General features: G+C 32.0%; 11 protein-coding genes across 24 annotated transcripts; 7 read left to right on the top strand and 4 right to left on the bottom strand.

Annotated features, from left to right (window-relative positions):
* Positions 1–563: 563 nt before the first annotated feature.
* LOC139522867 (shiftless antiviral inhibitor of ribosomal frameshifting protein homolog) lies at positions 564–11930 on the bottom strand. 2 transcript variants are annotated; one of them, XM_071316478.1, is made up of 7 exons: positions 11778–11930; positions 10973–11114; positions 9561–9607; positions 7588–7719; positions 5591–5700; positions 3087–3253; positions 564–1033 (listed from the first exon to the last, which is right to left on the bottom strand). In XM_071316478.1, exons 1-7 carry the CDS (start codon positions 11811–11813, stop codon positions 831–833), a joined length of 837 nt encoding a protein of 278 aa, XP_071172579.1. In that variant the 5' UTR covers positions 11814–11930; the 3' UTR covers positions 564–830. The 2 variants fall into 2 exon arrangements, with proteins under 2 accessions (XP_071172579.1, XP_071172580.1); XM_071316479.1 differs by lacking the exon at positions 7588–7719.
* Positions 11931–17308: 5378 nt separating this feature from the next.
* LOC139522879 (orexin receptor type 2-like) lies at positions 17309–28884 on the top strand. 5 transcript variants are annotated; one of them, XM_071316501.1, is made up of 3 exons: positions 17309–17411; positions 17945–18017; positions 27600–28884. In XM_071316501.1, the coding sequence occupies exon 3, from the start codon at positions 27649–27651 to the stop codon at positions 28795–28797; it is 1149 nt and encodes a 382-aa protein (XP_071172602.1). In that variant the 5' UTR covers positions 17309–17411; positions 17945–18017; positions 27600–27648; the 3' UTR covers positions 28798–28884. The 5 variants fall into 5 exon arrangements, with proteins under 5 accessions (XP_071172602.1, XP_071172601.1, XP_071172600.1 ...); XM_071316500.1 differs by lacking the exons at positions 17309–17411; positions 17945–18017 and adding an exon at positions 18317–18550; XM_071316499.1 differs by lacking the exons at positions 17309–17411; positions 17945–18017 and adding an exon at positions 18621–18849.
* A 4617-nt stretch (positions 28885–33501) lies between these two features.
* LOC139522866 (endosome-associated-trafficking regulator 1-like) lies at positions 33502–46787 on the bottom strand. The gene is made up of 7 exons (XM_071316477.1): positions 46552–46787; positions 43732–44249; positions 42388–42461; positions 41512–41623; positions 40864–40926; positions 39277–39413; positions 33502–34592 (listed from the first exon to the last, which is right to left on the bottom strand). The coding sequence occupies exons 1-7, from the start codon at positions 46754–46756 to the stop codon at positions 34433–34435; spliced, it is 1269 nt and encodes a 422-aa protein (XP_071172578.1). The 5' UTR covers positions 46757–46787; the 3' UTR covers positions 33502–34432.
* A 12614-nt stretch (positions 46788–59401) lies between these two features.
* LOC139522283 (uncharacterized) lies at positions 59402–61099 on the top strand. Its single transcript, XM_071315833.1, has one exon. The coding sequence runs from the start codon at positions 59411–59413 to the stop codon at positions 60881–60883; it is 1473 nt and encodes a 490-aa protein (XP_071171934.1). The 5' UTR covers positions 59402–59410; the 3' UTR covers positions 60884–61099.
* A 5633-nt stretch (positions 61100–66732) lies between these two features.
* Positions 66733–67347, top strand: LOC139522684 (E3 ubiquitin-protein ligase TRIM71-like). Its single transcript, XM_071316151.1, has one exon. It carries the CDS (start codon positions 66733–66735, stop codon positions 67345–67347), a length of 615 nt encoding a protein of 204 aa, XP_071172252.1.
* Positions 67348–83389: 16042 nt separating this feature from the next.
* On the top strand, positions 83390–83983 carry LOC139522682 (E3 ubiquitin-protein ligase TRIM45-like). The gene has a single exon (XM_071316150.1). It carries the CDS (start codon positions 83390–83392, stop codon positions 83981–83983), a length of 594 nt encoding a protein of 197 aa, XP_071172251.1.
* A 3985-nt stretch (positions 83984–87968) lies between these two features.
* LOC139522877 (thymocyte selection-associated high mobility group box protein TOX-like) lies at positions 87969–152867 on the bottom strand. Of its 4 annotated transcripts, XR_011664507.1 has the most exons (11): positions 152740–152867; positions 125193–125252; positions 113360–113446; positions 107468–107887; positions 104742–104866; positions 104329–104464; positions 98692–98772; positions 93670–94119; positions 91864–91994; positions 89721–91308; positions 87969–89450 (listed from the first exon to the last, which is right to left on the bottom strand). XR_011664507.1 is itself a non-coding variant. In XM_071316498.1 (10 exons), exons 3-10 carry the CDS (start codon positions 113402–113404, stop codon positions 91245–91247), a joined length of 1452 nt encoding a protein of 483 aa, XP_071172599.1. In that variant the 5' UTR covers positions 113405–113446; positions 125193–125252; positions 152740–152867; the 3' UTR covers positions 87969–91244. The 4 variants fall into 4 exon arrangements, 3 of the variants coding, with proteins under 3 accessions (XP_071172599.1, XP_071172597.1, XP_071172598.1); XM_071316498.1 differs by having other exon boundaries at positions 87969–91308; XM_071316496.1 differs by lacking the exons at positions 125193–125252; positions 152740–152867 and adding an exon at positions 117746–118142 and having other exon boundaries at positions 87969–91308.
* A 325-nt stretch (positions 152868–153192) lies between these two features.
* On the top strand, positions 153193–170816 carry LOC139522876 (uncharacterized). Its single transcript, XM_071316495.1, has 5 exons — positions 153193–153333; positions 158359–158493; positions 160592–162631; positions 163307–163390; positions 167622–170816. Coding segments are annotated over exons 1-5 (2388 nt in total). The 5' UTR covers positions 153193–153332; the 3' UTR covers positions 167750–170816.
* A 3668-nt stretch (positions 170817–174484) lies between these two features.
* On the bottom strand, positions 174485–185067 carry LOC139522875 (WD repeat-containing protein 88-like). Its single transcript, XM_071316494.1, has 11 exons — positions 184883–185067; positions 183480–183679; positions 183055–183118; positions 182541–182679; positions 181958–182084; positions 181275–181388; positions 180587–180657; positions 177256–177338; positions 176283–176351; positions 175225–175317; positions 174485–174687 (listed from the first exon to the last, which is right to left on the bottom strand). Exons 1-11 carry the CDS (start codon positions 184973–184975, stop codon positions 174553–174555), a joined length of 1188 nt encoding a protein of 395 aa, XP_071172595.1. The 5' UTR covers positions 184976–185067; the 3' UTR covers positions 174485–174552.
* A 77-nt stretch (positions 185068–185144) lies between these two features.
* LOC139522874 (E3 ubiquitin-protein ligase MARCHF6-like) lies at positions 185145–214269 on the top strand. Its single transcript, XM_071316492.1, has 26 exons — positions 185145–185267; positions 190626–190722; positions 191290–191363; positions 192195–192338; positions 192815–192887; positions 193341–193494; positions 193961–194144; positions 194332–194393; positions 196053–196085; positions 196482–196533; positions 197668–197726; positions 198172–198281; positions 198799–198913; positions 199270–199473; positions 199741–199791; positions 199995–200095; positions 202563–202746; positions 203233–203394; positions 204123–204192; positions 204753–204934; positions 206013–206147; positions 206346–206435; positions 208258–208390; positions 209071–209206; positions 210632–212103; positions 212153–214269. The coding sequence occupies exons 1-25, from the start codon at positions 185234–185236 to the stop codon at positions 210714–210716; spliced, it is 2724 nt and encodes a 907-aa protein (XP_071172593.1). The 5' UTR covers positions 185145–185233; the 3' UTR covers positions 210717–212103; positions 212153–214269.
* Positions 214270–222964: 8695 nt separating this feature from the next.
* LOC139522872 (b(0,+)-type amino acid transporter 1-like) lies at positions 222965–256929 on the top strand. Of its 6 annotated transcripts, none has more exons than XM_071316489.1 (13): positions 223003–223085; positions 233713–233776; positions 245309–245608; positions 246697–246798; positions 247228–247497; positions 247907–248132; positions 249169–249213; positions 249521–249644; positions 250146–250249; positions 251609–251705; positions 253181–253336; positions 254524–254692; positions 255238–256929. In XM_071316489.1, exons 3-13 carry the CDS (start codon positions 245338–245340, stop codon positions 255300–255302), a joined length of 1629 nt encoding a protein of 542 aa, XP_071172590.1. In that variant the 5' UTR covers positions 223003–223085; positions 233713–233776; positions 245309–245337; the 3' UTR covers positions 255303–256929. The 6 variants fall into 6 exon arrangements, with proteins under 6 accessions (XP_071172587.1, XP_071172590.1, XP_071172588.1 ...); XM_071316488.1 differs by lacking the exon at positions 223003–223085 and adding an exon at positions 229663–229785; XM_071316486.1 differs by lacking the exon at positions 233713–233776 and having other exon boundaries at positions 222965–223085.
* The last annotated feature ends 402 nt before the right edge of the window (positions 256930–257331 follow it).

Here is a 257331-nt window from a genome sequence, read left to right as displayed (position 1 = left end):
CTGTTTGGGTTGCTCACCTAATTGTGTCAATATAATGAAACAATAAACAATTGTCAAGTGGGAGGTATAGCAAGTTATAAATATCGATATAGAGATTAAGATTGTTACACAATATTGACTGCTGTACCCCCATTTTTTCCATTTTTACATAGTGTCTATTTATTTTGTTCACGCATCGTTTTCAATATAATTGAATTTGATTTGACTGTCATACAAGTGAGAGGTTTAGCTAGCTATAAATCCAGGTTCACTTCACCATTTTCTACATACGAAAAAATGCCTGTACCAAGTCTGGAATATGACAGTTGTTATCCAATTCCGTTTGATATGTTTGAGCTTTTGATTTTGCCATTTGATTAGGGACTTTCCTTTTGGAATTTTCCTCGGAGTTCAGTATTTATGTGATTTTACTTTTTAAATATCTTATAAAGTATGTAATATATCTCATATGAAAAATATTCATAATATAACTTATAGACTTTAGGAGATATCTTATAAAGTATATGAAGTATAAAGTCTTGGTTCTTTGGAAGACAGTTGACGTGTTTCATTGACAATCTTAAAACTCTAAATGTAGATTTATTGACACCATACATAATATAAATTAAGGTGCACATTGGAATAGTTCGTTGATAAATTTATACGTCATAGTCATCAGTGCTCACTTAAATATATTCCTCAACCCAAAGAGGAATGTAAGAAGTTGGGTAAACCAGTCCAAGCTATTTTCTTTTACATCTTCCTTTATACTGCTTTCATAAAGTCGATTTTATGTCTAAAAGTTCAAATTATCCATTCAAATTAATGTCCAATGATATTCAATATACTGCTCAATTGCTATCATCACCATCGTCTTCGTCGATATCGGAAACATCAGGTCCAAAGTCCGACATCCGAGAGAACAAATCGTCCTGAGTGAGGAATGTATCGATGGTCGAGCCTGTACTATTGTGACTATGACTAGGGAATACAGCTCTTTCTCCTCTACGTAATGACTTTGGATGGACACAAATCCCTCCTAGTTGAGGTCCAGCTTTATTTTGAAATAAATAGAGAAAGTGACATTTTGATTAATTGATGAAATAATCCATTATTGAATTTATGGCAAATATTATATGCCTAGAACGAAACCTTATACCTTATATATGCGACCATTAAATTGACGCAACTGATTTCTAGGAGCCATGATGTTTCGATGTAGATTGAAAAACTAAAGAGACTAGTATATATATCCATATTTTACAAAATAAATATAAGAAGCGGGAAAAGGTAGATTTTAAGTACATGTTTCTAATCAATAAGTTGGAAGATCACAATGCTAACAATTTCTTTCGTGGGATAATAACAGGCACGCATTTGTCATTTTGATTGTTCATTAAGTCGTAATCATTTGTATTTTTTTATTCATATTTATTAACATGTGATTATGACTTGTTTCACTCTAAAAATTGGTAAAAGCCTAGTGGAATTAAAATTTTAAAAATCCTTAACATTAAGAATGTAAGTATTTAGTTGCATTGAGCTTTAGATTCGATGCATTACCTTTGCGCGCATTACCATTACATTTGCGCGCAAAAATCATACGTTTGCGCACAGCTTTTGATTACATTTGCGCACATTTATTTGACAGGGAAATACAGGTAATAATACTTATTTATTTATTAATCTAAGTCCCCTACTCTCCGACGAGGAGGTAAAAATGGAATTACAAGCAGGATAAGTCGTTCCATCGTATACTAAGGAACGACATCAAAAGTTCGATGTAGGATAAAAAAATAAAACAAGTGGTTGTGAATAAGCTCAATATAGATACCAGGATTAAATTTTGTATTTACGCCAGACGCGCGTTTCGTCTACAAAAGACTCATAAGTGACGATCGAATCCAAAAAAGTTAAAAAGGCCAACTAAAGTACGAAGTCGTAGAGCATTGAGGACCAAAATTCCTAAAAGTTTGTCAAATACAGCTAAGGTAATCTATTCCTGAGGTAGAAATGCCTTAGTATTTCAAAAATTCAAAAGTTTTGTAAACAGTTGATTTATAAATATGACCATATCAATGTATTTATGTCAGCACATAAGTGCTGACTACTGGAATGGTGATATCCTCGGGGAATTAAAACTCAACCAGCAGTGGCTTCGACCCAGAGGTTGTAAATAAACTCATGATAGATACCAGGATCAAATTTAGTTTTTTAAAGCCAGCCGCGTTTTTCGTATACAAAAGACTCATCAGTGACGCTCGAATCCAAAAAAGTTAAAAAGACCAAATAAAGTACGAAGTTGAAGAGCATTGAGGACCAAAATTCCTTTAAGTTTTTCCAAATACAGCTGAGGTAATCTATTCCTGAGGTAAAAAAGCCTAAGTATTTCAAAAATTCAAAAGTTTTGTAAACAATTGATTAATTCATATGACCATATCCCATATCAATGATAACTGATGTTAGCAAAGAAGTGCTGACTACTGGGCTGGTGATACCCTCGGGGAATTGAAACTCAACCAGCAGTGGCATCGACCCAGTGGTTGTAAATAAACTCATCATAGATAACTGGATTAAACTTTGTATTTAAGATAGACGCGCGTTTAGTATACAAAAGACTCATCAGTGACGCTCGAATTCAAAAAAGTTTAAAAGGCCAAATAAAGTACGAAGTTGAAGAGCATTGAGAATAAACATTCCTAAAAGTTTTGCCAAATACAGCTGAGGTAATCTATTCCTGAGGTAAAAGTATTTCAAAAATTCAAAAGTTTTGTAAACAGTTAATTACTAAACTTATTGACCAATTTTAAAGCAATTACTATTCGGGGTACTTGTTAACTCTGAAATACTTGCAATGAAGTTACAAATATGATTTAAGCTCTAACGGGATTTATCATGAACACTTTATTTTGTCTTAGAATTCAATATAAACAATAAATAATTTGAATTAAAAATATTTTCAAAGTAAATTATTTATACTCATAATTATTATGAAAATTATTAAATTAAAGTCATTCATATGTTTACCTGAAAGATATATGCGCGCAAATGTGATCAACATAATTTGTTTACGGGCAAACGTATTTCGCTTAAATTTAAAAACTCACTTGCTCTTCTGAAGCAGTTATGACTGAAACAAGAATGATCATCCCGAGCTCTTCTTTGAGTTCTTTCTATATCGCTCCGTTTTTTTCTGGGGAAAATTTTCACTGGTAAGCATGGTGTTCTACAGCGGAAACAGGGGCTCCATGTGTTTTCCATTTGACCAAATCCTCTGTAAGCATGCATATTTTGTTAAATATAAGAAAGGTATCATAAAAAAATATTTGTGTTTATAACGTCTGCTTGTTGTGCTTTTCTGAACTCGGTTTTAAAAGATGGGCGAAAGATACCAGAGGGACAGTCAAACGCATTGATCAAAATTGTAAACTTTGTTTAAACCCATGTGCAATGTCTTTAGCTGCATTTTCAGTTTTCCAGCAACAGTTGTACACACCAAACAATATATTTGATCAGTATACGAAATTAACCCAATATTGTACAAATTTAAAAATCAGCTTGATGCGCATAACCAATCGAAAATTTATTTCTTGAAACAAATAATGGAAACGCAAAAATACATGACAGTATAAAGAGTCATCAAGTCAAAATAATAAAAAGACGTCAAACTAAACAGCTATAGATGAATTAGGATGAAAATCAGTAACCCATTTAATAACATGTCATACGTTTACCATAACTAACCAAATACTAAAGCTGCTATGTAACCTTTTTCAAAGCTGCACTTACGGTATCCTTAAGGTTGCATTTCTGTAAATATTGACAATGCAATTTCCCATAGGAACTCCTTTTACGGCTAAAACTGTACCACTTTTACTATGAAGTTTTGAAAAAAATCTTATCCTAGAATTGAAAGTTCATATGCACCACAATTTTTTTCAAAGGTCATAATATAGGGCTGTGCGGCATATTTTCAACGTGTATATGCTCTGAACTTCTCAGAGTTTAAACTTACACTAATTTTCTTAACTACTCCTACCTCGAATGAAAGGTTACCACAGATTTCAATGTAAACAATATGCACGTGTTTATTTACTGGTAACATTCCCAAGTTCTGTCTCTGCGATATGGAACACAGAGAGCATAACTGGGAACCAGTATGTAAACAAAATTAATTTTCTATGAATATTCAGTTACTCCCCAAAAGAGGCGTCTTTGAGAAACAGCTGTATTTACAAAGTGCAACCTTAAGAATGAATTCGCCAATAGAGACCGAAATTAAGTATTTATTTTCAAAGTTACACGACAAAAGTGTAACAATGAATACCATTTGTACGGATTGACACAGTTGCTGCATTTTGCGATCATATAAAACTTGCCAATTTCATTGCACTAGATGTGCGATTCTACATTTAATGTTGCATTAATGACGATCGAAACCAAAACATTTGAAAACCCAATAAACTAATTAAAACTTGATAACCGAAAAGGACAAGAATGTAAATCCCCACAAAAAACTTTAAAAGGGATTAAATGAACCGAGTTATGATGTTGATGTAGTCATATACTATGTAAACCTAGAACCACCACCATATTATACCATTAAGCATAAAAGGAACAGAGAAAGCAAACATTCAAAACCATCCTAAACTGTGCAGCAATCACGGGATCAGATAAGAATTAAATTCAAGACTATGGATCGCCGGAACTGTCTTATAGTGTAAATATTTTGATGTGTTCTGTCGCTTTGTCTTGACGTCCTGTCGTTTCTTCTTTTTGTTATGTGCAAATGTCTGTATTTCATTTTATGATCCCAATCATTGTCATAACAACCTAATATAATTATATTTGGGTTGCACACCTAGTTGCCATATTAGTGGGAGGTTAAGGTAGGTACAAATCAAGTTTTACCCATCATTTTCTTCTAAAATGCCTGTACCAAGTCCAGAAAATGGTATTTATTTTTTCGCTTGTTTCATTGATTGATAGCGTTTGATTTTGTCTGTTTGTATGGACTGTCTCTTTTTCATTTACATTGGAGTTCGGTATTTATGTTAAACATTTTTTTCAGATAAATATTAAGTTTTGTATCTGGCACAAACTTGCCAAGTGTCTAATACTTAATAATACCAAAAAAAATGATATTTTCTGACATCGACCTCATATATTTCTTAATAATCCTTTCAAACTATGTTATTTAGTTGCAATATGTAGCTCTGAGACATAATACTTATGCAACACTATTTTGCTAAATAGCACGAAAACGCGACAATAAGGAAAAGTATTCAAATATTATATCATGTTTGTTCATACCTTTGAAGGATTAGAAGGAAAAAATACTGCTATTCGAAGTATCATATATAGTTGTTGATCCATTTTGTTGATAAAACACTATTTTGCAAATTCATCGAAACAACTAATTGTGACTTTTAAACTTTTGTAGAATTACTTTCACTTTTATTTTTGTATCAACTTGTTGTTCAATAATAAAAGAATGTCACGATCAAAGATATTTAAATATTGAAAGCGTACATGTTTGTGTACAAGTATCAAAATGATTGATTGTATTGGTAGTCAAGTACCACTAAAACATATAAAAAAAACTAAATACCTAAACACATGTCCGCAGTTGATGTTATTACAGGCGAATTCTGCCCATCCCCACTCCCTGTGACGAGGTATGGCGTCGTATCGAACATTACACCGTTTACATTTCGATACCTGCAAAAAAACAAAATGTTTTACATATGCAATTGTCCCAGCAGATAAAGCCTTTAATATCATTGTTTTTTGTAAATCACATAAACGGCTTGTTAAGGGAATTAATTATGTAATAACAAATCACTAAGAATCTCAACAATTACCCCAACGACACATACGAAGGAGGAAATCCGGAGTAATCAAATGTCTGTTTCTTAGATATTTCGAACCAAAGAAGAACTGTGTCTCCCTTCGCTGTATTTAATACCTTATAAACAGTAGTATACCCTGTTCAAAAGTCATTAATCGAACTAAAAGCGAGGAAAACACATCAACTATAAGAGGGAAACAACGAAACAACAGAATACTGATCATGAAGTGCAGCAAAAACACAAACGACAATGTAACATACATAGAAACAACTATCAGATAACAACTGCCATTTCCCTGAAATTACATAAGTGTCCGTACAAACAACTTTATATTGTTGGGTCTTCCAAGTGCTTTATGAAACCTCTTTCTAAATTATAAACATTAATGTTCACGAGCAATCAAAGCCGGGCTTTAAAATCATTGTGAAACTGCCTAATCGATAGGCGGCGTGCATGCGATGTGGATACTATAAAATAAAATTAAAAAATTTGTAGCGTACAAACAATATAAGAATCTTTCATCGTGCCGTAGATTTAAAAAAAAAACACCATTTGACCTTTCAACACTGTGCACAAGTATTCCGAAATCTCTTTACACAAGCATTCAAAATTAAAATCTAAATTACCAATTGAAACAATTGGCCCCGCTTTGCTACAAAAATAAAATGTCCAAACGTAGAAACAAGTCTTAGGGTTGGATAAATCGTACTCTTAAAAAAATCACTTTGATTCAAAACAAAAATTTTCTCAAAATGACAGCATTAAAATGATTGATTTCTTGATTTGCAACATATTTGTTATTTTTGGAGAACGTGCACGTGTTTTTAAAAATTCGCATTCCCATGGAACCAATTGTGCTCCTCTTCTCTCCAAGTTATTTTGTATCTATTATTCTAATGTGAGACTGACTTCATACAAGAGCTTCTTTTGATGAATTCAAAGAAGTTTACCTCCTACCTCTCACTGAATAATTCAACGTTTGGTGACTATGTTGAACGAATCCATCTCATATAATAATGGACGCATTTAAGTCTGCCTCACATTTGATTTCCTTAAATCTAGAAATTGATCATGAGAATCGGTTGAGAACAAAAACTTGCTACAAAAAAAAAGATAATTTCAGCCTCCCAATTGTGAACTTTCCAACAGCACCTGCATATAGAGTAAATATCTTCCAGTCAATACATTATTCCAATGCTTACTTATCATGATTTGCTTGGTAAAGGGTTACTGCTTACAAGGAACCTCGTAAACAAAGACTTCCAAGTGGTGTAGTCGAAATCATCCCTTCGATAACTTTACGGACTCTATGACGAGTTGGTTGACCATTATTGAATATTCTTATTCACAGATAACAACGTAACCACTAATCACCGTAAGACTTATCATTATATGAGTAACACTAAGGATGTCGTATGTGGAACAAGATATCCTTAACCTTCAGCAACACATGATATTACTCACAGCTTTCGGGTTCGTGTTGCTTAATCTTCAATGTTGTGTTTTGTATACTGGTAGTTGTCTTTTCCATGCATTTTCATGCTTTTCCTTGCTTTTCCATGCTTTTCCTTGCTTTTCCATGCTTTTCCATGCTTTTCCATGCTTTTCCATGGTGCGTTGTTAGTCTATATACGATTTTTCCAAAAGGGTTTTCGCCTCACGTTAACACATTTCTCTTCAAATGAAAAAAAAATAATAATCGTCATCTTACATGCGCATCCTATACGATATGATTATTACTATAAGAACACGTTACCCTCTTTCTTGCTGGTACTTTTCGCCACCAAACGTTATCACATGGTCCACATGCGTACTGACGTTCTTCGTGCGTCAACTGGCCCTGTTGTGCGAGTTCTCTCCATGCTCTGTTGTTTCTCACAATTTGCCACTGCAGTGAAACAATGTAGATATAATAAGAACGTATTATCCTTTGTTCATTATTTCGTATTGTAAAATAGATAAATTTGGTCAAACAAAATATTATCTCCAAAAAACGAAAGAAAATGATTCAATACCCGACAAAAAAATCCTGTTTTTAGACACGTTTCTAAATTGATTTAGCACTAATTTCCTAATCCTCAAATGTTTAAAAGTGTAAAAGTACCGTAGCCGAAAGTAGGTTGTACAAAAACTCCATTTGAAATAAATTTCTAAATTAGGGTCTGTTTTTCTTAACCAATTGTGTTATATTAAACAATTTTCACGACAAATGATAGCATTACACTCATCCCTATAAAAATTAAAATTAACTGCTATCAAAGCTATGATTATTTCTGTTCATTGATTTAAAAAGGGTTGCCCTAAATAAATAATGGAATTATTCAATCCATGACATATATTTAGTGTATTTCCTAACATTTACTATTGCTTTGGTAAATTTTTGTATTCCTGACTTTCGAGTTTGGTAATGTAGTTATTCAATATTCCTTTTTTGTTTTTCTTTGTTGACATATTTCTTTGTTTTTATAATGATTGAGGTTATGACAGAATGTTTTACCTATATTTTTGACATTTCTATCTTTTAAATATGTTTGTTTTGTTCACACATTGTTGTCACTATAATAGAATTTGAGTTGGAGAGGTTAAGCTAGGTTTGAAACCAGGTTTTATCCACCATTTTCTACATACAAAAATATCTCTACCAATTCAGGAATTCATATGACAGATGTTGTGCATTCGTTTGATGTGTTTTGCAGTTTGCTTAGGGACTTTCCTTTTAGAATTTTTCCCGGAGTTCGGTAATTTAGTTTTTTAGTAATACCAGACTTCTACGTGCTATTTCGATGCATTTCATTACTATGTCGATTCCATATCTGTATCTATCACATATTGCACTTTTCTTTCCTTCTTTTGTTCATAAACATTTATTTCTATGATTGATCAAATAACCAGCATAAAACTGTCCACATTTTTAGTATGGTAAGGTTAGTTAAACTATCGAATATACAGGTGAACGGATTATTCCGGCTCTAAAATAATTTTAGCGCTAAAATGCTCACTGGTAGTTTGAATTTTTCGCTTAAAAGTTCTGCCCAACTTGAAACATAGCACAGTTTGGTATTTAGACATTTCATTTGCATTGCCTTTTTGGTGTTTCTTTGATGCATATAACATAGCTATATACTTATACATCCCGTGATTGAGCTATTGTAAAATGTTATTGTATTCTTGTCTTTCAGTAATGATAATGTGCCTTGTCTGTATGCCTTTTCAGTTTCTTTGACACAAATATGACGTGGCTTTGGACTGATACATCCCGTCATTATGTATTTGTATTATGATAAATTTGTGTATTCCTATATTTTAATTTGGCTAATATGTCATTTTATGCATCTTTGTTGCATATTTGTATGTTTTAATAGTGATTAAAATTATAAAATAATGTTGACTGCTGTACCCTTATTTTTACCTATTATGTATGCTTGTTTATTTCACACATCATTGTCAATATAATGGAATTTGATGCGACTGTCATACAAGTGAGAGGTTTATCCAGCTTCAAACCCAGGTTCAGTCCACCATTTTCTATTTTAGAAAATTCCTGTACCAGGTCAGGAATATGACAATTGTTATCCATTCGTTTGATGTGTTTATGCTATTGATTTTGCCATTTGATTAGGGACTTTCCTTTTTGGATTATCCTCGGAGTTAAGTATTTTTGTGATTTTAGCAATGCAAATAATAAGATATGGTTAGTTAAGTTATTTTTCAGTATGATTTAATACCTACCCCTTCGTCATCGGATCTGCTGATATTTCTAATGGCTGGTAAATCAGCTGCAATGTATCATTTAAAATAGAAAAATGCTTTAAAACCCAAAACATATTTGATAGCGAGTTACTATGGTGGACACAATATTGAACTATTTGACCAGGAAATAGGGTAATACTTGATTTGAAAATCACAGCCTTAATACGATAAGCATCAAGGGTTATTTAAGTAATGCAAATTCACCAACTACGATAATCTCTTTGTTGTAATTGTTAAATACCTATTAAACAAAATAGGACATAGGACATATGATAGTTACTAAAGAAACATGAAAAAATAATAAATAAAAATATAAAACGGCCAAGAATGAAAACCACTGTAACTATTTTAATACTCCGAATTATAAGGAAGGTTTTAGAATAAATGAAAATCCTACAACATTTTGCATGACATCTGCTTTTGATTAAACACAGAAGACATATTTTGTCTACTTTTCTTAAAGCTTTCGGCCTTTTTATATATAAGTTGTAAGTTCACTGTACTGAAATGATTGTACGAAAATCTCCGCTGTAATAGATTCAATCTGTTTTTATAAGTGTTCGATGATAAACGAAAATTTATTATTTGTTTTTTTTGTCACCATATGCCTAATTTTCATATTTAGACCTTTTTCTCGAAATGACTACTGATGGTAGGTTGAATACCAAAATTTAGGACAAACGCGATGATTTTAATTTTCCTATAGTCAACTTTCCATTTCTGTGTAGCAACATCCAAGCGGTACCAGCATATGGAGTATATGTGTCTCAATTGATACGTTACTCTATAGCTAGCTCAAAGTACGTTGATTTTATTGAACGAGGAATACTGCTTTCTTAAAAGTTGCTAAGACAGGGCTATGAATCGATCAAATTAAGGTCATCACTCAAGATATTTTACGGTCGCCATCATGAGCTGATTGGCCATTATGACAAAAGTGTGTCAGAAATCATATCTGATATTCTTCCTCAGTCATAATAACCTTTCATCATTACCAAACTGAACAAAGAAATGACACGACGGGTGCCGTATACGGTGCAGGAAATGCTTACCCTTCCGGAGCACCTGATTTCACTCCCTGTTTTTAGTGGAGTTCTTAAATATTATTTATAACTGTTGCTGTAAATGTCCTTTGGTTTTGTGAGTCTTTGTTTACTCCTTGGTTTTGATTGTTATTGTCTTTTCTGAATATGAACCATTGTTTATTTCATTTTTCAGATTTATGCACTATTATTCCACATCCAACTCCCCCTTTTTGTTTTTTTTTACCTATGACAACGGTTAGAAAAACAATTGGGTTTTCCTATCTGGGAAATGCGAATACGCCCTATTTCGCGTTTATCTTTATTTTTTACAGCTAGCTACAATAAATGTTAACTAGGCAAACGTACCTGTGAGCACAAAATTAACAGTAGCTTGGAGATCCCCCTGGTGGTGGTTTATAAGTCTCTCTGCTTCTTCATACGCAAAGCGACCTCTAAATAGCTCTCGTAGACGTTGTACTCTTGGACTTATTATAGGTACTGGTAGTGCCTTTAATAAAGGGTTTTTTTTATACGATGTAGAAATAAGAACACTTAATATTTCATTTCCCACTGAAATGATTGTCAATATGGTTCTGCAAATTCAGAATGCCAACAAAACTATTCATTGGAATATACAATATTCTTTTTTATTCTTATCATTCAAATATACAAAATTATCCACCAAAACTAGCTAAATATTTATCATAAATGATCTTATATATTCATAGTGTTTATCCTTGTGTATTGTTATATTGGTCGTGTTTATCCATTCAATCAAGTATTTACATTTTAGAGACCATTAATACTTATTTGTAGAATCCAAATGGATTATTATATTACAATAAATAAATTAGTATGTATATTCTTCAACGTTTGATTCCGAATATGCATGGTTACTATCTTGGCAAGAATTGGCAGCACGCACTGCACTGGGACCATTCAGCACGGAATAAGACATATATAAACAGTTAAAATAAATAATTTTAAAAAATCGCTTTTTGACGTATATATACAAGTATAAAGCGGTCACTCGCATTGTGCGTTCCAAGTGTCCTAGAATAAACACCAGAGCAGTATAACCTCTCTCTCTCTCTCTCTCTCTCTCTCTCTCTCTCTCTCTCTCGTGTGGATAAACTCACTCTCTTTCCCTCACTTGTGTGGATAAACATACCTGATCATTTTCTCTTATATAGATAATGTCGGCCATCAGATTGTTATGTGTAATAGTTTTATCTTATAAAAACAACTGATCAATAAATAAAAATTTAATAATGTACTTCCTCAATTCAAATCTACGTGGTCGTTATGTTTATTTTTAAATTTCAAATATTAAAGCGTAAATACAACTCGACAAAGTGAAATTCATTACCGGACTGGATTGATCTCTTCAACTTTATTCATTGACTGGATTGGACTGACCTAACTGTACAGTTTGACTTTTTACTGGAAAGCACCTGGATGTATTTTTCTGTCAAATTAATATTGTTTTTCTTTTAAATGTTAACATTCTTCTCTCAATATAAAATGAAACATTTTTAGGGGGCTCGCTGTTATAAATCTTTTTTTTTAAGTATAGGATTTCGCTATTTTTTTTTTCTATAAATATACTTTATCATATACAAAATAAAAACTGTGGTCATCGTTCATTTAAGCACACAATCTGCCTACAAAAGAAGCATGCATTTTTGTAATAGGAGAAATAGATGTAATATCTAAATTAAAAAAGAACTTAATCACATAAATTGCTTAAATTTTACAATTGTTTAGACAGATATTTTGAAAAAAATTTAAAAAAATGTAGGTCACCGATGATTTAAAAAAGATATTTCAATTTTAATGCCAAATAATGGCATTTTTGCACCAAAGGAAGACAATTTGGAGCTTTTTCAATGATAAAACATTTAAAGAGTCATCTGTGGTCACAACGATTCGATTTATCTTAGTAAATGTTTGACCATATCATAAAGTAACAACTAATAGTGTAATAAATAAAATTTGTAATGAAAAAAATGTTTAAAAATTTGGTTAAAACTTTTGTACCCTCGATCCTCCTTTAAAAAAGCACGATGATTCATTTTAGTCCAAATATGGACGATTATATCAAAGACAAAGTATAACGTATATAATTGCTTATAATTTAAACAATTACGACATACAAACCAATTAATAAAAGAAAAAGCAAAGTAAACAAATTATCATACAATTTTAACAAGTAAATTCATGTTAATGACAACTAGATTTAATTTAGTTCAGGGACTATTACACTAGTATCCTATTTATTTGCAACTTTTGATTTGTAGTGCTTACTCTGCTCCTTTTAAAAGTATTAAAAATAGTGGTTTTAACATTTTTATATGAACTACACGGTGACCTATAGTTGTTAGTTTCTGTGTCATTTTGGTATGTTGTGGAAAGTTGTTTCATTCGCAATCAAACTACATCCTTTTTTTTTATACACGATTTTACATATAACATCACATGAGTCTACTGTTTAAAATTCAAATTTAATATTGAGTATTTACTATTAATTCATGTAGAAGTGATTTACACATCATGTCATCCTGTTGGATTAAGTATGCTACATATAAGGAATACTAGTACCAACCTCTTATCACAGCTCATGTAAATCATAGAAATACTCTTTTTTTACGATCTGTTTTCCAGTAATGCAAGGTATTAAACAAACATGTCCCCATCTATATACTCTTGTAATATTTAACCATTAAAATGAATGAAAATGATTTATTCCAAAAAAAATCTGTTAAGCGTTGTCCTGTCATGTTAGAGAGTTCAGTCCAGTCCAGTCAAGTTTTTACACTTTGCCAATTGACATTATGTAAACAATGAATACACGATAACAAGTGTAATTATCTTCATTTTGTATGCATATCTCATGTTTATGACGTTATATTTTCAAAATAAGTTTACGATTTGAAATCAGTGAATGGTAATAAATTTAAGAATTTATGCACTTTAAAAATACACTGGTTGAGATTTATCTCATCGTGGCAATCATACCACATGCTGATGCAATCATTTAATTTTTATAATAATGGTGTTCCCAGATATTTCTTTTCCATCTGGTTATCCAACAATGAAAAGATAGGGAAAAGTTTAACATGGCAAATTCTTCAAATTATTGACAGTTTGATAAAAACGCGAATAGAAATGGTTAATCTAGTGCCTTGTTATTGTGTAATGCCAACAAAAACGAATAATATAAAAATAGAATTCATCTCTCAAATACTAGTAACTAATAGCAAATCAATACCTAAACGTTTGTGTTGTAGTCCGTCCTAGTCCTAAGAATGGATCTGGTCATCACGATATCAAAATTAAAAATTTGTCCGATAATGATTTGAACACCAGATGAAAAAAAGTTTGAGTGTTTGTCATGTTTGTGTTAAATCAAACAATTCATAATTTCGGCAATTTTCAAATATTTATCGTGACAACTATCTGATGGATTCAGCGTCAAATTGGATAATGAAGTCACAGTTAGTATTTATTTTGTCACATTTAGAAATGTCAGGCATATTGTTTGCTATTATTATTACTTACCGATATTGGTACTCTGCTTTTCTGCTGTCACAACCATTTGAATGCTTTTCTTCCCTCATCTCGGAATCTCTTTCGATCTCTGCTCGTGCTTTGATGTATTCAAGTGTTTCAAACCTTCATTCGACCCTGTACCATTACATCTTCCGGTTGGTGGGCTACTATAGCAGAGTTAGCCAAACCTCTAATCACCAGCAATCCGCTTCAAGCTCATATCATATCGGCGCTGCCATAACCAGCCATATGAACGTTCTGCCGCTTCCAATAACTGTCTTACTTCATATTATTCCCATTGTCTGTACCCTCCTTTATACTTACTATGCACGAAATCCTCATCAGCTTACTTCAATTGGGATCATCTACGCTTTCCAACCTCTGTTTCGCAAGTTTTCATGAGCTCCTTCTTCCGCTTGTCTTCACAACGTTCTTCACAAGAAACAATTAGCTATATTGCATCTATCATCTTTGACTTTTGTGACCAAACTACACAATGTCTGGGCGTATGGTTGTCTGTACACATTCAGGAAACATAAGCTTCTTGCCAAACTGAACCTCCATGTTTCATTCACTCCTCTTGTCCAAGATGAAGTGCTGTTGTGACTTTGTTGCATGCCCAGTATCTCCCTCTCTAACGAATCTGATCTGTTTTGCCTCTAGATCTGTTGTTGTTTGTTTCTTCTTCCTTCTCTCCACATGAAGGTTCTATGAGAGATATTTAAGGAATTAGTCGTACCGCCATCGATATTTTTTCTGTGTCATCACAACAATACAGTCTGAACGTATGTGTGTCATCGTACGTCTTTCTCTACATGACTTGCATCATGATTCTTCTATCAGTCCCCACTGATGTCAGTTTGAAGGAGAAGTAAGGTTATCGTAGACTGACCATAGCATGAGTGAAATTTTTAACGGTTTCATCCTTTGTAGCTCTGTACATGTGGTCTTTCTTACTGGCTAGTTCCACTCTATTCGTGCTACTGGATGACTTGATTTTAATGCTTTTACCCTTTTTTGGTCTTTCTCTATTTGTCTTATTTTTGACTGCACCATGTTGCTCTTTATTTTTTGTTGTTGTTGCCTGTGACCACTGTTGAAATGTGTCATTCCTAAGCCCTGTCCACCAGACTATGTCTTTGTGATGAAGAATACTTTATGATTGATCTACTGTAGTTCTCACCTACCATTTTCGGCCAGTATGTGTCTCGATTCAAGTCTTACTGATCTTGTTATTCATTGAGACTCTGAGAGTCATCACAAATCTTCTCTTTGAAACCTTATATTCCTCCAAAGTTGATGTTAAATGCTGGATTTGCAATGATCGACTATAAAGACCTATGGTTGTAAAATTATGTGGTACTGCTAGTTATCATCTTGTGTGACTGTTTATCTCTCTTTCTATAGCTTCGACTATTGTTGTTGTCATTTCATAGATTATAGAAAAGCCATGTAATTCTTGGTAGCTATCCCAGCTTTAACCTTCCCAGCAAATCACACTTGTCTAGCTTCTTAAGCCATTCTGTAACCTGTGCTTGTACTGTATTCCCATTGGAATTGACTTTCACTGTGCCCCTACATCAAATTGTGAACTAGTTCGGTGAAAATGGACGTCACACTAAACTCCAAAACATATAAATGAACTAAAAGAAAAAAAGAAAAACATGCAAAACTAGCAAAAGCCAGAGGCTAAAATGGTATTTCTTCCATTTGGATCTTAGGTTGGAACTTTTTCAATCTGATCCTTTCTCAGTAGCATTGATCTTGATTTATTTGGCTTTAGATTTCATCACCCTGAAACACGTGACTATTTCTTCTAGTGGTAAAAGAACCCTGCTTACTTGAATATGGGATGATGTCATCCATTATCACAAAAAAATCACTGTAGTTTGGAAAAAGTACAGAACATCTGCATTGTAGTAAGGAAGAAATATATGTATGAAACTCACTAAGACTGAGAAAGAAACGTATGACAATGGATAAAATTCTGTCTAGTGGGTGTCAAAAGTGACACAAAAATACTGAACTCCGAGGAAAATTCAAAACGGAATCAAATGGCAAAATCAAATGATACAACACATCAAATGAATGGACAATAGCTGTCATATTCTTAACTTGGTAAGGCATTTTCAAATGTAGAAAATGGTGGATTGAACCTGGTTTTATATCGCTAAACCTCTGAATTGTATGACAGTCACATCAAATGTCATTATATTTACAACGATGCGTGAACAAAACAGACATAATAGGTAAAATTGTCAAAATAGGCATACAGCAGTCATCACCATGTCACAATCTCAATAAGAGCAAAAACAAACAAATATTTAACAAAGAAGAACAAAAAAGCATCTATCAAATTTAACAACCACATTCATTCATTGATTACTTATATATGTATTACAAATCAACTCATAAAGGATTGAAATATTTGAAGTGCTATGCCTGAATGGCCAGATTCACATCAACTCAAGTGTAGAGTCGCGTGTTTAACGTCAGAATGAACACGTCACATAGGAAGGGATATAAAATACAAGTTTTTTTCTTCAAAATTATAGTAGCAGAAACTGCTGATCGCACCTGCATTCATCGGCGGTAGTTGTTGTTGATCGTGGTACTCAATATTAATTTTCTGTGTATTTTTTTGTACTGTCTTTTGTCGCTTTTCATTTTTGCCATGGTATTTTTTTTTCTCGACATTTTGATTGTCTTCTTCCTCACATTCTATAACAAAATCAAAATTGCACAGACTGAGAATCATCAGAATTCGTCAAAACACGTATGTTATTGACAACTATAGATCGTTAAATGTTTTCTACATGGGAGACTCATACCTGATCTGCTGATCCTTATCCGTTGTCGAGCGATGATTTAACCCAAATTAAACAGTTAAATACTCTCTTTAAACCAATTTACACCATCGACCTAACATTAGCAATATAATCAAATTTGAAGTAGTCTTTAAAAAGTCTATTTAAGTAAGAGTGCTAAAAGAAAATATATCTAAACGAATGAAAAACATTCAACAATACACAACTATCCTATATTTGTTGATTTTACGAAACATAAATTATAAGTGTTTATCGTTTTCGATATATATTTAATTCTATTTAATGTTTTCCTAACAGGATATAATCATGCCATTTATATAAAAAATAACAGTAGATAAAATCACATTAAAAGTAGTCTACGAAAATGTAGCAATTGGTATTTGCTTGGATGATGGTCATAATACTAATAGAATTCACTAAGAAAGGTAAGTTGGAAACTCAGTTATTGTACGACATCGAGAGCAAACATAATTAAAACTTTACATTATATTTAACAACTGATGAATACACTGCGAAATTTGATATTGGTGCGATGTTTCAGCTGAAAAAAATAAATGTCGTATTTCCTAGTACATGTATAGGAATTGTATTTAAAATGGCATTTTGTACTTTGAATTCAAATAAGTAATTTTTTCTCATACTATTGTACTTAAAATAACAGAATCACAATGATTTGTCATATGTTTGTCTGTTGTCGAGGATTCTCAGTAATTTCTCAATTCAGTCTTTGTAATGACTTCCGAGACGTTAAGCATTGTCTCAATTAATTTCAGACTATTTCCCATGTAACAGGAGAACAACCCGATATTTGATCTCTTTCAACTAAGAGTCTTCATGCCTGCATTTAAATTCGAGATCATCGAACACAACTTTACTCTTTACCGATGAAAGAATATCGTAAACTAATATGAAAAAGCAAATAACAATTTCATATTTGAAAATGTTTCACATTTTGTAGGTCTCAACTAATGGGCATTCAATGAGGCCTTCACTGTGTTCTCTAAAGAAGAGCAGTAATAGAATGTCAACAAGTAAGTCTATGTCATGAATAATTTCAATCAAAAAGTTAAATTGTAGAATTTAAAAGTCGAATTTAATTATATGACTGTATTTAAATGCGTAGGTTTTTGAATAAGCTACCTATCTACTCGATTGTATATTTAAACGGCCTGTGTGTTTTTTTCGGATATTTAAGAATAAAGATTTAGAAATAAGGGAAAGGTGTTAAAATACAATTTAATATGTTATCTTTATTTAGATCTACACAAAATTTACATGTAATTTTAAATCATCCTAAAATTAATTACATTAAACATGTAAATACCTGCTCAGGTAAATATGTCAATGTGGTGTCCTTACGTGTGTAATATATAGAGATGAAGATTCTGATTTATTAGTTGGCCAAAATACTGACCAAAATACTGACCCCAAGTCTACCGGACTAAATGAAAATCTTCGGTGACTTGCTTAAGGTCGAAATCACTTTCAAAAGATGTTTAAAACTGCGAGCTTTTAGTTGATTAACTGGATATAACTATACATGGGATAGATGATATAATTCTATGTAAGTACGGCTGCATGTTTTGTGTCTTTTTATGATGACGTACTTTGTTTGACGTCAAAACATTAAAGTATTCTTGAATTAAACAAAACAAAATTTGTGATTATATAATAGTTAAACGAGATAACCTCCATCGGTAGGAAACAACTGTTAGATTCAACTGGTACACTAGGAACAAAACGGAGACTTTGGATCAGTACATACGTCTTAGTCAAAGCGGGAGTGGAATAGGGCAATATTATTGAAGATAGAGAAATATGCAAAGCTTAATAATCTTAGCGGCAAGAAACTTTGGAAAAGGGGTAACTACTTGACTTGTCTCATCTCTATTCTACTAGTTATTTTATTTTCACCTAGTTTTATTGACTTGTTACAAGGATAAATACGTATGTTATATCATTTTAACAGCAGAATTCCATTTTACACACTCAAAAGATATTTATGATGATGCCAAAAGTTAATTGCGTGCCAGATATCAGGCTCAGTTTGTGTAATATAAAGTTGTAGTGTTTGATACCTTTGTTACTTGTTCAGCTCTGAATGAAGCATCTATATATAAAGTTTTACAATTTTAAATAGTTTTGTGTTCGTAACATTTTAGATTACAGTTTGTATGTTGTAAAATGTTTCTTAAATCCTCTTAAAATGTTTCTTAACGTTTTTAGTTTTTCGAACTGGCTCTTCCAATCTTAAAGTTACCCTTTAAACAATATCTACAATAAATATAGGATGATGTGGAATATACGTCAAAAGATAGCACTCTTCCTCCACCGTGTATATTTACAAAAAGAGAATTCTACAGGGGAAGATACAAGATTATCATTTTAAATTTTACTTGTATCGTAATGTATAAACACGAAGGTGACATTTGTCTGCATGTTGAGTTACACACTACAGACATGACCTAGCGTCAATGGAACACGTAGAAAATGTTTTACACGGTATTTAAGAAATCAAAGAAGTCGAGAGGGACTTAAGGAGCACCCTCTCAGTCGGAAACCCGGTTGAAATAGAACAAAAGAATCGAAGCTCTTTGTTAGAGAAGGCGATAAATGTGTACTGTATTGTTTACTATAGTGACAAAAATTTTAAAAGTTAGGCAGCAACCATTTGATTTTCTGGGGGGGCTATGGTTTTTTTTTCTGTGCAAACTTTTTTTTTCGCCTGCGGCGAAAAACAATCTATTTTTTTCGCGACAAGTCGAAAACAATTTTTTTATTTCAATATTAGCATTACACATAGTGGCAGCTGAGGGTGAAACAAACAATTTTTTTTTCTCAGAATCAAAAACAAATTATTTTTTTCTCCAAAAACTGGAAACAAACTTTTTTTTCCAAAAAAAACCATAGCCCCCCCAGAAAATCAAATGGTTGCTGCCTTAATAGAAACAAACAAAATTACAATGTTCTTCTCAATTACGAGGTGTTTTATTTTTAAAAACACCATTTGCATAAGTTTTCAATTTATCTAGTATATAGTTAAGCAGAACAATTAAATTTCAATTCGACGACATGGGTATCTTTCAAGTTGGATGAATAAAATGCATAATCTCCGATTTTTTTTTAAAAATTACCACGGACGGAACACATATTAATCTATTAGTTCAAAAATTTTCGTGTCTGCCCTTCCATTATGTGACTCAAGAAAAATTCCAAAAACTGGGTAACAATTGTATCGAAAAGAGACAATCGAGTGCATCTTTTTATGTTAGGGCGTGATTGAGTTGAATATTTTGTCTTGATATCGTACAAAGAAAGATTATTTCACACATCGTCTCGCTTCAGATTCTATTATTTTTATATATCAAAGCTACATATTGACTTTATCACACAAACAGTACTAAAAGATGAAATATATGGGTCAAGTGAAATACCTATCTAATGAGTCACAAAAACAGAGAAGGTGTGTTCGAATAGCTATTTTTTTACTGAAAGTACTTGACGACAGTCTTTCAAGTTGGATGATGAAAATGCATATCTTTGAAAAAATCTATTTTTTTGTGTGTGAAAACTAGGGTTTATAGTCTTTATACACTAAAAATATCTAGTCTTCCCTTCCACGAAATTTTTAATTAGAATTTTTTTTAAATGTTTATGAATTTTCGAAAATTCCACCTGACAACCGATCAGACAACAGTTTTAAGTTGAATCAATGCAGACAAGATCATTAACTGATGCTCATTAGCTAGTTGATACATTTGTCTTTTAAAATACAACTGACATATAAGGATCGTAATGGTGCAATGTGGATAAATTTATCGGTTTCCATGAGCAAAATTGGTAGCGCGTCATCCCTACAATGGCTTCCATTTCTGCGATTGTGAAAATGAACTGGCGTAATGGGGAGATAATTCTGACGGTTTACTCCTGGTTTGCCCACTTTTAATTCTACCAATTATCTATTGGTTATGAAAACAAAAAAGACAAAAGGTTTAATGAGCATACGATTGTATAGTCTGTTCCAACTTAGGTAAATAGTTTGTAAGTGTTTTCCAAATATTCAGGTTGTTTTATTGTATAGCAAAATTATAAAAAAATCAAATATTTTTTCTCAGTAATTTAATATCAATTCAATCAATTAATTCAACATACATATACAGCATATAACTAAAAAATGATATTGACTTATAAAAGTGTCTTTGTGTTCATTAGTTTCTGAATGATTTTCATTTATACACTGAGTACTCTTTTATTGCAAACTTTATTTAATAAATTAATTAATTTTATAAATGCATTGCATAAGGAAATCAATTAAGCACAGAAAAGTAAATACACTACATGTAAAATGATGAGAAATACAATCTTTTATATATACATCAAAAGTAACAAAACATTTAATATATTTACAAAGTCACAATTAACAATAATTCACTTCATTGTTCAGTTCAAATGGAGAAGATGGAATGTTGCGTCAGAGTAATCTACTACGTTGATGGGTCCTTGTTGGTATTTGTATACGAGTCTGGTGTCTATTACTCTGTATGGTCGTCTTTAAGGTGAGCGGGTTCCTCCTGCTGCATACTGGATAATGTTGCATTCTGTTAGTGCTTTTGTCTTCTTCAGTAGCTCAATGATCTCGTAGATGTTTGGGTGGGCGTGTTTGAGTCGCTTCTTATGTTTGTTGTGCCATCCTTCCAGGTGATTTGTGCATGGTGCGGGGTCCTTCTGTGTAATAGTGGTTCCATAGAAAGCGGTAGTTTTCAACCCAAAACTCTGTCACGTAATCTGTAAATGAACTTGTAGCAGGTATGTTTTCAGTTTCTCTAATGTCTTCTAAAGTGTTTAGCCAAACATCGTCAACAAGGTGGGGTGGAACAAGAGGTACCAGTAGTACTGCGGCTCGTCGTATCAGTTAAGTAATGTCTTCATTTTCTTTATAATAGGACTGTAGTCCATATTTCTGTGCCTTTCGCCATATACACTGGGTGAAGTGGAAGAATCTGCCTTTCACGGTTACCCCTGGACATACTGTCTGTGTTGCGTTGTTGGTTGCTGTCTCGTAGTCAATAGATAGTGTTTCTGGTTGAAGCTGAAACTGGTGTTGTTGATCAATGGCTACTGAACAGTTGCATTTATATTCTAGCTGTTAAATTTTATTGGATAATTTTATATTTTACTAAATTTTGAAACATTGTATTGTATTGAAATTTAAAAAAAAATAAGTTGAGTAAATTTAAAGATATTTAAATGAGATTTATTCTATTTAATCTTTAGTTTCATTATTTTACTTTTCACCTTTTTTTCAGAATGTACCAATAATTAAAAATATTTGTTGATAAATTGAAATATTTATTCATTTTAATACACATTTTCCCTATTTTTTTTGAATAAAATACATTATCCTGCCAAATATATATGAAATATAGAATTTTTTTACACATTTTCCTTGATTTAATAGCAGAATATAGTATTCTTTTTAAATTTTACAGGTAAAATATAAGGTAAAAAATATGACTATAATTCAGAAATAAACTATAATTGTTAAAACAACAATTCCCTATATGTTTACATATACATGTAATTAAAAGTGGGCAAACCAGGATGACACCATTCTGACGAAGTAGAATCCTGACTGCTCTACTAAGACTGCATAGAGTAGGACTCAATGGCTTTATGTAATGACCAAGATTAATTGTTAACAGAATCATAATGCAGAAAAAAAGTTGAAAGAAATATATAGTCGTGTTTCAAATTAAAAATTAGACTAATTGATACACCACTTCCTCTCAAAAGATAAAAAAAAAAAGTAGAAGTAATGTTTTTAAAACAATATTATTTATCCTTGAAGTTACATCTATTGGTACGTGACAAACTTTTCATGTTCAACATTTGGAAAATTTTACTAAGACGTGTACATTTTTCAAGTGTTTGTCCCGAGTAAAAAAACTCGTTTGCTAACCAATGGAATATAGTAGCAAAGTTTGTAGCTATCTAACTTTTATAAATTGCCTCGTTTTGATTTCTGATGTTTAATTAATTTAGAATTAAATGGTACAATGTATTGTAATATTTTTGATAATACAAATTAAAAATATCAGAATGGTGTTGCAGCAATACCAAGTAGAATATTTGTACTGTGACTACAGACACGGTTGATTGAACTGGTAGACATTGATTGATAGGTTAATATATTTCAATCTATAACTCTTCCTAGTCTGATTTGGGTAAACATTGTCGTATTAATGATCATGGAGTAATGTACCAATTCACTATCTAAAAGTAAGTTTAGACTCTTAAAGACAGATAGACTATACTAGTAGCACCAACTGTATCCAAAATTATTTCAAATTCTAACTGCTGCTGTTTTATTTTAAAGGTATAATAAAGTTTAACTAGTTTAGTATATAGAGAACCCGAGATGAGAATGTAATTTCGATATTTTAACGTAGATACATTGTATGTGTGTGTGATCTCTGGAATTCTTTGTTCATTCAAACCATATTTTTCAAACTTAATGACACACAGACTTGCCTCGTATATAGTACATTAAAAACATTATTAATTCACCTATCCGTGTAGGTAATGTTCGCACTGTCTTAAGATGCTTTGACAAATATTCTGCAATTAAATGAAAAATTATGATTGTATTATAAGATGTGAAATTCAACGACTTCTATTCTAATGAATTAATTTTGCCTATGTAGAAAGTTTCTATTTTGATTTTAGTTGCACTGTGTTGATATGCCTATTTAATTTTCTCATGGACTCAAAATTCAACAAATTGTTCCTATTTATATCTAAGAAAAACGCTTTAAACATTAATAAGCTAAATAAAAATCAGAGGTCAAAGCCGTTTAAAGTGGTTTTTAATAATTTCAAGTATATTTTACACTTAATAATTACTTATACTTAACCAGGTTTCGCCAATAACGGAAGCAATAGAGGTGATTTAAAAAGTCAATGATTTATAGTTAGATCACCAAATGTTCTCTTAATAACGGTAAGAATATAATTTGGCTTTTTTATTGTCTTTTTGTGTCATTTTTTGTTGGATTAAAGTATTATTTATAATTTAATATTTCAATATGTTTTTTTTTTCTTTTTCTCTTTTTTTAAAATGTTTTATCATTCTCAAAACTATTTATAAAATAGTGTCAACCAATATCGTCAGTTGTAAAAAAAAACCACTCATATTTCTTTGGTTTTTTAATTTTATTTGATCAAACATTATTTAATAATTAAAAAAAACTATAGTTTTAATTACTTGTTACGTAAGAGTAAGATTTTATTTTTTTACGAGAAGCTCGAAAGTCTTCTTCCAATGTATATATTTTTAATGAATTACGTGTCAATGAATATCGAAGGATAGGTGTAATTAAATAGACAGAAACTGTTAAGAAATATTTCCCCTTTATGTAACTGTTTAAAGCTCTTTTTTAAATTTTTGTTTGTTTATTTCGAGCAAGAAGTAAATCTGACATAATTATAGAATTTCAGGTGTAAATAGTACATAATTTTGACAGTATATTTAATCATTAAGGTAAATAATTTGATGTTTACATTTATCTGGAGGCAACGTACATATGTAATCCTATAGCCAAATAGTTACACTGTCCAAACCTGATCTTTTAACCTTAGGATTCGACCAATGTTGTGATCTCTATAGGTTTATCTTATAGGTTGTATGGAAATATTAAGACAAGAAATCTTCAAAAGCAAAATATGTCTTTTAATACCATATAGATTATATGAGAATATGGAGAAAAAATATTGTTCAAGCATATTTTATAATTGAATTCATTCGGTTTTTAATCTCTTTCTGATTTTACTATGAACCACATACACAGATATTTGGTTCTTCAAACCAGAATAAACTCTCAAAATGTTTAAATGCAGAACAACAAAAACGTAAGTTAAAGGTAAACAAGTGTTACAAGTTTAGGCTTCAAATCTAAATGATTCTGTTTGATAAATTGTAAAAATATTCGTATTAGCTCTCGCCACGATATAGCCTTCTTGTGCTAATGCGGCGTAAAGCAACCAACAATCAATCAATAAATGATTCTGTTCAGGGGCGGATCCAGCCATTTTAAAAAGGGGGGTTCCTAATCCAGGACAAAAGGGGGGGGTTCCAATTACATTGCCCCATTCAAATGCATTGATCGTCCAAAAAAAAGGGGGGGTTCCAACCCCCGGAACCCCCCCCCCCCCCCCCCTCTGGATCCGCGCCTGCTGTTTATAATGGAATAGTTTTTAATGAGATGTAAAATGATGATACAAATTGTTAAATGTTGAAGGCCATAGGGTGAACTATTGTTTGATTTTAACATCCTTGTTCTTTTGTCTGTGATGGATTGTTGTTTCATTAGTACATCATGTAATTAAACAACATCTTATTATTATTTTTTTAAACTCGTACACAAGGATCTATCAAAATATGAAAATTTCACCAAACATTTACAGAGGCAAAAATGTAGTTCTAAAGCTGTGCATTCGTTTGAAAAATAAAAAAATAATATACTAGTAGATATAAAGAGCCTGCTGTAAATTGTACAGTTTTTACAAGTAAAGAGTTGAAGAAAACTTATTCTATGTTCATGCAAGACTAGGTGTTTTGTTTTATGTTTCTTTACGATGTGTTGGGGAAAAAATACCGTTACACTGATACTCTGGCATCACCAAGTTAGTATACATCAGGTATAAACATAACCTACCAGAAACAACATATTAAAAGACGACTATAAATGAATATATGGTCTTCAACTATGGACAGATGTGTTTTCCTTAGTGATATGTTTTAATTTTTAATGCCCCGAGCCCATACAAGAGGTGAAAAGATAAAAACATACATTTAAAAAAATAACTGTATTTAACACAAATAACATTACAGATTAAATCATTTAAAAAACAGTTAACTTGATGCAACCACTGGAGTAATTCCTAGCGTACTAGTAAGCCAGACACACGACCATAGTTTGGGATTAAAGGGGCTCGAGGGTATAAATCTTTTTTTTAAATATAGGATTTCGTTTTATTTTTCTATAAATGAACTTTATCATATACCTAACAGAACATGGGGTCACATTCATTTAAGCTAACAATCTACCGCCGAAAGAAGCATGCATTTTTGTCGGGGTCCTTTTGTTATTGAACTAATAGGAGAAATATACGGTAATATCGAAATAAAAAAAGAACTAAATTACTGATATCGCTTAAATTTTACAATAGCTTAGTTTAAGTACCGTTTATTTGAAAAAATAATACAAAAAATATAGGTAACCGATTAGTTAAATAAGATTTTTCAATTTTCATTAAAAAAAATGGCTTTTTTTTGCACCAAGAGCATATAATTTGGAGCTTTTTCAATGATATGAACATTTTAAAAGTCATCTGGGGTCATTTTTTTGTGTATCATATCATGAAGTAATAACTAATAGTGTAATAAATAAATTAGTAATGAAACAAAATGTTTCGAATTTTGCTGAAATTTTTTAACCCTCGAGCCATGGTTCTTTGTTGTATTCAAATAGTTCCCCTTTTTAATGTCGATCAGTTGAATGATAGTAATAAAAAACAGTTCAGAAAATGACTTCAGTCTATAATATCAGAATCATATCAAAATAACAGATTACAAAAAGGACAGATAAACGGATAAATATAATACAGCAACAAAACATTAGAACAAATTTGAAGCAAAAACACGCACATCGAACTAACCAAGATGTGTAATCTTCGAAATGAGGCTTACGGAATATGGCTAGCAAGTAAAGCATAACCAACTTTTTTTAATTTTGAAAACATATAGTGTTTTTTTTTTTCGTACGGCGTATACGTAATTGTATACATACAAGAGATCAATAGCAACAAATAGATGCAAGCTGTCAGGAGCGTGAGACTTCCAAAGAATTGTTCATTACTGCTCTTAACAAAGGACCGTTGGTGTAAACTTTCTACTGGGTTACTATCTGTTGTAGGCAACTTATTCTTTGTAAAACTTAAATATAGACAGATCTGATCAGATATTTCTTTGTGTCACTTTTATTTGATTCTTTTGAATGTACTACATTTGGTTTCGAGTCACCGTGGACTAGACCAGAAATATAATGTTCGGATTTAACAATGATGCACCAAATTAATTTAGAACAAATTGACTCCACTTAAATCCCAATTAGGAACTGTAAAAGCAAACACCAGAGCGGATGCAAGATTATGTTTAAGCTTAATTCTGTCGAGTAGTTTTTGAAATTTAATTGCCAATATAGTTTGTTCGTATTAACGGACAAACACAAATACGTGTAGATTTCTACGTGTCGCTAAGAGGGGTCAGTTTTTATGTGCAATCGGAGAGGGCTTAAGGTTGGTAAGATTTGACTGCTACAACGGGATTGGTTAAGTCAGAAACACCTTGTAACTTGAAAAATGAAATACCAGCATTTCTGTGAGTAACTTGAAAGAAATGCTTGAGTTTCTGAAATTCAAAATACAAATACATTTAAGTTTATAGAAAGGTTGAGACTATCTGATATATGTAACGAAGAAGTTTAGAATAATCAAATTAAAACATGGACACCATAGCCCTATAATTAAAAAAAAATTGCATTGTTCTATTTCAGATAAAGAATGAAAAACAACATTGAGAAAAGGAAATAATCTAACGGAAAAATGTCTTCTGCAAATATCACAGATACTCATGCCGAACTCGTTCGTCTAAATGACGAGAAAGCTCTGTTTTATCTACCAGTGATTATATACATGTTAATCCTCATGTTCGTTGGCACGTTTGGTAATATATTGGTGTGTTGCGTTTACCTTAGTAAGCAGACAAAAACATCATCACATTATTTCATACTAGCGCTCGCCATGTTGGATTTGCTCACCTGTTTAGTCGGAATGCCAACGGAAGTAGCCGATCTTCGATACCCTTATATGTTTTACGCTCCTGCCGCATGTAAACTATTGAGATTCATTGAATCTGTTTCTATTATTGGATCATCGATTATCCTAATTGCCGTCGCATTTGACAGATTCTTTCGAATATGCCGTCTTGGAAAACAAGTGACTGTTAAACACGCCAAAATTGCATGTTTGTTATCTGTTGTCGTCGGAATACTAGCAGCATGGCCAGCATGTATTTTGTTTGGTGAAAAAAGTGTCGATATTGGACTCGAAGGAGTAAACGCTATCGACTGCTCAACCGACGACTCAATGCGAGGTACTGTGTATCCGACAGTTTATTATGGATTTCTATTCTTGTTATTCATTGGATGTTTTGTATTTTTTACTATTATATACTTACAAATTGGTGTGGTCATTTGGAAACGTAAGCGAACAAATATTGGAGAAAAACTTCCAGAAACTCCGACATCAAAAGAAAGACCTTCATCAGACGGTGTATCAAACGACCCAATAAGTACCGAAATGTCGTCCGGAAATGACGGGAGCTGGGAAAGCGAAAGACGGAAATCGACAATATCTGCACGAAATTTTAAAAAGCAGAGTTCTAAAAACCAGATTAAAGTAACTCGTACGACTGTAGTATTATTTGCCGTCACTGTTGCATACGTCATTAGTTTCCTCCCGTTTCTCATCGTCATGGTTTTAAGGAGTACAAAAAAAGACTTTGAAGAATCTCTGACGTCTGCCGGTGAAATGCTCTACAAATTTTGCTCAAAATCGTATTTTATTAACAATGCAATTAATCCATGTATATACAGTTTTCTGAACATAAATTTTAGAAAAGACACTAAGAACTTAATAAAAAGAATTCTTGCTTCCTGTTGCTGTCGGAATAGAGGTGGAACGACGGTTTAACTTACTCGTCTCATATACAATGACATTTTCAGTGCAATAAACCATGTTATTTCATTTCATTTATAAGTAATAAATTAATACTACCTTTGGGTTCTTATTATATTCACAAATACTTTGCATGGTTCGTCAAACAATTTAGAGCGACTATTCTTGATCTGGATGGTATCTTGAGGAGGAAAATCCCGACAAATTTCAAAGCATAAACTTTTAAGGACTTGTATCACTTGAATATGTTTTTTCTTCTCTGACTACTTTTGTTTTTTGTATAAATATGAAAATTATGAGATCTGGATACAACTTTCTACCAAAGTCCACATGACGTCGATATGAGTGAGGATGTACGGTGCTTTTGGTCCGGGATTTGCTTTTTGTCTGGTAATTTTGTCCGTTGCTTTCGGTCCATTTTGCTCAAAATTATCGGACAAAAAGCAAAACGGACCGAAAGTAACGGACAAAAGGCATAAATAGTTATCATAGGTACCAGGATTATAATTTAGTACGCCAGACGCGCGTTTCGTCTACATATGACTCATCAGTGACGCTCATATCAAAATAGTTATAAACCAAACAAATTCAAAGTTGAAGAGCATTTAGGATCCAAAATTCCAAAAAGTTGTGCCAAATACGGCTAAGGTAATCTATAAGTGTAGGACCAAAAGCTAAATTATCGGACAAAAATCAAAACGGATTAAAAGCAACGGACAAAGAGCAAAAGAGCTGGGAGAAAAAAGGCATAGTCGGACAAAAAGCAAATCCCGGACCGAAAGCACAGTATCATACGAGCAACTATAGGCCTAGCTATGTAAAGCAAATCCAGTATTGTGTTTATTAATCAAGCTTTATAAAAAGGCATCTACATGACAAAATATTCAAAGGCGAAAACCAACGACATTTTATGACAAACAAATACATGAACTACAATAATATTATGATAGACAGCATTTAACTATTTGCATTAAGGAATTTGGTAGGGTCAAACGTGTATTACAGGTGTTCAGGTTATCCATAACACTAGCAAAATGTATGATTGAGAACTTTATCCTTTCCTGGAATGGTTTGTTTGGGGTTCAAAAATGGGTTGAATTTTGTACAATGATCATACGGAAGTCATTTACTTAAGTAACACATATGATGAATTTTAAATTCAGTGTTTTGATATAATTTTATTGCTACAAATGGATGCTCGATACTTTGTTTTATGTCTTTACAAATTTTATTTTCACTCGCAAAATAACAAATTCACAAAATTTATGACGACACAGCCAAAACAACTATTGGTATACAAATATATGCTATTTTCCAGCTAAAATTAAGATATTTTAATCAGAGCCAACCACTGCCTTAATTTAAACCGATCACGTGGTAGAATCATTATCAGTTTTAAAGTTTAATTGTATCCTTTATATAAATAAATTCGTGTCATGTCACATTGCTGACCTTACATTTGGCTAAATATCTAAATTTAAAAGTTATCGTGTGGCCCGCTCTTAATATAGAAACTAATGATTGAAATTAATTTATTTTGATATTCTAAATTGCTGCTGTATTCTGAAGTTCTGCGTGGTATTTTCAATTGATGATGTTAAACGACAACGTTTTCGCTAACTCATAAACTGATTCCTTTTTACTTTTGTTGGTACAATGTCTACTTAAGGTAGATTCATGGTATACCGCCATCTTGGATTGCACAATCGCAGTACAAAATCGGTCTAATTATTTGCCTAAATCTGCAAATTTGGAGACAGATTTGCAATTAAATGGTTAGACTGTTTTTTTTTTCTATTTGAAGACAAATTGTTAATTAATCGTATTAATCAAAATATTTTAACAAATATCAATTTTTTTGGTATAAATTTTTTTCTTTCAAATGAGCCATTTAAGGGGAAATAACTCTTTTAGTACAAAATTTATACTGGGCTCATAGGGAAATTTTTTATTTTTACTTGTAGCAAGAAAACAAGTTCGGTGACACCATGTTTTCTTTTTATTTCCTTAAAACATATTATGAAACCTTTCTTCTCACAATTTATTTCAAAATTCTATTTCATAGAATTTTTTTTATGCACACTAATGTGTTTTTTCATGAACAAACTAACCAAATTTTGGCAATTTTCAACGACCCATAGCTTGAAAAATAGCACGGTGACCCATACTTTTTATTAAATTTTTGAAAAGAGCATAATAAAATCTTGATTTTGGCAAATTATGAAAAAATTCTGTCTCAAAAAATATATACTTGTGATCTACCTTAAAACATATCGGAGGTCCATTGCTAGGGCGTAGTGATAAGCTTCTTGACATATTTTTATTTTATTTTAATGAGAATAGATTTCTAACGCAGTAGCTTAACAATTCACAAAAAAGGGAGATGTGTATGTTTGACAGTTAGACAGCTTTCCAGAGAGACAATGAAAAAAATCTTTAGAAGGGTCGCACAATAAAAGAACGCTGTCAAAAAGATAAATAAAGAGAACGGCTTCACAATGGAAAGAGTACACAAGAGGTTCTCAAGAGCCTGAATCGCCCACCTGTATTTCCAAGGATAGATTTTCAAATGTTAGCAAACTTGATGAACAAATTGTGAAAAATTGGCTTTAAAGGGCAATAACTCCTTAAGAGGTCAATTGACAATTTTGGTCATGTAAACTTTTTTGTAGATCTTACTTTGCTGAACATTATTGCTGCTTACAGTTTATATCTATAATAATATTCAAGATAATAACAAAAAACTGCAAAATTTCCCTAAAACTACCAATTTAGTGGCAGCAACCCAACAATGGGTTGTTCGATTCGTCTGAAAATTTAAGGGCTGATAGATCTTGACCAATTGAACAATTTTATCCCATGTCAGATTTGCTCTAAAAGCTTTAGTGTTTGAGATATAAGCCAAATACTGCATTTGGCCCCTATGTTCTATTTTTAGCCATGTTTGTCAAGGGAACAAAACTTTGGATACAATTTATAAACAAGATACCCTAAGGAACATTTAGTTAAAGTTTGAAGTTATTTGGCCAAGTAGTTTCAGAGGAGAAGATTTTTGAAAGTTTACGACGACAGACGACGAGGGACGCCAAGTGATGGCATACGCTCATATGGGGCCCTTCGGGCCCAGGTGAGATAAAAAGTCGAACACGTTATATCCGAGTGTATCTAGTTCCCGTTCCTTATATACTTGTCATCCATCGTGTTGCTAATGAAATGTAAACAAATGACATTGTGTGATATTCATAATCGAAGAAAGGAGGTTGAAGTAACTTAGAGGTCATTGTGACAAACGAAATATGACATCAATATTAGTGGACTCTATCTGGCTTGTACATAGCAAAGTGTCTTCATAATAATGTTATAGTTCTGTCCGTTTTTGCAGCGTCAACTCTTTTTATTCAGGTGTTTCATTTTTAAAATTTCGTAAATCAGCTGAGCAGCAGCAAATATCAAATTCAAAGATTTTACTTTGCTGGGGTTAAGCATGCTACAAGGAGACCATCCAGGTGGTCAGTCCTATTCAAAGAGATCGCAACAGCTATTGAATGGTCATTATCAATACCATTCATTTATAGGAAATAGTAGACTCGTTTGTACATGCAGTACAATTGCTCTATTTCCTATAGGTTGTTAATAAATTTATACAATAGGCAATTTTTTAAATAATAAAAACTATTGAATTTTATATTCTTTCACTGCATATAAACAACATACTACATTGGTAAGCACACACTGAAATGTCTTGAATCATGATTAATTTTATATTGAAAGTCATTAGGAGAAATGAAGAAGTATCATATAAACCCAACACTATCAATGATCCATGCAAATGAGGTCAATGTTAGATGAACCCTGCCAGACAGTCATATAATACCTTACAATGATTTCAGACAACTAAAGTATTAACCTTTTTCTTATAGAAATAGATTCAACTATATCCAACTATAAAAAATAAAATTGACCAATGAAAATTAGTTTAAAGTAAGTTGAAACCGGCTGGATAGACATGTAAACCTTACATTAATTTTATAGACATGACCTGTGAATGTCCATTAAAACTTAACATTGTCAAATGAACCATGAAAATGAGGTCAAGGTCAGGTCAGTTATTACCTGCTTGACAGACATAAACTTCTTACAATCATTTCACAATTCACCAAATATAGCTGACCTAGTATCGAGAAACAGACTTAACCAGGAAAACTCTACATTGACCAATGAACTATGAAAATGGTATCAAGATCATATGAATCTTTACAGCTTTAATAGTTATTCCGTACACCATGGATAGTAAACATATTGGAACTAGTATCTAAGAATTAGACCAAATATAAAACGTTATCATTGATCAGTGAATCATGCGATGGAGGGCAAGGTCAGTTGAAAACAGTCAGTTTGACCTACTGATTATAATAACTGAGAAACGAACCTAATACTGTTACTTCAAACTTAATCACTAGTCTAATATAATTATCCTAATCATAACAGTTGAGAAATTCACATTACAAAACATTTAGTTTTTTATAAGCATTCACTGAACAATGAACATGAGGTCAAGGACAAGAGACATTTGCCAAACAGAAACTAGAACTCTAGATGTTGGTTATGGTATAACTTATGCTGTTGGATCATTTCATTGGCACATACCACATTTTCCTGTAAATTTGTTTTTTCAAATATTGTGTACTGGCTTTTACCAGCAATAAAAACAACTACATATGCATTGAAGATCACTCTTTCGTTAAGTGTTCATATATTTATTATCATAGAACAATAATTAGCATCCTGCATACATTTGTCTAATCTGTAAATATGTAATTTACTGTTTTTCTTTTATGTTTTTCTGTTTATAACAGTTTTTATGAGTCTTTTCCTAGGTAATTTAATCAACATAATTTTTACTAATCATACATGGTCAATATTTGGTTTATAGACCATTGTAATTCACTAACTTTTACTTAGCTCTGTCAATTCTTACATTTCTTGGTTGTAGAGATTGGAAACATTATGTGTATGGCAAAAAAAAACATTGCAGACTCAGTGTAATTTTCACATAAGAAAATAAAACTGAAGACTGACAGCTGATTCATTTTTCTTACGATGACGATACAATAATGACAGATGCTAACAATAAAATGTGAAGTTATGTAAAATATTGCAATATGATCTACATTTCAATAAGCTTCAATGAATGATAAATCAACCAGATTTTAAGCCTTCCCTGCTAGGTGATAAAAACAAAATAGGATGTGCGCTCAAAACTTAAATAAAATAATATATGTCAATTAAAAATAACTCCATCTCCGTTGATAATAACAATAATAAGAAAGCTTTGATAATAGATGGAACAGCTGATATTTCATCGATGATGATATAATGATCAAAATATTCCTTTGAACACATGAAGCACATGATGGACATAAGATGAGGTTATAACGATTGAACTTTCATCATACAAATGTAATTTTGGATTTTCTCATTCATCTTGATCCAGTTTTAAATCTCATATCCATTGTTTAAGTCTCAATTGTTTTAACAATTGTTCAATAAATTAACAAATACGAAACTGAAAATCAAAATGAAAGCGAGGCTGATTATGAAATTGAGACCTTGTCTCATTTTACATCACCAATGAAAATATCAGCCCATGTCATGTAACGTCTTTGTCAGTTTTTTTATTCTGTTTATGTTTATTTTTAGAATTTTGTCCATCTGTATGCTGGTCCTCTACTGGTTCCTCAGATATCTTATCTATGGAAGATAATACTTGTGCTAAGATCTTCATTTGATCAACGCCTTGTAAAAGTTGTCTGAAAAACAACAAAAAATATCATGCATATAATATTTTCATTTTGGAATTTTGTATTAATCCAATATAATTAACAGGTTGTAGACTGACAGCAAACCTCATAGAAAATCACTATCATAAATTTAAATCGTGATGTTTTAGAGATAATATTTGGTCTATAAATGTGCTACAGACACTGCTGTACTGAGGAATCTGGACAAAATCAGGACAATACTACAATCTTTAGACCATCAGCTGCAAATGTTTAAAATACTTTTTCTAAAGCAATATTTTAGTATGAATGGATTTGATTGGTTAACAGCATGCATAAAATTCTCAATCTTCTTATCTGTAACTTTAAGTCATATGTGTCCACATTTAGAAGAAGTTAACTTTTTTTTAATTGCTTGCTTCCAGGAACCAATTTAGACATATATTCCATATGCAAGTGACCTTAGTGTGACCCTTCTCGTAAAAATCCGGTGATTGCAATACACATGGATTTGTCTTTGAAATAAACTATTATCTGCTTTTACATGTAATATATGTTCTCAATATCCATGCTTCTTTGTTGATTGTTAACATATGGTGGCAATCGGTAATCTAAGGCTTCAAAACACGATAATTAATCAGCTGCCATATTTTCACACCATAGCAGCCAGAGAAAAAATCAAAGCGCTGTAAGCGCTGAAGGCAGTTAACCAAAAACCAAGGCAACCGTAATTATGAAAACTGTGGCAATGTTGCCTCAACGTTAAAACATTCATATATAGTACATTCATGTTTACCTAATGATTTATTTATTAAGGCAAATAATTTATATGTTATCAAGGTTTCAAAAGCAATGCATATTTCAATGTATATTTTTTATGGTGAGTCTGCAGTGATACAAGTTCCCAATGATTGCAGTTGTTCTACTTGGTACAAATGTAGTTAAACTTGGTTTTATTTGACTGCTAGAAGTTCAATTTGACTTAGTATGAACATGTAATAGTATGAATGGACTGGTTTCCCTGGAAAGAAAACTGAGTTTGTGTTCTATAGTACAAAAGTTATGAGACACGAATCAGAAAAATGTTCACTACAACAGGGATCAAAGGTGAGGTCTGACTGACCTGCCCATAGTAAATGTAAATGATTTGTTTTTTTGTCCCATACATATGAATATATATAATTTAGGGGTGGGGATCTCAACGGTTTTCAAGTTCTCAAACAGGTAGGGGTAGGCAGAGGATTTAGGGGGCAGGGGCCCATCCTCCCCTTTTTGTGAAAAAAATTGGTTGCTTATATAGGGAATCACTGAAGCATGACTGGAGCGGGCCCCTCTTAGGTCAGTCAGTGGGCCCCACTTATGAAAATTTCTGGATCCGCCACTGGGGGTAGGATGATAAAATTGAGAATGGAAATGGGGAATGTGTCAAAGAGACAACAACCCGCCCAAATAAAAAACAACAGTAGAGGGTCACCAACAGGTCTTCAATGTAGCGAGAAATTCCCGCACCCGGAGGCGTCCTTCAGCTGGCCCCTAAACAAATATATACTAGTCCAGTGATAATGAACGCCATACTAATTTCCAAATTGTACACAAGAAACTAAAATTAAAATAATACAAGACTAACAAAGGCCAGAGGCTCCTGACCCTAGGGACTTCCCCTACATTTCATTTTATTTGTTATATTGTCCCATACATGAATATATATGGTTTAGGGGTGGGGATCTCATTGGTTTCCAAGTTCTCAAACAGGAGGGGTCGGGTGACCCCAGGAACTCCCCCTATATTTCATTAAATTAGTTGTATTGAACCATACATGAATATATACGGTTTAGGGTTGGGGATCTCATTGGTTTCCAAGTTCTCAAACAGGAGGGGTCGGGTGACCCCAGGGACCCCTATATTTCATTTAATTAGTTATATTGACCCATACATGAATATATATTGTTTTGGTGTGGGGATCTCGACCGCTTCCAAGTTCTCAAACAGGAGGGTTGGGATGACCACAGGGACTTCCCCTATATTTCATTTGATTTGTTATATTGTCCCATACATGAGTATATATGGTTTAGGGGTAAGGATCTTGACCATTTCCAAGTTCTCAAACAGGAGGGTGAACAGTGACCTCAGGGACTCCCCCTATCTTTCATTTGAATTGTTATATTGTCCCGTACATGAATATATATGGTTAAGGGGTGGAGATCTCAATGGGTTTCAAATTCTCAAACAGGAGGGGGTGGGGTGACCCAAGAGACTCCCCCTATATTTCATCTGATTTGTTATATTGTCCCATACATGAATATATATGGTTGAGGGGTGGGGATCTTGACCATTTTTAAATTCTAAAACAGGAGGGGTGGGGTGACCCCCAGCGACTCTTCCTATATTTCATTTGATTTTTCATATTGTCACTAACATGAATATATTTGGTTAAGGGGTGTGGATCTCGACCGTTTCCAAGTTCTCAAACAGGAGGGGGTGGGGTATATTTCATTTTTATTTATTATATTGTCCTATACTTGAATATATGCAGGGGCGGATTCAGACGGGGAAGGGTTGCGTGCTTGCACCCCCCTTAAATTTGCAAAGCATGGGTTGTTCTCAGCTTAATAAAGAATATTCAGATAATTTTACCTCAATTTTTTTAAGCCTCGCTCTGCTCGGCACAAATTTAAGTTTGCGCCCCTCCTAACCTAAAATCCTGGATCTGTCCCTCATTATCATATGGTTTAGGGGTGGGGAGCTCGACTGTTTCCAAGTTTTCAAACAGGGGGGGGGGGGGGGGGGTAGAGTGGCCCATAGAATGCCACCTATATATCATATGATTTACTTACATTAAGGTATATATAATATAGTTGCATTATTTGTGAAAATATAGAAACTTTCAGCTACTTTAATTGACCCTTCAAAATTGAGAAAAACAAATAACCCCTCGAAATTGCAGTAATATGTTTACACTTTAAAAGCATCTCACATGCATTATCATCATTTATCATTTATAAAGAAAATTTAGACTGTGACCATGAACATGTATATTGTTAGATATACTGTTCCCAGCTGTCACGTTGTATTGGATTTTTAAATTAAAATTTGTCAAAAAGTAATTCTGAGTTTCTGAATAAAATATTTTTCTGCTTTTTCTTTCTTTTACGTATATCTTTTGGTTTACAATACTAGTGTTTATATTCATTTACCATACATAGATGTATTTTTTCACCTGCTTGGATTTATTTTGTAAATGATCGCCAAACCCGGAATTACTCTTATCCGCTTACGGAATCGGATCCGATTTTATAAAATTTTGTCTTCACGGCCACCATTGTTATGTGTTTACAATGTTGTTTTTATCAATCAGATACGATTTTACTCGAATTTATACAATATTTGTCGGCGATTTTCTGTATAAAGCTAGCGGTTGAACAAAATGAACATCGCCATCATGAATAATAATGATAAAGATAAGTTTTTAGCTCGTTTAATTGGAGACTTTGGTGAACAAAGATTTTCTTTCAAGTGGAAGGAGACTACGTCGGGCGTAGCTAGAAACCAACTATCCTAGTCGAAATTCCGCTTTCAAAAGTGGAAGGTCGCGGACCTCGGACCACCGCTGATTTGCACACCTGCCTCCAAATTGAAAAGCTACGAAAATTTCTTTTTCTAATTTGAAATTGCCGCCAACAGCATGAACAGTTGAACTTATTATATAATAGACTACTGACATAGTTGTACTACGTATTGATGACAAACAATATTCCTACGACTTTTGTCATTTGGGAAATCTAAACTACTTGTCTAAGAGATTTTCGTCGATTAAATATTTCATACAATTGTTCTTTGACATCTTAGCTAAAAGCACAAGTCATAATGAACTACACAAGGATTCTTAATAAGCACTACTTCCTATGTGTAACTTTAAAACTTTTGGATAAATCGACGATCATTTAAGGTTTTTCTGGTCATATTTTTTGTAATCCAGAATAAAAAGTATTAAAAAAGTGTTCAATTAGTTATATATAACATAGTAGCAAGCTAGATAATAACAATGGCAAGTATTTCAGGATTTATTGGGTAGAACACAAATCTAGGGTGCTTGCATAATGCAGCTTAACTGCATAAAAATGACGATTATATGATATGTTTGCGTTTAAAAAAGATGAAATCCTGCACAGCAGACTAAGTTTATGATACATTGTATATACATGTATTGGTTCAATAATTGGATAAACCTTATTTTTCACCAGTCACTTGTTTCATATGACTTTAAAGAGCATCAATTTCTATTTCTAAATTTTTTTTTATTTGTGATTTTCATTTTTCACCTAAAATCTCAACTCTGAAGTGTACAAAAAAAGGCAATTATGATTGAACTGTAATGTTTTAATAATTGAGAATAGAAATGGGGAATATGTCATAGATACAATAACCAGACAACGGAGCAGAACTGTCTGTAAGAATATGTTTATTTTGCATAAGATCTCCTAAGGATCCACTGGTTACATGGACTCATTTATAAAGTTTTCTCAAGACTTTAGTTAGTGTTGAACAAATGGGAAATGTTACCTGTAAACTATAAGTCTTATATAACATATGTTTGCTCTCTTTGTCCTCTTGTACACCTATGTGTCTGAGGTTTATTAATAAAGTATTGTCTATTGTCTTAAATTTTGACAAACGTCACTTGAAGTTAAAATTGGTATCTTAACTATGTACTCACTTCAAGCTTTGTTCAGCAGTGTTAGCTGCACTGGCTAATTGTTCTGATGAATATTTTGTCCTTTCTCTGATCTCAGCCAAACCATGGTCCCCTGATCGCAGTAAATCATTCTCTGATCTTAATGATGTCACTTGTTTCTGTAATATAAGAGTTACATCAGATTACAGGGCATCAATATTTTTGCCAACATACCATGATATATCAACTTCTCTAACATAACATTAGCTTTCTATACAAATGTTCACCTATTTTGAAAACAAGAGTGCACACGCTGAAATGTCTCGCCTTCTATACTAATCATTGATACATGTATTATGTTGATAGTCTTAAGTATAAAGCTAAGCTTTATTACAACTGTCACATAAACTTTACATTAACCAAGATAACTAAACAAAGACCAATGAACCTTGAAAAAGAGGTCCAGGTCAGATGAACCATCCCAGGCAGACAGGTACAGCTAACAATGCTTCTATACAACATATAAAGTTGACACATTACTTATAGTTTAAGAAAAATAGACCAAAACACAAAAACTTAACACTGTGCAATGAACCGTGAAAATGAGGTCACGGTTAAATAAAACCTGCTCGACTGACATAAAGATCATAAAATATTTCCATACACCAAATATAGTTGACCTATGGCATATAACATTAGATAAAAAGACCAAAACTCAAAAACTTAACTTTGACCACTGAACCATGAAAATGAGGTCAAGGTCACATGACATCTGCCCGCTAGACATGTACACTTAACAATCATTCCATACAACAAATATAGTAGACCTATTGCATATGGTATGAGAAAAACAGACCAAAACACAAAAATTTAACTATAACCACTGAACCATGAAAATGAGGTCAAGGTCAGATGACACCTGCCAGTTGGACATGTACACCTTACAGTCCTTCCATACACCGAATATACTAGCCCTATTGCTTATAGTATCTGAGATATAGACTTGACCACCAAAACTTAACCTTGTTCAATGATCCATGAAATGAGGTTGAGGTCAAGTGAAAACTGTCTGACGGGCATGAGGACCTTGCAAGGTACGCACACATCAAATATAGTTATCCTATTACTTATAATAAGAGAGAATTCAACATTACAAAAAATTTGAACTTTTTTTTCAAGTGGTCACTGAACCATGAAAATGAGGTCAAGGACATTGGACATGTGACTGACGGAAACTTCGTAACATGAAGCATCTATATACAAAGTATGAAGCATCCAGGTCTTCCACCTTCTAAAATATAAAGCTTTTAAGAAGTGAGCTAACGCCGCCGCCGTAGCCGCCGCCCGATCACTATCCATATGTCGAGCTTTCTGCAACAAAAGTTGCAGGCTCGACAAAAATCATTTAGCAGTATTTCGGAAAATAAAACTGAAATGCATATACACTTTTAAAATGTCAAAGCTGTTGCATTTTTACCAAAATCTGTGACATAGCCCATTTACTGTTGAACTTTTAATTGTTTACATACTTTAATGTGTTTTATTCTAAAAATCATTTCAGACAAATAATAATGTGACATCCATACTATTGTGAAGTAAAATCCAAGCCTATAAAACTTTAGAGTTTACCTGTAAACCTTTGACATCAGACTGTAGTTTGCTGACTGTAGTTTCTGCTTGTACTGCTCTTTTCTGCAGAAGAGTAAAAAATACTGTAACATGGTAAATTTAGAAATTTTTAAATGAAATCATTTGATATTGCAGCTGTTAAAAAATTATCAACAGGAGAAATATTTATATACAATTTATGGAAAATTCTGCAAAGAAATAATGCAATAAATTCAAATGCAACTTTTTGATTTGACTGTCCCCTGGCATTTATCCAAAATCAAAACATTACAAAAATATCACAGTGTTACATTTGTGAAGTGCCTTAAAAATGTTTAACTCACAGTGAAATATAAATTAGTGAACAGCTTCAGTGAAAAAATTCTGTTAAATACTTGAAGTGTCTAGATTCATAGCTATTTCACTACAGAGGTAATCGCATGGAGTCAACAAGACAAGTATGCTGCTGAAAATGGACTATATTTATATACAGAAATTACATGTATAAAAATAAAACTCTGAGTTAAAAACTGTAGACTAGAATGAATCAATTTCACAAAACAGGTACCCTCCATCTTGAAAACTACAAGGTGAGTTGTTCATCTTTAATGTACAAAACAAATGTATTTATGAAAAGTTAAAAATCTATAGTATCTAGTAGTAACCTACTGTTGTAATAGTTAGATTTGCCTCTATCTGTTGAACCATGTTCTCTAAAGCCGTATTCTCTTCTGCTTCTTTCTTCTGTAAGTCTTCCATATCTTTCTTCATCTTATGGCATCTGAAAAAATAACAGGAAAATGATCATACTGATCCATCAACAAATAAGAAATCATATAAGAACGACCTTAATTATCACATGAAAACCCCATCAATATGCATATTTTGGTAATTAGTACATGAATAAGCTCACTCATCGGAAATGCCAAAATAGTTACAAAATCAGAACTGGATATTTTCTATTATTCAGTATTACACCAAAAAGAATATAAAGGCACATAATTATCTATTGTCTTATTCTTTCCTGCGAAAATTATGTACATGTATATCATATTAATATTATTTTTTTGGTTCCTGTTTTTTTTACACAGGAATATACATTTGTATGTTTTATACTGTCAGTTTTGCTTTTGCTTTTAATTTTATTAATAATGCAGCTGTGTGCTTTAATGTACATGTGCAGGAAATAGAAACATTTCAAAGAATTCCACCTTTTAATATGAACAAGTAGTGAGGGTATATTGTTTGCCCAGTCTTCATGTTCTTGAAAACCTCATAAGATATAATCGATAATTGAGAAACTGTGGCACTTGACCTGATAATTTGGAACACTTGAAATATTCACATCATAAAATAAATCACTTTTCCGTAGAGGCAATAAGGTGTATTATGACATTATTATCACATGAAAACAACAATAAATGAACTATTCCTTTGCTATTGCTTTGTTTTATGTGGATGTAGTAGTGATATTGTGTCATAGTTTGACACACATCTTATTGTTTCTGATACTATAGTAACTTTTAGTTTTAGAGTTTAAAGTACCTTTGTGACTCTGTGACAGCTTCTCTTCTGGCCTCTTCCAACTGTGTGCGTAACATGGAATTTTCTTCTCGTAACTATCAACAGAAATTAGTTTATTTACAAAATCAATACATATCTAAACGTCATCTAATTAATCATAATGCATCTACCTACATGTAAGCAACATTTCATTTAGGCACATGTTTTTTCAATAACTATTATTTTGCTGGACATGAAAATGACCACAAAAAATGAATGGCATCCATGAGCCTCACAGACAATTTGTCAAGCACTAGCTAAATACATCAAGATGTCTAGATAAAACTTTTGTACTGCACAACTGTGTGTTGCTGTTGATTTTTTTTTAACTTTTCTGTTTCTTATAACTAAACAACATGTACACGAAATATTGCATGCATTTACAATTGTACAGGCAGGGTTTTCATTACAATATAATTAATTGATATTGCAAGCAATTTATATCTTGTATATGAGAAACTGACATATATATATACATTTTTTACCATAATTTCCCATTTATTTCTAAAGTAAAAGAGTAATCTACAATGTACTCACCTTTCTTAGCTCAAGTTCATAATCCCCATAATTTGTACTCAACCTTCTGATTTCTAGTTTATAATCTCAATTAATTTTTAAAGTAGAGGATTAATCTACATTGTACTCAAGTCTGAATTCTAATTCATAATTTCCATCTATTTGTACTAACCCATCTGAGTAGTAGTTTATAATCCCCATTTATTTGTACTCACCTATCTGAGTTGTAGTTCATAACCCCCTTTATTTGTACACACCCTTCTAAGTTCTAGTTCATTTCCGCTTTATTTGTACTCACCTTCTAAGTTCTAGTTCAAAACCCCCTTTATTTGTACTCACCCTTCAGAGTTCTAGTTCATAACCCCCTTTATTTGTACTCATCCTTCTAAGTTCTAGTTCAAAACCCCCTTTATTTGTACTCACAATTCTAAGTTCTAGATCATAATCCCCTATCTATTTGTACTCACCCATCTGAGTTCTAAGTTCTAGTTCATAACCCCCTTTATTTGTACTCACCCTTCTAAGTTCTAGATCATAACCCCCTTTATTTGTGCTCACCCTTCTAAGTTCTAGTTCATAACCCCCTTTATTTGTACTCACCCTTCTGAGTTCTAGTTCATAACCCCCTTTATTTGTACTCACCCTTGTAAGTTTTAGTTCATAACCCCCTTTATTTGTACTCACCCTTCTAAGTTCTAGTTCATAACCCCCTTTATTTGTACTCACCCTTCTAAGTTCTAGTTCATAACCCCCTTTATTTGTACTCACCCTTCTAAGTTCTAGTTCATAACCCCCTTTATTTGTACTCACCCTTCTAAGTTCTAGTTCATAATCCCCATTTACTTCTAAAGTAGAAATTCTATTGTCACCATGGATACTATGATCACAGTCATTTTTTAATATTCCATCTGATAAAAAATCTGGCAACCTTGTGGTGCCTCCTGATACCATAGCGACTGGCTCAGGGTCAGAGTTCACATGATTGTCATTTTCAGCACAATATATGTTATCACCAGAATCTTCATTGTTATGTGAGTTTAACCCTGTGTTATTACTTGGCTGACTAGAAATGGCAAAGTCGGGAAGATTTAAGTCATGAGAATGATCACTAAAATGGTTCTGAACAAAATCAGGCAAATCACTGGCAAAGTCTGGAGCTACCCGAGGGCTGCTATTGCCAATATTTTGAGTATTATTATATGTTTTTGGTCGAGCTCCTGCACTTGACGAGCTTCCAGATAAAAACTTCTTAAATGAAAATGGATTTGCATCTCCATTTTTCTTCTTTTTAGGTCTCTGATTACTGCTACTAGTATTTACTGGTTTTTCTGTAATATAACATGTGTATTTTGTATATAGGATAACAATCTAAACACATTTTTAAGTATGTTAAATTAATAAAAATAAGAACAATTGTGGATTCATTATTATTTGTTGGTTACCAATTTTTTTGGGGGGAAAACTATTGTAAAACAATCACTTGGACCTTTAGGATAGAGGCAACATAATTGACTCATACAGAACCCTCATACCTTTCATGGGAATCAGGATACATTGGAGGGACCAGATTTACATTCTCAGAAAAAAAGTTTGGAACTCTATGTGAAAATACTGAAAATCAATCGAACCATATTTTACGACTTCAAAACCAATCAGGGCCCCTGGTATTTACTGGTATTTATCACCCCAGCCAATACTCCTCAAGTGGTCTGTCAAATATTGGTTGATTGGAATTTTCATGTCGGCTTTCACTATTTATTGTAGTAGAAACTTTACAAAAGTAAATTATATTTTTTTTTTTATCTTTTAGCATGTTAAGCTAAACATTCTAAAATAAATAAATGAGTTTGATATGTTTTATTCATTTCCAACACTTACACCTAAGTTTAGTCCTTATTTTAGATTAATAAGAATTGACAAATTAACATTTTTCAATCATTAATTTTTTTTAAATGCACAATTTTTACAGGTTAATAAAACTGCAGGTAAATGAAGTTACAGGCGTCTTTTTTCCTATCACCTTGCATTGCTAGGTGCGAATATTCAATTACTATAACAATAGCCCCTCGATAAATGATGACAAAACATGGGTTGAAAGTAATAAAAGTAATATTTGAAGACCGATGACTCACTTAAGTAATAAAATATTTCATGTCAACTAACTGTGAAACAAAATTCATCTTTGTGCAGGAAATGGAAGGCATGAAGGACCTTACTCTTACACATCTGTAATTTATGGTTTTAGCCAAAAAATAATATATATCATGTATATATAATTTAGTAAACATTTTACCTTTACCAAATAAACTTTTACTTACATGAAGTACAACCACCTTAACCGAATGCACCTACTGAAACATAAAAACCCCATTTGGAACTTCAATACAATATAAGAAAACAACACAAAGCCAGTGCAAAATTTAATGATTGCAATTCTTTAATTAGTGCAAAAGCCACCTGATGAGTTCCCTTGCAAGGGACAAATGTAAAAAAAAACAACATGTTTTGTACAAATAAATCATTGCTTATCACTGTTTATTAAGAATTTTCAATAAAAGTAGAAATAAGAACATTTAAAATGTCTTTTAACACTTTTTTCATTTCATGACTAAAAATAATTGACCCGATCATTGTGCCGATAGAGAGTGGTCTTTATAGTAATGTCCACTCAAAATTTCAACCAGCCAGTACTTGCCAGTACATGTATTTACATTTTGTACAACCACTTTTTTTAATTGTCGTAGCAAGACTCAATATGTTCTGTACAAAATGTAACTTCTTAGCATACTTACTTAACTGATAACCAGACACTACAATGTACCAACTCTATTGTGACAAGAAATGAATAAATGAAAAAAGAACCAATGAATCATGCAATCTACTTCATCTTTGATTTAGTGTTCCAGCAACATAAAACTAGAGGCCCTAAAGAGCCTGTGGCGCTCACCTTGGTCTACAGCAACATAAAACTAAAGCTGGTCTATATGCATATTCAACAAAAGACATTGTAGATTAAAATAGAATTTTTAACAAAAATCTCTGTTTTAATGATCCTGTTAAAAAAAAATGCTAATTATTTAGCAGGTTTATTTTCTCTCTTTCTTCTCTAGTTTTTGCTCAGAACACAAAACAGAGGTACAAAAAAATCTTCAAATAATCATAATTAAGCGTGAAAAAAATCCGCCAATACTGGACATCACAAAATTTCCCATAAAATTTTGACATCTTAATAGAAAATATCTGACACCACAATACACCTTACCTGTATCGCTATTAGCCTTATCGGCCGGCTGACCTGGCCGCTTGAACTTTTGACGCAAACAACAATCACTTTTCCATTGTGGCGTCAGATATTTTGTTTTATGACGTCAAAATTTGACGGGAACCTGTGTGATATCCAGTAATGGCGGACAAATAGCGATAAGGTGTATAGAGAGTGATAATTGTTGTATGAAATTAACTTTTCAAGCGGGACAGATGTCCAAATAGCAATAGGGTGTAATCTACTTCATTGAGTTAACAAGTATTGATTGAACTATATGTGAATGTGTGCTTTTCGGCATTTTTTATGAGTGTATCTGTATGGTATAAAAATAAAATAAGTAGAGTTTGCCTTCCAATATATCCTACCGTCATCAGATATAACCAAGGTTGAGCGGTCTTTGCGCCGGTTTTTGTTTGACGAATCACCAATGTCAGGCAAAATGTCGAGGACCTGACCATTATGTGTTGGAGTTATGTCTTCTTCTGATTTGTTTTGCTCTTCTTCTTTTGGGACGACAAATTTCTTAAAAGAAAACGGGTTGTCTTCATTTTCGTCTCCACCTTCCGCCATACTTCCGGACAAATGTCAACATTCGGTTAGGTCTGCGGGAGAAATCATTGTTTAGTTTTGGCGGGTTGGAAAGTATTCATTTATTCAGGATCAAATAAAGTTAGATTGATAATGTAACAGGAGGCCACTACACGTCCCGTATGTGCACACCGACTTCCTCTTGTTGCAATATTATACACTGTTAAATTTAAACATGTTATTATCCTTGTTTTAACAGATTTTACTATAATCTATTTTATACTCTACATTTTTTATGTACATGCAATTGCGGGAAAGTTAAATCAAGGAGTTGTAAAGCAGTATAGATTCAAGATTCAAGATTCAAGATTCAAGATTCAAGATTCAAAGTTTTATTTAGAGTCGATATTCAATAAACTACATAACACAAGCTCTAGTGAGCTTTTCAAATCGACTTAATAACAAAATACAATACACACACACACACAATACAATACACACATACAAAAGTCATGAAAACATCACAATTTTGGCAGCAGTCCTTTTGCGCCAATTACTGTTTTTCAGGGGTATCATTTGCGCCAAATTTTATTTTCAAAATGTATCAAATGCGCCAATATTCGGAACTCATTTGCGCCAATTTACCTGTACATATATCTATCATAAATATTAATGATTACTATATATGTATTCTTATTTTTGCCCCAAAAGGTATCACATGTTAGGAGATATTTCATCATAAAGACGAGTTTCTGAAGAGAATTAAATGACTTAAGCAGCATTATATATAGACAGTCAATGTACAGAGAGAGAATAAAACTTATTGCTTTGCTTAACAAAGATATGCCAATATAGAAAATAGAAGTTTTTGCTCTTTATGTTTTAGCCACAAATGTTGATGACACAGAGCTTTGTTCCCACCATGCGTATGGGCTTTATTATTATTATGAACTATTATTAACTATTTTATGGATTTCATCCTTCAATGTTTGTGTTTTTGGACAATAAAAAGAAGTTAAAAGCTACTACATACATTAAATCGGGAAGTACCCATGCAGCAGCAGTAATAAAAACATGTTTTAGAAAAGGAAACATGTGCCGTGTTACTGTACACTGCCGGTTCCGAATAAAGGAGTAAGGAAGTAAGGAAGTAATTTTCTTTTAACTGGCGCAATCGCATGTTTTATTTTTGGCGCAAATGAAACCATCTAATTTTAAAACATGTGGCGCAAACGTAGCATTTGAGAAAAAAAGTTGTGGCGCAAAAGGACGCATTTTTGGCGCAAACGGATCTCTCCCACAATTTTAAACATATAATGCATAGTAAGATACCATAATGACATATATAAGTTAAAAGCATAGTCTCAGGAGAGCATATAGTACACTTAAAACATAGCACAAGTTAATAATAAGATTGCCGCACAAATCATATAGTCACACAGAAAATAAAAAGTAAAATAAAACAGGCATTAACACTATATGCATGCACTGCACTGGCATGAGCTGTTACTTGGATCCCATGTTTGTACCAATTTTTTGAATTGGTCGAAAGATGTTTCCACTCGACAATGGTTCGGTAGCTTATTCCAGATTTGTGCAGCATTATTATAGCGAACCGTATCTTAAGCCATATTTAGTAGTTCGAACTCTTGGGAGTACTGCTGTTTCCTGTGATCTTAAATCATACTTGTTAATTTTGATATCAATCAAATCATGAAGGTAGCTCGGACTTTTTTGGTGAATTATTTTAAATGTTTCTATTGCAATTGTTTTTATTCTTCTTATTTTTAAAGATGGTAATTTAGATTTTTCTAGCAATTTTTCGTAAGGAATATCATAATCTTCATAAATGAATCTTTGAGCTCTTTCTTGAACTTTTTCTATTTTAAAAGAATTTTTTTCACTACAGTAGTGCCAAATTACTGGACAATAGTTAAAGTTCGAAAGTACGAATGAGTAGTATGCTGTTAACCTACCTAGCCTGTTTAAATATTTACCCATACGTTTTAGAATATTTAATTGTCTTGATGCCTTTTTACATATTTCAGAAATATGATTGTAAAAATTTAAGTCCGAATCTATAGTTATTCCAAGAAGTTTAACATTTTCTTCACAAGAAATTTTATTTCCATTTAAATTAAATATCAAATTATGTTTATTTGTTTTTTCCCAATGGCTATAGCCTGGAATTTGTCAGGATTAGCCTTCATTAAATTTATAGAAAACCAGTTTATTAGATTTAAACTATCAGTTTCTAAACTTTCAACAACTTTATCTAAATTATGATCACTGTATGATACAGTGTTGTCATCAGCATAATTATAAATGGTGCTTTTTTGTACAAAATGAAATATGTCATTTATGAAGACATTGAAAAGAACTGGACCAAGAATTGACCCTTGTGGTACGCCTTTAAACATACGATCCCGTTCGCTGTAAGAACTTCCAATTTTAATTCGTTGTTTTCTGTTTTCTAAATAACTTTTTAATAATTTTAGAGAATTTTTAGACAGACCGTATGCTTCCAATTTAAGTAAAAGTAAATCGTGAGGTAAACAATCAAATGCTTTAGATAGATCCATCAAAATTGCAGCAATAAATTTGTTCTCGTCCAGAGCTTTTTCCAGTCTTCTATTATTTTAATGAGTGCAGTTTGGCAACCAAAACCTGACCTAATTTCTTACTATACAAATTAAATAGAAATAATCTAAATATTAAGAAAATATAGAAGAACGTGAGAGAGAGTTCCAGCGTATATTTTAAAAATAAAATCTAAAATCTTATAAGAATTTAACATCTATTTCTCATTTAATCATGATGGCGACCGTCACACCTTTGAATGTACTATTTCAACTTTACACTTGACCCAATACCTTCATCTTCTTCTCTTCTTCCAAGTAAGGAACATATGAATGTGTATGGTCCCGCGAAAACTTTCCACAGTGTCGGGGCAACACCGTGAGTCGTCTCAACTATTTACATTTAAAACATTCACCAATTTACAGTAAAACTATGCTGTTTATTTCCTTTCATAGCCTGCTTTCAGAGCAGATCTGAATTTCCTTATCGTGTATGGGCGAGGTAATTTTAGATGAACTTTAATAATAATTCCTGATGTTCTTCGGTGTCATCTTTTGTTTTTGATAAAAGCGGCCTATATATACCTGGTCCGGCTGGCGTTGGGGATTATATATTGTTGTCTGTCTATATCTATCAGCCCATGCTGGATTTTACTTAAAATATGATAGTCTACTGTTTTCCTACATTCTTTTAGACTTTCTCATTGTAGTTGTTTAACCATGTGTGTTACATTGCCAGGTGTTTAGTCTGAGGGTGTAGTTGCTATGAACAAATCTTTGGATTCCACAAAAGATCTTAACTATGGCTGTATATGCTGTTGCTTTTACTGGTTAAGTGCAGTCTTTCAGATTCCTTCGGATAATTCCAATGTTAAGTTAATTTTGCTTACAATGTTGTCAATGTGCCTACCCAAGGATTGGTTGATGCTGATGGTTAATTGTCTATGCTTAAGTATTTGCTGGCATCAACATTTTTTAGAGTATGTACGCGAAGTTTGTATGCATTGTTTTTATAATTGTAAATTTAAATCGCATTGCATAAACTGCTTGATAAATGAATTAGGTATTGACAAACTCCTGGATAATCATAGGTCTGTTCTATATATGTTCCTTTGGTATCTCAAACAAAGACGAAGAATTGGATCTTCCATCCCTGCATTGATACATAAACTACACAATTATCCTTACAAACAACGACACATTGCTTGTTCTTTCAAGTACGTACTCCACGGAACCTCTCTCAAATGTATTAACATCATTTATTTTAAAATCAGCAATCTCAGCTAGGATATAAAGTTATTATGCCACTGCTTATTCTAGAGGTGGCGTGAATCAGACATGGATACTAAAAGATTCCAAAGATCTTTTAGAGTACATACAATCTTGCAATAGCATTAAAAGTTTAAAACATTTGACTGTTCTACATTTAACACAGTATTCCCCACGCTAAAAGACGAATTGAAAGAGTTGGTATTGCTTTGGCCAACATAGATACAAGTATCTTGTCTTAGAGAGGGATGCATCCTACAATCACTCTGATTCACACAAAAAATTCTTTGAGACTCACATTATCAAGATGCTTAATTGAGATGCTTGATTGAAAAAAAAATATTGTTACATTTGGAGGACATGTTTTTCAACAAACAATCGACATTTGTATGGGAACCAACTGTGCCCCTTTTCTTGTCGACTTGTTCATTTATTCTTATGAGACTAAGTTCACACAGGAAGAAAGAACAGAAATTAGCAGTCTCCTTTAAAAAATTGAAAACAACACGTCATTAATTTCTTGCGTCCGAAGCGCTTTTCTGGATTTACCTTCATCAGGAACGCTCAAAGCCAAACATTTGAAATCCGAAGATGTATAAATATCGAAACTGTTGAAGAGCTATATGTCAAAAATACCTAAAATAAAAAGCCAACTTTGCCTGAGGGAGTTGAAACCTTAGTTTCTCAACTCTACTTTCCGCTAAATAATTCCAAATTTTGTGACGCCTATGTTGAACGCATCTATCCCACTAACCATGAGATAAATCATACAACAGATACAATTCAGTCTGCCTCATATGTTGACTTACATCTATTTATTGACAATGAGGGTTGGTTGAAAACAAAACTTTACGACCAAAGAGATTATTTCAGTTTCTCAACTGGGAACGTTCCATTTCTATGTAGCAACATTCCGACAGCGCCTGCATACGGTGTATATATCTCCGAATTGATACGATATACCCGGTCTTGTATTTCTTATTATGTTTTCATGATAGAGGAGTGCTGCTCACATGCAAGGAAGCTATTAAATCAAGAGTTCAAAATGGAGAAGTTGAACTCATCTCTCCGTTAATTTTACGAACGCCCTCACGAGTTGGTTGACTGTTATGGAATAGCCGTTTCACAGATGATAGCGGATATGTTATTAATGTCCTAACACCAATCCTGTTCCGTTTTGACTTACCGAAGTAGACTTGTTACCGGGTTTGTACTAGGAACACCAACACGACAGGTGCCACATGATGAGCAGGATCTATTTACCATTCCGGATCACCTGATATTACCACCAGTTTTTGGTGGGTTTAGTGTTGCTTAGTCTCTAGTTTTACTTGTTCTGTGTTTTGTAATATTATTTGTCTGATGGTCTTTATCTCTTTTAGTCATGGCGTTGTCAGTTTATTTTCGTTTTATGAGTTGGAATGTCCCTCGTTTCTTTCGTTCCTGTATGTAGGAAGTATATGTATTACTTTTTCGGTCACTTGTGTTATTCTGATTACTATGCATTTTGTTTGCGTTGAAGCCGTCAGTTGCCCGTTGTTCTTTCAGTCTTCTAATGCTGTTAGTTTGTTTTTGCAAAATGTCACTGTCTGCCTAGCTGGTTGTTTAATTTTCTTAAGAGAAGGCTATCGTCTGCAAATAATTTGGTTTCAAGTGACGTCAGAAAAATTTACAGGTCCAAGAACTGTGAAACGCCTGATAGTACTGGGATGTGAGAGGAGACCGCTCGATCTAATATTACGCTCTTCATTCTATTTTGGAAGAAAGAACGAATCCATTTTCTAGCTTTACGGTTAAGTTCATAATACTTTTGTTTGTGTAAATAAACTCATCATAGATATCAGGATTATATTTTGTATTTACGCCAGACATGCGTTTAGTCTACAAATGACTCATCAGTGACGCTCGAATCCCAAAAAGTTAAAAAGGCAAAATAAAGTACGAACTTGAAGAGCATTGATGATTAAAATTCCTAAAAGTTTCCCAAATACAGCTAAGGTAATCTATTCCTGAGGTAGAAAAGCCGTAGAATTTTAAAAATTCAAAATTTTTGTAAACATTTAATTTATAAATATGACACTATCAATGATAACTCAACTCAGCACAGACGTGTTGACTACTGGGCTGGTGATACCCTCTGGGAATTAAAACTCCACCAGAAGTGACATCGACCCAGTGTTTGTAAATAAACTCATCATAGATACCATGCTTAAATCTAAAGGCGGTGGTGTGGTACTTTTTCGAATGCCTTTGCAAGAAGGATGATGTCGACTTGGGATCCTTTTCCAGTGTTTTTGCAATGCTATTGACGGTTATGATTAATTGTGATTCGCGTGATCGAACTTTTTTTGCGGAATCCATGCTGTGCGTTAGTTAAGATGATATATTTGTCAAAACATCCATCATACTGCTGTGGACTAAGTGTTCAAATACCTTGCATGTGATTGAGGTTAGTGACACATGTGTAGTTGGAAGCTAAATATCATCTCGTCTTTCAGTCTGGACCAGTAGCTTTGTGTGGTTTTAGGATTTTTAATAGTTTGTGAACTCCCTTGGTGCTGATTTTGATATCAGCCATGGTGGAACATCGAATATTTCCTTTGTTGGGAAAGTTATTTAGGTTTCCCTTTGTAAATACTGACTGGAATTGAGTACTTCAGCTTTGCTCTTATTATCGCTTTGTAGGAATCACAATCTGTTATTTAATTGTACTTCTCCTGTCCATTCTTGACCTTTGCTCTTTGCTCTCTATGTATGACCAAAATATTTTCGAGCTGTTTTATAGTTATTGCTTACTTTTTTTTTGTTGGCTTGCCTCTTTTACCAAGCATAAAAACATAGCCGTATTTGACATAATCTTTGATCTTCAGTGCTGTACAACTTTGTACTTTCTTCACTTTCTATCTTTTATATCTGGACGTCACTGGTGCGTCTTGTGTGGACGAGGCGCGTTTTTGGCGTATTGAATTTTAAACCTGATGCCTTTTGTTATCTATTAATCATGTGTTTCTTTGTCTAATACGTTCTCCTATTTATTTTTATTGTAGTCCTGTAATATTATGTTGTCATTTCAATGTTATATTTAATATTACCATTAAAGTGCGAGGTTTGGCATGCCACAAAACCAGGTTCAACCCACCATTTTTATCTTTAAAAATGTCCTGTACCAAGAAAGGAAAATGGCTATTGTTATATTATAGTTCGTTTCTGTGTGTGTAACATTTTAACGTTGTGTTTCCGTTGTGTCGTTTGTTTTCTCTTATATTTGAGTGTAAATTCACATTACTATAAGACGTGTCACGGTACTTTTCTATCCCAAATTCATGTATTTGGTTTTGATGTTATATTTGTTATTCTCATAGGATTTTGTCTAATGCTTAGTCCGTTTCTGTGTATGTTACATTTTAATGTTGTGTCGTTGTTCTCCTCTTATATTTAATGCGTTTCCCTCAGTTTTAGTTTGTTACCCCAATTTTGTTTTTTGTCCATAGATTAACGAGTTTTGAACAGCGGTATACTACTGTTGCCTTTATTTACCAATGTGATGTGGCTTGTTTGATTACCGAATACAAACGTTCCACTGTGTCTCTCCTTTTGAGTCACGTATGCAAGCAGCAACTCCCTAGAGAGCAAATCATGATTGGAAATACAACCCTTTGAATATCATAGCAACTGAAAAATATATAACTTATATGGAGGTATATCTTGAATGTTGTTACTTAAATCGGGAATTTTCTGTGGAATACTAGTATACTGGCTCAATAGTCACAAAATGTTCAACTATTAAGGATTTATATAAAAAATACTGTTGGTACTCGTCGATTTTTTCAATCTTTTTCAAAATTAAGACGCTTGGGTATCTACATGTATACATGATGTTGGTATATAGTTAAGCTGGAGACAGCGCCCATAGCACGAAAAACCAGTATACAAGAGTAGCAACATCTATTGTATGTCTGCGGTCTCATTGCTGGCGCAGACAAATTGTACTGCATACGGAATCTTTTGAGTACTCAGTCTTCATTCACGTTTTCCCCAAGATTTTATGTTATTCATACATAGTGCATAATTTTCTGAAACGGATGCCCATTTCAAATGGTGACCATCACCGAGGTATTTATACATTTATCACAGCCTACATACATACATTACTTTAAGATACTTAGTGTTAGTCGCAATCTGATAAAAAGTAACATTACAAAAATATTGAATTCCAAGGAAAATTTAAAAAGGAAAGTCCCTATTCAAATGGATGAATCCAAAGCTCAAACACAGCAAACGAATAAACAACATCTATCATACTCCTGACTTGGTACAGCCATTTTCTTATAATTTTCTTATAAAGAAAATGGTGGATTAAACCCTGGTTTTATATCCAGCTAAACCTCTCAGTTTTATGAAATAACATTCCTTTATTAGTATATTGATAATGATGTGTAAACAAAACAAACTGACATAATCGGTAAAAATGTTAAAAATAGGGGTACAGCAGTCAACATTGTGTTATTATCTTCTCTCAGATTTATCATAGCTCACTAAATTTGAGATTAAATTTTAACTAGATCAAGTATCCGAAGTCCATGAATTGTAATCCTCGTGTTTATTGATCTGATATAGTGTATTATTATACATTATCATTAATTTTTTTATAACACAACTTTGTGTGTGAATTTTTTGTTCATTGTAAAAGATTTTTTAAATTTATAGAATCTAGATAATGTATCTGGAGATATGTCAATATTATATAAAAAGGGTATCAAACTGGCTTATTCTACCCATGTACTTTGAAACAAATAAAATCATGGAGTTTTCAGTGATAGACAGCTGTCTTTAAAATATGTCACATAGTTGTTTAGAATAAAAGATCTCTCATCAGCACGTTAAATAGCATCTTTTCTAGCCAAGGGTTACGATCCACTCCCGCTTTCTTCAGTGGGTCGTAATCATTGGCTAGCGAAGATGACAACAGGAGTGGATCGTAACCGTTGGCTAGGGAAGATGGTTAAATAGATATAATAAGATGTTGTTAAGAATTGCACATGAGGTGTTCCCACTACCGCTTTCCATGTAGACGACGTCACCCTTGTTGTGACGTTAGCTGTTCAGATTGCCAATACAAGTATCTTTCTAATGCAACACATTTGTAACGTTCATTTTGATTGGATAACGTCACATATTTACATGGCATGAATTGACAATTGATGCTATGGGAGGTACGCGCAAGCGCAGACGGAATATGGCAAACTTTAAATACATGTTTTAACGTTGTTTTCAGTCAGTTTTATTAGAATGGAGATAACAATATTGTATTTTAAGCTCCGACGGCATCAATTGGGGATTTGATGGTCGCAAATACCCGTTTACTGTCTCCGCTAACGCGTCGCCAGTAAACTTAATTTGCGACCATCAAATCCCCAATTGATTCCATCGGAGCTTAAAATACAATACAGTTATCTCCTAATTGCAAACAGACGGACTTATTTTGTAAGCCTTAATTTGTGTCAGATACAACCAATCTACGATAGATGTTGTATGAATGCCAATGAGACAACTCTCCATCCAAGTCATGATATGTAATAGTAATCCATTAAAGTATAAAAACAATGTAACGAAAGTCTGACAATGATCCATAATCGTTACCAAAGGTTTACGATTCAGAGGAGGGGATTGGATCGTCCCCCTAGGCTAGCGAGGATGACAATGTTCCTGACCTGACACAATTCATTTTGAAGTGATGGTCAACATACATGTAATGTATATGATCAACATACACATACATTATAACTGCAATTGGAAATAACATGAACCCAGATATCATTCCGTCAACAGATTTATCATTTTTACATATTAACTTAATTTATTGTATGCTGGTTCATATTCTGGGCGCCAGTCTTTGCTCCTTTATAATATAATTCACAAACAAAAAACAAATATGAGGCTTAGAAATGGAAAAATATTAAATACTAAACTCGTTCAAAGGGTATCTACACGTCTCGATCTTCAAAATCGGTTATCTAAAAATACTACCATCGCTAACATTTCTTACAATAAAAATCGTGGTTACCCTTCTATCGATAAGTGTCATGTAAAAAAATAATTTACATGTCCCCGTCTTTCCACCAACAAAACGGTAAGGTCCACGTTTAATGGTCGCACATTTTCTTTAAATTTTTAAAAACTGATATAACTTGAAAAACAAACAGTTTTATTTATTTACTAACATGAAACAAACCGGGATGTGGTATTCAGTACGTATGTGAAACTGGACGATATTTATCTAAACGCACCCAAGAACATCTGTATCGTTTTAAAAGACCCAATAAATTCAAAAGTATTTATCAACACCTTAAGAAGCACAATCATCCTATTAAATATTTAGCAGTTCAACCTTTAGAAGTAGTAAATAAGCAGCCTGGTGAATCTCATTCAAAGTTTGTACGATCACAGAAAATAATTGAATTAAATGTCTTAATGATAATATCATGGGAATTGGTAATATATCAAGAACCGATTCCGTTAACGTTTTGGATATAGTTTCTAAACCTGTTCGTAAAAACCGTTCTCACGGTCGTAGAAAAAATCGCAATCAAAGAAAATATCGGACCAATCATACCAATATTTCGGACTCAATTTCTATTTAAAAATACAACGGCAGACATTATCTGTTAACAAAGCTCTGTTCATTACTGGTTAATAGGTTAAATACAATTTTGGAGGATTGCAACACAATTTCATATAGCAGTCCTAAGTATGAAATAGTTCAAATTATTATGGCATATTGTTACTCTAAACTATTTCCCAAAATTGATCGCCCTGAGGATCATAAAAAAACATTTTATTAAAATAAAGTATGTCAATAAAGGTTTTGATTTTGTAAATATTGCCGGTATATTTAACGACCATTCTGTTAAAGAACAAATTCCTGGATATTTTGACAATACTAAGCTCCCTCTTATTTGTTATATTTACAAGAAATCTACCCGGAAATTTGTGTTTAATTATAACCAATTGTGTAAAGATGTTAATATCAGTGAAAATACACCTACTTCATGTAATTGTAGTAATTCCGAAGATATTTATGGACCCATTTCCCATGTTATAACAGGAGATCTAAACATCGTTCAAGACCGAGAGTTAAAATCATTCCACAGTAAAGGACCTAAATATCATCCCCCGTCTATTATTAATTGGAATGAGTGTCGTAATATCAACAACGACTCACTCCGTACTTACTGTTTGAAATGGATAAAACATTGAGGTTCTGAAAAAAGAAATTACCAATTCACCAACATTCCAACTGACTCCATTTTCAGAAAACGACATCTGATAATAAATTGTTCAAATAAGGCCTTCGAAAATAGTGAAATTAATTACTTCTGAAGTGTCAAAAACTCGTTGAAAGTACTTGATAAATTGCATGCTTATATTGGTGATTTTGAATCTGTTCAAAGTTTTGATTTGTCTACCCTGTATTCCCACATTGCCTCACATTCTCATTAAGAAAAAAATCACACACCTAGTTAAATGGGCATTTAAAAAATCAGAATGTGAATATATATATATATGTTCAAATTCTTTTAGGTCATTTTTTAGTAAAAATAAACAACAAAAAAACTATGTCAATTGGACATGCATTTTCTTATCTCAGGCATAGATTACCTTAGCCGTATTTGGCACCACTTTTTGGAATTTTGGATCCTCAATGCTTTTCAACTTTGTTCTTGTTTGGCTTTATAAATATTTTGATATGAACGTCACTGATGAGTCTGATGTAAACGAAACGCACGGCTGGCGTACTAAATTATCATCCTAGTACCTTTGATAATTATTTGATACTATATATGCCCTTAAATTTTTACTAGATAACATTTTTGTTCGCTTTGGAGATTCCGTATATCGTCAGGTTATCGGAATTCTAATGGGGACTAACTGTGCACCACTTATTGCGGACCTGTTTTTGTATTGCTATGAGTTACAATTTATGACAAAAATCAGCAAAGACCCATCGAAACAACATCTGATAAACACATTTAATAATACTTTTAGATATTTGGATGATATTTTGGCTCTCAATAATGACGACTTCAGTATGTATACTAAAGAAATTTATCAAGTTGAACTTACTTTAAATAAAGCTAATACTAACAATGACCACTGCCCTTTCCTCGATCCTGATATCTATATCACTAACGGAAAGCTTAATACTAAAATTTATTATAAAAGAGATGATTTTTCATTTCCTATCGTTAATTATCCATTTTTAGATGGTGACGTTCCCTTGTTTTTATATATCTCAACTTATACGATTCGCTCGTGTATGTAACAATGTTTTAGATTTTAACTAGAGAAATTTATGTATTACTGAAAAATTGTTACACCAGGGTTTTCGATATCACAAACAAGTCAAAACATTGACTAAATTTTATCATCGGTATAAGGACACCATTCGTATGTTGTGTCATGTGTGCTATAGTTTGTATGTTTGTCCTTTTCATTTTTAGCCATGGCGTTGTTAGTTTATTTTCAATTTATGAGTTTGACTGTCTCTCTGGTATCTTTCGTCCCTCTTTGAAATATAAAGTTATAAAATTTGGAGGAGCAGAATACAAGTAATAAGTAAAGGCAAATTAACTTTATCACTCCTACAGTTTTAGAGACATAAAAGTCAAATAAACAAACAGTTCAAATTCGGAACGTTATTTTGAAAGCAAAAGATAAAAACTATTATGGCCTTACGTTATCTTTCATATCAATTTGGTCGAAATAAAAGATATAGTATAACATGTTTGAATTCACAATTGACTATTAATATATTATATCAACGTAACAAAGCCATGTACATCACATAATGGCATGTTTTAATTCTACACTAAAAGCACAGACAATTTCAATATGTCAATTTTGTGAGGAATGTTCTGAAATTAAATGGAAGTGTATCAACTGTGATTTGTTGTTATGTCAATTTTGTACTACAAGAATTCACTCAAAAAGCAAATCATCAACTGAACATGAAATTATTCTGAGGGATTGTGTAACTGAATTTGTTTTAGACAAAACTCGCAAAGTCGACTTGAAAAAAATGACATGTGCACAACATAGTAATGAGAAGTGTGTATTACATTGTAAAAACTGCAATATGCCCGTATGTTGTGACTGCTTGATTGGAGATCACCACAACCATACGTACAGTAAACTGGACAAAGTTTACAAGGAAAACATCGAAGACATAAGGGATATAAAAGGCAAAATTGAATCTGACATTCTCTTTTTTAATGAACAAAGGGAGTACCTGTTACATATATTGTCTGAAGACAATAAACAATTTACAGAAGATAAAGAAAAAATTATAGAAATCAGAGATAACATTGTAAAACATGCTGATGTTCTTTTGTCAAAATTGAATCAATTAAGGAAACCAAGAGAGGAAACAATTAACAAAGAACTATATTGTGTTACACAAAGAAAAGATGGATTGGAGAAAAGGAAAAGTCAGCTGAATCTAACACTAAGTTCCCCATCTGCCTCTGATGTTTTTGATACAAGTCTTTTTCTTGATAAAACAATGCCAGATAAAACCGTTAGTCAAGCAGTACTTTCACACAGAAAATTCACACAAGGAAAACTTTCAAAACAACCCATGAGTGATATCTTTGGCTCTGTAAATGAATATTCTGATATTAAAACTGTTCAAACTTACAACACCGAGTTCGACCATACTATAAAATTTATAAAATGTGCTGACAATTTAGCGTTTATGGGGACTTCTTGGGGTGATGTTTTACGAAGAGTAACAGTAGAGAAGGACCGAATCATTCAGTGCAGTGAATTAAAAGAAACCCTCTTGGTGTTTGACATGGCTATGATGAACAATGGAGATTTACTCGTATCATCAGGAAAAACAGAATTAAAGCTTTATACCACAGATAACCAAGTGAAGAAATTTGGGACTGTTTTTCCTTTATATACATTAGGTGTTCATGTAAACAAGCAAAATGAAATATTTCTCGGGTTTAGTGACTCAGACTACATTACAATTAGTAATGACATTGTAAGAAGAGTTGTATTAATGGATCATAATGGGGATATTAAACAATGTTTCGAGTATGACGGAGATAACCAAAGACTGTTTACATGGCCACGTAGAATCTGCTCTAACGACAAATATATCTTTGTTGTAGATCTTTTACACGGCGGACCAGGAAGGGTTGTGGTAATAGATAAAGTAGGACAACTCCAATGGAGTTATAATGGAAGTTTTGATAAGTTTGACCCAAAAGATATAGCGGTAACATCTACAGAAATGGTAATAGTTACTGACTAACAATCATGCCCTGCACGTATTAAGCCTTACTGGAGAGGTTATAATATGTAAGAAAATCTCGGAGCTATGTATACACTTTCCTTGCAGTCTTAGTATTGATGATGATGACAAACTTTGGGTTGGAACTTCGGACTCTAAATCAAAGGTTCATGCGTTAAGGCTAACATAATGTTGGTCATACACTTTCACTAACAATCAGTGGGATATCCAGTGATACAAAATGTTCTCTTACATATTAGTTGTGGCAATCAACTTATTATTATAGTTAGAATTAATGTTGCTCATTGTTTTATATTTGCAAACATAGTTTTCTCATGATAGGTATAGTATAGGAAGATGTGGTATGAGTGCCAATGAGACAACTCTCCAACCAAATAACAATTTATAAAAGTAAACAATTATAGGTCAAGGTTCGGCCTTCAACACGGAGCCTTGGCTCACAAGCTATAAATGGCCCCAAAATTACAAGTGCACAACCATTCAAACGGGAAAACCAACGGTCTAATGTATATAAAAAAACGAGAAACGGAAAACATGTATAAATTACATAAACAAACGACAACTACTGTTCATCAGATTCCTGACTTAGGACAGGTTAAAACTAAGGTTTCAAAAGCCTCAGGCAAAGTTGGCTTTAGATGATTTGGCTATTTATTTTATGTATTTTTGACATTTAGCTCTTCAACGGTTTTGGTATTTATACATCTTCGGATTTCAAATGTTTGACTTTGAGCGTTCCTGATGAAGGTAAATCCAGAAAAGCGCTTCGGACGCAAGAAATTATTAAACGTGTTGTTTTCAATTTTTTACATCACTGGGTCGATACCTCTGATGGTGGATTATCAGTCCCCGCGGGTATCATCAGCTCAATAGTCAGTACTTTGGTACTGACATGATTGAACAAACTTTACTAAAATTGCCCGTTTATAAATTTATTATTAAGAAACTAAGGTTTCAAATCCCCCAGGCAAAGATGGCTTTCGATGAATTTGGATATTTATTTCAGGTATTTTTGACATATAGCTCTTCAACAGTTTTGGACTTATACATCTTCGGATTTCAAATGTTTGGCTTTGAGCGTTCCTGATGAAGGTAAATTCAGAAAAGAGCTTCGAACGCAAGAAATTATTGAACGTGTTGTTTTCAATTTTTTGCAGCGGGGGTAAACGTTTCAATGGTACTAAACCTTCTCCTTTTTACTGAGACAATAGTATAACATCACAACATAGAAAAACACACGATAAAATATCAATTGGAAGGCTCAACTCAATCAAAAAACGTAGTTTAACACACTATGAACGAATAAATTTGAGATTCGATACCTGAATGCATATACATATAGTTAATAAAGTTATTAGGGATAAATATTTAAGGTCAAAAGTAAATAAACAAGTTTAAACAAATCTATGGTAAGATATCACTGTGAAGTATTCAACAATTTAAACAAAATCCTCCTTTTTGACAAAAACCGGTTTTCAAATTCTACACAGGTAAATAAAAATAATGTTTTATGTATAAAGATCATAACAATAAAAATCAAGGATGCCAATTATCAAAGAATTATGAGACTGACCTCATTAGTTATAAATAAATAATAATTGACCAGAAACATTACCTATACTCTCTTATGTTAGAAAAATATGCAAGTCTTCCAAGGAAACGTGGATTCTGTTGCCTCCAAATCTATCAGCAGGCTTTTCCATGTTTTGTTGAAGGAATCACAAAAGTCAATTGTATCAAAAATAAAAAGGTAGGTACACAATGTAATTGCCATGTAAAAGAATATGTTCAATAAACTTGAGAATGGAAATCGGGAATATTTCAAATAGACAACAAATCGACCAAAGAGCAGCCAACAGCCGAAGACCACAAATAGGTCTGAACGCAGCGGGAATTCCTACACCTGGAGGTGATTCTCAGCTAGTCCCTAAATAAAATTGTGTACTTGTTCAGTGAATTAACGTCACACTTAACTCCAAAACATATAAATGAACTGACATTAAAAACATGCAAGACTAACAAAGGTCAGCGGCTCCTGACTTGGGACAGGCGCAAAAATGCAGCGGGGTTAAACTTGTTTGTGAGTTCTCAATCCTTCCCCTATACCTCAAGTTTAGATGATATAGGCAGAAAAGGTGTAGACCCAAAAAGTAACTAAGATCAAACATCAAAAAATATAAACTCATGATCTGTAGTTGACGATGAGGATTTATTTACCACAAATAACTTGAAACGTTTGATAAATTCTGTCTTGGATATAAAGATTTGGTTTATTTTCCCTGCAGCAAACTTTTTTTCAAACGGGATAGCACATCCACATTTTTACGGAGATGTTGTTAACCGTGCCCGGAAATTGAGAAATAATCCTGGTAAACTTATCAGTCCTTTTTCTTATTCTAAGCCTATCGATTCAACATTCTCATAAGATCTTTGATATATATATATATATATGTTACAGGCATTTTCTAAAATGCCTGCAAGATTCAGTTATTATACATAATGACTAAATTTCTAGGAATATATATATATATATGATCTAAAATCTGTCGATTCCTTTTTCTCGACATTGCTCAAGGTCATGTTTTTCTCTGACTGTTTATGTCATCTTTACACTAAATCCATTGGATGTTGGATGTGTACTGATTGATAATTTAATCTTAGATCCATGATTATTTTATTATTAGTTGTAATTGGATTTGAAATAGCTGTCAGTAACTCCGAGTACTCTCAGATCTGTACTTAGTGTCTTTTTGTTGTCGGTATGAAAAAGTAACCGGCTACGACCACTCTATAGTTTTGTTATATGTATTTCTATTTGTGTCTACCTGATGAGTTAACTATTTTACAATTGATTTTTATAGTTCGTTCTTGTGTTGTGCTGTTACACCACTGTCCAACGTTAGGGGAGGGTTGTGGGATTCCGTTAACATGTTTGATCCCGCTAGGTGCCTGTAATTCAGTGGCTGTCAATTCTTGCTGTGTTTTTCGTTCATTTCTCTGTACATAAGTTAGGCCGTTCGTTTGTAATTTTTGAACCTTTTATAGTTCACAATGCGGTGTTGGCTTTGCTCATTTTATTCAAGGTCGTGTGGCAACCTATAGCTGTTAATTTCTGTGTCATTTTGTTTCCTGTGGAGATTTTTCTCATTGACAATCATACCACATCTTCTTTTATCATACATATATCTAATTGTGAAAATAAATAATCTGGCTTTTTTTTTTATCATTTTGTGTGTCTGGAGGAACTCAGCCTTATATGAAAATAAAAAGATGTTGGCTAGAAGAGGCGCAAATTCGTTCTCATATGGAATGTCGACAAGTTGTTGAAAACGTCTAACTCTAAAATCAACATATATGTTGTCGAATTGAAACGCCAGCATACTGATCACTTGTTCCTCTGTGCAGCATTTGTTTCCTTATTTGGTCACTTTAACCATAACTAGATGTTATGTTTGTTATTCTCATCGGATTTTGTCTAATGCTTATTCCGTTTCTGTGTGTGTTACATTTTAATGTTGTGTCGTTGTTCTCCTCTTACATTTATTGCGTTTCCCTCAGTTTTAGTTTGTTACCCCGATTTTGTTTTTTGTCCATCGATTTACGAGTTTTGAACAGCGGTATACTACTGTTGCCTTTATTTAACAAAATATGCCGTATTGTATCCCAAAGTAATAAATTTATAGCATACACTTCAATTTATATTTTGAAAAGCATTTTGGATATTACTTTTAGACGATATTTCAATTTCACATGGGGAAAATGTGACAATAGTTTACAGTACACAATACGTTACAGACCAGACAACTATACTATATTTTAAAGACCTAAGACCGTGGAAACTGTTGCAATATAATGGAGTCGCCAAACTGATTCGAATTGGTGATAATAAAACGTATCTAGTGTCAATTTCAGATGTCCTGCTGCATAACTCTTATTGTGAGGTTCAGGTATCGCTAGTCCTTGTGACCGATGGAACGACGAATTTATGATCGCTTTTTAAATCTTCTCTTCTAAATAAATTATGGGTACATGCGGGATTTCCATTTTGGCTGTGAATATCTTTATCACAAGAAAGATTAAAAGTTATATCACAACTAGAGGTTTTAGTTGATACCATGATATGATGGCGAATAAACATCAAGGATCTCTTTAAATATACTCATCATATCTTTTTTTTTAACTACATAATAATTTTATTCATCAAATATTGCTTGTTACATAAACCATCAAGATTCCAAGCTTCTCTTGGCGTACCCTGTTACAATCCACTGACTACCCAGGGAATAATCAGCTGATTAAATTAATTGACATACATTTTGTTTACAAACCTCTATATTAACAATATAAAAATTATTCATTGATTATGTTTCTTTTAATTGAAAGTAACATTAGACTTACTGTCTTCTGTCCATTAATATTGGTATCTACTCTCTTGGTGTATTCATTAATAAAAAATTCTGAATACGTCTATGTTTTTTTGTTTTCTGCTCAGATACATAGTACGACTTATATATTGAAAAACTAATAATTGTAACCAAAACATTTATTGGGTAATACTTGCTGTCTGTAATTTTGTATCCAAATATCATGTGTTGTAATTTTATTGAAAAATCTAAATTACTCTTTTTTAAGAGATCGTTTATTTGTTGCCAAAATCTTGTTAAATAAGAGCAATTGAAAAAATAATGAGCATGGTCTTCTTCTATGTTACAAAAATTACACAAACTGTTATTAGTTATTTTCCATTGTAATAAATACTTATCATATCTTAGAAGGGGGTTCATTGTGACCTTATTTTAGGATAAATCATAATATCAAATTTATATTAATAGACATATGCATATGGCGAAATCCATAACCAATGCAAATATATTTGTTTGTGCACTTTATCATACCATTCAGGTTCAATACAAAGGATACAATCATTTTAGGCTAAACAACTCAAAACATTAGTTATACATTTTTAGGGGATGTGCAATATATATGCCCTATCATGAAAACTAGTTATACAATTAAAGTTAACTGTTGACAATCGCAATACTTTGAATTCTAAAATACTTTTATTTTCAAAGTCGATGGAGCATTTTTAGAAGGCGGGCCAAATATTATCCATGGGAATGAGAATATCGCCAATAATAGAATTGCAAACCGAAACATTATTGACTTATTGCATTTATTACAATAAGTGGTTCCTTTAAAATTCACCTTATCACAATCCAAATGACGATTAATACACTGATACAGGAAATAGGAGACAAAAACTCGCTTTCGTGACTTAAATGCTGGCAAGATAAAAATCATATACCAAAATATTTGTGTTCTTTGAATTATTTCCCTCGTTGGCCATGATACAAAATGATGATGTTTTTAAAATAAGAAACGTCGACATTTCATCATCTAATGGGACAAATAAACAATCTACACACTGTTCTTATTAGAAACAAATGAAAAAGGAATATATCTATCATGGCCTTGCGTTATCTAAGTCCTTATTTGACTAAATCAGAGATAAACTGAAATAATTTGTTTTCACAATCTGACTATTAGAATTATTGTAAATTACGTTTATTAAATTAACATGCAATTAGCCATTCTTGTTTGATCACATAATGGCCTTTTCTGCATCCACATTCAAATCCCAGAAAATATCTTTTTGCCAATTCTGTGAGGAATTGTATATATCTGCCATCAGATGGAAGTGTATCAACTGTGACTTGTTCTTATGTCAACTATGTAATAAACGGATTCATTCAAAATGTAAATCCTCCACCGACCATAAAGTTGTCAATTTGAATGACTGTGGAAGAGAAGAAGCTATACAAACCACTCGCAAAGTCGACTTAAGCAGAATGGCTTGTGCACAACACAGTGACGAAAATTGTTTATTACACTGTAAAACCTGTAACAGGCCAGTGTGTTCTGACTGCTTGATTGGAGATCACCAAAATCATCAATACAGTAAGCTGGACATAGTTTACCAGAAAAACCTAAAAGTTCTTAAAGATATTAAGAGCAAAATTGAATTAGACATTCCGTTTTTTGAGGAACGAGGAGAGAACCTGCAACACATATTGTCTGAAGAGAATAAACAATTTACAGAAAATAAAGATAAGATAATACAATTCAGAGATAAAATTATACAATATGCTGACGACCTTTTATCCAAATTGAAAAAGTTCAGGAAATTAAGGGAGGAAAAAATTAAAAAAGAACTAGATTCTGTCAGACAAAGAAAAGATGGACTAGAGAAGAGGAAAAGTCAACTGAATCTAACACTGAATTCTTCTTCTGCTTTGGATATTTTTGCTACCAGTCGTTTTCTAGATAAAACAATGCCAGATAAAACTGTTGATATTGAAGAAATTAGATATAGAAGATTCACACCAGGAAAATTTTCAAATCTACACATGAGCCATCTCTTTGGATCTTTTAATGACGTTCTGAATTTTCAAATCTACACATGAGCCATCTCTTTGGATCTGTTAATGACGTTCTTAATTTCAAATCTACACATGAACCATCTCGATCTTTGGATCTCTTAATGACGTTCCAAATTTTTCAAATTGTTGACAGAATTCAAGCATACTATAAAATTCATAAAATGTGAGGACAATTTTGCGTTTACGGAAATTTGTTTGTGATGTTTTACAAAAAGTTACATCCGCAAAGAAGAGAATACAGTGCAGTGGATAAAATATAACTCTCTTGGTGTATGACATGATTATGATGAACAAACAGATTTACAGCTTTATAGCACAAATAATCAATCTAAGACGTTTGGGAAGGTTTCTCCCTTTTATACATTAGGTGTTCATGTAAACAATCGAAATGAAATATGTCTGGGGTTAGGTAAATCAGACATCCATTACTACAACAATGACATTGTAAGCAGAGTTTTAGTAATGGATCATAATGGAGATATTAAACAATGCTTCGAGTATGACGGAGATAATCAAATAGATATAAGAAGATGTGGTATGAATGCCAATGAGACAACAAGTCAAAATTTATAAAAGTAAACCATTATAGGTCAAAGAACGGTTTTCAACACGGATCCTTAGCTCACACCAAACATCAAGCAATGAAGGGCTCCAACAATTTACTAGTGTGAAATTATTCAAACGGGAAAACCAACAGTCTTGTGACTAGGGTCTGTTGATGTGTTTATTCGGTATATATGACGTAGTTTTGCACTTTTAACATCCCACCATATATGTTATTGTTCTATTATGATATCAAAATAATTTGAACCACAAAATTATTGTATATTTCTCTTCCTGCGTGACGTAACATTCCAACATCGAACACGCGGAACCTCGCCATGCAGTCATTTAGATTGTTTTTTTAATACATATATAAATAGTAATGCATGTGATTGTTTAATTTTATATTTCCATTTTTGTGCTTCTTTGTTATGTATTTGTTTGTTTTGTTCTGATTGAGATTGTAACACGATATTGATGGCTGTATCCCTATTTTGACAATTGTACCTATTATGTCTGTTTTGTTCACGCATCGTTATAAATATAATGGAATTTGATTGATTTTGCTATTTATCAACTCGATTTCCTTTATAACCGAATAGAACATGATTTAATTTATGATTATTTCACAGCTGTATTTGGCAAACCCATTTGAAATGTCGTATCCTTAGTGTGCTTCAACTTCGTACTTTATTTGGCCATTTTACAGTTTTGGTTCGATCGCCACTGCATTATCAGTTTGTCCTGTAGACGAAACATGCATCTTCCATACACAATTATAAAATTGGTATCTTTGACAAATTGTTGTTTATGAATAGACTTTAAATTTGAATACATAAAATACATTATTCTCTTACATGTTGATTATGGTATTATGTTTCTATATTTCTTTCTCGACGAACAGAGGAAAAGAGTCTACACTGAAGGTACAATTTCCGCATAATAAACCTCACATACACGGCTGTATTTTTTGAAATAGGAAACAGCTCGAAAGAGAAAAGAAAAAAGGACGAAGGTATCAAGTTGGCCCTCAATAGTTTATGAGAAGAAAAAAGCCCACAAAAAATTGAAAGTTTTAAATAAACAGTTTCCCCCCCCAGACAAAAAAAAAATCGATCAGTGGACATAAAAGGATTTTGTGAAAAATATACCAGAAACGGTCTGGAAAAAGTATGACCTTGTACAATGACAAAAACAAATTATCGACAGGATGCTGGGATGGGGTCGATTACTTTAAAAAGTAATTGATTATATTACAATCAGTTCGTTAATTTTACGTAATCGATTACATTATTATTCCACCTAAATTTAATTGTAATTGATTACATTAGATTACTTGTAATTATGTGTATGATTACAGTGTAAAATGTGGTATTAAAAAAATAAATAAAACGAGAATGCGGGGGTGCAAAGGAATAAAGAATACATGTATAAGTTAAATCGTTAGGTATTAATAACTAATAACAGAAATGATTCATACATACAGAATAATATAACCACGTAATTACAATTAAATTTATAAGCAAAATGACTTTCATTGGAATTTTACAGGTGAGGTGTTATTTGTAAAGATACCAAAAATACCCAAAAAGTTAAAGAATACAGAAATGAAAGACCCCCCATCCAGACCCTCACACATAAAATATCTAATCTAAGTGAAGTTCTGTATGTGTTCTGTTTTGATGACTTTCTCTGTGCTTTCTCTGTTAAAGAAAACTTTTTTCTTTAATTTTGTGCTCAAAACATATTTCTAAATAAAAAAAATACTTCAAAAGGCTAGGTTTGGCTAGCAACAAAACCAGGTTAAATTCCATCGGTTTTTTTTTCTCTTAAAACGGCCTGTAACAGGTCAGGAATATGGCAATTGTTATCCAATAGCTCGTTTCTATGCATGTTGCATTGTCGTTTTCGTTTGTTGCAGTTCAGTGTTTCTGTTGTTTCGTTTTTTCCATCTTATAGTTGATGTGTTTCCCTCGGTTTTAGTTTGTAACCCGGATTTGTTTTTTCTTAATTGATTTATGACTTAAGGATGTTTGCTCCTCTACTTTTTGAATTTTTGCCAGATTTTCGGAATCCTCTGGATTTATCCATGTATTAACATTAAGAAAATGTGCACACTAACCCCTACTTTTCTTTTCATTTTTTTAATAAATATTATTTAACAAGCCATATTATTTCAAAATCTTATGAAATTCTTTATTTTTTTCATAGTTTTTTAAACAAAAAAGGTGCCAATGTTTAGTGAAAGAAAAATCCAGAGAGAATTATTTCCCGTCAAATTTTCAACGGCTTATATCTCGAAAACAAGCACACAGACCCTTCATTTTTTTCTGCTTTTCTAGTTCCTTTATTTATATACTTTAAATTTATAACAGTCTTTTAAACAGCTTGTTATTTTTAAACAGAGTAGCGAACATCCTTAAGAGCAGCGGTGTTCTACTGTTGCCTTAATTGATGACCATAAGTGTTCATAACTGTATACCGACACTAAATTATAACTGATTCGTTTTTATACGACCGCAAATTTTGAAAAAATTTTCGTCGTATATTGCTATCACGTTGGCGTCGGCGTCGTCGTCGTCGTCGTCGTCGTCGTCGTCGTCGTCGTCCGGCGTCCGAATACTTTTAGTTTTCGCACTCTAACTTTAGTAAAAGTGAATGGAAATCTATGAAATTTTAACACAAGGTTTATGACCACAAAAGGAAGGTTGGTATTGATTTTGGGAGTTTTGGTCCCAACATTTTAGGAATTAGGGGCCAAAAAGGGCCCAAATAAGCATTTTCGTGGTTTTCGCACTATAACTTTAGTTTAAGTTAATAGAAATCTATGAAATTTTGACACAAGGTTTATGACCACAAAAGAACGGTTGATATTGATTTTGGGAGTTTTGGTCTCAACAGTTTAGGAATTAGGGGCAAAAAAAGGGCCCAAATAAGCATTATTCTTGGTTTTCGCACAATAACATTAGTTTAAGTAAATAGAAATCAATGAAATTTAAACACAATGTTAATGACTACAAAAGGAAGGTTGGTATTGATTTTGGGAGTTTAGGTCCCAACAGTTTAGGAATTAGGGGCCAAAAAGGGACCCAAATAAGCATTTTTCTTGGTTTTCGCACCATAACGTTAGTATAAGTAAATAGAAATCTATGAAATTTAAACACAAGGTTTATGACCATAAAAGAAAGGTTGGGTTTGATTTTGGGAGTTTTGGTCCCAACATAATAAGGGGCCCAAAGGGTCCAAAATTAAACTTTTGTTTGATTTCATCAAAATTGAATAATTGGGGTTCTTTGATATGCTGAATCTAACTGTCATGACTGTGTATGTAGATTCTTAACTTTTGGTCCCGTTTTCAAATTGGTCTACATTAAGGTCCAAAGGGTCCAAAATTAAACTTAGTTTGATTTTGACAAAAAATGAATCAGTTAGGTTCTTTGATATGCTGAATCTAAAAATGTACTTAGATTCTTGATTATTGGCCCAGTTTTCAAGTTGGTCCAAATCGGGGTCCAAAATTAAACTTTGTTTGATTTCATCAAAAATTGAATAAATGGGGTTCTTTGATATACCAAATCTAACTGTGTATGTAGATTCTTCATTTTTGGTCCTGTTTTCAAATTGGTCTACACTAAAGTCCAAAGGGTCCAAAATTAAACTTAGTCTGATTTTAACAAAAATTGAAATCTTGAAGTTTTTTGATTATGGGCCCAGTTTTCAAGTTGGTCCAAATCAGGATCTAAAATTATTATATTAAGTATTGTGCAATAGCAAGTCTTTTCAATTGCACAGTATTGCGCAATGGCAAGAAATATCTAATTGCACAATATTGTGAAATATCAAAAAAATTTTAATTAGAGTTATCTTTCTTTGTCCAGAATAGTAAGCAAGAAATATCTAATTGCAAAATATTGTGCAAAAGCAAGATTTTTTTTTAATTGGAGTTATCTTTCTTTGTCCAGAATCAACTTAAATCTTTGTTATATACAATATACAATGTATATTCACTTTTTACTACCAACTGATAAATTAAAATAATCTTTACCATTCAGTGATAACAAGCAGTTTTTTTTACATCTTAATATTTTATGATGTATTTAAATGAGTAGTTATTGTTGCAAACTCCATTAGAAATTTTAATTGAGATTAGTTTTGGAATAAGGGAAAGGGGGATGTGATTAAAAAAATTGGGTTCAATTTTTCTCATTTGAAATTTCATAAATAAAAAAGAAAATTTCTTCAAACATTTTTTTGAGAGGATTAATATTCAACAGCATAGTGAATTGCTCTAAGAGAAACAAAAATTTTAAGTTCATTAGAACACATTCATTCTGTGTCAGAAACCTATGCTGTGTCAACTATTTAATCACAATCCAAATTTAGAGCTGAATCCAGCTTGAATGTTGTGTCCATACTTGCCCTAACCGTTCAGGGTTCAACCTCTGCGGTCGTATAAAGCTACGCCCTGCGGAGCATCTGGTTAAGTTTATGGACGACAAAAACAACATAACCATTGCATTATGTCATCACATTCCGATTGTAATAAGATACAGTCAGATCGCATTCGCTAATCGCGTTCACACACTCTTCTTTTTTAATTCGAATTGATTCGAATTATCTAATTCGCATAAGAAATACGCTTTTGTCAATACGAATCAAAAGTAAACATCGTTTGGACAGTAAAGCGCATTTGACGCACATTGTAATTCGAATTAGAATTGACGTTAGGACGTAAAACGTTTCGAATTCGAATTCGAATTACGTGTGAACTCAGCATAAATATCTCGAGTGAGAGTCCATCATAACAACAAAAAATGTGAAATTTTGTAAAAGGAGTTAAACCGCCGGACAAAAAAAAAGTAATTTAGTGACAACCAAAAGTAAGATCGGAAATTGACAAAAGGAAAAGAAAATATCAAAAATCATGAGAAAAGATCGCGAACGGTTAAATTAAATAGTCCATCACAATGTAATGACTTGTATAACATGTGAAAAATTTGCAGTGACAGACATAGATCAGATATATATTTTTTTAACGGAATCTTCAAATTTTAAGTTAGATTCTCTATCTGTACTTGCTCATGAACAATCAGAACAGCACAAAAAATCTACGGGAATAAAGGAGAGGAAAGCACTTTCTTGTCTAACATTTGTAAAAGAAAGCATTGTCAAAGTAAACGTCTATCATTTATATAAATAAGTGTGTGTCAAATTAATGTCATTTTTGCAGGACCAGTAGATTTGGAGCCGGACCAGTAGATTTACAGTCCACTGGTCCAGCTGGCCAGTACACAAAAAAGCTTAAATTCGACCCCTGTATTACAAACACAAGCTTATGGGGTCGCATGTTCCTAAAGAGGAACGAGATCGGTGCATCGACAGGATAATCGTCTCCTGCAATGCTTACAGGTCGCGCAATGAGAATCTTAAGTTACAACAATGTGACAAGCAGGTATAGGACACAATCGGTAAATTACAGGCCAGTAACGAAAACCCTAAGACCGCAAAAATTGTCGCAAGTGATACGATACAGATAGCGGGGTTTTTGTTGGTGACAATAAATAAAGGCAACAGTAGTAAACCGCTGTTCGAAATTCATAAATCAATAGAGAAAAAACAAATCCGGGTTACAAACTAAAACTGATGGAAACGCATCAAATATAAGAGAACTACGACACAATATTAACCTAACATTAAAATGTAACACACACAGAAACGAACTATAATATAACAATGGCCATTTTCCTGACTTGGTACAGGGCATTTCAAGCAAAAATGGTGGGTTGGTATAAAAAAAGAAGATGTGGTATGATTGGAATTTGCCAATGAGACAACTGTCCACAAGAGACCAAAAATGACACAGACATTAACAACTGACAGTGTAAAACAATTCAAAAGAGAAAACTAACGGCCTTATTTATATAAAAAAAAATGAACGAGAACCTGGTTTACTAGCAATGTTAATTATAACATCAAAATGACAACATTACATGACAGAACTACAATACAAATAAATGGGAAAAAATATAGGACAGAGAAACAAACAAATAATAGCCAACAAAAGGTATTAGGTTAAACAAAAATTATACGCCAGACGTGCGTTACGTCCACACAAGAATAACCAGTGACGATCAGATGAAAAAAGTTTGAAAGACAAGTACAAAGTTGAAGAGCACTGAGGACCAAAAGTTCCAAAATGTTGTGACCAATACGACCACGGTTATCCGCCTGTGACAAGAACATCCTTATTATTTAGAATAATTCATACATTTGCAAACAGTAAATTTTATAAAATGACTATATAATAGATATACATGATTAAACTGAAGTGGTAACTAGCTACAGAATAAAAACGGATATATTACAAAAACACACAGCCGTTTTAGCCAAAGCCAATGCAACGCACAAAGTGACGTCGCATTTGATTTTCTAAACCGACCTCCAAAATTAAGAAAGAGTTTGGATGGAATTCAAGATTAGATTTGTATGACTTATCTAACATTTATTAATAACAGTGAAAGTTACAATACTAATTAATATCAAATTGTAGTAGTAATTAAATAATTAGTTGTATTATATAGCTATGTCGGTGTTTCTTTTGAATCAAACTAAATCAAATATATCATGTTAATTTCGTTGATCCAAACTAAAATCTAATAAATGTACTGGATGATTAATTATCTTTACCATAACACACGAATACAACAGAAAAAATTATAAGGTTTACAACTACAAACGTTAAGACATTTTACAAAATCCGATGCATTAACAAATATAACATCAAAACTAAATAAATGAATTTGGGATAGAAAAGTACCGTGACACGTCTTATAGCAATGCGAAATCACACTCAGCACGACAGTCACAATCAGGAATAAGTCACGTTTGGTAATAAAAAAAAAAATCAGACGACGTAATGAAAAACCACAATCTTACACATGGTAAAAATGTCCGTAGTTAGTTTGGACAAAGATACATCTTATGGATCAACCAATTCGTGATGGTTTCCATAAAATTTACAGGGTGTCATTTTTAATCTGTCCTCCTCATAACTTTGATGGAGAACGGAGCAGCTTCTGCGTTAGGAGCACACTCCTGTATATGAAGTCCGTATAGTGTGAAAGAAAAGAGGGACGAAAGATACCAAAGAGACAGGTGAACATGCACGAGAATAACGTATCAATTGAGATATGTAAACACCATACGAAGGGGCAGAGGGTGTGTTACTACTGAGAAATGGGAAATTGATAATTGAGAAGGAGAAATCGTCCCGTTTATCATAGATTTTCTTGTGAAGTCGTCCATCTGCGTCAATATTGAGAAAAAGATCAAGGTATGAAGCAGTTCTTCTAGTCTCTGTAGTCTCCTTAAATTCAAGTTCACTGGGATATATGAGATGCATATATTGGCTGAAATATTCAATGATAGGACATCATTAATATATCGGAAAGTAAAATTAAAGAATGTCGCAAGGAGCTTTTTCTGGTTGTCTTTTAGAGGCTTTTGAATGAATTCTGATTCATACGAGTACAAAAACAAATCGACTAGTAGGGGTGCACAATAAGTACCCATTGGAATACCAACTGTCTCTTGAAATATGAATCATCCAAATTCAACAAAAATATTGTCAATAAAAAAGTCCAGCATTTTGATATTATCATCTTCAGTATATTTTCTGGTAGATTCAGTGTGGTTCTAACCCAAAACAAGAGATTTGTATCAACGATTCCCATTTTTATAGAAAAATCTTGGTTAAATGAGATGGTGAAGTCGATCTTTCAACTGAGCATGGGAATAGTAGTGTAAAGCGTAGATAAATCAAACGACTTTATATTGCTGCAAAATTGCAAAGATTGTGATCGAAGATTAAGCAGGAGATCTTTCGAATGTTTGAAAATCCACATCTGGTTACCGTTAACACCACTGGTAGAATATATATCATCACAATATTTTTGAAGCCCATCTTTAGCTGAAGAAATAATAGTAGTCAATACTCTAGAAAGATGTTTAGTCGAACATTTTGATGATCCAGCTATGTATCATTCTTTATATGGAGTTCTGTGTGGTTTTGGTATCCAGTATAATGATGGTAAATTTTCTTAGTTTTCTTTGATGTTGATACCAAAAGAAAGAAGGACAGATTTGTGATTTTGTAAACTTTTGACCTTGGTAAATGATGTTAAAGAATATATAGGATTACCAGTTGTTTTATTTATTCCAAACTCCGTTGTGAGACATTGCAAAAGACAATATTATTAGAGGCTCTATCTGCTAGAACAACGACATATTTGTCATGCAAAGAGGATAAAGCATCCACAACATCCGGATTCTTGAAAGGGTTAGTAACTCTTGTGCTCATAGTACATCGTAACCTTTGAATGCGCTTCTGAACGCTTTGATCGATTCCGACAAAGTGTCCAGTTTTGGTTCGTCTGGTTCGCACTTTACCCATTTTCTTGCATAGTCCGTAACTGCATCCATCAGTAACTTGAAGTTCTTTTTCCAGTTGATGGGATGGGGAATTCTATATTTTGGTTCCTTGGCTAACAACTCTCTTAGTTGTTTATTGGTAACAATGCCACGGTCACCAGTAATGACATGACCAGCTGGACTATAATTTATTGTGACGATGCACATGAGCAATCCGGAGGCTTGGATTTCACATTTTTGAACTTAAAGGCCTCTAAAACCCTCTTGTGGTTAAAAATCTTGGATGCAATAGACTTGGTGCAAGTATAAGAAATAACAGGTGTAGCTTTATTTTCTAAGTAATTTGGTATAGTTTTTGTACAGATTTCTGATGCAAAATATTGCTAATATTTACAGCATCTAAACCTTTATTGGCAAATTCTACCTTAAAAAAAATATGTTTTTCCTCATTATTGGATGTAGTCGATACTGGTTTGAATAGTCTATGGTTAGCAATGTCCATGATTATTTCAACTCATCTATACAAAGCACAACGTATATCACAACTAGAGGTATTTAATAGGTATCATGATCTTACGGCAAATTAAAGTCCAGGCATTCTGTAAATACGCTCATCATAACTTAAAAGTGTGTTCTTTCGTTATTTGACCTTATTTAAGGATAAAGTATAATATCAAATTTATTACGAAAGGCATTTATATATGGCGAGATTAATACTCAATGCAAATTTGTTGGTTTTTGCAGTTCATCATATCATTTAGGTTCAGTACAAAAGTTTTAGTCGTTTTAGGCCTTACAACCTAATCTTTATATTCATTTTAGTGGCAAATTAATAGGAGGAAGCATTATGTATGCTCCGTCATGAAAACTAGATACAAAATTAACTGTTGACAATCGCAATACTTTGAATTCTTTACTATGTGTAGTTTCAAAGTCGATGAAACATTATAAGAATAGTTTTCATGAAAATGAGACAACCACCGCGAAAAGAACTTCAAACCAAACGCTATTGACTTGATACATTTATTACCATTGGTAGTTCCTTTAAAATTCACCTTATCTAAAAAAGAATAAATAACACACTGACTTCCGCGACTTAATTAGTGGCAATATAAAAATTATATACCAAAGTATTTGTGTTATAGAAATATTTCCTTTGTTGCACATGGTAGGGGCTGATAATGTAATTTAGATAAAAGAAACTTCGACAGTTCATCATCATAATGGGACAAATCTATAATCTACAAACTGTCCTAATTAGAAACAATGGGAAGAGAAATATATATTTATCATGGCCTTACGTTATCTAAGTCCAAATTTATTTAAATCAGAGGTAAATTGATTTTTTTTCACAAGTTATTATTATTAACTACTTATGTAACTTATTTTTATTAAATCAACATTTCTTGTTTGATCACATTATGGAATTTTCTATTTCCTCATTCGAATCACAGAATAAATTGGTTTGTCAGTTCTGTGAGGAATCGTCTGACCTTGAATGGAAGTGTATAAACTGTGACTTGTTATTATGTCAACTGTGTCATTCACGAATTCATTCGAAAAGTAAATCATCCACTAACCACAAAGTTATTAATCTGAGGGACTATAGAAGAGAACTTGCCAGAGAAATTGCTCGCGAGGTCGACTTATCCAGAATGACTTGTGTACAACATAGTGATGAAACGTGTTTATTACACTGTAAAAACTGTGACAGACCAGTGTGTTCTGACTGCTTGATTGGAGATCACCACAATCATCAATACAGTAAACTGGACATAGTGTACAAGAGAAAACTCCAAGTCATAAGGGATGTTAAATGCAAAATTGAATCAGAAATTCCTTTTTTTAAGAAACAAGAAGCGAACCTGCAACACATATTGTCCGAAGAGAATAAACAATTTACAGAAAATAAAGATAAAATTATAGAATTCAGAATTAAAATTATACAAAATATTGATAACCTTATATCAAATTTGGATCTATTAAGAAAAGCAAGAGAGGATCGTATTAAGAATGAACTCGATTCTGTTCGGCAAAGAAAAAATACACTCGAGAAGAGGAAGATCAAATTAGATCAAACACTTGGTTCCTCGTCTGCCGCGGATATTTTAAAGAGTTTGACTGTCCCTTTGGTATCTTTAGTCTCTCTTTTAGGTACCAGTAGTTCGTTAGATAAAACAATGCCATACGTTAGACAAAGAAAAAATAAATTGGGGAAGTGGAGGACCCGACTGGATCTATCACTGTGTTCTTCGTCTATCTCTGATATATTTGGTACCGGTAGTTTAATAGATAAAACAATGTCAGCTAAAACTGTCAGTCATGCAGAACTTGAACATATAAAATTCACACCAGGGACACTTTTAAATCAATCCATGAGTGACTTATTTGGATATGTCGTTCCAAAAATTGAAATTGCTAACACTTACCACACCGAGTTCAACCACACTATAAAATTCATAAAATGATTTATATCATCAGTAAGTGTAATTATCACATCTTTGTTGATCAATAAATGTGTTGTTTTACGGTTTCCAAAAACTGTTTTTATAGATATTAACTAACAACATGATAAGATTATTACCAGTTTACATAATTAGTACATGAGCTATTGCCAACCAGAATTACAGATAAAACATCAGAACTAAATAAATACATGTTAGATGTAGAAATACAGAGACGCGTCTTCTAGCGTTCGTTCCTAATTATCTTTCAGCAAAACAGTTATATTCGGGAAAAGGTCACGTTGGGTACGTAGAAGACCAGACGATGTAGCTGGTAAATCACAATCTAAGTGGTAAGGAGTAACACACAGTCTTCAACAAAAGATATCTAGAAGGAACATACAGTATTCAACAAAAAATATCTTAAGGATACATACAGTCTTCTATAAAAGACATCTAGACGCGAAATTCAGTCTTCAACAAAAGACATCTAGAGGGTACATACAGTCTTAAAAAAGATAGGTGTCTTTACAACATGTCAAAATGTAAATCGTTTGGAGATTATGAAAGTTATAAATACATTTGACATTTCCGCTGTTGGTAGACTATTAGTCCTTATGGTAATTGGTTACTCAGTAGTCAGTGTTTTAGTATTGACATTGTTTTTTCATACCTTTCTTTAACTTTCCGTTTATATATTTAGAAATTATAAACAGAAACCTATGTTCCTACTCTCTTCGACAAAGCTGACCTTTGATGGATTAGGCTATTATATGAACGTCACTTTCGGTCATAAATCTTTTAACATGTTTGGTACTAATACATCTGTAGCTTTAAGCATTCAAAAAAGAAGATAACTCAGGAAAAAAGCGTGGGAAGCATACAATTCATAAAGTATTATAGGAAAAAGAAGATGTGGTATGATTGCCAATGAGACAACTCTCCACAAGAGTCAAAACGACACAGAAATTAACAACTATAGGTCAACGTACGGTCTTCAACAATGAGCAAAGCCCATACCGCATATTCAGCTATAACATGCCCAGAATTAACAAATGTAAAACAATTCAATGAGAAAAATAACGGCCTACAAAAAATATACAAAAAATGAACGAAAAAAAAATATGTAACACATCAACAAACAACAACCACTAAATTGCCGGCTCCTGACTCGGGACAGACACATACATACAGAATGTGGCGGAGTTAAAACCTCCCCTTACCTGGGACAGTGGTGTAACAGTACAACATAAGAACGAACTATAAAAATCAGTTGAAAATGGCTAAACTATTCAGATGGGTACAAATAGAATTACTACACAGAATGGACGTGGACGGGTATTTGTATATCTTAACAACAAAAATACACTAACTTAAGTACATATCTGAGTGTACTAGCAGCTGTTACTGACAGCTACTTGAAAGCCACTAACAACTAATAGAAACAAATCATGCACCAAAGACTAAATTATCAATCAGTTCACATCCAACAACACGTCATAAACAGTCAGAGAAAAACATAACCTTGTGCATTGCCAAGATACATGTATCGACAGATTGTAGATCCATGAATGTGTATATGTATGTAACAATAACATTTAGTTAGCTTTTAAATTACTGATAACGAAATCTATATCAATACCATTAAAAAAAATATTCAAGGATTTAGTTAGAGTATTAAATAGGTAACCTTTTAGATAATAAGTTTACCAGGATCGTTTTTAAATGTGCATGAATATGTATATGTACATATAACAAGAATATTTAGTTAGCTTTTAATTCACTGATAACAAATCTATATCAATACCAATAAAAACAATATTCAAGGATCTAGTCACAGTATTAAATTGGCAACCTTTTAGATAATAAGTCTATTTAAAGGATCGATAAGTTAACCAGGATCGTTTCAAAATTTCTGGGCACGAGAAACAACATTTCCATTTAATGAGGATGTACCATCCGTTTGAAATAAGTTTTCTACAGGTGCAACAAAACTTTAAAACCAAATAAAAAAATGATATCTATGGAAGAATTTAGTAAAGGTTTTAAGAAATTTGTGGTAACGAAATCCCTGGCTTAATGATTTACCAGTAATACATAGATTAAGTTCGTTAAAATCAAAAATGACACAACAGACATGGACATAGCTAACAAGTTGTAAAGCATAAACACCGTAAGATGGTGCCAAAGGAACATCACCATGCAAAATGGGAAACTTTACAATAGGGAACGAAAAGACGTCCCTTTTAAAAAGTGTTTTATTAATTTTTAAAGAAACAATCAAAGATGTTGGTGTCTTTTAATGATCATTATACGGTATGGGTTTTGCTCATTGTTAAAGGTAAGACGGTGACCTATAGGTGATTATATCTACGTCATTTGGTCTCTGGTAGATAGCTGTTTCACTGGCATCATACCACATCTTCTTTTAACAAGATGTCTCCAAACACGTGGCTATTCAATTCTCTTGAACTGAATTTTAATGTGCGTATTGTTATGCGTTTACTTTTCTACATTGGCTAGATGTATCGGGTGATGGTTGAGATCTTATAAACTTGTTTAATCCCACCACAATTGTGCGCCTGTTCTAAGTCAGGAGCCTCTGGCCTTTGTTAGTCTTGTATGATTTTTTATTTTAGTTTCTTGTGTATAATTCGGAGTTTAGTATGACGTCCATTATCACTGTACTAGTATACATATTTTAAGGGGCCTGACGAAGGACGCCTCCGGGTGCGGGAGTTTCTCGCTACATTGAAGACCCATTGGTGGTCGTCAGCTGTTGTCTTCTCTATGGTCGGGTTGTTGTCGCTTTGACACATTCCCCATTTCCTTTCTCAATTTTATAATATATGAATTTATTTTTGGACATTTCGGGTAAATTCAACAAAGAGCTGTGATCACCTCTTTACAAGATTAAAGCATTAAACTAAAACAACTATTGACAATGTTCGTGACTTGAATAAAATATAAGATATACTCATGACGGCATACATTGCAGGAAAAGTTGTTTATAAATGTTAAAGTCTCGTAAATCGATTCAGAAAAGAAAAAAAGGTTACAAATGCAAAGTTAGGGGATCGCATGAAATGCAAAACGGAACGATCTAGATCGGTGGGTCAACAGGGTTATCGTCTCCTGATATACTTGCATGTTGTTGCATGATAGTTCACAGTCAGTCAAAATGTGATAATCAAGAAAGGACAAAATCGGTAAATTTACAGGCCAATATCTAAAAACCTAAGACTGCGAAAATTGTCCCAAGTGATACAAGACAAAGAACAGGTTTGTGTTTGTTACAATAAAACGAATGCATCGTCGATTCAAGCTGTCCTTCCTCGTAACTCCATTTTACCTCAATATCAAAGTGGGAATGACGGATTTGTGATTGTTTTTTTTTTAATCTCCTTTTCCGTAAATGAGACCCATTGAATACCTTTAGTTGTGATATAATTTTTAATCATTCTTGCGATAAAAGGCAATAAATAACTAAGAATGCGCAGTCAAACTGTCATGTATCCTCACATCATGTTTTATGGCGGTTAAAAATCAAGGCATTCTGTAAATATACTCATCATAATTAAAAGTGCGTTGTTTCGTTATTTGACCTTATTTTAGGATAAAGTATAACAACAAAATTAATTTTAAAATACATTTCCATATGGCTAGATTGATAATATATGCAAATATATTTGTTTTTGCACTTCATCATATCATTAGTCAGGTTCAGTACAAATGTTTTAGTCGACTAGGCCATACAACTTCAGTCTTAATTTATACATTTTTGGCAGCAAATTGATAGGAGGAGGCAATATATCTGGTCCATCTTGAAAACTAATCATAAAATTCACTGTTGACAATCGCAATATTTTCATTCTATAAAATGTTTAGTTTCAAAGTCAATAGAACATTATCAGAAGGTGGGCAAAATAACATTCATGAAAATGAGACAATCGTCGCTAAAAGAACTGCAGACCGAAAAGTTATGGCTTTAAACATTTATTACCATTAGTTCCTTTAAAATTACTTAATAAAAATAAAATATCAACACACTCTCATTGTAAGTATAGACATTGAACACGCTAGTGCGACTTAATTGCTGGCAAGATAAAAATTATATACCGAAGTATGTATGTTCTTAGAATTGTTTCCATAGTTACAAACGGTAGAGACTGAAAATGTTATTAAAATAAAAGAAATATTTCATCATAAAAATGGGACAAATGTTCATCTGCATACTGTTGAAATTAGCAACAATTGAAAGAGAAACATATATCTATCATGGCCTTACGTTATCTAAGTCCAAATTTGGCTTAATCAGAGGTAAATTAAAATTAACGTTTTTCACAATCGGACTATTATTGAACATTATTTTTATTAAATCAACTTGTACTTAGCCATTCTTGTTTGATCACATTATGGCCTTGTCTACTTTCACACGCATACAAAAGAATATATCTGTTTGTCAATTCTGTGAGGAGTCGATTTTCATTAAATGGAAATGTATAAACTGTGATTTGTTATTATGTCAACTGTGTCATTCACGTATTCATTCGAAAAGTAAATCATCCACGGACCATAAAGTTATCGAACGGAAGGACTGTGAAAGTGAAGTTGCCCTAGAAACCACCCGTCAAGTCGACTTAACCAGAATGGCTTGTATACAACATAGCGACGAAACGTGTTTATTATACTGTAAGAACTGTGACAGGCCAGTGTGTTCTGAGTGCTTGATTGGAGATCACCAAAACCATAAATACAGTAAACTGGACATAGTTTACCAGAACAAACTAAAAGTTATCAAGGAGATTAAAAGCAAAATTGAATCAGAAATTCCTTTTTGTAAGAAACAAGGAGCGAACCTGCAACACATATTGTCTGAAGAGAATAAACAATTTACAGAAAATAAAGAAAAGATTATAGAATTCAGAGATAAAGTTATACGCCATGCCGATAAACTTTTATCAGAGTTGGATAAATTAAGAAAACCAAGAGAGGATCTCGTTAAAAAAGAGCTAGATTCAATTAGACAAAGAAAAAATGGACTAGAGAACAGGAAGACCCATCTAGGTCAAACACTGGGTTCCTCATCTGCCGCGGATATTTTTAGTACCAGTAGATCAATAGATAAAACAATTCCAGATAAAACTGTTAAATACGTAGAGGTGAAACAGATACAATTCATACCAGGATTTTTTTTAAATCAACCTATCGATGATTTATTCGGGTCTGTTAATGAAGTTTAAACATTAAAACAGCTACTTACAAACCTGAGTTGAAATGTACAAAATGTGTCCACTACAAATGTGGCTTTCATTGGCAGTCGTACGCACAATTTCTTAACATTAGAATAATGCATTATAAAGGTTAGGTTCAACCCAGTAAGGCGAAATGAAAATGCTGACCAATAAATAAAATTGAGAATGGAAATGGGGAATGTGTCAAAGAGACAACAACCCGCCCAAATAAAAAACAACAGCAGAGGGTCACCAACAGGTCTTCAATGTAGCGAGAAATTCCCGCACCCGGAGGCGTCCTTCAGCTGGCCCCTAAACAAATATATACTAGTCCAGTGATAATGAACGCCATACTAATTTCCAAATTGTACACAAGAAACTAAAATTAAAATAATACAAGACTAACAAAGGCCAGAGGCTCCTGACTTGGGACAAGCGCAAAAATGCGGCGCGGTTAAACATGTTTGTGAGATCTCAACCCTCCCCCTATACCTCTAACCAATGTAGGAAAGTAAACGCATAACAATACGCACATTAAAATTCAGTTCAAGAGAAATCCGAGTCTGATGTCAGAAGATGTAACCAAAGAAAATAAACAGAATGACAATAATACATAAATAACAACAGACTACTAGCAGTTAACTGACATGCCAGCTCCAGACTTCAACTAAACTGACTGAAAGATTATGATTTCATCATATGAACATCAGGCACAAACCTTCCCGTTAGGGGTTTAGTATCATACCATCATAACATATATGAGAAGAACATAACCCGTGTCATGCCAACAACTGTTTTAGAATAAATGTGTTTAGTTCCGATGCAAAGACCTTATCAGTGACTCAATATTACCGCCAAAATATGCAATCTTTAATGACTTGACAACAGTATCGTATACGTAATTAGGTTAAAATAAACCCATCATAGATAGGATTGAAATTGTGTACGCCAAACGCGAATTTCATCTACATAAGATTCATCATGATTATATTTGAAATATACATTGTTTTAACTACTCATGATGCACTGTTTACAGTAGAAACATTTTGGTCCATTGTATTCATCTATTAATAGTTATAACATCAAGTGACACTACATAATTCAAAGTCGATCAACAAGAACAAATCTCAACACAGATCAGTTATTTTATTATTTATATATAATATGAACAACGCCTGTAGACTCATGATAGCGCAATCTTGATAATGAAAATTGATAGAGCGCCCTATATAAATATAAAAATTACTCTAAGGCGCTGTACATTCAGCATGGTAATTAAAACAAATCAAAGACAAAAACATAAAACATACACCGTGTTATATTTAATGAGTTTCCCTCAGTTTTAGTTTGTTACCCCGATTTTGTTTTTTTGTCCATAGATTTACGAGTTTTGAACAGCGGTATACTACTGTTGCCTTTATTTAGATTCAAATACTAAAATAAGATATAAAACAAACATACCTACCATATTATAAAAGGTCAATACAAATAAGCATTATAAAAAAACACACAAAACAAAAATAGCAATCTAGGTTAAAAGCATGCAAAACAAGCAAGAATCCTAAAAAGGTATACAAACAAATTGCATTAAAAGTTTATGCAGAATCTTCTTAAGTATGAGAGGTTATGAGTCCAATTTCTGCGTTCACACCAACATTTGTATTTGCTTCTTCTATGCTAAACATGCAATATTTTATAAGTGTTTGCAAAGACCAATCAAGTCTGAGTCGAAATCAGTACAAGAGGATATTAGCTAATAAGCTTACATGAAAATCGATTGGAAGAAATATTCAAAATAGTAACTTTTTAAATTCAAAATCTTAATAAAAGAAGGTAATTAGGTAACAGAATTTTAAACACGATAAACCTAGTATGCAATCTGTAATTTCTGTTCAACAAATCAATACTCAATGCCAGGAAGGAGTATGATAAAAGTTACGATTCATTCATTTTTTTACCAAATTTAATGCCAATTTCAGCACTATTTCATGGTGGCAAGTTTTTTTTCATAAAGGTGGATGAAGTCGGTGTGCTTTTTGGGAAACTCCGACAATCATAGTCTTTTAAGATTGGAAACTTACACTCGTTCTACGTGTTGGGGTCGAACTCATAATTACAGTGTTGACATGATAGTGATATAGAAGTTAAACTTCTTATACCATTCAGCCACCGAAACGCCAAACAATGGTTAAGATAACTGTTGAACTGAAGAGTTGATAGAAGTAGAGAAACAACCGTTTTTATTTGACGTCAATAAGACTTTATTATGGTAAACGCTGGTCATCTGAGAAGGAAACTCGCATGGCAGGCTTTGTTGATTGGACAAATATATCAAAAATTCAATTAAATATCTATACGGACTAAGACTGCTATAATATAGTGGTATAGTAGTCTGAGACATGGATATCCATAAAAACGTATAGTTTAGTCTGTTTGTCCACGAGAGTACCACCTGCCTAGTAGTCAAAATGAATATCATTGATAAGTTCATTTTCTGTAAATTAACTTTAATAAAATGTTGAATTATTCTACATTTATTGTAACTATCCTCAGTCGTATTTGGCACATTTCCGACTTTCTGGGTTTTGAAGCACTACAACTTCATATTGTGTTTGACCTTCTAATCTTAACGCCGCTGATGAGTATAATGTATGGTAAATGCGTGTCTGGTATACAAAGAATTTATGACTGGTATCTAGATGAGTTTATACCATTACCATTGTAATGTGTGATCGTTTACATAAGGTTCAAAAGAACCAAGATATTTCTCTTTATAGCCATCTAATGGATGAAAGAAAAGAACGGCTCTTACAATTTTCGGCCTTTTTTTTTATTTTATCCATGCTGGGAATGGTATACTAATATATTATGTCCCATATTCCTATGAAATTTGTTAAATTAATAGGCCGGGTCAGGAAAAGAATCAATTTTAAAAGAACAAGGTTGGAAGGTAAACATTCCATTTGAACCAACCAGTTAACAGACAAATGTCAAATACACAGGTTCAAATTAAAGTCTTGCAGGCAGGTTATCTGCAACACTCTAAAACATTTACTTTCTAGTCTGGCACTATTGTCGGCCACCAGGGTATTTTCAACCAGACATAGATGGTCTAAGCTGTATTTTGCATCTTTTTATTTCTTTTGGTTTTAAATGCTATTGAACTTCACATTTGTTTTGATACAAGTGTCACTGACAAGTTTACGAAGACAAAATGTGAGTATTGTTTACCAACTTATCAGCCTGGTATCTCTAGGGGAGTTTTTACAACAAAGTCAATTCATGGGGAACCATTTTTATTTGATGCCATATATATTCTGAATACTGCTATAGAAGTTTTCCAATTTTGTTAGCTGTTATTTTCCAAGCTACTCAAATCAGCAGATTGATTTCGATAACATAATTATGTGGGAATAATATTGTTTTCAAAAGTCATCAATTTTTATTAAAAGTTCATGTCAAAAGATTCAAAAGACAAATGATTTCTGTTTTATTAACTCTCCTAAGATTAGGTGTAATCTGCAACCTTTACTGTTTTTTAAAATGGTACAAAAATGTATATCTAGATCTAGACAAAGTGCTAATTTTTCAAATCCATAAGTTCACCAGAAAGAAACACAAAACTTGCATTTATAGAATATTTAATGATGATTTTATATGTAAATGAATAAAGATGAAAATCTGCAAATGGTTTACATGTTTTCAACAAAATAACTGCATGATACACATTATGCAAAATTTTCAGAAATCAGCCTTTTTTTTTATTTGGTAGTCAGTTCATGATGGAAGTGTTTAACAACCTTGACTGGCTTTAAATTTACGGCATTTGCATGGAAGTCAGAAAAATTCACCCCCTCTTTTATTTTCCATGAAATGAACAGCATAACTTCATGAACAAAACATATAACAGCTGACTGAAAGCTTAATATTAAACCATCTGAAGTGATAGAAAAAAGTCCCCTTTATTAAAATGGTGGAAAAGCAAAAGCAACAATAATTTGTATAAGTCATTTAATCAATATCTTTTCAATTTAAATGTAATACATACAACTATGATCAAATGGACTACATTATTTTTATTGTTACATGCAAAAATTGGTTCGATTAGGACAATATTTTTCATTTACTTTCATGATTAAAAAACCAAAGTAAACTATCTATGAAATAGAAATTTATTATGACTCAAGCAAATAATAAATTATTAGTATTAGGGCTATCTGACATCAATCTAGGAATGTATAATGCACAAACTGAAAGAATAAATATCCAATTTGACGGACATTTCCTACTTATTTTACGTGCTGATTCATTCTTGATTTATAAGTACTTCCTATTGGAATGAATGATTATTTAATATACTGGTGAACTGAAGGTTCTATACCTGATCATTTGGTGGAGACCCTTATTCATATGAAAAGAGGAAGGGTTTTGAGTACTAGAAATACAACCTTAATCCTACAAAATCTAAATCGATTTTGTCCTTTACAAATATGATGCCGACCTGTAGTACCTAGAAATTAATCAAAAACTGGTAAAGACAGAAGACAATTTACATGTTCACATTGTGACAGCGCCTCCACAATACATCTCAGATCTAATTTTATTCATTTGGTAAATCTTATATACAGTCATTATAGCATGTTAAGAGAAACAGTTGTATTCATGAATTAAATAAATACTGATTATTGTCTTAGAAATAGATTGGAAATTAATTGAAATTTATAAATTATTAAGACAAGATGATGGCATTTTCTTCAAACTGGAAAATCAATTAGAATTTTTATCTAGTTTTTTTTATTTTATAGAAATCAGAATCAACTATTATATCTTTAACATAACATTAATACTTAAAAAAACATGTTTGAAACTTTGTAAACAACACAAGAAAGATCAAAACAGAAAACCTACAAAGATGTTAAGTGTAATACTAAGCATTGGGTTAATTCAAAGAAACCATGTACAAAATTTTGCAAATCCTTCTTCAGTATATATTTAAATAAAATTGAATTCTTTTATTTGCAAATGCTTTGGCTTGGAGCTTCTATTCCAAATTAAACCTTGCTTCCAAATAGGTGTATCCTTTTCCCAGAGTTTTTTTTTTAACCCGATGGATTTAATAAATGAGACAACAAATCAGAAGAGAAAAACAATTTTTTTCTAATTTCTGAATATTTGTGCTTCCATATGACAAATAAGTGAACTATAACAACATTACTGCTATCTTACAACAATGTTTTACCAAGAGATATATTAATGACAAACAAACTTGTTCGACATATGACTAGCAAAATATTTTTATTTTATTTTGCTCTTTGAGGTTGTATTAAAAACCTAAATCTTAATATGAAGGGAAAAATAAAATAAAAATTATCTTTTATATCAATTGCACAATTATTAAACATTATTATATACTGCAGCTGTGCTATTTGAGCAGTCAAATTGCATTGACTGTATATTCATATGTGATATACCGTCACTGACAGTATATCACCTTGTTTATGACGTTGACAATGTGTTTCCGTAGAGTTTTATTTATGACGTCAATAAAACATACAGGTTCGCGGCAATTTTACATTGTCCGCTCACAATTAAAGAATGAAGGTTTTTACCTTAAAATACTTCATTTTGAACAGTTATAATAGTTGCAGTATATAAAGAATAACCATACATTGTCTCGAAATATCAATCTGTTATTTGTACTCGGCTCGAAACAGATAGAAATGCTCGGCACAGCCTCGCTTTCTACCTGTTTCTAAGCCTTGTACAAATATCATTGATATTTCGAGACAATGTATGGTTATTCTATATTTATCTCATCTCTATCACAAGGAGGAATTATTGGAATGTTATTTCAATTGAAAGTAAACCAAGGGAAGTAACTCAGAAATTTTGTTTTTCTGAACTTGTAAATTCTTATTGTAAATATTCAAACAGATCATTGGAACATTCCATATCTAATAATATGTTTCTCTTCAATAATTCTTATTGTTTTTAATTGCACAAAAATAGATTCACATGAAAAGCCTACTTGACTGAGCTTTGTCTATATCTGATGGTAAAACATTGACCAAGCAATACTAAACATATATGTAATACTGTCAAAGCTTCATTTCAAGCAAAATTAACATCATAAATAACATTATATCTACATAAACTCATCAATATTTGTACAATGGCGTTGCTTTATATTACAATTGTTCATAAATACGCAAAAATATCAACCAAAAACATTAATCCCTTACAGATCATTAGACAAATCATTTGTAAAAACAACAAATTATCTCCCTTTTGTTCCATGAATATAAATTATCTCCTCTTTACATCATGGATAACCTATAAATATACAATAGTCATCCAGAAACATTACTTATTTTTTTACATTAGAAAAAAGTTGGTAGTCTTTTAAGGAAGATATGTGTCACCTATTGCCTTTAGATAATGTATGCAGATGTTTTTAAGCCAATATTGTGTTATAGGACATCCCCCAAATCAATAATATCAAAAAGTAAAAAACCAGGTACACAACTTCATGCTCTGTAGAAGAATTTGTTCTGTTTGACTGAGATAAGCAGAAATGGGCTAGTCGATGGTTATATATGAAAAACACTAAAACTAAATAAATTAAGATCTAAATAATGGGTATCAAACTTCATGTTCAGTAGTTTCCAAAATATTCATTACACCGAGTTATGAATTAATATAAATAGTGACAAGACATGATGATGACAAGAACAAGGGCACTGTATGGAGACAGATAAGCACCACTTTGTGTTGCTGGCGACTGATTTAGGACATATCAAAAAGCTGTAGTTGACCAGACATATTAATTATTTTTACATATGTAAATATAAAAAGGTCATTTTCATAGAAATATTGTACTTTAATGTTTTGAAATAATGAGCATAAACCTTTTTGCTAGAACTAAATTGAGAAGAAAAGCTGAAAGCACTACAGGAAGCAGAAATCAAAATATATGTAGTAAAGCTTACTAGTTGTAGACTTTCAGAAACATTGTACATATACATTAATTACATCTTATTAAACATCTTTTACAACTGACAGTTTTTTGTTTAAGAATATATTGACACATGATTTACTGCACAAAAATGTTAATGATAATAGATGATTCAAGCATTACACAGAAGCAACCTTTGAATTGCCTCTTTTATGACATTATCATCTGTTTTTAAAGAAACTTTGATATATTCACAGTTCACATGATTGTACAAAAAATATTTATTAAATCCTAAATGTTCTTTTCTGTTGACATTCACTTGACCTTGGAATCAAAATTCATTCCCTGTCTGTTGGACACCCAAGCAGTGAATACATCTCTGAAACAAAAAGAAAAAGTTATAACAAATCATTATAATATCAAAATTGTGTGTTTTCTGTGAAGTTGTTTACAGTAAAAAACACAACTAAATATTCAGGAATTTGTTGGTTCTTAGAATTATTAAAATAACTAGTGACATCACAGCTACACAGTTCACATTTTTCATGAAGCTTACAAAATATCAGAAAATTAGTTGCTATGTTCTTATGTATTACAGTGAATGACACTGTTTACATGCTTTTACATATCAGTACAAATAACTTTTCCTTAAAATACTGTTAACATTTACATACCTATTTTCAGGAATTTGATATTGTTGATAAATTTGCATGTATTTAATTTTGCAGAAATTTAGAAAATAACCACACTGTGAAAAAAATACATATGCAGTAATAATTAAATACTTTTAGGTAGCATTCCTATTTGTATATTGTTTAGACCAGAAACCATATCCGCGATCAGCAGATGAAAAATGCATGTTTTTATTGATATCAGTAGAAATTTCAACTTGATCTGAACAATTACTGATATATCCTATATATTATCTACTAACCTGCAATGGCTTACAACACAATCTGTTGAGCAATATTCGTTGTCCCACCCAGGGTTCTCTATACTTCTATTAATACAACCATTTCGTACACACATGGACGCCATTATATTTGTTTCCAAACTAGCTTCTTCCTGTTTATATAAAATATAAATCACAGATTTTTGGAACATTCAAATAATCAACAATCTGAAGACCTCTTTTTAGGGGCCTCCAAATTTCATCGACTTAAGTGAAGGTCATATACATATTTCTATTACTGTAAGTGCTTGAGTTGTTCAGTTGCTGTCTCACAAACAGCCCTATCTCCATTTACATGTATTCACTTTTTTCACATTATTTTTTATGAAATACACCATAAAATTGAGAATGGAAATGGGGAATGTGCCAAAGAGACAACAACCGGACCATAGAAAAAAACAACAGCAGAAGGTCACCAACAGGTCTTCAATGTAGCGAGAAATTCCCGCACCCAGAGGCGTCCTTCAGCTGGCCCCTAAACAAATATATACTAGTTCAGTGATAATGAACGCCATACTAATTTCCAAATTGTACACAAGAAACTAAAATTAAAATAATACAAGACTAACAAAGGCCAGAGGCTCCTGACTTGGGACAGGCGCAAAAATGCGGCGGGGTTAAACATGTTTGTGAGATCTCAACCCTCCCCCTATACCTCTAGCCAACGTAGAAAAGTAAACGCATAACAATACCCACATTAAAATTCAGTTCAAGAGAAGTCTGAGTCTGATGTCAGAAGATGTAACCAAAGAAAATAAACAAAATGACAATAATACATAAATAACAACAGACTATTAGCAGTTAACTGACATGCCAGCTCCAGACTTCAATTAAACTGACTGAAAGATTATGATTTCATGATTTAGTATACGGATGCATGTATTTTTATATCTGGCCAAATAAATTAATGTGTGTTTTCCTATTACATCTTTGAAAATAAATGAGGAATGTGTCCATGGGACACAGATGATGCCCCCACTGGTATATAACATTTAAAGGGAATTTTAAAGTGATGCTACCCAAATTTGTATTTGATCTCAGTTTTGTGGTAATAAGCATTGTGTATAAGTCTCATAGTCATAACATTAAGTTGAGGCAAACTTAAATTGGAGAAAGGAAATGAAAAATTCTGGAATTTCCATTTCCATTTGTAAAGGGGCATAACTCTAGAACTGTAAAAATGATGCCACCAAAACTCAAACTTGATCTGTGTTTTGTGGGCATGAGCAGTGTAAAAGTTTCATAACATTTGGTTGCATTGAGGCAAACAAAAGTTAGAGAATGAAAATGAAAAAAATCAGCATTTTTTCCATTTGTAAAGGCGTATAACTCTACAAGGGTAAAATTGACACCACCAAATTTCACACATGATCTGAATTTTGTGGTAATATGCATTGTGTATAAGTTTCATAATATTTGGTAGAGGCAAACTAAAGTTAGAGAAAGGAAATGAAGAATTCTTCCTTTTGTAAAGGGGCATAACACCAGAATAGTGGTTAGATTTACTATGTCTTACTAATACTGATATAGCTGACCTGCCTGTGAAAGTTCTGTAAACAAGTGATATGAGCTGAATTTGTCTGGACAGTGCAATTGTTTCTTAGTCAATGTCATTTTTAAAGTTTCCCTGGTTCTTACCATGAGTGTTCCCAGCATAGGAGACCTTGGATGTATATTTGGAGCCAGTTTAGGCAGAGAGCTTACTGGTACTTATTATGAGTGTTTCCAGCACAGGAGACCTTGGCTGTATGTTAGGAGCCAGTTTTGGCAGAGTTGACTGGTACTTACCATGAGTGTTCCCAGTACAGGAGATCTTGGCTGTATGTTAGGAGCCAGTTTAGGAAGAGCTGATTGGTACATAATACTATTCTGTCCTCCCATGTTATTCATGTTCATCATGCCCATTCCATCCATCGGAACTGATGACATATTTAGTTGTTGCTGTTGTGATGCCATGTTGTTATGCTGAGGTGGTGACATGTTCACATGTTGTGGTGACATATTCATGTGTTGAGGTGACATATTCATATTCTGTGTTGAAATGTTCATGTGATTCGGTGACATATTAACACATGGTGGTGACATACTGTTACTATGATTTGATGAATGAGATGGTGACACACCCATATGTTGTGGTGACATATTATGTTGTGGTGACAGATTCTTCGGTGACATATGATGCATTGGAGACATGTTTCTTAAGTTTCTCTTGTCTGGCATCAAATCTTCTAATGCATTCTGAAAGAGATATCATAGGACTTAAAAAAAGGTATGTACACATCCTATCACCTTAAATTCTAGTTAGTGAAAATTGAAATGTAAAAAGACTAACCAAAGATACCAGTGTTTCTATTTAAGGACGGATTATTAACAATATATTTTAAATCATGACTTCCTACTATATCCTCATCATGATCCTGGACATGCTTTTTGAGGCCTGGTGATCTAAAAAAAAACCTTATGACTACTGAGGTGCCATAAATAAATTATTTTGAAAGGACTACAATTTAGCCTTTGAATGGTTTGCTGCACTTATTATATACAACATGTACAGGGGTTAATATAACATTCAAGTTACCTCATTAGTGATACATGTAAATATCTGGGCAGCCAGTGAAATACAAGAGGATATTATGAGAGTTTTCCTGAAACTGGATCCACTCAAACAAATATTGTTATTTTAAAATTTCTAATTCAAACAGCCATTTCAACAAAAATAACAAAATTATAAAATCGCAAACAAAAAGTCATTTCATAACTAAAATTGTATATTTGCATATGAATATTGATTTCACCAAATACATCTGTTCCCTTTACTGATTGGTTATCAAATCATCTGCTGTGTCATTCTCTATTACAGGGAAAAGACTTTTTACTGGGCCATAGATTCCTACACAGTATCAGTAATTAAGTGCAGCTATTTTTTTTTTTTTTTCTAAAACCTGATTTGCAATCTGACTGTTATCAATAAATTAGATCTACACTTGATCATATTCAGTATTTACTGACAGTAATACGCCATTTAAAAACATCTCGTCAAGTTTATAACTCTGTCAAATAAAAAAGATTTTTTGTGAATCAAATTAAGTCATACTTTTGCCTTAAAAATTCACTTTGGTTGAAAAATAAAATCTTTCAGTTTTTTTCATAAAGAAATTCTTTTTTTGTTTTTAAATTTTATAATTGAGGATGCACTCTCTCTTTCATAAAATTCTTACAAAAATCACTAATGCAGAATGCAAAAGTCAGAATAACTTCCTACAATTTTAATCCCGAGAATTTGGAGTCCCACATGGAACCATTTTCACTTTGTTATACTATTTCATACCATGGCTGAACACAGTACAAAAGACAACAAAATTTATAGAATACTGACAAATTCATACTGTACAATCAATATGATAGTTTTCACACCCATAGCTAGGGGGAGTTCTGGAGACTTCTCAAATTTCTCTATGAAAAAAATGAATACAATGTACTATAAAAGAGTTATGATCCTACGTAAACCTCTTCAGACACATCCTAAGACGCTGGCCTGGATCGAGTCACCACCCAATCATACATGGACAAATTCAGTTATCTTTTTGGTTTATATATCAGATTTTAATTATTATCTGCCAAAAATATTATTATGTAAAATAACTAAAAAGTGGGCTAGGATTACTTTTGAAAGAAAATTTCCTTGAGCAATCGTAAATATACATGATATTAAATAATGGTGCTTTAGATTTGTAGTGTTGTTAGAAAAACGTGGTATATGAAAATGTCCATCAGGTGTCAGGGTGTGGACTCCTATGTTGTGTTGGATGTAAGGAATAATAGGAAATATAATAGAAAGAGACAAATTTATTGTAAAATACTGATGTTAATGGTCTGTCAATATTCTTATTGTCAGTGTACTCAATTTCAGGTGAACTCTTTTCAGTTTCTCTGTACTTATAAATACATTTATTTAATAATAAAACTTTAAAGTCCAATTTTAGAATAATAATTACATTTGATTTGCATTATTTATAACAGAATATATCATTCAAAAAATTAAAATCCAATTTTGCTTAAGTGAAAAGGCAATTAAAGTAAGACCTTGTTTTAAAGGACTTTAAAGATGAAAAGAAATTAAAATGACAAACTTAAAAACTTTATTTGGAAACAAAAGTGATCGAAACGTGCACCTGTCGATTTCAAACACCAGCAGATGGTAAATAGACCCAAACTGAATGATTTTTCTCTATTTATATTTAAATTTACCTTTATTTCTTGTGCGCCAATCATAAAAGAAATTTTGATCAATTTCTTTGTGGTATTACATAATTTGCATATAGTTTTTGTTGATAACTGCATCAAATTGAAGTGGATGTTTGAATAGTAATGAGATCATTTTGAAATTCTAGAGACTAGCAGCAGTTTCCTTTTCTTTTTACAAACAAAAAAACTGCATCTAACTCAACAAATGCATTGTGCATAACAAACGCACTGAAAAAATCATTTAAAATTATCGCTAAAGATGACAACATGAATGTCAGATGGTTGATGCAAGCTGCAGTTTTTTTAATCTCATTTTTCGTGGTCAAATTTTCAGACAGTTTTAGTATCTGAAATGATTGTTATAATTCCAGTTCTGAGAGCACCTGTTTATGTTGTACAGGTTCATGAAAATATAAATAACCTTGAGTAATTCGTGGAAAATATCTTGTTTAGATACATTTATTAGTTTCTCCAATATTCAATCTATATTTTATTTCCTTTCATCACAATGGCTTATAAGACTCCTTGTAATAATTGTCTTAATCCATGTAATTTGAGATAGGATTTCCTCTATAAAAATCGTTAACTGAAAATTAACCTTCACATTTCAAATCAGTTACTGCTGATTTACTTATTTTCATTGATTCAGGGAAAATTGTGTTTTCTGTGATTTTCAAAGTTTGACCAATTCAGCATATAAGCCTTCAGAAAAATTGTATTTGTTGCAGACTTGATTATGATAGAAGTGATTATCATTTACCCTCGAATTGGACCAAAATAAGTACCTTATAAATGGTAATGAAAATGACCAATTTTAGACTTATGAAAATAAAACATTTTTTTTTTCTTTTTAAACAATCTAAAATTTCCTCAACAATCAATATGTATCTTATTCAAATAATTCTATTAAAACTTTTTAATGATCAAATATACAATAGTTTGAGATGCCTCAGGCAAATGATTGATATTACGATTTAATGACCAGCGGTTCCTGGATCTGAATGGCCGACATCAAATAGAAACATTTTCCCTCATTAAGGAGATGAACATCCTTTGTTCGATATAACAATACACAACCCAACAAATTTAATTACAAATCATTAAGGTTTTTGTAATATGCAATCAATGGTGGCCTGTCCTTGGTTTTAAACGACCAATTACCAGAAACTAGTTGAATAAATACGATACTTTGCCATTGTTAATAATTGTTATCATGGAATGTATTACTTACAAAATAATCAAAGGGAGAAATTGACATAAAAAATCAAATTAATAATTTATGTTATACTATACTTGTAAAATTGTATCTAATAAAACGGGATTTTTTTATTTAGTCAGGGCATGGAATTATTATTCAACTAAAAATCGACTGATACTATTTTGCCATTTCAATAATTCCACATAAAAAAACATGTATATTAAATGCAATATAGAAGCTATGCTTTATGTATTCCTAATTCTGCTTAAAGTCTCTCAGTTAATTTACATTTATTCTAGATTCTGTTACTTTTATAATGTAAGACAGCTTGTCTGCTTAAATGTTTTAACACTAACAGGAAAGTTGTCTAATCTCATAGTCATCAGAGTGTTACTGTGTTTAATTGTCCCTAAATACAGATTTTCTACATTCAAGTGATTATTCCAGGTTTAAAATATAAATACATGAAATTTAAAAAATAAATAAATAATAATATCCTATTTTAAATCTTATCTTTAAAATTATTACAAATTACTTTATTATTGAAATATTCTCAGTCAATACTTGAAAACACATAAAATATTAACAATAGGTTATATAATACGAGGAACAGGATCAGATGTCGTAATTCAACACCTAAAAATCAAAGGACTGAACAGACATGTATGGAAGTCTGTAATTTCATTGTTAAAAGGGTGTAATTACAAGGAAATAAAGTCAAAACAGTCATAAAACTCACACCTGCCAAATATTAAAAGCATAAAAATGCTTGTTTTGACAATTTTATGTTTGTTTATTACAATTTTAATACTTTAAACATTCCATTATTAACAGTTTAGATTAAAAGTAACATCATATATCTATAAGAATTTGTATTTGAACAATAGATGGACATAGTTCATTGTCATTATTCCAGAAATCTATATCATCTGGTCAAAACAAATTGAGGAGCAGATGTTTAGTGTATTGATCTTAATCATCTACTATATATTTTCGTTCTCATTAATTGGGTAATTTCTCAAATTTTTTACATCTTTTTTTGGATGTAAGTCTGTCTAATTTTAAACAGTGAAACAACTGTATGTAATTTACTGTAAATTCACAAATCATTGCCTGCATTTGTTATGGAGATTTTTCAAGAAATGAACAACATTGTGAGTTTGATTATTGCGATTTTAGGAAAAGCTTTGTACAGATATACAAAACAGACATTAGAATGAGTTTTAATTTTTGCAATACTCAAGGAGTCGCATTATTCGCATTAATATAAAAACATCGCAATAATTTCTGATTTTACAGTAATGATTATTTACTTATTATGTAGGTCAAACTTTCCATAGTTTGGGATCATTATTTCATTAATTTACCTGTGAGACTAAACTAGCTCTATAGGCTGCCAACTGCTTCAGATAATCTTTCTTAGCGGTCTCTGTCTTCTTCTTGTACACCTTCAATAAAAACACAGAAATGAAAATGACAGCATGTGGCATAGGGTTTATTTTCAAACTTGAGACAATAAAATATACCAGAAATTAAGCTGATAGTTTTTTATTATTAATGACTGTAAACCAACTTATTTTCCCGGTTACTTTATTTGGCATTTAGCTCTTTCTAGTCCACTTTGCAGCAATCAATTTAGCAATTTTCTAATTAACTTGATGTAGTTAAATAAGCATATAAGGAAAGATCCAAGTTATACATATTCACAATGATCTAAATTCATGTTATTTTTCTTCTTGTGAAAGTCACGAAAATTAGCTGGTTTACTGTAGCAGCCCTAAAAAGATAACCTACACACTTTTGGCATCAACATTGTAAACTAGAATTATTTTTTCAAAAATATTTGTTTTTTTTTACATAAAGAAAATTAATAGAACTTATCAAAGTTAAATAAAAATAAATCTATATACAAAAGCTTAACTAAGGATATGGCATAAAATTAAAAGATACTTGTTTTCAATTGACAGCTTTATATGTATGTTTTCTTAGAAAAAACATCTGCCCTATTTACAAAACTATTACTACACTGCATATCATTAATCATAAAAAAACATCTGCATTGAAGAAAAAAACTAGAGGCTCTAAAGAGCCTGTGTTGCTCACCTTGGTCTATGTGAATATTAAAGGAAGCAGATGGATTCATGACAAAATTGTGTTTTGGTGATGGTGATGTGTTTGTACATCTTACTTTACTGAACATTCTTGCTGCTTAAAATTATCTCTATCTATAATGAACTTGGCCCATTAGTTTCAGTGGAAAATGTTAGTAAAAATTTACAAATTTTATGAAAATTGTTAAAAAATTGACTATAAAGAACAATAACTCCTAAGGGGGTCAATTGACCATTTCGGTCATGTTGACTTATTTGTAAATCTTACTTTGCTGAACATTATTGTTGTTTACAGTTTATCTCTATCAATAATAATATTCAAGATAATGACCAAAAACAGCAAAATTTCCTTAAACCTAACAATTCAGGGTCAGCAACCCAACAACGGGTTGTCCGATTCATCTAAAAATTTCAGAGCAGATAAATGTTGACCTGAAAAACAATTTTACCCCATGTCAGATTTGCTCTAAATGCTTTGGGTTTTGAGTTATAAGCCAAAAACTGCATTTTACCCCATGTTCTATTTTTAGCCATGGCGGCCATCTTGGTTGGATGGCCGAGTCACTGGACACATTTTTCAAACTACTAACCCAAAAGATGATTGTGGCCAAGTTTGGATTAATTTGGCCAAGTAGTTTCAGAGGAGAAGATTTTTGTAAAAGATTACTAAGATTTATGAAAAATGGTTAAAAATTGACTATAAAGGACAATAACTCCTAAAGGGGTCAACTGACCATTTCAGTCGTGTTGACTTATTTGTAAATCTTACTTTGCTGAACATTATTGCTGTTTACTGTTTATCTCTATCTATAATAATATTCAAGATAATAACCAAAAACAGCAAAATTTCCTTAAAATTACTAATTCAGGGGCAGCAACCCAACAACGGGTTATCCGATTTATCTGAAAATTTCAGGGCAGATAGATCTTCACCTGTTCAACAATTCTACCCCATGTCAGATTTGCTCTAAATGCTTTGGTTTTTGAGTTATAAGCCAAAAACTGCATTTTACCCCTATGTTCTATTTTTAGCCATGGCGGCCATCTTGGATGGTTGGCCAGGTCACCGGACACATTTTTTAAACTAGATACCCCAATGATGATTGTGGCCAAATTTGGTTTAATTTGGCCCCGTAGTTTCAGAGGAGAAGATTTTTGTAAAAGTTAACGATGACGACGGACGACGGACGACGACGGACGACGACGGACGCCGGACGCCAAGTGATGAGAAAAGCTCACTTGGCCTTTTAGGCCAGGTGAGCTAAAAAGGAAGTTGATTTTGTTGAAAACAGATGTTAACAACAATTGCAGTTTTCGAAATTGCACCATTTCTGTATAAAATTCAATAACTGAAATGTTAAGTTGAATTTTATTGCCCGTATTCTGAACAAATCTCCTGATAGTACCTTTGCAGTATAGAGTTATGTTACAACCCTAATTTAGCATTCTTGTAGTATGGTCTCCAAATTGTCAACACTCAATTAGCACCAAATTGTTAACTTAGTTTATGAAGATAATTGTGATGGAATATCACAAAGATTAATTGAATACTGTCTAATACCACCTTTCTTGGCAGTCAGTTTAAATTGATTTAATCAGAGTGCCTGGTAAGAAAACTTAGACGAGTAGGATTCCTACTCACTATTTAAGTGTTGACATGCTAGTGATAAAAGTAGACTACTATTTAGACCACTCAGCCACTGAGGGCCCTGGAACAAAACAGTGTCAAAACTGGATAACATAGTCAAATTAAAGGGGGCTAAACATTTCTGACAACAGGTTTCAATAGTAGAAGAATAATGTTAAAAGCATACAAATATAGTACATGTACATGCCAAAAACACATGCTAAAAGCAATTTGTTTGAATTAAAAAGATGCTGGGACATTTATTTCTAAAAGAAAACAGACAGCAAAGTTAAAGCTGACTAAGTCATTTCATAGCCAACATTGTGTGTTGTCTGATTGGGGACAATATAAGGAGAAAAAAACATTTTATAAGAGTAAAAAATACTCAAACAATAAATCCTCCAGAGCCCTTATGTGTCTTACAGAAAATTTCTAAAATTACATAATATTCCACTGTTTTCCGATGGCAGTCTACATATCTCATCTTCCTGTCCACTAAATCTTCCTATAACACCTACTGTGTTTTAGTCAATTTGTTTTTTATCCAGAATATGTATGAGATATTTGCCACTTGATGTTTTAAGAAGGGAACAAACCATTAATCAACCAGACCAGGAAGTGAATTCTGTTTGTCTTCTAATAAAGCTATTGTCTAGTTATTGTCTTTATAGCCTCGAGGCAATTGGTCTATGTAGTTCATGTGATCACTAGCCTGACAACACTCAGGTTGGGAGTGTGAACCCTGCTTGTAGCATGGTGTATTGGACTCTGATCTTTACTGACTATGTTTGACAGTCTTTCTGCTTAAACTCATGGTTCTCTCTTAGCACTCTTGCCTCCCCCAGCAAAAGCTAGTAACCCTGATATAGCAAAGAGAGCTAAAGGTGGAGTTAAACGCCAACAATCAATCAATAATTTACTTGTATTTCTGTGTTTTAACAGAAGTACCGGTGTATGGTTTCCTCAATTGAGGGCAAGAAAAAATCTGAATGATACACCTTAAACTCCTTAGTATGCAAAGATGAGTAAAAGAAACATACGGGCACACATCCATTAATTAGATAACAACAAATATTATATTTGCAAATCACGGCACCCAGGAAGGGTGGAGTTAAAGTTCAAACACAATGAAATAATTTAGAAAGCAACCCAATGACAAATAGAAATTCATCAAAACCCTTAAAGGAGATCTAGAAGTTTGTAAGAAAAAGACCTGTAATTATAGTTTGATCCACTTATTTTTGTACAAATATAAAAACCCTTCAAAATATGAATGTAAAAGACCAGAAAAAGTCACTGTTTAATTAGGTAATGAAGGATTTTAAATTACATAAAAATGTGAGACCATCCCTGATCTGTATGAGGTAGGTAGTTCCTTATTGCTCATCACATTATTGTTTTAACCCATCCTCAAACAAGAATGTGTCCTCAGTACACGAATGCCCCACTCGCACTATCATTTTCTATGTTCAGTGGACCGTGAAATTCGGGTAAAATCTCTAATTTGGCATTAAAATTAAAAGATCATATCATAGGGAACATGTGTACCAAGTTTGAAGTCAATTGGACTTCAACTTCATCAAAAACTACCTTGACCAAAAACTTTAACCTGAAGCAGGACAGACGGACGACCAGACGGACGAACGGACGCACAGACCAGAAAACATAGTGCCCCTCTACTATCGTAGGTGGGGCATAAAAATCTATTTTTTATTATACTCAGAAAAATAGATATTAATGTGAGGTCTGGACAAATTCTGTGATCTCTTGACCATGTTGACCACTGTCCATTTTTATTGATCCTCTTATAACTAGTATTTGTCAGTGAGTGACAGATGATTTTATCGAAGTGACAAATTCGTCACGACTACCTGATTCACAGCAATCCAACGTAGGCTATTTCCCCCAGATTCAACATATTTCATGTTTTTGAGATGTTCCCTTTTTTCATTAACAGCTAATGTAACGTATTGATGTAAATCATGATTAAATTTCATTATTCCCAAATGAAAAGAGAAAAAAATTGTAATTTATTACACATTTCATTGATTAAGTATTTGATTAATTGTTAATTTTTCACTTCTGATGCAAATCAATAATGCCATTTCAACTGCCAAATTACATAGTAACAGAATATTATAAAATATATCATACACTGAGGCACTGTAAATTATCTCCCTTGAGAAATTAAACAATAGACGAAGAAATAAAAATTCCACTTCTGACAATGCTGTAATCTTTGGTAATATTAAAAATCATTTCAGCAAATAAAATTCCAATTGGTGACAAATGAGTGTCACTGGCCTCGAAAAATCTTTCAGGAATTAATCAAAATCGTTAATGACGTGTCAAAACAATTCCATCTTCCATGAACAATTTTACAATGTCAACAGAAAAAATAATGGATTAAATACATGCCATATTGTGTTTTTCTCATTTTTTATTCATTACCAGAGAGGCAAATTATTTTTCTGATTTTCTACAGTAGCGCTACTATTCATTAATTATTTATAGTATGAAATAAAATTCATGTGTACAATTACAGCTAATATCATATTTACTTTATCATTTGAATAAATAGCAGATTTAATTTGAAGTCCCTGGTACGAGGGATTATTTTTAATATAGATGCACAGTTGGAAGTTTTTTGGCCCAACAATAAAATGAATATAGGGTTTCATTGGGTTTAGCACTTAAAACATAACATGTTTAAATGTAGGGGCAATAACTCCTACAAGAATACAATACACAAATTTGGTTGTGTTTTCTTCATTATTTATTATGTATACCGACTTTCTCCATCTATTATAGTTTTCAAAAAACAAAACCTCAAAATGCCAATAAATGACCAGTACCTCCTCCCCCCCCAACCCCACCCACCTACATGTATATATCATCCCTTTGACATAGATTTTGCATGGTTGCAATCTTGGTTAATTGGCAAAAACAAACAACTAAACCTACTCTTAAGATCATTCAATCCAAACTTTGTTGAAATTGCTATGTTAGTTTTAAAGATTTGATAGTGGGGATGATAACAGATGTAAGTAATGGCAATAGCTCACCTGGCCCACACACCAGGTGAGCTAAAAGATCTGAAACCTTTGACCTTTGTTACTCTTATCTACAAATAGGTTTTTGTAACATTCCCATTTTCAACATCAAACTTTTTTAAACTGTATTTATGTATAAATATTTCAGTACAGATATCAAATTAATTCTTCCTTGAAACAGTATTGAAAAGTCAAGTTCACTAGTGTACCTACATTTTTATGTTCTGGATCAAGTCCATCCCACATCTGGGCAACAATCTTGGATACCTCTCCAAAGCTAGCATTAGGGTTCTGTCCCTTGATGGCAGCTTGAGTGTCTCGGAAAAACAATGCATAGGCTGATACAGGCCTGAAATAGGGTAGTAACAATAAATACCTTTGACATATTTAAAATCTTGTTATATAAATAATGATTAAGTATAATTGTTTATTCTTTAACTGCTGTATTAAACCATAGAAAAGTACAGAGATAGATATAAGAAGATGTGGCATGAGTGCCAACGAGACAACTCTCAATCTAAATCACAATATGTAAAAATAAACCATTATAGGTCAAAGTACAGTCTTCAACACAGAGGCTTGGCTCATACCAAAAAGCGAGCTATGACAAAGAGTAAATCACTTACTTCTGTGGTTCATTTGGATCTTTCTTCTTCTTTTTCTTCGTCACTTTTGGTTTCCTAGTTTTCTTCTGTTTTTGAGCTTCCTCTACGGCCGCTGCAGCCGCTGCTTGTCTCTTCATGAAAGCAAGCTACAAGAATAAGACATGTTTTAACCTTTCCTGATTCATTGACAGTTTTAATCTTACATTTGAAATTATCAATTATATTAACTAACTGAATTCTAATATATGATATTTTATAACTTTACAGAAACAATGAAAACTGTCGTTTCTCTCCCCAATCTCATGTATCCCCATTGACATTGTTTACCGCGAAAGTTGACCTACAAATTATCTGATTAAAGTCTCAGATTAAAGCATTGCATGTTGGTGTGTGAATGATCTACACTACAGCAAACATCATTAGGTTTACATTTAACAAATACGGATTTTAAATTCATATACAAATACTGAGAATGATTTTTATAATGAATAAAGGATATCCCTGTGTGGCATTCCAACAATGACGTCACTAGGTTAGATATATTTAGAATATTTCGTAATACTGATTTTTCCGGATTGTAAAAGAAACGTATATAGTGTAAGGGAAAGCTCAATATACGATAATTTCACGAGAAACAGAAGGGAAATGTGTAAAAAATGTATTTAAAGTCAATCTGTTCTCCTTGTCATCAATTTCAGTATGACATTTTGAGGGGGTTTCCAAACTATCAAAACAAAATGATTGTTGTGAGGGAATGATACTCTGGCCAACCCCACTAGGGAATTGACGGCTTGAAGCTGTCTTTTCCCAAAAAATCCACTTCAGTTCTTATATGACAGAAATAGATTTATCAGAATTCAGAGAACTCTCGCATTTTATCAAAACTGGGGAATTCCCTCTGACGTGTTTCTAAATTTATAAAAACACTAAATATAAATACTGCTTAATTCTGATTTTCCTTATTGTTCAAAACACGGATATAAGTCAAGGGAAATATCAAACATGAAGATTATGAGAGGAACATTATAGGACAGTTGTTCAAGTTCAATCCTTTTGCTAATGTTTTTACCTTTTAAAGCAAGACAATCATAAGAATCTGAAATGTTCCTTACTGTTTAGAATAAAACGGTTGATGTGAGGGAATGGCCCTGAGTCAATGGTGTAAGTCTACAGATTGCTTTAAAGCAATCGTATCCCAAAAACAACAACTTCTTTGTGATAAAATGTATTCATCAAAAAGGAAGCAGAATTCAAATGTATGTATTTGCTTTAAAATTTAGCATATGAACATATATATATATGTGCTTTAATGAAAGATACCAGTGTGGTTATAAAAGTTGTTAAATATGCACACAATCTATGTTTTTTCATACATTATGTTTTTCTTTATTGTATTGTTTGCCTTCAACCTTTCTTGATATAAATGTGCATTTCTTAATAAATAAAATATACAAATATTGATTACTACAATTCATAATAAAGCTTCTTATATTGTTGTAATACCAGTATCCAAAATAGTTGCCATTAATTCTAATAGATATAGGAAGATGTGGTATGAGTGCCAATGAGACAACTCTCCATCCAAATAACAATGTATAATGCATACAATACACTTTCAGAGATGCAACTAATCGTCGGACCTGTCAGACCTAAGGGGCAGAATTTATGCAGGTCCGGCAAAACTCGTTGCTGTGCAGGACCTGATGGCCGGCAATATTTTAGTCTGCTTGGGTCAGCCAAAACTTAATTCCCCGTCCGTCCTGGCAGAGTATTTTGTTTATAAAATTGTGAATTTACAACCACGTTGCATGATTAGATAGAACAACATTCAAGGCTTCGATTACATAATAGAAATCGGGAGTTCAAACTGTTTTAATGATAACTATTATAGCCTGACACCTTCCAAATATCCTTCCTTAAAAAATAAAAATAAAACCTTTTGCAGTATAAATTTCAGTTTTGAAATCGTATGTTTGACATCGTTAATTTATTGAAATATTTATATCAAACGCAGTTATTTAGTTGTAACAGAGAATACACACCATTGGTTTGAAAAATGACGTAACTTTAACCTCCGTAGCAGAGTTCAAAAAATCTATGGGTCACTGAATATTCACAATATATTTTATTTTTTAAACTTTTCTTTCAAATTAGTTTTAATCCAGAAAAAAGTAAAAACATTGCCTGACTGTACCTTAAGTTGAATATCTATATCCAAATTCAATTAATTAAAGCTGTAATCCATGATCACAAATTGAATGCTTTGTTTACAATTGTTGAAAGCCATGTGCTTTTTAGCGGGAAAATTCGGGAAACCCCTTAACAGGAAACAGTTACATTTCATTGTTATTTATAGACATATTACAAAGTTTTTACATAGATTATTTTGAGTCAAAATATAGGTCTGGCAGAAATGTGATGGGTCTTGCAAAACTTCGTACCCTGTAGGCCCCAATGTCTGACAGGAAAAAAAAACTGTTTGCATCTCTGCACTTTACCATATGAATCTAACTAGTGGCCCTTGACTTTAAAAAGAGCCTTTGTAACTGAGTATTGTCAGCAATGGCCGCTCTCCTACATTGTAGAAAAGAATATAATTGAAGACTATAATCTCTTTTTTGTTACATTAGTATTGCTGATAATTTTGTTGTTGTTTACAATTTGTATTGCTGGTCATTTTTTTGTTGGTAACACTTTCTATCTAAGCTGGATAAATATTTAAACACTATAACTGACATCAAACTAACCTGTGCTAAAGGAAGAGAGTCATCACTACTTTCTTCACTGCTCTCTCTCCTGGGAGAATTTTTATTATTTAAAGCATTCTTTGAATAAAAACTTGATGTAGTAACACATCCGTCCTGTACAGGTGGCGCCATTATCATCCCATTAGCTGCTATCAAACTATTTGACATTGAGATATCGGGCATCTCCATGTTTTCTGGCGGAAACTGAGGCGCCATATTTGATCCATTAGAATTATTATTAGGTGAGCTCATGATAGAGTTATTATAGTTAAGTCTATGATGTGAATGAAGAGTGGCAGGGTCAATGTGAGAGTCTGTTATCGTTGGTTGAATGTGAGATAAATTGTCAACTGTGCCTGACGGCAAACTTAAACTTGTTATATCAAAATCTTCGTCTCCAAAACAAGGTGTGTGAAAAGACTGGAATAAATATAAATGTATAATAAATGTATTGCTTAGTAATAATGAAAAGTACACATATAACTAATCTAGTAACATACACATTGACTTTATAGCATTTCCTGTATTAGAATAACTGTTCACAACAAATACTGACTGTTGTTTCCATCCTAGGCTGTCATTGCTCCACAGTTGTGTGAAGTTATTCTTTGACAGAAAATTACTACAGTTTCTTTCATTGAGATGTGAATACATTTCAAAGAAATCACTGATGGCTGTTTTATATATATACCGAAAATATATGTGAGTTCACATGTATATCATTCTTAGATATAAAAGATGATTATTTAACACATTTACAGGTTTATAAATTCTATTTTATTTTCATATTTAAGTTGACACTTTTCCATAACCAAAGTTGTGCTTGTGCTACAAAACTATGAAGTCAGTTTAGAATTGCCCCAAAAGTCTAATGGAAAATTCTGACTATATTTCACCATGTTTGTTTACAGTTTTTTCCTCCTTACCAAAACAATTGTATTTCTGAGTAATTACACAAATCTAACAGAAACTGACAGTCAAATGGATTTCACCAATAAAGCAATTTGTAGGAGCTACTTACAAATGGATAGAATATTGATCTACACAGGAAGCAATCTTTTATAATTTTCTGTATAATATTATCTGTTAATCATTAGGCATCAATGGTACTCATTAGGGAAAAATTACCTTATCTTGGAATAGTTTTACATTTAATTTTATCTATCAGTATATAATTTGATGATTAATGATTGCAGTTTCAATTTATATAATTCTCTTTACTTAATCATAAAAAGCCTGAAGTTTTAATATGTAGGTCAATTGTTATAAAATACTGTTACTCATTACTGAACCATAGGAAGCCAGAGATTTAAAAATGTAGGTCACTTTGACCTTATCTGATTCACTTATATTTACTGATTAATTAATTGATCAGGCTTAAGGTCACATCATTGCTCCAAGTTGACTGTATTCAAATGAGAGCATGAAATGATTGTTGTTTTATAGTAAACTGACACAATGATCTGTATACATTCAGAGATTTTTCTATGGTTTCATTATTGCAAAAATTTAATGGGATACATAGGTTTCACAAAAGTTAAAACTCTCATTTCAAATTTTTTGTGCTTTCTTTCTTATTATTGCAGCATTTCCTTCAAATTGCAATATGCAATCTTTTATTTGTGTACTTTGTTCAACAATCATAATAAATGCATGAAAATGTTTACATTTGCGATTTTATTTTGCTTATCAAATATCAAGATACATGTATTTAGTACTTTCCAATTTGGATTTCATTTTAGAAAGAAGCAAAGAACGGTTATTCAAAACACAGCATCAATCTCTTGTTTGGAACTTCTATAGAATACTTGATGACTTTAAATTCTTCATAAATCATTAGTTCAATAATAAAACAGTAGCCTGAATTTTATTGGAAAATTTCATACAATTTTCTTTTTATTCATCCAACATTCTTTTGCTTCAGAATTCTGTATCCACTCAGAGTGTGACACTTTCAATTCTCGTTTTAATTCCATCTACTTACAGAGTCAAAACAAATCAGTTCTCATGTTCCTAATTATCCAAACTTCTTAAATTCAAAACACCAATTTAAAAAAAAAACCTTTTCCGAGATCTCCAATGACTGTTAAGATTTAGAGTGTAATGGAAACCACATCAATATGATGTGTAAGTGGCCGTAAATGGATTATAAACTCTTCAAGTACCTTCATCGACATTCGATAAATCAGCAAAATTGTATTCATCACCTGTCGTTTTAAGGTGACAAAACAAATTTGTTCTTTCAAACCTTACTTAATTACCCATTTTATCAGATGTCTTTCTAATGAATCTTTGTTCAAAATTTTTTCTTAAAATGAATTACCTTTTAAAAACAAATAAACTTCACCAAACACCTGTTGTTTAAAATTTCCTTTTTTAGTATTTTAAAGATTTAAGGTGAAAATCGTGAAATCCTTCAATGAATACAAAGTTTTTTTCATCTATCAAATTAAATCATTATCAATATTAAAACTATTTTTTCTTAAGATTACGTAATACAATATTGTATATGACACTGCACTTTATGGATATCAAAATTCTACCAAATAAGAAAAATTTATATTTTAAAAATATTGTTATTATTGATTATTTTGTTCACATTTTAAATCATAAATGTCATTCTTAAAGATGGTAAAGAGACATTTATAAAATTTTCAAATCTAATTCTTTACGAAATTAATTGAATTATATAATTGCAATTCAGTAATTTGTGAAGTGAAATATCTTTTAGAAATTGAAACTATAATAAAACATCTGTGATAGGATTCTGAAATGGTTTTAAAAAGGTTGAATTAAATTTGTTTTCTTTCAAAAAATGATAAAGTTATATTTTGTTACTAAAGATCCTTTTCTGTTTTAGCCACTGCAAGACATGTGTATTTGCTTCTTAATACTTTTACAACATATATCCACAGTAAGATTGATTTTTTTATGAAATGTTGTTAAAATTGCTATTTCAAAATTTCCATTTTTTTAGTGCCTCCATGGGGGAAATTCTTTTCAAATACATGTAGTGACAGTTGGCATGTATGGTTTTAAAGATTGATTTGTCAACTTAAACTTGCTTTTTCTTTAAAAAATCATAAGAACCTTTGTTATAAACAATGCTCCAGATAGTTTCTGTTCCTGGCATGCCTGTTGGAACAAATATTCTATATATATACCCTTTATTGACTGCTAGTGTTTACTAATACCAAAATATTTCTTCCAATGGAAAAACAAGAGGCTCTCAAGAGCCTGAATCGCTCACCTGAATTTTTTGGTTTAATCTCTCATCAATGATTATTTTGGCTTTTCAATTTATTTAAATGTTCTTTGAATCGTCCTATTTTCTTCAAAAGCAAAAAAAAAATCATTTTCTCCTATGTTCTATTTTAGCCATAGGAGCTATGTTTCTTGACATACAAGGAAATGAAAAATAAAATTTATACTAGATACTCTGAAACTCTAAAACTCATTTAGCCTAAGTTTGGCTGAAATTGATACAGCAGTTTCAAAGGAGAAGATTTTTTAAAGTAAGTCAACATGATGAACAAATTGTGAAAAAAGTCTTTAAAGGGCAATAACTCCTTAAGAGGTCAATTGACAATTTTGGTCAAATTGACTTATTTGTAGATCTTACTTTGCTTAACATTTTTGCTATTAACAGTTTATCTGTATCTATAATAATATTCAAGATAATGACCAAAAACTGCAAAATTTCCTTAAAATTACCAATTAAGTGGCAGCAACCCAACAATGGTTTGTTTGATTCATCTGAAAATTTCAGGGCTGATAGATCTTGACCTAATGAACATTTTTACCCCATGTCAGATTTGCTCTAAATGCTTTCGTTTTTGAGATATAAGCCAAAAACTGCATTTGACCCCTTTGTTCTATTTTAAGTAACGGCGGCCATGCTTTTTGACGGATCAAAAATCGAAGCACACACTTTGTGCAGGATAATCTAAGGAACAATCATGCTAAGTTTCATCCAAATCCATTCAGCAGTTTCAGAGGAGAAGATTTTTTAAAGTTAGCAAATATGATGAACAAATTGTGAAAAATTGTCATTAAAGGACAATAACCCCTTAAGGGGTCAATTGACAATTTTGGTCATATTGACTTATTTGTAGATCTTACTTTGCTGATCATTTTTGCTGTTTACAGTTTATCTTTATCTATAATAATATTCAAGATAATGACCAAAAACTGCAAAATTTCCTTAAAATTACCAATTAAGTGGCAGCAACCCAACAATTGGTTGTTTGATTCATCTGAAAATTTCAGGGCTGATAGGTATTGACCTAATGAACATTTTTACCCCATGTCAGATTTACTGTAAATGCTTTCGTTTTTGAGATATAAGCCAAAAACTGCATTTGACCCCTATGTTCTATTTTAAGTAACGGCGGCCATGTTTTTTGACGGATCAAAAATCAAAGCACACACTTTGTGCAGGATATACTAAGGAACAATCATGCTAAGTTTCATTCAAATCCATTCTGTAGTTTCAGAGGAGAAGATGTTTGAAAAATTGTTAACGACGACGACGACGATGACGACGACGTCGACGACGACGACGACGACGGACGCCAAGTGATGAGAAAAGCTCACATGGCCTTTTAGGCCAGGTGAGCTAAAAAATACAGGAAAATTCTTCCATTTTAAACTAATATTTTATTCCATAACACAAACTGCCATGAATGTATAACAGAATGATTGCCATTACATAACCAATTACTTATAAATGGTGAAACGAGGCCACATGAATCTTTTTGGAATAATGGATTTTTGTTTGGCTTTCACAAGATTCAATGTAGACGTTCCTTTACTAATATTAAGTATAATGAGTGACTACTGTTACATGAGAGGTAAAAACAACAGCCCTCTCTAGTTACCATTCCTTTACTAATATAAAGTGTAATGAGTGACTACTGTTACATGAGAGGTAAAAACAACAGCCTTCTCTAGTAACCATTCCTTTACTAATATTAAGTGTAATGAGTGACTACTGTTACATGAGAGGTAAAAACAACAGCCTTCTCTAGTTACCATTCCTTTACTAATATTAAGTGTAATGAGTGACTACTGTTACATGAGAGGTAAAAACAACAGCCTTCTCTAGTTACCATTCCTTTACTAATATTAAGTATAATGAGTGACTACTGTTACATGAGAGGTAAAAACAACAGCCTTCTCTAGTTACCATTCCTTTACTAATATTAAGTATAATGAGTGACTACTGTTACATGAGAGGTAAAAACAACGGCCTTCTCTAGTTACCATTCCTTTACTAATATTAAGTGTAATGAGTGACTACTGTTACATGAGAGGTAAAAACAACAGCCTTCTCTAGTTACCATTCCTTTACTAATATTAAGTATAATGAGTGACTACTGTTACATGAGAAGTAAAAACAACAGCCTTCTCTAGTTACCATTCCTTTACTAATATTAAGTGTAATGAGTGACTACTGTTACATGAGAGGTAAAAACAACAGCCTTCTCTAGTTACCATTCCTTTACTAATATTAAGTATAATGAGTGACTACTGTTACATGAGAGGTAAAAACAACAGCCTTCTCTAGTTACCATTCCTTTACTAATATTAAGTATAATGAGTGACTACTGTTACATGAGAGGTAAAAACAACAACCTTCTCTAGTTACCATTCCTTTACTAATATTAAGTGTAATGAGTGACTACTGTTACATGAGAGGTAAAAACAACAGCCTTCTCTAGTTACCATTCCTTTACTAATATTAAGTATAATGAGTGACTACTGTTACATGAGAGGTAAAAACAACAGCCTTCTCTAGTTACCAACCTTACATCAAACAACCACTAAAGGAAAAGGGGGAATAACTTGCATAACATAATCTTTTGAAGTAAGGACTGAAAAATATTTTACCTCATTTGTAAAGTAACTGTTACCATGACTTGATGGGTTTGCCATCACTGCTGACAGTGGGAAAAATCCTGGTGGCAGAACTTGGTTCTGAAAATAAACACCAATTTCAAGAAGTTAGATACCAATTTGAATAAATCTTCTCAAAACTAACATCTGCATATATATACCGGTATATTGTTCCCAATCCTCCTAGAAGCAACAATCGACAGCAAGTTATAATCATTATTAAAATCATTAATTTTTCTGATCACCCACACAGTAAACTGTAACATCAGAACAATATTTGATGTAAATAACAACAAAACTTAATGTTACAACTCCCCCCACATCACGATGGAGTGTGCCTCAAGGGATGGTCAGTTGTTTGTACTGTAGTAAACTGGACCACCTGTTGCAACTATAGTGAGACCTGAATAACATGAACCTTACATATTCTCATATTTACGTGTCAATATACGATGAAGACACCCATATTTCTTAAAATTAGAAAAAAATTAATCTGCATAATCAGATCAACTGTATAAACATTTCCTTTGATTATAATTCTGAGTGGCTATAACTGTAAGGTGGAACTGTGACCATAATACGTAGATACATGTAATGTCCAGAGGGCCTATATACGTAATAACAGTTTGTTTACATTTTGTTTGAAGCAGCTGTTATAATAAGTTGGTCAACGGTCATTTGATGAATCGATGATTAAAATAAAGCAGAAAAATTTAATTTAAAATTTGGTAAAAATAAATTACAAATATAAGATAAAAGAACTGTGATGTCAAATTTAAATTTAGATCTTTGTCAAAACTTGCCAGCAAAGCATATAAAACAATATCTCTGTCCCCACTTAAAGCAATGGCAAGTCTATGAAGTCTAATCAGATGTTTAAGAGAATTGAGAATACAAATTGGACAAGATAACGATTGTCATAGACCATTATCTGATTATCTGCAAAGGGAACCCTCAAAAAGGTACACCATGTGAGTTAAGATTCAGTCAAAGTATAATTCTGTTAAGCAGTTCACAAAACTCTTGCAGCAAACACTGAATTGACCAACCAGCTTTACTGATTATGATTGAACTTTTTGTTGATAGTCTTTGAGACAAGTTTTTAAAGGTAACAATTATTCAAGATATAGAGTAGCTACCTGAGAAATTGACCTAACACGAGAAGAGGTCAAGGTAAGGTGAAACCTGTCAGATGGACATGTATGCCTTGTAATACTTTTAATTAATAAATATGGTTTTCCTATTACAGATAAGCAAGAAAATGATTTGTTTAAAGCATTTTTTTTTTTTAAGCTGACTCATCCTGAACCAAGAAAATAAGGTCAAGGACAACAAATACTTCATACTAAAAGGCAACTGTATAAATGATATGAAGTGTCCAGGTCTTCAATCTTCTGAAATATACAGCTTTATGCCAATAGTTTACACGACTGTTGCCAGATTAGCAGCCCTTTGTCTCACATTCTATAACAATTCTCTCAGGCGAGACAAAAATATTCCTGTAGCTTTTTTTGTATTCATTTCTATAGAGTTTCTGGTATCATTTCTTAAAATTTAGCCAATTAAGTCATAACATCATGCAACCGTCAATGATCATCTCCAGGTTCTAAAAAACTTCAAAACCAATTAGATTTAACTCAATAATCTAACGAACTTCTATATATCATGAAACCCATACCAAATTCATGCTTAGAAATATTCTTATCTTCATACAACACCATATAGATACCTCTAGTTGTCTGTCCATATATCAACAATTAGGACAACAACAAAACTATATAATCCTTCAACAATATCTTTGAAAATTAGTAAATATTAAGATGTGTAAACATAAAGACAAATCTTAAATAATTGAAATTTAAATTTAATCAAATAGATTTAAGGTATTAACTACAAGATAAGAAAAGTTCACCTGTTCTAAACACCTGTCATTTGGTCACATGACCACAGTGTTATGACCCTACAATTGCCTTTTCATGTTCAGGTAGAAATTAATGAAACATAAAAATGTTTTACCATCTTGAAGTCAATAATTTGGTCAGATTAGTTAACCTGGAAATAAATTCCATAATACCACTCTTGTAATAAGAGGGTCAAATAACAGGTCATTCTAAATTAGTTAAAACACAACTTCTATTTAAATAGACCTTATAAAATAGAGGCAGAAAAACATCTATAATTGAGACAGGAACCCATCTTCCCCAAGTTCAGAACCCACCGTGCGAGAGCTGTATAGTCAGTCTTGAGGTTATTAAAAACTCTGAGTGCCGGGTTGAAACCCCCCTTTTTTTGGACAATTATGCATTTGAATGGGAGCATACAGTTGGAACCCCCTCCCCCCCCCTTTACTCTGGGTTGGGACCCCCCCCCTTTTTTAAAATGGCTGGATCCACCCCTGGTACCATGTTAGCAATTATAGGTCAGTTCTCTAATTATCTTAAAGATGATTCTTTCTACCAAGGATTTGTATAGTAAGAATATTTGTTTCAAGAGTTAAACACAATTTGTGATCTCTTATGTCAGTTACATATAACGGCCATTATTTCAGCTATACTAAGAACCATCACATTATACAAAATTTCCCAAGCAAACATGTTTTGTCCATGTGTATTGCCTCCGTTAGCCAATACACAGAACTTTGTACAACTGGACATTGAGTACAATGGATCATGTATGCAATCAATAAATCATGTTTGTGGACAATTGATTGGCAGGTGCCCTAATTATGGTTCTCTTGACAAATACATGTGATAAAATCAACTATTACTTGTCATTTAACATATGACATTTATCATCATTTTATTCTAGTCAAGTTTTTTTTTCTTCTTTAATCTTTTCTAAAACAGCAATGAACTCTAATAACAATTAAGTAATGAGTACTTTAAGTAAACTATACCCTCTATTTTAACTTTTTTCGTACTTTCATACCCTGAGTTACAACTTTAAATGTTCATAAAGGTTACTTACAACAACGTGTATTTTTTATTTCTTGCTAATTTCCTGAATCCACTTCCTGCTAAATCATCCCTAATATAGTGTATTCACTGTCTTAAGAGGTCAAAATTTTGTAATTAAGTTCAACACTTATTCAATGGCATAGATGCAAGTTTTCATGAAAGACCATCACACCTCATTTACAACATTGAAAGAACATCATATTTTTTTTTAGTAAATTATGGAGGAAGACTAAAGATAATACAGAAGTGATCTGTACTGGGAGACCCTCAGGGAGACCTTGAACTATTAAGATCACTCAATTCCCCATTGACCTTTATCAAATTACCAGGATGGAAATTATGGGTTTGAAAAATGAAAATACGGACCCACATTTGAAGGTACTTAAAAGCATTTTTTTTTAAATTTCAAGTATATCGTTATGACAGTCACTATGACATGCATGAATCATAATTGTCTAACTGATTATTTATGTTTTATTACCACTTTGAATGAGGCACCATAATTCAAGAAAGGTTAGGTTACATTTATTCTTGGAGAAACTTTTATAGTTTTCAATAGTTTGACTGAATTTTAGATATCTTTGAAACAGTAAACACACACAGCTTTTGCAATTACAGATTTTAAAAAAATATTGATAATCATTATAGCAATATTTCCAAACTTTATATTGTCTACTTGTTGTACTCTCTCTTGTTTCTGCACTCTCCTGATATATCAAAATTTATTTTTGTCAATTTGTGTTCCTGGGTTACTGTGTCTTTCACATGAGCTAGTGTTCATTTTGTTCATACAAATGATAAACCATCAATCATCAATATATGATTTTATACACTATTCTTTATGATCCAGCTAATTTATTTAAGTTTATACCTTGATCTCCCTAATTTTCAATTAACTGATTAGTTTTCAATAGCAATAGTGCTAATTGCTTGCTAAATATGGAAATTTACATAAACTATTGTTATCTGAACTACATGTATCTGTTTTAATATGTTGGCTCTTTGGTTTGGAAATTTGTCAAGCTGACATTTGTAGTTTGTCTTTTGCAAATATAATCTATTGTTTCGAAAAATAGTGTTTTTTTTACATTTTCTAAAATAAAGATGAAAAAAAATCCAATTATCTATGTACAATGTGTAATGTTTTGTATATCCCAGGATAAGGAAGACAGTTAGTTAGATAGTTTATAATGTGTCTAAGCTTAAATTTTCTGAAAGGAGATTTAAAAATTAAAATATATGGTATTTTTTTTATTTAGAAAAATACCTATTAACGAACAAGAAATATTCTTAAACACTTTACAGTTATTATAATACATTGTATTAAAACAAAATCTTGCATTCAAATTCTTACATATATATCTCATCTTTTTATTCATACTGATTCTTATGGTTTTAAAATGTTAAAATAGCGATACAGTACCTTTGGTATTTGACAGTTATAATATGTTCTAGGTCTTCTCATTTCCTCAACAGTTTCTAAAGTCATTTTTATCTGATAATACACACAGCTACAATCTAATTAATTTTCTTCGATATTTTACATTATCCTTAATCTACCGATATCAACATGGACACAATCAGAGAAGAGTGATTTCAAATGTAAATTCCAATAATTGTAGCACTTTTTACACAACTATCCATGAAAAAAATACCAATCTGATAAGCAAAATCAATAAATATTAATTTCAAACTTTATATACGTAATTTTCAAAAACGCAGTAATGAAGATTTTTTTAAGTTACAATTCCTTCCTTTCGTCATCCCAATAAGGCAGTATAACTAAATTGTGAATGAGAATGAACCATTTCATTAGAACATTGCCTTATTCAATCAGACTCTTTCCATTAGTCATCTCCTGGGCTATTCTATTTATCCCCCTCTGAATGGCAGATGCAATCAAGACACTTTTAAAATGGCACCTGCTTTTCTTGTCCCTACAGTTTTTATTTTATGTCATTTTTAAAGTTCAAAGTAAACATTAATAAAAAATGGACAAATTAAGAGTCTACTATTTTTCAATTAGATATCCCTTGTGCTGTATAATAAGCTTGTTCAACATCAGATAACTGTTATTAGGATTAAGGAAAAAACAATTGGAAAACAAATACAAAAATATCACCTGTTCGTACACTTCAATGATTCTTTAGTTAATTTAAAATTATTTTATTTATTTTAATTTTCTGATTTTCTCAAGATCCTTTCTACTTCTTCTCACCTGACTAACTTTGATTTAATTATATCTTTTTCCTTTTAATGGTTTTCACTCAACTATGAAATTTTATTTCCTTACTCAGTATTTTAAAATCTTTCTATTTCATTCTTCCATCAAATTTTTATAAATCTTTGAATTGCATTTTTCTTTTTTTCACATTTTACCGTCTTCATAAATGCTTTAAATCTTGAAACGTCCTTTGATCCTGAACATAAAAATGAGAGTTGCGATTAAGTTTTTATTAAAAAATTCTTATCAAAGTTTACAGATATATGATCGTCTATTGAACTGTATAATAAGGTATCAGAATAGGGTAATCCTTTGTTGGTATGGAAGTTTAAAAGTTAAAAAATCCCTCAATATTTAAATGTGTAAGATTTTTTTTTATTTTCCTCATATACCAATAAAGGAGTCATACTTTTAAATGTATCAAACTGAAAATGCACAAATTTGTAAAAGGTTTTCAAGAATGTTATTGATAAATGATAAGGTATAATCCTGACACTTTAGTGCAGAATGGTCACTTGAGATGTCATATACACATAAGGAAATCGACATATTTGACTTCAAATGACCACTTTACAGCCAGCTTAAAAATAGATATGAGCTAATATTTATAATACCCCAAAAAAGGATATTTAACACACATGAACTTTTTTTGTCTTTTTTTTTGTATAATACATTTCGCAGCAAAATGTCTTTTTAGTAAAACCCTGGATGACTTTTTTTTTACTACAAAGGACCAAAGTGGCCTAAATCATAATCATACTCATTTTGTATGCAAACTTATACAGTGGATGATATAGTAAGCTGAGAAATGGATGCAGAAAAAGAAGATAGGAATTTTCTATCAGCTTGCTTTTAGTAACTGCTTACTAGAGGGGGGATAGGATCTTTGTCGGGATTCCCGGATCGTGTTTTTTTTGCTCGGGATTTCGACCCTTTTGGGATCCGGGAATTCTTTTACTAATTTCTGGATGTCGGGATTTAATTTTATTTAAAATTTAGGACCTCAGGGTTTCGTGTTTTTAAGCCTGGGATTTCTGGATAAGACCCCTCCAATCCCCCTCTTACTATTCCATTCCTTATTTTTCAATTCATTTCTGTATTTTGTTGTTTGTAAGATATCTCAAATTTTAAAGTTTTTTTACTGAATTGATGAACCTGCAATAGCAAATGATCTCTTATTACAGGAGTAGATCATGCATAATTTAAAAAGAAAGTGGATCCCACATATGTAAGTCATATAAAAAGGGGGGTTCAAACCAAATGTCCCAATACAAAAGTGTAAGTTGTCAAACAAATAGGGGGAGGCAACCCCTCTGGTTCTGCCAAACTGTGGACAGTGAAATACAGCCACAAGGTGTGAGTGCATAATGATGCAAAATGCTGTGGATAGTCAGGATCATAGTCAAAGTCCAATAACTCACACAGAAAATGTCATAACAGATTTACAAGTTTTAAATGTGGTAATTTTCAAAAGTCTTCCAATGAAGATTTACAATATCACAGCTTCATATGTGTACTTTAATGTTGCATTATCCTTCTGTCCAATATTGAAACATTTAACCAAATTTTAAATACCAAAAGTTAGCTACAAGAAATTAAATATTTTTGTCAATTTTTAAGTATTTTGTTTAAAAGATCATTCAAAATTAAATGTTGATTATATCAATATGACTCACTTATGTCAAATTTTTAATCTACAATCCCTCCCCCCTTGTCTCTGATAAACTAATCACATAATTTTTGTGTGCAAGTATTGAAATGAATGAAAATTACTTGCAATAATCTTTGTGCTTAAATGACAGAAGATCCTGCTAATTGCCTATATAGTAGATGTTTCTTGTTATCTTATGTTTCATCCCTCATTAATTTTAGTTTTTGATCACCATTTTTAAGTAATCCATAATCATTACTTCTAATTTGTCTACTTAAATTTATATATTTATATTTAATATCCTTGTAAAACACATGTTGATACACTCAATAATATCGTTCCTATTTTTGTCAAATTTTGGATATGCCTAAAACAATGTAAACAGCATCCTATCATATATTTATATGTAACTATATTAATATTTTACATATTACTTATAGGTAGATATGTAAAAATATTGTTAAAATTACAGCAATTAATATGTATATAAATCTATTGAATATAATTGTTTTATCCGACATATATAATTCATAAAATAGACTTTATAATGGCACTAAAATTCATGTTTCCATATCAAATTCAAATTTTAAATTATACCTTAAAACATGAAAAAGGACAGGTGTAACATTCTGTGTATCAAAAGCTTGTTGTACAACCATTAACCATAGGAAAAGAGACATACAGGAAAGTACCTAAACTATAAAAAGCCCCAGGTTGGTCAATGTAAAAAAATTAAAACGTTAGAGACAACCAATGGCCAAATTATTTATTTTTCAAATTTGCTCAAAGTGAAAGATGACCACCCTGCAAAAGGGATGTAGCAATCAGTTTATTACTTTAATAAACCAACTTCAAATTTGGCTAAAAAGGTTAGAACCTATCTTTAAATTGTAAAATTGATTAACTATGAAAAAAGTCATGTCCAGTGACAAATCAGAAGTTTTGCATGCAAGTAAACATTTCCTAGCTGTGTGAGCATCTAAATGAAAGTCCAGACTGTTGACAGAATCTTCGCTTACTAAATCATGACAACAGAGTTTTCTTCACTTTAGTTAGTTGCTAAATTAAAAGTGTCAAACAGTTCTAAAATTTTTTGCCGTAGATTATTGGTAATATTCATTCAGATGCCTAGGATAAAAGTTTGACTGTTTTATCATGTTTATAGAGGGAAGTAAATTTCTTTGAATACCACGACAAATCAATAGCATGAAAATCTAATAGTAATATAAATTCTAATCTAGTTTTAAATATTTCTTCTTATAATTCAAAAAACATGCAAAAAATATTAATTCATTACCTTTGATAAATTATTAATTCCTTACAACTAAAATATTTTTAACAAAAGAATTCCTACCATATTTAGAATGATGTTTTTCTCTCTATTCCCATTTTGTCAAATGATTTCTTCACCTGTATTGGCAGGACACTAGGGTCACAAGGTCATACAGGTTAACCTTAAGATCAATGATAATTAAACTGTCATTATGTCAAAAGAAACAACTTTAAGAAGAAAAATGGGTATAAGGTTGACCACACACAATTAAGGTTAACTTGGTTAATTAAAACAAGAGGCCTACAGATGCAAGTGGTCATGAAATTCCATGGCCCACAAAACTAATTCAGCTTTCATTACAGTCTGTCTATTTTAAAACAGCCAACAGAAGGACTTCAATTCAAAATCCAGAATGAGTAAAATACACTGATAAAGGAGGGGGACTCAAATGTAAGTCTTACCAGGTCAACAATAAGATTGAAGGTACCTTTGGGTTTTTAAAATTCTCCTCATATAAAAATAAGATGGGTTTAAATACTCTTCATATAAAAATAAGAACACCAACAGAGATGATACTGATAATCTAAAGCTAAAACATATGAAAAAGAAGATGTGGTATGATTGCCGATGAGAAAACTCTGTACAAGAGACCAAATAACACAGAAATTAACAACAATGAGCAAAGCCAATGCCGCATAGTCAGCTATAAAAGGCCCTGAAATGACAATGTAAAACAGTCTACCTTAACCCTTCTTTAAAACAAAAAGCCTTAATATTTTTTTGAACATTATTATTTTTGATATGGTAAATGTTGAATATGTCCATTAAATCAATTTCAAAGAAGGTGAGTTAAAGGGTCAATATGATTTCTTGGGATTATAAATAGAGGTTCAATGCAGATTATGGCATTCTGTTAACTTACAACACATCAAATATAGTTTGTAATTAAATGGGAGAACTTACTTGTTTTATTATAGTAAGCATAATACATTTAATACAATAAACTTTTTATACTTTATAAATTTGACTGAAAAAAGAATGAGTTTCCAAGTCTAGAAATATGATAAAATATATCCGTAAACACGTTCATATTAAAAGGTCAATAATATCAATATATATATGCAATCTTTCTGTGAAGTTTTAGGGATCTGGATTAAAACTTGTGTTCTCTTTCAAAAATTTTACTGGAAAATGAGGTCAACAATTCACCATAAATGTTATTAATAATTATTTGTAGAATTCCAATTTTCATAGATTTCATGGAAACAGGTAAAACACAAATTTATTTGTTCAACGAAGCATAAATAGACTATTTTCTTATTACCTACTTTTGACTCCAGAGTTCAAATTTTTCAACAGGTAATCTAATATATGACATGTATGGTAGGACATCCTGGTACCTGGACACGAAAGAGCAACTAAAAGAAGTAAAATCAAGCTTACAATCTGTGAATCAGTATAACTTTGGGGAAGAGGTTTACTATTTCTTGTTTTCTATAGACAAAAAATTCATAAAAAAACAGCAAACTTTTGAAATTGCACTGATGATATGTTCGATTTTACTTTTTAGGGTTTACTCTTTCTGAACTGAGTACCAGAACAGTCTTCAACAGAGTAGGTTACCTGTCGAAAAATTATATAATCCAAATTCAAAAGTTGGTAATATGAAAATAGTGTATTTTGAATATGTAACTTCTTTATACTGTATGCAAACTTTTCAAAAGTTCACAAAAATACATTCTTTATATCCACAAAAGTGCCAGAATCACCGGCAGTATCCTATGGTTTATTAATACAGTTTTGATTCAAGTGGTATCAATATACAAAGTCGAAATTTCTAAAAGTACATATCTTCAAAAAAAAAAAGTGGACCTTAATCTTGAATAGCTTGAAAGCCTGTCCATAAGGGCATCAATTAATTATTATATCAGTCAGTTCTGGTCTATAGATAAAATCTATGATACATGATGCACTGTTCTATAATTGAAATTATGGTTAAAAATATTTGAAACAAAGGAGAAATTCTGTAAAAATATGTACTTTAGAAACTATTTCAACTTATATAAGTACATTTTAGTAGCATATAAAACAACAATTATCCACCATTACCCAAGGGATCACCTACAGTTCAAAGCCATTTGTTTCTCTTTATTATCGTATTATACAATTATTGTAATTACGCAACTGCCGATGACATGATTACAAATCTATGCCTAAAGGCAATACACAACTTCCAGTGATAATAACACATGGATCAATTATTATCACTTAGAAATACTCAAATACTTTGCACCTTCAATACCCTTGGTACTGTTATCTAGTGTACTAACATTTGAAAAACTACTATACAATTTTAACATGATAACCTCCTCATAAAAGAAATTATGCAACTATTTTTCAATTTTGCCACCACTTAAATTTAATCTAAACATTATTTTCTTAATGTTCACCCTTAATTACTTTTAAATCAATTTTAACAGTAATATTAGGCCTCTTTTTTTCCATAATCATTGTTTATTAATGCAGCTTTTTATTTGTTGTTTACAAAGGTGTAAGGTCTATTAGAAAATCATTCATCTAATTGCTTTGACAACTTGAAAAAAATAATTGGAAAAAAAGGAAAAATCTGGCTGTAGTCCTGGTATGTTTGGCAGTATGAGTTGCTCCATGAAAGTTTATTATAACATCATTTATCTACCTTCCTACCTTACGTGTCTCTATCACAGCATATCATCACATCTTAATTGGTTTATACGAACGGCTGTGGTATACATGGTATAAAAGTACAAAAATGTCATGTTTTATCAAATACTTCTGATCATCTAAATAATTTCATGTTTTTTGTTATTGAATGGTATGTTTCAATTTTTGGGAAATTTACCACCAATAAAGATCATAATATGTTCTCTTTACCCCTGCAGCTAAAATAAACACTTCCAAATAAAATCAGTTACATGTAAATTTTCAACAATACAATTTGTTTCTGAATTTTTTACTGTTTTCCTAAAGCTACAGAAGTTTTGCTAAGATAATCCTAAACATCACATAAAACATCTGCTACACTATAAAGCATTCCAACACTTTTACTGAAATATTGTGATTTGCTGTCATTGCTGAAAACAAATTATGAGACATTTCATTTATTATACAAACAATATAACTCCTCAAAAAACAGATATTTTTTACTTAAAGTACAAAATTGTATAAACTGAATGTTTTAAAACCTTAAAAGAAAAAAAAGTGCTGTCTTGTAGACAACCAAACACCTCACACATCAAATTCTCATTGGTAGACCCAAGGGAAGGGGACAGGGAACTCCATTTGCCCTCCCCCCTACTTTTTTCTGCAGATTTTTTTAAATCTAAAATTAGGCTGGAGCTCATTTTTGTGTGTGGAACTACAGAGACAGGAACCCATAAACTTTGAATTAAAGAATACAGATTTCTAGAGGCTATTGCATATATGGTTAAAACAAAGGACGAGGTGAATCTATACTGGTAATGAACTCTTTTCTTTCGGAAGATTTTATCTAGGCTAAGTTATTTTTTTGTCACATTAAACATTGAAAATGTCATATTCATCATTCTTGGAATTTAATAAGCTGCTTTAATATTTCTTATTTGGAAAATAGGCAAACTGTTTGTTTGATATCTCAATGAGTGACTTAAACCCCTAATCTCTAATTATTCATATTCAAGAACCATATAAGATATAATCCTTACCCATTTTCAAAATTTCAAGTGTATCCAATTTTCTTCTTTAATTTTTGTTTTGGTCACAACCTACAAAATAAAAGAAACATATCAGTCAGTTATACAAGTATATATATGCCCTTATGCTTCAGAAAGTAAAACATTGTTACATTTCTTCAGAATTACATTAAACATTGATGAACATACACATCCATAACCAAGGCTCAATATGATAAGTTTTATTACAATTCTATCATATTTCTATGAAATTAAAAACCAATAAAGGTCACTTCTTTGCTATTTGAATTCATAAAAAAAATATTCTGAGTAATCTATCAATTTAATATCATTATCTAACAAAACTATGTGTAAAGGTGTAACGTGACCTTCTTAAGGTCAAATGTGTTGTGTTACATGTTTATGTATAATTGACCTCACAGATGACATTTCAAAATAAAAGTGACCAGAATATATTAGTTTTGAAGAATTAGCCATTTTTGTATTTGAAGAGATCATCCACTGCAAATCTAGATTTCACACATGATTACTGTTCTAGAATCCTATACCTTTATTGGGTTTTAATTATGACACCAATGACAGAATCAAAGATATAAAAGAGATTTGTTATATTTGTTCTAGTGTTTTGTAATTTTTGAGTTGATTGTTTCTCTGGAAGGATAAATGGAACATATATCATTTTTTCCTTGAAAATTCAGATACAACAAGTTCAAAATGCATACAAAACTCATAAATACAGCTTAAAATATTACATAATTCTCTCTTTAATCCATTTTTCAACTGAATTCATATAACCTAACTATGGATTATCATTTTATGTAAAATCTACTCCCTAGATGAGTAATGCATGTGTGGTAGTGTGTTTTTGTGTGTGTGTATGAATATCCACGAGAGTTTCCTCTACAGCTCAGGCTAACAGCAAACATTTCAGTGAAAAAGAATAAACACTGAAAGATGATAACCTGATTATCTATGCATTGGGGAAGATAATAACTTCTTATTATTTGTAGAAAATTGATGTACTCTGAAATGGAGAAAGATTTTTATAGTTAACTTAAATCAATCTCCTAATATAGCAATGATTGAAACGTCTGGGATGAAAACTGTTAAATAACTTACATCAATAATACATGTTTAAGCAATATACTTAGTGAACCCTTTACAGGAACTGATATATAACTCATACATTTTATGGGATCTTTGTACTTTTCTGATTGCTTTTAAAAAATCTTATTTGTTCTCCGTATATTTCAAGTCTACTATATGTTTCTAAATATTCTGGTGTTTTTTGTAGATTTTACAAAAGATGTCAATGCATAAAAAACGAATGGACTACAAACTATTGTTTCAGAATTCTCAAGACATGCTTGCTGTCACCATATACAGTACAACCTGTATAATCTGAACCTTTAACACAAGTCATTACTGCAATCTTGTAGCATGATGCAAGAACACAATAAGTTTACCATAAATGTTATCACTGTGGATTCCTTTAGAACACATTAAGTTTACCATAAATGTTATCACTGTGGATTCCTTTAGAACACATTAAGTTTACCATAAATGTTATCACTGTGGATTCCTTTAGAACACATTAAGTTTACCATAAATGTTATCCCTGTGGATTCCTTTAGAACACATTAAGTTTACCATAAATGTTATCACTGTGGATTCCTTTATATTCATTGGAAGTCAATTTTCATGGATTTTGTGGGTAATAGGGAACTACCATTTTATAAGTTCAATGAATTACAAATTTCCTAAAAGAAAATATGCAGACTTTGCCAAAACCACAAAATTAAATATCTACTTAAATGCAAGTTTCCCTTAATCCACAAAACATTATCAGGTACCCAATTAAAAAAAAAGGAATTACAGTTTTTACATTAATGCTAGCAAGACAAATCTTTGTTTGGCTTGCTTGCTTTGTTTGTATCAATGTTTGCTCAAGCATGGTAATTAAGATAGGCGGGGCTTCAGCTTGTATACATCATACTTAAATTTTATTGGACGTTATGTTGGAGGTTAAGGACACTAAATTTTAAAACATCACATGACACATATTCTCACATTTTTCCTTACCTGTAAATATACAATACAGACAGGCTTCTACTTCGTCGAAATTATCTGTTCATTTTCACAATCGTAGAAACGGAAGACATTTTTTTTTCTCAGAGATTTAACTTAAAGACTGTCGTCAAGCACTTTTAGTAAAATAGCTATTCGAACACACCTACTCTGATTTTGTGATCCATTGGATAGGTATTTCACTTGACCCCTATATTTCATCTTTTAGTACTGTGATTTTTTTTATGTTATAAAATCAACCTGTAGCTTTACTATATAAAATGATAGAGTCTGAAGCGAGATGATGTATCAAATACTCTTGTTTTGTACATTTTCAAGACAAAATATTCATATCAAACACACCCTAACATAAGAAAAGGTGCACTCGATTTTCTCTTTTTAATACAATTGTTTCCCATTTTTTAGAATATTTTCTGGAGTTGCATAATCGAAGGACAGACATGGAAATAACTGACTGAACTAATAGATTGATATGTTATAAAAACAATATTAAGTCAATTAATGTTGAAGGCCAGTTTCTCAGCCTCATACAAGAAAAAAGTGTATTTGTCATGTGATGTTTTAAAATTAAGTATTCTTAACCTCAGACATAACGTCCAATAAAATCTAAGTATGATGTATACAAGCTGAAGCCCCGCCTATCTTAATTACCATGCTTGAGCAATCACTGATACAAACAAAGCAAGCAAGCCAAACAAAGATTTGTCTTGCTTGCATTAATGTAAAAGCTGTAACATTATTGATATATTGCATAACCATAGCAAAATAAGTCATAACAACCTTGAGAAATTATTTTCTGCAATCAAAAATAGATCCAATTCAGTTAAAAATGAGTATTAAGCAAAAATTATCAGACAAATTCATCCAACAATGGCAATCTCAAATCAAAAACTCATCGAGGGGGGAATATTACGGTCTTTTTAAAAATCGACTTTGGCTGAGAAAAATATTTATTTAGACTTAGGCATCATCTGCAGATCGTAAAAATATAACTAAGCTGCGATGCTGCAACCTAAAAATACCAATTGAAACAGGAAGATGGAATGAAGTTCCTAGAGATGAAAGACTGAGTGTCATCTCTGCTCCTTGTCAATTGGAAATGAGTTTCACTACTTATTTGAGTGCCAATCTGATCTTGTTAGAAATATCAGAAAAAATTATATTTCAGAATATTACCGCATTTATCCATTTGTTGAGAAAATGATGGACTGCTTTCATTTTGCAATATCAAAGTTCTTAAAAATTTATCATTGTTTATTAAGAAATTAGTTAAAATATTGTAACTTATATGATTATATGCTAACATTGTTTTGTAGTAACCATAATAATGACTATGTATGTTGCCTCTTGTTGCACATGTAAATATGTGTCCGAGTGTTTCCAAATAAAGTATATTGTTATTGTTATTGAGAATTCAATATTTGTAACATGTAAAATAAATTTGCTGCTGAACCAGATAGTTTGTGGTATGAAAAATCTTACTCAATATGTAAAACTTTTCATTTCTTAATTAAATCAATGAAAAAAGGTTGGTTTATTTATATGCAAATATCCAATCGAAAATTCAAAATAATATCAATTCAAATAAATAGAAACCAAACAATCAATTTTAGTTCCACAAAATGCAAAGAAATAAAAGTTGTCTTTTGAACCTTTGTAAAAAAATATTGACATAAATTATAAGTTAGTTGCCAGGAAGGACAATTCGTTGATTGGCATTGCAATAACAAGCTGCATCTATTAACATAAATTTTACATAACCAACCTATAATTAGAAATGGTGCCTCACAGATCAAACAGTAGTTCCAACAAAGATTGACAAAGACAAATTTTAACTATTCATTGTCAGTCAAATAACTGCAATGATAAAGTTATACTGCAACAATAAAGACATCTGCAGAAAAAAAACTTCTTTGAATTTTATCTTTAAAAAGGATAAATGATTTTATAATCTGCACAAATTTACATTAAAATAAGACATTAAGACTTAAATGTTTTTATAGCACCTTTTGATGCTGGATCTATTCAAATTAGAAATACATGTAAAACAAAAAGTGGTTTTTATTTTCTTATCAAAAAAAAAAATGACAAGAGTAGTGTATTTATTTTCTTTACCTACCTAAATTAGACTAAAATAGATTAGGCTCATTTAATGTCCATAAAATTTTGAATAATTAATAATAAGACCTGTTTCTAGGAATTTGAACGGAACAATTTACATGAATATTTCGGGATTGGATATGTATATAATATATAGCAGTCTAGAGTTACGCTATTACATGTATTAAAGGGACTGCACAAAAGTAGTGCAATGACTTGGATGGACACATGGCATTATATATAACACAGAATTAATCTATATGAAATAAATTTTGATGAAATAACTGTTCTTATTTAAGAAAAAAGGTTGTAAAAAGAATATAACACTTTATAAATTTTGTGCATCCTAAAACTTTTCCTGGATTAACCTTCATCAGGAAAATCTAAAGATTTTAAAGCAAGGGATGTAAAAATACCTAATTACATGTAGTACAAATATCCCTGTAATCAAGGAGCTATAGGTTTATATTATAATATACATCTATTTAAGACCTCTAATTTGGCCTATACATGTATTATAATATACATCTATTAGACCCCTAATTTGGCCTGGGATTCTCATACGTAAAGAAATTCGTAAAGGTGTAAATTTTTTGAATAACGGGACCTCAGAATACCAATGGCTAAAATTGAAGAGAGAATTTTTCAATTTAAACAAAGATATATATTTGTGCTTGATATACTATGCTCCCAAAAGCCAAACAGACCTACTGGAGATAATAGAAAAGGATATAACTGATAGTTATGGGTCTATGGGGGACATCCTGTTAGTAGGGGATCTTAATGCCAGAACTGGGTCAGAAAAAGACTATATTGATGGTGACAGCACCTCCCATGTTCCTTTATTTGATGAAAATTATGATGTAGACTGTTTCACAGAGGAAAGGGTCAGTAAAGATTTAATAACTGATTCCAGAGGGAAAAACTTGCTAGAATTTTGTATAGGTAATCAGTTACGTATCTTGAATGGGCGTATGTGTGGTGATAGCACGGGTAAATTTACATGTTTCAAACCTAATGGATGCAGTGTAGTTGATTATGCTTTAGTTTCTCAAAGCCTACTCCAGCAAATTTTATATTTTAATGTATCAGATTTTAAGGCAAATTTTTCTGATTGCCATTGCAAAATCACTTTTAAGATTTTAGCATCTTTCCAATTGGAGAAAAATATAAGTCATATGAAAGACTTTCCTTTGAGGTATAAATGGGACACAGAAAGTATTCAAAATTTCCAGGAATCATTTACACATCCTGTCATACAAAATGAGCTAAAATATTTTTTAAATAACAAAATTATCTTAGACAAAAAGAATGTGAATGATGCCACATATAGTATTCATTCAATATACGAAAAAGTGTGCAAAGTATCACTAAAAAAGAAGAAGAAAAGGGTAAAAACATGTAATCATAAAAAATGGTTTGACCAAGATTTAAAAAGTTTGAAAAAACATGTTAATGATAAAGCTATATTAATGTCAAAATTTCCGAAAGATCCGATAGTGCGTGGCTCTTTTTTTAAACTTAATAAACAATTTGCCAAACTAAGGAGGAAAAAGAAAAGAGAATTTAGAGAAAATATTTTGGACCGTTTAAGCAATCTAGAATCAGAAAATCCAAAGGATTATTGGAACCTTGTCAATCAACTCCGTCTTGAAAATAATTCAGAAACTAAAAACAACATAGATGGTGACATTTGGTATAAATATTTCTCTGACTTGTCATCCATTCCTGAAAATGAACACATAAAGTCCAAGATAAAAGAGATAAAGAGTAAACTTGAACTATTAGAAAAGAAAAACTTTGGATTCAGTGAGATTGACTTTAAAATCACCCCTGGTGAACTCCAAAAAGCCCTGAGGCAATTAAAATCTGGGAAAAGTCCAGGTCTAGACACTATTACAAATGAAATGTTAAAAGTTTCACAGAGTTATATGCAAGATTGCTTACTAAAACTTTTTAATGCCATTCTTCTATCTGGCATTTATCCCAGTAATTGGTCTGAGAGCTACATTACTCCTATATTCAAATCTGATAACCCGCAGAACCCTGAAAATTACAGAGGTATTGCCATCAATAATAGTCTTGGCAAACTTTTCAATACCATTCTGTATAACAGACTTGATAAATTTTTATCTGATAATAATATCATAAACAAAACTCAAATTGGTTTTTCTAAGAAAGCTCGCACTTCGGATCACATTTTTGTACTAAAATGTCTCATAGAAAAATATGTTAAAAGAGGCAAAGGTAAATTGTATGTATGTTTTGTAGATTTTCGCAAGGCCTTTGACAAGGTTATTCATATTGGTATATTATACAAATTATTACAGCATACAAATAATGGTATTTTTTATAACATTTTGAAATCTATGTATAGTAACGACAAAGTGTGTGTTAAAGTAGAAGACAAAATAACTGATTTTTTTAGATATAATGTTGGTGTACGACAAGGTGACGTTTTGAGTCCCACATTGTTTAAACTGTTTATTAATGATTTGCCAGATATATTATCTAACAATTATGATGATGTCAATTTAAATGATGAAAAGATACCATGTCTACTTTATGCTGATGATCTTGTATTAATATCTGACTCGAAAGAAGGGCTTCAGAAGAGACTTGATACTTTGTGCACATTCTGCAAAGATTGGTGTATGGAAATAAATGTGAAGAAAACCAAGATTATAATATTCAATAGGAGTGGTAGACTCCTTAATGAAAATTTTAATGTAGGAAATAATTCTATTGAATGTGTTAAACAATACAAATATCTTGGCATAGTCATCCAAAATACTGGAAACTTTAATGAAGCCAGGAAACAATTATTCCAAAAAGGTCAAAAGGCCAGTTTTAAACTTTATAAAGATTTGAAATCATCTAATCCTCCTATTAAAACTCTTTTGCATTTATTTGATCACTGTATACAGCCAATTGTAACTTATGGTTGTGAAAATTGGGGTGTTATTAACATTACTTCTAAAAGGAAAAATTTGTCCCTTTATGACATATTTAAAGATTGGGAGTTTGAGAAGCTAAATTTAAAATTTTGTAAGTATATTATTGGTGTTACAAAGATGTGCACAAATGTAGCAGTCCTGTCTGAATTGGGTAGATATCCTCTTTATATAAATTTGCTAACACATATGTTTATGTATTGGCATAGACTAGAGAATTCTCCATCTGATTTATTGAAAAATGCTTATGCTGAGTTAAAAATGATAGAAAGTAAAGGTCAAACCAGTTCCAATAATTCATGGCTCTCTAATATCATTTTCTACAGTGAAAAATTGGGTATTGACCTAAATATATGTAAAAATCTAGGAAAAAATAAATTTAAAAACTTATTGAAAAAACAGCTCAAATCAAATTTTCAAAATGATTGGGAGAAAATGCGAGATTTTTATTTACAGAATCAAGGCAAATTGGACACTTATTTTTCATTCAAAAAGTCATTTGACTATGAAAATTATTTAGATTTAAAGCACCCACAAAAACATTTATTAACAAAATACAGACTTAGCAATCACTGTTTAAGAATAGAAACTGGCAGACATGAACGAATTACCAATGTATGTGGTAAATATGAAATATTACCTCGACATGAGAGGATATGTTTATATTGTAATACAAATTGTATTGAAAATGAAATGCACTTTCTTCTGGAATGCCCTATTTACAATAACCTCAGAAGAGATATCACTGATTATATAAAAAAATACCCCAGTTTAGATAGTTTAAATATAAATGATCTTTTTTCATGGATCATGATTAATGAAGATAGCAGATTTCTATCTATTTTATGTGCATACCTGGATAAAGGCCTGCAACTAAGAAAATCAGAAAATTAGTTAGATACTCTAAAATATATCAAAATTATCTCCCCTTGACCACTGATCCTTTCTTCATGCATTTGAATTTCAATTATTATTTTATGTTTCTTTAATCACTCTGTAATGTTTATGTCATGTTGTAATTAATGTTATGCTCTTAATGGGCCCTTTAATTTGGAAAATAAAAATATTGTATTGTATTGTATTGTATACATGTATTATAATATACATCTATTAGACCCCTAATTTGGCCTATACATGTATTATAATATACATCTATTAGACCCCTAATTTGGCCTATACATGTATTATAATATACATCTATTGAACCCCTAATTTGGCCTAAATACTGATCTCTGTCATCTCAATTCCCTGCTCGTATAAAAACACCAACTATTAAACCAAATAACCCTACTATTAGGCAATATTTCAACAAGCTATAATTCCCTTTAGAGAGATGTTCAAAAATTTCAAAACAATGATAAAATTATATAATTCAACGTGGTATTATTGTATTATATTGTCAGATGTGATGAAGTTTTCCCGCGTGCTGTGCAGTTATTCTACGATTTTAATGATGCCCATCAATAAAACCATGTTAATACTACAGAACAAACACACAAGAGGAAAATGACCATTTCCCAATGAATGTAATATTAAATTGGATTTTCCTAACATTGTTAACTCAGGCCATTGGAAAAATATTCCTTTATCGTGTTTATAGCAAGGTTTAACAATACACTTTTAGTGATTGCCTGATATCAAACATGACAGTAATATTTTAAGCTGTTGTTCAAAAATTCAATGACCCCTAAACACATGTATGTATTTGATTGTCATAATTTTGATATTGCTTCACATAATAAGAGAATGAACTTACCTTAAGTCAGCAAAACCACAAAGGCTATACCCCAATATAAAGGGGAAGAGCAAAATGTAACATGTAGATATGAACCAATCACCAAAGTTTCATGAAAAATGTTCAAAGCTCTTCAAAATATTGTCTGAAAAACTGGAAAATCACCCCTCTTTATGAATAAAACCCCATATCTCAGAAACTAAAAATATAAAATGTTTAGAAATCTAAAGGGAGCTCATGTCAATTGATTTATAAACAATTCACTAAAGTTTCAAGAAAATAAGTTCAAGCAATTTTTTTTTAGTTATTGTCCAACATAATGACGCCAGATGGACAGACACTCGTTTAGGGAGCTACCATTTGATTTTTATGGGGGGGCTAGGATGAAATTTGAAAAAAATAGGCAGGACAGGAGTTATGAGTAAAAAAAAAGGCAGGATGAGACACTTGCAAAAAAAAAAAGTCAGGACGACAATTTAGGTAAAAAAAAAGTCAGGATAAACTAAAAAAAAAAGAGGCAGGACCGAACAGAGTGAAAAATAAAAAGGCAGGACAGAGATTACAGCTAAAAAAAAATGCAGGACAAAATTTTTCATCCTAGCCCCCCCATAAAAATCAAATGGTAGCTCCCTTACCATAATATGTCCTGTAAACGGATGTATAAAATTGGACATGACAAAATATTTAGGAAAAGAGCAGAAAACTTAATATTGACCAATTGGTGTTTAACGCTACTTTTAACACTGTTGGAAAGTCAGTTTTTATTGATGGAGGAAGCAGGAGTGCTCAGAGAGAACCATGACCTTGGGTTAGAAAACTGACAATCCTAGTCAATTAAGATTGGAGTTGAGAGTTTAATAAGTAAGACACCAATGTTTTTCGGTTGTTTTGACAGGCCAGGCCTGAGGTAAAAAACATCTTTTCAATAATGAATCTAAATCAAAAGTCAATTAGGTAGAAAATGTAGGTTTATATATAGTAATATTCAATAATGTACAGGTATACCCCAATGGGGTTGAAGGCATACATTAATTAGACGTGAAACATCAAGATAAATAAAGTCTTCAAATCAATACAGCAGACATGAAACTAATAATTCAATCTGTTTAGCCTAATCCAATATCTCATCAGTGTGTATTCAATAAATTTATTGATTGCTATTTTTACCTTAATTTGTAAAGAGTACACAATAAAAAACAAATTAATATTTGTTTCTTTATACAAGGACAAATTAGGACAATAGGTACTTAATGCTCCGCTGAAACGCAGGTGTCTGATTAAAGTATCTCCATAATTAAATGTGATTAATGAAAAACAGTGAATCACAATTTTTTTTTAAAAAGAACAGCTGTAAGATAGGTCTTACACAACTGCCTGCTTGCAGGATGTTCATCGAAATTCTAAGCATTATCATGATTATAATGGGAGATATTCTAAACCAATAATACTCCTTGTTCGGATCTTTTCCTTATTTAACTTATCAAGTACACACAAACTCAAATACCCCAGACTTCACTTGTCAACAAGCTAAGATTAAAAGATCTTTTTTTGATTAAAATGTTTCTAAGACAGTAAAGCTAGTATTTTGTTTATAGTACAATGAAACCTCTACAATAAATTTTAACATATTTTACTTATTAAAGTTATGGTTTGCTTGTTGTTTGTTCAACAGTGAGTTAATAGTTCAACATAACAGCTAGAAAATATCCCATGCATATATATTCAGAAATAAGGTACATAATCATTAAAGGGTTATAACTCTTATGAGGAGTTAACTGACAAATTCAACGATCTAATTTATTACTAGTGGGATCTTGTCTTGCTTATAATTTTTGATAATTATGTTTTCTAAATTGCAAGCGGAGTTCAAACCTATGATGGGTTTGATAAAAAATTCTTGGTAGAGGGGTCTTAATACAGCACAAACAACATTTTCCAAAAGACCACAAAAAGTGAAGTATACCTTTGAATTCATATATAAAGATAAATTTTGGTACATGTACTCATAAGGTCAACATTTTACAGATTCTCAAATTACCTTTAATATCAATACCAGATTAGAAACACTATATACTCAATACTGTAATTCAAAGTCAAAGGAACATAAAATTGAGCCTCTTACATATGTATAAAATTAACATATATATATATATATATATATATATAATTTAATTTAAGATGTAACACGTCTTCTGATTGGCTGATGTTATTTTGTTATGACCTCATAGACATAATTTAGTCATGTAACCGTAACATCATCAACATTTTTTCATGGTTTTCTACGGTTTAAAATGGAATTTAGAATTAAATTATAAGAAATGACTGTAATATTTTTCTGTCTATTCGAAATAACATAAAAAATGTGGTGCACACTGTTAAATATCCTGCTACGCACGTTATTCAGTGTGCACCAAATTTTTTATGTTATTTCTTCATAGACAGAAAAAATATTACAGTCATTCCTTAAATAAATAAATATTAATAAAATATATGTCCATATAATATCAATGGTCTATCATACCTTTGCCTAAAACAGCTTTATAACTAGATGTTCCTTAGACATGTAAACGTCAGAATAACTTACCTGTCAAAACTGTGCCATTTTGATTATTATTTTTTTACTTTTATCTGAGATCAAAATTAATTTAAATTTGAAACAAATTTGTCATTTATCATGTTTATAAATAAACACAATAATGCAGCAAGTAAAACTATGTTAATCTTTTTTTCATTCTGTATCTTTTATTTACACATCATAGTAAGAGAATACAGTTCTAATCTCCCCAGCAGAGCAAAAATCTTACAAGAAAAAATGTACCTGTGAGAGCCTTAACAAGGCCATAATTCATAAACTTAATATTTTTAAGGGAAATAACTCTATTTTTCAAAAGTTGATCTTCAAACATGGTTTCTCAATGAAATAAACATAATAGTTCTTGAAAACTGGTCATAATCGTGATACATGGACTGCCCGTAGGACAGTGGTATTGACTGCGACAGCGATAATGACCTCGCCTTCGGCTCAGTCATTATCACTATCTTAGTCAATACCACTGTCCTGTGGGCAGTCCATATATCACGATAATGACCAGTTTTTCAAGAACTATTATATAATTGTGTATATGTTTGAAAACATTTAGTAGAGGCAAACTAAAGTTAGTGAACAGAAATTTAAGTCATCTTTTTTCCATACTCTAGAACAGTAAAAGTGAAACTACCAAAATTTGAACTTGATCTGTGTTTTTAAGTAATAAGTATTGTGTATAAGTTGCATAATGTTTGGTGGAGACAAACTACAGTAAGACATGTAAGAGAACATAAACTTGATCTGTGTTCAGCTTCTTGGAAATGAGCATAGTGTTGAGGGAGTCTAAAGTACTGTTAGAGAACAGAAACAAAACATTTGTTATAGATATTATATTAAAGTTCAACATGTTCAAGCAACACAGGTTAACTGGTGCAGATTTCCACATAGCGATTAGGTGTATGCATAATGATTTGATTTAATAACTAAATTTTCAAGTGTTGGGAGTAATTTCAGGATAAACACAATATATGTACATTGGAAGTAAATATAAAATTTATTATTTTTCCTAGAGAACAATTAATTGTTTTCCAAAATTAGCAAAATAATTCCCTCTTTTTTAAATATGACTAATGAAGCAAGATTAAAATTTTTGTATACGTGCGGTGAGACTGATATAATTAGAATTATTGTTAAATTCATAAGCGACATGTACAATTCTAGAAATGCTTTATTGAGTACTAAATAACTTTTTGGTACCACCTACTCATATATATATATATAGATTCGACCACTGCATCAGGTGAGATACGATATTTATCCACTCAAGACAGTTAAATTTTTTAATTTAAAACGCAAGGCTCGCCGAACGTTTTAAATATTTAAAATTTTACTGTCGAGAGTTGATAAATATTGTATTACACGAGATTTGGCGGTGGAATCTTTTTCTCTAATGATTTTCAAACAATGTGCAGGCAAACTAATTCCTTCTTTGCAACTGATCTGTTCTTTCTATGTGACGTCATCAGGCATGGTCGCCTTTTTTCATGCCGTCACAATTCAGAGGAAAACAAGAAAATTGACGTCATAATCGGATTTTAACCAATGAAGAACTGAGATCAAACGAACCACATGTGGATTAAACTTTTTTTAAACAATGGGTGCAGAAAGGGATAAATTGAGGAGGAATTGAGAAATATATGGACCATAATTTGGTATTCGGCCTTTGGTTTCTTTTTGTATCCTTTTTTATAAGTTCTAAAACTTTAACTTTTATTCTGTGGGTTGTGTTGGTGTTAGAATAGTATTAATGGAACAATTGAGTTTTTCAAGAAAAAATTAATACATTTTGATTCACCGTTTACGTGACAGGAAACCAAACAGGAAACCAATCTTTATTTTCTTTATTTTGCACAATATATTTCAAAAGACATAAATGAACACCATTACTATTGTTACTTCATGTACTTGCTTCATGTTAATATTTAAAATCTATTTTCAATGTTAAATTAAATATTTTTTTAAACGCGACAGGAAACCATAAGAAACCGAAAGCATTTTTTTAGTTTTATTTTATTGCAAAATCTGCTTAAAATAATCTGAACAGATAATACTTTTTCTTAAAATCCATCTTAAATGTAACAGTATTATAAAACTCCTAAATATGTGCTTGTTTTGAAAACAATTGGTACAATTTATTCAGAAATTTCCATATTTTCTTCATTGATACAGGATACCATGATCCTTGTATCTTAAAATGTTTTAGCCAAAAAATGTATTTATATTTTGTTTTGAAATTCCAGTTATATACAATTTATTCCAAATAATTGGCAATGTAAAATTCTTTAAATCCAGTAAAGAAAAAAACTTTTAACTTGTAATTAAAATCTTTAAAATAGGCACCATGTGATATTTGTGACCTGTACACCATCTACATGGTTTCCACATTTTACTCTACTTTAGTGGGCTAAAATCAATAAAGTACTTCCTTTCAAGTCATGCATGGTATAAGTTTACTCCTCCTTTGACAAGTTTATTGCGTTTCTGAAAAGTGTTTGCAGAACATGAATAAAAAAAAATAATAATCAAAGAGCTGAAAGCTCTGAAGAAAAATGACGCCACTGTCTCTAATATTGGGATAGTTTTTATGCAAGTCTTGATTTTCACATACCGTAATTAGTTTAACAATGCAACATGTCTCGTAAGCATATAATTGATATTCGTATATATGTGTGTGTGTGTGAAGTGAAGGTGACAACTGGCTGTTTTTTTAAGACAAATGAATAGGTCAAGACTACTGAATTGTACAAATAAATACCGTAGAAAGGCTTGTATATTTCTCACTGGTACATAGTCTGAATCCGGGTCCGTTCGCGCCCACTCATGTTCTCCCCCTTTCACTTTCACACCCTAAATGTTCGCACCCAATCTTAATTGGTTTTGTGTTAAATAACTCTGTAAGCAAGTGTTTTCTTATAAGTATAATTGTTGTCATTGTCTCAAAATAAAGTGAGACAGCATTTTTATTTGTGTTGAATAAATCTTAATCATGTTTTGGGTAGCGTATTAATTTATTAAAAATAATAATAATCCTTTCTAATTAAAGTGGTATTTTGTCAACGTTTTATTTTGTGTTGAATAACTCTTAATCATGTTTTGGTTAGTGTATTGCTATAACTTTGTTTCATTGACTTCTTTCAAAATGAAGTGAGATTCTGACTATGTTTTTTTCTGTGTGTTGAATAGATTTTATCATGTTTTGGTTATAATAGTGGATTGCTATATTTTGGTTCCTATATTTTATTGTTTCGTTGTTTCAGATCAAAGGGACCAAGCTGTTAAAAACAATTATCTTTTGTGTTTTTCCTTTAAAATCGAATCCATGACAAGTCGCCCCACTGGCAAGTCGCCCCACTCCTAGTCGCCCCACTTTTTCACCAACTCGCCCCACTTTAAAAAAAAACGCCCCAACCTGGATCACCAACTCGCCCCACTTTTTAAAAAATCGCCCCACTTGTGAAATGTGTTAAATCCCGTTAATATTACTCCTGAAAACTCGCCCCACTGAATGGAAAACGATAAAATCTAGATTAACATATTATTAACCAGGATGAATGTAGTAAAGCCAACTCGCCCCACTCATGGAAAAAGATGTTATCCCGTTGTATATAACTTAAATTCCGTAAATATTACTCCTGCCAACTCGCCCCACTTATAGAAAACGATAATATCTAGATTAATATATTATTAACCAGGATGAATGTATTAATGCCAACTCGCCCCACTTATGGAAAAAGATGTTATTCCGTGAATATTACTCCTGCCAACTCGCCCCACTTGAAAGAAAACGATAATATCTAGATTTATATTATATTATTAACCAGGATGAATGTAGTAATGCCAACTCGCCCCACTTATGGAAAAAGATGTTATCCCGTTGTATATAAGTTAAATTCCGTAAATATTACTCCTGCCAACTCGCCCCACTTATTTGCTATCCCATTGAAAACCTTATAGAAACTTCTTATATTATTCCTTTTTTTTATGCAAATAACTAATCTTAAAAAAATACAGTTATTCTGCAATAATACGAAATCTATTTTTAAGTGGGGCGAGTTTTTATATTTTAATTTTATATCTAAAATATTACAGTTTTCCATTAAGTGGGGCGAGTTGGCAGGAGTAATATTAAACATGATTTAGCCAATTTCACATGTGGGGCGATTTTTTAAAAAGTAAGGCGAGTTGGTGATCCAGGTTGGGGCGTTTTTTTTTAAAGTGGGGCGAGTTGGTGAAAAAGTGGGGCGACTTGCCAGTGGGGCGACTTGTCCTGCTTCCTTTAAAATCTTCAATGTTTTACTCATACCAAGCTATAAATACATTCAGTATTTACACGAAAGCAATTTAAAACAACAATCATGATTTTCCAATTATTCAACTTGAATTTGAATTAAAATTGAGCGTGAATGAGTAGAGTGCGAACGGACCTTGGGTGCAAACGTGCGAGGTGCGAACCTGCAAGGTGCGAAAGTGTATTGGGCGCGAACAGACCTGATACCACAAAATATTAAGTAAATAATCTTTTTGCTACTGTTATCAAAGGTCTAATGAAACTCAGGTAATTTCAAACATTTGTCAAAGAATTCTAGTCAAACCAGCACCTGGTTAAATTGGCACCTAGACAAATCAGCACCTGGTTAAATTGACACCTGATATAGTCAATTCGTCACCCATGTTAAATATATATTTTAACAGTATTTTAAGCAAAAAGAGTAAAAATAAGTAAGGGGTTGCCAGAATTTTTTTCAGTATTTAAGCAAAAAGAGTTAAATACTAACTTTCACATTTTTGGGTGTTCATTGTACATTTTGTATATATTTATTTTTCTCAACTAAATGACATTTTTGGTGTATTTTTAATGATATATATATGAGTAGTCAAAATAATTATTACGTCTGGCAAGGCTTTTTTAATTTTATTCTGGGACACCTTTCTATGACCGCAAGGCTATGTTAATTTTTTTCTGGGACGCCTTCCTAAGAAAGCTTTCCTACAAACTTCGTAGGAAGACGTCACAGAAAAAAAATAAAATAGCCTTGCCAGACGTCATAATTAGATATTGGATATTTTTATGCATTATTTAAACCAGTTGAGCATTTTACAGGATTGTTTGTTTAATGCTTTTTAAACTTTACTGAAAAAAACCACCTTAAATTTGCTTATTATTTGGCATGAATGTTTGATTTATTGAAAGGGACTCATAGTTTTCCATTTTTTTTTAATAATTGTCTAATTGTTAAAACAACAGCTTGGGTAATGGCTTCGTTGTTTACCTTTATACACAACAACATAATTTCACTTTGGTTTCGTTGTTTACCTAAATACACAACAACATATTCACTATGTACTTGGTAACAGTTATTAATTAATTGAATAGAAAATATTATAAAAAATATTTTTGGATGCCGAATTGACGTCAAAATAGGTGCCGATTTGACTAGATGCCAATTTAACCAGGTGCCGACTTGACTTGTACGTTTCAATTCCTCTGCGATCGTTTGCGGTATTTTCTTGAGAAAAACCTATTTTCCATCATCAAAGAGAAGAAGAAACTGCTTGAAAATGATTCTGGAACGCTTCATGATTGTTAAAATAAGTTAAATTCACTCAAAAAACAATTTTAAAACTTGCGATGTTTAAACAGGAAGTTTCAAAAGCACGTGTAAAAAAAGAAATTAACCGGTGAGAGTGGAAATAGTTATCAAAAGTACCAGGATTATAAATTTATACGCCAGACGCGCGTTTCGTCTACATAAGACTCATCAGTGACGCTCAGATCAAAATAGTTAAAAAGCCAAATAAATACAAAGCTGAAGAGCATTGAGGATCAAAAATTCCTAAAAGTTGTGTCAAATATGGCTAAGGTAATCTACTCCTGGGGTAAGAAAATCCTTAGTTTTTCGAAAAATTCAAAGTTTTGTAAACAGAAAATTTATAAAATGACCATATAATTGATATTCATGTCAACACCGAAGTGCTGACTACTGGGCTGGTGATACCCTCGGGGACGAAACGTCCACCAGCAGTGGCATCGACCCAGTGGTGTAAATAGTTATCAAAAGTACCAGGATTATAAATTTATACGCCAGACGCGCGTTTCGTCTACATAAGACTCATCAGTGACGCTCAGATCAAAATAGTTAAAAAGCCAAATAAATACAAAGCTGAAGAGCATTGAGGATCAAAAATTCCTAAAAGTTGTGTCAAATATGGCTAAGGTAATCTACTCCTGGGGTAAGAAAATCCTTAGTTTTTCGAAAAATTCAAAGTTTTGTAAACAGAAAATTTATAAAATGACCATATAATTGATATTCATGTCAACACCGAAGTGCTGACTACTGGGCTGGTGATACCCTCGGGGACGAAACGTCCACCAGCAGTGGCATCGACCCAGAAATCCGTACATAACAGATATCACTATAGTACGACTTTGAAAGCAAAACAGTTCTATCCTTTTGTAAAACAGTCTTTAATATACCTATCACATTAATGTTTGAAGGGTCTTAAGCTTATTCAAACCATAAAAGTCGGTATGAAACACCAAAACGGAATGAACAATAACCGATTACGTTTTGTAGTTTACAAATTCTAAACTGGTTCCCGTCAAACTACAACACTTTGTCCAAGTGTAGTGAATACAAGCAGAAACCAGTTAGTTTGTAAACTGGTTCCTGGCTGATTACTACACAATGACCTCTCATGCATAATTAATGATAACACAAGCAGATTCCAGTTTGTATAGAAAATAGTAAATACGAAACCAAGCGCGGTAGGCAGAGAAATGTAATGAAGTTCAGGTCGCCAGTTATGGAACAATGACTGCGTCATTTTCCAAAAAATTGTGACAAAGATACCAACTTTGTACATTCCAAGTGTAACAGTATATTAACATGTATTTTTTATTAAATTATCTTTATTCACCTAAAATAACCAGTAATATTTACTGCTGAAGCAAAATCAATCCAACGACCATCGGCACAATTATTTTTCAAGGACTGTTTACATCGTTATCTGGAAACGAAGTGTGTTATAACGTCTGTCAAATCTGAAATCGATTTTGTCAAGTCATTGGGCATTATTTTCACACAAGATCGTATGTAACATTATGCACATAGGGAAAATAATAGACCCCCGGCGCAATCTCTTTGAAAATTGTATTTTCCTTTTTTAAACAAGACGAAACAAGTCTACAGATTATGTTTGCTAACATCCTGTTGGAAACAAAAACAATGTTTAGACCTAGTATTTCATATATCCGGCCGTAAGGGTGTGATCACATGTTAGTCACATGTTTCACGTATGACCGGAAATGATTAGAACTTGACGACAAAAACAATTTTAATAAAAAAACAGGAAATAACTGGACTTCTGTTTCGTGTGAAATGTAACGCATAACGATAACTTCATTTTCTAACTTAATTATTACGAAGAACAAAACTAGAATGTAAATCATCTCTGATTTACCTGTTTGAACATCTCGCCAGAGTTCATATTTGCATATTCACCGTGTAGAACGCCACTTGCGGGGTGTCGGCTATGTTTGACATGGGGTGGCAATTTTGAAGCGACGAAAAAGTAACAAGGTAAGTTCAAGCATCAACATTTCTTATTTCTAGAACTCTCAGTACCATATAATGTATTGCACGGAAGGAACCGCAACATAATCTATTTCCTGAAAGCAGAAGCAGTCGTTTTCAGTGCTCAGTTTTCTCAAACACCTCGCCCTAGTTTTCCATGTTGCAGATTTTGAGGCTTTATATGCAAATTTCGGTATAAAAAACTACTTTACACAGTCATCCCCCGTATCATTTATATAGAATTGTATTCCTCTCATTGACTTATACCAAATTACAGTTTCTTAGTTAAAATTAATTGATTTTAAAACTGTTATTCATCAAAATATAAAGTGTCGCTCGGGGTGTCAGATTTTGTGTCGCAAGGGGTAGAGGCTTGTCATGAAAAAAAGAATACATTTTCTTATAAATCGGTCTCTATCTGATACTTTTAATTCAAACACACCTGCATAAATATGAACATAAATGTAACAGAAATTCAACCTAGAAAAACAAAGGTTACATCAAATTCTTCAAATTTTATTCAATTCCGGTTCGTTTAGAGATATGTATATAGTCAGAGTAGACCTTCAAAGTAGATATGATATGATAGATGTGTAACAGAAAACGGATAGTTCTAGCTGGGCGATTACGACCGAAATAACTGTCTTGAATCATTTTTTCTTGTAAACCTGTTTCGTTGTATATTTGTGTACAAGTCGTTGTTTTCTCATTGACAATTGTAGTATCATTGTCTTCAGGATTACTTGAAGTTGTGTTGTCATTCGCTGAAAAAGATGCCGGTGAGTGTTTCATTGGAGAGAGTGTTCAAATTCTTTTAGGAGTAATGGATTTTTGCGGCGTGCACGAGTGCTTTTTAGATGAACCTGGTGATGAACTATGATGCATTTTGGCTGGTGGAGGCTTCGGGCATATCTTATACTGAGGACTATTTTGTGATGTTTTGGTTTATTGAGTCATAGCCTTGACTTTTTTTTACCATGATATTGACTGAAAAGGAAAAGAAATCGTTTACCAGCTTGAAAACTAAATATTTTAAGCCATTTTCTTTACTATGAATGAAATCAAAAGCACATGTTTTATAAGACCAAAAACAGGCAAAATGAAAAACCCTTATTTTGTCATGGTAAAGTAGATGTGAATGAAATCAAAAGCATATCTTTTATAAGACCAAAAACAGGCAAAATGAAAAATCCTTGTTTTGTCATGGTAAAGTAGATGTGCTTGAAATAAAATGTATCATATGAAGACTAATTTACAAGTAAATATGTATTTTTTTTATGACAAGCCTCTACCCCTTGCGACGCAAAATCTGACACCCCGAGCGACACTTTATATTTTGATGAATAACAGTTTTAAAACAAATTAATTTTAACTAAGAAACTGGTATTTGGTATAAGTCAATGAGAGCAATACAATTCTATATAAATGATACGGGGGGTGACTGTGTAAAGTAGTTTTTTATACCGAAATTTGCATATAAAGCCTCAAAATCTGCAACACGGAAAACTAGGGCGAGGTGTTTGAGAAAACTGAGCACTGAAAACGACTGCTTCTGCTTTCAGGAAATAGATTATGTTGCGGTTCCTTCCGTGCAATACATTATATGGTACTGAGAGTTCTAGAAATAAGAAATTTTAATGCTTGAACTTACTTTGTTACTTTTTCGTCGCTTCAAAATTGCCACCCCATGTCAAACATAGCCGACACCCCGCATGTGGCGTTCTACACGGTGATATTGTTATAAAGAATTCTATTACAACAAAGCAGATTACATCATCTAAAATTTGCGTTACAAAATCGGAAACCAAAGTAACGCTAGTGTTCTTACACCTGCTACAGAAATACTTATAGTTCTCTGCATTTTCATCTGACTATTCTTATTGGTTGATGTTCTTTATTATTTGAAAGCAAAAGTTACGAATTTGCCGGTGACGATTATCTATAAATCAGTCAGCGTTATGCACTTCGGAAGCAAAAAGTAACGCGAGAAACGACACAAAAATACGGTCGTATAATCTTTGAAATTTGTTAATTTCAATTTTTTTTCTAGGGAAGAGTAGCATACACTTGTATGTTGATAAAAATAAAGGCATCTTTAGATGTAGTTACAACTTTTCTTACAGTAATACACATTTTTATCACTTTTCTATCCTTATAGGAAACAAGCCTAATAGCAAATTATGGTCCATATATATATTTATACAATTCGTCTAAACATTAGCCCAACAATGTTAGATCTGTTAAATTGCTTTCACAAATTTTTGTTTTTCCTTCACCGGGATTCAAACTCATGCTACTGGGATATTGTGGCACCAAATCGCCTTGCACTGTATCCAACCTGCTAGACCACTCGACCACCTAGGCTTATAAAAAATAAGATTTCGGTGGCCGGGTGTTACCTTTCCTCGTCAGTTTAATCTAGCTTTGTAATACAATACATGATATATAAGACATGAAGATGGAATTGTTACAGATCAGCTAAATTATCTATTGTAAAGGATCCTACAAATTAATGCAAGATGCAGTCACAGAAATAATTATATTATAAGTACGTCTGAACCAGTGACGACTCTACAACAGATTTGATCCATCGGATCACCAGCAGTGATGGTGATACAAGGCTGACAATACATTGAAAACTACGTTCAAATCTATGATTGCGTTGGATAAAAACTGCAATTTTTAAAAGTGTGCATGGTAAACAAATTTCGTTGAAGAAGGGTCTAAATACAGCACAAACAACATTTTCCAAAAGACAAAAAAGTGAAAAAGTACATTTTAACAAAATGCATTTGACTAACAGGTAGAACAACTGATGTTCTTAAACCCTGAGGACTGCCATTGGAGATTGCCAAATAAATTGATCACAAGATGTAACAAAACGGATCCTAAAGTTATCTATCATGAATATATAATAATATTTATATACAATGTTTATGAATGTGGTTAGATATATGTTTGTGTACATGTATAACCAATGTGTATTGTCTTGGTATAAATCCTGTAATATTGTATTTCAAACCAATAAAAATATTGTAACGAAATGGGGGTCCCTTGGAATGGAACTTGTTTTCCCTAAAATTGTGTGATGATGTTGTTTAAACCTTACCGTTAATTGACTGTTTTTATTATTTATTTCTCGCATAACTATGTTTGTTAACTTTTATTATTCTTGTCCATATTTTTACAATCGGAACACCTGTGAATTGTTTACTTCATAGGTCGTACAACACGATGGCTTTGGATTGGTAATTTCGGTAAATGGTAAGCCAAAATAGTAAATGGTAAACCAAATCGGTAGATTGGTTTACCAAGTATAAATACGGCGGAGAAAAACGAAAAAACTTGAGTACGACTTTACCCTGGGCAAGTTACACACGCTAATTCCAAGCGATTTAAATTATACATGTACCGTAACCATTAATCAGACTAAGTAGTAACCAGACTACTTCCGTATAATGTGGGCTTGTTAATTCCTTAACAAGTTGCATTTAGAGAATAACTTCTCGAGAGAAACGTTATCTTTTGACATTGAATTTGATTTACCATTTGTTGATAACAAAACTAAACTTTCGAGGTATTTATATTTCCGCTATCCATTTTCTTTATGATATTCTAAAAAAAAGTAAGGTACTTATTTGTTAGAATTGAATACTGCTGAGAAACATACTATTTGTATGAATTGTAGATATTTAATGCATCTTAAAGTTAATACAAGTTGATTTTTATTTAACGAGTCTGTTATTCTTACAAAAACCTAAACAGAATCAAACTAAGATCTACCAGAATGCCAGAATACCACTAAGTACCACAAAACCTATACAGAACCAACCTTAGATCTACCGGAATACCACAAAATACCACGATACCAGAGTACCACGCTACCAAAGAAGGGTCGCCAGTTATAACTTTAGTTCGTATATATATACTTATACATTGTTATAAAACACATTCTTATGGCAACACACTAAGGGTTAAACATATATAATTTAACATCAAAGCCTGACCGCTCGGTTTTCGTTACAATATCTTATCTTATTTTATCTTATCCCTATGACATGTATGAAACAGGAGAAAAGCTCGGTGGAGCCTTGCTTTTTGTCATGTTTCTAAAGCTTATACAAATTAATTTTATATTTTCAGACAACATATGTTAAAATTTCACTGGATCCTGAGTGATGTCCAGTTAAAATTGGGGTCTCTTTGGGGGTTCTGATCCGGATCCCGCTTACTGTCTTGTCAGATTCTGGTATCCCGCTTACACTATGTACCCAAGTAATTTCTTATTTTTTTTTGGAAATTCCTGTGTCCCGCTAGCCGTCATTTCCCGTTTTCCTGGCATAATTATTTGACTTTCATGTGTCACGCTTACAAAATAACGGCAATCCCGCATCACGCTTACACCCCAATGAGACCCACTTAATTATGTCGCTATTGTCGGACAAATAGCGATAAGCAGTGATGTCGTTAGAAGCCGGCAGCCGACGATTTTCGCCGGTTATTGTCGTTTTCCCGCCAGCTATTTTTGCATGAGTAAAAAAAAATAATAAGATAAAAAAGATAATCAGGTTAATATTAACAAATAATTGTTCAATGCATCAGCTTCCACGATTAAAGTCGCGATAAACAAGAATGTAAATCAGTGTTTACCTTTGACTAAATATAGTTAACAAATAAGAAAAAATAAAATGACATAGCTTGACAACATGTTTGAAATACGTGTACAAGTCTTATGAGAAGAAATGGGGTCGATCATTTGTCACTAAGTACGTACGCAAATAAATCGATCAAGATATTTAATAAATTCGATTATTATTGAAATTATAATATTTCACCTATTATTTCATAGGCACTTGCCTGTGTATTATTTACATATATTCAAGAACAGACTTACCAGAAAAAAAATCTAATATAGATTTAGCCTTGCCAGGACTATATATACGGATTCTCATTTAAAAAAAAATCAAATGTGATTGAAGTCAACAACAAAAATAAGACAAAATTAACATTTTCCCAAGCATCTAAATCACTCCCGGCAGAGCTCCAGATAAGCTGCGTATTTGCGTGATCACGCAATACAAATAATAAAAAACCCAATGCAATTGCCCATTGCAGGGTTCAATTACCCAATAAATTCAACGGAAAACCCAATACACCTTATCGCTATTTGTCCGCCATTGCTGGAAATCACACAGGTTCCCGTAAAATTTTGACGTCATAAAACAAAATATTTGACGCCACAATGGAAAAGTGATTGTTGTTGACGTCAAAAGTTCAAGCGGCAGGGTCAGCCGGGATTAGCGATAAGGTGTATTATATGCCAAAAACATGAGTTCTTAACCCTTTAATCGGCTACCGTTTGCGTTATTAACCCTTATCTGGTTTACAGTCGTCGCGTAAACCTTTTTTTTAATTTTTATAACTGGAAATTTCCTGTCGTTCTAAAAATAGATCCCTGCATCAAGTAGCTGAAATGGGTCCCTGTTTGAGTTTTCCATTGCTCAATAGGTGCACGTGTTTTTGTAAACATTTCGATCTTCTCGGCGTTTATCCAATTAGCGTGTGTCATGTCGTCATATTTTTTTCGCATTGCTCGGGATTTACCATAACATACATTGAATTAAAAAGAAAGTGAATGTCCGGTAAAAATATTGAACAGAAGCATGTTATTGGCTTCTATTGAAAAGCTGAGGGAAAGTTATGATGATAACAAGACTCAGCCAGTGTTTTAAGGAAGCGTCCATCGAACACACGTGCGTGTGTGCGTTCCATATCGAGAACATTGCTAATAAACACAGGTTTTCATCAAAACGAAATCAGTTGGGAAAATTTAAAGGCCAAATCAATTATGAAATGATAAAGCATCAGAAACCAAAAGTTCTAATTAAAGACAACTAAACCCGAATTTCTGTAAACTGAATAAAAAAAAATCATGCAAGTATAATTAGAGTTTATATACTAATTTTTTTTATTCATTTTACTGTTAATTCATGAATACCAACACAGGCACGGCGGATCAGGCACTGGTCTCAGAATTTATTATATAAAGGTATAAGACGAGGGCCTGTGAATACACATATCCGTTTTTGTTAGAAAATACAAAACTGACAAAAGGTTTGAAACGGAACACAAATAAAAACTACAATTGCTTCTCAGTGAATAAACCAAATTAAACAGGTAAACAAAGAAAGAAACATTTTTAAGAAAAAATTGGGGTCAGATATTGCCTAAATATTCAATATGTGTCGATGAAAAACCCAATTCATTAAGGAGCTTGGTGGTGAAAAACCCAATTTGATATTAACCTGAGGGGTGAATTGGAATTGATAATGCAATTAAAAAACTTTATCACCCTATTATATAAGAAAATGGTGGGTAAAAACCCCAATTTGTGAATTCTTATCTGGAGCTCTGACTCCCAGGTATGCTCAGAATGCAGGAATTTTAGTCTAAATTTTCAAATCTTTTTGGGGAGAGAATACGATTTTATAAAATATAGCACCTCTGTAACAGTTTTAACTTTGAAATCGAAGCTCCAGTTGACTACTAGTCAGTGAATATTGTTTTTAATTTTGTAAAAACAAAACCAACACTTTTTTAATATAAAATTAAAACATAATGTTCTCAATGTCAGAATTACAATTTTCATTTAAAACTAAATTATTCAATGCAAGTGATAATTCAAACCAGAGACAATATGTTTCTATTCAAACTAAGATTTTTGGATTCTTTCAGTCCAAAAATATTTACTAGCAGTCTGCAGGAAAATGCACAAAAATGTATATTGGTCCATCAAGATGATCAATGATGTGATCACATGTACAGAAAATTTACCCATCATGTTGCTAATTTTAGTTAATCATTTACATTATCTTCAGTAAAAAATGATGTTTTCAGAGGTTTGAATAAGGGTCTAGGACACCCCAAGAATGCAGGATTTTGCACCATTTAAAAAAAAAATCATGGGGCCCTTGAGCGGGCCCCAGACCTCCGGCCATAGTAGCGACGAACTTGTCGCCTATTTTAGAAATTCAGCCTGCTTCTTCAAAACTTAGTGACATCACTGGATAAGGTGTATCTTCCTTGAAGGACTTGGGTTGTTTTTTTATTTGACACATTCCATGTTTCTATTCACAATTTAAACTTTAAAAAAAATTATAACTGAAGATATGAGAGTCCATGCCGCACTGTAATCTGTAATATATATTCTGCCAATGTAGGCACACCTCTTCGAGTATTGGTTTTTCACATCATGAATAAAAATATCTTCCACCAATATCACTATACACTATTTACATTGTTCATCATATTCTTGACGATAAAATTGGACTTAATGTCAATATCATCAAATCATTAAATATTTTAAAATCTAAAAATATTTATCTAAAGATATCACTGTTTAAGAGTAGACAACCAATTGACACTTAGGATTCATAAAATGTTACTTTCTTTTCTTTTTCTTTATATCATCTAATTGCAACAGTCTATATCTTTCACAATGGAGATTGTAACATAATCGCCTACATTTTGGATCTATAATGTTCTGTATCACTTTAAAAACTTTTTCATTTCTTAACATTGTCATGTAATTAAAGGGATCTATGATCAGTTGTAAAATGTCAAAATGTTCACCTTTCATATTAAAAGCAGCTAGTTCTTCACTACAGGAATTAATTAAATCTTCCAAAATTGGTTTTCTGATATCTTCTAAACTTTTACACGTTAATAAGAAATGTGGTAAAGTTTCTTCTGTTTCATTACACAGTTTGCATATAGACAGTTCTGTATTACTTTTAAACTTGGCTCTAACTGTTTGCAGAATGTAACTCCCAGTAGCTATTTTCAATTTTGTTGGAATTCTAATAATTTCCCTTGAATTCATAGTATTTGTATTTGCAATAGGATGACATTGTCCTGGTTTATATATCAACGATAAGTATCTTAAACTGGTATAAAGTTTTGCTTGATTCAGTATCTTCTCAATCCAGAATTTTTGAACTTTGGAAATTATTTCCCTTTTCCATTGGTATTTACTAATTGGATTAACTAAGTATTGTGCAGGATCATTAAGTTCATATTTCAAAAATATTTTCCTCAGTAAACTAAACCAACTATTACTATTAATAGATTTAACATTTAATTGCCTTTCCGCTAGTTGCCATTCAATAGAATTTTTTCCTTGTGTCTAGTAATATTTCCATAAAAAGTTAAAATTTTTACATCTATTTGAGCTTCTACAGGTAACATCCCAGAAATCATATATATAGCAGGATCTGCTACTGTTTTTGGTAAAGATAACAATTGTTTCAAGAACTTCTTAAATTGGATATTTAAAGTTTCTAAACATCATTGCAAGAATATCGACGTTAATGTCGAGGAAAACTAGAAAGATGTTCCGAACATAAATACCACATCCATCACATTTTTATGTTGGTTTCCCTAATAACAAAATATTGACAGCGACAAATTCTGTCAGCAGATTAAATGTAATAATGGCTATTATAACACTTTGATATATTACCTAGCAGAACTATGTTATCTATTCAATCTGTTCTGCAAGTTCTGGTCACGTTTCCAAAATGCAAATGGCAAGAGGCGTTCCGAATGAAGGCACTTCCGTCATTTCGGTTTGTTTGAGGGCAAGAGGTTTTATATTATAATAGATCGTACCTTATGATTCATCAAAACAAAAAATAGATGAATATTTGAATTAAGTGTAAACAAAATGAAACTCTTCCTTTCGCCACTGTTTTTATTAAACGATGATTATATATTTTCCATTAGACTCTTCTCAAGGATAACAAATCGAGTTTCACGAAACCGATATAAATTTCTGTTATTATGAAACAGCTATAAAAGAGGAGACCCTTTTTCTTTTTTCGACATTCGTTAAAGCTCGAATCGAATTTTAAAGTAGTTATTTGGGAACATGGTTTGTGTAAGGTTGCGTACCCTCAGAAAATCAGAACATCGGATTCACATTTTGCACACGCTTTAATGTGAACCCTTCTGTAAAAACTTCGGTGCCGTGTGCTACTGGGTGCAATGTGAAAAATCGTGAAGCCACATCACACATTACATATATTCATAAAGCACTAAAGACAACGTGTAACTAGTAAGTTTTATATAGCAGACTTAACAGCTAAACATAGAGAGATCAAGATTTTCTCTATATCATTAGACACCCTTTGAATTTGGTTAGATCACAGATCAGATGGGGGCTTATAAGTGTGATATGTGATAAGATCAAATCAAGGATTTGTATAGTTAGATCTAACTATACAAATCCTTGATCAAATTGAAGCAAGAGGAGATAATTTATATGTATCACATTATATAACGGTCAGTCTACAATGGTCTATATAGTGATGTTCCAATGATTGGAATAAGTAAACGTGGTTGGGATTGGCGATTTAGATAATTGATTGGGCTTTCATGTCAATCCGACCCCAGTTTGATCTGTCCTAAGTTGATCAGGCCCCATGTCTATCTGGTCCCATGTTTAAAATAAACCTGGCAACAATAAAAAATATATTTTTTTAAAAATATGGAATAATAATGAAGATATACTGTGGATTCATTATTCATACTAGAACACCCGTGATATCGCGGGTCCGTGACTGAATTAAAGTATATAACTATGCGCAAGCCTTATTTTAGTATTAGAATGGTCATCTGATAAAGTCATGCTGATTATAAGATACAAAGTTTTCTCTGCTATCAAAGTCTTTCTGTTTGAACCCGTTGAACTGGAACTTATCAATTATTGGTAATATTAATTATTTAGAAAGCAAAAGTTCCTGGAATGGGATATTTTTTAATCAACATCATTGTCCTTTATTAGTTATAAATAAAGTTGAATTCTTTGATTCGCTGTTTAACGCCATGCCCGCTAACAAATTGAAAACTGTACCTATACGCCTTATTTTTAGTCACAGATTTTTAGTATTCGTATTGTTATCTTAGAAAGTCTTACTGATTAAGATACTACAATAGGTAACAATTTGACAATTTAGTAGTGTCAACCCTGTGATTATGACCCGTGTATATAGCATATTAATCCTGAATACACCGTTTGGTGGTGCGCCTGATATGAGGAACGTACAGATAAGGTAATAGGTAACAGGTGAATATACTATTGGTATCGGTATCGGACTCGACCCGGAACTTCTTAATTATTAGCAATATTAAATACGTGGAAATCAAAAGAACCTGGAGTGGTGTAATTTTTAATCTACACCTTTGTACTATATTAGTTATATATAAAGTTGAATTCTTTGATTCGTCGTTTTTACGTGATGACGGCTGACAAATTGGACCTCGTAATTTTAGTATTATAGATACATGGATACCAATTTTCGTGTCCGTTCGTTGACAACATTAACTCAAAAATGCTTTAGCCAATATGCATGAAACTTTGGTGGCTTATTTACAAAATGTATCTCTATTGACGTGATCTCCTTTTGGTTTTGTATAAATTTCAAATTTACCTTTTGAGTTTTGGAGTTTTATATATTTAAGTCTGACAACAGATTGCTAAGTCATGTAAGTACTGCGCAACAATATATTCATTATTTTGGTATGTGGGGCCGGATCAACTTTGGGTCGGATTGACTTAGGGCGGGATAGGTTTGGGACTGGGACAACCAGATACCTTGATTGGGATTTTGTTCAGTAATTGCATATCAACATCCGGTCTGTTTCCTGTTTGCATCTTTACATTTTGTACATGCAGGGACAAACAAATTGTAACGAAAAATATCAGTAGATGACAATTCCGTTGTTACATTGAACTTAGTGCTAACTGCTTTTTAGCTCACCTGGCCCGAAGGGCCAAGTGAGCTTTTCTCACCACTTGGCGTCCGTCGTCGTCGTCCGTCGTCGTCGTCCGTCGTCGTCGTCGTTAACAATTTACATTTTGAACTTCTTCTAGAGAACCACTGAATGGAATGGAACCAAACATGGCATGAATGTTCCTTATGAGGTGCTGACCAAGTGTTGTTACTTTGAAGCCGATCCATCATCCAAGATGGACGCCAGCGGGGGACTTAGTTTAACATAGGACCCTATGGGAAATGCATACAAATGACTTCTTTTAGAGAACCACTAAATGGAATGAAACCAAACATGGCATGAATGTTCCTTATGAGGTGCTGACCAAGTGTTGTTACTTTGTTACCGATCCATCATCCAAGATGGCCGCCAGCCGGGGACTTAGTTTAACATAGGACCCTATGGGAAATGCATACAAATGACTTCTTTTAGAGAACCACTGAATGGAATAAAACCAAACATAGCATGAATGTTCCTTATGGGGTGCTGACCAAGTGTTGTTACTTTGTAGCCGATCCATCATCCAAGATGGCCGCCAGCGGGGGACTTAGTTTAACATAGGACCCTATGGGAAATGCATACAAATGACTTCTTCTTGAGAACCACTAAATGGAATGAAACCAAACATAGCATGAATGTTCCTTATGGAGTGCTGACCAAGTGTTGTTACTTTGTAGCCGATCCATCATCCAAGATGGCCGCCAGCGGGGGACTTAGTTTAACATAGGACCCATGGGAAATGCATACAAATGACTTCTTTTAGAGAACCACTAAATGGAATGAAACCAAACATGGCATGAATGTTCCTTATGAGGTGCTGACCAAGTGTTGTTACTTTGTTGCCGATCCATCATCCAAGATGGCCGCCAGCCGGGGACTTAGTTTAACATAGGACCCTATGGGAAATGCATACAAATGACTTCTTTTAGAGAACCACTGAATGGAATAAAACCAAACATAGCATGAATGTTCCTTTTGGGGTGCTGACCAAGTGTTGTTACTTTGTAGCCGATCCATCATCCAAGATGGCCGCCAGTGGGGGACTTAGTTTAACATAGGACCCTACATGTATGGGAAATGCATACAAATGACTTCTTTTAGAAAACCACTGAATGGAATGAAATCAAACATGGCATGAATGTTCCTAATGTGGTGCTGACCAAGTGTTGTTACTTTGTAGCCGATCCATCATCCAAGATGGACGCCAGCGGGGGACTTAGTTTAACATAGGACCCTATGGGAAATGCATACAAATGACTTCTTTTAGAGAACCACTGAAAGGAATGAAACCAAACATGGCATGAATGTTCCTTATGAGGTGCTGACCAAGTGTTGTTACTTTGTAGCCGATCTATCATCCAAGATGGCCGCCAGCGTGGGACTTAGTTTAACATAGGACCCTATGGAAAATGCATACAAACGACTTCTTTTAGAGAACCACTGAATGGAATGAAATCAAACATGGCATGAATGTTCCTAATGTGGTGCTGTCCAAGTGTTGTTACTTTGTAGCCGATCCATTATCCAAGATGGCCGCCAGCGGGGGACTTAGTTTAACATAGGACCCTATGGGAAATGCATACAAATGACTTCTTTTAGAGAACCACTGAATGGAATAAAACCAAACATAGCATGAATGTTCCTTATGGGGTGCTGACCAAGTGTTGTTACTTTGTAGCCGATCCATCATCCAAGATGGCCGCCAGCGGGGGACTTAGTTTAACATAGGACCCTATGGGAAATGCATACAAATGACTTCTTCTTGAGAACCACTAAATGGAATGAAACCAAACATAGCATGAATGTTCCTTATGGAGTGCTGACCAAGTGTTGTTACTTTGTAGCCGATCCATCATCCAAGATGGCCGCCAGCGGGGGACTTAGTTTAACATAGGACCCATGGGAAATGCATACAAATGACTTCTTTTAGAGAACCACTAAATGGAATGAAACCAAACATGGCATGAATGTTCCTTATGAGGTGCTGACCAAGTGTTGTTACTTTGTTGCCGATCCATCATCCAAGATGGCCGCCAGCCGGGGACTTAGTTTAACATAGGACCCTATGGGAAATGCATACAAATGACTTCTTTTAGAGAACCACTGAATGGAATAAAACCAAACATAGCATGAATGTTCCTTTTGGGGTGCTGACCAAGTGTTGTTACTTTGTAGCCGATCCATCATCCAAGATGGCCGCCAGTGGGGGACTTAGTTTAACATAGGACCCTACATGTATGGGAAATGCATACAAATGACTTCTTTTAGAAAACCACTGAATGGAATGAAATCAAACATGGCATGAATGTTCCTAATGTGGTGCTGACCAAGTGTTGTTACTTTGTAGCCGATCCATCATCCAAGATGGACGCCAGCGGGGGACTTAGTTTAACATAGGACCCTATGGGAAATGCATACAAATGACTTCTTTTAGAGAACCACTGAAAGGAATGAAACCAAACATGGCATGAATGTTCCTTATGAGATGCTGACCAAGTGTTGTTACTTTGTAGCCGATCCATCATCCAAGATGGCCGCCAGCGTGGGACTTAGTTTAACATAGGACCCTATGGAAAATGCATACAAACGACTTCTTTTAGAGAACCACTGAATGGAATGAAATCAAACATGGCATGAATGTTCCTAATGTGGTGCTGTCCAAGTGTTGTTACTTTGTAGCCGATCCATTATCCAAGATGGCCGCCAGCGGGGGACTTAGTTTAACATAGGACCCTATGGGAAATGCATACAAATGACTTCTTCTAGAGAACCACTGAATGGAATAAAACCAAACATTGCATGAATGTTCCTTATGAGGTGCTGACCAAGTGTTGTTACTTTGTAGCCGATCCATTATCCAAGATGGCCGCCAGCAGGGGACTTAGTTTAACATAGGACCATACAAATGACTTCTTTTAGAGAACCACTGAATGGAATAAAACCAAACATGACATGAATGTTCCTTATGAGGTGCTGACCAAGTGTTGTTACTTTGTAGCTGATCCGTCATCCAAGATGGCCGCCAGTGGGGGACTTTTGAATGAAATTAAACATGTTCCTTTCCTTATAAATGAGGTGTTGTCACTTTTAGCCAAATTTTATATTTTTTTATATGATTTCAAAAACCCAAGTAGAATCAGGTGAGCGATACAGGCTCTTGAGAGCCTCTAGTTATTTGTTGGGCTCAACTTTCCTGAATGTGAAAAGAAATAACTTTCATGACTTTATCATATTTAAAAAATGAAAAATATTTCAAGAGTAAAAATTGTTCGTACAACTAAGATATAAATATTTTTTATAATTTCAGTGGAAGAAGAAGAGGATTATTTGACGTGTGGTAAATGTATGTCTGAGTTTAGACTGGAAAGGATCACATCTTTCATTAAACATAAACAACAAGACTGTCAGGAATCAATGGATACAGCTGTAACCTCAAATGCTGGTTAGTACATTTACATACCTGGCCTTACTGTCGTATACATTTACTCAGTACTTGGAGTACAAAATTTACAGCTCATTAACAGAAGTGTCACAGTTTCTGAAAGAGTTCAATTTTTCAGAATATATCCATATTTTTACATACTGTGGATTCATTTATTTTCGTGGGTATCATTTTTCGTGGATTGAGGAAATCTTGCATTATCATGATTATGATGGACATTGGATTTCCTGGTTTTTGTCAAAGATTGTATATAAACAACCCAATAGCAAATTTATTTCATTGAACGTTTTGGTTCAACTATACTAACAAAAACCAAGAAAATTGGTATCCCATGAATAATATTTAAACACGTCACTGTAGACAAAGGCTTTACACACATATTTGAAACACATCACTGTATTCAAAGGCTTTACACACAAATGTGAAACACATAACTGCATACAACATGCATACAAAGGCTTTACACACAAATGTTATATATGCATCACTGGATACAAAGGATTTACACACAAATGTTTCACACATCACTGCATACAAAGGCTTTACACACAAACGTGAAACATTTCACTGCATACACAGGTTTTACACACAAATGCATGAAATGTTAAACACATCACTGCATACAAAGGCTTTACACACACATGTGAAACATCACTACCATAACTACAGACAAAGGCTTAACACAAATATTTAAATGTGAAACACATTACTGCAGACAAAGGCTGTACAATAAAAATGTGAAACACATCACTTTATACAAAGGCTTTACACAATAATTTGAAACAGTTCACTGCATACATAGGCTTAACACACAAATGTGTAACACATCACTGCATTCAAAGGTTTTTACACATGTTTGAAGTGTTTTTTTCATTTGATTTTGCAATTTGATTTAGGGACTTTCCTCAGAGTTCAGTATTTTTGTTATTTTACTTTTTACACAAGAATGTGAAACACATCACTGCAGACAAGGGCTTTGTACACAAATGTGAAACACATCATTGCATACAAAGGCTTTACATACAAATGTGAAACATCACTGTAAACAAAGACAACACAAATGTTGAACTTATCACTGCAGACAAAGGCTTTACACATAAATGTGAAACAAATCACTGCATTCAAATGCTTTATACACAAATGTGAAACATCACTAATACAAAGGCTTTACACACAAATGTGAAACATCACTGTAATGCAAAGGCTTTACGCTATACACACAAATGAGAATCACATCACTCATACAAATATGAAACACATCACTGCATACAAAGGCAATTTAGGCTTTACACACAGTCAAATGTTAAAATCATTACTAATATTGCATACTAAGGCTTAATACACAAATGTGATACACATCACTGCATACAAAGGCTTTACATACAAATTTAAAGGCAAATCACATCACAGCAGACAAAAGCTTTACACACAAATGTGAAACACATCACTGCAGACAAAGGCTTTACACACAAATGTGAAACACATCACTGCAGACAAAGGCTTTACACACAAATGTGAAACACATCACTGCAGACAAAGGCTTTCGAAATAAATTAATAAAGCTTTAGTGCCTAGACAAAAAAATATATGTCAAATGTGTGTATGTATGTTTATCATACATCAAGTACATAAAAAACATTTTTTATTTTAGGGATGCCGTGTGGGTCTTTTCTGGTCAGAATGAAATTACCTTTACACCTTTTGAAGCAGAATTTTCATAGGTTTTTTTGTTTGATTGATTTAAAGAATTTTTATTTTTTCTGATAATGCAAGTATTATTTTTGTCCAACATTAAGCTATATCATATGTGTATATGTTTCAAATGCTTAGGGTGAACTTAATTTTGTTTCTTTCTGTCATAAAATTTTGTGCTCAATTTTGGTTCAGTTTAATTTAGTCAATTATCTTATAAAAGATTAGAACCTGACAAAATACTGCATATATATCTCATCTGCATTAAAACATTAACTGGATATATATAAAAATCTGCCAATACCAACAGCAAAATTACATTCTTACAAATGTGTTTGTGTTTATATATATAATTACTTGTAGAGTTGGTTTGTGGTTCACCCATTGTGTATATATTTACTTGTAGAGTTAGTGTGTGGCTCCTGTCCTCAGGGATTTATGACAGCAGTTGGACTTCTCAGACATGCTCAGACAATACATAAGTTTAAACTGTTCCTTCAAAGAAGTTCTGGTATAACAGGGATACAGAAGGTGACTGTATCTCAAGAAACAGAGGCTGCAAAAAGAATGATAGATCAATCAATGTTTCAGTCCATTAGTCAGTCCTTAGACCGGTCTTTAGAAAGGGATGATCAGTTAGAAAATAGGTCTAGAGAAATATTGTTTACCTCAAATCAGCCACATGTCATGGACTTACAACAGCCTGCAAAAGGCATCTCAAATCTAAAAGTAGCATCCAATCAACACCAAATCCAATCAGAAAGCCAAAGCAGAGCAAGTTCTTCAGCAATGGTCAAGCATGTATCTACAAATAATGAAATGAATATGAGTAATCTTAGATTACCGCTGTCAAATCTACAAACTAATCCTGGTCAAGGACTAAGTTTAGGAAATAAACAGCTCAACAAAACTCAATATGACACTCAGAAAGACATTACGAAATCAGATATTTCTTCACAAGGGAATAGTCAAACATCTTCACCAGTTTTTACATCTGAAAATCATGCTACAGCAATAACTAGTGAGAATATATCAAGCCATGTGTTAAGTGCCATTATGAATTCCGGAGTTATCTTTCCTGTATTAACTAAAGAGGTCACAAGTCAGACAGTGTCAGACAATCAGGTTAATCAACAACCGTATCATGCTGCTGAGAATATGAATAAACAAGAAAACAGCCCAGCTTTGATAGATGTCCACCATAGACAGATCAATCAGATAGACCAGTCCTCTGTTAGAAATGTTGTTACAGTCAATCAAACCAATTCACCAAAAACACCAGTGATTAAACAGCCAGATATTTCATATGTTACGACTACACAGACTAATGGGCAAACATCTAGTCAAGTATTAACAGGGGTTGAGATTGGGAGCCAAGGAATAGAATCACAGCAGGCAAGTCCTGTTCTAGTTTCCACTATGACAGATGAGCAGGTAACCAGTCCAATGTTGGTTGAAGATGTAACTAAACATACTGAATCAAATAATCAGGATTTAGAAGTATACAAAGAAATGGCAGGCAACACATCGCAATCATCTGACAATATTGAACAAGATATTCAGATATCACCATCATCAACTCCAAATACGAACAGCAATGTTAGTACAGGAGATACTTCAGAAAATACTAACAATGGCTGCTGTGATAGTCAAAAATGTGGGGTAACAGTAATTCCAGGTTCTCATGAAGATCTTAAAAAATGCTGCAATGCTGTTGTTCCAAAAAAGAGAAAGAGACATTTTGAAACAAAACATACTTTATCAATGAGACAGAAACTTATGCGTAGACTCTCTGATTCAAATACACTGAGGACATACCGCAGTAGTGATAAAAAGAACAGGGGGACTATATTTATAGACCTTGAACCCAATGAAGATGGAACTCTATCGCAAAAATCTACCGTAGGTAATGATAATGTGTCTTTCCCTGCAGACTTCAGTGGGATTGGATATGAAGTGTCTGGGTTATCCAGAGATAGTGGTAGTTTTCTAAACAGATCTAAAGGGAAAGGCTCTGTCATTCTCCCAGCTGGAGCTGTATTCTCTATACCCCTATCTTACTCACTCAGTACTCAAAATGATGGATCATTAAGACCATTGATTATATCTAAGCACACATTCCCGACAGAGGCATCTACTGTTAGCCAGAATACAACATGCACAACTAATCACTTAACAGCAAATTCTTCCAATGGATTCAGGGTGGGAAATGAAAATGGACAAGCAAGAAACAGTGCCATGGATACATCTGTTAATTTAGCTGCAGAAAACATGGAGGATGGAACCGATAGCAGGTTAGAGATAGATTTAAATCATGGTGAAGATGGGGATCTGAATCAATCAAGGAAAAGACGTTATCCAACATCCAGACCATTCAAGTGCGAAAAGTGTGACAGTGCATTCAACCAAAGAATTCATCTAAAAAAACATATGAGTAAACATACAGGTTTGTATACTTTATTTTAATTGTTAAGGTAGGAATGAAATGAGATATTGGTATAATTGCAAGATATAAGTACTGAAATTTTCATTATTTTTCAAATACTTCATGAACTGATAGATTGTTGCTTGTTTTTAAGCTTCATCATTGACTGGGAAGTACATGTATATATATTGATGTAATACATTATGTAAAACATTTGTCAATAGTGAGACATACATGTAATGTCACACAGCTGATGGTAAAGATAGCCCAGCACACAATGTTTCAGATGTTCAACTATTGAAAAAAGATAACCTATAAAGCAAATTAGATTTTAAAAAAGTACAAACAGGAGGATAACATAAATGGACTTGTTGCCCTGCATATGCCCTGATCATTTTAGAAAATAGATCTGAAAAAGGTTCACTTTCTAGAGATTTAGAAAATTGATATTAAAAAAAAGAATTAGAGGAAAAATCACCCAAATAAAGCAAATTTTAGAAATTTGCTTGTGTAACAAAGTCATAGTCTGATTGGTCATGTCCAACAAAAGTTTGTTTTTTATTGGGCAATACCAATTTCTAGAATGCACATTAAATCTGCATTACACATGCTATACAGCATGTACAATATCTTGAACTTAACATTTTATGTGAAAGTGTATTTTTAAATTCTAAATAAATTGAATTATTGTTTTAGGTGTGAAACCATTTAAATGCCAACAGTGCAGTTATTCCACTGTAGAGAGAAGTCATCTGAAAGTTCACATAAGAATTCACACAGGTTTGTATATATAATATCATGATTGTAGTGTACTCATTAAAATTAATGAAAAAAGGATGAATGACAAAGCACAGTAACCTAATGACAAATAACGAAAAAACAAATCCAGATTCTAAAATATAGGTCTACAGAAAAATATATGTGTCTATTCATATAAGATAGGGGCCTGGTTTTTTCGAAAGTATCTTATGACTAAGACATGTCTTATGATGGTCTTAGAACATGCCATAGTCGTAACCCCCAGTTACGATTTTTCATAACTGTTGTTGTAAACTTAAGACCTATCGCGACATGACTTATGATGGTCTTATGATTGTGAACTCAAATTTAAATTACTTTTCATGTATAATTTCATGTTAATTGCAATAAAAATATTTGTTGTGTTTCTCAGTTAGCTAAATAGTAAAGATTTTATTTTTCTCAACTACGTGAAGTAAAATTTGAATCTCCTGTGACATACAATTTTGAATACTTTTCTAACTCATGGTTTTGTATGATAAATATACATATAACATTTTTCCTGGTATAGTACTAATTTAACGTATTTGCACGCATTTTCGTTAAGCGGATACTTGATGTACCGAATCTTAAAAGTATTCACAATTAAATAACAATGCATGTATGATAATACATTAACATGAAGTATTAACATGAAGTTCAAGATTTATTATATATTAAAAACTAAATTTAAACAAAGTATCAACTCATATTTCATTTTCTTTTGTGTGAAATTTCATGTTCATTATAATGAAAAATATAAAACATTCGTAAATATTAAGAATGGTTATTATTATTATGTTCATACTTTTCACTTTTATTTTGTTTTTATCATTTTTTATACGACCGCAAAATTTGAAAAAATTTTCGTCATATATTGCTATCACGTTGGTGTCGGCGTCGTCGTCGTCGTCGTCCGGCGTCCGAATACTTTTAGTTTTTGCACTCTAACTTTAGTAAAAGTGAATGGAAATCTATGAAATTTTAACACAAGGTTTATGACCACAAAAGGAAGGTTGGTATTGATTTTGGGAGTTTTGGTCCCAACATTTTAGGAATTAGGGGCCAAAAAGTGCCCAAATAAGCATTTTCTTGGTTTTCGCACTATAACTTTAGTTTAAGTTAATAGAAATCTATGAAATTTTGACACAAGGTTTATGACCACAAAAGAATGGTTGGGATTGATTTTGGGAGTTTAGGTTTCAACAGTTTAGGAATTAGGGGCCAAAAAAGGGCCCAAATAAGCATTATTCTTGGTTTTCGCACAATAACTTTAGTTTAAGTAAATAGAAATCAATGAAATTTAAACACAATGTTAATGACTACAAAAGGAAGGTTGGTATTGATTTTGGGAGTTTAGGTCCCAACAGTTTAGGAATTAGGGGCCAAAAAGGGACCCAAATAAGCATTTTTCTTGGTTTTCGCACCATAATGTTAGTATAAGTAAATAGAAATCTATGAAATTTAAACACAAGGTTTATGACCATAAAAGGAAGGTTGGTATTGATTTTGGGAGTTTTAGTCCCAACAGAATAAGGGGCCCAAAGGGTCCAAAATTAAACTTTGTTTGATTTCATCAAAATTGAATAATTGGGGTTCTTTGATATGCCGAATCTAACTGTCATAACTGTGTATGTAGATTCTTAACTTTTGGTCCCGTTTTCAAATTGGTCTACATTAAGGTCCAAAGGGTCCAAAATTAAACTTAGTTTGATTTTGACAAAAAATGAATCAGTTAGGTTCTTTGATATGCTGAATCTAAAAATGTACTTAGATTCTTGATTATTGGCCCAGTTTTCAAGTTGGTCCAAATCGGGGTTCAAAATTAAACTTTGTTTGATTTCATCAAAAATTGAATAATTGGGGTTCCTTGATATACCAAATCTAACTGTGTATGTAGATTCTTCATTTTTGGTCCTGTTTTCAAATTGGTCTACACTAAAGTCCAAAGGGTCCAAAATTAAACTTAGTCTGATTTCAACAAAAATTGGAATCTTGGGGTTCTTTGATATGCTGAATCCAAAAATGTACTTAGATTTTTTATCATGGGCCCAGTTTTCAAGTTGGTCCAAATCAGGATCTAAAATTATTATATTAAGTATTGTGCAATAGCAAGTCTTTTCAATTGCACAGTATTGCGCAATGGCAAGAAATATCTAATTGCACAATATTGTGAAATAGCAAATTTTTTTTTAATTAGAGTTATCTTTCTTTGTCCAGAATAGTAAGCAAGAAATATCTAATTGCAAAATATTGTGCAATAGCAAGATTTTTTTTTAATTGGAGTTATCTTTCTTTGTCCAGAATCAACTTAAATCTTTGTTATATACAATATACACTACCAACTGATAAATTATAATAAATAACATTCAGTGATAACAAGCAGTTTTTTTTACATCTTAATATTTTATGATGTATTTAAATGAGTAGTTATTGTTGCAAACTCCATTAGAAATTTTAATTGAGATTAGTTTTGGAATAAGGGAAAGGGGGATGTGATTAAAAAAATTGGGTTCAATTTTTCTCATTTGAAATTTCATAAATAAAAAAGAAAATTTCTTCAAACATTTTTATGCCCCACCTACGATAGTAGAGGGGCATTATGTTTTCTGGTCTGTTGTCCGTCCGTCCGTCTGTCCGTTCGTCCGTCCGTTCGTCCGTCCGTCCGTCTGTCCCGCTTCAGGTTAAAGTTTTTGGTCAAGGTAGTTTTTGATGAAGTTAAGTCCAATCGACTTCAAACTTAGTACACATGTCCCCTATGATATGATCTTTCTAATTTTAATGCCAAATTAGAGTTTTTACTCCAATTTCACGGTCCACTGAACATGGAAAATGATAGTGCGAGTGGGGCATTCGTGTACTGAGGACACATTCTTGTTTTGAGAGGATTAATATTCAACAGCATAGTGAATTGCTCTAAGAGAAAACAAAAATTTTAAGTTCATTAGAACACATTCATTCTGTGTCAGAAACCTATGCTGTGTCAACTATTTAATCACAATCCAAATTTAGAGCTGAATCCAGCTTGAATGTTGTGTCCATACTTGCCCCAACCGTTCAGGGTTCAACCTCTGCGGTCGTATAAAGCTACGCCCTGCGGAGCATCTGGTTAATCATCATTTAAAATAATAGAAAATAATGTTCACTTATGACAGTCATAAGAGCATCATAGCTATGACTCTCTTACGACAGCTTTGATTTACATCCTATGACATATCATATGATAGTCATATGATGATCATAAAATATATCCTAAGATATATCTTATGACATATCTTATAATACTTTCGAAAACCAGGCCCCTGATCTTTATCTTCTGTGTACATTATGTCAAATCCCCATGGAAAATATCACCAATCTTGAGAGACATGTATTGTAAAAATGGATCATAGCTGAAATGTAATTTGAAAACAGTAATTGAACCTGCTAAATTATGGGGATTTGAGTCGGGTTCTAAGTCAAACTAATGCAGGAAATATGAACATCTTACAAATAGAAGATGTGTCCAGCATTGTCCAGATGCCAAGGGAGAAACCCAGATAATATCTCATTCTCAAAATTCTACATTTTATGCATTGTATGCAAATTTGAGTATACAGATATTATTTTTGCATATTGTGTGAACAGGGATGTATATATATGAATGTCCAAGGCAATGACATCTGTACATGTGCATTAATTTTATGTTACATCAAATGAACAGACTTATGGCACAAATGAATTTAGTGGCAAGCAGTAAATTATCATTTCACCCATTTTAACCATTTTCCCGGCAAAATATTTTTGTTTTCCTTATCAGTGACCTATGTTTTTTATTTGCTCATTCTTTAAAGCTATAGTTCAGCTTTTTATATTACAGTTTTGGACAAAGTGTCATAGAACATTTTTTGATATTCCGATAAAAATATGTCAACACCTCTTTTTTCACTATCATTTCATTGAAAAATGGTCCCTTTTACATACCTGTTTAAAAGTAAAATTTTGAGCTTAAATGGTCCGTGACCCCCCCTTTTTTTTTCCGACCAATTTGATTCACTTTCTGTAAAGAATAAAATAACAAAAAATATGGCACTTCTGATAGAAACTTCGAATAGGCCGGAGCCACCTTAAGAAAGGTTTTATTTTAGCTGGCTTTCACTTCAGTAAATGTATTATTATGGACATCTTCAATCTTCTTTGTACACATACATGTTTTTAATGTTTAATAATCTTTTTTAAAATTGTTTTACCACAGGAGAGAAGCCATTTAAATGTACTTATTGTGAGTATGCAACAGCTCAAAATAGTACGCTGAAGATCCATTTAAAGAGGCATCATAAACCATCACCCGTTGCTGCAAATAAATCACCTACCAGTGTTTAGACTTAATCATATGCAGGTGCTCTATAAAGGGACATAACTTACGGAACATCATCATGGGAGTAATCATAACAGACTACCATTCAAAGTTACAGAACTCTGGTAATAAACCAAGATCACAAAATAGATGGAGAGAAAATTATCAATCAGATGTATTTAAGATAGAAATTACCTTAAACATTGATTGTTACGAAATTTTTATTAATTACATATTTTAATTTGATATGAAATTATCAATTTTAATACTTTATGTTATTTCTCCAGATTGGGTTGAATCCTGAATTTAAAGCATATTGAAGCAGTTGAAATTCATTGAAATGATACACAGTTTGAAAACTTGAAGAACATATACCACACCCTTTTAATCATCTGCCTATAATTTTTCACTTGTAATTAGTCCATAATTGTAAACATAAGAAGCCGATTGGGCCAAATTTTTAATCAAAAGACTTGCATGTATTTATTAGAAAAATAAAAGATCTCTATATGAATTGAAATAAAAAGTAAAGATATCATTTTCCAACATTTGATAAGAAATTATGATAGTTTCTATCTATTTTGTGGTTGTTGAAGAAATGTAATAAAATTCAGTACAACCTGCGTCCTGTGCCTTCAATATCAGTTTTAATTTTCACTCCATTTTCAATAAAGGAGAACACATCTTAAAAAAAAAATTAGAAGTTTCTACAGTACATCTTCATGGCACTAGAAAAAAAAGATTATTTATGGATAAGAAACATCCTTTTAGGATTGTTACCATATGCTTTTATTGTAATGGAATGATTCTAAAATTAAAATTTGCAGGTACTAATTGTTGTTGATTTTCTTGTATACGTTATTACAAACTTATCCATAGCCATAGTCAATTGGGCTTTAAGTTAATGGATATCAATTGTTAGATATAAACTTTTCTATGTAACTTTGTTTAATGTCAAAATATGACAAGGAATTTATGTGTATAACTTTACTGCTTATTTCAACTACATGACAAATAGTTGTTATTTTATGTCATCATTCTATAAATTTTTAATTCCAAACATTTTTATTGCCTGTTTTATAAAAAGGTATAATGCATGTGATCATCATAGACAATGCCAATATGTGCCAATTCATATAATTTGAACCACTGCTTGGATAATAATAATAACAAGAAATAAGTAGAAGAATGTTTGTGTATTTGTTTACTGAACTTGTCTACCGTACCTGTCAAAACTGACGTGTTTCTATATTTTGTATTCAGGTCAAACAATATCAATATTCAGAAAGTACCTTATCATTGTCAAAACACTAAATATGTGATAATACCTAAAGATCTGAAAACAGATAGATTTCCTGTTATATTATTATGTTCTTGAATTGTCTGTAAACTATTTGTCGTCTCATGTACCCACAGTTTTATTTGTAATAGCAGTTTGCAGTAAAGTTTTTTTGTTCAAGCATATTTTTTTTAAAAGCTCCCTACTTAAAATTTACTTTAATTACTGGCTTTTGACTTGACATTGTCAGAGCTGAGGATTTATTTACTTAATCAACTAACAAAAACATATACATTGTAATGCCTCCATTCCTTTCCATGACTAAATACTTCAGCCATTAATAATATCATAGATATTGTCCTATTAGGAAGGTAGAACCTATTGATTCTGAGGTCAACAGTCAAGGTCACAACAGCTATTTTGGTCAAAATTTTTGGTTGTTGATATTTTCTAACAATTTGTTGAACTTTTACAAATCTTAATTAAGAATGTTTCTTATTTAGAACAAAAACTTTATTGAATTGTTGATTAGTAGGACAGTCTTACAGTGTAATGATCTTACAAAAAAAATAATTTTGAGGTTACTAGATAGAGGTCAAAGTCACATCAGAAATTGATCTTCTAAAATAGTGGATAATTTAAGATAAATAAATAAGTGATACATTTTGAATCAGTTCTAAACTTAGTTTGAAAATGTATCTTTGAAAAAACAAGACCTCTTGTGATTTTTGAGTCAGTGTGTCAAAGGTCAAGGTTGCAGAACCAATACAATGACTTCATTGACAATAGTTGTAAGCCGACTTTAGTGTTTCTACCAAAACCCATAATCAGAAATGAAAAAACAAAAAACTGTATTCTACTACAAATTCATAAAGTCTACAAGTTTTAAAGGTTTACTCCAATAATGATTTTTGTAACTCAGAGATAAATCAAACATACCAGCAGGAAGAAAGAAGTTTTGTGATAACTAATCAGAAGTTGTTAACTTATTTTATGTTTGAGTTGTGTAAAATGTTAGATAATTGACACAATATGTAGCCTATTTATTAATGTGAGGTCTTTAAAGCCTTCGTATACAACATACAGAAGAGATCTTAAAAATTTTCCTTGCAATTTTGATATAACATCCTTAATATTATTCATTCAATTGTAAAAAATGTAAATGGAGATTTCATTTCCTTTGTTTTGGGCTCTAAATAACATTGCAGTTTATTCCAAATGTAACTTTGGTGTATAGCTATTTCTGGCTTACTTCACAATGTTTTACAAATTACTGTCATAAATTGCATATTATTAATGACAAAGGTCAAATAGTCATTATTTTCCTCGAAAACTATGTCATTATATTAGATTTCATGTGATTCAAGATACAGCATGCTTGTTTTCCTTTGCAAATGCTTTCAAATCTCAAAACAATTTTGTGGATAATTTTGTAAGCTAATCATTTGCAATTTTGCAAATAAAAACATAACATTTGAATATTTACTTAAAATGGCATTGTTATTTCACACTTTTTGGGGTCATTTATTCAGAAGTGCCCTGTATTTACGAGACCAAACATATGTAATATATAACTGCTTTAACACTTTCATTATTTAATGATTATAAATCTGATTTAATGAGACCATATTTATTTGTTGATTTTATTGCATTTATATTAATTTATTTTGTTGTCAAAAAGTACTATACGTACTATCTAAATACAAATATGATTTGTATTCATTCAATAATTGAATTTATAAATTATTACTTTTATCAAAATGTTGAGTTTGTTTTTAATAATTGAAAAATAAATAAAAAAATACTGAAAGTTTTCCTTGATTTATTTATTACAAAATGTATACGTTTGTTTATATTGGCAATATTCTGATGAGCTTTATTCATGATTTGCTCCAAGCCATTCTAAGAAGTTACTGCCTTTATTTTAACCTTTGCTATCCTAGCAATAGCAGGTATATATAGTACTTTCATTTCCACACACCTGTTTAGCCAGTCAAGGTCGTTAGACAAGACAAGACAAATACTTTATTAAAGTCTCACCACTTATAGGTTAAAGTATGGCCTTCAACACTGAGCCTAGAATCAAATCAAACAGCAAACTATAAACATGGTAAAGGGCCCTACATTGACTAGTGTAAAACAATTAAAACAGGAAAACCAACAGCCTAATCTAATTATAAATAAATGAGAAACACTTATGAACCACACAAACTAACAAAAACCACTGAACAACAGGCTCCTTAATTGGTTCTACAACAAATATTACAATGCTGGGCATGATAAGTAAACAATAATTTGAATGGTAGTTTAGGTCAAATAATCCTGTTAGAAGCATGGATGTGAAATTTTTTCCTTGATAGGAAAAATGGAGTATTGCATATCTGAAATACACCACACAGACTTCTCACGAGTTTTCTTAATTTTAACAAAATCATATTACCTTTTTGAGCAATTTATGTCTCTAATTTGAAAGCAGTGTTCACACTTCTATGGATGGATGGCATTTAATGCATGCATATTCAGGACAAGATCATATCTATATAATATGAATCCTTGCTTTGACTAACATGCTGACCAGGATTTTTTACAGTGCTAGTTCACACAAATGTGCACAAGCTGAAATGTCTCGCCCTCCTTACTTAACATTGATTTTATGTCGATTGTCCTAAATATAAAGCTTTACTACAACTAACACATAAACTTAACATTATCCAAGAAAATGAGGCCAAGGTCAGATAAACATAACAAGAAATACATGTACACCTTACAATCATTCAATACACCAAATAGAGTTGACCTATTGCTTCTAGTTCCTAAGAAACAGACTTAACAAAGAAAACTAAACTTTGACCAATGAAATATAAAAATGAGGTCAAGATCAGATGAACCATGCCAGACAGACATGTAAACCTTACTATCAATCTATGCATTACATATAGTTGACCTATTGCTTATAGTATCTAAGAAACAAACTTAACCATGGAAACTTAAAATTGATCAATGAACCATGAAAATGATATCAAGGTCAGATGATACCTTCCAGACAGACATATACACCTTACAATCCTTCCATACAACAAATATAGTTAGACTATTGCTTAGTTTAAAAAAAACACACAAAAACATAACTATACCCACTGAACCATGAAAATGAGGTCAAGGTCAGATGACACCTGGTAGTTGGACAAGTACACCTAACAATCCTTCCATACACTGAATATAGCAGACCTATTGTTAATGGTATCCGAGATATGGACTTAACCACCAAAACTTAACCGTGTTCACTGATCCATGAAATGAGTCAGAGGTCAAGTGACAACTGTCTGACAGGCATGAGGACCTTGCAAGGTACGCACATACCAAAAACAGTTATCTTATTGCTCATAATAAGAGAGAAATTAACACTACCAAAAATCTTAGCCTTTTTTATACAACTGCGAAAATTGAAAATTTTTTGGTCGTATATTGGTATCACGTTGGCGTCGTCGTCGTCCAAATACTTTTAGTTTTCGCACTCTTACTTAAGTAAAAGTGAATAGAAATCTATGAAATTTTAACACAAGGTTTATGATCACAAAAGGAAGGTTGGGATTGATTTTGGGAGTTGAAGTCCAAACAGTTGAGGAATTAGGGGCCAAAAAAGGGCCCAAATAAGCATTATTCTTGGTTTTCGCACAATAACTTGAGAATAAGTAAATAGAAATCAATGAAATTTAAACACAAGGTTTATGACCACAAAAGGAAGGTTGGGATTGACTTTGGGAGTTGAGGTCCCAACAGTTTAGGAATTAGGGACAAGGGGCCCAAATAAGCATTATTCTTGGTTTTCTCACCATAACTTTAGTATAAGTAAATAGAAATCTATGAAATTTAAACACAAGGTTTATGACCATAAGAGGAAGGTTGGGTTTGATTTTGGGAGTTTTGGTCCAAACAGTTTAGGAATAAGGGGGCCCAAAGGGTCCAAAATTGAACTTTGTTTGATTTCATCAAAAATTGAATAATTGGGGTTCTTTGATATGGCGAATCTAACTGTGTATGTTGATTCTTAATTTTTGGTCCCGTTTTCAAATTGGTCTACATTAAGGTCCAAAGGGTCCAAAGTTAAACTTAGTTTGATTTTAACAAAAATTTAATCCTTGAGGTTCTTAGATATGCTGAATCTAAAAATGTACTTAGATTCTTGATTATTGGCCCAGTTTTCAAGTTGGTCCAAATCGGGGTCCAAAATTAAACTTTGTTTGATTTCATCAAAAATTGAATAATTGGGGTTCTTTGATATGTCAAATCTAACTGTGTATGTAGATTCTTAATTTTTGGTCCAGTTTTCAAATTGGTCTACATTAAAGTCCAAAGGGTCCAAAATTAAACTAAGTTTGATTTTAACAAAAATTGAATTCTTGGGTTTTTTTTATATGCTGAATCTAAACATGCACTTAGATTTTTGATTATGGGCCCAGTTTTCAAGTTGGTTCAAATCAGGATCCAAAATTATTATATTAAGTATTGTGCAATAGCAAGAAATTTTCAATTGCACAGTATTCAGCAATAGCAAGAAATCTTCAATTGCACAGTATTGTGCAATAGCAAGAAATTTTCAATTGGAGTTATCTTTCTTTGTCCAGAATAGTAGTTGAATCAACTTAAATCATTGTTTTATACAATATACAATGTATATTTACTTTTACTACCAACTGATAGATTAAAACAATCTTTACCATTCAGTGACAACAAGCACTTTATTTTACATTTTAATATTTTAAGGTGATTTAAATGAGTAGTTATTGTTACAAACTCCATTAGAAATTTGAAATGAAATCAGTTTTGGAAAAAGGGAAAGGGGGATGTGAAAAAAAATGGGGGGGGGGGGTTAAATTATTCTCATTTCAGATTTCATAAATAAAAAGAAAATTTCTTCAAACATTTTTTTGAAAGGATTAATATTCAACAGCATAGTGAATTGCTCAAAGGCAAAAAAAATATTTTAAGTTCATTAGACCACATTCATTCTGTGTCAGAAACCTATGCTGTGTCAACTATTTAATCACAATCCAAATTTAGAGCTGAATCCAGCTTGAATGTTGTGTCCATACTTGCCCCAAGCGTTCAGGGTTCAACCTCTGCGGTCGTATAAAGCTGCGCCCTGCGGAGCATCTGGTTTTAAATAGTCACTGAACCATGAAAATGAGGTCAAGGATAATGGACATGTGACAGACAAAATCTTCATAACATAAGAGAATGAAGCATCCAGGTGTACCACCTTCTAAAATATAAAGCTCTTAAGAAGTTAGCTAACACCGCATCGCTGCCATATCACTATCCCTATGTGGGGCTTTCTGCGATCCAAAAGTCCCAGGCTCGATACAGTTACAGATGGCAAGAAGTATGCTGTAGTTTAATGTTTGAATGGAAATATGATCTTTTTGTATTTAGCTATCTTGGCCATTGTTATAACTACTGAGCAGAAATGATTAATAAAATCTATCAGTAAAATATCTTTTATTAAAAATAAATAAATGTATCACAGATAAGAGATAATTTCGTTCACTGCTATCCTTCATCAACCATATTCATTATTTCTAACATAGTCTGTTCTCTGTTCTGCATTCTACAGAACACACATACTGAAACATCTTTATAAGTCTCCAGTGAAGTTAAGGAGAAAGGCTTCCCACACATAGTACACTGCAAATATAAAATACAAAGGTGATAAATATGCAGTATAAATATTGATGCATCATGAAAATGTGTTTATACAATTAAACTTTATAAGAAAACTAAACAAAAAAATCTCTAAATAACAAATTTATATGTGGTACCTAATTGAGTGTAGGTTGCTTGTTGTTCAACCAATGTATATTCAGTCCCAGACGTTGGCTATTTATAATTTTGTAAGAGCTGAAAAGTTAAAAGATCATCAGAAATGCATGAGAATGGATATTTATATGGGAAAAGACAGATGTTGGTTAATGAGACAGCAACACAATGACATAAAAGCCATAAGACAAAAGTAGGTTGTGGTGAATTAATTTCAAATGACCATCTTCATTCCTAAATATGATTTCTCAATGAATTCTTGTTATGGTGTAAAATTAGCTTTCCTTCTTTTTCATACAACAAAGTCTGCAGAGTGAGGGTGAATTACCTAAATAATTTATAGACCAATAGCTTTCCTTCTTTCTAATACAACAAAGTCTATAGATAGAGGGGATAATGAATTACCTTAATGATTTTTAGACCAATAGCTTTCCTTCTTTCTAATACAACAGGTAATTTATCAGCTTCTTCTACATTCCATATTCGTATTGTTCTATCCTGTAAAAAAAATATATATTCATCACATCAGATTATTCTAACAACATAAATACTTGTTCTTTTATGTGGCCAAAGTTGGACAAAAAGTTTATTCTCTGTCTAATTTGACGAAATCTTGTACGAATTTTTCTATTTCATACATTTCATGGGTTATGATTTGATAGTCATTTCGAAAAGTTTGATTTAGTCAAACAACTTGAATATGAGAAAATACATCATGGCCATTTTCTTAATTTTTCCTTTAATCTGTCTGTGTGCAAATTTTCTAATGAGATGATTATTTATAGGTAAATCTCAAAAAACATGTTTAACCCCGCCGCATTTTTGAGGCTGTCCCATGTCAGGAGCCTCTGGCCCTTGTTAGTCTTGTATGATTTTTAATTTTAGTTTCTTGTGTATAATTCGGAGTTTAGTATGATGTCCATAATCACTGAACTAGAATAGATATTTTTTTAGGGGCCAGATGAAGGACGCCTCTGGTGTGCAGGAGTTTCTCGCTGCATTGAAGACCCATTGGTGGCCTTCAGCTGTTGTCTGTTCTATGGTTGGGTTGTTCTCTTTGACACATTCACCATTTCCATTCTCAATTTTATAAAGTATGACAAGATTATGATGGTAGCATAAGCCAACCATCATTAACATCCCCTAGAACAAGAGAATAAGCTGCTTTATTTGATAAAAATGAAAGTCAGCAAAAGTTGTTGTCTTAAATCACTCAAGTTCACCAGGAGCCAAATAATGTGATAAATGAATATGACAGTGACATAAATAGGGGTTTGGATTTACAACATATTTATTTAAGTAGGAAATCAAGAACTCAGTACCTAAAACTTGCAACTGTAAAAAGTACAGGTATACCAGTCTTTCATTATGAAAATAACTACTTCCATCAAAAAAACCTCTTTCAACCAAGATTCGATATAATTCATTATGATGAAAAAGAACATAAAACAAATCATACATACTTTAGAACATGATAACACGGTTTTCTGATCACTACCAAAACACACATCTTCTACCCAGTCATCATGACCCTGCAAATAAATTACATCAATGAAGATTCATAATATAATGTTGCTTTGATAGTATTAGCTATAAATCAGAGACTCTACCATTTTGACACAAGAGATGCATTCTTTGGATTCATTTATTTTCGTGCGTACCGATTTTCATGGTTTGAGGAAATCTAACATATTCATGGATATTTAATTTCATGGCTTCAGTAAAGTCTGCATACAATTTTCCTTTAGAAAATTTGTAACTTGTTGAACATTTAAATTCATAGTTCCCCTGTGCTCACGAAAATTGGTATCCAACTAAAATTAATGAATCCACAGTATATCAACAAGTAAATGTAGAATAAAAGTGATTGAGTACATGTTTACACCGTCACATGATACAGTTATATGACAAAACAGTGGCGGATCCAGAACTTTTCCTAAGGGGGAGTCCGCTGACTGACCTAAGAGGGGGCCCGCTCCAGTCATGCTTCAATGATTCCCTATATAATCAACCAAATTTTCCCCACGAAATGGGGGGCCCGGCCCCCCCAGGATCCGCCTATGCAGAACTTCTCACATTGTGAGTTACAGCAAACCTCTAAAATACGAAAGGATTTTTTCTATGGAATTCAACTGGAATAAATTGGATTTTTTTCTGCTTTGCTAAGCTTTCATCAGGTTGTTATAAAGCTTAACGTATATACAAATTGGGACAGATTCATTTGTTGAGTGAATCTTTAAAATAGCGATATCTGAGTGAAAATGGAACAATATTATAAATATACCTTTACAATTGGTGTAAATTAACTTCCCCTTTTCAATATCAATCATAACTTTTCATAAGATTTTTATGATTTAGACACTCTGACAGATTTTGGTATTTCTTGTAAAAAATAATATGTTTTCTATCTTTATTGATCACTCTTTGTATCTGTACCTGAAGTTTGACTTTCTGAACTCTGTTATCAACATCCCAAACACACACAGTGGAATCATAAGACCCTGTAACTAACTGTAGACCTAAAAATAAACACAATTTATTGAGGGAAATCAAAAGCAAAATATTATTAATCATATATATTATACCTCAAATTGATATTATGTGCTGATATTTTTTGTATATAGTTATCAAAGGTACCAGGGTTCATTATTCTCCTGATCTGATATAAGGAACCTTTGATAACTATATACAAAAAATATCAGCATATATATTGTATATGTCGTGTACATGTTATTATTTTGTACAGGTTATTACTTGTACAAATACAATTGTACAAGTAATTACTAGTACAATTTTTACTGAGAAAAAGATATAATTAACTTGATGAAACTCTTCTTATTATTCGGTATTCACACGCGTAAGATACATGAGAGAATATTTGTAATGTAAAGAAAGTCAAATTAAGTTACAAAAAGACAGCACTTCATATAAAATACTTACAGCAGTCTGGTATTTTGAATGTAGCAAAAATTGAAAAACTTATTCGCAAATTACAGGAGACAAAATTATTTATTATTGTACAGTTGATGAACTTTACCCTTTGGTTAGAACAGCACATTCCAAAAGATGATTAAAAGATTTAGAAATTTGTGACAATGTTATAATACCAGTGCAAAGAGTAGACCGAGGCCTGAAGGACTGTAGAAATAACAAAGGAGTTGTGCTGAATATTGCCGAAAATGGATACAAAATAGGAAAAAAAATTGTAATCATGATTGGTTTAATGAGTCGAAATCAAATCGAAAAGATTCAGAGACAATGTTAAACATAACAGATAACACTGAGCTTAATGTCATGAAAGCAGTTCAATTTAAGTGGTGACTACAGCCATGTTTACTGCAGCTGTCGGTGTGGCTGTAAGACAGGCAAATGTAATTGCAAAAGATTGCGCTGGCTTTTTGTGTAATTCCAGATGTCATGCTTCTCTGTCTTGTGCAAACATTAATAGGTTATTTGATCTATAAGGCTTTACTTTTGTTTCCAATATATGATATTACATATGCTTCTTTTTATCATGATTTATGTTTAAAAATATATGGTAGAAGTTTTTTTTGTTGTTGCTTTTAACAACTTTGTCACCATTAGTCCCTATGTGGCAATACTCTGTTTAGCTAAATTTGCTCAAGAAGTCATGTTAGCTTATGATGTTACTTTGCGTCTGTGGTTTGTCTGTAATCTTCTAACATTTTAAAAATAATACTAATACATGTACACATTTGAAAAAACAAAACAAAAAAAAACACAATATAGCTTTATAAAAAACATACCGGTACGCTAAATGATAAGAAAAAATAAACAAACAAATAAATAAGTAAGGCCACATCAATTCAATTCTTTGTTCTTTGTATACAAGAGGCTGTAACAACGACAGCAAACCGGATTTATTAACATTTATTTGTATCCTGCCAATATCACAAGAACCATCACTGATGAACGGTGAAAGTGAAAATCGTCAATATCAAATTTGACCTCCATTTTGTCATCAGTATCAACATATTAAAATTTGAAAAGCTTAGGTTGAATGGTTCATGAGTAAATGCAGACACGACTGGAAAAGCCATTTTTCAATCTTTCAAGAACCATAACTCCTAAACTGTAATAGTCAAAATCGTCATTATTGAACTTGACCTCCATTTTGTCATCAGCAACAACATATTAAAATTTAGGAAGCTTTGGTTGAACAGTTCATGCGTAAATGCAGTCACAACTGGAAATGCCATTTTTCAATCTTTCAAGAACCGTAACTCCTGAAGGGTAAAAGTCAAAATTGTCATTATTGAACTTGACCTCCATTTTGTCATCAGTAACAACATATTAAAATTTGGGAAGCTTTGGTAGAACAGTTCATGCGTAAATGCACGGACACGACTGGAAATGCCATTTTTCAATCTTTCAAGAACCATAACTCCTGAACGGTAAAATTCAAAATCGTCATAATGAACTTGACCTTCATTTTGTTGTCTGTAACAACATATTAAAATTTGAAAAGCTTTGGTTGAACGGTTCATGAGTAAATGCACGGACAACATTTGGTTGCCGCCTCCTGGCCACCCGACCGACCCCCAGACGTACATCCCCAAATCAATAACCTCAGACAAGGGGTGATTTTACTGTTGTAGAAAAGAAAATAGAAATACCAAGGATTTGATTTACTGAAAAAGAGAATTACTTCATATTTCAAACAACTTTTCTAAAAGAGGGGTCCACTTATTTTGAATAATAAACTGTTAAAGTATATGTGTTAACATGGTTAAAGTCCAGGAATATTACAAAATTCTTGGACATGTCTTGACCATTTAATACCAGATAGATATTTAGTTCTTTGGGAAAACATGAGCCCTTTTGTATTAAAAAGTTTTATTTACAAGAAAATATATTATAACTTATATTGACCCCTCATATAAGGGATATATTTATAACATTAAGGGGTTGTTTTAAACCTGTTGTCTGTTGTAAAATTGTCTCATTGTCAGTCACACATATATAGACCAGATTTAATTATTCAATTATTTCTTAGTGAACATTGAAAAATACTTCATAAACTAAAAAAAATGTCAAAGTACAAGTGATAAATCAAGTTTTAATATTGTCAAAACCTACCATTTTATGTTTACAAAAAAAAATTATAATCGCTCGCCTTTACTTTTCAAGCTTCGCCTCAAAAAATTGCAAATTAGATATTTTTTTATTAAAATTTTCAAATCGCTCACTCGCCCCAATTTTTGGAGTAAAAAAATCTGTAGAACAAGAAATTAAATTGGTGTGGCCTAAAAGAAAAAAAAATACCCAACAACTGACAAAAATTCCAGACTTACAAACCCAAAGGAAGGAGTTTCTGAATAAAACATTTAAGGCAAAAGAAGAAACAAATATACTTTTACTCAAAGATATTGTGTTGTACAAGTTATCTCAACAAAAATTCTATAAGTAATTACTGGTACAATTATATTTGTACAAGTAATAACTTGAATGATGGCATCATACAAGTAATTACTCTTACAAAGTTTTTGTACAAGTAATAACCTGTACAAAATAATAAAATGTACAACATATTTATTAAATATGTGAACATTTTAAATACAAATTTATCTCCCTTTACCTATATTTTCACTCTGATTTTTATATCCTATTTGACATGAAAGATTTTTAACCTACTTTATAATTTCTTTTTTTTCTGTTTTTAATCTTCTATAGATCTTGTTTTTTTACAAAAAATTCTTATATTCTCCACTTTCCTGAGTTTATTGGAGGGAAAATGGTGACCTACCATCAGGACTAAATGAACACGAACTAACAGAACCATCATGGCTGCCACATAATTGTCCAGGGCCTTTTGATCTATAAATAAAAAGGCAGTGTGAAAATAGGCCTTTATTTGGAGTTATCCTTATTTAGCAAATGTTTAGTTGAAAAGTATGACTGAATGTTGATAAAAACAGAATTTGTAAGTTGATAAATGCAGAATTTACATTTTAATACGTTTTTTTTTGTGTGTGAAAAAAAACCCAAAGCAACTTTCTTTTTTAAGCTGTTTGTGACTTCTTTATTAGTTAACTTGAAGATTGTTTTTACTCAAATAGTTGATTTTCCATTTTTTTTTATATTTGTCAGCAGTAATTTGCCCACCTCTTGCTTCAAACCAATTTTTCAGTCCCATAAATTATTTTGAAATATAGATGTGTGATTTAAGAACATTATGCTCACAAACAATGGATAAGTATGTATTTATATAATTTTTTAAACGTTTCTCAAAATGTTACACAAGAAATCTAAACAGGAAGTTTTATCTCAGACATGTTGTTTAGGTTTCTTTGGGGGGCCATAGTATATATATATATTTTTCAAACTAAGAGGATAAACACTGAGATGTTGCCTGCTTTTCTAAAAATCATTAAATTTGATGTTGAAAGTCTGATATCAAGGTTTAAATGCAGATATATGGGAAAAGATGTTACCTGTAACTTCCTGTAGCGATATCCCAGATATTAACAGTTTTATCCCAGGAACCAGTAGCAAACTTTCTCTCATCATGACTGATATCACAGCATGATATTATATTGATATGTCCTCTGCAAGAAAAGTGTCAAATAATAAAACTTTAATTATCTATTTTTAACATTTCATACAGTATCATATCATACACTAAGTGCATTTCACTTAAACAAAAATGCTAAAGTTCTGATAACATCATTTTATTTTACTCTGATAAGTACATTCTAATTTCTAATCCAGCCTTACAGTGTCAGAAATACTGTGAATCAGTAAAATGCAAACTCAAGATTTAGTACATTTACTTGGTCACAGCAGAATACTTATTTCAAAATAGATCTTAGAAAATGTTTCCCTGTGCCAAGTCAGGAGCCTGTAAATAGTGGTTTAATTTTGTCCTTTGGGGCATTTTATAGCTTGCTGTGTGGTTAGGGTTTTGCTCATTGTTAAATCTGTACTGTGAGTCACAGACCTCTAGTTATTAACCTACTTTATTTTTAGTCTTTGGTAGAGAGTTGTCTTATTGAATATCACATTACATCTTCTAATTTTTATATAATTTTATCTTAGTACATCATGCTTAGTTCATTTTATCTGTTTGAATTTCTGGTGAATGATATAACAACATTTTACTATAAACAGTACTTACTGTACAGTAATGGTGACTTTTAAAGTCTTTAGATCATAGAATTTGGCAGTTTTATCCATGGAGGTTGTAATAATCTTATCATCTCCAGGAGCAAACATACATTTCGTAATGGTACTGGTGTGAATATCTGAAATAAATACAAATGTAGGTTGAACAAATTAAGCTTGTACCATTGACGTCCATTCACTTAAACCAATCTTATGTTTTGACAATTACTTTAAAATTAGATCATCAGAAAAAAAGCACCAAAGTTTCAAAATCGTCAAAAGAACTGATTCTACCACTGCATTTAATAATTCTTCACTCTAATTTAACATGGTTGAAAAGCCTACATATTGTTAATTTCTTGATCAAAGTAAAATAAACTGAAACAATTATTAGCATAACAACCTTTCATAATAATTGTTTCTTTATTAAATTAATAGATGAGATACTAAAACATCCAGTTTGTTTGTTTGTGAAATTCTAAAAGTAGTTCCACAACAATAGCTGGTAAAAAATTTGGTACCTAATAGATACAATGAGTAGCATACATTTTGCAAAATCCTAATACAGGATTAATTACAAACTTTTTTGTACATACCGTCAACATTATGTATGAGATCTCCTGTATTAGAGTCCCAGATTTTAACCGTGTTATCCAAGTCTGATCCAGAGACCACATATTTCCCATCATGTGAAAAATTACAACTTGTCACAATACCAGCATGTTTTCCTGACCACTGCAAGAAAAATAACGTTTTCATATTTTTCTTCTTTTGTAGTACCTACTCAATAATTGAAATCTTTCAGAAATAGGTTGATTAAAAGATTTTGTATTGATAGACCAGGAAGGCAGAGTGCCTGGAGAGAACCACTGACCTTTAGTAGATTTTGGAATAAGATGGAGATACTTAAGTAGTCCACATTTACAAACAAGATAATAACTTAACTACATTTCTTCATACTCAAAATAAAAATATATTAAATCATAGTGACATTTATCTTACAGCACCTCCAGCTGATTCAGTTTGTTTACTATTATAACCCAGATCGTGGTGACATTTAGCCTTACAGAGCATCCAGTTAATTCAGTTTATTTTATAACCTTAACTCACCACACAATTTCCAGATTCAATATCCCAAACAGCAACTTTCTTATCCCATCCACAACTAACAAATCTGTAAATAATCAATAACCTTAGTTACATTCAATATCCCAACATACAATGGTTAGTAACATTCAATATGATATCCCAACATACAATGGTTAGTAACATTCAATATCCCAACATACAATGCTTAGTAACATTCAATATCCCAACATACAATGGTTATTATGATTGATAGGTATTCCATCACATTTATAAAATTTAGATAAGATCATCATATCTGTTGAAATATTACTAAACTCATAATAATAAATACATAAAATTGAGAATGATATTTAAAAATGCTACAATTTTACTCCATGATTATTCAATGCTTCTATTTTTTGTTATAAATAATGTAACAGATTAATGAATAGATATGCATATGTTACCTCCTTCCATTGTCATTGACATTAGCTTGTGATATAATGCTATCATGACATCTTGTATAGTTATGGAGAACTTCTCCTGTCTCTACGTCCCAAATCTTGATTGTCTTGTCATCTGAGGCAGAGAGGATTTTCTGATCATTGTCAATGTATTTACAACTTCTTACTGAGTCTAAATGTCCACGGAAAACCTTTATTCTTAGCTGAAAAAGAAAATTACATACATGTACATATAAAAATAAGGAGGGCAGTCAGGGGTAATACTTGTATAAGTTATTTTCATTTACTTGTTACTAAGTTCATTTATATTTTCCAGAGTTTAGTGCGACATCTAATTTCACTGAACTATTACACATTTTTGCTTTGGGGCTAACTGAATCTGGCCTCTGGGTGCTGGATTTTCTCATTGTGTTGAAGAACAATTGTTGGCCTTGCACTGTAATCTGCTCTTTGGTCAGATTGTTGTCTCTTTTTTTTAAAACATTCCCCATTTTCATTCTAATATCGCGTTCATTATCACTGAACTAGTATATATTTGTTTAGGGGCCAGCTGAAGGATGCCTCTTGGTGTGGGTGTGGGAATTTCTCGCTACATTGAAGACCTGTTGGTGACCTTCTGCTGTTGTTTTTTTTCTATGGTCGGGTTGTTGTCTCTTTGGCACATTTCCCATTTCCATTCTCAATTTTAATGTGCATATTGTTATGCGTTTACTTTAATTTCTACATTGGCTAAAGGTATAGGGGGAGGGTTAAGATCTCATAAACATGTTTAGCCCCGCTGCAATTTTGCACCTGTCCCAAGTCAGGAGCCCCAGCTGGCCTTTGTTAGATGCTTGTATGATTTTTAATTTTAGTTTCTTGTGTATAATTTGGAGTTTAGTATGACGTCCATTATCACTGAACTAGTATACATTTTTTTAAGGGGCCAGCTGAAGGACACCTCCGGGTGCGGGAGTTTCTCACAACATTGAAGACCCATTGGTGGCCTTCAGCTGTTGTCTGCTGTATGGTATGGTTGTTGTCGCTTTGACACATTCCCCATTTCCTTTCTCAATTTTGTTAACCCTCTTGCTGCCAGTTGTTTTTCAGGGTTGCATTTCATATGCCAGAAAATACAACCGTTCAACGTTTGTGATGGACATGCTAAACAAATGACATCATTCAATATACATTGTACATGTGTGACATTATGCCGACCGTTACATTTGAGAGACATTGTAGAAACTTATAACACTTTTTAATTTTCACTCTTTTATTTTGATAAAGGTACAGCACTGACGTGAAGCTTGCATAAATTAAAACATGGACATATGTGTCCCTCCGTCAGGAAGAGGGTCAAACTTGGAATCTAGCCCAAACAAATTATGTTCAAATCAAATTTTGTAATGAAATTTTGATATCTAAACCTGAGCTAAATCTTCGTGTTCCCAAGTTGCCGTGGTTCGGCCAGCCTCGCTCTCATCTTGTACTATTTCAACTGATAATTCTTCTTCATCCATTGTCCATATGCAATGTTTCTTTTTCACATTTTATAAGTGTGTTTAGAAAATTTTCGCGTCCCTGGTTTCCTATCGGAAAGAAGAATAAATATTGACGTAAAATATATTAATTTAATTTATTTGTATTTGTAGCTTTATTTCAAGAACTATCACAAAACTATCATGAAAATAAAACTGAAATTCTGAATAAAATGTAATTTGACGAATATTATTGTTTACGACAACGACAATCTGACCTTGAACTTTCACAAATCGAAAATGGACGAGCCTCTGGATCCAGATGGACTCTTAGGTGGGTAAAATAAGGATCATGTTTTAATGATAGAAGAAGAAACAATTATATTTTGCACAAATCAAGCTATATGCTTCACATATCATTCAAATTTGGAAGCATTGCTGGTACACTACAGCTTTCTTTCTAAATTTTATGTTTAGTCGGACCAACTCACAAAGGTGCAGAAATTATCCAGCAAAGATTATTTACAGTTTCTTATGTTACATGTAATTAAAAGAAATATTAAACAGTTAAAACATATTAATATGGTTGGCAATACCATTTTTAACCCATGGTCTTGAATATATAATAATATTATGTCATGAATGTGATGTGAAAACATTTATAATGTTAAAATAAGAGATGTGATATTTATAATACACCTTATCGCTATTTGTCTGCCATTACTGGACATCACAAAAGTTCCAGTCAATTTTTACATCATAATAGAAAATATCTGACGCCGCAATAGAAAAGTGATTGTTGAATGAAGTCAAAAGTTCAAGCGGGATTTTTCGAAAGGTATCCAGTCGTTCGGGCCCCAAACCGATCCGGCCCCAAGTCAATCTGGCCCAAGTCGATCCGGCCCACGTCGATCCGTCCCCAAGTCGATCCGGCCCATAATAAAATATGAATTAACTAGATTTTGGAGGAATTTGTCACAAACTTTAACAGTATAAATGGAATTTGAAAAAAGTGTCCGATCGATGATGGATGACAACAGGTCAGCGAAGTATTGGAGTACCAGTTAACGAACTATTTTAAATCCATACGAAAATTAGTGTTATTGTGTCTGTTTGTATCGCAGTTTCTACATTTTTAAATTATGAAGTTATTTTCCATGATAACTTTTACTTTGAATTTCATGGCGATTTTTAACACACAGAATAGCTAAATAAATATTTACAGTCCAATGGACCTATAACATTTATCGCATAATAATGACTTGTTTAATCAAATCATTAGTCTATAATTGGTTTGTTTATTCAACAGTTGTCTGCTGATTGTGAACTAAGGTAATGCCACTCGTAATCACTTAATTCAATCCAATGCTGATTAATTAAAGTTACGTAATCTGTTTTTCAACAAGGTCTTTATAGTTTGATCTTCTGGTTTGGTGTAATTATTTGTATTTTTTTCAGGTTACATCAAAGGCTTCTATAACATATAAAAATATTCTATTCTATAACACTTTTTTTTGTAACATCGGATATGGACCATAATTTGCTATTGGGCTCCGTTTCCTATAACTATAGAAAAGTGATAAAATGTGAATTACTGTAAGAAAAGTTGCAACTACATCTAAAGATGCCATTATTTTTATCAATATACAAGTGTATGCTACTCTTCCCTAGAAAAAAAATTAAAATATACGAATTTCAAAGATTCTACAACCGTATTTTTGTGTCGTTTCTCGCGTTACTTTTTGCTTCCGAAGAGCATAACGCTGACTGATTTATAGATAATCGTCACTGGCAAATTCGTAACTTTTGCTTTCAAATAACAAAGAACATTGACCAATAGGAATAGTGAGAAGAAAATGCCGAGAACTATAAGTATTTATGTAGCAGATGTAAGCAGAGTGGCGTGATTTTTGTGTCCGATTTCGTAACGCAATTTTTAGATGATGTAATCTGCTTTGTTGTAATAGAATTCTTAAAAACAATATGCAAATATGGACTCTTCCGAGATGTTCAAACAGGTAAATCCGAGATGATTTACATTCTTGTTTTGATCTTCGTAATAATTAAGTAAGAAAATTACGTTATCGTTATGCGTTACATTTCACACGAAACAGAAGACCAGTTATTTATTAAAATTGTTTTTGTCCTTAAGTTCTAATCATTTCCGGTCATACATGAAACATGTGACTAACATGTGATAACGTCATTACGGCCGGATGTACGAAATACTAGGTCTAAACATTGTTTTTGTTTCCAACGGGATGTTAGCAAACATAATCTGTAGACTTGTTTCGTCTTGTTTAAAAGAGGAAAATACAATTGTCAAAGAGATTGCGCTGGTGGTCTGTTATTTTTCCTATGTGCATAATGTTACATATGATCCTGTGTGAAAATAAATGCCCAATGACTTGACAAAATCGATTTCATATTTGACAGACGTTAGAACACACTTCGTTTCCCGATAATGACGTGAAGAGTCCTTGGAAAAATCAATCTAAATTACGTCTCTTATCATTGTACCAATGCTCGTTGGATTGATTCAACTTCAGCAGTAAATATTACTGGATATTTTAGGTGAATAAATATAATTTAATAAAAAAATACATGTTAATATACCGTTACACTTGGAATGTACAAAGTTGGAATCTTTGTCACAGTTTTTAATTAATATTTTTTATTCATGTTCTGCAAACACTTATCAGAAACGCAATAAACTTGTCAAAGGAGAAGTAAACTTTTACCATGCATTACTTGAAAGGAAGTACTTAATTGATTTTAGCCCACTAAAGTAGGTTAAAATGTGGAAACCATGTAGATGGTGTACAGGTCACAAGTATCACATTGTGCCTATTTTAAAGATTTTAATTCCAAGTTAAAAGTTTTTTTCTTTACTGGATTTAAAGAATGTTACATTGCCAATGATTTGGAATAAATTGTATATAACTGGAATATCAAAACCAAATATTAAATACATTTTTTTGGCTTAAACATCAAGATACAACGATTATGGTATCCTGTATCAATGAAGAAAATATGGAAAATTCTGAATAAATTGTACTAATTGTTTTCAAAACAAGCACATATTAAGGAGTCTTATAATACTGTTACATTTAAGATGGATTTTAAGAAAAAGTATACTGTTCAGATTATTTTAAGCAGATTTTGCAATAAAATAAAACTAAAAAACTGCTTTCGGTTTCTTATGGTTTCCTGTCAGGTTTAAAAAAACTTTAATATAACATTGAAAATAGATTTTAAATATTAACATGAAGCATACTATGTAACACTAGTAATGGTGTTTATTTATGCCTTTTGAATTATATTGTGCAAAATAAAGAAAATAAAGTCTAAAAGATTGGTTTCCTGTTTGGTTTCATGTCACGTAAATGGTGAATCAAAATGTATTAATTTTTTCTCGAAAAACTCAATTATTCCATTCATACTATTCTAACACCAACACAACCCACAAAATAAAAGTTAAAATTTTAGAACTTATAAAAAAGGATACAAAAAGAAACCAAAGGCCGAATACCAAATTATGTTCCATATAGTCAATATATTTTTCTTATTTTGACAATATTTTGAATAGTGTGTAGATAAAAAAAAGTCAATGAGTATCCATTATTCTTTATTGCAAGAAACAACAAAACAATGACATTGAATGCACGTTTTCACTCTCTAAAATATAATATCAGCACTCTTTTATAGGAAGGATTCGGCAAATCAAACAACATTTCTCAATTTTAGAAATTTTAAGAACTTAAAAAAGAAAAACAAAGTTTATATGTATCAGCTTGGGGATCGGCTTGTACCGTTCATGTATGTAACTATTTGTTATTATATGTTACACAAGATGAAAGACTTGTTAGGATCACAAAGAAAATGCTAATTACTGCTGATTAATGTTGATGTCTGAATTCACTGTTTTAATATAATTATACCCAATAATCTTGAAAACTTGTAATAAAGACATAATCAACCTAGTTGTTTTATACTTATCTAAAGATAATATTTTTCAAAGGCCTTTTTTACTTTTATTACCGTGCACCTTTAACATTATAATAAAAATAATAAACATTTATGAATTACAATTAATATATATTTATTTTTATTCCTTAGAAATATTTTTTTTTTATTGGGGCCGGATCTACTTTACATATGGGCCGGATCGACATGGGGCCGGATCGACGTGGGACAGATCGACTTGGGCCGGATCGACGTGGGGCCGGATCGACCAGAAAGCTTTTCAAAATAGCGATTTAAGCCTACTTAACTGCTTAAGGTGTATAGATCACTTTCTAATTCGTGCACTTTTCCCTCAATTTCCCATGTCACAGAAAGAACCTATTATTCAATAATGTTAATTAGGCAGATTGACCATGGTTCAACCAACATTCATGAAAAAAAATTGTGAGGTTGGCGTATTTCCAATGCCTAAATGTAAAAAAAGAAGTTGTGGTATGATTGCCAATGAGACAATTCTCCACAAGGGACCAAAATAACACAGAAATTAACAATAATAGGTCACTGTACAGCCTTCAACAATGGTTTACTCTGCTACCTATACGTCCTCAATCTTATCCTCAAACTGTTCTCCTTGGTGAATTTTATATACATGTACCATGCGGACCTTCCTCTGTGTAATTTCCTCCTGGTCATTTAATTTGGTTTCCTGTATCTGGAAAAACAAATTTATAATCAAATTCATATATAAATTATATCCCAGATTCATGTTCACACTCATTCATTTGACAAGATTCCTGTCCATGTTTGGTAATTTAGCTCCCATTTTATGAATTGGTGTTTTTTTGGTCAAGAATAAAACTAAATCTTGTTTTAACCAGAAATTGAAAATAGAAAAAAGAATAGAATAAATTATTGTTCTTATGATTGAATTTGAGGTGTAAGCAATCAAATTACCTGGTTTACTGTTTTTTTACTAATGATTTTTTGAAGGCGAGTCCAGGAGTCATAAGTTTACTGAATTGTTTCTGACTTATGATCTATCTTAGTTGTAAGTTTTTTTGTGAAATAGACTCCAGGGATATACATGTATTAATATGATGTGGAAGCATTATTAAGGAGATAAGATTATATTGCTATAGCATTACTTATTTCATTCCTCATATCAAATCACAGTATGACAGTAAGGAAACAACATTAACTTTAGATAATTTTTTTTATTTTTGTCATAGAATGACTGGTTTTCTTAGTACAGTAATTGTTATGGACCTGCAATTTCAACACAATTGCTGACAGAAGGAGATAACTCTGTCAGATTTCCCACATTATTACAGTATGCCTGTTGTTTTCTGGGATCACTTGTGTGCTTAATGGAATAGGAGTACATACATTGTAGATGTGTCAACATGTTTTGTTGCCCCCACCTAGGGGCATTATTTTATGTGATCTGTGGGTCTGTTGGTCTGTCTGTCCTGCTTCAGGTTAGAGTTTTTGCTCATGGTAGTTTTTTTTTATCATATCCAATCAACTTAAACTTAGTTCAAATGCACTCTATGATATGATCTTTCTAATAATTTTAATGTCAAATTAGAGTGTTGACCCCAGTTTCACAGTTCTTAGAAAATACAAAATGATAGTGCAATGTACCACACCATTGAAAGCTTATTTCAAGGTAAATGCATATAATTGTTTTGTTAACTAATTGTTCACATCATACTTTATTTTGTAGACATTTGTCGAGTGTGTCGATGTGAGAGTACACCAGACAAACCATTGTTCCATCCATGTGTCTGTACTGGTAGTATCAAGTTTGTGCACCAAGAGTGGTAGGTTTCATTCGAATTGTATTTTACTTTAAAATATAAGTCTTAAACTGTGCATTCATTAGTAAATGTCATGGTCAAACATCATGTACAAAATGCAGGTCAAGCAAAAACCACAGGAATTTACAGGTTCAGTAAAGTGCACATTTTCTGTAGGTTTGCAGGTAAAATAAAATAACTTAAAAGTTTCCCTCAACCAAATATTATGAAACTTATACACAATGCTAATTACCACAAAACTTAGATCAAGCATGAACTTGGGTATGGTTTCTTTTTATCCATCTTGTGTTATGTCCCTTTATAATGTTATATGCAAGTGGGGGAATCATCTGTGTTGCATGGAGTCATTCCCCACTGTTTTAAATTATCTGTAGTATATGAATGACAAAAAGTTCTGCTAAGAAGATATGTGTGTTTCTTCTTGTTTTAGGTACAAATTTTCTAAATCAAATGGTTACAGGTTATGTAATAAATGTTCTAATCTCTTACAATGTATCTGTGTTGATCTATCTGGTTAAAATGTACACATACAAATGTACTATATGTTCATGTATCTTCCTTCTGTTACAGCTTGGTACAATGGTTGAAGTACAGTAGAAAGGAATATTGTGAATTATGTAAACATAGATATGCATTCACACCTAGTAAGTTTATTTTGATAATATTTTACATGTTGATTTTTCTACTTATATTGGTTGAACATTTTAATTCCCCAAAACAAGAAGAAAAAGAGTAAATCCAATACATCTAATTATAAGGCATATGAAGAAATATGAACAATAAGTTAACTGCTACATGTTATAATCAAATTCATATGAAAACATTACAACCAATAAACCGTTTATCAATAAAAATTACCTACATGTATTTGATAATACAAAAAGTTTGAGATATTATGAAACAAGTGATGAATCCAAAATTATTCATTTAATATTCAGATGATTTGTAAAGAGTATTATATGCATGTATATATCTGATTTAAATTCTAAATATTTTTGGTATTGCTGATGTAGAAAGAAATTTTCATTTGTATACCTACACACACAACTTTTTTTTTTTGGGTGGGGGGATGGGGGTAATAAGGGAATTCCTTGTCTGTCTGTCTGTCCATCCATTTGCCTTGTAAGTGCAACTGCTACCAAAGCAGTAAAGGGCTGGATTGATATTGATAAATCTTTGCACAGTCATAGAACACTATAAGAGGCTGTGCAGTTCTTCATGTTAAAGTGATATATTCAAACTTACTTTAATCTTGTTATATGTGGTCTTTTGAAATCTTACTTAACTTGATGGCAGGATGGATATCGGTAAAATTTACACAGGATGTTCATAATAGATTATAAGATTTATATTTTATGAACTAACAGTATTTCTTGTCTGGGTGTATCCTATTTGTGAGTTCACTTACAGTTCTAGTTAACTTCGGGTAGATCCTCAATGTAAAAATAGATTAATGATGTGACTTGTAATTTCAGTTTATTCCCCTGATATGCCAAAGAGGTTACCAGTAAAGGACATATTTGGTGGATTATTGAAAAGCATAGGCCGAGCTGTCAGATACTGGTTACATTATACATTGGTTGCTTTTGCCTGGCTTGGAGTTGTACCATTAACAGCATGTAAGTTTGATCAAATTGAATACTGTTGGTCTTCCTTTTTAGTTAGTTTGAATTAATAAAATCCAAACAGCATATATACATGCACAGTCTAAAGACTTTTAATTTCTTGAAAAATTTCATAATGTTGACACTTTTCTTTTTTTTTTTAAAGGGGAGAAGAAAAGAAAGATACTAATACATACTAATGTATGAATTTTTCAGAAATCTTTATTAGCCATGTTAGCCACTTCAAAATTCTATTCATATTTTTTTAATGTTACACATTCTGTAAATTTTGCAAACACATCTGCATTTTATTGAGGATAAAAAGGACATTATGACAGTTTGAAACACCTATTAATCGAAAGCAAAGTATTATTCATGGCACTCATGCAATTCAACAGTGTTAGAAATATCAACATTTAAAAACTATGCAAGATAGTATATAGATTGCCTTTTCTGCTCTTATACACAAGAATGTCTTCATGTTTTTTCAGGTCGTATATACAGATGTTTGTTTACGGGATCTGTCAGCTCTTTGTTAACACTGCCATTAGATATGCTTTCAACGTAAGTAATAGATCTAGAAGTTCTATATAAATATGCATGATATATTAACTACTAAATGTGAAAGCAATCACCAATTGCAATTATTTCTTGGATAGAAAATTGTCGTGTTTTCTTGCCTTCTATAAAAGGGACTGATTTGATATTTGATCTTTGGTTTGATTATGTTGAGTTGTAGAGTTAAAGCAAATTTGAATTATACTGTAAAGGCTCTTCCTGAAAATTTTCAAATTTAAAATACTCATTGTACAGGGGATGTTCAAACTGTATCTATTAATAGTATTTTATTCAAGTCAAATTGAACATAGTTTTGGAAATTGTCTTCATCAGTTATGCTTCAGTGCACATGCATGTTACCTCTAAAATTTGCATGCAGTGCCACAGGTCCAACCTGTTATTGTTCGTGTTCAAATCTGGTAAATCATGATATACTGTTCATAATACTTTTATTTTCAGGGAAAACATAGCATCAGATTGTTTCTATGGGTGTTTTGTTGTCACTTGTACATTATGTGCATTTATAAGTCTGGTATGGTTACGTGAACAGATCCTTCATGGTGGAGGACCAGAGTGGCTAGAACAAGATGACCAAGGACAGAATCCTCAAAGGGTATACTTACTTATCAATTTATGTGGTTTGGAAAGGATATTAAGTTTGCATTTCCTTAAAAAAAAAGAAATGTTTTTAGCAACTGTTTATGAACTGTCAAATGTCATATTTTATATGAACTATAAAACTAAACTTCAGCCTTTCCAGCTTCTAAATCTCAACTAAAAATCTAATAAGAAAATGCAATAACTGTTTTCTTTTATAATGTTTCTTTATTCAGATATCTTAACAAAACTTAAATACATTTTATTGTTGAGTACTGATCATTAAGGCTTTATTTTTATTTCCCAAGACACAACTGCATTAGTTCCTTTGTTTTCCTCAGCTTATTTGTACATCAAAACAATTTACTATAAATGTTCAGATTGTCTCAGTTTAGATTTGTTTTACTAAATTATATTTATTAATTTTTATGGTTGGCAGTTATAGCACCTTTTTATTTTAATTTTATATTTGTATTTTATAGAATTTCTTGGATGCAGGAATGGTCAATAACTTAGTTGGAGGTTTTGGAGGTGGAGCTCCAAGAGCAGCACCAGCCAATCAAAATGATGATAACAACCAACAAGCACCTGCTGGAGAAGTCAATGAGGAAGAAGTAGAGGATGATGGGATTGAAGGTGGTAACAATGGAAACAATGCTGCTCAAGGTCAGATATTTGCATGATTCAAATTGATTTGTTAACTTGATTCATATTATTACCTTTACATTTAAACATATACTGTATTCTGTAAAATGAAAATTATGTTATCTTGTATATTATACGGTTAAATATTGTATAAGAAAGGTTATAATGCAAAACTAAATTAAACGTCATCAATACTTATATGTTTCAGATGAAATAAACTGGAACCCAATAGAATGGGACAGAGCAGCAGAAGAATTAACTTGGGAACGGGTAGGTAACAGTTATTGTCAACTTAGCAGTACTTATGGCTATTTTCAGATGTTTGTTGGCACAGCTAATTTTCAAACTGACAGCTATACCTTTTTGTGGTGAAGGCAATATCATGTTAAAATACAATCCAGCCTTGGAACTCATTGGAGTAGAATTTTAAGAATACTGCCCTGCCTGCTTTATAAAAAAAAAATGAATGTTTCAAGATAATAAAAAGATCATTCCATTCAGTTTGTAATCCAAAATAGAGCAATAACATTTAAATATATTTATAAAAGAAAGATTTGTACTGAATAGTGTGCTTTAATACTATTTTTCATGTCATAGTCCAAATGAAACTGTGCTAATTATTTTTTTATCACTTTAACAGTTCAGTATAATATAACAAATGTCCCTTTGTGCAGAATGGCAGTTTATCATCTCTATTGAATTATAATATGGGCTACAGCTTGGTTTGATCCATATAGTTTTTGGCAGATATCTGACCAGTCCATGAAGAGCCATATTGTCCTCACTACCACACATCTTTGATTAAATATTACATTTGATATATTAATGATATGACATTATAAAACTTTCATAAAATTTATCTTTTTCTGCTTTCCTATCAGACCAGTAAAATTCTTTAACTTTAAGGCTTGTTTGTTTAGATAGGTATAGGCTTGTTTGTTTAGATAGGTATAGGTTTGTTTGTTTAGATAGGTATAGACTTGTTTGTTTAGATAGGTATAGGTTTGTTTGTTTAGATAGGTATAGGCTTGTTTGTTTAGATAGGTATAGACTTGTTTGTTTAGATAGGTATAGGTTTGTTTGTTTAGATAGGTATAGGCTTGTTTGTTTAGATAGGTATAGACTTGTTTGTTTAGATAGGTATAGGCTTGTTTGTTTAGATAGGTATAGACTTGTTTGTTTAGATAGGTATAGACTTGTTTGTTTAGATAGGTATAGGTTTGTTTGTTTAGATAGGTATAGGCTTGTTTGTTTAGATAGGTATAGACTTGTTTGTTTAGATAGGTATAGGTTTGTTTGTTTAGATAGGTATAGGCTTGTTTGTTTAGATAGGTATAGGCTTGTTTGTTTAGATAGGTATAGGCTTGTTTGTTTAGATAGGTATAGGCTTGTTTGTTTAGATAGGTATAGACTTGTTTGTTTAGATAGGTATAGACTTGTTTGTTTAGATAGGTATAGGCTTGTTTGTTTAGATAGGTATAGGTTTGTTTGTTTAGATAGGTATAGGCTTGTTTGTTTAGATAGGTATAGACTTGTTTGTTTAGATAGGTAAAGGCTTGTTTGTTTAGATAGGTATAGGCTTGTTTGTTTAGATATGTATAGGTTTGTTTGTTTAGATAGGTATAGGCTTGTTTGTTTAGATAGGTATAGACTTGTTTGTTTAGATAGGTATAGACTTGTTTGTTTAGATAGGTAAAGGCTTGTTTGTTTAGATAGGTATAGACTTGTTTGTTTAGATAGGTATAGACTTGTTTGTTTAGATAGGTATAGACTTGTTTGTTTAGATAGGTATAGGCTTGTTTGTTTAGATAGGTATAGGCTTGTTTGTTTAGATAGGTAAAGACTTGTTTGTTTAGATAGGTATAGGCTTGTTTGTAATAATTTATTTTGTTTATTTATTTAATTTGGAAGATTTCTTTTTTTTTTTAGCTTCTTGGACTTGATGGATCATTGGTATTCTTAGTAAGTATATGTTGGATGTAAAGTTATGTTGAAAAAACAAGATGTTTAAAATTTAAATACATATATACCTCATGAACCTCCAAGACTTTTACTATAAGTTTGATATAGAATTATCTACAAGAACAAACTGAAAATCATGAAAAACTTAGTAATATTCATGTAAGATCTTTTGAATTATAGTAAAAGTGTATTTGTACACAAAAAAAAAGAGATCCTGTGCCCAGGAATTGCTTTGTATGCATCAACAATCTATTGTTCCTCTATTAACACCAAACATATTCAAGTGAGCCCTTGCTGAAAAGTCAATCTTCTATTATTAAATTCAATATTAGAAAAATAAATATTACTCAAAGTCAGGTTGTTATCATAATAAATAATATTTATGTTATTTTTCAGGAACATGTTTTTTGGGTGGTTTCCTTGAACACATTGTTTATATTGGTATTTGGTAAGTCTTATATATTCTTAAATATATATTTGTTGTTCAGTTAAATGACTTGATATCAGTCAATCATGAAAGTTTTGTATACTTATGATAATTATAGATTATCTTTGGTGCTGAAAAGTTGGAGGAGTTACTTGGCTTCATTGTCAATGAAAAGGGACAGCTCTTAGATGAGGGTGGTAAAGGGTTATTTTCGTGCAACATGTTTTGCCATTTTTATTTCACATGCAGCCGTGAAAAAGGTTCGTTATTCACCGTGTTTCGTGAAATCGGTAAAAAGATCAAGAAATTTTTAATTGTTCGTTCATCGTGAAATGGCAATTTTATTTCGGGTTCTTCCGTGCAGATACCCCCCTTTACGCCCCTCTGAGATGGGATTTAGTTTAAAGAGATCATAGGTAATTTGCAGATTGCTATTTTCTGAGGGAACATCAATTACCTAACCTTATGACAACATTGCGAATGTTTCTCTACTGGATTCAGTAAAATCAATTTCAATCCTTAGCTTGAGATTGAAAATAAGAACACAGAGAGAACAAAGAAAAAGCTAATAAAAAAAACCAATAAGTATGTGGATAGTGTAGTACTAATAGTAGTAACATACACATATAATCAAACAATTCTAATGAATTAATTTTCTTTACTTCTACGTTAAGTTATTACAATCTTCTTATAATTTAATTTTGGATGTAACACATCTTCTGATTGGCTGACGTTATTTTGTTATGAGCCCATAGACATAATTTAGTCATGTGACCGTGACGTCATCAACGTTTTTCATGGTTTTCTACGGTTTAAAATGGAATTTAGAATTAAATTATAAGAAATGACTGTAATATTTTTTCTGTCTATTCGAAATAACATAAAAAATGTGGTGCACACTGTTAAATAACCCGTTACGCGCGTTATTCAGTGTGCACCAAATTTTTTATGTTATTTCTTCATAGACAGAAAAAATATTACAGTCATTCCTTAATTAGATGAAAAACATTACATATATATGCATATCAAAAGAATATTTTGTTTACAGCTGTTCATATTTAGTCACTTTAATGTATTTATAATTATTAAAAAAACGCCACTTAAAATATGTTTTAATTGTTTGAAATATGTATTTATATTTTGATTTGATTGCAGCCTTTTGTCCTTTCCATATTGGACATTTTACATTAGTAGGACTTCGTCTAGATGACATTGTAAGTTATTTCTATTATAGTTTCAGAACATATATGCCTGCATTTATTTCTGTACAATTTCTGAATGTAGAAGTGACCACATCATTTGATAATTGGAAAGTAATAGATACCATGGCTCTTGGACATAAAAAAAAAAAAAAAAAAAAAAAAAAACTCTTTTAACATAAGCCTGCCAAGCAAACTGAATTTGTTGCAAAAACTATCTCTGCCATTTTTTCGAAATAATGTAACTTATGAAATTATTTCTGAATTAATAGTTGTTCTGTTTAATTTCTTATATCAACCTATCACCTTGAATGAATTTTATTAGATCTGGAAGTATTTTGGTCAAATACTATAATCCTATTATAAGAGTAAGATAACAGTACTCCATTCAAAATTAAGATTGTTTATTATATTATAACATGATTATAATAACTCATATATTTATTTAAAAAAATTTCAGATGGAATCTACACATTATGAGGGACTATTGACGACTATGATTGGCTATATTGTGATAGCATTTTCTCTGGTAGTTTTATACATGTTGTGTGCCATTGCCAGGCTTAAAAAGTAAGTAATTACTGCTCTGGTTATTGGAATATTATTTGAATTGAAAAACTGAAGAAATGAATTCTGTCTTTGATTTGCAGGGAATAAAACATCAAGCATTTTTTATGTTGTAAAGTTAGACAATTTTCACTTTAAGAACCTGAAATTTATTTTAAGTAATTAAAAAATCTATAAAAAATTCTGTTACATGTTACATGGTATTTGTTGTTGACCTGAATAAAACAATATCTTATCTTTTCAATTGCAATGAAATATGTACATAAAAGGGACAGAGTGTATCACCAAAAATAGTGGACAGTACAACAGAACCACACAAACCATGAAACTCAATAAACAGAAGAAAGGTACAAACATAGACAAATATCATGCGATCTAAATAAACTTTTGTTATACCTTAACTCTCATCTAACAGGAAGAGAATGTTACAATTGCTGTTAATTTGTAGAAAAAAATTGGATTTCATTTTGACAGAAATTTATATATAAGGTTAGTTTTACTGATCGTTAACATTTTGTAGGTTCAGACGAGTCCTGGGATTATGTTATATTGTAGTTAAAGTGATGTTACTGGTAGTTATAGAGATTGGAGTGTTCCCTCTTATCTGTGGGTGGTGGCTGGATATATGTTCTTTGGTATGTAGTGCAACTATTCTAAATCTTATTTTGTTAATGTAAAAAGCTGTGTATAATTTCATAGGAAATGGAACATGTAATAATTCATGACACAAAATTCCTACTTGTTATTGAAAAAAATCAAAAAAAAAAAATCCTACAGAATTGTGTTGATGTGAATATAGTTTTTCTTATGATTTAAACATTGATCTCTATATACATGATATATGTTTATGAATAAATAGCTTATTGGTAGACACAATATCTCAAAAACATTGCTGCATTAGACATTTTCCTTCTAATATTTATGTAGACAAAATATAATGGTACAGATGCAAGAGTGAAGACAGTTTTTATTGTTCTAATGTTTTTTTCAGTCCATGTTTGATGCTACCCTGAAGGACAGGAAGAATAGTTTCCACCTAGCACCAGGAACCTCCATGTTTATCCATTGGTTGGTGGGAATGGTTTATGTTTTTTACTTTGCATCCTTTATTTTGTTACTGAGAGAGGTTCTCCGACCAGGAGTGTTGTGGTTCCTGAGGAATTTGAATGACCCAGAATTTAACCCTATACAAGAGGTAATGTTGTGATACCTTAAGAAATATATTATTTTAAACGTGCGTATTAATTACTTTTTATTTTATAAGTTTGAAGTATTATTTGTCAGGCAAAAAATAATAAGGTGCTGTTTTAATTTGTTTAAACTACAAGAACAGTTATTCAATATTCATGGATTTGTTATAAAATAAGATAAAAAATATATGAGGGAAGACTTGGAAAAACTAACCTTAAAAAATTACAATTTATTGTCATTATTCTATATTAATATGATTTGTGATTTTCAGATGATTCATCTTCCAGTATACAGACATGCCAGAAGATTTACAGCTTCAGTGGTATGTTCATTCTTTCACTATAGATAGAGATAATTTGTTAGTTATTTGTATTTGTTATATGTATTTTTATCGAAAAATGACTATATATGAAAGGGATAGTTTTCACATTTTTTTTTGTACCATTTAAGAACTTTTTTATCTATATGCTATACAGATCAAAATTAAGCAAATTGAACAAAAATGTAATTCTTTGTTTTTTGCAGATTATATTTGGGAGTACAGTACTACTGATGTTGTGGTTACCAGTTCGAGTTGTCAGGAAGATATTTACTGGTTTCCTGCCTTATCATGTCATGTTATCTAGGTATTTTGAATACATTTATCCTTGGAGTCATGTGACTACAATACTGCATTAAACATTAAAACATTGTGATTAATTCAAGGGATATACTTGTACTGTGGTACAGATGTAAGAAGTTACCAAAAAAAAAACAAGTATTTGTTAAAGTGATGTAAAGCTAACCCAAATTTGTAAATATAAAGAATGCTATCATGTAATAATTTATATATTTACAGAGTAATATAATCATGGATTCATTACTGTCATTATTTTTTTACCATAGTTGATTTTAAAATTGTGTTTTTCCAGTGCAGGAGAGAACAGGCTCAAATAAAACTAGTCCATCATTGTCAACAGTACTGAGGATGAATAATTTATATGTATTTTTCAGTGATGCCCCAGTTAGTGAGTTATGATGAATAATTTATATGTATTTTTCAGTGATGCCCCGGTTAGTGAGTTATGATGAATAATTTATATGTATTTTTCAGTGATGCCCCGGTTAGTGAGTTATGATGAATAATTTATATGTATTTTTCAGTGATGCCCCGGTTAGTGAGTTATGATGAATAATTTATATGTATTTTTCAGTGATGCCCCAGTTAGTGAGTTATGATGAATAATTTATATGTATTTTTCAGTGATGCCCCAGTTAGTGAGTTATGATGAATAATTTATATGTATTTTTCAGTGATGCCCCGGTTAGTGAGTTATGATGAACTATTTATATGTATTTTTCAGTGATGCCCCGGTTAGTGAGTTATGATGAATAATTTATATGTATTTTTCAGTGATGCCCCGGTTAGTGAGTTATGATGAATAATTTATATGTATTTTTCAGTGATGCCCCGGTTAGTGAGTTATGATGAATAATTTATATGTATTTTTCAGTGATGCCCCGGTTAGTGAGTTATGATGAATAATTTATATGTATTTTTCAGTGATGCCCCGGTTAGTGAGTTATGATGAATCATTTATATGTATTTTTCAGTGATGCCCCGGTTAGTGAGTTATGATGAATCATTTATATGTATTTTTCAGTGATGCCCCGGTTAGTGAGTTATGATGAATCATTTATATGTATTTTTCAGTGATGCCCCGGTTAGTGAGTTATGATGAATCATTTATATGTATTTTTCAGTGATGCCCCGGTTAGTGAGTTATGATGAATCATTTATATGTATTTTTCAGTGATGCCCCGGTTAGTGAGTTATGATGAATCATTTATATGTATTTTTCAGTGATGCCCCAGTTAGTGAGTTATGATGAATCATTTATATGTATTTTTCAGTGATGCCCCAGTTAGTGAGTTATGATGAATCATTTATATGTATTTTTCAGTGATGCCCCGGTTAGTGAGTTATGATGAATCATTTATATGTATTTTTCAGTGATGCCCCGGTTAGTGAGTTATGATGAATCATTTATATGTATTTTTCAGTGATGCCCCGGTTAGTGAGTTATGATGAATCATTTATATGTATTTTTCAGTGATGCCCCAGTTAGTGAGTTATGATGAATCATTTATATGTATTTTTCAGTGATGCCCCGGTTAGTGAGTTATGATGAATAATTTATATGTATTTTTCAGTGATGCCCCGGTTAGTGAGTTATGATGAATCATTTATATGTATTTTTCAGTGATGCCCCGGTTAGTGAGTTATGATGAATCATTTATATGTATTTTTCAGTGATGCCCCGGTTAGTGAGTTATGATGAATCATTTATATGTATTTTTCAGTGATGCCCCGGTTAGTGAGTTATGATGAATCATTTATATGTATTTTTCAGTGATGCCCCGGTTAGTGAGTTTTGATGAATTATTTATATGTATTTTTCAGTGATGCCCCAGTTAGTGAGTTATGATGATTAATTTATATGTATTTTTCAGTGATGCCCCAGTTAGTGAGTTATGATGATTAATTTATATGTATTTTTCAGTGATGCCCCAGTTAGTGAGTTTTGATGAATTATTTATATGTATTTTTCAGTGATGCCCCAGTTAGTGAGTTTTGATGATTAATTTATATGTATTTTTCAGTGATGCCCCAGTTAGTGAGTTTTGATGAATTATTTATATGTATTTTTCAGTGATGCCCCAGTTAGTGAGTTTTGATGAATTATTTATATGTATTTTTCAGTGATGCCCCAGTTAGTGAGTTTTGATGAATTATTTATATGTATTTTTCAGTGATGCCCCAGTTAGTGAGTTTTGATGAATTATTTATATGTATTTTTCAGTGATGCCCCAGTTAGTGAGTTATGATGAATAATTTATATGTATTTTTCAGTGATGCCCCAGTTAGTGAGTTATGATGTATAATTTATATGTATTTTTCAGTGATGCCCCAGTTAGTGAGTTATGATGAATAATCTATATGTATTTTTCAGTGATGCCCCAGTTAGTGAGTTATGATGAATAATTTATATGTATTTTTCAGTGATGCCCCAGTTAGTGAGTGATGATGAATTATTTATATGTATTTTTCAGTGATGCCCCAGTTAGTGAGTTATCTTTAGAGTTATTGTTACTACAAGTTGTACTACCAGCTTTACTGGAACAAGGCCACACAAGGATGTGGCTGAAGGGTATGGTCAGAGGATGGACGCTGGGCATGGCTTATATTCTTGGCCTGAGATCATATCTACTCGGAGATGTACCAATAAACAATGCAGTAAGTATTTAATCAAGTGCCTGAAGTTGAATTATAATAGGGTTAAGGTTGTGATTTTATAAACTTTGAATTTAAAGAAATATGAAGAAGTATAGAATCATACAGAAGTTGGGTAATCCAGTCAGAGGAGATTACAAAGTGATACATATTTCATGCATACATTTTTATATTCTGTCCTGTTTCTTATCTCATTAACATTTGAAATTGAGAATGGAAATGGAAAATGTGTCAATAGAGACAACAACCCGACCAAAGAGCAAAAAACAGCAGAAGACAATTGGTCTTCAACATAGCGAGATAATTTTGCTTTATATTTTTTGTAGTAGAGTTTATAAAAATGAAATCTATATTTGAAAAATATATATTTTTACCATTACTACTAAATAAAAGAGAAATTAAATGTTGAAGCTATTTAACAAAAGTTTTGTCTGTCCCATTTTATTCACTTGGACATACATTTTATTACATCTGTACAATATATTTTAGGACAATGTGGTAGAGGGTGACCAGCCTGTACAGCATCCTGCCCCAGCTAACCTGCCCCAACCTCAGCCAGGAGGATTAGGAGCTGCTCACCAAGCCATGCTCCAGGGAGGTGGGCCAACTGGATTCCAGGCCTATAAAAGACCATCAGTATTCCATTTTAGAGTATGTGAAATATGATTTTGGATGAATCTATAATAACAAAAAATAATGTGAAAGATACCTATCGTAGAATGGTTGTATCAGACACAAATTAAGGCTTAGTAAAAAGATACCTATCGTAGAGTGGTTGTATCGGACACAAATTAAGGCTTAGTAAAAAGAACGTCTGCTTGCAATGATACTTGTATTGGAACTCTGAATAGCTAACGTCACAACAATGGTGACGTCGTGTACATGGAGAGCGGTAGCAGGAACACCTCATGTGCAATTCTTATCAATACCAAAGGAATATTTAACCATCTCAAGTCAAATAGTAAACTGAAAATGTCATGGCAAAATACAAAAAAAGGGGAAAAAAGACAAACAACAGTACACAAAACACAAGATTGAGCAACACGAATCTCACCAAAATCCAGGGGTGATCTCCTACTCTAGAAGGGTAAGAACATCCTGCTCCGCATGTAACGGTAGCTGTAATATAAAAAAAAAATAATCTCGCACCAAAAAAAAATAACAAAATCATATTTAAATCAGAACCACTATAATTTGAAAGTAATGTTTTCAACATTATACAGCAATATTTTCGGCTATCAATATTTTCATTCTTAGTATATTTTTTTTTTTTTTTTTAATCTGAAGTTTTGAGTGATTCTTTAGGAAATAGTTGCTGATGAAAACAGATGCAACATTTTAGTAGATTGTTGTAACCTTGTATAATTTTCTAATTTCAGATTGTTCTGTTGGTATTGCTGATGTGTTTTACCCTATTCTTCTGTAGTCTTTTGTCTTTGGTTTTACCTGGTAAGTTTTAATAATGGTGGCCAAGGGAGCTAATATTCATGTATTTTACCAGCGTTAAATTTTTCAAAAATTTTCAAACACCAGTTTGAATGCAGATATGATTTGAATGTTTGTTTTCATATATATGCTAGACTCAATATGTAAAAAACCAATAGAGACTTTGATCTCGTAAAATATGTTGACATTTGCTGAAAAAAATCTATTTTGATGTTGGTTTCATAATTATGGTATGAGACATGTGCTTGCCTATCAAATTAATTGCTATAATATGCCACTGTTTGTTAATGACAATTCAGCCTGAGATTGGATATACCTTTAAACCAGGTTATATTTAACATTCTGATATTATTCTAAATAAAATAGGATCATTGAAAAATTTCTATCAACAAGGAATTATTTATCAGATGTTTCTAAAACTGAAATGTACACTTCACTGCATTACAGTATGGTGTGGTCGTCAGTTGATGGCCCTGTGGATGGGAGAGGCTATGGTCCATGAGTTATATACAGCAGCTTGTGGTCTGTACATCTGTTGTTATCTATACTTCTTTGTATTACAGTATGGTGTGGTCGTCAGTTGATGGCCCTGTGGATGGGAGAGGCTAAGGTCCACGAGTTATATACAGCAGCTTGTGGTCTGTATATCTGTTGGATGTTCCTACGTATTGGTACTGTCATGTACAACTGGATACCCCAGGGAACAGTAGCCATACTGAATAAAGTCAAAGAATGGTTCCTTCTTGTAAGTCTGCATATCTTAGTATTTTAACCTCCGTTCTATTATTATCCAGCAAATGTTCTCTTTTTGATAGATTTCTGTAAAATTTCATAATCTTTATATGCTGTATAAAAATGTGCATGAAAATATGATCCTTGTCAAAAAAGTCTTAGTGTAGTAAGAGTACTAAAATTTTCTTTTGCAATGAAGGTATTTCTTTGTAAATAAACTCATCATAGATATCAGGACTAAATTTTGTATATAGGCCAGACGCGGGTTTTGTCTACAAAGGACTCATCAGTGATGCTCGAATCCAAAAAGTTAAAAAGGCCAAATAAAGTACGAAGTTGAAAAAGTACCAAAAAATTGTAATATTTTTGCACCTTTTCTTGAAAAATAACAGTACAAAGCATACCTAAATTTATTCACAAACAAAATATTAAAAGTATAAATCACATGAATATGTAGGATGCACAAATTTTGTTTGCCACAGTTGTATTTGAAGCCATATTGAAGCTAAAATGTATATAGATATAAGAAGATTTGGTTTAAGTGCCAATGAGGCAACTTTTCATCCAGGTCATAATTTGTAAAAGTAAACTATTATAGGTCAAAGTACGGTCTTTAACACAGAGCCTTGGCACAAACCAAATAGCAAGCTATAAAGGGCGCCTAAAAAATTACTAGTGTAAAACCATAGACAGGTGCAAACAACTGCAGCAGGTTTAAACATTTTGATAGGTATTAACTTTCACCCTTACGTGGAACACTAGTGAACATCACAACATAGAAAGACACACTATAAAATATCAATTGAATTGGCTTAACTCGATCAAAAGACAGGAAAAGTGAATATACACTGAACGAATAAATTTGATCTATGACACAATGTAAATACAACATCAATAACATAAAGTGTGAGATTGATAGTTATTACTACTTACTACAATACTGAAATAATTTAACTTTTGAACATTTAAATCACTTGTTAAAAAAATATTATTTTTCAATATTAACTCCATACCATATTGTAATAGTAGAATGCAGATCCATAATTTGTATGAAAGGTGTTTGTTGCTAATTTCTTTTCTTTATTTTACAGGCCATGAAGTGTTTTATAGTAGCAGCTTTACTGATAGGATTTGTTCCTTTACTCCTGGGGCTGTTGTTTGAATTAGTCATTGTAGCTCCCCTCAGAGTACCTCTTGACCAATCTCCTATTTTCTTTCCTTGGCAGGTGAGTTTTTTAAATCTTACACCTCATCACCTAATGGGAAATAATTGGAAATTAAGAAAACATTAATTGCCACACAATATTTAAGAGATATACAAGCATAATGATAACTTCATGTTCTGTTTATTTTTAGTGAATTGAAAACACTGATGAACAAATATTAATTTACAATAAACTATATTTTTTATTTTTTTCACACAGGATTGGGCTCTAGGAGTTCTCCATGCCAAGATAGTTTGTGCAATAACAATGATGGGACCACAATGGTGGTTAAAACGAGTCATAGAACAGGTATAGTATTTTTATAAAAACAAAATTAGTTTTTCATATCTTTATCATGTTAATCATTTCTTTAAGATTTATTAAACTACATAATAGCTGGTTCAGATGGAAATCAACCTTTCTTGCAAATGAATATCAGTAGGTCTGTTAACCTTTTTTTTGGGGGGGGGGGGGACCTATATCAGGACGTCTGGTAGGGATGTTTTTAAGGATTTCGGGATTGATCCTTTCAGGATTTGGGAATTCTTGTTTGGAATTTTAGGATGTCAGGATTTAAATTTCTTTAAATTCAGGATTTCCTGTTTTTAAGCCCAGGATTTCGGGATTAGGATCCCACCCCTATTTTGGGTTCAAAAAGCTCTACAGAAAGTCTTGAACTGTTTAAAAATTGAATGTGTTATAAGAGTTCTACAACACAGATCAAAGTTTATCTTTTATCTGAAATTTGAATGTTCCAAAATCAGTTATAGCCTTATACAGTATTTCTTCTCACAGACTAAGAATTGAACAAGGTCGCTATCAGGGTACTCTCCGACAAGACAGGATATGTCTCAGGTGCACCTCAAATGAAGTTGATGATGAAAAACATTTTTTATTCTCGTGCACATCATCTCAAGACAAGAGAAATTGTTTAAATTCCACTATTAACTCACTATGCCCTAACTTCATGCATTTGATTCCTAGCCAAAAACTGATATGGCTTCTTAATGTAGAGAATCTTGATATCTTAATATCTGTCTGTGAGTTAGTTGATGAAGACAAAATATAACTTGAAAGATAAATATTTAAATCAGACTTTCTGCACTAGGCACGAGGTTGGCATGGTGGGGTAAAGGACACATCGTATAAATCTATTACCTTTCTGTTTGTGATATTTTTTATCAAACTGCTAATATTTTATCCTTTTCGTAATATGTGCACTTTGGAATAACAATTAGCATTGTCCCTTGGTGCCTCTTGCAGTTGTGTCACTTTAAAAAGTACTGACTCCTCTGCACCAGGCACGAGGATGACACACCAGTTATGTGCAACTTCTTACAATATTTTACCATATCATTAGTGTCCTGATACACAGTTTAATATGCACCCACCATGCCATATAGCACCGTCCCTTGGTGCCTCCTGCAGTTCGGCTAGATATATTCGGCGTACTCACAGTGTTCTTTTTTGTTACTTTCTAGAGGTGTGCCTGAGACGAAGGTTTTTGGTATACTCCTATACATGATATATATTTATATATATATAATAATACATGAAGACTGTTGTCTCTTATTTGTGTTTGTGACTATGTATGCTGTATTGTTTATTATATTTGTAAAATAATAATATTGTAATGATAGTATATCATGCTCCTTGTGAGCCCATTTTATGGAAATAAAGCATCTTCTTCTTCTTCTTCTTCTTATACATGCATGTAGATGCGCTCTTGCATAAGGTCTATTTCTGTCCGACTCATATGTATAATTCTGAGACATAAAGTTATGGTAAAAAGGATATGAAATAGCTTCTGGTCAAATTATCAATATCTATATATACCATTTCAAACATAGTCATATTTAAATTTATGGAGGTAAAATTTATTTGATATGACATTGTTGCCACCTTAACTCAAATTGTTACACTTAATTCAATTATTGATGTCACTTTGTATATAGATAGGAAAGCTTTTTTGCACTACTGTTTGGAAGCAATAGAAGCAAAGTATTTTAAAAGTATTGCATTTTTTTTTCTGAAAGTTTTGACGATGAGTAGATATAAAAAGATGTTTTTAGGAATGTATTAGTTGTCCAAGTCCCTGACTGAAATTTAAAATTTTTTTATTATATTTCAGATATATAATGATGGCATAAGAAACATCAACCTGCGATTCATCATTACAAAACTGTGTGCTCCTGTGATAGGTGTTCTGGGCATGTCATTGGCTGCCCCTTACGTAGTTGCCAATAGTATTGTACCATTTTTAGGTGAGGTGTTCTTATTTCTTCATTATTCTTTTTTATGCCCCACCTACGATAGTAGAGGGGCATTATGTTTTCTGGTCTGTGCGTCCGTTCGTCCGTCTGTCCGTCCGTTCGTCTGTCTGTCTGTCTGTCCGTCCGTTCGTTCGTCCGTCTGTCCCGCTTCAGGTTAAAGTTTTTGGTCAAGGTAGTTTTTGATGAAGTTGAAGTCCAATCGACTTCAAACTTGGTACACATGTTCCCTATGATATGATCTTTCTAATTTTAATGCCAAATTAGAGATTTTACCCATATTTAACACGGTCCACTGAACATAGAAAATGATAGTGCGAGTGGGGCATTCGTGTACTGAGGACACATTCTTGTTAATGTTGAATTTTGAGGAAAAAATATTTCTACTTCAAATCAGTTAGTTATTTTTAATATGTGGGTGATTGTTTAATATAACGAACAACCAAATGACATCAAAACTTTTCAACAGATCAACAATCCATAAAAACAAAAAATTGAAATTTAAGGAATTATGTGACTCCCAATAAGACCAGAATTTCATAGCAAAAACTAAATGGAAATATTAAGTTAGGATTTCCATAGTTTGAAAACATCATATAACATGTAAATGTAAAATAATGTCTGCTCCATATTTATGCTGGAGTTTTTTTAATGAGCTATATATATTTCTACAGGTTTTGGTTATGAAGCACAAGTTTTAGTACTAAGACGAATTTACCCATGCCTGTTGGCCTGTTTAATTATTGTGTTATTTGGAGTATTCCAAGCTAGGCAGTTCAGGAGATTGTATGAACATATTAAGAATGACAAGTAAGTACTAGACAGATCGGGAGATTGTATGAACATATTAAAAATGACAAGTAAGTGCATCTGCACTGGAATTATTTTGAAAGGCTTATTTTAAACATACACAATATAGATCACATAAAGTTAACCTAGTTTTAGAGTATTGCAGCAGGACAGATATTTTGTTTAAGGTACATAGTGATATAAGTTAGGCATTAATCATCATACAGGGTTGTTGGAAAATTTATACTTAAGGATGTTTGCTTGTTATGTTTTAGATTTTTTGTCAGATTTTCGAAATCCTCTGGTTTTATCCATTACCCATTGACCCCCATATTTCTTTTGATAAATCCTTATATGTATAATTATAAGCCATTTGTAAAAATCTTATAAAATCTTATTTATTTTTTAATAGTCTTTGAGAACTTTAACTTGTCAATGATAAAGCTATGAATAATCAAGAGAAAACATTTTCCTGCCAAAATTTTAATGGCTAATATCTCGAAAAAAAGCACATTGACCTCTATATATTTTTTTTTGCTTTTTTGCTTCCTTAATTTATCCCATATCAATATATACTAGTGTTATGGAAAGCTATTTATTTTGAAACTGAGAAGCAAACCTCCTTAAAACCATGTTTTCAGGATTATCTTGTTAATCAAACAATATGGCTGCAGTTTTTATGCAAAAATTTGAGGTAGGAATGGGAATGCGAATCTTACAAAATGGTGAATTAAAAACAAGTCTAAGCAAGTGCTAATTTTTTTTTTTTTTCAAGTTAGATTAAAAATATATATTTAAACAAGAATGTGTCCTCCGTACACAAATGCCCCACTCGCACTATCATTTTCTATGTTCAGTGGACCATGAAATTGGGGTAAAATTTCTAATTTGGCATTAAAATTAGAAAGATCATATCATAGGGAACATGTGTACCAAGTTTGAAGTCGATTGGACTTCAACTTCATCAAAAACTACCTTGACCAAAAACTTTAACCTGAAGCGGGACAGACGGACGAACGAACGAACGGACGCACAGACCAGAAAACATAATGCCCCTCTACTATCGTAGGTGGGGCATAAAAAAAAGTTCATTATCAAATTCATGCAACCAGACACAGTTTAAAGGAAAATGGAGACAGGATAATTTAAGTCTTTTAGAAACAGCTGCTAACATAAATTCAATCACTGATATGGCTTTCCTAGTAAATGAGACACAAAAAACACTACTTCATATTCATTAATCATAAAAAATAACTTATTCTTTTTTATTTACACCATTTATAATTTTGTGCTGATGTTGAAATTTTGTTTTCATGTAAAATTAAATGATTCTATATTTTTTTGTTTAAATACAGCAAATTTTACTCAAATATCTGCAAATTACCCATTAATAGATAAAACTAGATGGACACAGTAATTTTAAATAATTTTGATATTTTGTTTCAGATATCTGGTAGGTCAGAGGTTGGTGAACTATGACTCAAGAAGGTTAATTAAACTCCCTACTGCGAGTTTGCAATCATCATCATAGCACAATAACGTGTTTTTATGTCGACCACCAAGTTGTATATTGATTATATTACCAACAAGACTGATACATCTATAAGGTTTTATACATTGTAAGGGTGTATAATTTAAAAGTGCTGATGATTTCTTGTGTATGGTGTTTATGTGTAGTTCAGAAATCAGATAATGTGATCTGTCGAATGATGCTTTCCCAGCATAATAGAATTAGAATTACATAAACCGCTTTAATGCAATTTAATATTTACCAATAAAAAAGGAGTCTATTCAAACTGAAAAATAATAGAAGTCATTGTATTTACCTGTAGCCATGGTACTGTAGATAAAAATCACAAGGAAATGAGGAATAATTTGTTAAATAGGTGAAAAGTCATTGATATCTAGTCTGAGGAACAATGATATTAGAGCTGTTTGTTCATTGTAGGGTCAATTGTAATTTTAATTGACAATTTCCAACCATTGGCATTTAAATTAATGGATGATAACAGTACATTTTTCATTTTCTATTTTAGTGCAATATTGCATCATAGAATATCTAATTACTTGATGTGATAAAAGTTGTAATTTTTTGGTAAGAATTTGTTGCATAGTTTTATTGTATTTGAAAAAAAATGAAACTTTTCAAATTTTTTATTTAAAATACCAAACTTGATGTTGAGGATTGTATTATGTCAATTAGATTATGTAATAAGTGATTTAGTATCAGTAGTATATGATGGACCTTGAAATAATCTATTTTAATTGCAATCAGCATTATATACATGTGTGTTTGCCAAAGATGGAAGCATAATACCTATGAAAGTAGATCTTTTCTTCAATTGGTGCTCATAAGCTGATGTATTTTTGTTAAAAACAGAGAAACAATAGAATACAAAATTACTGCTAACAGTTACAAAGAGGATTGCTAATCAGAAGAGGGCCACCGCTGGGTGTTGATTGGACAATTTTATTTGGGCTTCTGATCGGACAATTAATCTCTTTAAGATCAGTGTGTCAAACTATTAAATTAGGGGGAAACAAAGAAAAGTTAGCTTTCAATTCTTTTAAATACATTTTGTTTTCACAACTTTGAAGTTATGAGTTATATTCCGCTTTTATTTATGTATCGTTGTGACATTTTCACGGAAAGCAAGTGCAATCATGAATGTTACCTTTTATTGGGAAATGTGATTTTGGAATGCCTTGCGATTGTTGTCTATCGATCAAAATAAGTGATTCCAATAAGACTTACATGTATCATAATTATAAACAAATTAGGTAGATTTTGATGAGAGTATATTAAAATTTGTTTTCCCTTACACCCTACATTTTGTGTACATTTGTTTTAAATTTGTAATGCTATATTAATATTCTTTAAAGAAGTTAATCAGTAATCTTTTGTATTACAGAGATTTGTTTCTTAATTTATAAATTGGAAATTGCTGTAAATTCAAAAATTATGAGGAATTCTTATGAGGAATTCTTGTTTCATTGTTATAAAAGAGAATGAATCAGACTTGAGATGTATGATATGATAAATTCATAAGTTAAATTCCATTAATTTAAGCATATACAAAAAAGTAAAGTCAATTGTATAGGATGACATTTTGTTTTTGGTATTTGCATTTACCAATATTAACCAGAATTCCTATAAATGTGAATGATGATAGATAAGAGATATTCCCATTGACTGTAAATATTAATCCTACATTTGTGGAAGCTGTGATATATCATGTATGTACCTGATGTTTGTATGTTGTGTGTGCAGTACATTACTGAAACCATTATTTTCTAGTTACAATATCTGAGACTTTTAAAATTTCTAACCTGTGAGTTATGGTGTTTACTGTTGTTATTGTTTATTTTTTAGACTACTTTGAACTACAAAATGTTTTTAAATGATATATATATAGTAAAGCAAAATGATGTCATTAAAAATGAATTTGGATACATGTATGTCAATACACAAAATCTTCTTTCTATTTAAAAAAAAATATGGACTTTCAGGGGTTTTGTCGTACAATGTATCAGTAATTCATCTTTAATATCCCTAAAAATTTGCTTAAAAATCCAAAGTGTAAAGAGTTTTTTAAACTTTTTTAGTTATAAAGATTTATACATTATAAAATATAAAGCATTCATGATAATATTCTATGTATGTAAGTATTTACAGTCACTTAACAGTAGAAATTTTCACATGCTTAAACATTTAATTTTCATTTTTGTTCTTGTAATTTAATGGTTTGGATGTTTGGTTGACACTTATTTAATTTACAAAGTAATATGAAATGCATTCAGTTATCATATAAGCATATTTAAAAGAAATCAGTTGTATGATATAGAATATCAAATATCATTATGGTTTCCTTGAAAAAAAGTTCTACGCAGGTGACTATTATTTAAATGCAAGAGCAACATCGAGGCACAAACAAATTTAGATTAGATTACAGGCTTCAGATTTTAATGATATAAAAGTAGCTAGGTAACTAGGTTATTTATGTAATTGCTGTATTTATTTTTAATAGAAGAATATATTTAATGGAATGTGTGGGTATGTGTCTGAAAGATATGTGTGTTGTAGAACATTGTGCATAGATATGATCGTGTGATGAATAACCTGGTATAGTTGTGTTTCACATCGACTATTGAATGAATGAGTGGTTGGTTAAAGAGAGAATTGAGGTAATAAAATTAAATTTCATGTGAAGTGTTTCTTGAAGAAACTAATAATGATTTGCATTTAATTTCTGAGACGTTCATGTTTGAACAATTATAATTTAAACATTTGGTTATGATCATGATTTCTAAAAAAATTATTGTTAATCATAAATTTTACTTTTACCAAATATTTTGTCACCATGTTCATAATTTGTTTTTATCATAAAATACAAAAAAAATCCGTAAAGAATGTGACCTGCAGATAATATTTGTTAGATATTTTCTGCATGTCTATATAGTATCTTCCTTATTTACTTAAACATGTGTCATATTGTCATTATGTTAAGAGACCAAACCTAACCTATATTACTTAAATCTATTTATCATATTAACTCAGATGTACATCATCAAATCAAAAATTAGAACTTAAACTTTCAATGAAAGTTACTCTAATTTAGTGGTGCTTGTTCATTGATGCTTCTGAAAATCAAACGAAAAAATTAAAACTTTCTTCCCTTCTGTTAAAAGTATTGCTTTCGTGATCTCTATTCCTTGAAGAAAGCTCACGACTGTAAATTCAAAAATTAATGTGTGCATTTATTTTTGTTAATCATTGACCATAGACAAAAATTCACAATCTAATTAATTGTTTGCAAAAATTTATGAAGGAAAATCACTATTGAAATCATGAACACAAGTTTTTATCAATGCAAACCTCAAACTGTGGTACATCAGCATCAATAAAAACATCACAATAATGTTTGAATTTATTGAATTATTTGACATGGTGAAACAGTATGAGTTTGTTGGAGATCCTTAAAGTTAATTATTTTTAATTCAATGTTTTGTCTCTGTAAGAAAAGATGTAAAAGTTAAAGGTATTTGTTCTTGTTTATTTTATGAAAGTAAATATTTGTACCTTTGTTCAGTGTTTTGTTATTATTACACAGCTAAGAATACTAGGTATTATATGTTAAAGAAAAAACCAACAGGGGGAAAACCTATAATAAAGTGAGTTCCAAAAGAAATGTTACACATGATTTTTATCTGTATGTCTAATCTTCCTGGAAAATTAGATATTCATTGTAAAAATATGTCCAGTATTAAGATAGATATAAGAAGAAGTGTTATGAGTGTCCATGAAACAATTCTCCATCAAAGTTACAATTTTCAAAAATAAACCATTATAGGTCAAATTATAGCCTTGGTTTCCAAAAATAACTAGTGTCAAATTTTTCAACCAGGAAAATCAATGGTCTAATCTATGTAAAAAAACAAGAATCACTTATGAACCACATCAACATTGGACAACTACTTTTAAACATCAGGGTCCTGACCTAGGTTATGTTACTTATATTGTAACTACAATCACCAACAAAAACCTGTCGAGTTACCCTCATTAAAACAAGCTAAGAAATCTAGTACATATGATGCAATTATGTCAGAAACGAAGGGACTGTAGGCACTATATATCTGACGTCATCTGTTACACAAATAATTCATAACCAAATAATGATGGTGCCCGTAAAACTTTCGAAGGGATGACCTCAGCTTGACCGTTATAGAAACCTTTGATTAAATGCATCCATTTCCTTTCTCAATTTTATTCTATGCAGTTACCTTATATTATGGGTCATAAAAGGAAACAAGATTTGAATACTATGTCAACTAAGGGATACATGTATATACCTCAAATGCATCCTGCTGGAATATTGCTCCATAAAAATAGAAATTTCACAAAGAGAAAGCCGAAATTATTCATTTTATCGCTAAGTTTAATTTTTCCTGGAACCTTAAATCATAATTTAAGTCAAGATTTGAGGCACACTTAGCTGTATCTGTGGTATACTTTCTGTCAAGTTCGTCAAAATTTGTGTGACAGATGCAGTTAGCATAGTCACCAAACTTCTTATTATTCGATGGAATATTTTCTCTGTAATAATAAATGATTGATATGTTCTTGCATTTGATCGTTGATTACTGTCACAGTATTTTATTTGTAAGGTTCTATTCCTGGCATTATTCTTTAATGTTATCTTAAGGGAAAGTACATGCTCCTTTTGATTCAATCATATGTAACCAAATCATCATTAAGACTTATAAGGCTGTGACACAGATTTACGAATTTACTACTAAGTGGTTATTTCAGATTTTGGGGTTAATTCAGATCATTATAATTATTCATTATTATCATACTTACTTTTATCTTGGACGCGTCCTTACTTTAACCTTTGAAACTGAATAATTCACTTGCTGTAACCATTGCATACTTCAGTCAGTTTTATTGAAGTCTGGAGCTGGCATGTCAGTTAACTGCTAGTAGTCTGTTGTTATTTATGTATTATTATCATTTTGTTTATTTTCTTTGGTTACATCTTCTGACATCAGACTCGGACTTCTCTTAAACTGAATTTTAATGTGCGTATTGTTATGCGTTTACTTTTCTACATTGGCTGAGGTATAGGGGGAGGATTGAGATCTCACAAACATGTTTAACCCCGCCTCATTTTTGCGCCTGTCCCAAGTCAGGAGCCTCTGGCCTTTGTTAGTTTTGTATTATTTTTAATTTTAGTTTCTTGTGTACAATTTGGAAATTAGTATGACGTTCATTATCACTGAACTAGTATATATTTGTTTAGGGGCCAGCTGAAGGACGCCTCCGGGTGCGGGAATTTTTCGCTACATTGAAGACCTGTTGGTGACCTTCTACTGTTGTTTTTTCTATGGTCGGGTTGTTGTCTCTTTGGCACATTCCCCATTTCTATTCTCAATTTTATTCTATGCTTTGTAATGTTAAACACTGGTTATCGGCCAGCTTTACTCTTTTTATTGGCTTATTATTGTCATTAACCTGACGGTCGTTCTAACGTTATTATTATATAAATAATAAAAAGTCGTTTCCTTCTTAAAAAAACAACAACTTGTAAATCCCTTGGCTATATAATGATTTGTGACTTGCTGTTTTGCTATTTGTAAACATTATTCAATCTGTGCTGATCCTATTTGTGAGATACGGGTATTTTCTTTTTCTGTTATGTTATCCTGGTTTGTAAGTGGCATCTTTTTTACCTGTTCAGTGTTAGTTTGCTGGCCAGCTGTCTTTTTTCAAATGTTAATTATTGACAGACGTTCATGTTTGTTTCTATTTGTTGGTTTCTGACAAATCTGTTCATTGCAACCCCTGTGCAACACGACTAATCAGTTTCTTACTAGTTTACATTCTCTTTTCAAGTTCTTGGAAACTGGAAGATGGTGCGTATAAGTTCATTTCAAAGCTTATTACGTGCAACCCGTGTTGTGATAGTTATGTTTGGTATAACAATGATTTAAAGGTATGTAAGGATTGTTTTATTTAATGTTATGTTTTGTTTCAGTTTTGTTCATAATTTTTCTTTAACCAAAGACAAGGATAATTAGCCACTTATAAAACGAAAATGCGAATTATTTTTCTTAGGTTATTATGCTTAACATATGATAAAGTTATGAAACATATGAAGATGAATTAACCGATGTTTCATATTCGTGACTGGAATTTATTCTAAGAAAATCACTTTTATCGAAACCTCTGTTGATGGACTGTTTGTATAATTGAAATGTTCTGTTATAAATTTTGATTCTTTTAAAAGTTAAGGAACATATCTCCCATTGCAAAGTTCTGATTCCCTGTCGAGATATGATTATACGATAGTTTCTTTTGGTTTGATCAAATTTAAAGTTTAAATTCGGTTATGATGCCGCGAGCATCATTGAAGAGACAATTATTGTCGAAATGCATAATCTGTAACATCAATGTTATTAACCCGAATAAAGCATGAGCCTCATTTGTGCTTGTGGTTATTTATATATGAATTGAAAGAAGGAATGTGTGGCATGATTGTCAATTACACAACTTTCCACCAAAGTTCAAATAAAGTGTTTGCAATCAATTTTAGCCAAACGTACGTTAATTGTTTATTTCTAGACTTCTTTCAATATGAAGTATTATAGCAAGTTTAAGATTAACCTGTCCAGATTTGGACTTGTCATGTGGTATTGAAACTTTTCAATGAGGGACAAAAGATACCAGAGGGACACTCAAACGCATACATAAAAAATAAACTGACAACGCCATGGCTATTTTTTTTTTTAGGAAAAAAGCACACAGACAAACAATAGTACACAAGACACAACATAGAAAATCAAAGACTAAATAACACGAACTCAACCAAAAACTGGGGGTGATCTTGGGTGTACCGGAATGGCAGAATCTGCTCCACTTGTAGCACCTGTCGTGTTGCTCATGTTATAACAAACCCGATAAATAGTCTTACTCGTTAGGTCACATTCGTGAAAAGGAACGGGATTGTAGTTACGACATTAGAAACATATCCACTATCATCTGTGAAATGGATATTCCGTAACGGTCAACCAACTCGTGATTGCGTCTGTAAAATTTACGAAGGAATGATTTCAACTTGACCAGTTGAAACACTTACTGCTTACACGGAAAAAACTGCTTACACTTCCTTGTAGGCAGTAATTGTTGCAGACCCATTAAGGTTCCAGTTGTTTGGCTATTTCATTGACATATAATTCTAATAACCATTTATTCACTATACTTATTTTCCGTTACTGTTTTTATAATGCGACACATAAAAGATCTGGTTTTAATCAGTTTTTTCTAGACCACAAATGTCGATTACCTTCAAAAGACCATGTGACCAGGATAAATATAGAAAGAAAACAAGATTAGAAAAAATAATTCAGCAAGAACAACAAAAACATGAAAAAACCCCGAGCAAAGCGGCAAAAACAACATAACAACACCACAACAAACAAAGCAGTTATTAAGTCATTAAATAAATGATACAATTTGAAAATGACAGACTCACACACTCATGTGTAACAATACTAGTAAACTGCGTTTTGTTTTCGACTACGCCATCTCTTTTTACGTTTTGATAATTGTTGATGTGTTATTTTGTATGTCCGTCAAAACATCGCTAGTGAGGGAAAACTTTACAAAAATTCCGATCGAATATATCGGATTAATATATAAGATGTTATTTTATTAGATATTAAATTATTATACTGATATATTCGACTATAAGTGATAAGTGTCTTATGCTTTATATCATTTCTTTGCTTGAATTTATTACATAATAAATAAACCTCGATTGGTATAAAACGATTCGAATGTTTTCCCTCTGTTTATTTCTATCGACCAGTGTCTGTATATGGCACAACACATTCCACATGTATGTCATCAAAGTAGAATACATTAATTACATAATTCGTGATATGTCAAATTTCATATTTTGAACACTTTAATTGCCATTTATAGAAATAACATTTCGCAAACTGTTTGTAAACAGTGAACTTTCAGCAATTAAAAAAACCCAAACAACATTGCGGGGGATGATTCAAATTGTAGATTGTTGAAAATTGCTTTTAAAGATGATCACATTATTGTTTCGTTTATTTGCACAAACTACGTTAGAAATGCAAATAATTGACAGTAGTTGATATTAAAAATATTTTCTTACGTCACATCACTATAATAATATAACTTATCCCGCAAAAAACCCCATATCATCCATTTTAGTGTAAAACGGGAGTTTATTGATATTTGGTAGAGTACTATTTTAGAGTTACCTATCCTTCACACGCCAATTTAAATACATTGAAAATCAAACAAAAATAATCTATCTGTGAAAAGAATTAGTAATTATTGTTTAAATTAAAATCGTATTAATTTGTTCATTCAAATGAACTATTAAGATAATAGAAGTTTAAATATCAAGTGTACGTCGTTTTGTCCTTTATTATTACATAACACTTCCAAGGTTTGACATTGACCGTGTGTCAGTTTGTAATCTGACCTCGGCAATAATTCAGTGGTAATAATCATACTGCCCCTATTATAGGACAGATATACTGAATGTGCACTGAAATTATGATCGTTTTCCTTTCCTGTGTCGCCAACTTACATGTCTTGATTGCCCATCGGTAATCTTCTGTCAAAGGATTTAGATACTTCTGAATGTATATATCAGTCAAAACTCAAGCAGTAAATCTAAATTTTTTGTTATCCAAAGCTTGGATAATGATTACACAAACTTGTTGCAAAGGCCCGATAACAATGTCAAATGATTTTAATCTATCTATTTTAATTTTTGTGCAATGGCCATTTATATTCATAAAGACGAATTACAATATGAGAGTTTTGGTTCTAAGAATATGACAATGTGGGAGGAATATAAAGATATCATGTCTGATGTTTCATATACGGGACATCAACATCTATTCTAAAGAAAGCACTTTAGTGAAAGACTAGCGAAGGACTTTAGTACCTGAGGAACCCATATCTTATTTGCTTATTGTCCAGACTTCTTCAAGAATATTTAATACAGTATTGATCCTTATTTACAAATATAGATTTTGGGTTATTTGCTATAGCTTGACATTTATGTATTGAAACCTGTCCATTCTATAATTCCTTTATCGCATTGAGTTTATAACCCACATTTTCATTATCTGGTTATAACTATACTTTCATATTCATCCCATAACTATTTACTTTGTAGATCTGGTTTTAATCAGATTTATCTAGAACTCAAAAGTCGATTACACTAGAACAGAGATCAAGATAAATATAGAAAAAAACATAGAAGTTTAACAAGATTCAACAAGGTCAACACAACAGTAACAAAAATTAAAGGCAATTAAAAAAACAACAAAAAAGCACAAAAGCGAATAAATGAATGAAATAAAATACCACACATGCACATTTATAACTATTTAAAACTGCGGTTTAGTTCTTAGTGATAATGTTAGGTGAACTCAATTAACACATCTATTGTTGAAGAAATTTTTGCAAATAATTCCAAGGGAATTTTGGGAACTTATAAGTTGTTATCTTCATAGTTTATACTCTTATCATTAAATTCGACTATAAGTGGTAATTTTTTTCTTATGTTTTAAGTTTACTGATACTGTTTAATTATTTTCTTATTAAAATTGATAAATAAATAAAAACAATCCGTATGTTGAAAATACAAACACTAGTGTGATCTATAGCTGGCTAAACACATTCCAAATTTATGCTATCATAGTAGTCAGAATTCGTGGTATGTCATATGTCATATTTTAAAAATAATAAGTCCCCTATCAAACGCATGACTATTATAGGAACCAAACCAAATATGGAGATGGTAAATAAGGCAACTATACATTATCCACCAAAGTTAAAATAAATGAAATATGCAAAAATAGGTAACAATAGAGACTTCAACAATGAGAAAACCCAATATCGTATAGACAGCTTCAAAAGGTCCCAACATGAAAAATGCGAAACTATTCAAACTAGAAAACTTACAGTAACATGCAAAACAGAACAATTTTCGAAAAAATCAAATATGTACCAACAACAACCATCGACATACAGGCTCTTTACCTGGGACAGACATAATGAGGTGAGGTGTGGTTAAAATACTTTTTTCAAACAATGTGATTTGCCAGTAGCGACATACGGACAAAAAAACACAGTTTGAATAATAAGAATTTTGAGCGGTAGCGAGAAAAATATGCATTATTTGCATGCCAGTTGTTACCGTTTTGGCAATCTTAATCGGTACAAGGCACAATACAATAATTTATAATGGAAAAATGTTCAATGACAGTTGTAGATGTTCATAATTCAATTTTGATAAACATTTGATAAAAAAATAATTTTGATAAAAAAAGTTTTAGATGTGTAGCATTAAAATTCATTGTATAATATCAAAAATATTATTTTTTTGTAAATGTTCGGCATAACCTAAAAATAAATGAAACTGGAAAAGACAACCGACATATAAACCATGTTTTTACCAACATTCTTCGCGATCTACTCAACTTCAGAATTTACAACTGAAGTTAATAGAGATACAGAGATTTTTGTCAAGCAATTGTGAAAGGGTTTTAGCAGATGTGAAAGAGATAAATTATAATAAATGGTTGATCCAGATTGTAGACACCCACATATCGTTTTATTGTAAATGATGACTTTCAAAATTACTTCAAACGGTATGTAATTAAAACCTTGTTAAATTTGCATTTACGTAGTCGACAGTAGTTTATAAGAAAAAAATATGGTCTAACATCACATCATCAAAATAATTTAGTTGATCCGCCCAAAAAACGACTAAAACCTAACCACTTTTCTCTTCAAAAAGTCCACTTGAAATTGAGTAGTCGAACAATAAATACATTCAAAATTAACAAATGTTGTAACATATGAGGTTTATTTCATGAATGCCATCGGCAAATTGCAACAACATATCAATTTGCAATGTTAACCTATAAAGATATATATACAGATATGAAATGTAGGGTAACACTGCATAACTTGTCATAGGCAATCGTGAGGTTAAACATGTACGTCATTTTATCAGTGCTATAACACTACGTAACAATCCAAACTTTGATATTGACCGTGTGTCAGTTGTTAATCTGACCTCGGGAATAGATCAGTGATGATGGTCATGTTGCTTCTATTTTTAGAGAGGTATAACTGACTAAATGCTTTTATTTCGTATATTGTAATTTCTTGTGTAAAATTCAAAACGGAAAGTCCCTAACCAAATGGCAAAATCAAAAGCTCAAACACATCAAACGAATGAATAACAACTGTCATATTCCTGACTTGTTACAGACATTTTTCTAATGCAGAAAATGGTGGATTAAACCTGGGTTGTGTGTGTTCATCTTTTGTTATTTGTCTGTTTTCAACATACAGGTTTGTATTGCTCCTTTGCAATCCTCTCTGTTTTTTCATTAGGTTTTAACAGATAGATTTATTATCAACCAGACCCACAAGTATATAAAATCAGCAACCCAAGCACTATGAAATATCATTAGTTTAAATATCCTCTTTGTATCTTTCTCCTCTCGTTGATATCAAAAACGGTTTTGGGTGATAATTACTCAGTCGTCTTTCCAAAGACGGCGCTGATGACACTGACATAATTGTTGCTACTGTTGCCGAAAGTATGCCTAGTACAGACATTTACATAATTAAAGTTATATGAACGTATATTGAAGCAGGTTAACTGCCTTGATCAAAACGGATATCAAGCATAAAAAGGACAAACAATCAATCTGTTTCTGATCTATTACCAGATTTGTAGTTTTTGAGGTTTAGAGTCGTTTTTTATAACCTTTCGAAATCTAACTCATCATAGATAACTGGATTGAAATTTTTGATTTGCGTTTCGTCTACAAAAGACTTATTAGTGACGCTCGAATAAAAAAGGTTAAAAGACCAAAAAAGTACGAAGTTGAAGAGCATTGAGGACCAAAAATTCGTAAGAATTTTGCCAAATACACCTTAGATAATTTATTCCTGAGGTAGAAAAGTCCTAGAAGATTTCTCAAGTTAAAACCTTTGATGTGGAAATAATTTGCACATGTAATTAACTATAATGGTTTACAAGTTTATTTCGTGATAATCAATCTGCAGTAACTAACCTTCTCATTAAAGATGGGTTGTAGATATTAATTTGTAAAGATGTATAGTCATCAAATATGGACTGTACATTAGTTATCACGTGCATTACATGAATTATTCAAGGCTAAACCGAGTTGTAGGATAATGATATTAACAAAGTACTTAATATGATCCACTAAGAGCATGCAAATCAGAGTGAAAAAAATGGGTTCGACATATAATATGTACCCAAGGAAACTTTGATAAAAAGCAAACGTACAACCATGACAGGTCAGTGATATACTTTGATAAGTTAAAAAAATCGAATGGTAACAATAGTATTTAACTAAAACAGTTATTTAATCGTTATTAACTTCTGCGACTCAATGAAACATCTCGGAACCCCAATGCAAACTTTTGATAATGTTCAAGAGCGAAACGCGAATCATGATAATCTGTCTATATCTTATCCATTTCTAAGTACATCGTGTTTTGTGGTGGATTTTAAACCGGATAAATAAAATACAAAAAAGAAATTGAAAAACACATGAAATTAATAACTTGTCCTACCCCCCTCCCCATTTGTACAGCACTGAGTCGATACATCTGCTGGTAGACTATCAAAGACTATTTCTTTGTAGGTATTTATTGGTTATAAATTTCTTCACATGTATCGGTTATTATACATCCTGGGCTTACAAATATTCGGCTTTCAGTGTTTCTTAAGAAAGCTTAACCCAGAATAGCGCTTCAGACGCATACAATTTATATGTTATTTTCTTGTTTTAGGCTTAAGAATTACAATTGTTGATTCCCGGGATATTTCAGAACTGTAGCCAATTAGATAATATAAAAAAACGAACATTAATTGGTTAATACAATTTTAGATAAGAATGTATAGATCTTTATAAAACAATGCTTCCTCTGCCACATTTTTAGATTTATACTTCGAATTTAACATTCACGGCCATCTCAATACCAGAATCTATGACAAACGAATTCATGTTAATTTTGAAATTATCAATTTCCCCCACCTTTATAGTAGCAATATACCAACTTCACTTGCATATGGGATATATGTTTCTCAACTTATTCAGTATTGAAGAGCTTGTAGATGCTACTCAGACTTTGTAAAACGTCACCAGTGTTTGAGCAGAAAGTTGATGATAGTTATCAAAGACGAACCAGGGGTATGTCAAAGACCGTCTCGTTCTTTGTCTAAAAAGGTTCATCGGAAGGTATCATGACCTTGTTGATAAAAATTTCGTACAAACTTCACAAATAATCTACCATGGTCTTAGAGTACAGAGTCTGCGTACTGACGTTGTTTAGTATCTAACGAAAGAGTTATAGTATTTTTTATTTGTCTTGGTGAACATTACTTTTAATCTTTAGTCTATTTTTAGTGATATCCATTTGACGTGGCTCGGTACTTGTTTTTCCTGTCATTTTTGTTTATTGTGCTATGATACATTATTTTATTTTTTATTTCATTCTTGCTAATGTGCTTTGTCTATATACCTTTTTGTGTTTCTTTGCTGAAAAATTTGTTTGTTTTTCTAGTAATTTGAAAGATTATAACACAATGTTGACTACTGTACCCCTTTTTTTGCATTTTTAACTATTATGTCTGTTTGTTTTTGTTCACATATCGTGGTCATTATGATTGAATTTTATACGACTGTCACACAAGTGAGAGTTTTAGCTTGCCTTAAAAGCAGGTTTAATACACCATTTTCTACGTAAGAAAATGCCTGTACCAAGTCAGGAATATGAAAGTTGTTATTCATTTGTTTGATGTGTTTGAGCTTTGGATTTTGCCATTTGATTAGGGACTTTCCGTTTTGAATTGTCATCAGAGCTCGGCATTTTTGTTATTTTACTTTTTTGCAATCTATGCGGCATTTTTGAAATAAAAAGTATACGACAATAAAAGATCAAAACAAAAAATTGTAAATGTTTTTTTTATAATATTCATCAAAAATATGGTTATACTATAGGATGGTTTCCATTTCTCCGTGTGAATACTGGTTTTAACATAACATGTTTTCAAGGCGCATTTTTAACAAAACTGAAATTATTTTAACTTAAAATAGTTATCAAAGGTACCAGAATTATAGTTTAGTACGCCAGACGCGCATTTCGTCTACATAAGACTCAGTCACGCTCATATCAAAATATTTATAAAGCCAAACAAAGTTTTCCCCCTTAATGCATAGAGTGCCTTAAACATATTTTCCATAACTTGTCGAATGTTTGGGTTTTAATGCTCTTAAACTTCGTGTTTGTTTTGGCTGTGTTTCGAGTGGTATTGTTAAGGGCCTACGATACAGTTTTGATCCCATATTGAAATTTTGATGAAAATTTGCATGTAGGCTATTTTGTACCTGCTAAAATCAAATATGTAATATAAAATATACCTTCATGTGCTACTTTTTGTTTAAAATGAGGTCGACATTTCAGATATTTGTTCGAAATTCTGATTTGTTGACGTTTTTTTCCTTTCGAAAGAATTACATAACTTTTTTGTTTTAAAAGATAAACACAAACGTTTTTTTGTTAAATTATTTGTAATATCTATTCTATTCTAAGACCCACAAACAAATCTTCAATAAGAGATTGATAAACTGATCATAGATACCAGGAACATTTTTTTTATTTGCGCCTGATGCGCGTTTCGTCTACAAAAGACTCATCAGTGACGCTCGAATAAAAAAAAGTTCAAAAGTTCAATTGATAAAAGTAACACTTTGGTTATCAGTTTTACTTAATTTTTTTTAATTAAATCAAACAGATCTCGAAAGATCGCAGTTTTACGACTGCGCATGATTGCTAGTCTATTTATATTGATATTAATGTTTATATCGGGTAAATGGACCATGACAGTCTTCTTGTGTTTACCGTGATTGTAAATTAGATGGCGTCTAGTCTAAAATGTTCATGATATATTGTAACAAGTCCTTGCATTTTTAAGTCTTTCTTTTCAACTTTTTGAAATAAATATTCTATATTTTAGCATGTTATAAATTGAATATGAAAATTTATTTCAAATCGGTAATCACGAATATGACAACTTATGCCCTTCTAAAAACTGCTCCACTCAAGACGAGAAAAATTCATTTATTACCGGTATTTAAATAAAGCGACATTGTCATTAATGAGATTGAATTCAGTACTGACAACAAAAACTATAGTTTATAATAAACCGGTACGTGTCCTTTAAGCCAGGGTCACGGATTCACGATTTTTACTACAAACCATCGACAGATCCATCCCTGATTAAAGTTGTCAAAAGTCTGAAAAAAAATCCTGTGAATAGTTGCTGGAAATTCAAATTTTAATTAAAATTTGTAAACATATTCATTGAATCAGACAACAATAAGATATTGCTCCGGAAGCTCATTATTCCGCTGTTCCCAGCCGAAATTTGTCCCGATTATCCCGTTTTCAATCCGATTCTAATTCGATTTGTATCTTTCGCAAGGTAAACAAACGACCGAATCTGTCCCAATAGCTTACCCTGTTAGCTTCCGAGGAGTCCAGAAGCCAGTATATCGGCAAAAAAATACGGATATTGTATTAACCATGTTAACAAAAGTTGCGGTTACATCTTTTGGGGAAATTACGAGCTTTTGCTATACTTTGTGCTTTTGGTTTATAATCATTATTTTTGATAACTCTCTAATTTTCTAATATTGTGGCATCGAACATTACAATAATTACATTATTAAAATGCGCGTTAGATGCAGAAGAATTGATACTGTTAAAGTTGATGATTAAGAGTACAGGCTAAATGATTAGTTATGGCAAACCGTCCTCGTCAAAACTATGTTTAAACCCTTTTTTCGAAAAAAAATACACACTGAGATTCAAAAACCTCAAAATAACACACTGAGAAATCGAAATTACACACTGAGATTTAAAAAAATGAAAAACACACACTGAGAATTAAAAATTACACACTGAGATTTTAAAAAGACACACTGAGATAAAATAAATTGAAAAACACACACTGAGAATTGTTAATTACACACTGAGATTTCAAAAATATATATGCTATGATAGACACTTGAGTAAACATGTCACTGCATTCTTTTGCAGATTGTTATTTTGTAATAAGAGTAAGTGGGTAATTTTCTTGTTCTTGTATTTCTAAAGTTTTTTTTATTAATAATTTGGAACCAAATCGAAGAACTAACGAGTTCTGTCCCCTTGTTGTATTAAGCTTGTAATAGATTCAGATTAAGTATGCTAATTAGATATGTGCGCATAAAAAGTGCGCACAAATCTCAGTGTGTAATTTTAAATTCTCAGTGTGTAATTTTAAATTCTCAGTGTGTAATTTCAAATTCTCAGTGTGTGTTTTCAGTTTATTTATTCTCAGTGTGTCTTTTTGAAATCTCAGTGTGTAATTTTCAATTCTCAGTGTGTAATTTTCAATTCTCAGTGTGTGTTTTTCATTTTTGTAATCTCAGTGCGTCTTTATGAAATCTCAGTGTGTAATTTTTAATTCTCAGTGTGTAGTTTTCAATTCTCAGTGTGCGTTTTGAAGTTTTTAAATCTCAGTGTGCTCTGTTGTAATTCTCAGTGTGTAAATTTTTCGAAAAATGGTTTAAATATAGTTTTGACGAGAACGGCTTGCCATAATTAGTGATGATCGTGCAATCAATCAATTCTAATGGAATCAATGTTATACAAAAACATGTATCATAAATATCAACATCAATATGATCTAAACAAGGAACAGAACGTGCTTTAACAAATATAGATTGGCACACGTTTGCAATATAAAGAATCCGTGATATGCTAAATCATCTTTCATAAAAATTTTGATTTTAGGAACACGTTCCAATTTAGTTGTAAATGATATGATTCCGTGGCCATAATATGTGTTTCCTGAAAACCCTTCACCAGGAACGCACATGATCAATCGGTTGGAACTGATATAAGTATTTCCTTTTTCTTCCCATGGTTTATGGTGCCAGACCACCAATTACTCCCTTCAATTTAGAACGTATGTGAAAGTAGCCCTACTCTGACACAAAATAGTGCTTTTGATGTCCTTGTTTACTTAAACTAAACAACAAATTTGCAGAAATGAAACTTTTGGTGAAAGATAAATATATCTAGATCATTTTGAGCCAACATTTACTTGTCTATGAGTTTGCATTTAAAATTGAGGATTAATGCGCTCCATAGTATACTAATTTTAGATTTCCAGAAAACCAGGTTTTTTTTTGTTGAGTACCTCCGTTTGAAGGTCAGTTATTTTGTTAGAAGGCTTTAAAGGTATGGTGAAAATTGGCATGTAGAAAGCTGATACATGTACAATTAAGGATATACCTGGTTTCTATGAAGTTAAACTTAGGGTAAAATATTTAGAAAGCTGTGAAAATTGCAAAATTTCGTTGAACAGATAGGGATTTTTAATTGGTGGTCTGACACCTTATGTTCAACTTAACATGGTAGGCAATATATATTTATCAATATCTGAACAGAGCGATAGCGAGGTGTAAAATGTTGACAAACATAATGCCTGACAATACGAAAAAGTTACAACAGGAATTTAGTATTTAGCTCATTAAAACCCAGATTTTATAAAGTTCTCTTGAACAGGTATACAATATTGCTCTAGCCATTTAATAAGGGACATTCTCTCTTAAACAGGTATACAATATTGATCTAGCCATTTAATAAGGGACATTCCGTTTTTACTTTTCTTTGGAGTTCGGTATTTTTGGTATTTACTTTTTTCATAAATGTTGTCGACAGTTGTTATCATTCATAAATATTCTTTACTCCTACAATTTTACATCTACGAGATTTATAAGGAGGACACGACATTGCTAAGTGAGACGAGGAAATTATTAATTAAATGAACATATCACTGAAAAATCAGAGGCGGATTTAGGGGGGGGGGGGCGCCCCCCCCTTTTTTTGGAAAAAAATTGGTTGCTTATATAAGGAATCACTGAAGCGTAACTGAAGCGGGCCCCCTCTTAGGTCAGTCAGTGGGCCCCTACTTATGAAAATTCCTGGATCCGCCACTGAAAATTGACACATTATTTTCCCATATGACCTCTATTTTATTGAATGCATTTTGCTTCGTATAACAGGACCGCAATTACTTAAAAATATTAACCGTGCATATATAACAAGAAAATTTTAACAAATGAAAGATAGTTCAAGCACAATGTTCACAATAATGTAAACAGTATTTGTTTAAACTTAGGTCGTTTACCTTTTGTATTACATAACACACCGAAAGTCATGCGATTAGAACTTTACCTTGACCGTGTACTACAAACATTACAATCATGAGTACTCTGTCCTCGGAATATCTGGGTGTTGATAACATTTAACTTATGCGTATCTAAAAAAAGAAATATACCTATCTTTAAACAGAAATATTTATATCCAGCGGATCCAGACATTTCAAATAGGGGTTTTCCAACCCAGAGTAAAAGCTAACCAGCTATATGCTCCCATTCAAATGCATTGAACGATGTAAAATGTAACATGTAAAGGGCAATGATACTGTTATTGATCAGAAAAAAAGTTATTTTAGACTCTTTATTAAAAGTTCATTTAAACTGTATTGAAAGCGGTATATCGACAAGGTCCAAATGTTTATGAAAAAGTTCTCAAATTCTTTCAAAAAGAATCATTTTAAAATCCTGTCGACATGATTATATCTTTATATGTGTTATCCCCTGGGTTCTATGTATAACCCTACCATAAAACCACGTAGTTCAAAAGGGGAAAATAATGACAATAGACTCAAAGTTATGTCTTGGTCATGTGAACCACGTGCATGAATTCACTGCTTCAAGGTTACAAACAGTTTTGCAGCTTGATCCAGTACAAACTGGTGTTCTTCCGAGTATTACCAGTTATACAAAAACAAATAATTGTCATAAATTGAAAAAATCAATTGTGGCCATAGTGTAAATGCAAGTAGAGATGGATAAAAATCAAAAACAAAGATAAGGTTAGTATAAAGTTCAATACAATACGTATATAGTTAATAAAAACAAATGGTTTGCATAAATCAGGATATTAGTTTTATCTTTTAAAATGTGTCACATTTAAAATGCTGTTGACATTTCAAGGTTGTTATACGATACGATGGAAGATTGACCTGTTAGTATTAGGTCTCTTGGTTGAATCAACAGTATAAGGAATTATGAAAACGCGTCGTGCAATTCGGACCACCCATAACAATACCAAGATAACTCTTGTTTTTTTACCATGGTGTAAAATTAAAAAAGTTCTTATGGTGATCTTTTATGAAACATTTTTAAAATCCTGATCTGCTGTGCTGAAAACCTTATCATCTGAATTATATAATAGTAAGGAAAAGCTGTATTCGTTTCTAGTTTGAATTAAGAAACAAAGATAAAAAATAAGGTGAACATGTGAAGTCACTTAATTACTTTTTATTTTAAGATTATTTTATTTGATCAATGATTCAAATTGGATCAGACACATGTTTTGCCTAATTGGTTAATCCATATATAACGAATAAATACTAACATAATTATATGTAAATCCCAAGTCGATCCGGCCCCATAATAAAATATGAATAAACTATATTCACTATATGGAGGAATTTGTGACAAATTTGAACTGTATAAACGGAATTTGCAAAAGTGTCGATGATGGATCACAACAGGTAAGCGAAGTATTGAAGTACCAGTTAAAGAACTATTTTAAATTGATACGAAACTGAGTGTTAGTTTAGTCTTAGATGCATGATTTTTTTTATTACTTGTTATTGGCTTTGAACTATAGTTATTGTGTCTATTTGTACAGCAGCTCCAATGATATTTTAAAATGTGAAGATATTTTCAAAGTTGACTTTGAATGTCATGGCGATTTTTATTTTATTTACTTCTCACACAGAGTAGCTAAATAAATATTTACAGTCCAATGAAACCGTAAAAATTTAACTCATCATTAATTTCTTGTTTAACCAAATCATTAGTCTATAATTGGTTTATTTATTCAATAATTGTCTGATGATTGTGAACTAAGGTAATGCCAATCGTAATCACTTAATTCAATCAAATCCTGATTAATTAAAGTTACGTTATCAACAAGGTCTTTGTAGTTTGATCTTTTGTTTGGTGTTTGGTGTTTATATAATAATAATTAATTGTATTTTTTTCAGGTAACATCAGAGGCTTCTATAACACATGTTACACTTGTTTTTCTTTTGTAATATCGAATATAGTCAATTTATTTTTCTTAAAATTGACAATACTTTGAATAGTTGTGTGTAGATAAAAAAAAAAGTAATATGAGTATCCATTATTCTTTATTGCAAGAAAATAACAAACCAATGACACTAAATGCACATGTTGGTCCCATAACACACAAGGAAAAGCCATTGTGATATAAAAACAAACGCATTCTGTCTTCTCTTTTATAGAAAGGACTAGGCAAATCAAACAACATTTCTCAATTTGAGAATTTTAAGAACTTAAAAGAAAAACAAAATTTGTATGTATCAGCTTGGGGATCGGCCTGTACCGTTGTGTATGTTGCTATTTGTTATAACACAAGATAAAAGACGTATTGGATCACAGTCGGCGTTTTACGTTTCCGCAAAAAAAAAGTCTATGTTTCCGCAAAAAAAAAAGTCTACGTTTCCGGAAATAAATACCTTACTTTTCCGCGAAAATAGTAACCATTCCGGAAAAAATATATTAAAGATAATTAATCTGAGTACCTTGAACCGTTGATTGTAGTAGCATGAAATTTTTGTAATAGCAGTATGCATTGTGCATTTAAAGTCAATTTATCTACCTCGGGCTGGAGATTTAGTCTTCGGGTTGTGCACAAATCAATAAACAGATCCCACATTTTGATAAAAAGTGGAAGTAACACAAACACAAGAGGAATGAAGTTGCTATTTTACACCCATGTATCGAATAGTTAACCGTGCCATCCATGCAAATATCACTTGAGTTATTTCATTACATAGACAATCATAGACATTTCAAGTTGGCGAAACACAAAAATATAACGATTCCGACATCATCATCTTTCACTAAGGTGAAACTTTCATATTTTTTTTTACTTCTAGTATATTGTAGATAGAAGATCAGAACCCTTTTTGTATGCTCATCTAAAGAAAATATTTTTCAAAGGCCTTTTTTTTTTTACCGTACACCGTACACCTTTTACATTATAATAAAAAAAAATCAGAAACATTTATGAATTACAATTAATATATATCTTTATTTTTATTCCTTATAAATACATTTTTTATTGGGGTCGGATCGACGTGGGACGAATCGACTTGGGCCGGAGAGGTTGGATGCAGGAAGTATTCTAAAGAAGCACTATTTAAAGACTGCTGTTTATCTGAAGCTTAGAAAATGCAAAATCATAAGCTCTCATTTCCATATCATAAGATTTAACTTTACTACTAATCCCCATGAGCTTTTTAATCAATAACAAAATTATAAACAATGCATATTGACCTATAATGGTTTTATTTTTTTAAATTGTTATTTGGATGGAGAGTTGTCTCATTGGCACCCATACCACATCTTCCTATATCTAATAACAACATATAGCATCATAACTGGACAGATTGTTGAAACTAGATTTATAACCACTGACAGCTAAATATCAAATTCTAATGGACAATTTTGAGGATAGTTTGGTTTTGTATGTAAACAAAATGGTTTACGAATATTATTATCGCAAACTACTGTTGCCTTTGTTTGATTGTACATGTATAACCGTTAAAGTATAGACGCAGGCATTGGATACGAACATAATTATACTCTTACTTTTCTATAACTATAAGTTCTGTTTTGAAACCAGCATTTGTTATCCGTTTGATGTGTTTCATCTTTTGATTTTGCCATCTGATTAGGGACTCTCCGTTTTGAATTTTTCGCGGGTTCAGCATTTTTGTGATTTTACATTGTGTTCATTTAAACGCTGAACAGATATCTTTGTCGGCATTTTGTATTTGTTGTATTCACAGTCCGACCGTCTTTCGTAGTAGATATTTTATCTCGACAATAGATTTTTACATGTCATGAGTAATACGATGGTATCCATAGTGAGTGATAACTGTAACATTAGTGCCATGCTAGACAAAAGAAATCTACCAATCTGCTATTATGTGAAGCAGGATCATAAACGTTTGATCACCGTATTGCTATGTGATTCGGGCGAATACATTTATAAGTGTTTATTTCATTTATTTAAGGGACATACGTGTCATCTGTGGAACTTGAACTGATACCGACTTGTTTTGTTTTAAAAAAAATTCCGCGGCTTTTCAGGTTGATAGTTTTTACATTATCTTCTCGTCAAATAAAGCTTGTTATATGTCTATTGTAATATTGAATGGTTGTAGTCGAGTTGAATTGGTTCAAGAAAACAAAAACACCGTTAATATATATATATATATGTATATATATGTGGTCTTTTTTAACGCAGTTCTTTTTCCTTCGTTGCATTTTTATAAGAAATAATGTGCAACACTCGAGGAAAATAGTGTTTTGTTTAAAGATGATATTAGAATATTTCCCAAAAAGACATATGATGCGAAAATGTCAAAATGTGATAGAGTTCTGCGGATAGACTCTGGGGCGCGTTACTGAATACAAGTATGCGAGCTAAATAACACTGTGTTATTGATCATTTACTAAAAAGTTAAAAACTGATACTTTAATAGAATAACCCCATTATAATATTCACCTCACTGATACACAGAAATCATAAATTTATGTTAATGTTAAACAGAAATCAGTATTAAATGCAAACAAAAAATGTATACGAATATAAGAATTATCATTATACAAAACAGAATAAAGTGCATAATGGATATTACTGTTTTAACAAATAAATAGATTTCCAACATATAATATTTCAAATTTCTTGATTTTAGGACTAGTCAATTATGGTAGGCATGTGATATGATCATGCATTTTGTGATAGGTATAGTGGTATAAGTAAGTAAATTATTAATTATACACGGTGATAGGTATAGTGGTATAAGTAAGTAAATTATTAATTATACACGGTGATAGGTATAGTGGTATAAGTAAGTAAATTATTAATTATACACGGTGATAGGTATAATGGTATAAGTAAGTAAATTATTAATTATACACGGTGATAGGTATAGTGGTATAAGTAAGTAAATTATTAATTATACACGGTGATAGGTATAGTGGTATAAGTAAGTAAATTATTAATTATACACGATGATAGGTATAGTGGTATAAGTAAGTAAATTATTAATTATACACGGTGATAGGTATAGTGGTATAAGTAAGTGAGTTATTAATTATACACGGTGATAGGTATAGTGGTATAAGTAAGTAAATTATTAATTATACACGGTGATAGGTATAGTGGTATAAGTAAGTAAATTATTAATTATACACGTGTAAATATTTACAGATGGTTTGGATATGATTTATGATAATCTATGATACATATACCATAAAAACATATAGCAACCAAATGATAATCTATGATACATACACCATAAAAACATATAGCAACCAAATTATCCAATGGAAAATATCATATTATTCTTCTGACTTTTCATTAAGAATTGTCTTCTTCAAACTTGATACTATAATGCATTAAAACAAATCATTAAAAATACCAGGCTTACAATTTTGTGCTGCAGAAGGGAAGGAAGATCCTGCCCCAAACGTGGCACCCTTCGTGTTGCTCATGTTAGTACAAACCAGATTACAAATCTAATTCGGTAAATCACATTTTGTGAAAAGGGTACGGGATAGTAGTTACGATAATAGGAACATATCCGCAATCATTTGTAAAATGAATATTCCATAACGGTCAACCAAATCGTGATTGCGTCCGTAGAATTTACGAAGGTATGAGTGCAACATCACCATTTGGAACTCTTGGTGTAAAAGACCTAATTTTTAAATATATGATAAGTTTTATTTGACTTTTGACCTAGTTTTGTGTAATGTGTTGATCGTATTAAAGGCTTATATGTATACGTATGTCACATTTGTTTACAAAATCATTCACAGCAGTATTACTAGATGAATACCGAAGACATTGAACCGCTATGATAAGGTCATGACCGTTTTAATAAAAAAAGTAATACACCATAAAGAAAACAAAATAATACAGAAATTATTTAAAAATTGATAAATTTCGTTGAATGATTTCTAGGTTTAAACGTTAAATTACACAAAACCTCTCTAGAATTGTGCATATGCTCATGATGATATCAGCGATCTATGTGTGCAATTAAATTTCCCATACAAGGTTCTCTGGCTAGATTATACTTATTTCTGCGTAAACAAACTTTATATACATTGATATTTATGACATGCTGTGCTACATTTTATGTACGGTTGGTTGCTGTTCATGTTGCTTGAAGATCTTACAATTATATGATCAATGCAATTAAAAAAAATCAATACAATTATATAAACCTTAAAGGTCTAATAAAATGTAATAGTCAACTTCTCGTTTATAATTAATATAAGAATACAAGCTTCGGTTGTCAACACGTCAAAGTTGAAAAATCTAATAAATAGAGGCGAGTTAACGAAAAATATGCCATCTTTTACGAAATGGAAAAAAATCTTTCATTTAAATGTATAAACCCGCTGCATGTGTTTGAACCTATCCTAAGTTAGGAACATGATGTCCTTTGTTGATGTGGTTCATACGTGTTTCTCGTTTCTCGCTTTTCTTTTATACAGATTAGACCGTTGGGTTTCCTGTTTGAACAGTTTCACACTTGTCATTTTGATGCTCTTTATAGCTTGCTGTTTTGTAGGAACCAAGGCTCCTTGTGGAAGACCATACTTTGACCTATAATGATTTTCTATTACAAATTGTTACTTAGATGGAGAGTTGTCTCCTTGACACTCATACCACATCTTCTTATATGTATGTACGGTTGATTGCTTGAAAATGTTTTCTATTGTACAATAATTGAAATTCAAAGAAAATCAATATAATAACATAGGCGTTATAGATCTGATAACCGTGTAATTATCAACATCTAGTTCATAATTTATACAAAAATAAATGCTTCGATTGTCAACACATCAAACTAAAAACAAAACCTACAAAAATAAACTGAGTTGAGTTCAACGAAAAAAAGGCCATCTTTTACGGAATTGAAAAAGAAATCCAAAAGACTGCCTTGAGTAAATTCGAGTACATTATAAAAAACCTTTCATTTAAATTAATAAAATGCGATAGACATTTACCAGAGAACGTGAATTTAAGCTATGGATCACAATATTGAACAAAAACTTTTGTTTACACCTAATTGAAAAAATAACAATTAAAGATTTTGATTAACAATCAAATAATCGGAGAGGTACACAGGAGGAGTTAAAAGGCCTGTTTGGATTGTTTGTTACTTAGACAATAAACAATCACTTATATTTATTAAATACTCAGTGAAACAGATGATATGTCTATATACGGTCTTGGAGAATAAATTTATTTAAAGCTAATTAGTATTTATTTTTCTCAACTAAATTTACTTTTTTTTACTTTCAACTAGAAATGAGATGACAATGAGGGTTGGTTGATGACAAAAAATTACGACTAAAGGTTTGATGATTTCGGCTTCCAAATTGTAAACTGTCCATTTCTATAAAGCGATATTCCAACAGCGTCCATATAATAATGAAGTATACATCCTCTAGTTGACGATATTCTAGAGCTTTCACTGCCCATCATGATTACCTTGATAGTGTTGTGCTGCTCACATGGTGCCATTAATATCAATAGTTCTAAGTGCTGAACTCTAAATTTACAGACACCATTACGAATTGGTTGACTGTTATGGAATATATGTTGCACAGATGACGACAGATATGTTCTAATTGTCCTTAACATGCTCCTGTCCTCTTTTCCCCGAATGTGATCTACCGAATTATCATCAGGTTTGGACATATTTACATGCTCCTGTCCTCTTTTCCCCGAATGTGATCTACCGAATTATCATCAGGTTTGGACTTATTTACATGCTCCTGTCCTCTTTTCCCCGAATGTGATCTACCGAATTAGAATTATCATCAGGTTTGGACTTATTTACATGCTCCTGTCCTCTTTTCCCCGAATGTGATCTACCGAATTAGAATTATCATAAGGTTTGGACTTATTTACATGCTCCTGTTCTCTTTTCCCCGAATGTGATCTACCGAATTAGAATTATCATCAGGTTTGGACTTATTTACATGCTCCTGTTCTCTTTCCCCCGAATGTGATCTACCGAATTAGAATTATCATCAGGTTTGGACTTATTTACATGCTCCTGTCCTCTTTCCCCCGAATGTGATCTACCGAATTATCATCCGGTTTGTACTTACATGAGCAACACGACGGGTGTCTGATGTGAAGCAGGATTTGCTTTCTGATTTGGAGCAGGATCTGCTTATAACGTGGCACATAACACCGACCCCGGTTTTTGATGTGGTATGTGTGTTCAGTTTTTAGTTTTCTATGTTGAATTTCATATTTTGCTGCTTGTCTTTTTGTCTTTTCGGTTTTTTTTATTTGTTATGGTGTTGTAAGTTATTTTCGATTTATGAGTCTGAATTCCCTTTGTTATCTTTCGCATATTTTTAGAAGTATTTCAGCTTTTAATTTAAGTTAAAAGAAATTCGAAGACCGAGTAGTCTTAATTCTTTTTAATTTTTCTTTAATTTGTTAATTGCTTTGAACTACCCTTTAGCATCTGCGAGTACTATAAGAACTGTGTCTTTGTGTTTTTGTAATGATTTTGTGCTTTGAACCGATCTGAGACCTTTTCAATTGTTTTTTATACTTTGTTCTGATGTTCTACTGTTACACTGCAGTCCCAGGTTAGGGGAGGGGTTGTCGCAAGGAAACATGCTCAACACCCCACATTTTCTTTTAGCCTGCCCCAAATCAAAGATTGTTGTCTGTAGTTTTTAACGAATTTGTATTTCTTTTATTGTTTTGTAAATGAATCAAGCCATTAATTTCCCTGTTTGAAAAAATTAACGTTTGTCAGTTTGGGGGGCTTTTAAAGCTGACTATGCGGTATGGATTTTTCTCATTATTGAAGGCCGTATGGTGACCTATAGTTGTTTATCTTTACGTCGTTTGGTCTCATTCATCATTGTCAATCAAACGACATCTTCTTATTTTGATAAGCAAACTAATTATAAGTAAGAAAATCATTGTTGGCCTTGACATAAATTAAGTGAATGTACATGTAAAGCTATAAATGACAATTGAAGGTTATTAGCAAACTACATTATATAATCAAAGTACTGAAGTAATGAACATACATATATATAGTAGTGATACAAATCAATATACTCTGGTTTATATTATATTAATATTTGTATATTACAGGTACATGTATATATAATTTTCATCCATTTGTATATCATTCTATTCTACTAGTTATTAATATTAAAGTGCAAGTGCATGGTGGACATACTTCTATAATAATTCCATTTTTCTTATAGATTGGATTTGAGTAGGCATTCATATTTTCCCGCAAAACGTGAGAGAAAGGACCAATAACAATGCATGTTACTGTATACAATCTTCACCTCCTTTATATGAGATTGTAATTGTTCTTGAAATATTTTTCCACATGCGTTAACACAATTTTTCTGTACGTCTGCATAGATATTGATAATTGTTACTTACATACATATAGAACATTTCAATATTGTTAAATTATGTTCTAAACAAAAATATTTGATGAGTATTCGTTGAAGAAATGAATTTATAGCAAGTGATAAGGAATGTTATTTTGCACTCGATGATGGCGACATATTTATCATGTTTATAGATTCGTTAAAAACCCAAAACTAATTTGCATAATGGAAATTTAGGCGAATGCTATACACCGGAATGCCCTCAACGGTCATCTGCTGTAAAAATCATACATTAAAATAAATTTGATTCTTTTTTTTAAAGCGAATTGGATAGATAACTGATGAACTTGAAGATAACTTATAATTTGCCACTTTTATTTGATCATTAAATCTTATTGTCATCTCAATAGTGTTAATATACTTTTCAATTTCAAGAGACCATAAAATGATATAACAAGAACTACTTTACATAAGCCCTACATTTGCTGGATATGTATTATGTTGTTGCGTATAGTCTTACGGTAATGTAGAATACGTAATAAAATATACGAGCATGTAGTTCATTGTAAAGTCATACTTGAAGTTGTAATTACATTCTGTTTGTGTAATTCATTTATCTATATAGAAACTTTGGCGGAATTTTGTATATATAAATGTTAAGATATTTAAAATAAAGGTAGATAATGCTTGATAATTATATGGAATAATCAGTCCTTGTCAAATATCTAGGGTTGATATTGAAAATAATTATCTGTTTCCCTTTCTGCTATATCGTCTTTCTTAAAGTAATAGTTCTACATATAGACTTATCTGTTTCCCTTTCTGCTATATCGTCTTACTTAAAGTAATCGTTCTACATATAGACTTGACATATTTGGTAAACATTAAATGTATACCTTAAAAGAGAATAATGAAATAGCCTTGACATAATTAGTGCGCATGTACTTGTAAAACTATACACGACATTTAGAGGTTCTTAACGAATAACAACTATGTGAAACTAAGACATGAAATAAATAAGATTACTTTTGTTACCGTGTTGAAGAACCTCAAGAATTTTGTTCCTTCATAGTAAAATTTTGGTGTGAAAGGAAGATAATGAAGTATTTTTAAAAATCTTTCGAGTACTATAACATTTTGTTATTTACTGACAACAGCAGTGACCTTGTTCTTAGTGGTCCAATCAGACGTCAAGGAACTCTCTATTAGCAGATCGAGATGAAACTGGTTTACGTAGAATTAAGTGTTTCAATTGTGTATATGTTCAAAATACAACAGTAAACTAATAAACAAATTCCCCCTCTGTCGTATCAATTTACCATAATTTTTGTTTATACAGATATATAACGAAAGGTTAAAAAAAGTGTTTCTGTATTAAATAATTCCTCAAGATATGATGTCATGGAATAGAAATACCCTGAGTGAATTAGATATTCTAGGGTAAAATTGAAATGAATCTTTCGATTTGGTCGCTTCACAATTTATTGAATGATGTATTATTTAAGTTACAAACTGAGAATTCTTTTATATGACTTGCAAAAATATATTTAATAGTCATAAAACTTTTTAAATATGAATATATATTACAACATTTGGAAAATGGAAAATCGATAATTATAAAAAGAATGATCATAAAAGGCTAAAAAACATTTTAAATGCACTTATGAGATTCCGTTTTCTGTCCAACGGTGTGTAGAAATACCATAGCGACATAACCTCATTTTTATATAGATGTGCAAAGGCGATTTTTCTCAGTCTTCTGATATTTAATAAGCATAAAATAAAGTATTTACGGTCTACTTACTGACTGGTTTGTGGGAGCATTGCCGACAGTCCATAACGGGATTTGGGTCAACGTTTGCTAATATGTATGCTAATGTAAAATGTATACCTCATTAATTTTTAAACTGTAAGTCAATACGACAATGTGCTATACGATCGATATATAAATCACTCACCATGTCTTTAACACAAGTCATTTAAATGTAGTCTGCCATATTTGGAAGGTAACAAGCTGCCATATTTGGTATGTATAAAATGTATACCTTATAAGAGATATATAATTTTGATTTGAAAAAGAACGAGACAATCGATGATTATTTTAAATTGTTTTCATTTCCTATCAATAAAATGATAATTGGCTTTAACTTACCTGTAAAATATAACAGTTTCAGCGTATTATATTTCAAATGTATTAGTATGTAAGTTGCACATAAGCAAACTGTCAATTTATAACATGTAAATAGAAAAGATCTCTTTGTGTGAGCACCAGAAAACAAAGCACCGAAATAAGAGTACTCGTAGTTACTGAAAACTAGTTCAAATCCACGATCTTGTGCAATTCCAAAATATAAATAAACAGTTTCAATAGGATTTAGTATCATAAGTGTTCATAACTGTACATATCAAGCAATATATGTTCAGTTATGTTTTATTTTGTCAAAAAAAAAACCAACAACAAAAAACGAATGCTTGTACCAATAAAACAATATAATAAGATTTTACTACTGTGTTTAATAGATAACCTTTAAACATAAGTTTATTAAAAAGAATCGATCAGATTTCATGGATCATATCTTAATTTAAGAACTTTAAAAACAACATCACCGTTACAATTAAGATTTGATATCACATTGTTAATTATAACTCTAAAGATACAGGCAAACTTTCTAACACATCTTTGTGTTCATAAAAGAATTTGGTTGAGTTCAACCATAAACCAGCACACCTAAGTGCAAATAATCAGAAACAACCATAAACTGGTACACATAAACCGGCACTCCTAATTGCAAATATTTGTGAACAACCATAAACCGACACAGCGTAAACACCCATAAACAAACATAAACCGGCGCCTAAGTGCAAATACTCAGGAAAAACCATAAACCGGCACACAGAGATTAAAGAGATAATTTTTCATTTCCTATCGTTAATTATCCATTTTTAGATGGTGAGGTTCCCTTGTCACCATCTTACGGTGTAGTTTTGGCGTTAATATTGATTCACTTATAGGGTCTTTGCATCGGAACTCAACACATTTATTTAAAAAATAGTTGTTGGCATGACACGGGTTAAGTTCTTCTCATAGATGTGATGAGGGTATGATACTAAACCCCTAACATGAAGGATTGAACCTGATATTCATATGATGAAGACATAATATTTCAACCAGTTTAATCGAAGTCTACAGCTGACATGTCAGTTAACTGCTAGTAGTCTTGTTATTTATGTATTATTGTCCTTTTGTTTATTTTCTTTGGTTACATCTTCTGACACCAGACTCGGACTTCGCCTGAACTGAATTTTATTGTGCATATTGTTATGCGTTTACTTTTCTACATTGTCTAGGTATAGGGGAGGGTTGAGATCTCAAAAACATGTTTAACCCCGCCTCATTTTTGCGCCTGTCAAAAGTCAGGAGCCTCTGGCCTTTGTAAGTCTTGTTTTATTTTTAATTTTAGTTTCTTGTGTATAATTTGGAATTTAGAATGGCGTTCATTATCACTGAACTAGTATATATATTTGTTTGGGGACCAGCTGAAGGACGCCTCCGGGTGCGAAATTTCTCACTGCATTAAAGACCTGTTGGTGACCTTCTGCTGTTGTCTGTTCTATGGTCATGTTGTTTTCTCTTTGACACATTCCCCATTTCCATTCTCAAATTTACACATTCATGTATTTGGTTTTGATGTTATAATGTTATATTTTTTTCTTTAAAAATGTCCTGTACCAAGTCAGGAAAATGGCCATTGTTATATCATAGTTCGTTTCTGTGTGTGTAACATTTTTACGTTGTGTTTCCGTTGTGTCGTTTGTTTTCTCCTATTTTTTTAGTGAGAATTCACATTACTATAAGACGTGTCACGGTACTTTTCTATCCCAAATTCATGTATTTGGTTTTTTTATGTTATATTGGTTATTTTCATCGGATGTTGTCTAATGCTTAGTCCGTTGCTGTGTGTGTTTCATTTTAATGTTGTGTCGTTGTTCTCCTCTAATATTTAATGCATTTCCCTCAGTTTTAGTTTGTTACCCCGATTTTGGTTTTTGTCCATAGATTTATGAGTTTTGAACAGCGGTATACTACTGTTGCCTTTATTTTCACATATGTGCAACTACTTGGAAACAACCATAAACCGTAACAGCCAAGTGTAATCAATCAGGAACAACCTTTAACCGTCACACCTAAGTGCAAGTACTCTAGAACAAACATAAACCGACACACATAAGTGCAACTATTTGGGAACAACCATAAACCGGCACACCGACGTGAAAATACTCGGAAATAACCACAAACCGGCACACAAGTACAAATATGCCCCAAAACACAAGAATGTCTTGTAGAAAATAGAATCTAATTCAGAACTGACATGATCGTTCTTATATCAATTTTATTGTATTCTTGTTTACGTAAATTTAGAATAGAATTTTAGCAGTAACATGTGTAACGTATAAGTAAAATTGGACCTTTTTTTTTCTTGTTAGTTGTTCAAAACACTGAATTCAAATTGGATTGAGTGTATTAGATGTTTCGAAACAATTACCCGCCCCCTTTATTCTACACAACCACCCGCACAGCAAAGTGTATTTTTTTTTTACTCTGTTTATTCACGGTAATGTTGTTTTTAGTTAATTCATGCGCTGTTAACAAACACGTGAAACAAGGAATGTGTTTTTTTAATTTGATAAATGCTTTTTGTGTTTTTTGTATATGTTTGTTTGTCTTGAGATTGTAACACAGTGATGACTGCTGTAACTATATTTTTGACTATTTTAACGATTATGTCTGTTTTGTTCACGCATCGTCGAAAAAAAACGGAATTTAATCCGACTGTCATAAAAGTGAGAGGTCTATCGCTATAAAAACAGGTTCAATTCACCAGTTTCTACATTTCAAATTGCCTGTACCAGTCAGAAAAATAACAGTTGTTGGTCATTCGTTTTTGAAATATTTTGTCATTTGATTTTGCCATGTGATGAGGGACTTTCCGACTGAATTTTCCGCGGAGTTCAGTAATTTTGTGATTTTATTTTTAAGCACGCCTCATTCTTGGGCCGTGTTCTTATCATTTCTGTTGTGGTAATATACCATTGCAATATACAATCTCGTTCATTGCAAATAACCGTTGTGAATTATTTACTAATCCGTAAATATATCTGTTTTCGGTGACGAATGTTCATTCCTTTAAGTCATGACTTTCTTTATAAATAAACATTAACGGTTCGGTAACTACAATAAACAACTGATTCCACCCAATTTGAATTTGCCGAAAAGTACATGTTTCTAGAGAGATTAAAATTCATAACCGAAAAGCCAGGTAAATTGGTCGTCACTTTTCATCAAATCTTTAGACTGGTGTCTCGATTTTCATATTTTTATATATAATATATATTCAGAAAATCTTTTGATTAATTATAAAATTATTTTTGTTGATTATAATTGTATGAAGGTCGTATATGGGACTCCAGTTGTGTACCATCGTACTTAACGTTTTCATCACATTGTTTGACTATGTCACTTTGTTTGGTTGTAGAGGAAAACAATACAAAATGGAATGTTTTATAAACATTTAAAGCAACTTAAAATAAATCTTTTATACTTTATTTTTTGTATTTTTGGAAGAATGATTAAATTAGCCAAAGTTAAATATTTGATAAATTTTGGAATAAAAAAGGTAAAAGAACAGAGTGAAAGATTAGGTACTTTGAGCTTGCTTTGAGTACTTTCAAACATTCTTTTATCGATATTGTGAAAGCATGTTCTTTATTTGCTCCTTTTCTATGATATTTGTTTTATTGAATTGATTGGTTTTTTTTTTTGTTTTTTTTTTTTTACTTCTTTGTTGCGCCTTAATAGAACGCTGAAAGAAAGGATATTGAGTATCGTTTGATGATAACAACACAAATCACTACTTGTAAGAAACAATATGTAATTGTCGTTCTTCATCTTAAAGTCACTTTATGTGTATATTCTATCTGTTTAACAAGATAAGAAATTAAAGTGGTGTGTTCTTTTAAGAAACTAACACGAAAAGAAAGCCGATGCGTTCGTGTCAAAAAGACATATATGATATGTACGCAGATACATTATAAAGTAAACAAAAATATTTTCTGAAATATTTATTGTCATATTTGTTTACTAATATCAGCAAAGCGACGGGTGTCACATGTTGAGCAGGATCTGCGTACCATCCGGGGCACCTGTGATCAGCACCTGTGTTTGGTGCGGTTCGTGTGACACATTAGTTAGTTTTATATGTTGTGTTTTGTGTACTGTTGTTTGTCTGTAGGCTTTTTTTTTTCTTTTTAAGCCATTACATTGTCAATTTTATGTATAATTTTACATCGTCAGCTAACTTTTGATCCTGAATATCGCAACAATTCCATTTTATAAAACAAATGTTCACTGCGATGATCATAGGTGGCTTTAAGGGTAGGAGGGTGTCCTGGTGGGTTTTCTCGGAATTAGAACAATGTCTGGGTAGGGCGACTTGTGATCCTGTTGACTTTTACCTTGTAAACTAGCATGTTAAATCGAGGTCAGAGTGTCAGTCGTCATATCGCTTTAACATGTTTCTGATTTCTGATTAGGCACTTGATTAATCATTTGTTTGAAACTAGCATCGTATTAGATAACCCAAGCGTTTATTGCGTCTGAATAATAATTAAATAATTGCAATGTAATCCTCAAAGCAACACCACATTTTTTAGAACACACAACTTAGTATTACCCAAGACCAGATTAACTATTAAAGCTAAACAGACTAGGTATGAACGATGGTATTGAAATTCAATGTGTAAAAAACAGGAGTTCAATTTCTTTTATTATCATTGTATGATTATTTTTAAATATTCAAAAAATAAGATTTATCTTATATTTTGTAGTCATCGGTAATGGTTTACCTGTTGTGAAAATGAATTCAGGATTTGACGCACATCATTCGTATGATGTCAAACTAAACGGACACATTCCAAATGGTAACTCAACCAAAGGACAAAATGGAAGCATACATCGATCTGAAAAATTGTTAAACGGAAATGGATATACTTCGAATGGCAATGGTCTTTTAAATCATAATGACAATGTCAGGGAAAAACATACCCCGCTTCCGGAAGATGATGTTCGCATGGAGCGAAGTCTTGGACTAATAAGCGGAACCGCTATTATAGCAGGCACAATGATCGGTTTGTTTACCTGCTTTCTGTTTTGCATGTACATTTTGAATTTGAATTACTAGTAAAAGAGATGAGAAATATTCGTAGATGACATAGAAACCCATTAAAAAATAAAAGATGTATAGAGGTGTCCCTATCTCATCGAAATTCGACTAATTACTTGATTTGATTAAAGAGCAATACCAACGGTTATGCATTTCGATACTATATCTTCACACTTTACCTGATATCACAAACAGTTTTAAAGGAGCTCGTATTTCATAAGTTTAAGTTTTCAGCGGTCTGTTGATTACACATAATAATGTCCTTTGATGGCTGGATACTTAGGGACGTATTTGTTAACGTAGGGAGTTGACGCCAATGAGATAAAACAACAACCCGTAACAAATATTACAACAACAAAAAAGACACACATCAACTAGAGGTCAAGATCTCTAACAATAGATAATATATAAAGCGTTGTATTGTCCCAACTCGAGAAAATATTTGAATAAATTATTATTTCAAATATATACCACAGTACAAAGTCTCCATCTTGCTTAAAAATATTGGGCGTAATATTGATAAAACCACTGACGAGTTTTCCTGACTTGGAAAAGACAACAGATACTTGGACCAGTGGTGGTATCCGCAATAAAACAAAATATCGAACATTAAGGTAAATTCAGAGGAGAGACATTCACGCAACTGTCATTTATTTGACTTGATACTGTCTTTTTCACAGAAAAATTGTGGGTTAAATATGATTTTATAGCTAGCTTCACTAGAGAGAAAAACATTTAGTATTTTCCCTATTATCTAAAAGACTTTTAAAGTTAATGTTTTGTTCATTGTTGACACTGCAGACAGAGTCACAAAGTAGAACAATTTATTGTGTTTCGCACCGTTTCCTATTCGCGTCCATTTAAGAAAAAGAGAGTAGAAAATATAATTTTTAATAAAATGGAGAATTTGCTAATCATTTGAAAAACAATTTGTACTTGAAGTTTTAAGTTTTGCATTGTGTTTAAAATCTTTCTGGTTTTGTTTTTTGAACAATAAAGGGAACATTATTATGATAAATCCATTCAGAGCAAATTATACGTATGTAATTATAGGTTCCGGAATATTTGTTTCACCTAAAGGTGTATTGGAAGGAGCCGGATCTGTAGGAATGAGTTTAGTCATATGGCTTAGTTGTGGTATAATATCCATGTTAGGTATGTATCTAGAACAAATATCATATACCCCAGTCATTCTCTTATAGTCAATATGTTTGGTTCTGTTCATAAAATGTTTTGCTCTATTCTCAAAATAATTACCAAACAATCCATTTCACTTCATTTTGTAACATTGGACAAGATAAATAAAATTGAGAATGGAAATGGGGAATGTGTCAAAGAGACAACAACCCGACCAAATAAAAAAAACAACAGCAGAGGGTCACCAACAGGTCTTCAATGTAGCGAGAAGTTCCCGCACCCGGAGGCGTCCTTCAACTGGAGAGATTCAAGAGAATATTTTAATACAATAGGAATGCATATTTCTGAAGATTTTGCTGTTTTTTTCATTACTCTCAGTAGTTTAACGGTATTGATTGAAATTAAAATGAATTTGGATTTGATGATGATTTATTGATTTATTTTCAGGAGCCCTGACATATGCTGAGTTAGGGACAACAATCGCCCGTTCTGGCGGAGAGCATGCATATCTCATGGAAGCATTCAATCCAAACGATAAACACAAATGTTTTGGAAGAATACCAGCGTTCTTATTTGACTGGATCAGCGTATTTATCATTAGACCGTCCATGTTTGCTATTATGTGCTTCACTCTCGGGACTTATGTTACTCAGCCTTTCTATCACGACTGTTTACCACCTATATACTTAACAAAAATATTCACAGTTTTAGCAATGGGTAAGATAATTTGATCATTATGTAGGGGAAATATTACAAATTTTGAATTTTACAAATGTAAAAGCCTTTCCTTTTTTTAAGAGTCTGCCTGGATCTGACCATTGTATGAAGCACGTGGTTCATTTCTAAGCTGCAGTTATAATTAACTACTGTACACGTCTTTTTTGGTTTCTGGTATACTAAAATAAAAAAAAAGCTATTAATTTGCAATACTTTACAAAATTATTGATATAAATGAACAGTCACTACGACAAAATTGTAAACAAAAAGCTCAACATTTTTATCTAGTTTTTCAATTCAATTTATATTCTGATTGCTTCAGCTGTTTGTGTTCAGAAACAGTTCAGAATAGTAAGAAACAATAATATACTGTAATCAAAGATTTTACTTGAAACATACGTATTTTCAGTCTTGCTGTGTGTTATCAACTGCATGAGTATCAAATTTGCTGAAAGAATTCAAGTTGTCATGATGGTTGTTAAACTGTTGGCAGCTGCCATTATAGTAGGGGGTGGATTCTATAGTCTGTCACAGGGAAATACAGAAACAATTGCCAGTGGGTTCGAGGGAACGGGGACAGAAACGTCTATTATAGTTCTGTCATTTTATAACGGATTGTGGGCATATGACGGATGGTAAGTTTCAGATTTTTTTTATTGATTGGTGTTTAACACCACTTCCAACACGATTATGCTCTTTCGTGACGGTTAATTTGTTTTGGTGGAGGAAGCCGGAGTGTCCATTATAACCACCAACCTTTGTACACAAAAAAATAACATAGAAAACTAATGACTGAACAACACGAACCCCATCAAAAACTGAGGTTGATCTCAGGTGCTCCTGAAGGGTAAGCAGATCCTGTTCCACATGTGCACCCGCTGTGTTGCTCATGTTATTACATACCTGGCAAATGGTGTAATTCGGAGGTCACATTATTATACAAGTTTGTACAGAAAAGTGAAAATTGGTAGCTCAATGTGTCATCATGCTGTTATTACTGCACCTCTCTAAATAAAACAAATTAAAAAAAACATATGTTAATCTATCCTAGTGATGTAGTAATAACAAACGACAACCTATTGACCCTCTTTTTTCACAAGAAAAGACACGAACAAGGTCTCCATCTTGTATCGAAATAACAATATCAATACAATCTTCGAAAATCGCGATGATTTTCTTTTAATGTAAAGTTAATCCATATCAATTTACTGTGTAGTAAAATATGTTGACATGGTATCTTTCGTATTTAATTCAACGAGTTGTTCAAGATATTTAATTATGAAACTTGAGCTAAAGACGATATCCCATGATTATATCGTGAGCAACAATTTAAAAGTCGTGCGCACCAGTTCGAAAACCGTGCACCTGAAATAGAAAGTCGTTCGCATGAGTTTAAAAGTAATGCCAATGTATTTTTTAATCTGGTGCGCACTATTGTTAATTATCTCATCACAATTATTAGGAATCATGACATTGAAGGGACTAAACACAATCATGCCAAACGAACGCCTTACTAATAGACTTAACTACACTAGAACATCGTGCTTATTTCAGATTATCAATTTTTCACAAATTTATGAACTTTTATAATGTTCGAAAGGAGTTTTTCCTTGATATCACTTTCATTGTTTGATATGCAAGTTTTAACGTGTCTTCTTTCATTTGATGTAGGAATAACTTAAATTTTGTTACTGAGGAACTTCAGAATCCAAGAAAGTAAGTTGTTCTATAGAATACTTGAAATCTACAAAATTGTTTACGTTCTAAAATCTCAATAGTAATAGCAATTTAAAGAGAAGTTATAATTGAGTGATACATATATGTTACGAAAAAGTAGGATAGCTTATGGTAAAACAACGTTAAACAATTCCAATAAACTCTACGGAAATGTGATTTATTTATATACTTGTAAACAAATTAGCATGTGTTAACGAGACAAAATATCATTTATTGAAGAAAGCAACAATTTCAAAAGTTTACTGAAGATTTAAGCCATTATAAACTTGACATTATATCATTACAGAAATATTCCACGAGCTATATGTATAGCAATACCTCTAGTCACAGTAGTGTATATGGTAGTAAATATTGGTTACTTTGCTGTACTCACCCAGGCAGAAATACTAGAGTCGGGAGCAGTAGCAGTGGTATGTTGTACTCAAATGAATAATTTTTATTAATTGAAGACATAAATGATTTAAATCGAAAAAGAAGCTATAACAAGAAAAAGTTTTACAGCATCAGAACTCAAAGTGTCAAAATCAATCATTTATTCAACAATGCATACACAGTACATTATAGTGATTTAAATTTATGTCAAGTTCTAAATAGTTGCTCGTAAAGACTAGAATCGCAATAAGCGAATTGTTAAAGCAAAAATCTAGAACGCAAAATTAATAAGTAATTGAGTATTTGTTTTTAGTATAAAAAAGTATGGGAAACATAACTATAATGACAGGAACAGATCCCTTTTTACTGTACCAGATGCGCATTTCCCCAATTAATGTCTCTTCAGTGATGCTTGAGGCAATACTATTTAAAATCAGAAACCTATTCAATTCTGAAGAGCTGATGAATCCGACATACATTGCCGTGAAAAATCTTAAAAATGTGTTTTGAATTCAAAACTTATTTGATCTTACTTACAGGAATGGGGTAAAAGAATGTTGGGTGTTATGCAATGGATTATTCCTGTTTTTGTTGTTTGTTCGTGTTTTGGTTCCGCAAACGGATCATTATTTTCAAGTGGACGGTAAGCTAAAATTTTATTTTACCTTAATAATAGGTGTTTGGTAAATTCAATGTTACTAACGTTTATTTGTCTTGAATCATATTATGCATGTTCCAGGTGTTTTTTTAAAGGCCGTACGGTTGATTTTGATTGAAATGGAGGATACTTGTCTCATTGACTATCATACCACATCATCTCCTTACTTTTGATAAAAAGTTGTGTCATGTTCATAGATATAAACAAAAATGTGGTATGAGTAGCAATGAGACAACTCTCCATTCAAGTCACAATTTGTTAAAGTAAATCATTATTGGTCAAAGTGCGGTCTTCAACAAGGTACCTTGGCTCACACCGAACAGCAAGCTATAAGGGCCCAAAACATGACTAGTGTAAAACCACTCAAACGTGAAAACCAACGGTCTAATTTATATATAAAAAAAAACGCGAAACGAGAGACACTTATATTTCACACCAACAAACGACAACCACTGAACATCATGTTCTTAACTTAGAATAACTGCAAAAACAAATATGGCAAAATGCAGCTGGTTTAAGCTTTGTTTATAGGAACCAACTTTCACCCTTACCTGAAACAAAATAGAGAGGCACACTATAAAATATCAATTGAAATGATTTAACTCAATCAAAAGACTTATTATCACAAAACAAGTGAATACACACTGAGCGAATAAATTGATCTTTGGTACAATGTAAATACAATATCAATAAAATAAGGGGTGAGATGTTAAACAATTTCAGAAATACCACCATCACCTTGAACAAAATGCCGCCAAATTGAATATTATACACAGGTAAATGAAAATAATGTTATTGTTAGGTATACATTAATGGAGAACAATATATTTTTTACATATTCATTACAGAACAGAAGTGAAAATTTATAGTTATACCAAACACTTATTAAAGCTTGTATACATTAGAAATAGAGAGACGAGATGCAAGTACACACTAAATTACCAAAAGCATTACAATTTGTATCAACAGGTCAAATCAACACGAAAGAACGATTTGAAAGTACTCTTGTCTACTGACCTGAAATTTGCAGGTCAAAACCAAATATATCGACAAGTTTTTTTCACCAAATGGAAAATATATTGGAGACAACAAATCTAAAGTTCTAGAAAATTAGAAATGACACAAAAAAACAATTTCTTGATTGCCCTACACCAATGGTACAAAATGTTTTATTATACGAACTGTACTGTGAATCACGCAATATTGACCTTACAACATTTATTGTCAAACAGAAATTTATTCTATAGCAATGAACACCCAGAAATGGTTTTGAAAACATGATGTGAACATATAACTATAGTATTCACTAGGATCCAACTACAAACTGTATAACTTTGTTTTCAGATTATGTTATGTTGCTGCTTATGATGGTCATTTACCGTCTGTGCTATCATTCTTACACTTACAGAGACACACTCCGATCCCGTCCATGATATTTACAGTAAGTTTGATTCTTACACTTACGGAGACACACTCCGATCCCGTCCATGATATTTACAGTAAGTTTCATTCTTACACTTACAGAGACACACTCCGATCCCGTCCATGATATTTACAGTAAGTATCATTCTTACACTTACAGAGACACACTCCGATCCCGTCCATGATATTTACAGTAAGTTTCATTCTTACACTTACAGAGACACACTCCGATCCCGTCCATGATATTTACAGTAAGTTTGATTCTTACACTTACGGAGACATACTCCGATCCAGTCCATGATATTTACAGTAAGTTTGAATGTACATTGATGCATATCGAATTTAAGTTACAGTAATGGTTATTTTAGGTAATTGTGTTAAAGGGGAGTTTTACTTGGAGATCAACATTACTTCTTATGAAACTTCAAATTAAACAAAAGAAATTTCCTTTTTCTGAATTGTTGGCTTCCAGCCAACAGACCAACAATTTGCCGACATGTTTTCCATATTCAATTACATCAGCGTTACCTCAGCGTGAATTTTCTCGTATAAATCCGGCGAACGCAATTAACACACCGGTTGGGCGATTCTGCGATTTTTTTTTACTAGATAAGACTTTGAGTTTGTTTTTATTAAAATGTACAAAATAAATATTAATTGTGTATATAATGATTTGATCACAAAGGAGCAATATAATGGCACCTTTACATATATTGATCGTACCATAATAAGTTTGTAAATATTACACTTTCTGTTTAATAAAAGTAACTTGGCAATAAGATAAAAACGACTTGTATGAGCATTTCGTTCTATAGACTTAGTTTTCAAATTTCCAAATTGATTTTGACAATTACATCGCTTTTCATTAGAAACATGATTTTAGTTTTGGAATAAGCAGTCAACTTTTTCACGTTAACTGCTATTTTAGCGGTATTTTTTTACATTGTCGAATAAGCGGGAAGATAAGCTAGCCATAAAACAAAGTTCAACCCGACACATTTTTTTAGATATCCTGTACCTTTTCAGGTATAAATTGTTGCAGTTGCCGATTTTATGTAAGTTGTCATTTGTTTTTGTTGCAGTTCAGTGTTTCTGTTCTTCCGTTGATTTCCTCTTATAGTTGATGTGTTTAACTCTGTTTTGTTTTGTGTTCCGGATTTGTTTTCGCTTAATCGATTTATGACTATTGAACAGCGATATACTACTGTTGCATTTATTTAACATCTTATTTTGGTTTAATTGTTCTTAAAAAAAAGGATAAGATTTCTAAAGATTTGTGTAAACTATATGAAATTTCATTGCAACAAATAGATGTAAGTCATCGTGCGCAGTTTAAAACAATGCGTATAACTCGGTTTGTTTCTCTCCCTTCAGAAAAGGAAAGCGCATTTTTAAACGGCTCAGCAATCGTCAGCTTTCACATATTTTTCTGGCGTTACTTATCAATATACCTGATTTAAAAGATAATAACATTTTGTTTTTTGCTTGTTTCAGCTTATAATCTCAGCACTTTTGGTTGTTCCATTTGACCTAAGTTCGTTGATTGGTTTCTTCAGTTTTACTGCTTGGATATTCTATGGCTTAACTGCTTCTACAGTACTTGTACTACGCTACAGATTTAAGCATAAAGCTGAACACGACAACTATCAGGTACTTAACAAATAAAAAACTTCACTCATTTTGGGGTCCACTTCTATCAAAGCCAAAAGTTTCATATCTATATTTCCCGTATTTTCTGTCCCATTTTATCATCCAGAATCATGCCAAAGTCGATTTGTTTCAAATTGCCAAAACTTTGATAATTAAAACACCTATTATCGTTTTTGTGTGGGAAGAGACGGAGACACCAGTTTTGGTGCAAAATACACATACCAGTTGTTGCAGTGTGTAGATAATAACAAACAATGACATTCTATATGAATATCTAATATTCAATCGATATTCAGTTTTGGTTGCACATTGGGGTTAAGAGAGTCTGACCATTGCATGTTTCACTCCAATTTAAAAGGTAACCATTTTAAATTTGAACACTTGGAGACATAGTGATAAAAAAAAGGAGCCTAAGCTGCAATATATAAATAATGGAATATCAAACTACACAACGCTTTTTTTACTTACATATGCACACAATTTGGGGATCTTTTCACATGTATGATTTTTATCGGAAATACACGATTAAAGAAAAGAAGAACTTTCATAGCAGTAAAATAAATTCCTTGTTGAATTTCAAAGGGTATTTTACACAAATACAAATTAGTTGGGATTATTAAGTGGACGTTTTGCAAAAAGCTATCAAAGGTACCAGGCTTATAATTTCATACGCGTTTCGTCTACATAAGACTCATCAGTGACGCTCAGATAAAAAAAAGTTATAAAGCCAAACAAGTTCAAAGTTGAGTAGCACTGAGGACCCAAATTCCAAAAAGCTGTGTCAAATACAGCTAAGATGATATATGCCTGGGATAATCAAATCCTCAGTATTTCGAAAACAATGTACTTTTGTCAATGGGAAATTTATAAAAATGACGCAAACAAATTGTTTGTTGATGAGTTGCTCATTTATTAGAAGTGACACATATAAATAAAAGATTGAATATCTAAATGCTGGATTGATAAGACTTTTAGAATAAATAGTTTAATTCATTTTCAGGTCATTTTTCAAAGATACAGTCCTTTTTTAAGTACAATTTTCAAAAAAGGCCAGGAACCTGTACATTTAAAAAGAAAACCTTAGAAATTTATAATTGGTCGTTTCAGTTCCATGCTTTATGTATTTGTTAATTTGTTATACAAGTTTGTTCATGTTTGACCTGATGTTTTTTATGTTGATCTTTCAGGTTCCTCTTGCGGTGCCGATTCTTGTTATGATTCTCTCTGTATATTTAGTTCTCGTTCCTTTGATATACTTACCAAAGCCAGAATATATCCATGTTCTGATATTTATGGCTGTTGGACTATTGTTGTACTTTCTATTGGTTTACAAAGAAATAAAGATTCCATGCGTGGGTAAGTTATGTTAGAATAATTTAATTATGGATGTAACACGTCTTTTGATTTATTTAATTTTTACATTTTTTATGTTATTTCTTCATAAACAGAAAACAATATTACAGTCATTCCTTAAATAATAATTTACCAGATATAATTTTCAATAAATATATATCAGTTATGCATCCTGTTTACAAAACTTTGAATTTTTCAAAAAACTAAGGATTTTCTTATCCCAGGAATAGATTACCGTAGCTGTATTTGGCAAACCTTTATGGTATTTGTGGTCATCAATGCTCTTCAACTTTGTACTTGTTTGGCTTGTTAACTGTTTTGATGCTTAATGCTTAATGTTAAGTAAATATTTGAATTAATGATACAACTTAAAAAAATAGGTTGGACAAATTTGCATCACACTAATTTTACAGTAGAGCTAAAAGTACAAATTTATTCAGAATAAACATAGCATTTAGCACAAAGGAAGATGATATAAAGTGTTTAGTCTTACATCAATATATCGGACAACTAATTAAATGAATAATTTTGGTGTGTTTTATTTGCAGGTTTAGCAACTAAATTTACGCAGAAACTTTTTCTAATTGTCCCTCCTTCCGGGAAGACAGAATAGGAATACAGATTACTCAGCAATAAAAACCAATGCAAATCTGTTGTGAAATGTGATCTACAGCAAGTCCATATTTTGAATTGTATTGTTTCGTATAAAATGTGTAGGTTGCGTCTTGCATGAACATAAGAACATCGACATTTTCTTTCCATGTATGTACTATCATATATCATAATGAACATTTCATTTATTCTTTTCTCAACGGCATTATCTATTACTGTGGATTCATTATTTTTCGTTGGATACCAATTTTCGTGGGTTTCGTTGGTACAGGTGAACCACGAATTCAAATGTTCAACCAATAACATATTTTCAATAGACACTTGAACATGTATACAGAGATTTGCAAAACCACGAAATCAGATGTCCACAAATATGCAAGTTTTCAGCAATCCACGAAAATTGATACCAACGAAAATAAATGAATCCACATTAACAGTTGTACTTAGGTTATTATGTGATTTAAATAGTATATAAAATATTGTGTTTTGCTTTGTCACAATAACTTTGCATGGTCCTTAAAACAATTATATAACACCGATTATTCACGCAAATCTATCACGTAAGAATTCTCCCAAAGACGCTCCAATAGTAACTACCAAGAAAATTAAATGACACGTTTTGAACTGCAACAGTAAGAGATAGCTCCTATAAAATGGTTTCAATTTATATAAACAAATTGCTTTACCATATTAGATTTATTTTGAATAAAACATTAAATATTTACATTAGCTTAAATTGCATGGGGTAGACAATATTAAATCAATTAATGACATATAGCAAAAACCTCATTTGATTTAAACGTAAAACCTGTAAACATCTTTATCTTATTTGTCTGTGTCGTGGGCATGCTTACATCTTGACATATGTATACAATTTATCTTCCTTTTTCATATGTGTATGTTCCCACCCATTAGGTAATTAAGTTCTAAATTGGAAGTTGACCTTAACTTTTTACATTGAAAAGAAAGAGTCGGTAACCATATTTTCCCAGAAAATAAAACACGATATTATCACAGTCTTTATCTTACAGAAAGAGTTTACCTTTGTTGTACATACGACACATTTTAATGGACATAAAATAGTCACAATCTAACATAAGTGTTTTGACATGATGTTACATTGTTTTACTTTGAATTGTTTGTTTACAGTGGCGGATCCAGAAATTATCAATAAGGGGGCCCACTGACTGTCTAAGAGGGGGGCTACTCCGGTCATGCCTGATTGACTACCTAAATAAACAACAAAATATTCCAACAAAAAGGGATGGACAACCCTCTAAATATACTACAATTGTGGCCCATTGAGTCGATGGGTTGAAAATTTTGAATGATCACCTCTTCAGCGGGCCAGACTTGTATAATATTTTAATAATTGATAGATATATAACTGCTCTCCATCGATATTGTAATTTTTATAAGAATGCATCGAAGTTATCCGGATTTTGAAGGCTTATTTGCACTATTAAGCATGACATTTTATGTTTTATTATTGAATATTATGTTTTTGTTTTTGTTTTTGTTTTGTTATATCATTATTATTGTTAAAGTGTTTTTGTCATTTAACATAACCATTTGCGAATTATATTTATATTTTTTTGATAATAAAGTTATTTGATTTTGTTACACGATGAATGTTTCATTGTTATCATTCGTAAGTACGAAAGCCGAGAAGGATCATTCAAAATTCAAAATTCAAAATTCAAAACTCAAAAATCCTACATTAATCTAACATGATTCCCTACGCTTACGAAAGCCAAAAAAAAAGATCGCACTTTACACTTTAATATACTACTGAAAGCTATTTTAGAAAGTTTGTTATGAACACGAACCAATTGAAACAAGGCAAAGGGTCCGTTACACCTTCATAGGGATACATCCAACTTTACCATTTGAAACCCTTGGTAACACAGCGTCCTTGCAAGTAGCAACCCTCTATCAAGAAAATAGGAAAGGAAACCCGTGCCCTATACTACTACAGCTGGAAAATCGCTTCACTGAAATGGAACGTTCACAATGGAAAAATTAAAATC

Source organism: Mytilus edulis, chromosome 5, assembly GCF_963676685.1.
Source record: "Mytilus edulis chromosome 5, xbMytEdul2.2, whole genome shotgun sequence".
NCBI classification, from domain to species: Eukaryota; Metazoa; Mollusca; class Bivalvia; order Mytilida; family Mytilidae; genus Mytilus; species Mytilus edulis.
The sequence above is the reverse complement of the archived record's forward strand: the minus strand, read 5'-3'. Positions and strand labels throughout refer to the sequence as shown.

Bases quoted from the DNA above. Each gene is read 5' to 3' on its own strand.
- LOC139522867 (XM_071316478.1), bottom strand. From the start codon at position 11,813: ATGGCCGACATTATCTATATAAGAGAAAATGATCAG. The intron at 5,701-7,587 runs GTAACGTGTTCT...GTTTTTTTGCAG, and splicing joins AAGTACCAGCAAGAAAGAGG to GTATCGAAATGTAAACGGTG. The intron at 3,254-5,590 runs GTATTTAGTTTT...GCATGCTTACAG, and splicing joins AACTGCGGACATGTGTTTAG to AGGATTTGGTCAAATGGAAA.
- LOC139522879 (XM_071316501.1), top strand. From the start codon at position 27,649: ATGTCTTCTGCAAATATCACAGATACTCATGCCGAACTCGTTCGTCTA.
- LOC139522866 (XM_071316477.1), bottom strand. From the start codon at position 46,756: ATGGCGGAAGGTGGAGACGAAAATGAAGACAACCCGTTTTCTTTTAAG. The intron at 40,927-41,511 runs GTAGGTTACTAC...ACTCTTCTGCAG, and splicing joins CAAATCTAACTATTACAACA to AAAAGAGCAGTACAAGCAGA. The intron at 39,414-40,863 runs GTAAACTCTAAA...CTTATATTACAG, and splicing joins CTGATGTCAAAGGTTTACAG to AAACAAGTGACATCATTAAG.
- LOC139522283 (XM_071315833.1), top strand. From the start codon at position 59,411: ATGGCATGTTTTAATTCTACACTAAAAGCACAGACAATTTCAATATGT.
- LOC139522684 (XM_071316151.1), top strand. From the start codon at position 66,733: ATGGCTTGTGCACAACACAGTGACGAAAATTGTTTATTACACTGTAAA.
- LOC139522682 (XM_071316150.1), top strand. From the start codon at position 83,390: ATGGCTTGTATACAACATAGCGACGAAACGTGTTTATTATACTGTAAG.
- LOC139522877 (XM_071316496.1), bottom strand. From the start codon at position 117,811: ATGACTTTAGAAACTGTTGAGGAAATGAGAAGACCTAGAACATATTAT. The intron at 113,447-117,745 runs GTACTGTATCGC...GTTTATTTTCAG, and splicing joins ATAACTGTCAAATACCAAAG to AACCAAGTTCTGCCACCAGG. The intron at 104,465-104,741 runs GTAAGTGATTTA...ACCCTATTTCAG, and splicing joins GATCCAAATGAACCACAGAA to GCCTGTATCAGCCTATGCAT.
- LOC139522876 (XM_071316495.1), top strand. The intron at 162,632-163,306 runs GTTTGTATACTT...TTATTGTTTTAG, and splicing joins ACATATGAGTAAACATACAG to GTGTGAAACCATTTAAATGC. The intron at 163,391-167,621 runs GTTTGTATATAT...GTTTTACCACAG, and splicing joins TCACATAAGAATTCACACAG to GAGAGAAGCCATTTAAATGT.
- LOC139522875 (XM_071316494.1), bottom strand. From the start codon at position 184,975: ATGGATGAAGAAGAATTATCAGTTGAAATAGTACAAGATGAGAGCGAG. The intron at 183,680-184,882 runs GTTTAGATATCA...TTTCTTTTTCAG, and splicing joins AACACGAAGATTTAGCTCAG to CTAAGAATAAAGGTTTTCCG. The intron at 177,339-180,586 runs GTAGGTCACCAT...GTTTATTTTTAG, and splicing joins GTGTTCATTTAGTCCTGATG to GTCTACAGTTAGTTACAGGG.
- LOC139522874 (XM_071316492.1), top strand. From the start codon at position 185,234: ATGGACGAGCCTCTGGATCCAGATGGACTCTTAG. The intron at 190,723-191,289 runs GTAGGTTTCATT...CTTCTGTTACAG, and splicing joins AAGTTTGTGCACCAAGAGTG to CTTGGTACAATGGTTGAAGT. The intron at 199,474-199,740 runs GTAATGTTGTGA...TGTGATTTTCAG, and splicing joins AATTTAACCCTATACAAGAG to ATGATTCATCTTCCAGTATA.
- LOC139522872 (XM_071316486.1), top strand. The intron at 249,214-249,520 runs GTAAGTTGTTCT...ATATCATTACAG, and splicing joins GAACTTCAGAATCCAAGAAA to AAATATTCCACGAGCTATAT. The intron at 253,337-254,523 runs GTACTTAACAAA...TTGATCTTTCAG, and splicing joins CTGAACACGACAACTATCAG to GTTCCTCTTGCGGTGCCGAT.